General features: G+C 38.3%; 1 protein-coding gene across 2 annotated transcripts; it reads right to left on the bottom strand.

Annotated features, from left to right (window-relative positions):
* Window positions 1–88709: 88709 nt before the first annotated feature.
* GALNT18 (polypeptide N-acetylgalactosaminyltransferase 18) lies at window positions 88710–264102 on the bottom strand. 2 transcript variants are annotated; one of them, XM_054390463.1, is made up of 11 exons: window positions 263868–264102; window positions 180843–181035; window positions 171585–171751; window positions 146597–146780; window positions 145490–145687; window positions 144573–144687; window positions 128768–128953; window positions 123682–123819; window positions 119178–119273; window positions 97818–97982; window positions 88710–88966 (listed from the first exon to the last, which is right to left on the bottom strand). In XM_054390463.1, the coding sequence occupies exons 1-11, from the start codon at window positions 264100–264102 to the stop codon at window positions 88820–88822; spliced, it is 1824 nt and encodes a 607-aa protein (XP_054246438.1). In that variant the 3' UTR covers window positions 88710–88819. The 2 variants fall into 2 exon arrangements, with proteins under 2 accessions (XP_054246438.1, XP_054246439.1); XM_054390464.1 differs by lacking the exon at window positions 128768–128953.
* Window positions 264103–288358: the final 24256 nt, after the last annotated feature.

Genomic DNA, 288358 nt, shown 5'->3' with positions numbered 1-288358 from the left:
TTGGGTTTCTGCAGAGTGCCCCCATTAATGTTGTATAGACATGTATATAATGTGAATCAGAGCATCCACATAGAGAATTGCTGCAGAGTAAGTAATTCACTGAAAATGTACATCCTGGTTCACCCCATGCTAATTTATCCAATATAGTCACCTCCTGTACCTTCTTTCCAAACAGCTTTTCTGTCTGCTTATTCAAGTGAGCCTCATTATTTTCACCAAAGTAATATGTAGTTCCTGACCCACCCCATTATGAAGCAGCTGGCACAAAAATTTAACCAAATGTGCTCATATAGTTTTTCCCATGACAGAAGTCTGTCTCAAGGAGGGTTGTACTGTAGAAAAAAAGGCCTGGGGGAAAAAACCCTTGCAAAAAAACAAATCCAAACTTAAAAACACACCTCTGTTTTTGATTTAAACAGTTTTTTGGCACTTCTACTGAAGCTTTGCTTTTAATGACAAACTCATTTATTCTGAGAGGACGCACTATTGTAAGGATTCATTGTCTTTTGAAAAATGCACTAATGCATTGGTTATGTCTGACCTGTACAATATAGCATAGGTGGTGTGGAAGTGTTGCAGAAGGCTTTGTGCAGAAGCGTTGCAGAAGTTCTCTACAGGATTTTAATTTATATATGATATGTTGGTATTAAACTTATGAATATCTGTAGAGATGGCTTCTGGTGAGGCTGATTTAACAATACTGAGGCAAGAGTACTCCAACTCTTCTAGACTGGTGCACTTCTAACCACCTGGGAGGTCACTTATCTTTTCCCTCTCTTTGGAAAGCCTTTGCAGTGAATTTCAATGAGTCTTCCATCTAATAAAACAAGTTATTTTGCTTTCATCTAGTTGTCTTCTGAAATGATGTTCTGTATACCTTAATTTATCACCTGGCTGCTCAGATCTAGTCCTTTATGCTGTTTCAGATATTGTAAGAAACAATTTTAAAAAAATCTCCTTATTCTGTAATGCCATGAAAACTTGCTAGATTTCCTAAGTATAACTATTAGTGTGACACAATTGAACAGGACTCTTAGGGTGGTTTTCTTTTTGTCAGAAATTTGGAAAGGTCTTTGGGGTGTGACTTTATAGTTAGCCAGTGAAAACTGCCTAGAACACTCAAATGTCAGAGACCCTGATATTCGTTCCTTCAGCGAATGTTTATACAGGCAACTAAGGAAAATGAGGCAATGCCCAAAAGAGTGCAGCTTGCTTTGCTTTCAGAGTCCTATTTGGAACAGTGAATATTTTTAGCTGATGTAATTATGCTAATGCATAATCATCATAACTTTCAAAGAGGAGATTGCATATGTATTCTCAGAATGGTTTAGAAGAAAACAACAAACCCAAACTGGCTTCTCAGTAGATTTGGTTCTGGAATGTGTAAGGTGCAAAATTTTTACATTCTCAAGTCTTCTAAAATGGGAGATTTGTTCATATTCTTTAGCATCAACAGAACAAGTGTGCTGTATTGCAGTGTTTGGTTTCTGACATTGATTAGTACCAGCTTTAAAATAAAGTAAGATAGCTTTTCATTACTTGACAAGAGAAGAGCTTTTCTTTCTCCTAACTGCCAGTTCCTGTTGGAATTACCTTAATCCATGTCTATGATTTTAGATTTTTATAGTTATTAGTATTTCAGTTTTCTGTGTTAATGTGTAATTTTGTCACCTTTTAGGACTCTCCAATATCGTATCTTAATGAGCTCTGTGATTTAATTGTATGGTGTTTAAGAAGTAATATTTTAAAATGTATTGGCTTGATTCCATTGCAATGTGCCTGCTTAAGTGTTTTTGTGGCAGTCACCTTCTATATTAAATACTTATCGTGTTCATAAACATCTACTGAAGCTGAACAAAAATTATAGTTGATTGAGTTGGAAGAGCATCAGTGTGTCTTGTAGCTGCATCGCATTAGTCTTATCTTTATAAAAATGTATTATTGATGCACTCAGGATGATGGATAGGAAAATAAGATTATTAAAATGCTGCGCTTGGTAGACATCAAGTTACTTTATATTGTCTTTTTAATTTCAGAAAATGCTGTTGTCACAGTTTTTGTGGGGGGGAAATACTAGTATACCACTGAACATGTATATACTTTTAGTTGCTTGTAGAAGAAGTCTTTTGTTAGATGTTAGGACCTACTCCTTGCCATTTGCCTTGATTTTCCATGGCAAAAATAGAGCAGTTTAAGGTAATATTCACATAATTATCAATATCACATAATTTCTGTTAATGACAAAGGACAGCATTAATATTGTTACATTTCTGTAAGGGCTGGATGTTCTGTTATTTAGGGATCGAAGATCCACTTGAGCTGAAAGGATAAGGAAAAGCTATTTAGCATTTTCAGTCATCAGAAGGAAACAAAAATACAGGGAAATTAGGCAAATAGTTTTAAATTCAGGTTAACCTTTTGGAAGTCAGTGAAGCCCTTGTGTTTTCCCTTATTAACTATCAGAAAAGTTCAAACCCTTTCCTAGATATAAAAAGGTGATTACTTATACATATAGGCATGTTATTACAAACCTGTATTTTTAAATCAGTTCAAGAACATGAAACCATTAGGTTACAATGAACAGCAATTCCATGATTTGACCTGTGGTTCCCTTTATTAAATCCAATCTACTTTGTCTTGCATTTCTGTAGGATATATTTATATTGGCATTCTTTGGTCTTCAATCCATTTAAAGCAAGTGCAGATATTAATTATGTAATTTTCTTCCCCTTTTGGAGAAACGAGTTAGGTGTCTAAAGAAATTGCATAAAGGAGGCTTTTTCCTATTTGTGCCCAAATTGTTGCTTGTACCTACTTTGGGAACAGAACTGAAACCACTATTTAGAATGTGACCTAAGTCAGCCCAAATATGTGAAGACTCTCAGATGTTAAAAAAAGCTAAATCTGTGTTGGAAGCGAACTTTTATTAACCAGTAGGTATTTCTGGATTTACGTGGCATGATTTTACATCATACAGTAAAACTTAAGCAGGTCCACAGGAGGGCCACAAAAATGATCAGAGAAATTGTATGGTTGTTTCTGTCCCAAGCAGACAGAATACTGTGAAGTGACAGCTCCAACAGGAGCAGGTCTTGGAAAGTACTGTTTTAGAGAGATATTGGAAGTAGCAGAAAGAGAAGTCACATACCTTCTTTCAAACTGAAAAATGCATAAATGGTGCATTACAAGTCCATACAGCTTGTAATGCTGGAATACTACATAGTGGCTTCTGTTTTCCCAATTTAAATTTAGGTTATAAGGGGGAAAGATCAAGTCAGTACTACTCCAAGAAGTACTTCCAGTCTGTGCTGGACTTGTGGCATGCTACCTCTCCTTGACTTGTGACTTTCCTCTTCTACCTCTGAAGTATCAAGACAAACCCAGTTTTAATATTGAAAGAGAGAAGAAACCTTATAAATGTGTTAAAAATCATCAGTGCTATTTAAAAACTTTCCATAACAAATAAAACAAGTGTGGACTTCTGTCTCACGACCAGTGTGGTAAATGTCTTCAGACCTTCCATTAGAATCATACTGTTTTCCAGGAAGAAAAATACCATCATGTTCATCCAGCTAAATTTTTAAATATCTCCCTTTCTTTCTCTCCAGTTTCCAAACACTGTTGAGGAGTTTGGAGAAAGTTAAACAGCAATTTAAAAGCCAGATCCATTAGCCATGAAGGAATGTCTTTCTGCTGAAAGAAGAACAATGAAAAATATTGACAACTGAAAAACATTTCTTTAATGTAGATATTGTAGTTTCTTCATATCATGTATTTCCTGAACGTATGTCACTGGGTAAAATGGTAATTTTCTGGTCTAGCACTTCCCTTCCTTCAACAGACTTCTCTTCATTTTTGTATGATACATTTGATACTTAAAATAATGCCTTTCCATTCTCTAATCAATGTTTGTTAGCTTACAGTCAGATCTTATTGCTAGGCAACTAAACAAGAATTCTCCATCTTTGTATTAAGCAGTTTGCTGTTTCCATGCCTGACCCTACTCTTATCTATATATACATCTATAAAATTACTTAAGTGCAGCTGTAAATGCCAAGTGTAAACATGCTGCGTATATTATGCATATTGAATTTATCTTGAAACTGAGTTGTTAGTAGTCAAAGCAGCTTGGAAAAAGACACAGATTTTTCCCTCCCCCTTTTTAGATGTATTTCCGTCACCTACAACTAGTGTTAACGGCAGCCTTGGTGCTGAAAATTACTCTTGTCTTTTGGGTATTAAAAGAAGAGCTATTTATATATTAACCACTACAATCTCTATATTTTTTAAATCAGAGTACTTCGTATTTTTATGAATTATCACTGTAAGATTACTGTGATTCTCTGCTTACAAGTTTTCCAAAGGAATTATGAGAAAGATGAGTTAATTTGAAAATCTTAAAAGTGGGGCAATATTAACAAGCCTCGTACATTTAATATTTTAATGAGGTCATATCTGCCATCTTGGTGCTTGATTGCATTTCCAGTGCCATCCAGCTTACTTTGTTGATCTTCTAATAAAAGGATGTCCTCAACAGAATCATAGGCTTATTACTAAGAATTTATTATTTTCTTCAGTGGCATATTTGTAGCTAGAGTGTCACTGTTCTGCCATGAAGAACTCATTGGTATAACTTTTAAAAATAAAATATTTGTTCTGGATTAACACAGCCTGCTCTTACAAGCACTCCTCCCCACACACAGATAGGAGGCAGAAGTAAACCAAAAACCCCTCTGGGCTAAGGAATTTAGTGGAACTGAGACAATCCAGTGCACAATTATCTCAGCCTATTTGTAGAGATGCGTAGCAAAATACAGAAGCAGCAGCAGAAGCCGAGCACCCCAAACCTGGAAACTGCATCTGGAACAGGAAGGCTCTCATGTCACAATCTGAACTTCAAGCCCCAGGATACTTTGCTTCAGCCAGCATTTTCCTTTTGAAGCTGGCATGATGGCAGCATGATACTGAATATCAGCAGCAGATTCAACTCAACCCATAACAATATTTTATATTGGCTTTCAACAAGTTCGTGTCATGCTCTTAACATGTATATTTGTATGCATGATGTACAAGTCTCAGTTTTAGAATCACAGAATTGAGGTCAGAAGGGATGTGTGAAGGTCATCTAATTCACAGTCCTGCTCAAGGCATGGTTAATTTGCAGAGGTCCAGGGCTTTGTTCTGTTTGGGTTTGAAAATCTCCGCAGCAGGAGTTTGTGCAGCCTCTACAGGGCCTTGCTGCAGTACTTAGCCACTTTCATAGTGAAGTTTTTTTTTCTTTATGCACAGACATAATTGCCTTTGGTTCTTACCCTGCACACCGCTGGAAGGAGTCTGCTTTTGTCTTTGCTGTAACTGCCCTCCAGGTGGTAGAAAACTGAATTTGGGTTCTTTGCAGCCCTTTTTTTCACTTGCTAAAGAAACCCATTTCTCTTACTCTCAGCTCATGTAATGTGCTGCAGTTACCTAGTCATTGGGGAGCACTGCCTCTGGGCTCCTTACAGGTTGTCTTTCGCTTTCCTTATAGTGAGTGCCAAAACTAGATGCAGTATGCCAGTAAAGGTATTCTGGATATGGCTTCACAAGTGCTGACCAAAGGCAATAATAGCTTCCCCCAATATGCTAACTATGCATGTGCTAATGCAGTTGGGTATGTGGTTTGCCTTCATCTCTGCAGAATTTTGAGTATTGCTGACGCATGTTCAACTTTCTGCCCTGTTCTGTACTGGTGTTCAGAAACTCCCATCTCTGTCAGGGCCTCAGTGTGCTTGGGTCTGCACAAACACCGCAACGAAACCAGGGTGATGGAGAGGTGGATCTTGCAGGCATTGCTTAGGCATGGTACTGTCACTGTCCCTTAGAATAATCACTTAATTTGTTTGGCTGAATTATGTAGCCCATTTTCTAACTAAAATCTTTGGAGAGAACAGTCCCCTTCCCAATTCTGTGGTTTCAATTACACTTTAAACCAGATTCTCATCCTCCATATCTACAGAACAAGCTTATAGGTACTCTTTTTAATTCTGATTGGCTCATATGGGTACACCCAGAGCTGGTTAGTATAAATAAAGGAACTGAACTGATCCATTTTCTGTGCTAATTTTGGTTCATCTGTGATTAAACTTGTTCCACTGTCCTTCCTGTTCAGATCAGAAATAGATTGGTAACTGACTCATGTTAGAAAAGATAGCATTTAAAAATAGAAATGATGGCATGCTGTGGGTGATCCCATTGAAGGGGGCTTCAGGTAGAGATAGGGTGTAAACAATTTTTCCGCTTTGTGCTATTATTTGCGCTTCCCACGCAGTACCACTGCTTTTCTCACCTCTTCAATCTCACTTGCTGTATTTAGGAACTAAGACAATCTGGCAAGGACAGTTGAGGAGATGGAGAAAAGCTGTAGGTCTGCACTGTACACTGTACTGTGAGAGACATGGTGATTTTTCTTGAGCAGAAGGAAAGACAGGCTGATGGGGCCGAGTGCGTGCTCACAGTGTACTGGTGGCAGTGATAGCACACTACTGCTCAGGCTAGCCCCCATGGCAGTTTGTGGTTATCATGTATTAGTTGTCTGAATGCACAAAGACAGACTATGTAGCAGAGGACACAGAATGTGGAAATAGCATAAGTTTCTCCATTTCTGCCAATTTAAAGTGAAGAAAGCACTCCTAAAAAGGAAATAGCATCTCACTCTTACATACCTATGAAGCAATTAGCCCCTCCTTGAAGTGCAAAAATAGGTGATGGATAGTCTGGTCATGGTGATATAAATTAAATTAACAACATGAGTCTACTCCATATAAGCCACCAAATAGGTTTCAGGTTGAAGAGATGCTTGCATCTTCCTATTAGGAATCTACTAAGCTGTCCAATATCCACAAAATGATGTTAGTGTATTTCATATTGTTCAGTTACAAATTTCACTTGAAATCCCAAGTTGCTACATTCAGCCAAGCTGTATCTACTATAACTACTATTCTTAATCTAATATTATATTATACACTGGCAATTTGTTGTGGGTTTTTTTATATCGTATGTTGTTAAAAATCCTGTATTTTTGTGAGTTTAACTTGGTTTCACTGAAAAACTCCTATTGTTTTTGGTCTCTTATAGGATGCTTCTTTCAAGCTAGATCACCAAATCTCTAGACTACAAAAACTTGTATCTGCATTTTTTATGAACTAAGATTCTCCAAAATTGGGACAGGCTTCCTACAGAAGTGTCAGATGCCCCAGACCTGTCAGTGTTTTAAGAGGCATTTGAACAATGCCCTTAACTTTTGGTTAGCCCTGAACTGATCATGCAGATCATTATGTTCATTATAGGTCCCTTCCAACTGAAGTGTAGTGTTCCCTCTCCTCTCCTCGCCTTGCCTCGCCTCGCCCCTCCTCGCCCCGCCCCGCCCCGCCCCGCCTCGCCTCGCCTCGCCTCGCCTCCTCCTCGCCTCGCCTCACCTCGCCTCGCCTCTCCTGTCCTGTCCTGTGTAGCCAACTGAGGTAAGGGGCAGTGAACATGAGATTCAAATCAAAAGCATGCTTCTGATCTGAACTTAAAGACTTGTGCAGATGCATACATTAATTGGATGGTTTGAAAAGGTGACATATTTGGTCAGACTATAGGGAATTATTACTTTCTCCCCTTTGAAAATAAATTACCTCTGTATGCACTGATGATTAAATAAGAAAGAGGAAAACAGAACATAAGGGTGCTCACAGTGGAAACTACTTCTCAGGTCAATAGCAAAGGACTAACCTGGTAAGTGCTGACATTCTGTTTCAAAAATAAAATGGATGATACATGGATACAAATTTATCTTCTGTATATGTGATTTTATTATTTGAAAACCTTCACTATTTATCTTTTTATGAAGCTCCAACTAAGAGAACTGGCCCTAACTTAATTTTTTTATTCTCCGTCTTCTGAAAACAGATTTAATATCTTGCATGAAATCCAGTACACCATTTAATCCTGTATCATTAGTTGCAGACAATACAGTTAAACTGTTGCCACCTTTCTTCTTCTGAATTGTCACTGCAAAATACTACAGCAGTGAACAGAGAGAAATATGATAGTTCTGTAATAATGAAGAAGGTTATATAATTCAGACACTTGTGAAATTAGTAAAATTACGGATTTCTTGCCAAGGCTTGTCTTTTGAGACTGCAGTTGTCTACAAGAGCTCTAGCATGGAGGCCCATGAGGAAAGATGATATGAGGAGGCTGGTTCTGCAGTATTATTCATATGAAATAGGACTTACTCTGAGCAATTAATGGATTCATTTTAATGAGTTAGCCTAATAGTGGAATACTAAAGCATGGTGGGATTGACCTTGTGTCTTAGTGTTTAAACTGTTATAACTGAAAGCACAATGCTTTATTGCAGTTGCTTGGTATGTTTCTCAGTGGAAACTGCTAACATAGTGTATACCACATACGTAAAAACAAAAGGACAGAGGCCATTTATTTTTTTCTGCAGACTTTGCTAAAAATAGATAATTGATCAAGTAAACAGAGGTAATGAGACATATAATAGTTTGTTACCAAAGTTGACAAGCCTTAGCATGATAGCTGCAGCATTTATGTAGCTTTAAATATTAGTATCACTTGCTTTATGTACAGGAAATCAATCCATAACTAAAAAAAAATGTATTTTGAAACATATGTGTAAACCAAGCATTCTTTAAGCTTTCTCTCCTTTTTTTTGATGTGGTACTTTCTCCAGCACTACGTCAGCATGTCTGCTGGTCAGTAGGAGTTTTGCCAGAGTACAGTCTAAAGCAGGTTTTGGCAGCCCGTGACTGCAGATTATGAAAGTCTGGCAGCAGAGCTAGCATGTGGTTAGGAGCCATAACATACTGAAGGAATTAGCTAGGAAAACCAACATCTTCTTCAGAACTCAGCAGAAATCCCAGAGTTGGGAAGCTCCTTCATCACACTGCGGATTTCTGGGGAGCAGAGTTTCATTTGTTTGAATTGAAGGGGACGTTAAATCCTGCTAGGTTTCTGTCAGCATTCTCAGCCTTTCATTTGGGAAAGAATATAGTCTAGTGCAACACATTGGGAAAGTTTTTGACCTCTGAGCATTTGGGCTTAGATATCTTGCTGTGAACATCTATTTTTTAATCACATTTAGGCCCTGAGTAGTTCTGACGATTGCTTGATTATTAAGTGCTACTTAGTCGCTCAGGGTTGGTTTTGAAAAAGGCTATGGCATATGTAAGAATTAGTTAATTCCCTGCAGGTCTTTGTATTTTCTTCAACTCCAGTTCTGAATTTCTGGATCGTTCTGCATGTTCATGTGTATTCAGCAGCTAAGCAACTATGGTTAAAAAAAAAAAAAGTCACTGTAAAATAGCAAAATGACATTTCCCTCCTTGGGCCTTTCATAGGACAGCTGCAACAGATGGGGGTCAGGAATTTCACTGCTGGCTGATTTGAGACCTTGGAGAACAAATAACTACGTAACATTTTTGTGCCATGTAATCTTTGTCCATTGTTATTGATTGAAATGAACGTTTAAAAGTGTGCTTCTTCTGAAGCCTTTTGAGAAATGGTGGCTCTCAATACACATTTAAGGCTGAACATCTATCAGCAGTACTGTAAAGAATTAGTTCTGTTGAAGTATGTGTGTCATCTGTGGGAGCTCCTCAGTGTGTGTGGTGGTGAAATCAGAGGTTACTTTCAAATTCTGGATACAGATGGAGGAGGAGAAGAACTATTTCTGTGTGATGTGATAGTTTACGCACAATAATAAGTGTAATATGCAGGTTAAAAGCACCCTTTTTAAAGAAAGCAGCAAAGAGGAAAGTATAACATTATGTAGTAAGAACATTACGTAGTAAAGTCTGACCCCACAAATACATTTGCATAAATACTCACTGAGCAGTCTTGTAGAACTCAGAGATTTTCCTGGGGGATAAATGTACTTGAATATTGCTTCTCTGATTCTATATGGTTATTATCTGATAATCTGGTTCCATGAAACTTACTTTAACTCCAAATGTACTTCCAGTTGTAATTGGATAATTACAAGTTAAAGCAGAAAACATCACAGAAGGTATATTTATATGCTAGAGAAAAAACACATATTAAGCCTGCAAACAAAAGCATTTTAAAAATAGAAAATGCCTCAGAATTTAAATTGTCTGAGCTGAATTGTTGATCTGAAGAGTAGACAATAGCAGTAAGTGAGATCCAGAAAAAGAATGTCAAACCAAAATATTTCTGCTTATGGAAATTTGTGTGAGTGTAGCTGAATAGCTTACTCGCAGATACAGACAGGTGCATACAGATATATGTGATACAACGTGTTTAGTTGATGTGCAGATATCTATGCTACTTCGTGTAGATGAATGGCTATAATCTGGACAGGTGAAGTCTGATGATGGATGTGACAGATACACGTAAACAAAGGCAAAGTAAAGTTGTTGCAAACCAGAACTCATTTGCTGGTTTTTCTTTTATGTGTATATGGACAAGTGAAAAAACAAATAAACAAAAACCCAAACATTTGAGGGGATTCTAAGGCAAACGTCATTGAAGTTTTCGGAAGTACTGAACAGTTAAGATCACTGAAAGTTGAGGAAAGTTGAGGATTTGAATACTTAAGGAAACTGACTCAATACTCCCCCCCACTTGGAGGTGTTTAAAGCCAGATTGGATGAGGCTGGGGCAACCAAGTCCAGCTGCAAAATTCAGGTCTGGAACTAAATATCAAAGATGGCCATTGTTACATTTGTTGTTTAGTTAGGTCCAGCATTTAATTTGTTTCCTACTATAGTTTTCTGTGTTTACTTTGGCAATCTCCAGTTGCATAAAAACAATTTAGGTAATTATTTTGCCCCTAGATTTTAGTAAAAGAAACTCAAAATCAATTTTCTCAAATACTATTATGTTTTGATGGAGAGCCTTGTTGCATAAAAGTGCTGGTTGGGGATGTGAACTTTTTGTCATACTTTAAGCTCGCCTTCCTGGGATGTCAAAAACTTTTAATTGCAGATAGGTCTTATTGAGGATTTTTAGCAAAGAGTGGTTTATTACAGTTTGGAAGGCAATTGTAATTTTGACTCATCTTGTGTATAAATAGCTCCTGTAAGACTTTTCTTAATTACTCAGATTACCCATATGTTTCCTAAGGTATAAACACATTTTTTTAGATAAAGAAGGAGGATTGATCTCAACATTTTCTCAGTTATATGGTATGACACTTTTGAAATTGTAACAGCCTACTGCCAGATATGGATGTTGACTCAGACATGAGATTTTCAGAAGGTATGCTTACTTTAGAGACTAGTTTATAATGTTTCCATCTGTTGGATAAATAATTTTTTTGGCTAAGTGTAAAAGCCCAAATACTAGTCTTCCCAGATGCTCAAGAAATTTTTTGTCTGACCACTGAAAGGCAACAAGATGGAAATCCTTTCAGAACACCTGCCAATCAAGACTGTACAATCCTGCCTCAGGCAACTAGAAACTCCTCCAGATTTCATTTGGAAATCAGAGGGTAGTCACATGAGATTCTGGACTTCAGCAATACAGAGATTAAAAACAGCAATCCGTGTGACAGTGTGAACAAATCTTACTGATAAATAGCATATGATTATCCAGCAGGTGGGAGATGTAAATCAGTAGCCTGGAGAGAATGGGGAGATACGAGAACGGCAGAGGGTTGTAAGCTCAAGTTCATGCCCTTCTGCAGCTGAGTTCCAGGAAATCTGACCTAGGGTTATTTTGAATGCTGGCTGATAGAAGCCTTTTCCTTGCTGTCTGAGTGCTGTGGTTGAAGAAATTTGCATTCCTAATTTTTGCATTTTAATCTACTGTCTATCAGATGATGCTGATGAGATCAGATAAGACTGAAATCCTATTGTGTAAGCTCCCTCATCGCTATGCAGAGATTTCTCTGTCCCTCACAAGGCATGTTTGATAGGTAGACCATAGGAGGTGTTCCTTCAGAGTTCTAAACTCAGTATGTTTTGTAAATACACATCTTTTCCCCTTCCACCATTCACTGAAATAAAGTAACAATCTGGTGGTACCTCTGTAATCCTTCTATGACTTCACTTGAATAAATCTGTAGGGATCTATAGCGCAAATAGAAGCCTCTTCTGCAACACAAATGTGCTTTCATTGGTACTAATTTTTTTCCTTTTTTATAGTGTGTCTATTCATGTATTTACCCAAGAAAGAACAAGAGCAGGTAAAGTAGAAGAGATTAGGTGGGTATGAGAGAAGAAAAACTTCATACTGTCTATTCCTCAACACCACGTTTGCTGAGAGTGGATAAGGGTAAATTTTGGGGTTTTTTGAGTCTGTTGTACATTTTAGTTAATGTCATCGTGGGGTCATTCAGAGGAGATTTTACTGATTAAGTAGGGTGGGGCTCTTTCATATATTCAGTTGCTTATTGATGCTTTCAGGTCACAAATGCACAAATGACTTCTTTTTTGGCAGTTTGATCTAGAAAATGCAGTTTGATCTAAGTGTATAGAAGGATGAAATTAGGTCCTGTAAATGGTACTGTGTACTTCTGAAATTTTAAAATGTCAGCTTAGGGCTTAATAACTGAGGAAACTCCTCTGAGCCTAATCATTCATCCATACCTTTCTAACAGAATTGCAGATCATCTTCATAATCCTATTTTATCCTAGTATCAAATACTGGAAATTCCTTGTACATTCACAGAGTCTTTCAATGGTATTTAATATTTTTGGTTGCAAGGGGTAGCAGCTGTAGGCTGAAGATTTTTTTTGTAGGAAAGTTATGGGGTCTGTTCATATGTTATTCTGCCACATGATGTCCTCCTAACCTAGGTTAGAATTATCGAATGCATGCACTCCAATTTAATCTGTAAAGTTCTGTAATGTTCAGACATACTTATATATAAAAAGTATCAATCTCATTATAGACTATTACTTTAACCAGAAATATCTATGTTTTTTTTTTCAGTTGCTGTATATAAACTGTGAACATTCTTCTGAGTCTGAGCATTATAAATACAGCCTTACAAGTATCTTTGAAAAATTACTTACAAATCTGACTCTTACTGTGTCCACTAAGACACTAAGACTAATGTCACACTGCAAAGCTTTCTTCTGATACAGAATTTAATTTTGACTTAACTTCAGTTTAGGATTTTTAAATTAACCCATTCTTCATTTAAAAAAGAGGAAAATGGTTATATGGAATATTATTAGGGAAGTAGAAAGAACTGTTTTCCATGGAATACTCAGTAATTGGTCCATCCCTCTTCCCTAAATACACCCAGTACTCTTTAAAGTAATTATACTAATCATCACAGTATTTGGCACAGATTGTGCTCATAAAAATGCTCTTCCAGCACACCAGTGAAATCTGCTTTGACAAGTTATTCCAGTATTTATTTAATTAAACAATGATAATAAAATATTTAATTGCACTTTAAGAGTTTTTTCAACCAGAATAATTCAATGTATGTCACAGGATCACAGGATGTTAGGGGTTGGAAGGAACCTCAGGAGATCATCAAGTCCAACCCCCCCCCGCCAGAGCAGGGACATAGAATCTAGCACAGGTTGCACAGAAATGCATCCAGATGAGTGCTGAACGTCTCCAGAGACTCCACAACCTCCCTGAGAGCCTGTTCCAGCGCTCTGTGACCCTCACAGTGAAGAAATTCCTCCTCATGCTGAGGTGGAACCTCCTGTGCTGTAGCTTATATCCATTACCCCTTGACCTATCACAGGGTACAACAGAGAAGAGCCTGGCCCCTCCCTCTTGACACCCAGTCCTCAGATATTTATAAACATTTATTAAATCGCCTCTCAGTCTTTTCTTCTCCAGACTGCCAGAGTGAAAAGCCCCAGGTCTCTTAGCCTCTCTGTACAGGGCAGTGCTCCAGTCCCTTAATTATCCTCGTAGCCCTCTGCTGGACTCTTGAGTAGATCCCTGTCCTTCTTGAACTGGGGAGCCCAAAACTGGATGCAATATTCCAGGTGAGGTCTCACCAGGCCAGAGTAGAGGGGAAGGAGAACCTCCCTCAGTCTGCTGGACACACTCCTCTTAATGCATCCCAGGATACCGTTTGCCCTCTTGGCCCCAAGGGCACATTGCTGACCCATGGATAACTTGTTATCCACCAGGAACCCCAGGTCCTTCTCCATGGGGCTGTTCTCTAGCAGGTTGCCTCCTAACCTGTACTGGTGCAGTTTATCATTCTTTCCCAGATGCAGGACTCTGCACTTATCCTTGTTGAACCTCATTAGGTTCCTCTCTGCCCAGCTCTCAGTCTGTCACAGTCTTGCTGAATGGCTGCACAGCCTTCAGGCATATGAGCCAAGCCTCCCAGTTTCGTATCATCAGCAAACTTGCTGAGCAGACACTCTGTCCCCTCATCAATGTCATTGATGAAGATGTTGAACAGGACCTGACCCAGCACTGATCCCCGGGGGACTCTACTAGTTACAGCTCTCCAGCTGGACTTGGCACCATTGACCACTACTCTTTGTACTCTATTTTGTTGCCAGTTCCTAATCCATCTCACTGTCTGTTCTTCTATCCCACGCTTCCTGAACTTACTCACAAGGATGTTATGTGAGACGGTGTCAATGCCTTACTAAAGTCAAGGTAGACTACATCCACTGGTCTCCCTGCATCTACCCATTCAGTTATGACATCATAGAATGCTATCAGATCAGTCATGCAATGAAAATGGCTCCAGCACATCTCATATCACCATATTCTATAGATTAATGTAAGAATCTGAGCTGTGGTGTGCATAGTTAATTATTTAAGTATTTTTCTGCTATTTGAGGCTGCAGCAAAAAGGAAGTATCCCTCTCCCCGCCAGCCCAGCCCTGTTTGTTTCTGAAGAATGTTGATCAGCTTCCTAATACCAGCAGGCTACAATCACCAACAACTAATTAGTTTTAGATAACGATATTAGTAACGAGCCTCTCGTTCCTCAGAGGCAATAGACTGAGCTTGGCTCAGATTTATTCAGTTATTTATCAAGAATGTTATTGTGACAAGCAATGTGAATGGTTTGAGCATGTTTAATGCCAAATATTTTGCTTTTTTACAGATTTTGTTGAAATAGCATCTGGGTTTAAATTAACTTCCCATTAAACAACAATATTATTTATCTCCTTGTTAGTCCGCTTGATTACTCTTTCGGACATCTTTACAACTTAAACAGTTGTCTAATCACCTGAGGTAAGAACACTTAATTGGGGAAGATTTTTTAAATGGACTTCCTATCACATTGCTTCTCCAGGAGAGCTGTGTCTGATCTAATGTCAAACAGTGATCTTACACTGTTACTTTTACAGGGTATAGAAATCTCTGATGTGGAGTCAGATTGGTAGGTATTCCACAAGTGAGGTTTTAATGTGTTGGAGCTGTCAGCTGTGTGAGGAAGAGAATAGTTCAGACTCCACTCTGTGTGGAGGTGTTGCTACAGTTGTCGTGTGTTGCATAATTTTGTATGTTCCAAGAAGTTATCCTCAAAATACTTTCCATTGTTATAGCAGAGAAAGAATACCAGTGTCCAGCAGATGATAGCAAATACTGTGGAATGGTTTCAAGCCTGAAGAGGCAGTAAGGAAGCAGAAATGAGACAGTTTAGTACTTGAGGTTGTTATTTTGTTGCTATCTTTCTCCGTGGTAAGATTACACTAGAGAAGGATTGTGTTTAATGGTAGAAGTGGGAAGATGTCATGCCTGTTTCCTTCTAGCATTACATGCTGAAAATGAGGCTACAGAAGGCGGAAATGTCACTTGTATGTTACCTTGCTGATTTGTCTTTCCTGCTAAACGTTGTAGGATGTATTTGACCTCTAATCCCTTAAAACACCAAACCTCTGTCAGAATGTTGAGTGCAAGACTGTAGCATATTGAAACATTCTGAATTTTGTGGTGGTGTTTTGTTTTATTTGTTTGTTTGTTTTTTATCCTTCCATGGCTGTCTTGCATTTATATCTGTTCAGTGTCTTAGAGTCAAAGCCTGAATCTTATCCCCTCTCCCAAAAGACCAGGCATTTAAAGACACCCATGTTTGTCAAATACACATTTACAGTGCAGTTCTGAAAACACTTGCGAGTGCTTTCTGGTGGCATGTAGAGTCAGTTTTTGTTTTGCTTTGGTAATTGGAAGTTCCCTAATGTGACTAAAGTTCTCTCAGTTTTGGCTAGCTGAACATTAGAAACTAATGGAATCGTTATCCTTTTGTGTTAGTATGTGGTGATCAGATTTCAAGGCATATGTAGTTATATTTGTGTCATCAAGAAAATGTATATTATTTTTGTATTTCACTCAATAGAGCCTCAGTCTGAGAACGGGACTATCTTGATTTTTTTTTTTGTTCTGGCTTCAGTAAAGTTTCTATCAGTAATAAAAAATGTAGGAATCATTAATGAGACATTGAGTTGTATTCTCTTGCAAGATCCTTCTACCTGACCCAAGATGACTTGAATTATTTTCCTTACAGTAGTGCACCTTCAGCTGAATATTGAAGAATAGTTGCCAGCTTGCTGTTAATAAGTCTTCTGGGAAAATAGAAGACATGAATTTGATCTCCCTCATTCTGTGGAGAAAATCAAAGTCAGGGTTTTTATTTCATAGGTGACTGCTAGGCTCTTCCACAAAAAGTAAAAACTTCTTTTCCTCAAGTTGTGTTTTACAGGAGTAGAACAGGTGCCAGGAATCTGTACTTTTCTCAGCGAAGGGAGATCTAGGGTATGGATCTCTAGTGAATGAAAATGCTTTCCATCAAACATTTAGAGACATCCTGTTGTCTATAAAAAGTTTTGTCCTTATGAGTTTGTGGCCATGCTACTCTTTCCCTGCTGATTTGTTCTATCCCTTCTTGAGCCCTTGACAGGGCATGTGGCAATTTCTCTTAAGGTCTTGGAGACCTTAAGCACCAACATATACCTATTTCAGCATCTGTAAATAAGGATTTTATTCTTTACCACTTTATTCTACTTATGCTTCAATTATTCTTACTTCTCCAGCTACTATTGAATTGCTTTTATCTTTGCCATGTCACGATTTTCAGATTTCCTTCCTCACAGACTGATCTGTTGAAATTATAAGATAGCAACGAGTGTTTCTTAAAAAAACCCTCACACACTAAACCAGAACTCTTCAAAACCTCATAGTTTTCTGATCCACTTACCATATATGTGCTTAATTTAAATGGATATTAAAAAAATAGCAGAATTTAATTTCTAACTCTCTGATGACAAGAATATTTAAATGATTTCATAAATTAAGCATGAAATTGGAAGTGTTATCAATAGCACTCTGTACTGCTATTTGATATATGGGAATTATGTGGTAAGCAGCATTGTTACACCTCTGTAAATGTTAGTACAGAAGAACTGCAACTTTTGCTGAGTGCATGAAGTATCCAGCTTTTTAATATCAGGTTATAGTAAATTCTATGCTTGTAAGAACTGCAAACAGAAAAAGCTTGAATAGTTTTCCTGGTCCCTTTACTGAAGAGGAAATGAAGATCTAGTCAGCTATTTGTATTATTAATAACAGGACACATACTTCTGTACTTTAGCATCATGGCAAATACATGTTTCTCTAAAGTGCAGCTCTACTTCCACATAAAAAAGTATATTCTGAAAGTTGCAGCCTCATAATCATCCCTGATAAAGACTAAGGCTATCAGGTTATATCAGTTATAATGAAAATACAGGTTCTATGTAACTGAGAACCTGAACCTTGTTTTTTGTAGGATTTTGGCTAGCTATGTCCACATGACACATGAAGTTTGTTGTAAAATAGGCTTTCCTTGTGTTAGAATGTGGATTTACTGATGGCAGTGAAACACCTCTACTCTGTCTGCATCCATATTTGTGAGATGATCCTCCTCTTGAGGAAAGAATTTTAATAAAGCTTAATACTAAGAAATCCAAGTATGCGGGTAAAACAAGAATACGAAAGAAATAAAGCAGTTTGGTTCTATTCCCAAGGGTCAGCTAACTTTCATTTTTCTGCTCGTAAGCACATAATGCTCATGGACTGTTTTTTTTTCTATTTGCGCCACTCCAGTTTTCTGCTTCCTTTTATCATAGAAATGTGAAGTGATTGCAGCTTACCAAGGTGACAATAAGTGTGTACCTGTTCAGTAAGAGCTGGAGACGGGCCCTATTGTTGTGTGTCACACAGCATTGCCCACAAGAGGGTTATGATGTGCTTAAATGACAAATGCATCAGTCTTTGCCAAACTTCTCATGATTTGAGTTTCTGTATTTGTTCAGCAAAATTCCTTAATGATGGTGATTTATATTTCAAGTCTTCTGTCAGCTTCAGTTCTCTTAAGCCTGTGTGCTGGGTGAGAAGTGTAGATCATGAACTTGTCAGTCAGGCAAAGGCAAGAGTGTTTTACAACCTTTAAACTATTTGAAAAGGAGAAAAAACTGTCTGTTCATGCATTTGTCCAGTGAACTTCTGAGGGGAAAATTACCTTTGAAGTTTGACAGAGCAACCTCTTTGCCTCAAAACATGGTGTTTACCCCTAGATCCCCAAATTTGGTTTTCTGAAATCCTATTGAATACTCATGGGATTTTATACTACCTTTTAATGAGAGAGGCACAATAAAAATGAGGCAATTAATCCAAATAAAGATCAAGAAAGTAGAGCTCAATGATTGTCTATATCTTTATAGGCTAGGAGTTGCAGTGACTGGAATTAAGAGTTGTAGAAGAAGCATTGTTTGATTACCCCTTTAAAAAATCAAATCTGTATGAAAAGTGATGTGAGAACCCCATGTCTTCGAAGACCTTGCCAATTGACTGAGAGGCTAACTAAATTAGGACTTTGGCAAGTGTGGCTTGCTTACCTTCTTCCTCAAGAAAATGGATTTTTTCATAGTAAGGCACTTGTGCAAATCTATACTTCATAAACCTATTTTTCTATTTTCAGGAACTCCTTATGTTCCGAGTTGTTTTTCTCTTTCGTACCAGAGTAGTATGAAATGCTTCAACCATTTTGAAATTGTGTTGTCAAAGTCAGAATTTCAGGTTTTTGATCTTGGGAGGTATGCATGTGTCTGTCACCAATGGGTGTGTCATGCATGGAGCACTAGCCTTGAAGTGTGGGAGATCTAGATTTCAGTCCCTATTCTTTTTGGTTCAGAGCAGTTTATCTTGCATTTGCCAGGGTCAGACAGAACATGGACTTGAAACAGGATACCCTGTTTCAAACCATGCTCTTGTTACACTCTTATCAAGCCAGAGAGTAAGTGTATGTCTCTCCTATGGTATATTCTGTGCAAAGAGTGCAGCTTAAAATAACATCTTAGGCTACAATCTCATTTTATCGAAACTGCTCTGTTCATGTCTATGTGTATAAATAGCAAATAATTAGTTATACTCAGAATAACTCATTAAAATTCCATTTGAAGTCATTAAGGTTAATCCGGGCATTTAAAAGGTTGCTATCAAGCAATTAGTTTGCTTTCTGTTGACTACTGCATTTTTTACAAAAATGCATATTAAAGGGGAAATTGGCAATGGAAGAAACTTTGTCTCCAAATTCTGTTTACTAAAACACTTAAATTCTCTAAATGTGACTGCTTTTTACTCTAGCATTATGTCGAAATGGGCCTGTAAAATAAAATGTTTTCACTGGTGTGTTCACAGAATAGCAGAGTCATATAGTCTATTAAAATTTCTAAGGGTTGCAGTCTGAAGAAATTGCAGGAAGTCCTCATTGTCAAATAAAAAACATTCTACCTGACACTTGGACCAAATTCAACTAATAGTTTGGATTTTCAGTCTTATCATTTGTCATGAAATCATTGAAGCATTAGCTTCTTTCCTGATACTTACTCTTTTTTAATTAGTTTTGCTGTGCTGCCGTGATGGGTGCGAGCAAGGCCAATGCTCCTCTTGATGCTCCATCATTGCCATAGTAAGCAGAGGCACACCAGTTTTCATCTCTGAGAGCTGGGTGTCTGCCTCAGTGTTGTCTCTGGCAGGCCTTGGTCACTGGGTTCTCTGCTTTTATTCCAGTCATTTCCAAGTTTGTTGTCTTTATGATTTTTAAGTGGACAGTGAGACAAGGAACTGGCAAGTTAATGAGATGGGGAAGGAAGTTTTACATTTTTGACTCTAGGGAAAGGAAATTGCTGTACCTGTGAAAAGGGAATCCTTTTAATAGCTTTTCATTGACATCTTACCTCTGAGTGAGCCGTCCCATGAGGGAGGATAAGCCAGGACCTGAGAGGGACCCTGGCACAGTCCCACAGCAAGGTCCCTGGTCCCTTGGACAGTGTTTGTGTGGCTGCAGATCCCAGGTCAGGCTGGTCAGGACACTTCAGGGAAGATGTTGCACTTGAAGCTGTTGTGAAAAGTTTGTAGATAATGGATGTCATTGGTGAGCTGACAATTTTATACAAGTTTTTTTTACAGCTGGCCTTGGCACAACTTAGAGTAAGTTAAAATTGTTGAAATTCAAACAAAAGAGAATTATTCCCACACACATACACATTAATGGAATACACATTTGCCATTTTATGGTACAACATAATGTATCTCAGCACAGTGGCTGAGTTAATAGACTGAATATAAAGAATTTTATCTTTCTATCAATCTTCATTGTTATATGGTTTTGATCTATTATGCAGAACACTATGTTATTACAGAGGATAAAATCAAGCATAGTGTTTAGTCTACAGTGCTTTTGGGCTTCAGATATTTTAAATCACAAAACCTTTGACTATAGCATGGACCTTCTTTTAAAAAATGTAGAGCATTTTATCTGCTCGTTTCAATGATCTAATATAGTACAGAGTATTTCAGTTCCTTACCACATAGCTTTCTCAAAAGCTTGTAATGAAAGAGTGATTAACATTTAAACTTTTAGTTTCTTTATCTATAATCTTCATGTCTAAATAAAGTTTTAGGTCTAGATCTGATGTTCAGCCTCTGTTTTGATAATGCATTTTATCCTGTTGTACAAATACACAATTAGTAGTATGTGTTGTTGGTTAGTTTGACTAAAAGATTTAACAATTGGGTTTCAGGTTAGAAAGTTCAGGTTAGTCCTTGAGAGACTATAGGTTGTTTAAGGGAAACGTAGGATTCAGGAAGGCAAATGTCAAGATATAGATGCCTCAAAAGATGATTAAGTACCAGCTTAATGGGCACTTTGAACAGTTATGCTGTCAATTTCTTTGTGCCTCCATAGTGTTTGTTCAGTTCTCTAATCTTGTGTTAAATGAGATTATGAATTTTCTGAGCAGTGATTAAGCACAGAACTTAAAAACTAAAACAAAAATGAAGTATGTTCAGCATACTGTACTGTCATGTGTTTAGGCAAAAAAAAAAAAAAAAGAGCTTCTAGCTGAAGACCTGAAATCTTTTGAAGTCACAGATTGTGACTATTTATTTGGAACTGCTTTTATGACATTTTTCACAGCTCACCACCCTTCCATTGCCCATTTAAATCAACTCGCCATGGAACGATTTTGTTTTGAATGTTTTGCTCTGCTAGTCTAAGGGAGCTTTAAACTGTAATAATGCTTCTAGATGCTGCTGCAATATCTGTATTAACCCAAACAAATTAAAAGAACAACCAAACCCAAGAGAAAACCCCCAAACAAACCCAACCCAAACCACCCCAGTGTGTCAAAACTTCTTGACACCCTTATGATCCTTGAGGAATACATTAACTTGGACTCTTAATTGTAAGGCAGACAGAGCCTGTCAAGGTTGTTACAGCTGTTTGAATACGTTCGGTTTTGTTTCAGCACAAGCAATCTGCAGTGGCTATTCCTGTAATGGTATTTTCCAGAGTGCCTCAGAGACATTCATGTTGATTGGCAGTGCTGTAGTACTGGGCTTTTCTGGAGTATTTGTGCCTGTTACAGCAGCTGCTGAGTGGTGTTACTTAATGTGCAGTATTCTATCAGGGCTGTAGTTTGCAGCAAATTGGAGATATTTTCCACACCATTTAAAGACTGGTCCATTTGTTAGAAGGTTTGTGTCCCCTTGCATGTTTTGTTGTTATTTTTGTGATAGTTTTTGAGCTTTTCCTGGTACCAGTGGTAGATTTATCTTGCTCTTTCCATATTTAATTATAGTTTCAGTGGAAATCTTGCTATAAAAGAGTAAGTCTGACTTGCATTCCCTCTGAAGCTGTTGTGACAAGTAAAATACAATGACTTTCTGCATAGTGCTATTCAGTGTTTCAGACCACATTCCTGATACAGGGAAAATAAATGACAGAAAGAATGGGTATGTTGAAAGTTCTTCTTCCTCCTCTTTTTGTGGTGAGTAGTTACAGGGTCCTTGTTCAGGTTGGTGTATTGTGCCACATGAGGTATTGTGAAAATGGAGAGCTCTCAACTTAATGACTGCTTAGTCCTCAAAGCTTCAGGAGCATGAATAAGGATTCACAGATCATACTTACTCAGAATTTGTTTTAGCAATAACATAAACCTGACTTGAGATTAGCATCATATTTTGTGACTGTTTTTCTGTGCAGACAATGAAACTTTGTACCCATTTTTCATTCTCACATTGTCAGTGTGAACTGATAGCTTAATGAAATTGCCTTCAAGGAGCCTCTTTTGTTCTTTTACCAACTTTGCAGTGCGGTTGTCTTATTTAATATATAATTCCTTCTTTTGGTTTGTCCCTAGGTGGTGTACTTTGCACTGTGAAATTCCCCTTGTCGTTTAATATCAAATTCTTTACATCTGGTTACATAACTCTTTCTTTGCTTTAAACTTACTGCCCTCTGTCCTATATAGTTACTTTTTCAATTTTTGTCAGCTTTTACTGACAAACCACTGCCCATATAAAAGCTTAGCCTAAGCTGATGGAAGTTTGGTGCAGACACAGCAATCTTTCTTCTACTTACTCATTGCAGAATTTGGACCAGAGGGAAGCCTTTTGAACTATTTGTTATTCTCCCGCAGCTCTACCTTTCCAGTGATATGTAATTCAAGATAGACCTATCTTTTTGAATATTCACAACATAAATATATTATGATAGGCCTTATTTGAGCTAAAGCCGTCTCCACAATAGCAGGAGAATATGGACTGTCTTTCCACTGGATGTCACTCTCAGCTCAGGGCTGTGGTAGCTTAATACTGAGGCACTGTCAACACAAAACCCTTTTTTTTTTTTTTTGGTGGTTGTGGGGTTTTTTGTTTGTTTGCTTGGTGGTTTGATTTTGTTTTTTAAGACAAAGGGTTTTAAAGGTTTCTTTAACCTAATGGCTTTAAGACTTATTTTTTTTTTAAGGAAAAAAATGTGCTTAAAATGTTTGAGATCATCTACGAAGTTAGCTTTTACTTATATATTTCTAGCGTATTTCTGAACAGGGGATGAATTTGAGAAGCTTAGTACAGAGAAGCACTTGAGTGAGATACTCAGTTATTAAGAGAACATATTAATGAGAGTCTGTTGCAAGCAATTCCCTTGTGCTTGGTAGACCTGATGCTCAACAATACGTTTTACTTTTCCTTTGATACTAAGCCTTTATTTAGTCTCTGATTAAAATTTGTTGTTGTTGTTTTTTAAATAGAGCTAGTGTTTAAAAAGGTTCTATTAAAAAGATGTCTGCTGAAATATTATCATTTAGGTATACACATTTGATTATCATTGGAAAACTTCATTTTTGCCTTAAAGCTTTCTAAAACTAATTTCTGTTCTCATTAATCCTATGTGCTTTTAGCCTCAAACGATAGATTATGTGCTGCATTCATTAGTTGTTGCTCATCTTTATTTTTAGCAGTGGATAAAATTAATGTGTAATACAAGAGCAAAATGTTACTTGTCTGGCATGTCTTTGAAAAGAAAAATTCAGATCCACTGAAATGAAAGAATTTGGTTTGGGGTGGGGTTTTGTTTGTTTGGTTGGTTTTGGTGTGGGTTTTTTTTCAGGGCAGGGTGTTGGTTTTTTCCCTCAGAAAATTAGGCAAGAAATCCAGGAGTTGACTAGATATCCAAGGATAGCTTTTTTTTTTTAAAAATTTCCTGTCTAGGGGAAAAATGTTGCCATCTGCTATTCAGTAATCCTTTACATTGAACTTCCCGGTTTACGGTTTACAGAATGGCTTCCAGTGACTGCAGGGAGCATTATTCTGTGGACTTAGAAGGGATCTTTCCCTAGACTAAAGAATATTCCAGTATGCCAATCCTATTTCTACTTCTTCCTGCCCTTGCAACAGTAGAATCTCTGTGGATCATACTAGGATACTGTGGGACTGAGAGAATGCCAATGCAGTGTTTCCATCTCCTGTTCCTCTGTGTACATGAGTATGTGTTCATCTGTTTAATTTGGAGCATGCACAAATAAAGCCATTTATTTTTCCAGTGTGAAGTGACTTGTGGGATACGTAGCTTTTCTAAAGTCCTGAGACAGAAGTGGCTGGCATGGAGTGGACAAGATTGTATTCCTTTCCATCACTTGCTGCCCATTTAATAGATTTAGTATATTTTTTATATGAGAGAGATTTGACTGTAGTAAATATACTCCTGAAGGTCTTTTTAGGTTATGCCAAAAAAGCTAAACTACTCATTAATTGGTGTTCTGTAGTGCTCCGTTAGAAGCAACAATTTAAAATATATCATGCATAGGTTTTGTTTGCCTGTGTTCCAGTAAGTTGTGACAACATGCTTCTGATTCTGTGGCATTTTATTTTGCACTACTCCTGAGGGTCATGCAGAACAGCACACAGCTGTTCAGCTGTAATTATATTTCGATGACATAATTCAGATGTTTGGCTCTTTGACTCTAAGTGTCAGCCTATGTTGGCCACAAATGAGCTTTGAAATTGACATTCCTTTAAGGTGATTTGTGAAGTTCGTGTCTTTGATACATAAATGTCACATTACTTTGATTCAAAGTCAGAGCAGAGGGGACAAAAATTATATGGATGCAGGAAGCTCCTCTGCCTCCCCTGTGACTGCATATTACAGTAAACACTTAAATAAGCTGAAAGAGAAGCACAAGGGCTCCCACAGAGCTAAATAGCTAATGAACAGCTAGAATCAGTGCAGAGATTAACTATGCCAATCTGTTTTAACTTAGAAAGCTTTTCAGTTGTCAGTAACATGTGCCCCATGTGTGCCCCATGTGTGTCCCATAAAGGACAAATCAAAGTAGTTGTATTCTGGTCTCATCTGTGAGTTACTGTACAAACGTAAGCAGGCCTAAATTAAGTGCAGCGATCCTTGGCTGCTTTCATTGCTTTGGTCTTTTGGGCACTGACAAGGCTGGTTTCTGCTGAGGAGATGGATGCCAGCGTATGCATGGTTACCTGACTCCATGAACAGCCTCTGGAGTGGGGAACAAATGAAATAATGATTAAAGAGCAATGGAAAACAGAAGTTGTTCTTGTAGAACATCTGCATGAACACCAAGAAACATCCCACCCAGAGAGCAGCAACTTGGATTATTTGTTCCAGCTTTTTGTTCATGTCAAATGAAGTGGTTTGGTCCTATAGTACTTCGGTTTCATGTTACACCTATATAGATTTTGGTTCCTGTTAGGAAGAATATACTTTTAGTATTTATATTCAGTTTTCTTTGATATTCCTATTAAAAATGTTGGCAGTAATGATTAATTTAGTTAACGATAGAAGCTGAATATTCAGGATCTACAAATATGCCTTAGTCTGTTTCATCTACGGGGGGGCGCTGCTGATAAATATTTACAGCAGTGTTTTCATGCCTGGTCTTCTACTAAAAGCAGTGCGGGACAGTATGAGGCAGCTTAAACCATTTTCATTTCCTCTCTTGAATGCATTAGTTTTCAAAAAGCTGTTGTATTATCCTTTGGATAAAAAGTCTTTTGCATTCATGTTGTAAAGCTCACATTCCCTAGAAGTTACAGGAGCTGGTTTGAAATCTAGGCATAGTTTATGATCTAACTACAGATTATCTTTAAGGTAAATTTAACTCTTTAACTGCCACTTGTATTTTGAAATACAAATTTTATGTTGAAATAATTATCTTCTGGGCAGTTTAAGCCTATGGAACTGTGCTCATAATGTGTGTTTGGAAGGTGACAGTATGATCACACAGGCATTTACTGGTGAGAAGGGAGCCTTTGTGTGCAACTGAGAAAATTATCCCCTCAGGGCTTTTTCATCGAACATTTAATATATGAAATAGTAAACTTGAAACCCTTCTCTCTCTCTGTCCATAACTGATTAATTTTCAGGACATGTGGTTGTTCCATCTTATCCTGATAGGCATTGAAATGCAAATTGTAAATGAATATATGATTATCTCATCAGTATCCTGTTGAAAGGCAGAAGTCAGTAAGCTCAATCTTCCTTCCTTTTCCTACCTTCCCTCTGGCAAAACAGAGAGGTGAATTGAACTGAATGGCTTGATACAGCTGTAAAGAGGAGGTTTTCTACCAGGTTTTATAAAGGGAAACTTCTGAGGGGCTATTTCTGTTGTATTCACAGTACTCGCTACATTCATTTATACAATTCTTAAGACTTGAAAAAGAATTGTAAATTTATTTCTTTACATTTCTAATATTGAAGACAAAAACTGCACAACCGATGAGAAAGAAAAATGGTGATTTGAGGATGCCACAGACTGTGCTTGGTATTTGCTCCTGTGCTGAAATAGCATCCCTTAATGCCTGAATGTTGTCTGAACCTTGCCGGAGGGAAGCCTAAGGAGCTGGTGGAGTCATGCAGGCCTTGTGTAGATCACTTGTTCCATTAATTTGTTAAATTCAGTGATGCTTTGGTAACAGTTTAGTATTTTGTTTAGACTGTAACTGTTTTATTACTGTTTTAAACTGGAAGTAGTTGCTCTATGTTTTCTTATACTTGGGAATATGTCTTGCAGTATTTTTGAGTGTAAATCCAGATGTAGTGGCAGCAACAGTAGACTGTGTCTAGATATTGGAAAATTATTATCTGATGTATCTTCTGAAGAATAGCTGCTTCATCTGAAATAACCAGATGAACAAAGGCCTGGAAGAGGAAAAGGGCTTAAATACACACTTAAAAGGGTTCACAAATAGATGCTTTAAGGAAGGGAAAACAGTATTTATAAAGCACTATGTCTTATCTCTTACTCTGGAAGTTAAGGGCAAGAATCTCCCTGAAGAGCAATGGTAACATGCAACAGTTCATAATCAAGTACTGGAGTGGCATTTAGATGTTTTTACACAATGACAGCATCTAAATTTTCCACCCACAGGTAGTGGTCCAAACACATGGATAAGCATCACACTGATTCTCTGCTAATGCAGGAGTTCGTTGCTGAGAGTCAGACTGGAAGCTATTGACCCAGCATGCTGTCCCAAGTCACCATGGGAATAATTTTAAGAACAAAACATAGCAGTCTAATAGATGTGATTTAGCTGATCTCAGAAGAAAATATTCATATGAGGAAATGCAGCACTGTGTTGCTATCTCAAATACCTGCTTTCTACATCTTCAGGCTAATGCAGTGGTAGCTGAAGTATCAGGTAATTTTCTGACTTGTAGGTAGGAAGAGATTAATAGGTAAAATGTGTTTGTGGTGCTGCCAGTGGGGACTCTAGGAAATGTGAAACAGCAGGGCACAAGAAATGTGTGTGTTTGACAACATATGTAGGATATGTAGAGACTGAATTTATTTGCAGGCACCTTTAATCCTATTTTTACTAGCACTTTTAATGACTTCACAGATCAAACTATTAAACTGGGTATATGTGTCAGCTGAGAAATGCTCTCCCTGGGCCAGGATTAAGATACATGGATTAAATTAAATCGCTGCTGTCTAGCAGGTGCTAATGGTATGAAGAAATGGAGAACTTCCCTCTCCACATTTGGCAAATCTAGTACAGTTCACAGGAATCAATTTTGCATTTTCTAGAATTGAGACAGGAACTATAGCAATAGAAATAAATGCATTTCTGTCTTTGTTAGAACTGTCTGCAATATTAAATATAGGCAAGATTCCAAATATATGTTACTTGTAAACAATATGAGGCCATAGGCACTCGGAGGTCCGCGAAGAGGTGGAAGGATAAGATATTTTTCATTAAAATAGCACCTACAGCACCATATTGTGTTTTCCTCCTGTGTTTTGGGGAATGAGGTACATTGATCAGAGTCCATTCCATGTTAAGTACCTTAGAAATGGTCTGTTACTATCCCAATTTACCTGGATTCTTCTTTTGTCTTGTTATAACAGGTTTGCTGCTGATCATAGGTGCCATCTTATTCTTTGTCACACTTATAGTTTACATTTGTACTTCTTTTTATTGCTTGAACTTTTCACTGTGGCTTTTCTCATTAAACAGTGATCATCAAAGCATTGTTGTGGAATGAGAGTGTAACTTCATAGCTTTCTGTATTTGGTCTTTTAGAAATGCAGAAGTGTCAATTGACATAAATTCAGAAGTTTTAGAATTCCTTTTAGGAAAGCTATCAACTTCTGACATTTCTAGTTCCTTTTCTTACAGCTCAAAAAAGAGAACTCTTCCTTTTGCAAGAGAGAGAACTCTTCTGTCAATGTTCTTACAATGTCATCTTCATAGAATTCCAAAGAATACTGGTCTTGATTTGTTTGACTCTGCTTTTTTGTTTGTTAGTTTACCTTAAACTGTAGGAATTTTCTTTTTCTAGGTAACTAAGTGCAGAAAGACATTGCCACTATTCCTAGGCAAAGGCATCAAAAAGTCTATACCACCCATCCTGTCTTCACAGAAGAGGAATCTATCAGTTATCAAATCGACTTACTTGCATATGACCTATCATTTGTTTTTTGCTAGTTAGGTACAGGTGACAACCTACATTCTTGTCTTGTGACTTTCTAAAGAGTATTTGTTTCTCTAGCCATGTACTATTATTCAGGCAGCTACTGTTATGTCTCCCCCGTCCCTGACTTTATCAAAACCTATCAAACTGGAGATTCCAGAGGAAAACAAAATCAGTCACCACTTGATATATGATGCACAGTGGAGAAGAATGTTTGAACGTAAATCCTGCTTGGCATTTCTCTTGCATTCTGGGCAGATGATTTAAACACTGAGCTCTTCTTATTACAGTTTCAACTCAAGTATTTCAATTGCCTGATTTGCCTGAAGTGACTTTCCCACACACTTAGATCAACACAGTGTGGGTAGGAGTGAGCATGGGTCAAAGGTTGATGCAGAGAGATAGGGAGAAATTTTTAAATGGTGGAGAAGAGAAGCCACAACCTTTGTCATCACATATATACAGGACCGAAATGTCTCCTTGTAGACAAGGAAGTCTCTTTTTTTGATAAAAGCTGTATTAAAACTATGGAAAAATCTGTGGGCTTTTTGTGCCATGTGTTGTGTTGTGTTGTTGTGTGTCCTCCCCTAGCCATAACATTTTCTGTTGAGATTTCTTCTTGTTGAAAGTTTCCTAACCAATTTTAATACCAGTCTTTCCAGCTCAAAAGAAAATGCAGATAGTGAAATTTGGTTTTATCAGTCAAATGTTGTATGAGATATTTTCATGTGAATGTATTCAATAGTTCATGTGTAGAAATAATGCAAGGATATATTATTTAATTTCAATTCATGGGCTGTAAGAAGACTCAGAGGTTTCTACAGTGCTGTGGTCCTAATCTGTTGCTCTAAGTTAGAGAGTGGCATTTGTCATGCTGAGAGGTAAATCCAGTGCATTGCATGGGTTACTGTACTGGTTTTAGTGGTGACTTTCCCCACAGTGATCATTTACTGACTTGCTTCAGCAGGACATTTGTGAAATGGATGGAACCTAATAGGATGTATGAGGCTCCTTATGTGTGGGGAGGAGGATGTATACCAGTGTCCCTGTAGAAAAAGTGAGAAATGGCCTCACTTTACAAGGTGAAGCTCATACTTGCTCTAATGAACATGTAAAATTGCAATTAAAAACAATAATCAAACTCTCAAAACCTGGACCATGTTGAAGTTCCATTGTTTTTTTGCATGAATAGGAGTGTTAAATAACCTCAAAAGTTTGCAGTGAGCTTCAAGAGAAACTCGCTGTCATTAAGATTTTGTGGATGTTCTAGTGTGCAGTGATGCATGGCTGGATTACTGCTAATGCTGTAAGAAACACAATTGAGTCAGCTTAAATTTTCCTAGTCTGTTGAACTAAAGGATCTTAGCCAAGCTGGCCTTCTGACAATAGCATTACAAGCCCATTTTTCTAGTTAAGATTTAACAGTATTTGCAGTTTCTTTGGCACTATTATTAATTAAGCAACTGTGATGCTGCTCAAGCTGCAGATTGAGTCCAGTAAACAAGAAAGCAAAGTGAATCATAACAAGGCTATTAACCTAAATGAGAGTAATAAGACATTCTGCGCCTGTTTCTTGTTTCAGTTCTGGGCTATGAAATTCTTGTTGAATTGGAACAAGACTTTGGTCTGTTTCAGACAATTCTGATTCCGGTCTAGAAGGTCCTAAATCAATTGATGTGAAAACAGGTAGCTAGAACAGCTAGCTTAAATCATATTCTCCTTATGGTTTTAGACGCCACTAAGGCTGCATTGAGAAACCAAAGAATTGTTTTGCCTATGGTGACTCAGAAATTGCAGGTGCTCAAGAAACTGCTCATGACAGGAATGGCCTCTGTTATCCCAAATGATCTCAGAAGGGGCTATAGGCAAGTGTAGAATGCTGCACTGAGCTAACTACTTTCCATGTCAGTAGAGTTTAATCAGGTTGAAAGAGGGGCCATAGCCAGGCAAATGTAAAAACCTTCACTAAATTGTGAGATTCATTAATTTCAATGCTTTTCCTAGTGGTGCCACTGACAGCAGTAACACTGCTCAGATCACTTAAATTACCTTTGTGAGAGACCCTTCATTGTACATTTGGAAAGAGTTATTAGAAGATCCCTGTCTTTTACTAGTTTGTAGCAGGAAAAAAAAGTAGTCAAGCTAAACTCTTATTTTTATAGTGATTTACATGGGAGACCCTCATGCTACCTCAGTGGATGTGTATGTGAACATAGATCCTAGAATGAGCCATTTCCACATATATCCATCTGAAATACCTTTTTTTAAAAATAGTAGTAGTTGGTGTCACTTGAGGTATGAGGTATGAAAGAATTAACCCAAAGTTCAGTTGTCCTCTGATACTTTTATACACGTGAATTTCATTGACATTTTTTGTTCTGCTATCAAAGTTATTCACCGTGTCTCTAGTCCTGTTTTCTCTGTGATGGCTTTGCTGGAGATAGAAGCCTGTACTGTTAGAGTATAGTAACTCATTTTTCATTCAGTCAGGCGGTCTTGGGGTCACTGAAAAATGAAGGCAATATTGTAGAGTGGGAGAATGGCCCCTAACACCTAAGTTTGGGGGTTTTACTGTGGTAATTAAACCCAAATAACCTTCAGACCATACTTGAATCCAGTGAGATTTGATTTCAAAGTTACTTTAAAGGAAGTTATGTAACATAAAAAAATGTGTCCTGTTAATTTAACGGTTTAATACATTTAAATTAAGTAATTTGAAAGAAAATTACTTTGCAATCTCTTTGAAACTTGCTTGCATTGGTTACTAATGGGACTTGAATTCTTTTCCAGATATAATCTGTTTCAAGGGTGGCTTCATATCGCAATAATCCTTCTCATTACATTTCAAGGACATAACTCCTTTTTTTTCCTTAATACCATACTCTTGGCAACTAGTACATAGCAGTTTCCTGTTTCAGTAGTATGCAGCTTTTTTAAAATATCACTGAAGCTCTGCGAAGTTTGCCTGAGGGCACTTCTTGATGACTAAACTGGGGATTGTTGAATATATGCAAGTTTTCCAACATGCAAAAGGGATCTGGAAATCTTTGCATTTCCTGGGCTTCAGAAAAATGTCTAGGGGGTTGTAGATCAAGAATGAGAAAACAGAATTATATTATTTTCAAGCATCTGTTGTTGCACAAAGCATTTAAGAAAAGGGTGAGTGAGGCTGCATCACTACTTACTTAAATCAAGAAGTCTGTATGCGGTATGTCCAGACCAATGTTTCAAATCCCTGCAGTACATCCTAGGTTTCAGGAATGCTGAGAGGTTTGTGCTATGTGAGAAGATTGTTTCCCGTGCCTGATGTTGGTGCATAAATGTCTATTTTATATCATGTTTGGAATGACTCCTCAAGCACAGTGGAGATGGCATACCTTAGTGCTTTACTATATCATTGCTATTTTAAAAACTGCATTGAAGTAGATGTAGCTGATTCTGCAGTGTCTGAAAGGACTAAGCCTTCAGGATGTCTCATTAGACGTGTTTATGCATTTTTGTTTGGCTTGGAAAAGAAGTACAGTGAATGAGGATGTGACAGACTTGCCTCCTGTATAAGTGGAAAGGCAGTTGGCAATTGGCTTCCAATAAAATGACCATGCTACTTCAATTAAGCACTGTCAGAAAACAGTCTTGTCCCATTGAACATGGAACATTATGTTACCTTTATTAATTTGGCCTGTGTTTTTTCATTTAAGCCATGTGTGATAGGAAAAGTGACTGCTGAAGTTCTGAAAATAGTTACCATTCTTAGATGAATTTAGAGGAACACTTTCAGTATACAATCTTTTGATTAGTTGCTCTGTATATTCCTCCATTAATTTAGGAGTCTTCTTTAATTATGTTTTCTTCCTTCACAGGTATTTCCAGATTTCCTTCTTCCCGACCCCCTACCCTTCTCCAAGGTTGTGCTGCCAACCTCGAAGATGAAGTATGATTCAATCTTTTTATGTTTTCCTGTTCAGCTTGGGTCTAGCTGCTCAGTGACTTATGACTAGATGATCCTTGGTGGAGACTATGATTGCTTTGATAGCTCTGTGCACTCATTTGCCACAGAAAGAACAGCAAATGCTTCAGTTTCTTAAGAAGCTTGATGCTTTAATCTTCTATAAGCAAATTTTCTTAGAGACAACTGATAGATTTTTTCCAAGCACCAAAGTGGTAAACTGTGTGTGTGCTTTTCTTTCTATTCCTGCTGTTTGCTGTCTAAATTATGATGTATCGTATTGGAGATTTGGGCACATAAAATATCAGTAATCTTGGACGACTCTTGTAACTTTATTTTAGAGCTGTGCTACTAGAATGGCAGGAAACCTGTCAGAAGCTTGGAGATGGTAACTTCTGATTTAATAGCCAGAGACAGAGACTTTTATATTATAAATTAGGAAAGTTTAGTCTAATATGACCAACCCATAGTGTGACTGTTTCAATAATTCAGTGTTATTTGATTTTCTTATTTTTTTAATTTCCTTTTTATTCTAGACCCTCTGCATATTATGAACATTTTATTTATTAATAACAGCTGACTTTAAAGTCTGATGGACTATAAAATCTGATTTATTGTCTTTATGCAGCAATATTGTAATATATAGACATATAAAAGTTACACTGAGTCTCTACATTTTAGACCTGGTTGCTTTACTTTGAGCTGTGTTCTACTACCTGAACAGAGGACTTTAACCTGCTAATGACACCTCTATTTTCACCGCTTCTTATACCATTATTAGTAATAGTTGTCATCATTGTACTGGATTAATCGCTGACTGTAGGTCACTATGAAAGTGTAGTTTTCAGTTTATGAGACAGTGATCACTTAAGAAGTAAACTGCCAATGCAGCTTCTAAATCTTTCAGAACAGCCAACTCAAAATGTCTGGCTTTGGATACTGCCTTTAGACTCTTAAATCTATCTTGCCTGTCTTCAATATTTGGTATTTATGGAAACATTTTAAAATGAGGATGACAGGAAAGCTCCAAACTAATATTTAGAAAATGGTTATGTAAAATTAAGTAAGTAATTTTGGAGTGAATTTGTTCAGTAGTGTGTTTGGATAAGTAAGTTTGTGTGTGCTTGTCCTTTTGAAAAATATGTGCGGAAGTACCTTTTATTGTATCAAACTGCAGCATAGTTCATGAACTCCAGATCACAAATACTCTGAAATGAGAAATGTGAAAGCTATTTGGTGTGACTTCCACTGTAATATTGAAGTCAGCATACGCTTTGCAATCTGAAAATAAAGGAACTTTATTGAAATTATTTTAAAGATAACATGGTAAATGAAGGGAAGGTTTGCAGACACTAAGAAATGATTTTCAGCTCTGCAGTAAATTAGTGGACAAAGAGGAATTTATCATGAATGGTTTGATGAGGCACTCTCCCTCTGGAGTATTGAAAATATAAAAATCAATCAAAACATTTTAAAAGCCATCCAGCAACCATCCTGGTGCCTAGGGATATAAGCTATATGACCCAGAAAGCCTCTTCTTTTCCTGAAATGTATGATTCTGTCTTTCAGTAACTACACCCATTTTAGTTATATTTCTCTAACATAAGGATGTTCTCTGCAACAGGAGTTTCACAAGTGGTTTGGTTAAAATCAAGCAGAGGTAGTGAGAGGTAATGTAATGCTTTAAAAAAAATTTATTTAAAATGGACAGGTAAGGCCTTTTTGTGTGAGTTCCATAGTCTAAAACAAACCCAATTGTGAGCAGCAAGCCCTCATGGAACTTTCTTTAGTGTTAAATCCAGACAACTTCACTTTTCGGTAGCTGTTTGAAAGTGAGTAAACTATTTAATAAAATTAGATTTAGGGACAAAAGCATGAGAGACCTCATCACTCTTCATTTCCTCTCACTGGAGTTACAAAAAGTGGTATTCAAATGTGATCTGATTATTCTCCTTTATTGTTTAATATGTTCTGCTGTCTAATTTTTGATGATCTTGTCCATGCTATTATGCTTACTTCATAAAAGGCAAATTTGATGATGAAGAAGGCTCATAACAGTCCTGTTCACACCTTCAGGGAAAGAGCCTGAGATGTTTATGCCAGTTAATCCTTTACTGAGTGTCTAACAGGATGCAAAACAGACATACAGTGCAGTAGTCTAAAAGGAACTTATTTTCTCTACTGTTCTAAAGTAAATGAGTTGATTTTTCAGTGACTGTGAGATTCATCTGAAATGTTTGTGCAGGACCCTTTTTTACATAAAGCAAGAAAAATCCTGAATTATTCGTGTTTTTTCTCATTTCTTTCTGTGGTTGGCTGTTCTGGAAGGAAGGAAACTAGAGTGTGTTCTACGAGTGCTCTCTTGCTGTAATGGGAACATTGCACTGGGTAATTGTAGTTCTACTGATTATACTTACTAATTTTTTAATCCTTACACGAAGAATATTATTTGTCTGTTTTGCTGTCTGGCAGTGTAGCTACATTATGAATTGTAAGCAGAGAAGAGGTCAGGCCTATCCCTGATTCACTATTAGGTTTCTGGGAGGTTTCTTCTGAAAGAAAGCTCAGTCAATTTTGATTAATTCAAACAGTCTACAGGCAGAGAGGTACTGCTTGTGCAATGCAGGTATGCATGTTACAAGAAAAAAGAAAATGTGGAAGGATTTCTAGCCCTACTACTGGTTGCACCTTGCTATCACAGGTGTGTTAGTTAAAATTTTTGTTGATAAAATCTTCAATGTCTTTTTGCCAAGTCTCACTGCTAAGAGTAGAGGACTGCTCTGTTTTGTTCTGCTTAGAGATGGTGTTGGCTTTTTTAAAGTAAGAAATAGGCTTGTTTCTTCACAGAAAATATAGAGCTGGTCCAAAATGCTTCTAAAGGAAGAAGATGCTATCTTCATTGGCTTAAGCAGACCTTGGATCAACCTTTGTTACTAACAAACCTTGGAATCTGAACACATCAGCAAAGTACTGATCCCAGTTCTAGGCTGTCATCTGATTCTGTGGTTTTCCTAGGTAAGTTAACTTGTTTTACTCACAAAGTATTAAAGGTCAGACAAAATCCCTTTAATTGCTTTAGGGCTATGTATACACTTGTGATTTACTTGAACGTTTTAAGATGTGCAAACCTAGAATGGCTGACAAAAGACAAAGGGCAAATAAGAATGCAATGTCATGACTAATTCTGTAAAGTTGAATGAATTTATTAATGCTTAAACACGTAAACCTACATGTATCCAACAGAGAATTTATATATTGGATACAAACAAATTATCCAACATAATAATTGGATTATGTTGGATAATCCAATGATAATCCAACATAATCCAACATATGTAAAAATCATTATTTAGCACATATGTAAAGGGTTCCATTTGTGGCCATAGAAATTGGGTAGCTGTTGCTACATGTTCCCAATGTTATTAGTAAGAAGTCTTTCATTGGTTGTGACAGGAATTGATGCTGAGGCTGCAAATAATTAATTCCTGAATATCCACTGAACACAAGAAGTTTTGAAGATGGCAACCACAAATTGATTTCTGTGGTAACTTTTTAACCCCCAAAGCTTAATTTTGTATTTGAAAGCAGTAAAAAATTTTGAAAGCCAGTTCTTTTATCTGGAGTTAATGTGATTTTGTAACATCATGAGCTGAATTCTTCATAAGGAGTCAACTGGCAAGACTGTTGAAATTGGTGGGTGTGCTACAGCATAGCATCTGAGACTGCAAGATCTGAGCTTTGTATGAATGAGATTCCAACAACGATGTCATTACTCTCTTTACTCTCTGTGGAAAAAGTGCTTTATTGATAAAGGAAACTCCAAAAATAAAAATAACAGTCCATGTCTCTTGAGTGCTATGAGCAGACGAATATCAGTCTGTCCATTTGATGAAAGATGACAAGTGCACAATTCATTATTTAATAAAGCACTGTAGATTTTTGTCAATTAATTTTGAGGCGATTTCTCAAGAAGCTTGAATTCATCCACAGAGCTTTATCATATTAGATGTCTAGACTCCTATTTTTTTCACTGAGAAGTTTGCCTCGTAAGGAAACTGACTGACGTGCTTTTTGCCAGTCGTAATTCACATCTTCCCAGTGTAATGTATGCTTGACTATGGCAGTTATCTGATTATTCTAAAATGGGGTGTATTTGTTATGCTTCATATGTTAGTGGTAATGCTTCTTGCATTGGCATGTGGGAATGTTCTCCCTTTACTTTTTTTCATACATGATTTATCAGCTCTATTATTGCTTGCATGGTCTTTACTATTCTCCCAAAATATTTTTCCAGAAGTTTCTTTTGCTTAGGAGCTACAGAAAGAAGATGAATGAATATTTTGCCAGGAATTTACTCTAAGTCTTCTAAGCAACATTTCGTAGTCACTGGCACGTCTTTAATAGTCCCAGCTGGAAAACAAACAAGATAGCCAATATAAATTGGATATGCATTTTGTATCTTGCAGTATACACTGAAAAGCAGAGACTCAGGAGACCAGCCCAATACTTTTCCTAGGATACCTTCAGAATATGTGACAATAGGGCTTAGCCTTGGCAGTATTTCACTCAACTTTGAGACTTGTGTGACCTTCAGAAGCTTCTAACTCTCAGTGGTTTGCGTGTCTTTGGGTCCCAATTTGACTACAAAAAAATACTACCTGACGTGATGCCCCTGAGTCCTCCTGCAACATGGAAGCATTTTTGAATGTGTGGGGTACTATAGAACTACTCAGAAGAGAGTTGCTATTTTCTCAGGATCTATTATGTAATGTACTGGCCTATATTCTTTGCTGTGGGATAATGCTTCACTTTTTATCAGGAGAAGGCTGGAGCAGTTACTTGTTAAACCTCATAGACGGATTGGTGTCAAAGCAACGCTTAAATTTTTGGATGACTTGTCACTCAGATTGACAGATGCCACCTCTCCTCACAGGAATCAGACTGAAAGTTGTGCTGAGCGTGCTGTCAAAATGGCACAGCCTCTCTCTTTCATGGTGTTGTCTATGATGATGAGAGCTGGGAGAAGAACTGCAGGTCATTAGAGGTGAGTGATGTGAGCTAGAGGGGGGGCTTTTGGGTGCGAGTTTGCATTGTGCCTGTGCAGGACTTGCTGTATGCACTGGAGTATGTCATGTTTTCCTTCCTGCTGCAACCAAGTCTGAAGTCATGTATTGTGGTGCCCCTGTGGGGTAAGTGAATGTGCACCAGCAGCAAACTCCCTGCATGCACAGTGTGTGCCTAGGATTGGCAAGTAATGTAAAGTTCATGTGTGTAAAGATACAGTGTGGGCATGTGGTCCTGGAACCCTAATGGAGCACAGCATGTCAGCCCCCCTCCCTCCCCCCCCTTCTTTGCACCTTGCTACTGGATACTGTCAATGCACTTAATATTGTGGGATTTCTGGAAGGTGTTAATTTCAGATTATGCATATGTGATCAAAAGTATAATCTTAAACTGAATTGTAAGTATTTGAAAAGTTCCTTCACACTCTAGCATTTGACAGCAGCAATATTATTAAGAATAACTCACCTAGAGGATCACATCTCAGTAGTGATGAGAGTAAAAGTAATGCAGGCAAGTAATCTGTGCATAATAAATCAAAGATCCAAAAGAATGAAATTAATAGCATCATTAAAAAAATAAAATTCTGCTTCAGTGCCTTTTAATATGAAGAAAGCAGGTTAATGATATTGTAGACAAAGGGTAAGATATTATTGATTTCTCTGTAATTAAAATGCAGTGAGTACAAAGCCATAGAAGCATACCAGATCAGAATACTTCATAATCCTCATTCTTTGTTTATCCACAGAATGGAAGCATCACAAAAGAACCATTTTCTGTTTGTCTTTGGTATTCCTTGTCGCAGGGCTTAAGAAGCCAGCTTGTTTCCTGTGTTTGCCCATGAATAAATTCTGTTTATGATAGAAGATGGTGGAGAAGGGCAGTATTTCCAAGTATCTGCTTAGACTGCAAACACGGCTGCTGAATCCTAGGACAGTAGGAATTGCAGCTATTTCCTTTGCCCCATGCCTGTGGGTTGTACTGTAGTCAGCCAGGATTACTGAGAGAAAGGAGATATTTGGGTGCCCGATATTGTAGGCATAATTTCTGAGACACTCTTTATAGGCTTAATTCTTAGAAAATGTTGAATTGCTACCTTTTCATGGGATCTTTTTCTGTGTCCTTCAGGCCATTTTTAGTGGCTTCACTGCTCGTAAATTCACCTTACACCTTGTTACCAGTCAGAACTGGTTAGCAAAAGTAAAGATAGGAGTGTCTAGTGATGGTTCATCTTTAAGTCTTTTCATACAAATTCACATGATTTGGGAGTTGCTGTGTTAAAGAATGATTTTTTTTTAATTTATTTTTAGGATTTAAACTCTACCTTTCTGTCAGAGATTTGGGATCTACTCAAAGCAACAATGTGATAAGATCTGGGCTTTAACTCTTTCAAAAAAACCCCAACAACCAACCAACCAAATGTATTTGTGCACCAGGAACTTGTGTTGTAGTAGTTATTCTCTTCTATCATTTTAGAGCTCTTGCAGCTTTACTTATCTGCTGAGCTACATGCAAGAAAGAGAAACAAACAGTACTTTCTAAATAGTGGATTATTATGTGAACAAATAACAGAAGGAGAAATAAAGATTTACTCTGCATCTAATCTTTTATATTGATCATGCTTTCTGTCCAAGCTGTTACAAGAGGAAGTTTCCAATGGTACTGGCTTAGTTATCAGACAGATAGCTATGGCTATATATGGTACTCTGAGAGGCAAGGTGTCTTTTTGCTCCACCTCTCTTCAAAGTGGCTTTTCCCATACTGATGGAGCACAGCACCTCCATTATGCAAGTAGTGTTCTCCATCTTTTCTGCTTCTTTTTCTAGGTATTTGAGTACATTTGAGTAGCTTAAATACGTTTTTTTATGAGACTGCTAGGAGACAGACATGACAAGTGGAACTTCTGTACAAACGTCTGTTTTGTTAAATCCTTGGGAACTGAATCTATTGTGAAAGCTTTTGTTGTTGACATGGTTTAATGTTGCTATTGAATTTTTAAGAAGTGTCTCTGCATTAGATATGCAGTAGACTAACATTTAAAAGATTTAATATAGTCAATCAGCTGTAGAATATAGTCTAATTCTTATTAAATACTCAGATTTTATTGCAAAATAAAAATGTCTTAATGGTATATTTTGTACCTACTGTATCTGTGGCAAAATCTAAAAATCCTGAAAAGATTATTTAGATCAGCATCATCTTCTGAGATACAAAGGAACTGCCTACACTGAAAGCTAAGCAGATTCCTATTGTTTGAAATACCTTTTTTTCTCTACTCTGCAGAAGTTCAAAGGTGCTTATACAAGACAGAGCAGTCACTTTGGGATGAATCTGTCTCCTGAAATTCTTGTTATCTTTCCCTGTCCTACAGAAATGGAAGTTTTCTCCTCTTTCACGTTACATCTACCAGCCTGCAGGCATGTGGTTTTTGTGACTTGTTTCTAAAGTAGTGTAGTTAATGTAGCCTGTCCCAATGGCTGTGCAAGGAGAGGGCAGTGAGGGCAGTCTAAAACTGGAGGTGAGGGAAAAGAGGGTAACAGTTCTCACAGATCTGTTTGTTCCCCTCCGTGTCCCCTTCCCCCTGCCTCCACAATGCACATAGGACACTTCACCATTAAGAAATGTTGAGTACTTAAGGTTGTGTTTCCTAATATGCTAGGGCTATTTTCTTTTTCCAAAAACATACAGTGGTTTTAGGAACTTGCTGTGGTTTTCAACTAGGCAGTGAGGAATTGAGTTTCAGTGGACAGTGACATTCAGGCTTTTTAATGCACTGTCCTGTAAGCATACCAGAGTTAGCTCAAAGCTGTGTTTTCTGCTAGTAGCAGTCATGATACGAGCATTTCAGGTAACTACTCTGAAGAGGAGCTTCCTTTGGCTGCCATGGTTGTTAGCTTTTCTGCTTCCAAAATCTGGACTAGTATTTTGGATACACACCAGACAATTTGGGGACTTTGACAGCTGGACTTGGGTGATTTAGTTGGAGCAGTTAGGAGCTCTGCTGTTGCCTTTCTTCATCAGTCCTTGCCAGAACTTCCTGCCCCAGAACAGGGGCTGTATGGCAGCACTTCTGCCACTCTCGTTCACAGTTTAGCATTTCAGCTGATGTTAAATTGGTACTTAATACTATGTGGTGAAGTTGGGGAGCAGGGCTGCATGCATGTACCTTGCTATGCTCTGGTGTGGGGGCAGTAATTTCCTGAAAAGGATTAAGATGGGCACCTGGGAACATAATGTCTTTTGAAAATGGTACTTACCCACTTCAGCTGCTTAGCTGGAGTGCTCTTTGCAAAATATTTATCCAGGAGACTATATACCATAGTGTTCCTCATGTTTTCACTATTGCTGCCTTGTGGGTTAATAAAGTATAAGAGAAACAATGTGGCAGGGGGAGGGAGGGAAAATAAAAAAGGATTGGAACAGGACAGAAAATGGAATGCTGATAAGGACAAATGCTGATGTTGGCAAAGAGGTGATTTAATTGCACTTTGATAAATTACATATATGGGTTATGAAATATCTGCAGAAAATCTCAGAGAAATAATTGAATAATTGATCTTTCAGTTCTGGTGATCTGTGAGCAAAAGATCCAATATTCCATGGTTTATAAAAATAAATTTCTGTTTCATTGTATAATACAGATCTAATGGTGAGCTGAGTCAAAGTATACAACATGCACTTTTGATATATAGCTCTACAGACTGGGAGATTTTTATTCTGAATTTTAAATTTGTAGTAGCTTTGGGTTTCTTATCACTGTCTAATTCATGTTTTTTTCTTTCCCCCATAGCAACTGATTCATTATTTAATAAGATACAAGACCCAGAAAGATTCACATACGCCTGGCTTTTCAGAGAGCATGAAGTAAGAACAAGATAAGTGGAAAGATTTCTATATCGGAGAAATAAGTAACAGCCAAAATCAAGAACTGAAAATTATTTTCTAGAAGCTTGCTGCTGTGAGCTACTGACAGTCCCACCAGCTCCCTGCTCATGGCTAGTAATGGCAGTAGCACTTTTAGAGTAATTGGCATGAATCAAATGAAGAAAGTTCCCAATGAATTATCAGAGAAAAATGAAAAGCACATGTGCCTTTTCCATCTGCATTATTGCAGACTTGCTTATTTTCTTGGTATAACATTTCCATTTTATTTCATGGTAACATGAATTCTTTCTCCTTCCTCTCCTTACAGTTTATTGTTAGTCCTAAAGTTGTAATTACACTTCTTTTAAATGCCCATGGGCAAATCTTACAGATGTATGGGAATCAAATACAATTATTGTTGAATTCAGTCTGTGGTGGCAGATAAAATTTTATAATATGTGTTTTGCTGAGGACACAAACAATGCTTTTCAGCACTAGTTATAGTTGATCACAGCTAGTTGGTCAGATGGAGCACAGTTTCTCAGCATTTTCGAGATATGGAATCTATTCCTTATTTGCTAAGGGGCAAGGATTACAGCAAAATGATAGGCTCGGAATACTGTCCTATGTGCAGTAAATTTTTATGAGGTAACTATAAGAGCTATAAAATCTTTCATGAAAGCCCTGAATTTAGTTTCTGTGTTCTCAGCCATTCCTAGTTTCTGGGCTGTGTTTATCAGTGTGTATCTTCACCCTTCTACTGTTTTAGGAAATGCTTCTTTCCCAGAGTTGATATATGACATGGAAAACATCCATTTCCTTCACAGTCATGACATCAGGAAGTAATTTAAATGGTGGCTTCTGCTAGGCTGTTCAGTATTAGTTTGGAAATGTAAAGGAGTCATCTAGTTATGTGTGATTTTGCTTATACTGATGGAACATGCCGTTTTCTGAGACAGATTATGCCTTCTTGCTGAATACCTGTTAGCTTCCCCTCATCCTTCCCTTGGAGTAGTTTTATTGTATTACTCCAGTCAGGAGCCTCTCATTTTGCTTCTGGCAGTACTGAGAAATGCAAATATTCAAATGTGATGTGGCAGCTCAGTTACCTGCATGTTAGGATACAGCCCATAGGCCTGTCTGAGCACTGAGGACAACGCAGGGAAGAAAATGTAGGTGTGTGAAGTGCACATCTGGAGAGTTCTGGAGGAATAAGTTCTGTTATTTGCCACTACTTGCTGCAGCTCAGTGTATCATTCAAAGAAACATTATTTATGTTTAAACCTTGCAAATACTACAAATGGCTTTGCTGGTTTACTCAAGAAAACAGTTTAGCTATACACTATTTTGACATTCTTTTTCTTTACAAACTGAAACTCCTAATAATTCTAAGATACTTTTAATGCTCTCCCTAGGCTCTTTAAAATTGATCTATTTCTACTCTGTGATCAGATCGATAGAATGGTGTATAACTGAAACCATAGTGGGTGTTCAGAACTGGCAGAGGCCCTTTGGAACATTAAACTGTTTTTCACCTAATTCAGTATGATGAAATTGAAACAGGAGACTTTGATTCATGAAATGATTTGTGATTTAGAATAAGGAGTCCTTTAAAAACCTCACAGATGCCTTGGTCACATCTAATGAAGAGAGTTACTTGAAAAAAAGAGATGTACTGGTCATCCATTTTTATGAATAAATTTAGTGTTTAATGATAGCAGGCAGGAAGCTGGGCAAGTGTTTTGGATTTCTTCAGTTCAAAGATTTTGTCTCTGTTTCACCCTGTGTGTATAATGATTATAGCACTCCACTTTTTACTTGTTATTGTTAATGCTGTAAAATAGACTCCTGGACAGAAGCTAGAACAAATAAATGTTATTAAAAATTGCTCTTCAGACAGTTGCCCCTCCTCCAAAAAAATAAACAGCAAAGGAAGGAAAAAGTGGGGAAGATACATTCAGGGCCAGTAATATATCATAGTGTGAAATGGAAAAGAAAGCTAACATATTAATTGAAGTTCCTTTTTTTTCCTGTTTTCCTGTCTGCAGTTTTTAATTTTTATCATCAAAACTTCAAACATGCTCCACTTTAGTCACTCGGTCACTCAGTATTTGAAAATAGCTGAGGAAGGGTGTTATTTTAAACAGAAATAGCAATCAGATTGGTTTTGATGTGTCACTGGAGCTGGAATAATTCATTTAAGAGTGAACTTCCTGACCTCAAACAGGTAAGTAGTATGTGTGATTTTGTGACCATTCTCTTCTGTACCTCATGAAGGTCAATCGTACTGAATCATTCATTTCTGAAAACATATAAAGGACACAGAGTTCACAATGTAGAGAATAGTACAAGCAGGAAGCATAATCCTAGCATAAAAACAAACAGCATAAAAGGTTGTAACAGATTGTAACAGAGCTGTTCAAATATTAATAGTTACTTGCAAGAACCTTCTCGTGCCTTTCACCATCAGTATATGGAATTTGAGAGATTACAGAAATTAGGTCAGATGTAGCAGCTATAAAGTCTTGTGACTTTTGGGTTTTGAATTAGATCTTGTCTGAAATGGACTAGCAATATTTATTCTTCACTGCAGTTGTATAAATTCATGGATTCGCCCACCTCCTAATTAAAAATGGCATAATCCCATTATTAAGGTTGGAAAAGACCTCTAAGGTTCTCATTCATGAGGTAGTTTAGCACACTGAATTATTCAGAAGATGACAACCTCTCTGGACTTAATGAAATACACTGTCATGTAGGAGTGAACCCTATTAATTTATGAACTCACTGTGCAGGAGTATAATGTATTTTTTTTATTTCTAAGACTTTTCTGCTTTTCTCATTAGCTTATTTAGTTTTCTAAGTCAGGCTGCAAATACTAATCAGTAGGCAGTTTTATTCTTCTTGACTCCTGAGGGAGGGACTTTGCTGTGTAAAAAGCTCTGTTTGCTGTTATACAACCAAACCACACAACATGCTTATGATACGCCATTGTTGCCTGACAAGTTCTTGTATTTCATATCTATCAAGATCCCTACTTTTCAGCTGGCAGCCTGAGTTACCACTGCAATGCTTACAGAAAGCTTTTCTATTTCTACCCTAGAGCCATGATTACATTTAGGCCTTGAGCCAGAGATAAGCCTGTGCTAGCAAAATGTTTGTGTGTCATGGAAACATTATCAGAAAGGTGTTAACTGGGTTCATGTATTACATGGAATACAGGCATACTGGAGCAAGTGATTATCTGATTCATTCTCCAAATAGTTGCCAGATTCAGGAGCTATTTGATAACCAGTGAAAGGAATGTTGGTGACAAAAATAAGTTACAAGTTCTAGTTTCCAATCCAATATAAGACATTGAACATGTATAACTAAAATAAATGGGCCAATTCTTATGTTGTAAACATGTTTGCTGGATTGAGGTTCAAAAGCTTATTTAGATATTTGGAAAGATGTGGATTTTACTCTGAGTTGTTTGAATTATACGAGGAAAAACATTAAGTTTAAATGGCCATACTAACTTTGTTATTGTGCAGATATTAGAACTATGTATTGTGATTCATTATAGCAGCATAACAATATGTTACTACTTAATCTGTTAGTAAGGGCAATTTGGCTGCCTAAGCTTTTATTTCTGTGTTTGATAGGAAAAAATACTTCAGTGTCTATAGAGGTTGTAGTGAACTACACTGTGGTTACAAATGTCGATCACAGGGAGTTTCTTTGAGCACTTACAGAAATGGCCAAACTATATGTGAATAGTTCTTATCAAATACTGCTTTTCTGTCTTAGTTGGAAAAAACATGATTGGTAGACATAATAAGGTGAAGAGAGCACTAGTTTCTCCCATGCTTTCACCAAGTTTTCTGTTCATCACAGCAGACAGAGGAAAAATTACTTGAGACCAGTATTATTTCACTGTCCCCAAAGTGGAAGGTGGCATGAGAAAAAAGCTGGAGCATAATCATAAAGTTTGCTCAGGTGACAAGGATAAAAATGGAAGGCAGAGGAATTTTATTTTAATTTACCAAAAATATATAAAAATTTAGGCTGCTTGGGTTGAATTGTTTTCTGTTAATGTAGATGGAAAGCATAGGACTGGATGCCTATCATGGCCTTCAGCTAGGAATGTGAAGTCTGTATCAGCATATTAACTAGATTTTGTAGGTTAGAGAAGCCTAGTGATCAAACTCAAGCGTGCATATAAGTGCTTGTAAAATATGGGGCATTTTTCCCTCTCTTTGTTTCCCAACTAATGTAGTGATTGTTACCTGTTCTTAAAATTTAATTTTTTTTAATTTTAAAAAAAATTATTTAGCTTGCTCAGACCTGTGTTAAGGAGTGATTTCAGAACAACTTCCTGAACCATTCTGTCAAGCAGTGATTCCAAATATAGTGTGACTGTATTCTCTTGAGATGGAACAACCTTCAAGTTTCTCATCCTCGGGACAACCAAGAGATAGGAAAAGCTGTCTCCACATAGCTACCCATTTGACACACAAAATGGGTAGTTTAAGGGAAAATACCTTTCACTGTTAGCCAGGACAGCTTTTAGTGTCTCTTAAGATATTTAAGGATGTACAAGGTCAGACTCAGGGTTGCAGAATGATGTTTAATATAGAGTGTTCACTGAAAAAATAAAAAAGAAAACTAGAGAACATTCCTCCACTGTGCCCTAGAAGACATTTTTTGTATTTCCTGTTCCCTCTGAAGGGCTTCTCAAAGAAAAGAAGTAACTTGACACAATGGAAAACTGGGATGAGAGAATTATTAGAGGAAAAAAGGTAGATTTCCTAATGTTTTGGGTTAAATCAGAAAATTAAATTCTATTTTATTTTTCAGTACTTAATTTTAAATCCAGATTTTTCTGGCAGAATAGCTAGGATTTAAAAAGCCAATCGTTGAAATTTAATCTATATGCTTGTGGTTTTGTATTAAAATGGAAATAACTCTCTCTCTCTCTATATATATATATATGTGTGTTTTTCCTGCTGGAATAGCTTTCAAAGAAAATTGTGTTCTTATTTAAATATACAATGGATTTTATTTTCTTTCAGTTTGAAGAAATCAGTGTTGCTCCAGTAGTCATAGAAACTGCAAATAAGAACAGGCTGTTGAATATAACCATTGGCAGAAATTCTAAATATTAAATAGAGTTTTCTGAAGATCTAACCTACACAGGAAGCTAAAAGAATATTTGAGAAGCAATTTATCAAGTATATCAGCAGCAATTTGGTTGTTACTTAAGCAGCAATTTTTAGGACTTCAGTGAAAGGCTTTTTTGCGTTTGCTGTCCACAGTCTCCGTGAATCCTGAAATGTATTATCTGGCAATAACAAAAATCCTTCTGATTTATTTATACCTTACAAACCAAAGAGAGAGAAGTTGCAAGTACTCTTCTACAGTTAGGTGAAAACTTTTGTTATGAGCATATGTCCTTAATACCTGAAATATAAAATTTGGCTAGTAAGACTCTATGTTAAAGCATCTACATAGCCTCTAAAACGGATTAGTGTTTGTAAAATATGCAAACAAGAATAGATCAAATTTATACTTCTAAATATTGCAACTACAGACATTGATGAAGAAATTGCATGTGAAATTAGTAATCATATGGATTGTGTATAATTACCTGATCTGATCTGCATGCTCGACTGTGAAGAATTACGCACATGAATTGAGCTTAATAAATGATTCAAACCTTATCCTATGGCTAACTAATTTAACATAAAGTTGTTTTTTTCTTTTCTGGTGATTTGCAAAGGAGAGCAGTATTCTCTTGAAATTAGCAGTGTTTCAATAAGAACTGCCACTATCTAGGAACAAGTTCTGGTTTGCAAACTTTTCATTGCATAGCAACTATTATTCAATATTTGAACAGTGTTGGTTAGTTCTAGTTGGTGATAAACCACTTTCTTTGCTGTTTTTTTCTCACCTGATTAAAATAATGCTTGGTTGCAGAGTACTGCTGTGAGTACAAGCTTTAAAAACATATGCTCCCCTTGCCTCTCAATCACAGCCTTTAATGTCGTAGAGAGTCAAAACAATGGATAGTGGCGAGGAAAACTGAAGATCAGCACCTTAGTTACTGGACTTAGCAAATACCTACATTGAAAATTAGTACTGCAAAAATGTTTTCCTGGGTTTAACAGTAAAATTTGGCTTCAGGGAAATAGATACTAGTAAGGTTCACAATATTTTAGGGAACCTACTGCTATAAACTGGGCAACTGGTAGTACCTAATGATACTGCAGAAACTGCAGTGAATTTATTAATGGAGTGTAAGGCTGACTACTGGGGTTTATCAGTGAAAGAGAAATCCAAATGAGACTGTTCTTAGTGTCATAAACTAGGGCTAATTCTGTACCAAAAAGATAATGCATTAAGTGTACTTGAATTGCCCTGTGTAAATGCAGTCAGCAGTCTATTTCTTGCAATGGGCTGCAGTTTATCAGCATGAAGTTAGGGTCATACTCCTATTTATGCTGGTTTAGGAGCAGAGTTCAATCTGTAGAGCTGGAAGTAGGAAAAATAATGAATGTTTACTCATACCTCAGTACTAGAAACTGCCTTTATCTGCTTTCCTGTCTGTCAAAAAGGGATATGTAGCCCTCAGAGCTTAGATGGGATGACTTTGTAGTACTGTGAGTCCAGAGCAGGTTGTGATATGGCAGAAAGGAGATGTATCCTCACAAGCTATATTTTTTTAAATATGGGACAGCTGATTCAATTGCATTAATTTCCATAATTAATAGTGAAATTTACAAAAAGTAAAATGTTGTAGGATTTATCTGACAAGAGTGAGATCACTCTTTACTGAGAGAGATACTTCAAATGAAATCAGCATTCAAACAAAACCAACATTCTTTTAATATATGCTATCTTTAGAGAGGAATAAAGTTTTTGGGGCCGGGGGGAGGAGGGGTGGGAAGGAAGAAAGTCTTGAAATTACTTTCTTACCTCAAAGGAGAGGTGAAGGAATAATCCCAGTAAAATCTTCAGTTTTGGTGTTACAATTCAAACAGTAAAGAGACTAAAGAACTTTTTATTGTCTATCAAAGGATTGACAGCTTGGTGTTCAGAAAGAGCTCTAAATTCTAATCTAAGATTAATTTGTATGCTTAATAGAAACTTGTAACAATCTAATCCTTACCCTATGCAATTGAATGTTGGTTTTTAAAATGACTGGTGTATTCCAGTGTAGTAAGTTGTCAGGCTGTAAAAGTTGTCCAATTCAGACCATTTACAGAGCATTGCAATTGGAAGGTATTTCAGCAAACTACAAATTACAGACAAGTGCTCCTTTTGAGAGAAAGGATCTTTTGAATATCAGGTGAAATAAAGTGAGTCATAAAGATGCAAAATGCTAGTAATTTATGGTGTGCAGTATTTTTGAAACAGCAAGTACCCACATCTGTGGCCTTACATGTTTCTCCTCAAGTAATGCAGGTCACTACTTCATATTCTGTACAAGAAAAGAATAGCACTTAGTATTTGCTAGCGCTCTACAACTACCAATGGTTTTCCAAATGCTACACTAAGTCATACCTGTTCTGTGATGTTAAATATCTACTGCAATCTCAGTTTTGCAAGTAGGAAGATTCAGTCACTCTGCGAGATAAAGGGAGAACGACTTGGCCAAAATCATAGCAAGAGAGCCAGGTCAGTGGAGAATAGCACAGAGTGCCAGTTTCCAATGCACTTTCTCTGGGATGATGCTCAGAGATAAATTAAATTGAGATGTCTTTTACACTGTGAAAATCATATGCATAAGAGCATTAATTTAATTTACATTTTGCATTTCCTTTAAAGTATCTGATGTAAAGTCATTCAGTAGTAGATGTTTTTTACTTTTGAGTACGAATAAATCTGTTTGTGAAGAAAGATGACATGTATATTGAAAATACCTCCAAGCATTTTGTTGTCATAGCTGTTTATCTTGAAAATAAGCATTTCGTTAACAGATTTTGTCAACTCTCCAGGCTGCAGTCAGGAAGTTCAGCAGAATTCAAGTGACAGTTATAGGCACTTTTTCTTGAGGGCATGTTTTCTACTTGTGGGCTTTAGTTCAAGGTGTCATTTAAGAGATTTCTTTAAATGTATGAAATATTTCAATAGTTCTGGTTTCATCTGAAATTACACTCTTTCCTATAGTATAATGGCAGGATGAGATATATTAAGTTTGGCACATGTACAATAAAAGGAGATTCGTAAGAATGTTACAGTGTTAAGTATATCACAGCAGAATGTGGTGTTTGTTGAGATTCCCGTTAAAGGAAAACCCTTTATTTGAATTCAAATTTTATGGTCAAATCTCTCATAACTGCCTAATAATGTTCCCCAGTTAATGTCTCATACCATTTTCAACTGTTTTTGTCACACATTCTTGGAAAATTACAATAATTGAATACAAGCTTGTTTTAGCAAAACTTGCGTTTGAAATCTTTAAGCCATTTTTTTGGGGGGTTTGCAAAAACATGCACCTATATTTTAGGAAATTTTACGTGATCTTCTGTCTACTTCATTCCAGAAATGTTTATAAGGGAATCAACACAGCCACCTATGTGCACCTATGTGCTCTCTCCATAGAGAGATCATTTGAGTTCTGTTACTCTGTGTGTAATTTGTTAGAAATAAGGCTGGTTTTCTGCCAGTGTTTCCTTGGTCTCTGAGGATAAAATGATGTATGCAGAGAAGCATTTCCAATTATAAATTATTCCAGGTTTTCAGCTGACTGCTTTGAGGCTTGATATTCTGTCACGATTCAAAAATGAGAGGATTAGGTTAAACAAACCTTTCTTTTAGCAGCAGGTAAGCAGATAAGCGGTAGAGTAAAGTATGATGGTTACTGCATCTGAGGTGGAATTTCACATGTGGTGAAATAATTTTTTGACAGTTACTCTGAATTTGAGACACAGGCCAGAGTAATAGCGGAGAAAATATTAGTTTTTTCCTGTTGACTTTATTATCAGTGGAGAAATCTATTCCTTATCATAATGGGAAAAAATATAAAATTCCTCCATGAACTTACACATTTGAAATTGAACATGAATTTTGAATAAATAAACATGCAAATGTTTAATCTTAAACAGAAGACTTGTGAGAACAAAATCCTTAGTTTATGTAATTGAATATTTGTTTGGAATGACTGGTGTATTCCAACCTGTAAGATGTGCTTTGCTGTGTTAAAGTAAAGAAGCAATGAAATGAGTGAGATGAAATAATGTAGGACCACTGGTAAATGAAAGCAAACAAAAATATTTTCAAGATGTGAAAATGCTTCTTATACTTCATCAGGCTGAGATTTTTCAACATAAGATTGAGGGGATAGCCACAATGTGTCACAATAACTTTGTGGTTCATGGGGCTTTGCTCTAAGGTAGCCCAAGAAGTTTTAAATGCTCTTTTTTCTTGGCTATCCTGAGGGAAACAGAGGAACAAGGGGAAAGATAGGGCCTGACATATTCATGCTAGTGCTAAAAGAAGGAGTGGGAAGGTAACTTCTACTGCTTTCAATCCCAACTCCTTGATGAGCTCCTGTTTTACTCATTGTAGCTTTTCCCTTCCTGGTAGCAAAGGCAAGAGCAGGGAGGAAATCTGTTAGGGCTGTGGATTAAGGGGCCTTAGGCCTTGGGCTCTGAGTGTTATGTTGATCCCATCACTACATTGCACCTGCCAAGCAACTCCTTTGTCCATCTCTAGAAACAGCCTCAATTATACCAACCACTGCTTATCTCTTGTTCCTACTCCTGCAGTTAGGTATCTTTCTATGTGACCACACATTCATTCACTTTTGCCCTCAGTAAAAAAAAAAAAAAAAAAAAAAAATCTTACCAGCACCCCCCCACACCAGCTCATTGAATGCTTCCTGAGTGCGCAGACCTGAGAAAAGTGGAACCATGTGGAAACCAAATCTAAAGGGTGGAAAAAGGGGCGCTTGAATGTTTTTTGGCCCTGAGCTGATATGACTATTTTTAAAAAAGCAGGACAGATCATGAATATTAGATTTAGAGCCCTGAGATGTGCTTAGCCATCTTTATGGCATCAGTGTAGCCTTGTTTCTGTTTATGCTGATGAATTGCATGAGTAATTAGCAAACAGCCTATTTCTAATACTATGCTGAAGTTTAATTTCACAAATAGTTTGTGAGCAGAGGAGAGTTTAGTCTTTTAGCAATGCTTATTTGTGGTGTAGAGTCAGCATATTAGTTTTGTGAAATGTGCATAAAACTTGAGTAACACAGTGATAATCAGGACTATTAACAGAGATTTAATATTTTCTTAAAGAGATTTTTGTATGGAAAAGTTTTCACACTGCACATTTCTCTAGATTTTGAGATGAATGAGAGTAAGAAGTATATTTGTTTGTTTCAATCAAAAGAATCCAGTGATAGATCCATATAAGTTATTTTTCTGAATCCCACTATTTCATATGAACACCAAACCATCTAAACAAAAGCTAGCATTTCCTTACAATTAAAGCTGTTGGTACATAAATGAAAAAAAAAAGGAGAAAAAGACCTTTGTGTCTTTCTGTCACTTGGGCTTGTCTGAATTGCGGTGTCTTGTGGTACCATATCTGGTTTATTATGTACGTTGCTATTAACTAAATCTATAGCCAGGAGCTACACAGAAGCTGATGTGTTAGTGTATTTCTTGAAATGGATCATCTGCTTCAGAGAAAAACCAACAGCCCTTTGCCATAGATGTAAATCCTGTTTCTCTGATAGTTCCTAGTATGGTTGTTTAGGTCTTTTTCATTTTAGAAGTATTTAGACCATACACAGTTCTAAGATAGCATTACAGGATATCTAAATGGTGATTTATCATATTACAACTAGAGGTTACATTAGTATAGGCAGTCCAACTAAATGCATTTCCAGAATATTTTCTTATGTATCATCATTACTTTAAAAAAAACCCACAAACAAACAAGAAAACAACACAAAACACCCTCACCACCTCCACCCCCTTCCACGCATACACTGCCATGTAAACCAAGGCCAAGTGTCAAAGCTGTAAAAATAGAACAGGTGCCAAGCTGTTTTCACAAGCTGTAATTGAAAGCCAGCTTGGCAGGAGGCTGTGTTCTATTAGAACATGATGACCCACACAACATGTTTAATCTTTACCATCTTCACATTTCCCCTAGCTATTAAAAACAAAATGAACAAAACAAAACCAAATAAAACCTGAAACAAACAAATGCACATACCTCTACCGACCAGTTTTGTCCCCACATTTAGAGTGGAGATATTATCAATGAGTTGTGTCACCTGAATTTAGATTACAGACTGTAAGATACATATTATGTCATTCTTGTAAGCTCCATACTCATACTGTCAACCTTCTTATATTATTACTCATAAAATTTTATAACTGTATGACTTACAGGAAAGACCTGAAATTCCCTGAAGTTCAAGAAAATTTGGCACTGAGTGTTTATTTCTCCATTGAAACAAATAAACTGATCTCCAAATTTAGATCCAAAGCCTATTTCAACTGAAAAATACACTTTTTGTTAGAGGTTTTGGGTGGCATTTCAATTTCCAATATTAACATTTTATCCAACTATTTCGTGGCTTGAAACCTGAATACACAGAACTTGCTGAGCTATACAAGAATGAGGGTGCCTGAGTTCTGTGAAGGGGGAATCCTGACAAGTTATGTCAAAAATATACATCTTTTGAGATCTTTTTTTCCCATCACATCAGGTGAAACACACAGTACTTCTCCATATTCCCTTCATAGCTCTGAATAGATCCATTTTTTCCTTACTTCTCTAAGAGGACTAATTTAATTTCCTCATCCACATTAATTCCTATTAATTCTCTGTTACTGTGCTACTGCAGAACTATTTCCATTTGCAGTTACATACCATGGTTAATGGCATTCTTTATGCTCTACTCTATAGAACTTCTAAAGAAATACCTAGAAGTTATTTTAGATTTGTATACCAATATTTCTTTTTTTTTTTTTTTTGAGATTTTGCTTTCCCTGTTGAAAGATTTAATCCTCTTCACTGCAACACAAATTTAGACTTTGATGTCAGAAAGGGCCTAACTAGCTGTTCTGCTAAACAGGATGTAGACTAGAGTTGCTCCAGGTGATTCCCACATCCAGTCCATAACTCCTAGGCAAACAAAAACACGTCTTCCAGAAAACTGCATTTTTATAACGCTTAAGAAAAAACACAGTGCCAGTCTGCAGCGAGTTACTGGCTTGCATGAGTGCACAACAAGCACTTTTTGCCTTTCTATTTCACCCACTTCACTTGAAACCCAAGCAAAGTATACATCCCTCAGGGGACACAGAAATCTGCACACGAATTATTTTTCCAGGCACATAAATAGACAAATCAAGATTTTGAAAGAAACTGAGTCAGCATATTTTCCAAGCAGTCTGCTGGAATTCTGGGCTACAGATTTACACACTTGGTTTCAGATACAAAGATAATGAGTGAATGAAGTAATTTCTGAATATCCCAGATATCATTATCCAGGGAAGGAGAACTGAAGACACGCGAGATACAATTGTTTCAGCACTTTTGCTATTATGAGAGAACTATAACTCACATTAAATAAGGTAAGTTTTGCAATGTCTTTTAAGTAATGCATGAAATGTAATGCTTCTAATAGTGAGAGTCACCTCAGTGATTAGTCATATTCTTTGTTTTAGAAAATACATTCCAAATTTAGTAGAAATGCTTTGTGTTCATGAGGACAATCATAATGGTTTTGGTCCAGAAAATAATCTAATTTCTTTTTTTTTTTTTTTAAACTAGAAGTGAGATCTTGTATGATGTCTATCTCAGTGAGTCTTTGAAAGACTTTACTGAGATTAAAAGGACACTAGTATCATCTGACATTGGAAGAGTGGAGTGTTTTAAATGAATCTAAAGTATTTGTCAATTTAGAATAGTGCTCATGGTTCCTAGGTTGATTCAGTTCATGACTGCTCAGTTTAAGTGTTTCTATTTAATATGAGTTAGTATTGAATTGTTTTTAAACAAACACATTCCCTATCAGAACATAATACAGTTCTAATTGAGAAAGGGGAAAAATACATAAACCGACTAAGCAGTTTCCCAAACCTTTCTGTGGTGCCCAGCTTTTAGAATCATAAATTAATTTATTAATTTTACAGGCAAAAATATGTAACCAAAACAAGAGGCAACAGTCCTTTCCAACTTGAGATATTCTATGATTCTGTGTATATGGCCAAGAAAACACAGGTTGAGATAATCTTCACTTTCTTTTTGTCACTTGAAAACCTGAAGCAGATACTCTGGGCCAAGTCAGTAAATTTAGCATGTTGCAATATTATTAAGTGACTATCTTCAAAAATAGGTTCCTGTCTTATTTGTTCTACCTAAATAACATCTCTGATTTCACAATTTATTATCTCATAAAAGCACCAATGCAGATGCAGCAGTAAGAACTGTGACTTAATTTTATACACCTTAAAACTCTTTGTTGTACTGCAACAGTACTTCATTACTTTTAAATTAACTGTCCAGCCACAAAGTCACAGATCCTAAAATACGCGTTTATGACAAGTACAAAATAACAGTATTGCCACTACAAGCCCACTAGTGACAAACAGCTGTGCTTCTGTGAAGATTAAAGAATGTTTGCCCTCCTTGAGCCTCTTCCTTGGAAACAGTCATAATCACAGACTGAGAAGACAAATACAATGACTTCAGAGAGCTTTAAAAGAAGAGATTGAGAAAGCCTTCTGGAAAAAAAAAAGACAGAAAAAGATAAGGTTTTCTTTCACAACAAGGTAGCAAATTGGACGTACTTACTTATCTTAAAGTACTTAAATACTTGCATTCATCTTGTACTTTTGTACTCATCAGAAACTTAGCAAAAAGTCTGAATGGCTGTCGGCCAATATATCCTATTTCTCTTATCCAAGATAAGACAACTAGAACCACCAATAATATGGTTATCATCCTATTAAAATCAACAGCACAGCTCTTTACAGCTTGCTGTCAGGGCAGTAATTCAGTACCTTACAGTTTCAGAAGTTTACCAAGTGTAAAGAGATGAGAATTAAAAACAAAGCAAAGTGCAGCCTTGTTCCCTGTAGTCACTAGCACCACTGCAGACAGTCACCTGTGTTGTCTTTCCAGAAGACTAGTGTTTACAATAACGCAAGACTAGAAGATACTCAGCAGTGGCAATGACAAATGAGCTGTTTGCATTGGTCAATGCTTTATTTCCCCCTCTCATACTATACATTTTCTTTCAAAGCTCTTCCATAGGAACACTATTCCTCAGCCCCCCTGACAGAACACTGACTCCCATGGCTGTGCCTGCTGTGGTCTCACTGCAGCTGAGTGCCCTCACTTCTAACTCTTTGCACACGGGGCACTCTCAAAGCTCTTTCTCCTTCCTTACTTCATAACACTTTGGAGGTCTCTACAGTTTTCAGTCTCTGTTGTTGATTGAAATTGCTTTACTATAACAAGAGAGTGCATAGAATATGTTTTTCTATGATCAGTTACAGTACCTGTGAGAAACGTTACATAATTTTCTTTGGAGAAACTGAAGATGCTGTTTGGATGGTTGAATATCAGATTGCTTGCTAACACCGTTCTATTATCTCCTTTCCTACTGTGGAGTGGAAGAGAATGGGAAAGAAAGATGGAACAAAAATGCAGCTTATGGAGCAGTAACTGAGATCAAATAACAGTTCACAGGAAATAGTAGTATTCCTATTGCATTAGTAGCAAGTTCAGAATCATGGGCCCCACACATTAAGGGGCCTTTGAAACAGACAAGTTTTGCAATAGTAGGGAATGTACAATGCAAGACAGAAAGCACCTAAAGGGAGATCAGTGATGTGCATGAGAAGAAGGGACAATAGTTAACCACAGAGTTAGCTTGGTTAATCAAATTAAAATATTGTTCCACATTATCTTTTAATTTAGTTCAGTTTATTGCTCCTTGGAAAATTGATTAAAAATATCAAATGCTAAAAGCTCTCAAGAACCTCAAAAGTGTAAAACAACATCTTTTATTACATTCTTCTTTCAATTTCCTCCAACTTAAAGTCTAAATTTGAACATACCACTGAGGGGAAAAAAAACAAACCACAAGGCCAGGTTTCTTTTCACCTTCTGGAAGAACAATCTAAGACTTTCTCTTCACCTTTCTGTGAACATTCTATTGTGAAGTCAAAGATACTGGACATTTCCCTCCTGAAGCTGATCAGCTGTTCCCTTCCTCACAGCAACTCTTTACTGGGTTTTCATGCTAGTGGAGCCCTGCACAATGCCATGCTGTGCATCATTTTACAGAAAGTAGGTATGCATCACAGCTGGATGATTTCACAGTTCAAAGAAGCACTCAACTAGGTAGCAGATCTCAGTTTCACTCCAAGATGTTGTGGGTTTCCAAGGTGACTCTGAAAAGTCTACTAGAGAAGACAGGTAACCCTTAATACTCATTGCATGCAACTCCCTGAAAAATCATAAGTCACCTTATAGAAGCACAATCTGTTTGTCACTATTTTCAAAAGATACATTAGCCTTCACTACTCAAGATTCATTAAAAACCTCTACACCTTTCACAGATGGTTAAAAGCTGCCTCGACCCCTTCAAGAAAGGATCTTCTCATGAGTATTGGTGACTGTTTCACCTGAACGTATCTGGCATCACTTTATGCTTGAAGAGATATGATTTCATAGAATCATAGAATCAACCAGGTGGGAAGAGACCTCCACGATCATCCAGTCCAACCTATCACCCAGCCCTAAGCAATCAACCAGACCATGGCACTAAGTGCCTCATCCAGTCTCCTCTTCAACATCTCCAGGGATGGCAACTCCACCACCTCCCTGGGCAGTCCATTCCAATAGGCAATCACTCCCTCTGTGAAGAACTTCCTCCTAACATCCAGCCTAGACCTCCCCTGGCACACCTTGAGACTGTGTCCCCTCGTTCTGCTGCTGGCTGCCTGGGAGAACAGACCAACCCCCACCTGCCTACAACCTCCCCTCAGGTAGTTATAGACAGGAATGAGGTCACCCCTGAGCCTCCTCTTCTCCAGGCTAAACAACCCCAGCTCCCTCAGCCTCTCCTCATAGGGTTTGTGTTCCAGGCCCCTCACCAGCTTCATTGCCCTTCTCTGGACATGTTCCAGTACCTCAACATCTCTCTTGAATTGAGGAGCCCAGAACTGGACACAGCACTCAAGGTGTGGCCTGACCAGTGCTGAGTACAGGGGAAGAATAACCTCCCTTGTCCTGCTGGCCACACTATTCCTGATACAGGCCAGGATGCCATTGGCTCTCTTGGCCACCTGGGCACACTGCTGGCTCATGTTCAGCCTACTATCGACCAGCACCTCCAGGTCCCTTTCTGTCTGGCTGCTCTCCAGCCACTCTGTCCCCAGCCTGTAGTGCTGCATGGGGTTGTTGTGGCCAAAGTGTAGAACCCTGCACTTAGTCTTGTTAAATTTCATCCCATTGGCCTCTGCCCACCCATCCAGCCTGTCCAGGTCCCTCTGCAGGGCCCTTCTACCTTCCAACAGATCAACACCTGCTCCTAACTTGGTGTCATCTGCAGACTTACTGATGATGGAATCAATTCCCTCATCCAGATCATCAATAAAGATATTGAACAGGATGGGGCCCAGCACTGATCCCTGGGGGACACCACTAGTGACAGGCTGCCAACTGGATGTGGCACCATTCACCACCACTCTCTGCGCTTGGCCCTCCAGGCAGTTCTTGACCCATTTCAGAGTGAATCTACCCAAGCCATGAGCTGCCAGCTTTGCCAGGAGCTTCTTGTGGCAGACAGTGTCAAAGGCTTTGCTGAAGTCCAGGTAGACTACATCCACAGCCTTCCATGCATTCACCAGGCAGGTAACCTGATCATAAAAGCAGATCAGGTTGGTCAGGCAGGACCTGCCCCTCCTGAATCCATGCTGGATGGGCCTGATCCCTTGACCATCTTGCAGGTTCTGTGTGATGGCACTCAAGATGACCTGTTCCATCACCTTGCCTGGCACTGAGGTCAGGCTGACAGGTCTGTAATGTCCTGGTCCTCCTTCAGGCCCTTTTTGTGGATGGGCATCACATTGGCCAGCCTCCAGTCATCAGGGACCTCACCTGTGAGCCAGGACTGCTGATAAATGATGGAGAGTGGCTTGGCCAGCTCATCTGCCAGCTCTCTCAGCACCCTAGGATGGATCCCATCTGGTCCCATGGACTTGTGAGGATTCAAGTGGCTCAGCCAGGTCCCTTACTGCCTCCTGCTGGATTACAGGAGGACTATACTGGTCCCCGACTCCATCTGCCAGTCCAGGAGGCCAGTTGTCCTGCAGACAGCCTGTCCCACTATTGAAGACTGAGGCAAAGAAGGTGTTAAGTACCTCTGCCTTATCCTCATCTTTTGTTGCTATATTCCCCTCCACATCCAATAAGGAGTAGAGGTTGTCCTTGCATCTTCTTCTGCCATTAATATATTTGTAGAAATATTTTTTATTCTCCTTTATGGCAGTGGCCAGTCTAAGTTCTAAATGGGCTTTTGTCTGTCTTATTTTTTTCCTAAAAGACCTAGCAACATCCTTAAACTCGTCCTGGGATACCTCCCCTTTTTTCCAAAGGTGATACACCCTCTTTTTTTCCCTTAATTCCTTTAGAAGCTCCTTGCCTATCCAGTCCGGCTGTCTCCCTCGTCAGCTCCTCTTTGGGCACATGGGCACAGCCTGTTCCTGTGCCTTCAAGAGTTCTTTCTTAAAGTAAGTCCAGCCTTCCTGGACCCCTTTGTTTTTAAGGGCTGTTTCACAAGGAACTTTCTGAGTTAGTTCCTTGAATAAGCCAAAGTTTGCCCTTCGGAAGTCCAGCGTGGAGGTTTTGGTGCTGCCCCTCCTGGTTTCACCATATATTGAAAACTCAATTATTTCGTGGTCACTGGACCTCAGGCAGCCTCCCACCACCACATCTCCCACCAGCCCTTCTCTATTTGTAAACAGCAAGTCGAGCAGGGCTGCACCTCTGGTAGGCTCACGTACCAGCTGGGACAAGAAGCTATCCTCCATACACTCCAGGAACCTTCTAGACTGCCTCTTCTCTGCAGCGTTCAATTCCCAGCAGATGTCTCGCAGGTTAAAGTCACCCACAAGAACAAGGGGAAGCTATCTTGAGGCAGCCTCCAGCTGCTTGAAGAAAATTAAACCAACCTCTTTTTCCTGGTTAGGTAGTCTTTAACAGACTCAGATTTATAAGACAAAGCTTTTTCTAAACCATCTCCTTGAAGCTGACGTAGATGTAAGAAATATATTTAAGAAAAACAAGATAACAACAGACAGCCATCTGTTTCACTTTGTTGTTAATGCAGAAAAGCAACAAACACAAAAAAACCCCTTAAAATAACAAGGAGGAAAAAACCAGTACTGCAGTTCCTCTGGCCCCTCTCCTACTGGCTAGAAAAAGGCCCATTCTAGGCTGCCCCTTGAGACTTCATGGCTTTATGCAGGAATATGTGGAGGTGCAACTGTATTCTCTGGCCTGAATTCAGGCTGCTGCTCTTTAAAGTTAGTGCCTCACACCATTTTGCATCCCATTTCTACAGTAAAAAACTCCTCTAGGATACTGTTCCCCAGATGGTTGATTAGCATAAAATTCATCCCTTTAAAGGTCATTTGAAAAGAGTAGATATATGTTGTATGTGTCTCAGAGTTGCTGTAAAGATGACTGAAGAATATTTATTGCCTGAGATAGCTATTTAGTCATTAAATTAATTGCAACAGTTTGAAGGGAAATCAATTCACACCAAGGAAACTGTACTGCTAACTGCTACATGGATCCACTCCACACTATTTTTTTCCACTGTGATGGCATTAACAGCTTCTTAGCCACCTTGATGAGCAGGATACTGCTGAGACAATGCTGCTTACAGGGTTTTAGCTTTGAGTGAGCTTGAATACCACAACAGTACAAAATGCAAAATCCCCTTAATATCAACCTACTACTGGAAAAACTGGGGGAGGGGGGTGGGGTGGGAAGGTTGTGTGTGTATGTAAATTAGGTGCTTTCTTGTGTCCTTAAACAGTTTATCAGATCTCCTAATAATGCATTTCTAGGATTTTGCATCTTCAGTAAGCAATACAACTGTGGCACTGAAGATACACCAAGCATGCACCTGGAATCTCTCTTGGCTCAGAAGAGATAACAAAGGTGATGAGAAACTTTATAAGCAACAAGAGAGGGGATGGGTGTGTCCGTAAAAGTTTTGAAATTCTGTGGATAATCTTAGGTCTGTCTTGAAAAAGGGAAGTCCTATGTTGGTGATCAGGCATTAACTAATACTGTTAGCTGATTCTACCTCACTACAAGACACTTTTTCCCTGTGCAAAGAATACATACTAAACCACTTTGTTTCATAAAGAAAATGATACAGAAAGACTACTTTGTAACAGTTTTGCTGGATTATAACAGGTTACAGTAATTGTTACCATAAATACCCCTTGCTTTCACATACCAGGCTCTTAACAACCCAAGTGAAAACAAAGATTCCTTAGTTTCATAGCTGTGCACACAATAGCAAGACAAATAGATAAATGGATAAGAAAGGACACACAATTTCTCTTCCTTAGTGACTACTATTCACTGTCAAAACTGCAGTAGCTATTAGATGTATAGCATTGTCAGCTTTGTAGATTTTAGCTATTTATCCCAATGCATTTCTTTAATCTTCAATTGCTATCCCAATTAATATATTCTGAAGAGAATTTTAACCAATAAATATTTCTACAACACATTATACCAGAATATAGGGTTTGTTGTAAATATTTGTTTATGAAAATATCTCTCATAGGTATAGTAGCATATTAACTGCCAAGCTACTTAACAGATCAAGAGGTACATTTACAGTTAGGGAAACATAAGTTTAAGCAATAAACAAATCCTAAGAATATGAGGCATATGCAGGCTATGACTGGAAGCGAATGGTTAGGTGATACCAAATGATTTCAAATGTTCAGCTGTCAGGCATAACCAAAGGCAAAGGTTTATCAAATGTGTGTGCCTGCCTCTCAGAAAATAAATTACCTCCTCAAGGCAAGTTTCCAGAACAGCGTATGTAGCTTTCTCTTTGGGCATAGTGCTCAGTATCACTTTCCTCTCTGTTCCTTTTTGTGCAAAATCAGCTGCCTAAACCCCTCAAAATCAGTGTTAATTGATATTCCATCAGAAACTGTCCCCATGAGCCTCTAATGCCACCTGTCCTTCAAAGAGGTAATAAACCAAAGTTGTTATTCTGTACCACAGGTCCCACTCTTTGGATCAGCACACATGCAGAAGCAGATGCCCAGCTGTCTCAGTCAGTATTTGTGAGGTGAGTAGTGAAGTCAGCTAAACCACAGCCCCAGTGCTGGGGAATGCAAACAGATTCTAGTATTAGAGCAGTTTGCATTTGCTACCAAATCAACCTTTTGGTACCACTGCTATGGTTCCTGTTCTTTCTTTCATTCCCATTCTGTGTCCTAATACTATGCCCTTTTGAAGGCCTGTATGTCTTTCAGGCCTGCCATGCTGCCTCCTGCTCCACAGGTTTTGGAAAATGTTAACACTGACATTAAAGAATGTTGTTGCATGTGGAACAATTGATATCACCTTATGCTGTACTGACACTGAGCAGCTGAGTTAGCACTCTTGTGCTTTAAAATGCTTTCCCATGTTCAGAAGTGCATATAGAAGAGGGGTAAATGACAGTTAAACCTAGGAAAGAACATCACCTATTCCTCAGACAAACACACTTGTCTTGCCTCCTTCTTCAGCTGACAAAAAATGCACATCAAGTTTCAAAGATGGAAAACAAGATCATATTCTGACCATATGTAACATGATATTTAAATGAAAAAAATACACAGTGAAGATGACAGAGGATGAGAAAAAGACTGGCACTTGTAGCTTCTGCTACTCATACTTTGTGGTCTGGCAGATTACAAATATGCCTGTCCAAAACCCTGATTCATTGTTTGTTCTACTTCAGTCAGGTTGCTAAAGTGCTCAAATGATGTATAAACTCACCCCAGTTCATATACATAGTTCACAAAGTCTGGGATTTAGATGAGATGAGAAGTTTGGGAGTTTAAAAAAATAGTTAGATAATGTTTTTCAACCTTGCAGTTTTCTCTTATTTACTAGAGGTCACCTAAGTTATTTTGGGTTTCTGATGACTAATAAGGCTACTAATTTCTAGTGAAGGTCACAGGTACTTCAGTAGGTGCTAATTTAAAGTCTAGCTGAAATATCTTTGTAAAAAACAACTTGACTTGAAAGAAAAATTTAAAGATATGACTTTGGCAACTTCCTGAAAAGAAAACTGACAGATTGCCATTAAGAACGTTTGGTTTAATATTGATTATGTCTTGGAGTGTTCAATTAGGTTTATAATTAGGATTCGTTTGTTGTGTCCTTAGCAATCAAAGCAAAGATGGCACCTGAGAAAAATAAAAGGGTCAGTGTGTTCTTTAATTAATGTGAACATGCATGCCATCTGAAACAAGCAATAACTTGTTATATGCCATGCTTCTTTCTGTGTCATCTGAGGTTGTACCAGACTCAGACTGTATACATGAAACTAGCTCCATCTTATCCAGAAAGCACCAGAAGAACACAATGCTTTACTCTTGTAGTGCCTGAAAGAATGCTTCACACATTTTGAGAAAAAAAAGAGAAGACTACCAGGCTATTAAGTTTCCTCACAACTGATCCCCATGACATTGGAAACTATTCTCTTCTAACTGTTTTGTCTCCTGATGCTATCTCATGAGAGAATTAAAATTCACATGCAGGAGAATTAAGATCTCACAGTAGTTTCTAAATAAATGTTCACTCTTGTTTCTTACTTTTACACAACTATTTTGAAGCAACTATTTCTGCCTCAGCAAGTCATTGCTGCGAAGAGGCAGACAGGTACTAGCCTGTGAGCTCCATTAGTTAGCTGAAGGCAGGGCCATTCACAGGACTTTGAACATCCACAATCTTTATCCGGATTAAAGAATATTTAGCACTTCCCTCAGTCAGATGCCACTTCCCTTTCCTAAACTAGACATCATGATTATCAGCAATGTCTTTACCTGACCTTGAGAGTCCATATCACTATCCTATTGACTCACCACAGTCCTCTAAGATTCTCCCATATAAATATTTTTCCTTGGTCTTCCTTTAACAAGTTACAACTTTCTTCTTGTGGGGAAATGCAGAAGCTGAGTCCTGTCTCCAGCTCCTTGCACCACAACTATCTTCCTTCCTCACCGTCTTATTTTGGTTGTCAGGGTTTTGCTAGCCAGGGAGAGGCTACAGGGGTGGCTCATGAGAAGTTGCTAGAAATTTCTCTGTCTCCAGGGTGGACCCACCTCTGGCCAAGGCCAAGGCAATTAGCAATGGTACCAGTGCCCCTCTGATGACATATGACAAAGAACTAATCTCTTTAAAAAAAATAAAACCAAACTGTAAGTAATAGCTTTCTCCCCCACTAGCATCCATTCTTACTATTCTCTGAGCTGCCCAAATTACATTAGACATAATACTGTTGCATCAAAGAGCAAATGCTACCCTTGACCCAAGGTCTGTCTCATGATCTTTATTTCTGACCCTCACTGAAGTCTGGTCTTCACTATGTACCTTTGGTTGCAAGTAACCGGACACAGCAAACAATGACTAGCAGAGACACTTGTTCTCTGATAGGCTTCAGCTTTGAAACAGACTCGATTTTATGTACCTTAGAATCATAGAATTGTCAGGGTTGGAAGGGACCTCAAGGATCACCCAGTTCCAACTGCCCTGCCATGGGCAAGGAAACCTCCCACTAGATCAGGTTGCTCAGAGTCCCATCCAGACTGCCCTTAAAAACCTCCAGGGATAGGGTTTCTACCACCTCCCTGGGCAACCTGTTCCAGTGTCTCACCACCCTCATGGTGAAGAACTTCTTCCTAACATTCAATCTGAATCTACCCATTTCTATTTTTGCTCCATTCCCCCTAGTCCTATCACTTACCTGACATGATGTTGGTGTGGAAAGAAATAGGTTAACAGTGTAATTTGTAATTCAGTTTTACTCATCAGTCATACATCTGTTTTTAATAAGGTCTCTCAAATCACCCTCATTGTAGCAGGCACCAATGACATGAACAGTATGTAAAACACAGAACCTCCCTGTGCAGTAGAAACCTTTGACAAATGGCATCTCTAGTGTCTTTCTTTTAGGCTGGAAGTCAGTCATCTTTTGATATGTTAGGTGTAAATGAAACAATGAAAGGACTCTGGTGTAACTTTAACCAGCATACACCACCATAATGATTTTTTTTTAACCTCTAGTAATAATTAATTAATTTTGATGGCTATACTTCAGTGCTAATTTATAATTAACTTCAGGTGCTTCTTTGATCTTGTTGATACATTTTTTCCCCATTTTCTTATCAAGAGTCTCCATGCAGTGTGTAATTATGCTGCTGCAAGTTTGAATAAGTAGATGCATTAATATATGCTTTGGGAAAACATCGGTTGAGCCAAAGCAAGCTCTTACTGCTGAGCTGGAGGATCATCTGAAGCACTGCTGATTAAAAACATAGTATTATATGAGCTCATAAGAGGCTTGGACAAATACAAAAACATTATTCTCAGTTTTAAGGTAATGGATGACAGAAGCAGTAAAGCTAGCACTCTACCAACAATACAAACATTAATGCATTCAGAACATTAATACCAAAACACCACAAAGGGCAAGTGCCATGTTTTATATCCACCTATGCTCTTCCTCTGAAGGGCAAGATATTTCAAACTTTTTCTGAATAATGAAATATTGGACCAAAATATTTTTAAAAAGCATTAAAAGCTGTTAGAACAAAACAGTGATACAGCCTGAAGTAACAAATAAATACATAATGCAAGGGAGCTAAGCAGTATAACTCATTTCCTCAGCTAAAGTAATGACCTGTAATTTTCAGAAGACAAACTCTAATCTTGTACTTTCAACACATCAATGAGACATGCACCAGGGACACCATAACTGAGATTCTCTTGTAATGCACTTTCTGTCTGAGAAACATCAAATGAAAATCGCAACCAAGTGCTAGGGACAGTTCAGTGTGGGAGGAGGATTTCAGCTCTCACACTGTTAGATTTTGTAAATACATCAGTCCAGAGGCACAAATTTGGACTAGTATGACTTCCCTAGTCATGAACCTGATGTTTCACTGATATGCTACTCCAAAATCCAAAGATGGCCACAGTTATGCAGGTATAAAACATGCTCTATATTGTACATTTCTTTCCCTATACATGTAGTGAAAATCACACTAACTTGCAGTGTGGATTAATGTGCATGCACAAATGTATCTGGTTGGTTGGAAGGACAAAAATGGGAGGTTAGTACGGTACAATCTTCTAGTGCATACAAGTTTTAAGGAAACTTAAGTTTCCAGATGTATTTTGTGATGTCATTTCACAAACTTACCTTTTTTTTTTTTTTTTTTAACTTGCTGCTAAATATGTCAGCAGCACAGGTAGATGCTAATCCTGACAGTGCATGATTACTTTTGTGAACTACCACAATCTCCTCACTCTAGAACCACTTCCATTCAAGCCAACAATTGTGACAGCACTTGAAATATCCATGAATCTACTTTCTGGGCTCTGACAAGAGGATAACCACAAGGTGCGTATGCCACTTACGTGTTTGTACCAAGCAAGATCAGTATCTACTCTGCCCTGTCTCTCCTATCATGCTCTGAGATGCTCAGCAGAGACAGGATTCACACCTCCCTCACAGTAGAAATGGAAGGCAAATAAACCACACTGCGATAGAATAATCGTTTAACGGCAGCTGAACTAGCTAGTTTAAAACCACCTCACATGTCTCTACACTACTTCTGCACAGCCAGGGCTTTGCCTGGGACTCTTGTCTGTGTCTCCAGTACACTGTTGACATAATGCCAGGTTAATGCTAAAATTTTTGATCCATCAATGCTTAAAAACCTGTATCTTGGGGTTTTTTAACAACATTTTCTTTCAAAACATTCCTGCTGTGGCTGGTCTTTATAAATGGCTTCTTTTTCATAGGTTTTCATTAGTCATTTGATCTGAAAAACGTAGTCACTGTTCATCACAAACATTTTTGTTGAAACCAATCATATGAATAAAACAATGTTTGAGCAGAATCAACAGAAAGTAATTCAATATAGGAAAACAAAACCAAAACCAAAACCCATCAAAAAAACTTAACGGAATTAAACAGATTACCCACAACTAGAATGGCTCATTGCCTTGGGAAATTACAGAAGTGTGTTTTAGGACAAAATGTCAGCTCCTGATCTATCAAGATAAATGTCTGTTTTCTTAAATGCATCAAATACTGCAAAGTGCAAATAAAAAATAACTACAACAAAACTGAAATGAAAATGTAAATAATTGAAAGGTTTGGATTCAGTACAGTTACAGTTGTATGATTCGGTGAGAATATGGTCACCTGAAAAAGTTACCATGAGCTAAGCAATGATATGAATATACTGCACCTCAGGTAGTTATTCACAGACATGCTGCAATTCTGTGGTAAGAAATGTCATGGTCATCATGAGATGAAGCCAAACACACAGTAGTTACCAGAGAAAAGTAGCACACTAAAAAACATACTGCACTTTACTCATGGCGCCTGGTTTTTGTGCTAATAATTTACTGCATATTTTGGAAAGAAAAGCTCCTCATTAAAGCAAATTCCTTCCCAAAGGTGGTTGTAGCTCTTGATGCATGAACACATTATCATAATGAACTAGAGCCTCCTCTGAGGAAAGAGATGTGCAAACAACAGATTAGACTGTCACAAAAACCAACGCACATTCTTTGCGTGTGCTGTGCTAGCAAAACACATGAACACTGCAGTGATCTCTTTATGCATTTCTGCAGCTAAATGCTCAACAAACCAAACATTTCAGAGCAAATTTTACAGCAGCATAAAGAAAAGAAATGCAGACCGAATCCTAGTGACTTTGCTAAGTGCCTCAATATCAACGTATGTAAGTATGCACAAATGGAAACAGGTACCTGACCTGCACATGCAGATTGAGGCTGACATCACCAGGGACTGAGTGTCTTTAAAAACACATGGACAGACATTTAAATAAAGCTATTCAAGACAAAAGTAATTTATCAGCAGTAATATCAACGTAATTTGAGAATCGGGAAAAACTGATACCGACTGACTTTGTGCGCGGCACGACCCGCAGGAGGCAGAGCGGGGCCTGGCGGCTGACTCGGGGCAGTGCCTGCCCGCACCAACCGGTTTGCGCGGGGCCCGGACAGGTGCCGCCCTGCCAGGCCCTAGCGCGGGTCGTAACGGTCCCTGCGCGCCCTGTAACACAAAGCTGGTGCTTGCAAATGAAGCTCTTACAGCAACAGGTGTGGGCCTAGCAGAAGAGCCAACAGCCCTCGGTGCTACCAGCATACATCAGTGAGGGGGATCGTGGAAGCCGCGTACACCAGCCATGGAGGGAGGCCACAGGGCAGCTGGAGCTTCGTTTCTGGACCTGTTTTCACCCAAAAGCAGCAAAGATCAGTGCTGGCAGCTGCTCCATCAGTGGAGGGTTGGACATTACGTCCCATATCCATCTGCAGCTTAAGTCCCCACGTGTTTGTCTAAACTCTCGCAGACCATGACAAAGGTAAGTGTGACTAGGTAATCTTTACATCTAAACAGGGCTGCTTATAAAATGCTTTCTAAAGTTGGTGATACTGCCAGTGATCTGTGGTAAAAGTTTAAGCAGTTATCACTAGTTCTGTTTTATGTTAGTAATCACCTCATGAAGTACAGGTTTTAATTCAGAAAAACAACTTGGAAGTCTTATTTGCAATCTGTAGTAACATTTAAACCTCTAGTAATGCCTTTGTAGAAAATCACTATAGAGCAAAGTTTCTGTTTGTTTCTACTGTTTTTGTTTTGTTGAGAAATCAGTTTTACATGCACACATCGGGAGACTGGGATTCAGAGCTGTATTTCCTGCCTGCCAGAGGGTTTTCAGCCATCCATTGGTCATGAATTGGTCAAAATGTTTCCTGGCCCCAAGAACTATTGAATTTCACCACTGCCTAACAAGGATTGCCTGCTCACCCCGTGGGCTTCCATGCCTGCTCTCCTCATTCAGCGGATAGCTATGCTGAAGCTGTCTCCTCCACCGAAGCACCGTGTCCCTGTTAATCCATCACACCTGCTAGCACTGAGGGCATGCTTGCTCCTAACCTGGCTGTGCTGGAAAAACCCACCAGGCAAGGTTAAACTCTTGAGGCAATGAGTAGGTTTAATGCCCCAAACAAGCTCCCATTCAGTGCTATGCAGACACCAATTTAGAGATTGAAACATTTCAGTTTAGAGGGTTTTATTCTTATGCTGTCAGTCTGAGATTTTCCTGAGCCTTTCATTCAACAAGTTTTGTTAGCTGGACTTTTTCCTTAGTTCAGGCTGAAAAAATGTTGAAGTAGCATTTCCTTCTGGGAAGATTCTACTTTTCAGTCCTTTCTAGTTATTATTTTAATCATGACTATTTGGGTGGAAAAAAAAATACGGCCTAGCTAAGCATCAAACTGGGAATTTTTAGAGAAAGTATGCTCTGACTAGCTGTTTCGCCCATTTACAGGGTTGCAAAGGTACTTGCTTTTGTATGCAGACAATGTTTCTACTACCCCAACTATCATTTTAGGAAAAAGAAAATGGAAATACTTCTTTTCTGGCCTTAGAATGAGTTTTTAAACTTTGAAATGTTCTCAGTCCTCTGTTTACGAAAAAGAAATGGTACTTGGCTCCTTTAAGATCTACTTTCATTTTACTGGCAATATATTGTGTTCTTTTCAAATTTAGCTTTACTAAGAAAAGGTCTCTGAAATGCTTTCATAATCAAATGTGTTATAGTTTAGAGTCAACAAAACACTTATGTTCATCCTTCTTTTTGAGATCAAGACTTAAGTTACAACCCACACAGAAACCTGGAGCCGAAGCGCTTCAGCGATGCTGGGCCCAGTTCATCAAAACACAGTAATGTATTTGTTGCTCACTGAGGACAATTGGAATCAAGCACAGACCCGAAGTACTATAGGTATGGATATACTTAACCACTTGTAGCACATAGCTAAGTACATTTTCCTGTAAGCTGCACTGGCTCATTTGCCATGCCTATCCAAAGTAGTCATTCTCAGGAAATTGAAGGAAAAGTTGGTCCTTGTATCTACATAATTTATAGAGTTTGAGTATTTGCACTTCCTGTTCTGTTATGCACCAGACCTAATAAAAATAGTGCCTTAATATATCTCTGAATGTAATATCTGTGAAGAAATGCCATTAACAATATAAGAAAAGAACTGCTAAAAACTCTCCTCTATCCTAATTATTCCAGATCAAACAGTGAAAACCTGTTAAAGAGATTCAGATGAAGAATAAACCTGTTAGGCAAATCAAACCAGCCAGTGGTAATATGTTAAAATACTGAAATAACTATCAAAAAATGCATCCCTAAAACTCTCAGCTAGATGAATACATATTTTAATACTGTTTGTCAAAGTGTGCTGTCTCTTTTTCTACTACAAAGTATGTATAAGTAAATTCTTTTCGGGAATAGATTTGTTCACCAGTGTGTTCATTTTTCATTGGCATATAAATGTTTAGGAGGCAATGTACAGACAGGGTAGCACTGAATTATCTGAACCCCTCTAATTCCAGTATATCGCTATTTGAACTGGATGACTCGGAATGTCTGCTTCCTCAAACAAGTGAGTCAGGATTAAAGGTAGAGTTGAATTACTATTATTTCTTAAGACTGCAGTTTATATATTGTTGGGATACCATCTTTACTCATTGGTACATAAAAACCGTGTCTATAAATTCAATATACTTCATCCTTGCAAGTATTAGTATATAAAAAAAAAAAATCTGGAGTTACCAACCTAATTTCAAGACAAGCTCGTTACTACCACTATTCCAACGGACAGCAGTGGGACAGATTTATTAAGTTAGACTGAAAAAAACCCATGGGTTTTCTGCCTGTACCTGCACACAAACACATACTCACAAGCACAGCCTTGGGTGAAAACTACTTGTGTCTTCCATTCTTCTCAAATATGAACTATGTAGCAGAAAGTAAGTTACTTCCTTCTCCAAAAGGAACAGAAAAGATGATTAGTTCTCTTGCTTCAGTTTTATCTCATCTTCCAAACACAAACTCAAATTCAGCTTCATCAATTTTACTTACTGATTTCAGTTCAAACTGCAGGTATTTTCATGTCTCTTAGGAATATCAAGCCTATAGAGACAATGTGTAATGCATACATTAATAAGCTAACATACATGTAATACGGACAAGTACTTTGCAAGGATAGCATGAAGAACTTCACATCTGTTGTTTGCAAATCATCTGTATTTTTCTATTTGAAGCTTTTTTTGTTGTTATGTTCCTTTGATCACCATAGTAAACCATCTCTATCAGGAAAACTTCATCATTCTATGTTTGCTGGCCCTAGCAGAAAAACATTTCACTTCTAAGGGATGGAGATATGTTTTCAGTCAAGCAGTCAGTTCTACTCTTAAACATTATCCTTCCACCTTCATGTGTCACTGATAGCTTTACAGTAACTTTCCTTGCAGCGAGCCAACCCCATTGGCACTTGGATTATCATAACCCCCTACTATGCTTAGCATAAACACTGCCAACCACAGACCCAGTTTTCTAGTAACTTATTAGGTATGTCATGTTAGCTAATTTGCCATCAAACATTTATCCCCCTAAAGGGATTAAAAGAATAACATGCTGCTGTTGTGGAAGTATGAACAAGAAAAGGGGTGATTTCCCTGACAGGCCTATATGGTTTTTGTGAGTTCAGCAACACCAATATATGGGAAACAGCTTCTATGCTCTGCTTGGCTAGAACACGTCAGCCTATCATGTTAAAAATATCCATGGCTTTAGTCAGCAAGCATAAGTACCTTATCCTCCTGCCTCTGATCCTAAAGCTATATTGCACTGGACTTCATCTGGGGAAAGACTAGACAGAAAGCTGAGTTAACATTAAATTACTCAAAAACTTCTGAGTCTGTGTCTCATATTTCTTCCACTACTATTAATAAAGTCCTTGTCTGTATCAGCTATGAAAGTATATTTTAATCTAGAAAATTCACACCATGGTATTTTGTCCATATGCTGTTAATAAGGACAGTAAAAGAACTGATGTATACAGGGCACATTGTTCTTGAGGATCCTTGTTATTAGGGAAAGTAAGGCTTTTTTAATGATATGTCTTCCTAGCTGTTTTCACATTTTAGCTGTCAAAATGAACTAACCAGATATTTTTAAAGAAGGAATTAGAGGTCCATCTGCTAAGCTGAAGGTACTTGGAATTCCTATCATATCATATCCTATTAGAACGATCAGTAAAGGATAGCAATTGTTAGACACTGTTCTTATTTCAAACCTTATGTTCTTAAAAATATTTTAAATTACTTTTGTATCTCAAAAGATTTTGGAGTTACTAAGATTCTGTCAGAGGGAATAATGAAACAGCTTCTAAGAAGGCAAAGTTTTTCTTTTCCCTTCCTGTTATCACTGAACCTGAAAGGTAGAAGGCTATGTGACATGGGAAGTTGACACCATATGCTGTGTAAAATACTTGTTCCATTTTGGACTGATTTCATACGCAAATAGCATAATCGAGGATAAGCTGTTACTATGTCACCCAATCTTTGAATAATTTACTTATAACATCTGGAGTGCATCCAAGGAAGAGGGACTAAGCTGGTGAAGGGTCTGGAGAACAAGTCCTTTGAGGGACAGCTGAAGGAACTGGGGTGGCTTAAACTGGAGAAAAAGAGGCTGAAGGGAGACCTTATTGCTCTCTACAACTACCTGAAAGGAGGCTGTAGCAAGGTGGGGGTTGGTCTTTTTATCCCCGAGTAATGAGAAGAAACAGGCTCAAGTTGTGCCAAGCAAGGTTTAGATTGGACATCAGGAAAAATTTCTTCACCAAAAGTATTGTCAAGCATTGGAACAGGCTGCCCATGGAAGTGGTGTAGTCACCATCCCTGGAGGTATATAAAAGACATGTACATTTGGCACTTAAGTGCATAGATTAGTGGTGGACTTGGCAGTGTCAGGTTAATGGTTGGACTTGTATCTTTAGGTCTGTTCTGCTGCATAGTGTACACTTAGAGCTCTCATTGAAACTAAATGCCTCAGGTAAGACATGCAAATAATAATGCTGCCCTTTTTTTTATTTCTTGAAAAAAGAATTACTATTTTCATTTTGCAGGTGTTTAGATTAAAAGTCATGCTTGAATCTTCCTTGCAGGCAGGGCAGACGTGCAGAATGCTTGGGGGTCTTCTCTGCACACTGTTTTTGCTGCAGGTGAAGAAATGTTTGTGCCTTAGGATATGCAGGCATAGCTCAGCCTCCTCTCATATTTCAGACTCCTAGACATTTCTGGGCTCTGCTCAGTTTGACTGAGCCCCTTTTTGATCCTCTCTGTAAGCCACAGGGAGCACAGTTCATACATCGCTCTTGTAAATTAATTATGTTAATAGTTGAAGGATGGAGTCATACCAAAAAGTGTGACTGTACCTCTGAAATCACCTAAGCCTTTTGACTCTTTCCTTACACGTATAGGGTCTCTGTTTCTGAGAAGGCAAAATCAGCATGACTGCTGGGGATACATCCCATTGGCTTCCTTATTCATTAAGTCAGTCAAGACATAGTGTCAGCTTTGTAGTGTTGGTAATGCCACATACAGTCACTTTTTTTTTTAAACCCTGCAGCTTTGGTTCCATTGTCAGTGTTAGTGCTGTCATTCTGTCTTTCTGGTTTCTTACTATTCCCTGTTCTAATAAGTACATGCCAGACCACAGAATTTAAATCATAGAATGGTTTGGGTTGGAAGGAACCTTAAAGATCATCTAGGTCCAATCCCAGTCTTTCAGACTTTTCACCTTGTAACAAATATGCCTGCTCTGGGTCACTGAGTAGCCCCACTGTTCTTTGTATAGTTGAGGCCAAGCAAGGTGGCTGGATTATCTCAATCAGAATATGCTCAGCTGTGCTAAATCTGTGAGACTGCACCTGGCCAGTTAATTCCTGTGAAATCCAACATTTGGTTTATGTAACTACTGTTTCAAGGGCCACTCCACAACATAGCTTCCAAAATGTAGAATTTTCCTTTTTCCAGATTTGATAGTTTCCTTAATAAAATGTGCCACTTCAAATGCACTTTCCTTTCAAGCCAGATTCCTGTGTAACTTACCTCTGTAACATCACTATTTACTTTTTTTCTGCATGCCAGAGAAATGGTAAGAAAGGGTAGGAAAGCTGATTAACTCATGGAGCAAGTTACAGCAGTGTGGCACAGTTTATATCCTTTGGTTGGAGAAAGTCTCAGGAGAGAACTCTTGGAGGGCAGTGACCATTTTGCTTTTCATCCTAAGGCTTTTCTTATACTGCGGGAGACTTTTACAAGATGAGAATGACATTTTAGTTGAACTTTAACTACAGGGCGTCAAACTACAACCTGAAGGAAATGGGAGAATAACAACACTGCCAGTTCTTTTTGCAAGAGACCTGCAGCATCTTGTTGCAAATGAGATGTCAATCCTGTAATTACCAATTCAGTCAGTATTAATTGTGTGTGTGTGTGTTATTTCACATCAATCACTGTCATTTCCATATAGTCAGGATGTTTTATAGAACTTAATTTGTAAACAATATGCAAAAGTTTAACCCACTTTATATTCAAGTTGTCAAACAAGCATAATCTTCAGTGACTACAGATAACTCTGTGCAATTGTGTTTTGCCTCCCAGGGAGGAAAAGAGAATGGTTTAGCTATTTATTTCTATAAATAGACTTTTAAAATCCTGGTAGGTCCTAAGGGAAAAACAAACATGCATTAAAGGCCATTAGTCCACATTCAAAACCATTGTAAGCAACCTGTAACATTTAAATGGAAGAAGCAGGGTACAAAGTTGAGAGTCAAACGTAAAACTCATTCTAGGAATTCATATTTTATGAAGGTATATTTATTCTTGATTTAAGATGTGTCCAGGCAAACATCATCCATGGTTTCCCTAGCAAATGGAGGTCCATGTTAAAAAACCGTTTAATCTCCCGATTCTCAATTTGTCAGTTTCAAACATCAGAATTTGCTTTATCTTTATCTGATAGATTTCAGAAAGCTCCCTGTAGGAAAATTATATGTGTACTTTTTGCTTGATTGGCAATGAACACTATCTAAATAGGCTATTTTTTATAGACATTCCCTGAAAGAAAGGTCTGAAATGTCCAAGATGAAGAGAGGAGTTGTATTGTGTTTACGGAGCAGCAATACCTATACACTGCTGTAAAAATATGATGCTCCTTGTTTCCCCTAGCAGACTCTAAATGAAGTCTGAGGCTGTCCTACATGATATATTCCTTCTAAACTGCTCATTTTGAGGGAAAAACTACAAAAGACCTATGTCTGCTCTGTATGAAATAGCATTGCTATTGATCAATTCTGTTAATTTATGACACTGTACCTGCTGATAACCTGATTTTTAATGTATCTGTGCAGAGTAATTTTTATCTTGCATTTGAAATTAGTGAGTTCACTCATGGACGAAAGTAGCTAATTTGTACTGAGGAGCTAAGAAGACAGTATGATATAGCAGGAGAGACTTAGGAGACCTTTCTATGATTAATCCATTGATTTTTTTTTTTTTTTTTTTTTTGCTGTCATTAGTCCACCTGCAGGGCTGTGAATGTGTTAAAATAGCAAGCTGAAAATTTTGCTGCTGTTGGCAAGGCTTCTGTAGGAAGGGCACCATTAGTGTGTGTGTCAGGGTCTTTGTATTCTGCAGCTTCAAACAGCTTTGCAGTTTAGCCATATTTTGCTGAGGATGAAAGGCAGTTTGTAATGTCTGATTTTTAGGTGAATCAAGAGAGAATCATGGAGTTGGATAAAAAGAGATAAGAGAATTTTCCAGACACCAGTGATAGTGATTCCTAAGTGAAGTTAAAGATAATATTTAGAGTCTGCGATGGGGAGTTCTGCTTTAAGTTCTGCTATATGGCAAGGGAAATATGTTCACCTTTTGATAGCCTCTTTTCTCTAAGAGAAACATTTGAAGTAGGACATATGGCATGAACTGCCCTATGCAAGTGTATGCACTGAATTCTTTTTTAGAGAAGCACAAGAAATGGGCTGATTCTCTATCAGTTGCTGAAAGCAGCTCCAACAATGAGCTAACTTCTCTGCTGTTCTTTTCTTCCTTCCTGCACTCAAGGCCAGAAGTCTCTTTCTGGTGTGAGAATTGCAGTGCTCTTAATTGGTTGGAATACCAGGATCCAGTTTTTCTCTGTTAATGAACCAAGCTTAATGTGTGATAAGGCATATCAGCTAAGAACGTTTGTGGGGTTTTTTCACGCCTACAAGGGCTATATCTTGTGTTCATTACTCCTCTCTTCCTTTCATTTGTCTCATGTTTTTGACTTTTTTATTGTCTCTCCTTCCAAACATCTCAGTGCAAAGCTGATGAGGGTCTTGCATGTCTGGAAGCTGATCCACTCTTGCCTATGGTATCATTAAGTAAAGAAGGTGTTACCTTCTACTTGATATGCTCTGCATGTTTTATTATTTAGGATGGTAACAAGCAACTGTGTAGACTTGTGTGTCCAGCAGGTCTAGGGAAGTTCTTCTACCTCTCTATTGTGCCCTGGTGAGACCACATCTGGAATACTGTGTCCAGTTTTGGGCTCCCCAGTTCAAGAGAGACAGAGACCTGCTGGAGAGAATCCAATGGAGAGCCATGAGGATGATTAGGGGACTTGAGCATCTGCCCTGTGAAGAGAGACTGAGAGCCCTGGGGCTGTTTAGTTTTGAGAAGAGAAGACTGAGAGGGGATCTGATCAATGTCTATAAACATGTGAGGGGTGGGTGTCAAGTGGAGGGGGCCAGGCTCTTTTCGGTGGTTCACAGTGATAAGACAAGGAACAATGGGTTCAAACTTGTACATAGAAGATTTCAGCTCAACATGAGGAGAAACTTCTTTACAGGGAGGGTGACAGAGCACTGGAACAGGCTGCCCAGGGGGGTTGTGGAGTCTCCTTCTCTGGAGACTTTCCAAACCCACCTGGATGCGTTCCTGTGCAGACTACTCTTAAGTGATCCTGCTCTGGCAGGGGGGTTGGACCTGATGATCTCTTGAGGTCCCTTCCAACCTCTGATATACTGTGAGACTGTGAACTGCCTTCATGACACAATGAAGTAGAACATTTAAGATTGTAGACCGGTAGGTTTTCAGATGCTCTGTGCTTTTATTTTCTTAAGGATGAGTGGACTGTGGCACTCTTGTTACACTCCTACTTGATGTTTTATCTTTCCCATTGGTCCTCTCATATCTTTGTATGTCAATTGTGTACAGACCCAACATCAGTCAGATGTTTCATTTTGCTTGGGAAGCCCCACATTATCGATTCCAGTTCTCAGAACTGTACCAAGTGGTATAAACTAGATCTTTCACTATATTTTTAGTTAATTGTTTTCTCATGAGCATTTAGAAGTCTTGTTTATAATGTTCCCTGTACCCAAGAGAGCCATTCTATCTTTCAGAACCTTGCTCTTTTCCCACAGGTCAACACCATCAGCTTTCTTCTCTCACTGCTTTCTGTGTCTGATCCCTCATCTTGTCCTTCTGCCTAGTTTGTTCTTTGAAACAGACAATGCATGTGTTCCTGTAGTTGCTCCACTGCTTTACTTCATTCACCTCAGGCTTCCCTCTCTTTATATTTCATTTAATTTTGTGTATTTTTGGCAAGTATTTTTCAAATTATATGTTCTGTTCTTCAACTGATTTGTGAGCCCAGCCTGTCTTTCTCCTCTACCCCCTAGACACCAGAGAACTTTAAGTTCTCTTTCGCTTCATCTTCTGTCTTGCCATCCTGTTTCAGCAGATATCAGTATCCCTTTCTTCAAAGGACTTGCTTAGCAATAACAGCATTTCTGTTTGATCATGTGGGTGCCTGAATTGCTCATCCTGGTTTAATTTTTACAAGTCTTTGTACTTGAGCCTAGGTTTTTCAGAATAAAGACTCATGTGTCATAAATACTTCCAGACTTTGTCAGGCTGGTGCTGCAGCTTCTCTGCTAGTCCTGCTTGGACTCAGTAGAACCATTACTGTTTTTTTCTTTTTGATACAGATATTGACAGACTACCATGGTCATAATTTCTTCAAAACCGGAAGCATCTTCCCAAAGGTTCTTTGTTACCCTCTTGGCTGGATTTTTCTTCTGTTTTTATTTCTTTGCCCAAATGATAACACTCACTTAGAAATGTAAGTACAGAGGCAGTTTGTGCTTGTGCTAGGGACACCTGAGACCAGCCAATGTCCTTCATTCTTTGTGCATGTGATATGCTTTTGCTCTGCTTGTATCTGTCTTTCGTACTGTGAGTTCTTCAGAGAAAGGATGACACCTTATAGATGTGTAAAGCAGTGGGCATGCTGTAAGCGCTCTTGCAATAACATATATTAGAGACATTTCTCCTCAGATGGAATGCCTGAAGAGGAGGCAATGCAATGAATAATGCACTGTTGTTATCCCTGGAAGGCAGCATAACTTTCCAGTTACGGATTTCTTGCTGAACTACCGCTGGCAGCCCCTTCTGAACAGGTCTGTGCAGTCAGTTACATGCACTTGTTCTGTGACAAAGCAGCACTGGCTTATAGTGATAGGAACGTACTGAATGAGTGTATGACCTTCTCTGAATGTGAGCTGTCTGCAATGAAAGTCCCATACGGTTTTCCATATGCTTCCTAGGTAACCATCAAACCATTAATCTATGGTGTTGGCTCCAAGAGAGGAAAAACAAAATGGCCCTACAAGAAATAACTGACTTCTAATCTTTATTCTTTCTAATCCTACACCTAGGTCTATCTCCACCTTCTTCTCCCTCCTCAAAAACCCCTCAGAAAATCCAAACCAAAACAAAGAAAAAAAAAAAAACCCACCACCACAAAAAAAAAAATCAAATCAACAACAAAAACCTCAAAACAAACAAACCTCCAAATCCCCACAGATATGTAAAATTGTGACTGTGGGTTTATCGTTCAGTCACAAGTTCAGGGTACATATTTCTGTGTTCTCAAGAAGGAATTGCCAAATTTTAGTGCCGTACTCCTCTCTGATTCTAACTCCCATTAATAGTGAAGTATAAAATCATTCTGTGCAGCTTCATTTGCTTTTTTCCCAGTGAAATATATTTGGATGAACTTATCTCTTACCCTAGCAATGTGTAATTTTACCTATGTTTCCATCTGCATAAAACAGTGTGTACATGTTTTAGAAGTCAGATGCATTATCTGACCAGATTTTTTTTCTTAAAATTTTGTTTCTAGATGACACTCAGCATCTATGTTTGGAGGGAATATTAAAATACTGGAGTAGGGTCTTTATGGTGGTGTAAACTGCATATAGACCTCAGATGTCATGGTCTACTCATTCTGGGTTAGTTCACAGATCACTGAATGGTGTGGACAAAGTACTTAACTTTTCTATACCTCATTTTAACTCATCGTACAGTTGAGATAAATTAGTTACCTGTTTCATAGGGATGTTACAAGGACCGATACATTATTTATATGGCACTTTAAAACACTGATATAAGTAGGTGATGAGTATTAATGGTGAAGATACTCAGATGCAGAAGTGGCACTTGGACACATAATAGCCATTTCTGCCTCTGAAATTTTTCCCCTGGCTATTGGTGATAGTGATTTGCTATAGCTTGTGACCTGGGGGAAGCTACTTAACTTCTCTGCCAAATGGGACAGACTTCAAAGGCATTTAATCTACAAAGAGCTTTGAAATCCTCAGACAAGAGGGGCACTATCAGTGAGTTTTATTAAAGTTGTCGTAAGTCATCTGAGATTTTTTGTAAAATGTTTCAGCTTGTGCTCCATCATACATGCTAAAGATGCTTTCTATTCCTTTCTATTTTAACTTTATTGATTAACACATCCTGTGCTATTCTCTGAAGTTACTTGGCAGAGAACTGGACGTGTGCCAAGTGTGCTGTCACTTAACCTTAGAATTGACACTGATTCATGTTCTTTTGTGACAGGTAACCACTGCATGGTAAAAAATACTTGACTTTGCAGTCTCTGGTACTGCTTTTTCAGGATGTTCAGATGAGAAAACCAAACCAAACAACTTACTGGGATGGGGGGTAAAAAATTTATTAAGTGCTTGTTTAACATGCATCTTACAACATAGCAGCCACTCAAATGTTGACCGGCTGCCAACCATGACTAAAGTTAAAGACAGTGGTTGACAAACACTGCAAGTCAGTTGTTCAAAATGCCTTAGAAGATGTCCAGATGATCAGAATTGAAAACACTTGGAGTCAATAGAAAGGGACCAAATTAGCAGCAGTACAACTAAGTAGAGAATTCCCCTCAATATGGATTTTTGGTTTTCAGGCCAAAATTAGACTTTGAAAAAACATGATCAGAGAACTTTCCACATCTCTAGCACAGCACTCCACCTGCTGACTCCACAGTATCAGTTAATTAGCAGTGGTGTTCACAGAGTATCAGTAATGTTGATGGAACAGATGCTTTGGCATAGCAACAATAGGGACATGCTGCCTGTGTTCTTAAAAAGTAGGTTCCCTAAAATCTTTGGCTCATGATAAAGTGCTGCACAAAACATCTGTGGGTTAGCAAGATGGTGCTAGCAGTAGCTTTAATTTTTCTTCATGAAGTATGTTCCACTGCAATATCTTGGAAACAGCATGGTAAAACACTGAAGGGGAGAAAACCTTTGTAAGAATACTTTAAAATGTTGTTAAGAAAGTCAGTCCCTTGAAAGGTGGAGAAAATGGACTTTTATTTCTCCAGAAAAAGACCATTTAATATAACTGCTGCTTTAGTGTGAATAGTTTTAACATCTGACAAAAGGGGAAACACACACACCTTCTCCTCCTGCTCTTTTTGAGTAGTGACTCTACCTTTTTGAGGCTTCAGAGAATGTGCCCAATCACACCTGCAGGCATTACAATCCATAGTTCTATACCTAGTATGTTTTTGGTGAAGCTAAATCTGAAAAAAGAACCAGGTGCAGAGAGAAATTTTTCTTTACAGAAAGATGAACATCTACTAAGAAAAATCTGCATCAGGGCAGGATTCAGTGTTTGATCAACTAATTACTCAAATTAAGCACTTCATTTGAACTAGTTCAACATTGTGTTTTCCTAATGTTTTAACATATCTTTTTCTGAGTTTTTCTTTACAAATTTCCCTGTAAGTCCATGCAGACTAATAATTTTCATCTACCAATAATTGCAGGAGTTCTGAGTTTGTTTTTACAGAAAGCCTGTGAAGCAAAGGTGGCCAGTAGACAGTGACTAAAATCTCAATGGGAAAATATTTCACTCAGGCCTGAGTACCTGTATTTACTGAGGCTTTAGAAGTAATTCAGAACAACGTGGCTTGATATTCAGATGTACTTTGATTTATTTTAAGCTCTCCATAAATACTTTAAAACATATGCCATATAATACTGCTGTTTATTCAACAGTCTGACAGCACTTTTTTATTTCCCTCTTTTCTCCCTCCCCCATTTCCAGTCTCTTGACTCCAAGCTTGAAACATGTGCCATGTGTCCTTTCTGTTGTTTAAATCTATGGTAGGTGTAAATACATCATTATAATAATACAAAATTAAGTTCAGTATTTCTCTGGAATTGCTGCTTTAACAAAATGGTTGGCAATTACAAGGTATCAATTCTAAAAAAGGCAAATGATTGCTAAGTTCAAATAGCTGTAGTGCTTGAGCTTCTAATTATATAACATCATTAGAGCCATAATTATATAACATCGTTAAGGGACCGAATCCTCATGTCTGTCCTGGGTTCTTGCCCAGGCTGCCTTTAGGAAGGCTCTGAACAACTATTTGTGTATTTTTATTGACAAAGATATGGTGTAAATAACTGGAATTAGGTATGTTAACCTAATTGGCCTGAGTGCATTGCTACAGAGGAGTGTTTAGAAGCAGGTAGTTGGGAATGATAAGTAGATACAGCTCACAGAAGAGCATTTATGAAGTGCCCTTGATGTAGAAGGCAGTAGCACAAGTGATCTGGCCTGTCAATGCATATTGGAAAGTGTACAGACTAAAGACAGACAAGCTAAGGAACCTTTTAATAGATTATCAGTTTCCATTAGACTGGCAATGGATAAAAGGGGTTTGTGGAAAACAATGGTTCATGCACATTGTGTTGCTGCCTCTTCAATTGCCTATGTAAGTACTCGCCTGTATACAGCTGTTGCTAATTGCTATATGTAAATATATATAGCAGTAAGATACGATATATCCCTGTTCCAGGCCAAAACAGCTGCTGCAGTAGCATTCCCTGTTTGTATAGAGTGGATTGGGAACAACTGAATCTCTGAAAGTAGTAGTCAAAAATGACAATCTAAAGCAAAATTCAGCCCCTGCCCCTTTTTTTATAGTCTGGTGGATAAAGAGATAAAGGCAAACACTTTGATCTCTTTGATTATCAGTGTTGCCTTGTGCTAGTATGAATCCCTGGTACTTAAGTAGAAGACAAAAATGGACTCAAGCTAGCTGTGAAGTACAGCACTGGTTTCCTACCAACCAGATGATGGATGCTATGGCTATTTCAGTAGAGCCAAATTTCAAATGCTGGAGCTTTATGTAAATACATGGTCTAGAAGTTGGAGAACCATATAGCAGGACCTAAGTTATCAATGAGAATTGTTATTCTGTCTTGACAGCAAAAGGCACCCCTATTTTATGCTTGCAGGTCTAAAATATGTGCTCAAGAGTACAGCTTTAAAATAATTCATCTTTTTACAAAGGTCTACTTAGCAATAACAAAGATATTGTTAGTCTGTGGACAAAAAAAAATGTATTCCCTGCTACAGTTGCAGTTGAAAGCAGTCGTTATGGCAACTATTGCAGTATCTTTATTGGTATTTCTGCTGTACTGTTTGGGAGGGACAAAAATCTCTCTTGCTCAAATGAACGTGACTGGTAGATTGGGAGACTGAGAGTCAGATAAGGATTCTGGTAATGTGTTTTCCAGTTAACCTCCCACTCCCTTAGGGGATAGGGAAGCAAAGGCTGCCCATAAATGCAGACAGATTGCACACAGATAGACATAGGATCAGAGGACAATTTCCAAACCCCTTGGTACCCAGAAGGCCTGGCTGAAAGTACAGCCAGATGGTTTAGCATGTCAATCTTGGTAGCCAGATCTCTATGTGCTGCTCCCAGGGAAGTGTGATGTGTGTCATTTATGAAGCGTCCAGAGGCCCTATCTAAATATCTGACAAGAGTCAGACAAACTGTTGCCTGCTTGCTCAGTGGGCAATTTAAGAATACTCTGCAGCAATATTTGTATTACTTCTGTGGATACTCTCTTACGTGCAATACCTTCTAGTTGTAAAATTAGGTTTGCATTCAGCCATTTGTCTGCAGCTTACCTGCAAAACCTGTTTGTTTGGCTTCAAGGTTTCTCTTGGACTAATTTTTTCCTCAGTTCTTTGTTTCAGTTGGTGGTTTTCCTTTTACAGTTTTTAACTTTGTTTGACGCTACTTTTGCTGTGCTTATTACTGTAACAACAGAGCACCTGCAGAGGTCAGAAAAGTGTCGTAAAAACCATTGTAATCTCACAGGCAACTCTTGGCACACATCAAGCCAGAGGGATTTCAGCTCAATTTTTGTCAGCAAGGGTAATACAGGTGCTGTTTCTGAGGTAAACACTGGACACTAAGGTGCAATGTGGAAAAGCATCTAGTGTCAGCAGCTGTGTTGTGATGGGTTGTGACTGGAGGAAGGGTGGAAAAAGTGTGTGAGTTGCAGAGGTTCAACAGCTATAGAAATACCAGCACAAGCCTCTCAGCCATACATGGCTTTGTGCTGCTTCTTGGTCAGGAAATAAGCTTTAGGCAAGTACAAGCTGTCTGATCACTTTTTTCTTCCTCTTCTCTCTCATGTTGTTTTTCTGCACCTTCATTCTACAGCTGCATCTCTGCTGGGTAGTTATTAAGCCATCAGTATCTACAATTGGGCTTTGCCTCTTAACCTATGAGCTCTAAAGGGACATTTCTGACAGCAGAATAAAGTAATCTTGTTTGCTGACTTCCAGCTCTTAGATTCTGACTTTATGTAGATGAGAGGTTCTGGATCACTTTGAAGGCACACCCACCACGTCAGTACCACTTGTATAAAGATGGTAAAATGCCAACTATGTGTTTCTACTATATGCTGTGTACTATCCAAACTTCTCTGTTGGATCAAAGAACGAGGGAGTGCTCTCTGATGACACACACTTGTTTGGGAGCCAGATGCAAACTTTTTCACAAATTAGCAGTCATGAAGCCCATTTTCTTGAAAGTTTTAGAAGGGAAAAGTGAACTCTGGACTGCAAGCAGACCTCTTGCTCATCCCATGGTAAAAACATCCCTTTAGAACAAAGGAGAAAAGCTGTGGCCAGGTATACAGAAGCCATAACTAATGTACTGGAGAAGCTGGAGAACATAGAATGCTCTCACTCCTGTACATGATGGATCCTTGGGCATAGTGGGGGAAAAAAACAAAGTGCATTTTGAGCTGTAAAGTCTGGCTTTGATTAGGCTATAATTTTGAGAAGACTTTAATTCTCTTGTTCAGTGTTTGAATAAAAAGAACTGTTAGGCTCAAGCTGATACTCCTTTAGCACAAGAAGCAGGACACAATTAATGAAGGCTGGCATTCTCCTACTTTGATCTTGAAAGATCATTTGATAAAGGATATTGGAGAGCAAAATGTGCAGCATTATGCAATCACACAAGGAAAAAATCGTAGTTGCATTCAGATGGATCCTATGAGTTGCACCATGGAGCAATCTGAGTCTGTGTCCCCATACCCTGTCCTGTTCCCTCTTTGTGCAGTGCCAGCCATACCTAAACACAAAGGGAATTGCTAGCAGATTACACTGCTAGAGCTTCCTTCCATCACTCTAACAGAAAGGCAAATGAGCAGCCACGATTTTAAGAGATGATTGAACCCTGACACAGCTGATCAAAAAGCTTCAGTGATACATATCAGACAGTGCTCTGTGGGGAAGTGTGAGGTGTGACTTGTCAGCAAATCTGATGGAAAAGGCAATTTTCATATACCTCTGGCTCATGTAGTAATCTTTAATAGTCTGCTGAGTCTACAGTGTCCCTTAACAGTGCCAGACACTGTATTGAGGTAGAAGAAAGGTATAGATCAATAGGCCATAATTCAATTAATAATCAGGAGTTGGGTTTTAATAGCCATGTTCCTCCTGTAAAGCTCCCACAGAAACTGACATAGAAGAAAAGATGATAGCTCCCAAGCTAATTTGATTATCTGACAATATTAATCTTTTATGAAAGGGCATGAGAACGTTTTCCATGAAGTAAATGATACCATCTTCAGACAATCTGAAATCTAAGTGAATAGACAGGCTTCTGAAACTACATCAGTAAACCTTGACTTCTGTGAGCTTAGATATGATACACAATGTTCTTTTCAGATGATGAGCTTCATGTAATTTAATCTCTCCCAGGAAACTTCAGTCAAGGATTTAATACCTGCAAGTGTCACTTTTCAGAAGCAGAATTATTTTCCATCCTTGACAGCAGTTATAGATTGCGAGGCCAAGTAGACGAGTCATGCTATGGGACAATACAGTGGTTTATATATGAACTGTTCCAAGTCTGAAGTATCATCTTGAAAATTTCTGTAGCTGCTATCAGATTTGGGAGTAGAGAGGCTTTATCTCTGACTGCTAAGTACAACAAAATCGTACCAGCAAGATGCCTAGGCACAATATACATGGATGGGAAGAACGGAGGTGGCATGTGTGGAATTCAGCTTCATTCAGCTGCAGATGCAAGGGTTAGGTGTCTAATACGTAGCCAGCTAACCTGGCTTTGAGGCAATGCAGTGTAAGTTTGGACTGTACTTTTCTAGGATAGGAATGGGAGACAGGTGAGAAAAGTAATACTTGCCAGGTGTTACAACTAATACTGCTTTCGTGATTTGGGATTGGTTTTCTCTTGTATTAAGCATACCCAAGTAGAATGTGCTCAGTAGTAAAGCATGTGAGGAATAGTAAACATCCAGATGATTCACTTCTGTAGGGTGATGATGATGGGCTTTGTCTCTTAGTAACACTAGCTCACTCCAAGTGGCTGCCAGATCTGACTAGATGTGTTCAGCATAAATGCTCTGAGCACAAGATCTGTTTTGCAAGTTGCTTGCCATAGGAGAACTTTTCATTCTTGTTATTGCAGTTCTGGTCTTGTACTTTTTTCAAGTGTTTAGGAAGATATTTGCAGCATCCAATGTGGCTGGTAAGATTAAATTTTTGTACAGGTTTACAGTGCGAGTTCTGAACACCACTTACACATATGTTTAAACAGGGATTATTTCTGGAATTCAGCATGAGTCTTGCTTGAGGCATCCTTTGGGAATTCAGGCCAATTACTCATAAATATGGAACTGCTGCTTTCCTTAAAGTCAATGTATGTGTGCTGACTTATGTGCAGATTCATGGTTGTTACTAAGAAGTATTGGCACCACAGGTTGTACAGCACTTTAAACATTTGCATGAAAATATTGGTCTCTGGATTTGAGTAAGAACTGCTTGGTGCTCCTCAGAGGGAAGTGGCAGAAGCTTTCAGTTTGTGATTTGTCACTGGTTGTTCAGGACGATCTGTAGATACACTTGCGACAGATGTTTGGCATGTATTTGTAGTGTCACTTCATTAATTGTGAGCATTTTTAGAGCATTTGGAAGTCAAGTGATAAAAGACTTGCTTTTCACTGTGCAGAGGGCAATTATACAATGGTAAATAACAAAAATATGCACAGAAAGCTGTTATCAACAGAGGCAGAAGATAAGAACGTAGCCCTTGGTGGCTTGTTTTGAACTGAAATGAGTGCTCTTATACAATGTCATCTGCAGCAAAATATTCACAACTGGTATGAGAATCACTGTCACCTGTGGGCATTTTACATACAGGTATTGCATTGTGTATTTGTGTTTTCAGAAAACAAACATCTGCCTGAGGTTTACTCTTTGTGTGCCACTTTTAGGGCAGGTGTTAAAAGATGGGGAAACAGCACTGAGATGGAAGCCGTTTTAACAATGATAAATTAAAGGAATTCCATCAGCCAGAATGATAGTGGTTATGGTAGTCTGTGTGTGCTGACACAAGCTTTCTCTTCGTTCTTGGACCTGAGAGAAGGCTTTTGTCAAGTCTTTGCCAGGTATCTCCCTCTAGTGCTCATAAAACCCCAAAAACCAAACCAGAGACTGCTCAGAGTGCAGCAGGTCTGTTCAAAGCAAGGGACTGGTTTGATCCATAGTAATTACATTTCCGTTATGGCTGCATCACCATGCACTGAAGTCTTAGTCTCTTTGTTGAAAGGATGCTTCGTTTATTTCAGGCTACTCTGTATGAGTTCTGTGCTTTTTCTCTGAACGTACAGCTTGCTCCTTATTCATCTGGAATGCCTGTGGAAAAAAATAAGTCCAGTTGGTCGATGGCAGAGCTTGGGAATGCTCAAAATCACTCTGCAGGCAGTGTGCAGAGGGTTCTCCCATTGAGATATTCCTATATTCAGGGGGCTTGGTTTGCTTGTGTAGCAACCTCCCTTTTCTCTACAGGGTGAAAATAAATCTGCTTCATCTTGTCAAGCTGTGGTACCCTGACACTCAGTTTATTGATGCTCTTTCAGGGTTCTAATTTTAATGTGAGTTTTCATTTGAACACGCCTGAGGGACCTCTGAAGCCAGTCAAAGTGCAGGTGTTAAGTCCACCTTTATTGGCTGTTACTCTTTTCTTGCTTCTGTGTCAGCTTTCTCTTCTCGGAGCAGCAGACATATGGTCACTATGTATAGCAGAACGTTGAACACAAAATTAACGTGCACATGACTTGCTAAACAGTTGTAAGAAACAATACTGCTAACTGGTCCTGAATGGGAAGCCAGTCAGTAAGACAGTTTGGCACACAACCAGCGCCAGAAGAGGTTATGACTGTTACTTAAGGGAACAAATAACAGAGTAAAAGGAATGAATAACAAAAGAGGGAACTTACATACAAATAAAAGCAGCTGGAAATAAGGAGGCCAATAATGCTAGTATTCTATCTCATCATCCTCTCTCTTCCCTCATTTCAGTCTTAGCTGAGATGTTGTGGCACTGGATTCACACCTCCTTACAGGCAGAGAGAAAGGTAGAGGGAATTTGTACTTCTTGCTGTTGGTCTTGGATGGAGCCACTGTGTGGTAGACAGGGAAGGGTGTGTTTAAAAAGAAGGCAGTTGTAAGAGCTATGAACAATTGGTAGGGAAATGCAGTCATTGAAACAGAGGCCAACCCACTGAGGAATGTCAGGGGTGTTTCATTTATTCCTTGCAGTAACTGCTGTTTTTCTTTTGAAGTTTTGTTTTTGTTTTTTTTTTTTCCCCCCCTCCTTTTTAATTTTCAACCAGGGGGAGCTCTGGGGGTTCTCTCTGTAGTTTTATTTAATAGTAGTAGTGAGGCAAAAGAGATGGGTGTGTATTTTATGGCTCCATACACATCACACCACACCACACCTCCTCCCCATCTCTGCACACTAGTAGCTACGGTGACCTAGACAGGTCTCCCTTGAGGGATAAAGGAGAAAATCCTCCCTGCTAGTAGTGTATTAGTGTGCGGGTAGGACTTCTTACCACAAGTCTGGAGGACATTGATACTCATCAAGATCAGGCTTGGATTCATGAAAACAACGGAACAACCACTTAGCTTCCAAATGGATTTCCATAGAGACAAGTAGACAATAATAGTGTTTGGACTTTTTTATTCAATAAAAGTTTGAGTTATAAATATTCTCCATTTGTTTCCTATTTACAGTTGTAAAATATTTTAGGATAGCCTACCCATCAGCTGTCATTCAATGGCTCTGTAAATGCCATGAAAACATCATTGTGAAATAAAAACATTTGATTTCCAGCCCACAGACCTAGTTTCCACACGCTCACAAAAGAAAATCAAAGGGACAAAAAAAAAAAAAAAAAAGAAACAGGGGGGGTGGGAGGTGAGAGGAATACAGTACAGCAGGCAACAATGCAATATTTGCTACACAGTAGCAAAAGAAATGGGTAAAAAATTTAGTCTGCTATGCTGACAAGCTCTTCAGGACATTTGTTATAGACCAGCGCTGTCCAGTGCATTTCTGAAGGACGAGCTGAAATCCAAATTCGTTTTCATTGTTCTCCTGTAATTCCAGGCAACGCTTGGATTTCCGGTTCTGGATTGGACCTCCCTTTAAAGATGGGGAAAAAAGAGAAGTGTTTGGATTAAATGCTGTGGATTTGTTGCATGATACTGTGTGACAGTATAGCTTCGAGAACCATGCAATGTCAATCTACTAAACTCCATTGCTACTGTGAAAAACATTTCAGTTCCAGACAAGATAAGCACTCAGTTGGATCAGGGGTGAAGGTTCCATTTTTCACAGGCTGGTTCAATCTCTGATGCAGTTTAAGATGGCCTCTATTGCCTGGTTACCCTTTTGGGAGATGGGGTTTCTGTGTTTCTAGCTGTGCTTTTGAACCGTGAGCCAAAATAATCCTGTTTGTTCCAGTCACCTAGCTTGGTGGCACTGCTGTACCTCTGAAACATTGAAAAAAGGCAAAACAGGACCAGCCCCTTGGCCAGGAGTGTCCTGTATGGAGGACAGAATGCAAAAAAATAGTGTATTCTTTGATTGCTAGAATGTAGTGTATTTTACAACCTTGTGGTGCTAGTCCTCTGTATTGATTCTGATCAATTCTCATCTTAGTACTGCCATGTTAAAGCCCTACCTTCACTGTTGATTTGCAGCAAATCTTACCTCACTGGGGATATCACACAGTTAACTGTAGACTTAAATTACAAATAAATCATCATGTAGATAACATAAATTTTGTTTTAACCTTTGCTCCTAGTTTAAGTTGATTCTTTCACCCTCTATCCTGTCAAATAAAGGTAATAGATAACTCGTACACATCAGAGTCTGCAAAGTTTCTACTAAGCCATAATTTGCGGAGAAGTCTGAAGGTCTGCCTTTCCCTAGAGTTTCTTGGACTTGTGTTGCAGGGAGTTACTGACTTACACTCCATTCTTTAATTGGTAAATTTAAGTCAGTACAGATTAGTGCAGCTAAAGCACAAAAAGAGCAGCCACATTTAAATTATTTATTTGTACAATGGGGAAAAAATAGTTGCTATAAAAACTCCACCACCCACCCCCACCTCATCAGTTTTGTTCAAGTCTTGCTTATACCTTGCATTAGAAAGTCATATCTGTGATAGATTTCTATTATAATCACAAAGATATTGGCATAAATCCTACAGAAGTGCTGAGTTTGCTTTTTCAGAGAAGGGTAGCTGGTGCCATTCAGTACAAGGTCAGCTTCATTCAGACAGGTGCCTGGGGGTCTCCTCCTGTCCTACCAGCAATACTTAGTAAGTGCTTTCTCTGAGAAGTGCCTTCTACAAATAATTGTTGGACCTGGCTCAGGTACTACAGAATCAGGTTTGAAAGGTCTAAGTTTTAATTACAGCTTTTGGAAAGAGAGTGACCATTTCTGGAATAATCTACAACATTCAAAACATGAAGCTCCCATGAACCCTCCTTGGTAGGCAGTTGGCATTGCTGACTTTAGGAAACAGGCATACAGCAGGCATCTGAACATACCTCTGGAATGAAATGCAGAGTCAGCTTGTGTTCTCCCATGGCTGTACAACTATTACTGACATTCTTATTAAAAACAGGAGTTAAATTTGAGTCTCTGGTGGAGGCATAAACTCTGTGCTATCTGTAAGCAATAAACCTGCTTTGACATACAGGAAATCTGAAGAAGCTAGGATAGTAAGTTAGCCAAAGCTTTATTATATGCTATTTGTTCCTTGATGTCAAACACACACCATACCTCTCCCAGTTATTCTGGCCTTCTAGATCTCACTGTGGTGAGTTTTATTTATTTTTTTTCCAAATGAATTCAATGAGGAGGAGTTAGCCAGGAGGGGTGGATTGCTGCTTGGGGACTGGCTAAGCATGGGTCAGTGGGTGGTGAGTACTTGTATTGTGCATCGTTTGTCTTTCTTGGGGTTTATGTCTTTTTATTATCTTCCTTTTCATTACAATTACTACTATTATATTTAATTTTTACTTTAGTTATTAAACTGTTCTTCTCAACTCATGAGTTTTATTTGGGTTTTGATTCTTCTCTCTGTCCCACTGGGGCAGAGGCAAGGCTGCATGGGTCTTAGTTGGTGGCTGGGATCAAACCATGACAGTCCAGGAAGTTAAACATAATAAAAGATATATGCTAAAGGTAAAAATACTTCCCTTCATCTTGCAGCTGAAGAATGCACAACCTGAAAAGTGATTTGTCCAGTAGTGCAAAGGAAGGGACCAATGACAGAGTTCCTATCTCCTGAAACCTTGCCACTTCACTTGGTAAGTGCTGTTTATCTGTGAATTTGAAGAAAGCATTCTGGATTGGGCTACTCTTTTGCATGTCTGTCATTATGATGCCATATAGTACCTTGTCAGCAGCAGCTGTCATCTGTGATTTTTGGATGCAGCCTATCTGGACATAAGAAATGAGGAAAAATCAGGTGGAACTAGAACAAATGGTTTCTTTGTAAATAAATGTGGTGTTTAAAATTCTATGCTAAACTATGCAAATAAGGTATCTGTTTTGAAGGAAAAACATGGGTATGTGCTAACTTCCTTCTAAATTAATTCAGCACAAGTGTCTTTGGAGCTTAAATGTAGTCCTCAGGAGAGTAAATACTGCATAATGTGATATGCTGGAAAAGCCTTGAAATGCACCCACTAAAAGCTCATTTTACTGTTCTATTCACACACACACTTTCTATCTGGCAAGTTCTACACCTTATTTGCAAAGATTATAAGTTGCTGCCAGAAAATTACTCCAAATGGAAGACTAAACTTATACAAGGAACTTTTGGTTGCTCCTAACTGCAGTATAACTGCAAGTAAATTTTACATCAGTTGTTAAAACACATTATTATAAACTAATATTTCTATATAATACTTTTCCTGCATGATTTGCATATATATTTTCATGTGTAAGTCGAAGTCAAGTATTCAAAATCGGAAAGACTGCATGCTTTAAGATTTTTGTACTCCTAAACAATTCCATTCTGCATACATGGGACTAAAGAGTTTGTAGGCTTATAATAAGACATAGTTCAAGAAGTATAAACCCCAAATACTCTAATACATCTGTTTTTCAGAAGCATTTCATATGACAGGAACACTGGTTAAGTTGTACATGAGTTAGGCACAAATTTACTAGAGCAAAAAGAAAAATATTAACTGTCATGTTCTCATGTCTAAGCAGAGCAATGGCTCAGGTTCTTTGTCCTCCAGCTGTAACAGCTTGTGCAGTTATCCACTTAGGTAGAATATTAAGTACAGGCAAGTTAGGGTACTATTTGATCAAAAATGGGCAAAAAGGAGCTGAAGATAGAAGAAAATGCTGCTGATGTATTGGACCCATACACCAACACTGCACTGGGTCACCTGGCGCCTGTGGAATGCTCTTTTGTGGTTGAGGGTTAAAACTGAACAGTTGGCAACACTAGTTATGTAAAAATGAGATGGCCTCTCTGAAAATACAGGCCTTAACCTCCTAGTCTGTTGGCTCCATCGGTTGAATAATCAGGTTCTGGTTTGCTTTATATTTCTCCTGCAGGATCAAAATTTGTATTTCTTTTAACAGAATCACAACCAATCTGTTCTGAGCTGCCAGGCAGATAGCTCTGCATAATTATAGTTGTATAGAAGCACAGCATGTCTTATGCTGCAAATACATACTGAGAGTATTTGCATCCTTTAGGATTAGAAGTACAGCATAAATTCAAGTTCTTGATAAATTAATGATGCTGTTTTTCTACTCTGTGGCTCTCATAATGGAAGAAGTTCATGGGGAACACTCTTCCCTTAGACACACAGCTCTACTGAAATGAATCCCTCTTGCACACTAATGTCCTTGGCTAATGTATGGGTTGAAAACTCAGAGTGGACATTAGAAGGAAAGTGACTGCTGTTTAATGGTGTTAGCTTCCATTTCTGCTCTCTGCCTGCTCAGCAAGAGGTCACAAGAAATTGGTACAGAGATTCTCTCTGTGTTTCACATGCCTCCTGTTTCATCTTGTCACACAGTTTGCACCATGTGTTGCCTTACTTGTTTGGGATGTGGTTGTGGGTAATGGTTCTAGCTAGCAGTAGTATTGCACATCCTTTGATTTGCTAAGATAAACACAGGGAAGAATAAATCAGAATGATGGCTTGGCAAAGGCTAAAAGCTGTAAAAGTAACAAGGTAAATTCTTTCTTTATATAGCTACATGGGACATCTATTTATCTATTATGTAACAGCGAGTAAGCATGATGATTTAGATCTCATTTAATCTGTGGAATACTGTAATAACTGAGTAATTAATTTTCTTTTCTCTGTCTTCCCTTTTCCTTCCAAAGCAAATCCTGCAATGATATTTGGGAAATTATGCATATGAAAATTACAGCTGTCAGCAACACGTTTTATTTACAGCTTCTCAGAACAGCATAGATCACCCCTCTGAACACTTCTGAACTGAAACATTTCCTGTGGAAACCTCCAGCACTGACTAGAACCACAATTCTCTGTGACATGTAAAAGTAATGGCAGCAGCACAGGCAGATGTGACTGCTGGTGGGTATGGGTATATGACAGTGCTGAGAACAGGCTCTGCACAGCTCCTCCTCCCATGAGGTCTGTGATGAATGGCAAACCCCTATCGGTGCAAGCTCTTCTCACCTTTCTATGGCTGGAAGTTGAATTACTGCAACACACTTTACTCCACCTGAAAGCATTCAACAGGAAACAGCCTTAAAAGGAATAATCTCATAGGGCACACTGCAGAGCTAAAACCCTTTCTCATATCTCTTTTTTACACAGAGCCCTCACTTGTCACACTCCTCACAACAGCGCACAGTGACAGTGTAAACTAGTCTGGTGAGAAGCATAAGAAACAGCCTTATCTATACAACTACATACAGATGTGAAGACATTTCAAGATACGGAGTAATTACACAAAGACTTCCTCCATTTACCTTTGTTGTGCTGCTGGAGAAATCCTAACATGCTGAAGATGCCCTGATGTCACCCAGGTGATGTAGATAAGAGATGAATTTCATTTGCAGGGCAGGCATTATGTCTCAGATGCCTTTCTATCAATCAGCAATAAACCTGAACCAAGCAGACTGGAGACTGAGAATCTTCTTAAAACCCCAAACCAGTACAATCCCTTCAAAAACCTAATCACAGCATTTAGAATGTGCTAATGTGCTATGTCTTAGCATGCAGTATCACAGAGTCAGTTCAGAAGAGTGTGGTGTTAGCCATAAGCAGTTTCTACTGAAAGGTGTCCCAGGAAGTTATCTGTCCAGGTACACTGGCCTCCATCTCCTCCAGCTCAGAGCCCCTTCTCTCTCACACAGCAGCCCATGTAACCCAGTCACCATGCAGTGCCAAGGACAGCAGCTTTGCTGAGCATGTTGGACAGTGACCATCATGCAGATATGCTGCTGCCCTGCTGTTTCCTGCAAGCACTCAGTTACAATGGGGAGCAGACTACTGGGGCCAGCACACTGCACCTGCTCTTTGCCCTGAAGAGCTTGCAGGCTGTGAGCAGGTTTAATTGCTTAGCACTAAAAAAATAGTTCATGATGCCAGAGCAGTTTCCTTGATACCATGTTTAAATTAACATTTTAGTAAAATTTTGACCATTTTACTACCATGTAATGCCTGTGTTTCTGTCCTCTCTGCCTCACGTAATTTCTGGTGATTACTTACTGTTTTGCTATATGGTCTAATTTTGTTCTGATTAAGTGAAAAAGTGGTGAGACATACTGAACTAAGTAACTGTCAAATACCTAGAAGACTTTTTAGCATAAAAGTATGCTCAAAATAAACATTTCCCTAAGAGAAGACTTGACAAGTAACCTGAACAATAAAATTCTGGAATACTACCCAATTGATGGGAGTCTTTTCAGGACTGATTTACATAATTTGACATAATTACAGTTACAAACACTTGAAGAAGCCTTGGAAGGAAGAATGTCACTGAAGCCTACATTTTATTTGGTGTTGTTGCATTTGGCAGCTGTACAAAACTGTGGAGCGTGAAAATCTGCTCAGATGGATCCTGACTATACAAACACAGAGTACAGGCTTTGAATGCTCAGTGCAAGTTTGTCCCTTACAGACAGATCCCACACAATCTACCCAGGCCTCTGTCCTGTCAGCCAGAATGATGTATAAGGAAGACAGTTTGAGGTGCTGCTTCCCTCCTCATGAATGCCCATCAAATGGTTATTTTGTCCTCAAGGGAGCAACGGACATCTGAGTGTCTGAGTCCAGCTGCCTGTTTTGAGGTTGTGGTGGTGTGAGGTAGCCACACAACTGAACATTCCCAAACCAAATATTTTTTTTTAAAAGGCTTGAGATCTATAAACACACAGAGATATATGTATGTGCACACACACACTTCTAATCAAAGATGCCAATTAAGAACTAAAGAATTCTGTAACAGACGTACAGTAGAAGCAAGACCACTATCTGATGACCCTATTTTCTACTTTTTGTCATAAGGATTTATCTTATATTACACTTCAGTAATGTAAAGGAGAAGAAAAATGTTATCTAGAGAAGCCCTTTCCCAAAAAGCTGGACAGGCTTCTGTTACCCACTTGCACTGCTGTATTTTTAATTCTCTCTATCATCAGATGTTCTTACTGAATGGCTACAGAATCCAGAGAAGTTAACGCATACCTGCAGCCACAGGAAGCTGCTATGAAACCCACAACTAACTAGGGCCAGTATTTACATTTTAATTAGTATTTCACAAACTTAAAGACTACATAAGCATCAATACTTACAGTCTTGCTTATTTGAAGTAGTTCTGCTCTGCATAATACGGAAAATGAATTCCATAGCTTAAAAATGTCATAAACAATACATTTTCCAGATAGCTTCCACTCTGTTCATAGAAACATTCTCTCACCAGAATAAATGGGAGCATTTCAGATAGAGTTAATCAGTTGATCTTGGCAAGTTTTGATTACTCATGAGCTTTCTTCTAGCTTACAGAACAGACAAGGGCTGTGTACCATGCTTTATGTTGTGAAATAATGGCATTTTAATTGCAATGGGTATTACCAAAATCCTTTTTTGAACAGCAAGTTTTTAATTATTTTGTCTCTGAATTTATCATAAGGAAACAACTAATTAGCTTTCACTTCTCCTGGACAGAAGTTTCTTTGTAGAAGACTTAAGTACAGTCCATGGAGTCTAGTTTAACAGCATTGCACCTTCACTGGGAGGTTGTATTTGGAGCATGGAAATACAGACAGAAGACAAACCTAAAGCAGTTAAAAGACTATTTCTGAACGATCAATAGTTAAATATCAATGCATTCTACTGCTGCCTCCCAATTCAGTTCTAACATAATTAGTATTGCAAAATAGCCATAGTATTCTGTAGTAGAAACCATTAATTGTCACCAATGGCTTGTTACACAGAGCATTCACTGAAGAGGTGGACAGCACTGAAATGTTGCTGAAATGCTACTTAAATATATTAATTATACTATTTGAAATGGTACCAAAAATTAAGTGCAGAGATGGCCACAGTGAGCCCCTGTCATAATGAGACTATTGTTGCAATTTGAGAGAATATATAATTAAAACTCTGCCCAGCAGGAGACTGGAAGTGAAAGCTAGGATGTCTTTTCAGGTTAGGGATTTAAGGTCTGCTTGAGAGCTATGCTTTAAAGACAAAAGAACTGGATTATTTTCAAGTATAACTACCAATTATGTTGATAGTATGCTTTTCTGATTACTGTCCAAATGCTCTCTGCTCTAAGGTAGATGCTGAACTGTATTACCAGTACCCTAAAGTATACTGGTCACAGCTGTTGAAGTCAAAGTAAAACAACCTAATGAGCTGGCAGAAAACATATTTGCAAACCCACATGGATAGTACAGAAAAAAATGCAGGAATAAAACTACCTTAATGGTGAGCCTCAGTCCATGGGCTGGAGTACACAGCCAGACTGGCAGCCTCAAAACTGCAGAGGAGCAGCTGTGATCAGTTCCAGCTCACACCAGCTACTACATTTTTCACAGATGCTAACTCAGGTGCTTGTTTTAGAAAGCATGTTAATCAAATGTTATTTATCGTAAGCAACTGACATGTTAGCACCTGACACAGTAAACTTCCAATGTCTTAATTCTCACTTAGAAAAATCTTACCTTTCTCTGAAGGATCAAATCTGGCTATCTTTTAGCTTCCAACCATTGGAACCTGTTTTGTCTCCAGATAACCTATGTCCCTCTGCGGAAACACTGATATGCTTTATGCTTTGAGTCACCTTGCCTCTTCCTCTTACCTGGAAGAGTGATCTCCATAAGCATTAGACCACAGAGAATGTCCTCTAGCACCAGAACTTTAGTGGCTTTTTTATACTTCTCCCTTGTATTATTGAATCAGTTATGAAGCATGGATACCAGGCCTGGACTTAGTGTCCTGTCAGCATTCTCATCACTGAAAAATCACTTCTCAGCCTTCACTTGCACTTCTTTTTCTCTCTCTCTCTCTCTCTCACACACACACACATAAAAGCATTAGTACTTTTAAGTAAGGAACTGCAAAAGTAGCTCATGATGAGGCTGTGATCACCACTCACACCCCCTTTTCTGAGCTGCTACTTCAAAAAAACCCAAACAACAACTTTGTTCCTTTTTCCCAAATAGGTCACTCTGCATTTGACACCACCAAAATAACTTTTTTCTCCTTGTAATTAAAATAATTCTGTAACAGTCACTCTGATTTAGAAACAAATAATTTGCTGTTAACTCAGAAAATTTAATACAGGTTATATTACCCCTGGAGGTAGCTGACGCTGGGATCAAATATAAACATAGCTTCCTCACTCCATGTAAAGAGAGCAAGGATATATCTGGTTCTGTTCTGTTAGTAAGCAAATAGATTACTTACACTTTGGTTACAGAAACAAAGCTTTGAACTTTCTGAAATGTCTGCTGAGTAAGAATTACCTGAGTAAACTGCCAGTAAAGCTTCATTCTCTTGGCTTTGGCATAATTGCATTCAATGAGCCTGGGCCTGCTGTTCACATCCACCAGGCATCTGTTGTCATCATCGTCGATAGTGGGACTCAGAACACCCACATGGAGCTGCTGATTGCTTGTGTAATAAACATTCTGCAACAGGAAGCACAAACAAGATTTGTGGCCTCTGGACAGAAGCAGCACTTTTACTAAAAAGCTAATGGCAAAGATAAATTCTCTGAATCACAGTAGGCTAACCCTGCAGTGGCTTTTGATTTATTTCCTTTCATGCAGGAGATAACACAGCATTTTAAAAGTTGTTCTAAATTAACAATTAACTGTTAATTGTTACCAACATGTAATCATTGGTTTACTACTTAATAGAAAATATGGGGGGGGGAAGCTATCTCATCATGTGCCTTTTTACTTCTGTTTCCCATGGTCATGCACCGTGGGTCTTCAAAGAGCAAGATGTACAGCCTCTATCAGGAAGTGGGGTTAGTTTGAGTATTGCCATCAGCTCTGATCATTCTGTTTCATTTGAGGATAGTACCTAACTGGAGAGGCAAGGAAAGAGGAAACAGCAGCACAGCAGTTCAGTAGGAAGGATTTCTGTCTTTTATATGACAAAGATCAGTGAAGGTTTTCTACAACCAAATGCTAAAATACGAGTTTAAAGCAGCTAACCAGAATCCAGTATACACAATAAAAGGTTATTAGCAGTTGGTGACAGACAGATACACATGGCAGGAGAGAGAACAGAATGGCCATGTTTCATGCTGTTCTCATTTTATTTTATGTATGTCAACACATGTAGAGCCTGGAAAATGGGACCAGACACTGGCTCTCACAGCCCTCAGTGATTACACTTATAGATTGAAGGCATGAGACTATTGTACTATGTCAATTCTTTCCACTCTGACTACAAACATAAGTGGGAGGTTTCTCTAGAAGAAAGAAAAAGAAAGGGAAGGAAAGTGAGCTTGCCAGACAGAGCTGATAATGTCTCCCCTTGAAGATAACAGGTTACATATAAACTCAGAAAGATAACACACTGGGATTGTCTGTTTGCTAATCACAAATAGAATTTATTTTGCTAAAGTCAGCCCTTTTGCTTGAGAGGAGCATGAGAAAGATGAAATGGCAACACTGTACTTTAGAAGCCTCACCCGATAAGGGTAGGTGTAAGGCTTTGACAACTCTAGTAGAAGCAGAGTCACAACAGACAAGATACGGACAGAAGCATCAAATGTATGTATCCATCATTTGACTGTATCCACTCTATGCATCTGTAACAAAGGGGAGGTGGAAATTATGCTCTGTGTATTTGGGAATCTGCTCTGTTCCCAGAGGTTGATGGTACCATTTGCTGGTGTTCATTGTTGATGTTGATGTGTTTTTTATATGTGTGTATTCTTATTTGTGAAAGCTCTGACAAAGTATTAATTGCAAGTAGGAGAGAAAGCAGAGAAACAGAACAATGAGGACTGATGATAGATTGAGGAGTTAAACATAAAATGCAACTTTGAACACTGAAATCAGTCAATGCAGGGATTAAATATGGATCAAAATGGTGGTTCTGTGCAAGACTATGTCATCTGTTTACCCTCCTGGAAGACTTCTGCAGCAAATGTAAACTGACATATTTGCATAAAAGTTAATTTTAGAATTAGCAAAAAAAGTTGCTATTAATGGTTTATACCAATCAAGGATTTGACCTCCTTCACCAAGTTTAAGTCTCTTCACCCCACAGTAATAACAGAAATCTGACTTAGGTGAAGTCTAGGTTTTAAGAGTCTGAAGAGAGAAATGTTGAACAGTTGAGTCACGGCTTACAGGAGAAGAGAAGGCTGAAGAAAAGAACCTAGCAGAGCACGTTTCCAAAATGGCTGCTTATTACTGACTGAAAAACTTAAATACTAAGAACTGTGAAAAGACAAATCAAAACCACAGCCCAACAGACTCCATTCATAGATTACATAATTAACATTCCTGTAAATGAAATTAATGCTTTAGAAAAGGATTATACATTTAGAATACACATTCCAGACAGACCAACAGGAATTATTTTAGATATATTTAAGATCTATCCAGACACTTTTTTGTGGAGAGATATTGAGGTAGTGATACAGCAAGGCAGATCAAGATGATCTTTAAAAGGGATTGTTAGGATACGTTGACTTCACAGATGAACATTTTGTTGCAGCTCATTTGCCACTTATGTAAAATTACTACTAGAAAAATGAGAGGGAAATTGTCACAGAATCACTATGGTTGCAAAAGACCTGCAAGATCGAGTCCAACCATTATCTAACTCTACAAGGGCCACTACTACACCATATCCCTGAGCACCATATCTAGATGGCTTTTAAACACCTCCAGGGATGGTGATTCAGCCACTTCCCTGGGCAGCCTATTCCAGTCTTTGATAACCCTTTCGGTATCGAAGTTTTTCCTCATGCCTCACCTAAATCTCCTTTGGCATAACTTGATGCCATTTCCTCTTGTCCTATTAGTTGTGACTTGCGAGAAGAGACCATCACTCACCTCTCAACAACCACCCTTCAAGTAGTGACAGAGCAATAAGGTCTCCCCTCAGCCCCCTTTTATCCAGGCTAAACAATTCGAGCTCCCTCAGCCACTTCTCACAAGGCTTACTCTCGAGATCCTTCATCAGCTTCGTAGCCCTTCTGTGGACCCACTGCAGCATCCCAATGTCTCACACTGCTGTGCCCAAAACTGAACACAGCGCTCAAGGCACAGCCTCACCAGTGCTGAGTACAGTGGGACAGTCAGCTATTTCTGCTTTGTACTAACAGGAAGTGATTGTTAATTCTATTTTTTAGCACGCGGTCACCAAAGTAAACATGGTAGAAGAAAATCAAGGTAGTTATCAGTCACTGACAGCAAATGAGCAGGCTTCACTGTCATTCCCAGAAGCCCATGCTAGAGCTCAGGTTTCCTTGTGCAAAAATAGTGTTGTACCTGCAAACCCTCAGGGTTGAGCTGTTTTTATTAGCTTATTATCAACCTTTCTCAGAGTGGCCTGAAGGTAATAATTTCATCTTCCTAGGTCCAATTCATAGTGCAACTCTACCAGCATTTTTTTTTTTTTTATATTTCATCAACAAAGGTTCAGTCTTGAGTACCTTTCTGGGCAGAAGCAGAATGATGGCTCTGTCAGGGAGGGGGAATTAACACAATTCTGCTTGTTGGCAAAACTGTACAGAAATAGAACAATCAAATGCTTAATTATGCTTAATTATGCTTAATAGAGATAATTAGCAAGTTGTTGCTTATCTTTAGAGAACTCACCCTACCTGCTAATATCACCTTGTTTTTCATTGTCCTTGAAATTAGAAAAAGAGGTGTGAAAACCTGTATTCTCACCTAGGATTGGGAAAGGCACTTTTAGCTCTGCAGTGGCATATACGAACAACCTCAAACTGAAACAGACTGTGGTATGGTAGGAGTTAGTCATTCTAACCTTTCGGAAGTTGCTTTTCTCATCCAGTAATATTGATACCAATGATCCTGTATATTACATGTATTAGTATCATTAATATTACTATCAGTAATCATATCCAATAATACCATATTTTATTTTAGAATTGAAAACTTTGCACAACTTGGTAATTTGACTGCTGTATTTTTCTGGTGGAGGGATCACACCAAATGCACATATGACCTGCTGATGCTACTTGAGCAGCCTGCTAAATTTCCCAGAAGAGTTTTCTAAAAACCTGTGGACAGTCCCTGACTCCCTTCCCCCAGCTCAAGGATAAAAGATCATCCAGTCAGCCAGGGCCTGGCAAACTGAAGGATGTTGCTGTGTTTTCTAAAAAATTACCAACTTGATTGTTGTCTCCTAATAATTTTGGTAGGATACTCATATCTTACATGCTGTCTTGCAGTGGTGTAGTCCAGGATACAACCTACATCTGCCAGGAGAGCAGTGAAGGCCCAGGTAATTCAGTCAGACTTTTTCCAAGTGAAAATATTTCAAACACCTACATGAAATAAAAATCTGCAGAAACCCCCATGATGCTGTAGAGCAGAAAGAAAAGTAAATGGGCTTACTTGAACACAAACACATGGATTTGTCCTCACAGTAATGTGATGGAGAGTTCCTAGTCACAAGAAGATTGCCCTGAGAAGTCAATTCCTATTGCAGTTACCACAGAAATTCCACTGACTTGAAGTGTAATGACATTTTTGGCTGCAAGTTTATTATTAAACTTTGAAAAGCCACCCGAGTTGATAAAGACTTAGAGCTGAAGTGGGTTACCATTTGCGGTAAATTATTCATAGGAGCCAGTTTATCATGTAGCAAAAAGTTGCAGTAAGATGTTCAACTTAACACAAGATTATTATCTGAAGGATAAATTGCCAGCTCCCCACTGGAAGTTTAAAGCAATACACACCAATTTTCAGGCTGAAAGCCATTTGTAATCCTGATGGCAATGTTCCCAGATGAAATCACGCTGGAGACTGGGACATGACTCTGCATTTATAATGAGAAAATGTAATGCTCACCACCAGCAGCATTTATTTGCTGCCCTGCATTCAGCATAAGAACCACAAGAGATCAGATTCACCAGTGCTTTGTTCCATCTGTGAACCGTGTTATCCTTCAAACAAATCCATGAAGTCATTTATTGTCAGAGATAGTATATTAACATATTAGGTCCAAAGTCTCACAACAGACTCATACTTTACTACAACTCCAGATAAAGAGCAGTCTGATGGATCCCAGTAAATCCAAACTTAACTAACGTTGCTGTTACTTGGCAATTTATGTTCACAGAATGCACTAGGTTGGAGGGGACCCTTGAAGTCATCTTGTCCAATTCTCCTGAAGAGAGTAGGGAGATTTTTAACTAGATCAGGCTGCTCAGGGCCCCATCAAGTTTGACCATGAATGTCTCAACCACATCTCTGAGCAACTTTTCCCAGCATTTCACTACCCTCACTGTGAAGAACTTCCTCCTAATGTCCAACCTAAATAGACACTGCTCTAGTTTAAAACCATTCCCCCCCATCAGTGGTTGCTCCTGACTTCCATTCCAACTTTGATAAGAAACCTCTTGAGAGAATCCAGGTTCATTGTGAATATCACAAAAATATACACTAAGATAAAGTGTTTTACCGTTTGCTATTCATGCACAAAGTGACAGGAGATAGAGGTGGTACTGTCCTGTACCCACAATCAGCAATATCTGCATCTTGTGCTGCCCTAAAAGAATACTGCTGAAGTACAAGCACAAGAAGATGGACTGAGAATTAGAGAAAGTGACCCCAAAACCATAGGTCAGCTCTCAGAAGATTCATGTTATTTTTCTGAGGTAGGTTTTTCAGCCTGATGATACAATTTTAAAACAATAATAACAATATTTTGTCCACGTTGATGAGCTATGATACTTGTCTTAGAGATGAGCTGTATACCAAGTGTAGTAACATCATAATTTAGACCTAAATTGTGTGCAAGAAGGAAACTACTCACTCCTTCCCTTTGGCATTCAAGTTTGTGTCTACTGAATTAACCTACCAGCATATCTATTATTGACCTATTGCTGCTCTTCATGCCCATGCACTAATTAACTTTTGAACTCAAAGCAACAACATTAGATAGCAATAAAGCCAATGTGCTCAGAACCCCCAAAATATTAACATACTATTTTAATAGAAAAGAGACAAGAACTCAATGCCAGACTTTTTCATTTAAATTCATGACCTTATATTGCAGTAGAATACTTAATTCTGCTGTTGCCTATTTTGGTATTCTGCTTTGGTTTATTTAAAACAAGCAAACAAAAATCCTCTTCCTTAAGCTCCACTTTTTTAATTAAATAGAACTATCAGTTGTTTTTACATATGCTTTCAGTACTTACATTCAGAGTTTACCCCATTCTGGTAACTACAGAATTACAAAGACATGGATAAATTTAAATTTTACTCAATTCACTTCATAAAGCTTGTCTTGGTTTTGCTCTTATCTCTGCACAGGACCTCTACTGACTCTTCCACAGAAAAAGAAAATAAAAGGTGGTAAAAAATAATAAAAAAATTGGGACCATTCTGGCATCAACAACTGTGTCCCTTTAAAAAAAAAGCTGTCCTACAACTCCTGTGACTTTGTCCTACCTAAAATTTGATTTTCCTGCCTCAATCAATCCCTCTTTAGCCTTCATGTTTTCTCCCTTACATCTAATCTAAATCTACCCTCTTCCAGTTACTCCTTGTCCTATCATTACATGCCCTTGTAAAGAGTCCCCCTCCAGGTTTCTTACATGTCCCTGTTACTGGAAGGCCACAACAAGGTATCCCCAAAGCCTGCTCTTCTCTAGGCTGAACAACCTCAACTCTCTCAGCCTGTCCTTGTAGACATCCCACTGTCTGTAATGGCTCTCTGACAAGAGGGAAACTCTGAAGGTTTCACCTGAGCTTATTAGCAGTTGCCTTCAGCAGCAGTTTTAACCTCCCACTTGAATTCCTAATCTCTCAGTGCCTCGTGTTAAATAATTATACTCTAAAAGTCTTATTATGGGTGTTATTAACTCGTGAATTAGTTTGGAATGCAATATGGCAACCCACGAGATGAGCAGCACTAGTTATAAGGAGCACTATTAATGTTCTGGTCTATCTGCGACTACTTGAAAAGACATCTGCAGTGCAGCAGAGAACCTCAAACACCAAAACAAGGAAAAGAATTTTAGTTTGTTTAGGGGCAGAAGCATGAGAGAAACTCAGTACAGACACAACGCTCACCCAGACAATGCTCTTCAGTTTTTAGTCTCTTGTGTGGCTTCAGGAATCGTTGCATGGCTGACTGGGACCTATCACCATCTGGGAACTCCACCTTAAAGGCTTACTCCTTGTGGGTGTATTGTGTGAGCATTCAGTGTGGCAATTTCCTTACCACTGAAAGTGCAGTTCTCTTACCAAGCTCTGCCACTTGAGCTGCTCAGTGGATGCTTCTGTAGGCCTTTCCCATGTTAGAATTAGTTTTCAGAATAAACCCCTGGCACTATTGAAGTTTGCAGAGGCAGCTTTGCCCCATGTTTCCATGTCATATACAGTTTATAAATACAGAACAGGCAAATACTGTCCATGGCTCACTTTCATGCTCAGTAGCATTATTTTTAATAAACTATAATAAATGAAATCTCTGCCAGGTTTAGTTGCCACATATTTAATATTTCAAAGCACCAGTGGCACTTTGTCATATTATGAACAGAATTTCAAACATCTGATGCCTGTGCTGTGGTTTCCCTTACTTTAATTAAGTGACTTAACAGTCATCTTCACAACAGTTTATTAACTTAGGATGAGTTTGAATACTGATGATGCCTACATGACTGTTCACCATCAGGAAAAGAAAGAGCACCTGTACCATTCTGTGCTGTAATTTCTGTCATCATCAGTTAAGCTTTTCTCTTTTTGTAAAAGGTTGAAGTATCCTTTACATTTCAGTATTAAGTTTGTGCTAACTGCTTTAACAAAGTGGAGCCTGTGGCATGGTTATTCACTGGATAGGAGTGAGAGTGGCAGGTTGGTGCAGCTCTCAGCCCCATGGAGAGCAAAGAAAAGTTATTCAGCATTCCCACCCTGGCACATTTGATAGTATTTCATCTCTTACACCAAGTTAAGCCCATTAAGCTGAAGAAAATTCTGATACATTAAATGGCCAGCATCAAAATCAAAGCAAATCCTTAACTACAGTTGCCTACAAAAAGAAAAACATTCCTTAGCTGTAGAGGACATATTTCAAGCAACAAAGTCTATTTCAACTATTTGTTTCAGTCTTCCTTCTTGGTCTCTCTGGAGAGACTGACAGAAGCTCATGAAATTGTATCTAGCTGGACTAGAAAAAGAAAATTTCTTTCCTGAAACATTTTTAAGCCTTCCAAGGCAAATGGGAAATACATGTGCTTTAATAGAAATGGCACTTATCCTGCCCCCTAAATGCCTTGAAGTGGTGGCTTCAGTGTTTGCAGGGTGACAGCAAATGACACTGAGAGAAAGTAGTCAGCATCTAGAATTTAAATTAAGAGCCTGTATACTGTGGCCTCATGCAAAGACTGTAGCTTCGATCCTGCCTGTGTTCATGAATAAATTGCAAAGTGTACAAAACTCTGCAAATAAAATAAAAATGTGTCTCAGGCTGAAATACTGTGCTGACATCCCTGAGATTCCTGCTCTCTTCTGCTTTTCTGGTCCCCCAAGAAAAGGGCAAAGGAAAGCATCCCCTGATATGTTTTCACGACTGCATGTACTTTTAGTGCTAATGACACGTTTTGAGGGAAAGATGGAAATGAAGAAGTACATTAGAAATAACCATACATCAAGATTTCTTGCCACAACTACTTAGCGTTTAAAAAGACTTTCTAGACTAGGAACAAATAAATAAGTAAATCTCTTTAAAAGGCAGAAAATTGCCAATTCACTCATGCCAATTCAACTGTGCTAGCTGTGCAGGAAGTCTTACTGCGCTTGGCCAAGTGAGCTTAATTTCTCCTGTGACTAAAAACACTGCCAACTTCATGTTGTGCCCCATGCACAAATCAGGTTGGCAAAAAGCATATCAGTTATTTGTGCAAATATCACAGTATCTCCCTCTGGTTTTCATTCACTAGGACTTGATTTCTGAGGCCCTCACTCATCCTGTGAAGGTTTGCATAGAAACAGAGGCCTTACAGGAACCCACAGGCCAAGCAGAAGGGGCTCAGTGTTTATAAGTAACAGCTTATGAGGTAGATGAGGCAGTAAAGTAAAACTAATGGCTCTAAACCCAGGCTGTCTAAATGACCTTCAAGTACAACACTGAATAGCTAAAGCTATGCTAAGCTTCAGACTGCCAAGCTATCACTAGGCTGTAAGGCTAAGCCGCCTTCATCATGAAAGGCAGATTATGTCACAGATTTTCTGCCTCTCTTAAGAGCCTTTATTTTATTATCTGCAGTAGATTTTTCCTAGAATGGTATCTGCAGGACACAGACCTAAGGAAAAGAAAAAGCCCTCTGTCTTGCAGTTTAGAATTAATACAAAAACAAGGCACATCAGTCACTCATAACTAAGAGTCACTGAGTATTTGCAATATAAATAATATAGTTCTTTCAGGACTTCTAAGTAAATCCATTTTACAGTATTGTTTTGACTGTTCTAAAACAATGAAAATTAGGGAAATTAGGTCCTGCAGAGTATTAACCAAGTATGTCACATATCTGGCAGAATAGCTCACTTGACAGTTCATATTTAAATTTGCCTTCAGTGCTGAAGAAGGTCCCAATTCTCACAATCCATTTTTACAAACACAATTACTCCTGTTACCCATCACATTGAAATAAAAAATATAATCTGTGGGGAAAAAAAAGCAACCTGATTGCTCCAGAACTTCTAAAGTCATAAGCTGTTAGCAAGGAAGAGGTCAAATTGGATGTTTAAATCGATCCAGTGGGTGAAAGGACTTAGTATCATGACTATATTAGGCAGAAAAAAAAAAACCCCACATACTGAGGCAGTCACTGCCATAATTCAGTAGCACTAATTCCATGATGCTTATATAACACTGACATCACACAGCCTTCTGAAGTCACCTGGTACCTGCTGTGTGCTGATACAGTGAAAACACTGCAGGCACACTACAGCACAGAAAACTTTTATTGCATTATGCCACATGAATACAAAGGTATTAGATCATTTTGGCTGCAACAATGGAAGATTTCCCCATCCAAACACATCTGAGTAAGAATTAAAAACTACAAGGATTTGGTTCTGTGTTAACATAAAACAGATGTGACTAAAACCCAACCTGAAATTCACAGCTCTGATCACCATCATTGGCATCATCCCCTTACATACCAAGTTCTGTGACTCTTTGGTCACAGACCTCCATACTTAATGCAAAGCAGCATGATCTACAAAAATTCCAGGTTTATTGTACTAACTATCTCTGTTTTCTCCAGGTTTTTTTTTTAACTTCCTGTTATTTTAATAAACCCTGTGAGTTCATATGCTGTACTGCTATTTTTTCCTTCCCAAACTGATGCAAACTCATTAGTGAGTCAGTCAATGCAGACCTCACAATTTTAAGGCTAATTTCAGAGTTTGAAAGCACTAAAAATAAACACAGAATGGAATATGCATGCTGAGTAAATCACTTCATCTTTAACATAGCAAGAGCAACAAAGCTCCAGTATTCACAACCAGTGCAGTTCCCTGCTAAACAAATACAAAGTTAATATTGTAGTAACACCTGAATAACTTAAATGCATCCATCAGCTTTTCCACTGGATTGCTCTAAGCCTTTATGGAGACCCAACCTGGTATAGCAGAGATAGCTCTCTATCATTTGGTTAATCACAATTCAAAAGAAAAGTGTGGGGGTAAAAAAATTAGCAGCTATTTTTAAAGTTATGAAGTCCTTGACCTTACAAAACCATGATAAACCACCCCAATTTCTTTAAAGGCGTACCATTGTTGTTCTACTGTAACAGTAAGTGTTATTTCTGGGCATTCTAAACAGAATCAAAATTCAGAGTACTGGCGGTGATTGCCACTTAGCTGACATGTTAGTAGATTTAAGAGCCAAAGAGGACCGTTATTTTTTTTACTTTGATCTTCCATATACTATGGGCTATTATATACATCATCTGCTTGCCTCTTACTTGTATCCTATTTAATTACAGTTTCCAGAATCATGTTGGCTTTGATGACTTCAGCAGTTACCGTCACTGCTCCTTATAATGGCTAGTCATCTGCTCTGATGTGAATACACACCTTATTCTGAATCCAGTTGGCTTCAGTTTCTAGTCATTGGTTCTTGGAAATAAAAAATGCTAAATTAAAATCTTTAGTATCCCATGTTTTCTTTTTGTGAGAAATTTTCAATTTGTAAATACAACAAGGTGTAGTTTGAACTCCTGTAAAAGCTAGTCTGAGGAGTTCAAATAAATCATGTGACAAACATGGCTCTTTTCTTGGCTTACAAATCAGTACAGATTTTTTTTCAGCTACTCATAAATATTCATTGAAGATTTTATGTGAACAAATAATTTCTGATACTCTCTGCTTCCTGATCGGACAAATGATAGTTAATGAGCAGGAGAAAAAACCAAACCCTTGTTCACAGAAACACACTGGAGATACAATCATCCCATAAACATTTCTGCAAAGCCCTGCTCTGCAAATGGTGAACAATGAGAGAAACTAAGCTGAGCTGCTGATCAGAATTTGAATGAATGCTGTGGAAGTAATATGGCTCATGTAATTGCAGAGGGAGTTAAATATGCTTTCATGGGGACTGAATTTGGTCCATGAATTCTAAATGAGCCAGTGGATGACTTCAATTATTGGAATGACATAATAAAATTATCAATAAAACTTTAAAAATTACAAAGTGAATCCCATCTATGGTATGAACTACCTTCTCTAACAGTTATTCACATACTGCAAAGAACCTGAGAAACAAAAACCTGACCTTCAGAACTTTTAACTCTGATCGAGTAACAGATGAGACAGTATCACGTCAATCAAAAGAATGTTTAAATTGACAACCATCCAACAATTACTACAACATCAATCTCCAAGTGCCATACATGTGTTCCAGTAAGTATCTTGGACTTATGCTGAATTTATATTTTAAGTGACAACTGGTTTTAAAAACTGTTGATTGAAATGACAATTTGCAATGAAAAAAGACATCCTTAAAATATAGATAACTAATAATTGCTACATAATGTGCAACTCTTATCTATTTCAAATCAATGCACTTACAAAATGTGAAATAGTATTAGATTATGAGACACTGCAGGTACCCAACACAGCTGCTTCATTTCTCCAAAAGCATTAATTAAATATATTTTCAACTTAGCAAAGGAAAGCCCTGTCCTTTTCTGATTTTTGAGATAAAAATCAGATGAAGTATGGAAATTTTTATACCTATTCCATCTTGCAGAGAAAGACTCTTCATAGAAATGGGAAGCTAATTTCACTGTTACTGTGAGGCGTGAACAGAAGGTACAGCTTCTAGCAAGTTCTCAGCTGCTGTGCTGTTTGTTGCAAGCCAATGAATACAATGATGTCACTGATGCTGAGCTATCTTTCTGAAGATATTTGGTTCCTCTGCAGCAGCCCTTGACTTTCAGCAGGTCTAGTACCCATGGTGAGGAACACCACTCAGCACTCCATACTAGTAGTGCTCATTTGCAAAGTGCTTCAGTGAGATCCCTGAGTGATCCATCTTCAGGCACCTAAATCAGTGTTATTAGCAAACCACTGCAGAAGTCAGCAACAGCCTCAAAACCACAGCAGGCAGTGTGGTTTTGGGTGTGTTAACTCCAAAGCCTTTTGGTGCCAGCTCACTGGAGTATGCAACAGACTAGCTGTAAGCCTTAACCCCCTGTAAGCCTGAACCAAGTATGAAAAGCAGTGTCACCTTTAATTGGCTTAGTGTTCAACATGAAAAGCACAGTGTGAATCCAAAATCCAGTGCAAGGTTTGTCATCTAGAAGCTCAGTAATATTTCACCTTCCTGTTTTGAAATATTTTGATGCTTTAACTTGTTGAAATATTTTTGTCCAAAACTATCCATACAAAAAATTGCATACTTTTAAACACACACAAACCCCTGAAAATATATGTGCTTTTTTATTTCTCACATGGGAATAGTTTTGAACTATTGTATAATATTCAGGCTAACAACTCTAATCTCTTCTAAAATTAAATACTACATGAGAACTTGAAATGCTCTGATAATTCAAAATTCTTAGGCACTGCACTTGCTCACAACAGTTTGCTTCAATTATATTTTCAATGCCTTTTTTTTTTTAGTACAGATATTATGGGCAAGTTGCCTTAAAGATGTGAACTAGGGAGGGAAGTTTTTACAGTGACCATCACAAGCTCAGTAACCATAATTTGAGTCTTATAAAATGCAAGAAATCAAAGGATGTCGACTTTAAATAGCCTGAAAACCAATTCCTTTGATATTCCACTTAACCTCTTTTCCTGCATCAGCATCACCTATTTAACAAAATGCTGAATAAATAGTTTCTACTCCAACTACAGAGACAGCAGGTATTTCTCCCTCTCCTCCTATATCAGTAACAGATGTATAAACAGTGGGCAAGATAACCAAGGAAGATGATAATGATACTAAAGTAGGATCTAGTCATATCAAGAGGCAAGATGATTTAAGATGAAAAGGATAACCCACAGGCTCTGAGCTAAGTATACCAATTAAAGCAATGCAGAGAACACACAAGGTATTGGTATCATGATACATAAAACAAAGTGTAAATACTTTATAAATTATTGAGGGGGGGAAAAAATATCTAGGAAGAGCCTGCTGTAAAAACCACCCAACTGAAAAAGCCCTAGGCCTGTAAGCTGTATGGTACAGGAGAGAACAGAGGTGGTACTTTATCAGTCCTATTGTGTCTGTGCACAAGCATTCCCTGTGGGCCCCACAGGTACTTCTCTGTGCACTCTAAAAGTTTGCTTACTGCTATTTTTTGCTGACATGATCCATTACTCTCTTCTGCAATAATGTGATGAAAGCTAAGTTTATCAAGTCTAGGTAAATTACATCAGAATTTTTGCCAGTTGAAGTTTCTAGTGCCTTTGTGGAAATCCTGCTTTAGCAGGCAAAAGCTTTCCAACTGAACATCTTTGAGAGCACTTTCTGAGCACCCTTCTGACATTACTTCTGATCAGTATTTGCTATCTTCTCTCCCATTAAAGGTTAACTTACACTTCTGTGTCTTTTCAGCAAAACCTGTAATGTACGCAAAAGTGCTACTGTGGAATATTCAATGGCACAGCTAGCTTAGAAGAAGTCTTATCCATTGCAAGATGACCACTGCCCCTTTATTTAGAAGAGTGGATGACTGAACAGATAGGGCACAGTACAGGCAACTGCTTTTATTCCTCTTATATTTTGAAGTTAGGGGTTTCATCTGCTTTTTCAAACACACATCATCTGTGGCACTTGGGTGAAGTTACCTCTGACTCTTTTGCTGCAGCTACCTGCATAAATCAAGCCATCATTTCTCAGTGAGAAATATGATTATTTATTAGCTGATATTAATTGAAAATTACCTTTGTTTTCTTACTGCCTTCTTGCCTTGAAGCTTTCAGTTAATTCAAGTTATTGTTTTTTCTTCTGGTCCTAAATACCATAGCACTCAAAAGAACTGAACTACTTCCGGAATTCTTGCTTTTCAACTTCAGCTCAGGTCTTGGAACCTGAATGTCAAGATTACTTACTTTAGCCAGATCTCTGGTTTCACAGCTCATAGAAGTATTTTCCTTTTTCATTATTCATGCTCACCTTCAGCATTAATCCTGTACACTTGGCAAGAATATAGATTTCAGAAGCATTTAAGACATTTGTAAGTCTTTTAATTCTACTCAGTCTATCAAAACACAGAAAAAATTTCTTTGAAACAAAACCATTTCTCAAAAGATACCTAAATGCTCTATGCTCCCAAATGAGAAAATCAACGTTGCTCCTAGAAAAAAAAAAAAAAGATTGCTTTTCAACTGTTTAGTTTCACTATGGTTGGAGTTTCAATTCAAAGTGATCAGTTCTCTCAGTTCTCACAGGCATACACGATGTTTTTATACTCCATAGTTTCAAGCACAAAAATAAACAAGCAGCAATAGCCATTCCATTATTTACAGATTGAGGGATGTAAAGGATATTTCCTCTGATCCAGAATAATGCAGTTCTACAGCTTTGTTTCTTCGCTTTTGGTTTTAACCCATGAAGTGTAGTGCACAAAACCCCTATACTAGTTCTGAAACCTGAAGATGAACCTCTTGTGCTCACTCTTTTGAATTCCAAATGATCAGATACATACTTGTACATTAAAGCTAGTAATTCAACACCTCTGATTTTCACTTGCCAATGAACAGCTCTTCGGTTTCAGAGAATCTCTTTCACCAGGCAATAGATACTGAATGTGGATTGATCTAAGCAATACAAGAGATTGGGTAATGGTGGTAATACCTGTGTATCAACAGAAAGCCTCTTGAATCAAACCACAGCAAGTACAGAAATAATTTACTTACAGCAAATGGTTCAGTACAAAATTTACTCCAAATCTAGAAATCAGATTAATGGATTCTTTCTCTGGAAACCTGCACTGAAGTAAATAATGAGAATTTAGCCAGAATCAAAGTTAAGGGAGAAGATTAAAACCAGAAAATACACAACATGAAATGATGCATTACAGTCTTCATCCATAACATATCTTCAATATGAAGCTAAACCAAGAAAGGACTAGTTCGTTTTGGAAACCTTTAAAATATCTCTGTAGCTTCCTGATGTACTTACTCTAATGTGCATCCCTGATGCACAGATTCTGAAGAGGCTGCAGCTTTGAAAATGTGTTCACTGGATTTAGCTTCTCAGGCATACATCAGAAGAACTCTCCACTTTGAAAGGGATTGCAAAAAACTAACACCAGACTTGCTTCCATTGTAAACAAGGTCACATTTTCTATCAACTTTACTATGATCAAAACCACTGAAAGAAATTAACAGACATCAATTGCCATAGCAAGCAGGCCCTTTACTGAGTATGTCTAAAATGAAAATTAAGAGTTCCTTACTGCTTATAAACCAACCTTGCCAGGCAGTTTCACTAACTTTGTAACTTCTATTACTTGGACCTTTACTTAACTGAGTAACTTAGATTGGGAAAAAAAAAAAGCAGCATACATAAAGTTAATGTTAGGCTCTGCGCTTAGATTATTCCACAAGGCAAAGGAAAGCAATGCCCAGGCTGTGCTTGGTCAGAGGTAGCTGCTGAAAGAAGATCAAGTGAAGTGCAGAGCCTGGGGCAGGGACACTAGGAATCAGGCTGACCAGCTCAGCTGCCACTCTCTTGATGCAGCTGCTTCATTTTGTATGACTAGTGATATACTCTGGTTGTACAGAGGAATGACTGCTCTCTTTACAGTATGGTGTGACCTTTCACTGCTAACTATCTGCACCAGGGTATGATTGGATGTTTTGTACAGTTCAGTTTCCATATGGGACTCTGTATGTGTCTGCATGCACAAAATAATCACCATAAACCAGGTAAATGTTAACTTCAGACCAATGCCTTAGCAGATCCTTAGAAAGAAATGGCACTGTGCAGAGCAGATGTCAGACCAGTCTTGTGCACAGACGCTCAGTGTGTCTAATATTTACCTTGAAGACAAACACGAACATAGACCCTGAGCTTGCATGTGACTGACAGTTGTTAAAACAGCTGCTGCGCTTTTTATTGCTTACAAAAGACTCCCTGAAAATGTTTATTGTAGACATCTCATCTTCAGGGCAGTGATTTTTCAAGTTTGAATGGTCAGTCATTGATACACATCAGCAGATTTTGTTCTGTTTTTCCTTATTCCCTGACAGCCACTGAAATGTGCTTGTATAAGCAGCTGCTAGACACGAACCCTTCTGTTTAAGAATTTTCTTGCAGTCTCGGTTTGTGATGCTTATGTCTTTTACTCACCCACCCCACCCCTGCCCCCAGGAACATGGTCCTACTTCTAATTTCTTGTTTTCTGAAATGTCTGTATTTCATTTGATTTCTTAGGATGCTGCATTTTTAGCCCAGAAAAATTGCAATGTCATTCTAAGTTTAATTTTTGGCAGTATGAGAAAAAGAATATGGCCAGCTCAGGATCTCAGTCATCACAGCTATATGCTGTTCTGAAACTTCAGAAACTCCTTTATCTAAAACTTTTCAGGACAGCAGTACTGTGGAACTGTTGGCAGCAGTGTTAGGAAAAGCAGAGGCAGTATTCAGTATTTCCATGTTTCTTTCTTTTAAAGCAAATGGAAAGATGCCACGGAAAGGCTGACCTGTAGTAAATGATACAATCACATTTTGTCTGTCTGTTTCTCCTTATAGAAAAGTATATAATGTATACTTTACATACACAGAAGCCACTCCTAAGAGTTTCTGCATCCAAGTTCCCTTTGCATTCATTCTGACAAAACACATGGGTCTTGTCCTGGCTTTCCTGGTATTGACAATTGTCCAGTACGATGCAAATTTCATGAGGCACAGGAGTCTAAGGGAAATGTTAACACTGCGACAGACTTATTAAAATTAAGGATCGATTTTGAGATGTTTATATTTGTCAAGCATCAATAATCTGAAGATCACACTAACTTTACTCTAGAGATGTCTAAATTATTGATTTAAAATAAACTGACAAATTCCACACCCCTCTCCCCCCACCCCCACCAAAGTATTTGCAAAGCAATTTAAACTCTTTTGATAATTACTTGCTGAACATCTCTCAATTCTTCCCTCTCCTGGGTTTTACAGACTGGACTAATAACTAAACTGCTTGTGATCAACCCTCTACATTTTTGTTAGAATAAAACGCTTTCAGTGATGGCCATTTTCAGTCATATATATTCTTAGTTATAAATCTGCAAATACCTGTGTAGGAACAACCATTATGCTAAGAAGTTTCATTGAAGAATAATAGTTTTTACAAAAATATAGATTAATAATATTTTAAAAGGAGCACTCATGAATCCTACAAAGAGAGTTTAGAAGTTCATAGGATTTTTGGTAGCTGCAGTTTCCAGTACTTCACACACTGTGCTTCGAACTCAGCATTAAGGTTTTGGGTCAGTCTGACAGTGTGCACTGGCACAGCTTTTACTTGGTGGCATGACTTCCTTTCATTGCCTTCTGCAGAGATGCAATAATTCATACCAGGTTGGACTGCAGTCATCTGTTTCTGAGGGTCAGTTCTGCAGTCTCTTGTGAGAATCAGAAAGGATATGAATGGGTGTGCCTTCTCACCTGCATTTCCTCTGTAGCAGTTCTCCCCGTCTAATTTTCTGACCCTGCTCCCAACCTGAATTCCTCAAAATCTAACTGGTTTGTATTGACTTTCATATTCATGGCTTAACTGCTTATAAATTGAGGAATATATGAGCCAGAAGCTATTGAACAAGGGAACACAGAACTGCCCATTATCCCCTCAATCACAAGCACTTTTCAAGGTAGATCTGCCCTTAAAATATCACTTCAGTGACTAATGGCACTTGTTTATTGCAAGTGCCATTACAAAGTCTCTAAATAATGTGATGCTTCACTCTCAGCAAAGAACCTTCCAAATTATCATTCAGGAGTAGTTTTAATACAGACTGTCATCAGTCTGCCTTCAAGATTACAGTCCTGGTTAAACAGCAGCATTCAACAACAACAAACATCTAGGCTCAGTCGGTTCCCAGAACAAGGAAGGGAATGCACTCAGGCCTCATGCATGTACTTACTGCAGCTACAAGCGAGCCGCATTTTCTATTACTTAATGGCAAACACCTCATCTAAGTCATTTTCCATGCAAAAAAGATGAAAATTCCAAAATGTATGGTGGAAGGGGAGGGGGGGGGAGAGAAGTTACCAAATTTAGAAGAGAAGCTATAGCAGTTAACTAAGAACAGCAACTTAAATTGCATATGAGGGAATGGTTCCTGGCAACCAGATACATTAATGCACATCTAGATGCAATTCTGCAAACCCCTCCATAAGTGCCAGCTCTAAAACTGTAAATGGTAAAGCTGCAACAGTAAAATTGCACCAGAGCTAAGAATGGCATTATCAAACCCCTCAGTCATACAAGCAGCCCATCAGGAGACTAATATTTTTGCCTGTTTTGATAAAGCCTGCCAGGTGGGCAAAATAAACCCCCTTATTAAATTATCCTCATTTCACCACTGCTAGAATAAAATTAGTATCTCACCAGTATCTTTTGTGCTTACTGGCGAGTCCAGTAAGATGAAAAGAAGTATTTACTCCCAAGTTTCCTATGTGGTACAGGAAATGTAAATGGCTGAAGCTTTGCTTAAGCAACGAGATGTAAGAATTACAATGGAAATCTTGTAGAGGCAAGCCAAATAATGTTTTTTACTGCTTTCCCTGTTAACATCATAATCCCCAACAGACAGAAATTCTACTCCTCTTTTACAGAAATTTTTGCTTGTTACTGGGATCTTGCTCATACATGGGCCTTTTTGGGGGTTGTCTTTGACATTATTAGTTATAAAATTAAATACATAGGTAATGGGAAGTGTGGTGGTTTGAAACTGTCTTTTTAATTTTTCCTTGCAAAGTTCAGAACAGAGAAAGTGAAAGAATGTAAATAAGTCACTATTGGGTGTAAGAAAGCAAAATAACGATTGTTCTAAACACTTCCATTGGATAGATAGAAATGTTTAAGAACTATTACCCAAAACAAAGTAGGCACTCTGCACATTCTGCGTTCGGCAGTGGGGGCAGTTGCTGGGCTGTCTGGCTGCTGTTTTCTTCTTCTCTTCTGGCTGAAGATAACACACTGACCTTGGCAGCTAAGTTAACAACTTTCTGCTTAACTAACTCTGCTTTCTGTCCAGGGGAGTCTGGGGGGGAAGCTCTTGGGAGAGAGAGAGGCCCCTTTGGGAGGGTCCCCTTGGGGGGAAGCAAAGGGAGATCGGTTGTGCTTTTCTGTTGATTGTATATATTTGTAAATAAATGTTGTGAATTTTGTATATTTGTACATATTCATTGCATTTCATTGTAGATTTTAGACTCTGCTTGTAAATACAGCTTTTCATTTGCTTCCAGACTGGGCTAGCCTGGTTATTGTTGGTGGGGGGGAATTTCAGCTCACACCGACACAGGAAGGAAACACAACATTGTAAATATGAAAAGAGCAGAGTCTTGTCAAGAGAAGTTTCCCTTGCCACTTTCCCCTCTGTCATTTATTTCCTACTATCTCATTTAAACAGAACTTCATCTGGCATTCAAAGGTAGTTTTTGATCTGGTGAATACTAAACTGGTAATTGAAGTTTTGTGGTTGTTGTTGTTTTAGCTATAATTAAAATTTCTAATTGGAATTTCCAGCTGTGCCTGTAGTGTGCTGTTATCATAGATGATGAGCCAGAAGACAGTTACGTGGTGCTCCCAGAAGATGAAGAATAATGGCTCTGTCTCACAGGTGAATGACACAGTTCCTGAGCAAACACTGAGGACTAGCTCAAAAACCTCCTGGGGGCAAACAGTGGTTACCACATAATTATGTGACAAAAAATGCCACAGCCCACGCAGTGAGCAAGTCTGACGGATAGGATTTTCAGACATTTTTGTCTTCATCATTCATAATTTACTCAAGCATGACACCACTAGCAATCAATAGTAAAGGCTGTTGGCGATGAAAGCTGGCACAGAACATAGTTGCAGCATGTATAACTTGACAAGGAAGTACAGAACCATATCTGCATTTCACCAAACTCATATTTCCAGCTTACTATGAGATGCAGGTACAGGGCACAAGACCTTGTTGCTCTGTGTTTATTTCTGAGATATCAGGCAGATTAATTTCCTGTGCAGCCAAGTCACATAACTGACAATTCCATGGGAAAACACACATTCTGTAACTTAAGGGGTGCAGAGTAGGGGCTTTTGAGAAAGCAAATATGAAGGGTTGTCAGAGGAAAAAATTCAAACTGGAAGGATTTTTCAGTTTCTCCAGTCACTGCCACAAATACATCCATTTCCTTTACATCATTTTTGCTTCTGTTACTTTTCAGTTAGATAATCTGCCATGTCTCTTGACAAGCACATTCTAGACCATGTAACATATTTACTGTCAAGATTTACCTCTAAACACCTTCACCTATCCCCATACACTTAATCACCTGGGGAAATACAATGTCTTAACCTTCCTGTTTGCCAGGTTAATAAATCCAGCTGTCATGTAAGAAAATGGAACAGTTTTAGTAATGTGAGTCTTCGGTATATACTAGAGTAACAGGACAATAGCAGACAAATTAAAAAATGGAGCTTTAGAAGAAGGGCTTTCACAAGAAGAGGGTTTGGAATTTGACACAACTGTATAGGTGGGAAGAAGGAGGCTGTACATTTCAGATTTATGAAGATGAGACTGTAAATATCAAGTAAAAAAGATGTTGCTTCTGATAACATATAAACAAACTGTGAGTGTACATATGTATGTAAAATGTTTGGAATTGCACTGTTTCATTCACATGACATGCACAGTTGAAGATCAGAAATGAAAGCTTTTATCAACAAATCTGGGCCAGTGCTGACTCTCGTATTCCTTAAATTCTTCCAAAATGCACAAATAAACTCACTGTCAGAGCACAAATATAGCACTGATTCACAGCTTATGGCAGAAAGAATGTTCTAGCTTCCTATAAAAGAACTACTAAACAGCTTATGGAGGCATTGTTGCAGGAAAATGATGACAGGTACAGGCTGGTTCCATCTACACAGTTTACTAGGAGCAGCAGCAATATCAGAGACCATTAGACAAACTGACCTGAGGTGTCATCCCATGGCAGATATACATGATTGGGATATTCTCCGTGTCCGGCCCTTGATCAAGGCACAAATCACTTTTCAGGGAATTCTGCAGCTAAAATAGACAGAAAGAAAAAGAAATCAATCAAGTCTCATGAGGGGAAAAAAAAAAAAAAAAGATAGTGTGATTACTTTATTTTCTTTGCAAAAAACCCATATGTAGTCAAGCAAGGAAATTAAAAATGCTTGTTGCAGTGAAGCTACTGAAGAGAAGGCACCTGGACTAAATTCCTCCTTGTCAATCATCTAACACAAGTGATTCCAGTATGTTGCATGAGTTTTCAGGGAGGCAGATTTCAAAAAGCCTTCAGAGATAGTAAAAATTTTTGATGTACATTTAAAAAAAAATATTTTCTAATCAGTCCCTGCTACACACTCTATGCAAAAGACAAGCATTTTCCCAGTGAAGCTTGCTGAGCAGTATGGAGGGAGTTTTAAAGACAGGAGAAAGCCCTGTAATTAAACAGCTTTTCAGTATCACTCAAGTGAGTCTTCCAACTCCTGGAAATAATTCAAAAAAGTTCTTTCTGCTGACACTTGGAGACTTCTGGCCAATTGGTATGCACTAGCTCTTCTTTGCCCCATTCCAAGCTAGCCCACACACAGAATTCTAGCTATGAACAGACTGCAAAGTTCTTGGCCCTGTTCTCACAAACCCTCAGCATTACCAGTGCAGTGCTTTCAGAATCCTCTGAAAGCAAAGTGTGAAATTAATGAGCACAGATAGCTGGAAGGTCTTTGTAGTGTGAGGCCAAAGATGTGGATTGCATACCCACGGGCATAAAGATGTTCAGTGGTACAAGATCAGTTCAGAGAACATGAGTGAATTCTCTGATTGAGGGAGTGAAGAGGTGATGTGGTTTGCAACCCCCTGTGATTTACTGAGCAGTCCTATCAACTGTGTACAGGGGCCTCCTTTGAGGTAAACAAATTGCTATGCTTAGAAAGAAGTCTGGAAGTGCACTAGTACATAAGAAGTGTGGACAAGATTGAGACTGAAGCCAGGCAGTGAATAAAATCAAAACCTTTGTCATGGTTTAAGCCCAGCTGGCAATAAAGCACCACATGGCTTCTTGCTTATTTCTATATGCTCCCAGTAGGATGGGGAGGAGAATCAGAAAAGAAAGGTAAAACTTGGTGGTTGGAGATAAGGACAGTTTAATAGGACAACACAGGAAAGAAGAAACAAGAATAATACTGATAGAAGAAGACAAAAAGCAAGTGATGCACAATGCAAACCATCACTGCCCAGAACTTGATGCTCAGCCCATTCTTGGGGCCATGACCCCCCAGTTACATACTCAGCATGACCATGATGTCACATGGTATCCTCTTGCCTAGTTTGGGTCACCTGTCCTGGCTGCATCCCCTTCCCAGCTTCTTGTGAAAGTAAATCCTATCCCAGTTGATAGGAGGATAACCACCAACTCCTCTCCTACAAGATTTCCAACTCCAAATTAAACTCTAAATTCAGTACCAGACATGACAGATATCAACATGAAAGAGAAAAATACACATCAGGTATCAATACTGGCCTTGTTCTTAGCTGCAGCCCTCAAGAATGGAATGAAATTTCCTCTCTCAAAGCTTTGTCTTACTCACAAAAGTAACCACAGCCATGACTCCACTCATAATCAGATGTCAGGCATCACTCTCTATCTAAACCATTGAGAACGATCAGCCTTATTAATTCATGCCTGGAACCAGCACTACTTTTGACTTTTCAAACCTCTTCCACAAACCCAAATTCTAATGTCTGTCCTAGCTCTACTGTTATATAATCTTTCTACAACAATCCACATGATAAAAGAAGCTAAAACATCTGCCTTGACCAGCATCAGCATGCAACTCAGCTGGGAGGGCTGAACCAGCAGTAGAACAGACTTAGAGACTTCAGAGTCCCAAGCTATCAAAAGAAACATGACCTCAACCCTAACAGCAGCTGTTTGGTGATCAGGCCCTACAGAAAAAAAGAAAACACATTACGTTCCTTCTAACATCAATCTTTCTTTGGTAAGCCTTGAGAAATGAAAAATAAAATGACCTCTTCAGACTTAATTTCTCAACTCTTATCCCAATCGCAACTCTACAATTAACTTTTGAGTATTTGTATGGAACTGATCCCTACAGGGAAAAAGAAAAAGAAAGAGAAAAAAAAAAAAGGAAGCAAGACACTGTTCCTAAAGTTGAGGCCCAGACTCTTTGGAACCACCCCTTTCCAAGACCTAGTGGCTTGGTGACAACTAACAATTAAACCTGGATAATGCAGTTTATGACTATCAAGACTTCATCTTAATTATAATCCAGAGAACAGTCAGGTTGCCACTGTCCATGCTGAAAAAACAGTCAGTCAATACTGCCACTTGCTGCCTTTCAAACCCAGAGCCTTACAGAATACAGAGTTAAACTAGACTGAAACTGGGAACTTGCAAAATTATCTCAAACCTCAAGCTGGAATCAGGGAGTTAAATACACTTATCTCCTAACTCATAATTCAAATTCAGAAAGAAATTTGGTTCCCAAACCCTTACCGTGCCACAACCCTAACCCTAGCTATATGCCACAGCATAAAGTTGACATAAATGATACAACTCTTTTCCTAACTCTCACAGTGCAGGAAGAAATTAAGGATTCAGGGGATAAATGTGAGTGGTGACACTGTAGATGCCTATATCCTAACCCTCACCCCTCAGTTCAGGTAACTTTCGTTATTTGTCAGTATTTTTTAAAATTAATGATAATGCTATAGTAGCAATATCTCTATGTTCTACAAAAAATGAAGATGATGAATGGAAGCACTTAAGAGAATCAGCATGAGGCTGCCATCCTTTGAAATATCACACCTTGCTCCAGTGTCAGACAATCAAGCAAACAGGAAAGCAGACATGGAGGAAGACTAGGGATCCAAGCAATCAGTTTACTAAAAAGACTGGGGCACTTTATGTTTCATACAAGAGCATTTCATAAAACACTAAGCTATGTATTTCATAAAGGACTCCCCTTTCACCTACACAGACATACTACCAGATCTGTCCACTGCTCCTCTTGTGATAGTAAAATAACAACATAAGACCTGCTCCTTGCATCATTCATAGCTCATGAGGCTACTCTCATACTGCAGACAGAAGACTGCATCATGTGCATTATTATGTGTGTTCTGCTGGCCAGCGAGTTCAGTACTGCTGTAACAAACTCTTCTGATTCTTTTTTGTTTGTATATTGTCAGCAAGGAACCTCCAAAGGCTGATGAAAAAGTCTCAGCAGAATGTAAAATCATAACGTGCCTGGTCACTGATTGTCACTTTGGCTTACATGATACAGAATTCATTCTGAGACTGCACAAGTACCTTAGCTAGTCTGCTGGCCTTCCTTTTTCAATCTAGTATCACTTCTACCAGTAATCAAAGACAAGCAGAACACCATGCAGTTCTTAGCTACTATGCCTCCTTCTCCTCAGGAAACTCCACACCAAATTAGATCATGGTATCTCTGAGAGCAATTTCACAGTCTGTGGAGGAGACTCCTTGCACACAGGTGTGATTTGGACATTGTTCTGAACTATTTTGAAATGTAACCATCATCTCATATATTTAACAATGGCCTAAACCTTTGCTGGAAGCATTTTTCTTCTCTTTTTTTGATTGCATGAAAAGCCAGCATGATAATTTCAATTGATCATCAAAGCACTCACAGAACTTAGTGAGGCGCACAACTACTTCATGTGCCAAAACAAGGCAGCTGCTCTATTGGCATCCTCAAGGGTCTTCTCAGAACCATAAAGGCAAACTGCACAACTGAGACTTCTTTTTTGAGGAAGTGTGTCTCAAACTGAATCTTTCACTTATATGATCTGCTCTTACTAGTTATGTTTCCTGATTGGGACTTGCATAGAGACAAATTTAATTTCACAGGAAATCAATTTTTGTGACTATGACACTGAACAGAGAACATGAAAAGGATCTCCTAGCTCTGCTAGCTTATTATGGGTCCATGCATACTTGCTCTCTCTGTTTAGATTGCCAGTTTTATAGGGGCAAGAATTGCCCCTTCTTTAATTAGCATGGTACAACTCAAGCATGATTTCAACATAGACAATGGTACTAATGTCACACAAGTAATTAGGACGATGATCCCAAAATACAGGTATTTGAGGTTTTAAATTAAGATCTGGGTGCAATATTAAGAAGCTCGGCGCTGAAATACTGACCCTATTTTGTTAATTTACCTGCCACCACAAACTTTGCAACTTGTTTAAAAAATCATGCCTTAGGTACCTCTGAGTGGAATGCAAGTCACAAAGGCAAGGCCAAAACAAACAAAAAATTAAGAGGAAGATAACCTTCCAAATACCTCAGCATAAACTACAGCAGAGCATCTGTCTCTGTCAACTAGCCACAAATTAATTAATTCTGCTATTAGACCTCTCTCCTTTTTGCAATGGGAATTGCAAAGAAGATCCTTACCACCCCATAGGCGATGGTATCTGAATACATTCTCATTTCTGGATACACGCTGACAAGATACCACCTAAAGGTCTTGCACTGGAGCTTTTTCCTCAAAGCCTTCCTCTCAGATATATCACCAATATCAATTCCGGAGTCCTGCACATAAAACAAAGGACAGAAAAAGCAGAAAAGGCATCAGTGAACTAAACATCTCCCTCACTGCAAAGATGACTATGATTGAAGATAATTATCTATCAGTTTTTGGTTGCAAAGTGTGTCTGTTGCCCATCCATACTCCATTAGTGCTCCAATTCAATACGACACAGGTCACCATGGCAGAGTCTCCTTTGGTCAGTGGAACCACCCCTACTGACTTCAGTGGGGTTTAGATTTAGCTTCCAATGAATATCACTGTTGTTCTCCAATTTCTTGGCACTTTCCAAATCCAAAAGTAATTGGCAGGAAGTAGCAAGTCGCCCTAGAAACTACCTCATTGCTGGAGTCCTACAGTGGCCTAATCATTAGTACATGACACTTTCTGGTCATTTCTGAAGCCTGGGTTTATACTGCTGCACTGCTGAGAGCAGAAGCTCTGCTCATCTTTCTGAAATATCACTTATTAAATATCTCTTGTACTGTAAAAAGAGAAGTTGCTATTTTTGTTAAAAACAATTTCAGAATATTCTCTCCCCTAATTTTTATTCTCTTTTACATTTCTAGCTAACCTAATTTCTACTTATCATATAAGCAGATCATAAAGTGTGAGTTTCATAAAGTCCCTGTATAGAAAAATCAATAATTTATCACATTAAAATCATGCAGTGGAAATTTTTAGAGAGGGATCTAAGTGCAAATCCATAGCTAATATTTGACAGGAAGTAAAATGAGAAATTCTTCTCCACACTGTGTTCTACCACTTCTGCCTCAGAACAAAACACAGGATAAATAAATTTTCATAGGGTATCCTATTAAACAATATCCTTTTATTAAACAACATCCTTTACTGGGCCATAAACACCCTAAAGATTTTATCAGCCAGCTGATATGATTTAAAAATAACACTGGAAGCACTGACTTTTCCTAGTTACACATCAAAAAAGTATCTTTTTTAGTATGTAGGTTTCTGAGCTGCTGAAGCAATGACTGGTTCTTACATCCCAAAGCACTGCATTAATGTTAATCTGGGATATTATGGAAGCATTTTCTGACAAAAATAAAACTGTCTTCCACAATTAGCCAAGTACACTAAAAAGTAGGAAGCTGAGATCTGGCATAAAAAGGTGTAACTCAGGTTAATCCTTATGAATGATGACTCCCCTCAAGCCCTACTGTCATTCACAAAACTATGTGAAACTCCTCCTTCAGTGATCATTTTTCCTGACTTTTCTATCAAGTGACTCGATAGAGAAATGTACTGTAGGGTGCCGTAAGACAACCAGCAGATCCCATGGAGACATCCCACCCACACAGCACTTTGGCTGCACTTGCCAGCTTATCTACTATTTGTATGAAGGAAGACACCAGCACACACACATTCAACTGCCAGCACTAGCAAGGCTTCCTGGAATCGGATACTAAATTGGTTCAGTGCATCCCAACTCTGTTCTCATGCAGCCCTGCAGGCTTCATTGCTTGCTTCCCCACAGTTTGTCCATAAGGTAAGGCAGAGCATCTGGGGCCTCGAGTAATCACATCCTCCCATATAGCCAGAAAAGGAAAATAGCCCACATGTAGCGTACTGTATTTATCAGCAACCACAATTCAGTGTGCTCCCCAAAGCTAAGAATGTGATGGGAGGTAAAAAAAAAAAAAAACAAAAAACAAAAAACCAACAAAAAACTAAGACCCAAAACCACAAGGGAGGACACATGGAGACCACTGCTTTTGCTTTTGGAATCTGATAAATCTTTCCTTTGGGTTTTAAGCAGTTTTTGAATCTATCTAAACAGTTATGATTCAGAAATCACCATGGTATCCATTTAAAGCCCTCAGCACTTCAGAGCCACCCACAGAGATCCCAAGAAGGCAGTCATAGCACACTGCCAAATGAGTCTATCTCCTTTATATTATCATTATCTTTCAAAGACTAAAACCTTTGGAAACATTTGACTATAGGGCTTCTCAGAGATCTGGGCATTCTTCCACGAAAAAAACCCCAACAAAACAGGTCCTGTGGTTAACATTTTGGAGTAACATATTTCATGGAAAGTCCCAACTGTTATAACTGAATACATTTCTATTACTTACATGGCCCATTAGCAGGATACCATTTCATCAGTTTCGAGAGAGAGAATGACTCCTGTGGTTCTCCACTTGTGTAACAGTTTTTGGCCATGCTATCTGTCTGTCCTCTCTGCATGTGTCTCACAATGACATCTTGGCATCATTTTGCCTAAGCTGAAGCCAGGTTTGATTTGAAAACTCTCTCTGGTATTTCGCCTTTCATTTTCTTGAAGTAAGCAAAGATGAAACAGAAATACTGCTATCCAGCCTGATATCTAAATTTGAACTAATCCATCCCCAGCCTTTCTCATCCACCATTTCTTTGCCCTGGCCTGAAAGTCTGTATTACAAGTGTCCCACAAGCTGTTATTATTTTGCTTCTTTACATTTAATGCTTCCTCCTTCTACTATCATTTCTATACTGCACTGCTCCCAACCTTCTAACACAGAGAAGAGGTTTTCTTTATACTGATTGATTCAATTGCAATGCTTGGGAGTGTAATTTTTTTCTGTGTTTCCCACTTTCGCTTAAAAGGCCAGAAGTTTCCTTAAGCATGTACTTGTTTCCTACTGCTCCAGAATCAGTTCAGTACTTGCAAAGTTCAGCATGGGAAAGGAAAAGGAAATCCCAGGTCTTTGGAGCTCTTCCTCTGCTTCTTGGCAACAGGCCTTGCACAATGAACACAAAAACGCTTAGAACAGCTTCAGAATGCGCAACTGTTTTGAGATACTTGAGCACATGGCTTAGGCTGTCAGAACAAAACAGAACTCCAATGCTCTTTTAAGCCCTTCCCTATTTTCCACATGGCAAAAGATGGCAGTTTGGTGAACAACACTTGAACGTACCCAGCTCTAAGTCAAAGACCTCATCTGACAGGAAAACCTTCTGACGGTCGCAAAGGTGCCAGACTGTTCCTGAACATCCTGTAGCAATTACTAGGTAATGAGTAGATTCAGGCTTTATAGGTCTGTTACAGCTGTGAAAACTAAGCTGTTTCCCAGTATGTTTTAATTATGTGAGGATGTGCGTGTTTATTTGGTTTTCTGCAGCAGTGAGAAATACAAATGAATGTTTTTTTGTGCTACAGGTTCCATACATACCCATAGTAGTAAATCTCTTGCTACAACAGAGGCATCTCATTACATTGCAGCAGAAGCCAGCACTATTAAACACTGCTGTAGCGCTTGCCACTTCCAGCTTTTAAGTCTGCTGTCTGGTTTGACAGCAGTAGCCTTTCTGAAGATGAAAAGAATCTTCATTGCAATTTACTCAAGCAGTTCAGTGCAATGATTTGTACGTATGTGGTGGGAAACAACCGAAGAATTGAAGTAGTAAGAAAGCATCTTACTTTTCAAAATGATGAACAAAATCTGTTTTGGCAGTACAAGAACTACCATGTAAACATCTTGATGCACTTTGTGACGTGCAGAAATCACAGTTCAATCCACACACTACTTATTTTTCTTTTGTTTCATAATGTACATTTGATTCCTTTGTTTAATAGAGGAGCATTAAAATTATAACAGGTGTATATTTTCCTGACCAATTATTACAGTCAAGGCAGCATTATTATTCCTTGTTAAATTTCCATTTTGCAAGTAATAGCAACAACTTATCTTTGTATTTATGAATTTGTTTTCCTAACTGCATTCAGATCTCAAAGAATTGAAATTTAATTGATCGGTGCAGATCAACCAATCATCAGGAAAATATCTAAAATCCAAAATAGAAACTGAAATCTAAATCTATCACATTAATCACAAATAAAATCTCTTTAAAATTGTTTTGATGTAAAATGAGTTACCCTATCCTCCAGAAATGTCCTTATTCCTGTACACAATGCTGTGTAAGTACTCAAAACAGGGCCACTTAAAGCTTGGATTCTTTGAACACGTGACTAACTTCCAGAAAGATCCTTTCCTTCTAGCAGGTCATAGAGGATATTTTTTTCCTAGTGCTTTACATTATGTAGCTAATTCTGCAACTTGAAAATTGGGAAAAAACTTCCTCATTTTGCCAAAATGATCTAGTTTTAACTACTGCAAGCAGCTGAATCAACATCAGCTTTCATATAACTAGCTGGTTTTTGGTTCCTGACCTTCTGCCTTATTAAACTAAAGAAGTACAGTACTTTACTTCTTGAACCAGAAATCTCAGCAAACCAGTTTCTCTGAACAGTCGCAAAATCACTCAGAGAGATTTAAGTCTTTGCTTTTGCTATAACAAGAAAATCACACTGTTAAGTTAAACCTCAAATTCAACTACAGCTTCCAGATAGAAACAATCTATTCTATGTGGACCCTGAATATTTTCCAGAGTAGGTAGAGCCACCTTTTTCAGTGCTCTGTACCACCCACAGTTCATAGATTAAATACCATTGAGTAGCAAAATGAGGAGCAACTAAGATCTGATATCAAACTGAACTCTCAGGTCAGCCACTCAACATTATCTTTTCAATGCAAAAGATCCACCATTGCTCATCTATGGCAAAGAAATCTGGATGAGCAGGCCCAAAGGGAATTACAGCTATATTCTGCAATATGTCATGACATCCACCAGCCACCCTTACGCTCATGTGGAATTACTCAAGCATGAGACACCCATAATTGAATCAATAGATGTTAACACCCCTTTGCCCCTTGGCAGAACTCCCCACACAAATCTGGTAGAATTATAGCTCTGTGATATTAAATAACAGAATCACATTCAAAATAAGATGTGTTATACAGCTTTTTTCCCACTTTTATACAGCTACTAGATTGAAATCTCCTTGAAGAGTCATCAGTGAGGATGATAAACTTACAACAAAGTAATTTTTAAGGAACATGAAGATAAAGAAAATTTTCTAGAACCTTGCAAACCCTGGTCTTTGTGACTCACCTCCTGGGGTATGTTCCATGCCATATAGACATGGCTTTTAAATTCATCCATCCAGACTTCAGCCACCCTTAGTGCATTTCTCCGGACATGAGCAGTGAGATCTTCTGTGTAGGGTTTATGTGCTCTTTCAATGTGGGCAATCCTGGAGCAAGGCAGAACCTCAACACTTCCTCCACACTGCCATACCTAGGAGGAAAAAAAGACATTCTGCTAGGGAGAGCTCCCCTATACCACTGCTGTCCTTTGGTAAATACACTGCAATTATTTTACTTCCATGCTTGTCATTGTTACAAATGAGAATAACCACTCAAGACTTGAATATACAGAGGGTTTTTTAAGAAAGAAATTAGAGAACAGCGTTATTACCTTGCCTTACTATGAATCATTACTGCTATTTAACTTTACTACAGTATTATTACATTACCAGTAGCCTCTCAAGAGTCTTCCTGGATCAATTTAGCCTTTTTACAGGGTACCCAAAACAAGATCATCAAAGTTCAAGTTTCTCTAAGTTTGTGCAGAGTCCATCTCAATGCACACACAAACATTATTCAGAATCTGGGAATAGCCTTATATCAAAGGGAAACTAAGTCAATCATCTTCTTAAGATCACTGAAGTTTCAGGTTCTAGAAAGAATGGGAACATCAGTGTATCTTATGTTTTGCTTGAAACATACCTCAGAAAGGATTGAGTTTTATTTCTTTTGAGAAGGAGGAACAAAGACTAAGACTGTCCAGTGAAAATATTCTATGAACTATTTCAACAAACACTATTCCTATAAATTATAATCCATTTATAACTGTCCTGGTTGAGAGCCATGATCTGCTCTGGACCACTACTTTTTGGGGAGTAGAAATAAAAAGGCTGCACAACTAGATTGGAAGTTTAAATGGAAATTCTATTTACAAATGTACATACAGAAGGCATTCCGGTAGAATGCATTACATTCACAAATCAGGCTGAGTCTACCAGGCCAAAACCTTCCAGAGTCTTCCACCCCTACCAGCCTCAGCAGGCCAAAGAGTAGGCCACAACTGCACCCCCCTCAGGCCTACAAGGCCTTGGGACGCAGCTCAGACCTCCCCCTGCCAGCCAGAGATGTCTTCCCCACACAAACCATGAGATAAAGAGGCATGCAAGCTCTTCTGGAGGAGGAGAGGAGAGAAGAGATACCAGCCAGACACTGCCTTAAACAGTGTGATACCAGAAACTGGAATAGAATAACAATGTTACAATATCCTGGGATGGCCAGGTCCATCCCTTACAACTCTGTCTTTTTGGAGGACTTTGTCTTTTGGTTTTCTTAAAGGTCCCTGAACCTCAAACCACCACAATCACGTAGGCCTACTGTCCCTGCTCACGTGTGTTTCGCTTTTGACAACTACTGCAGCTGAGCTAGTACTGGCCATAATGCTAATTACACGTATTGCATTTATTTCTGATTTTCTATCTTTCTGCTTTCAGCAAAAGAGAAAACCACTTTGGCAACCTTAACAGTCAGTGAAGTAATTGAATATTTTACATAGAAGGCTTTTTTTCTGTGGATCTTGTACTGTGTAAACTTCCTAACAAGATCAAGGCAGCTCATTCATGATGGTTGAGTGGATGCTGCTCAGGTGAAAAAGCAGATGTATTCCAACTGTTTGATGCTGCTGAACAAGTCCTCAGTGTCTCTGAGGCAGGTATACTCACTGAGAAGTGACAGAGTTTGTCTTATGACAGAACTACCAGAGATTCCTCAGGCTTGATATCCCATACCACAAGGGCAAACAATGAGAGTGAAGGTGCTCCTTCTTTGTACAGCTTGCCCAGAGGAGGCTATATTCTGGTCACCCTCCTAATGGCCAGGGATGTGGGTTGGCAGAACATCATGTTCTGGAGCTGACCTCAGACCCCTCAGGTCTGTCCATCCTATATGCATATGCTTTACTAAGGAGACACTTTGTTCAGTCATTCATTTTATATATTTAGACATCTGGCTTGAACACAGCATTGAGGCATTTGGCAGCTCCTGAGACCAGAAAATGTGGCATGGATTCAGAACGTTTACAAAGCCTTTTCTGAACTGGTGCCTAATTGCATTCAGCATATGCTGGGAGAAGAGACAGAGCCTTGGTTTACAGAGTCCCCTGGAAGATGGGCTATCCCATGAAACTGCTGTACAGTCAAGAAGGGGGCTGAAAAGACTTTAGCAGGTCTCCATGTCCAGAACTTAAAAAATCATAACAGTAAATAAAAATAACTTTTACCAACATCAGGGCAAAACTCAGATGATCATCAATATTTAAAAATAAATGGGCAATTCATCTGGCACAGGAATAAATAATCTGGAAACAACATTTGTGTCTTTTCTTTCTAAATATCATATAAAAGGGCAATCCAGTTTAATGATCTAACAAAAATAATAGTTTGTCAAACATCTAATTCTAAATGGTTCAGCTACATTTCCCAATAAAGATGAAATGTGAAGTATCATCAGGCTTTGCTCACACAAAGCCTGCTTTCAGTCCCAGCCATTCCTCAATATGGTGCTGACATTCAGCTATAAATTGTTTCAGACTTACTCACAGTACATGTTTAAATTAGTATCATAAAAGACAAGGGAGATGTAGAGACGATCATAACTTAACCTAGGACAAGACAGTTCCCATGCTGCACACGCAGCCTGCTCATTTTAGCTTGGGATGGCCTTGATCCAAGTTTAGTATGTGAACACCAAATCTTTTGTGGGATTTTCATAGTTAGGTCTGAATGCCAGCTTGATAACAAGCTGAACCAATAATTTGCAGTCTATAATAAGCTGTATTTCCCAGTAAATTTCTAGGATCTGAAAATCCGGAAAGTGGGCATGTCTATAATTTTAGTAGCGATTCAGTAATCAGTAAAATCTAATTTGACTTCAAAATGAAGTCATGTGTTTTCAAAAAACGTCCCGAGATGGCCAAGTCTTTAATGTAGTTTGTACATAACAATTACTCACTACCTGAATAAACACCAGTTAATCAAATCTGGTGGCCACTCCTTTGCCTCAGACACTGTCAGTCTTTCTTCTGCTTCCAAAGGTTAATTAGTTACTCTGCAAGAATTGTGGATTCTTAATGCTAAGAGGGAGCTGTCAATACAGATGCTGTCAGAACAAGAAGGTTGCATTAAACAGCTTCAAAACCTATCCTCTTATTTCATGCAATCCATGAAAATGTAATTAGCATGCACTGAAACTGGACTAGAGATATATGCTAATTGTTTCCCTATATCAAGATGAGGAGAAGCCTTTTTAAAGAGGAAGACTGATCTGAAGATCTGGGAATCATAATTTATAGTGTATGCAGATCTTGCAGTTACAGCACCAAACAAGTAGTGCTACACTAGATGTAGGCTCCAAAGCCTTGCAGAGCACTCAGGGCAAAAGGAGATGCAATACTTCACAATCACAACTTGCTCAGATGGTCACATCTAGGACAAGCCATAGGACCTTTCTCTTCCACAAGCATTATTTGCCAGTGGGTTTATGATACAGTGAGAAAGCTCTTTTCTCCAAGTATTTCATTGCACTTAGGGAAAGGTCAATTGCAAAGAAAGAAAATAGAGGTAGGCATTAAAGTGGGATTCTCAAATGGCACGAAACTCTCCTGGAAACTCCAGCAATTCTGGATTCCAAACTCTTCCAAATGTGCACAATCTCCAGTCAAAGAACGAAGGACTTCTGCTAGTCCTATGCTAAATATTAAACACTATACTAAACACAATTTATGAATACTAAATAATATGACCTAATTAACTGACTGCTACACAAAGTGTTAAGATTTTTTCTTTCTTTCCTGATGGTATTTGAAATAAGGGACTTTCTTTCAGCAAGGTAAAGAAAGTCCATCCCATTCTTTCTTTCCTCCTTTCTTAGACTAATTGTCCACTTGAATCTGACCAGACCTAGCTCCCCCTATCTCCTTTACTTATGTAAATATGTCCTTGGTGCTCCAGTCTTTGTATTGGAGCTGCTGTTGGATGTTTTTTCAAGACATCCTGAAAAGGTAAAAGTCTCACACCAAAAGTGCAGAGGAGAGACTCATTAATTACTCTGAGCCAATATCTCTTTTGTCAGACAATTCTTAAGTTTTTTTAAAACTAATATTTTAGTACTAAGAAATGTATTTTCTTAACTACTCAACTCAGGGAAGTTGCAAAACCTTTTAGAGAGGTCTGTTCTTAAAATAATAAAATTCCTGTAGACAAAAATTTTCTTTTGTAGTTAAGAAATAGCAATAGCAATTGAAAGGTCAGTTCCTCACAATTTCACACATTTCCCCTGTGAATGCCACAGGTATTTTTTTGCCCTCATTAGCAGCTTTTGAGTTCTCCAGCACCGTTGTTTTATGTGATGGCTATACATAAATACAAAGGTTTAAACCTAAAGGGAAGCTTTTCAAAATTATCATCCATGACTTTGGCAGGAAGTCTAAAGATAAAAGGGCTTGAAATAAAACGTTATTATCTCTGAGCATACTGTCACTGCAATCGGTAATACTTGATGACAAACTGACTCATACAAATCTCAAGGAAGAAACTTGATCATTTCCTAAACTATGGTTAAAAAGCACCTTTTCCTGTGGTTCATGAACGTTTTAACTGTGGTAGCAAGAGGTGGAAATTGCTACCCATAGTCTTAATTTCCTGTCAAATCCCTAAACATACATACACACTTGTCAAAAATAACATATGATTCTATCATTGTGACACAGTAAATAGCAATTCACTTTTCATTCTGTAAAAGCATCAACTGCAAAACTGCAGCAATGAGTCTCAGGCTTAGCCTTAAGGCAAAGACCTTAGAAAGTTCTCAAGTATGAAGGATTCTGTATCTTTGGGAGTACTTAGCATGATTGCTGGAGCCCCAGCAATGCAGAAGACTTGGTTTTCTTCGGATGAGTTTCTTGAGGTTTTGGTCCTGTTGGTTCACTTTGGCAAAATAGTCTTTTAGAAAACTAACACACTAACCGGTGTTTCTCTTCCAAAGAGTTCTCACAATCCACTTCAGTGTTTTCAATGCTCCCTCCCAAGAAGACCTTAGAAAGGGCTCTTTATTATTGAATTTCCTGAGGAGGTTCACAGATTTGATACAACCTCAAGAAGGGCTTAGAGGGCTTCATCTTCCTGAACAGGTTCCTTCATCATTAGCAAAAGGTAGTAAAATTCCATAAAATATTCAATGTGTTAAGGGACAGTAGCAATGCCAAGGCTAATATTTACAAAGCTGAAAGACTAAATTCAGCAAAGCCTATGACCTAAACTAAGAAAACCAACTGAGAGATGCTAGGAACATTAAATGACTATAGAGAACAGAATTAGAAAAAAAAAACAAACCAAAAACAAAAAACGAGGGAGGGAATCTCCCTTTTAAATCTTCAGTTGCTATGAGTTATGTGGAGAATTTGCCCAAGCACTACTAAAGCTATAATTGTGTTTATGTTCAGCAAAGTTAGAATAGCCCCACAGAGCAAACCGAAAACATGGTTTTGCCATTGGAAGAGCCAGGAAAGCAGAGGACACTGGAGGTGGCACAACAGATCAGCTATAACTTCCACTCTGTTAAAGGACTCAAGTACTGGGCGGTTCAGTAGGATGACACAAGTGAGGCTGCTACAGAAGCAGTACCACACCAAATGGCTTCTTGAAGCATTCTGTAAAGGCATCAGTATAATACTGCTGTGCTATCATCCCTTACCCTTTCCCACCAAACCAAGTGCAGTAACAATAGCATTTGCAGAGCCTACAGTGTGCAGCAGAGATGGGTGACTCACATCATTGGAAATGGCTAAATCATCATAGTCATGATTTTTTTAGAGCAAATTCCATTCACATCTGGAAAATCTGTTTCACTAAAAAAGGGTCTCCATTTATATTCAGCTTTACATTTTAATCCACATCCTTTAGTAAATCCTTTTCAAATGCATTTAAACATTTTTGACTTTGCATATCTAATCAAAATAATTACAGCTCTGAAGCTGATCCCTCTCTCGAATATGTGATTTATACTTCGTTATAAAATTATATAACACCTCTTCATTAAAAGTGTTTATCTCTTTATTCACTGAGTGTTCTTTTCGTGTTGAGGAAACTAAATCTAATAAAAAAAATAATCCCTATTTGATGCTGAGCCGTTTATTAGCATGTACTGTATTCATTAAATTTACACAGATCATGCAGTTTCTCCAAGAATGGCTGGGACCTTTTTTGAAACCACCATTTCATTTGGACAGCAAACAAACTTTTTAATGATTAAGTGATTTCTCATGAAGTTGAAGCAATTTCTAGCTTCTGTGAAGGTTGCAAATGACAAAATTAGAACTCATTAAAGATACCCTGAAGACAAAAAAAAAAAAAATAGTGTGAATTAATTACTACTGTGGATACCAACAACCAACTGACAATATCTTTAAAATATATTTTTGGCAACAATTTAACACAAAAAATATTTGTGAATCCTGTTAACTTTTGTCATTACCATTATTCATTTACTGATAATAAATAATGAGCCTGATGCTTTACATACAAGTATGAATGACCTATTTTTAATTCAGTAGCATCAGCTAAGTCTGACATTATTTTGGGTCTGCATTTTTATTTTGGTATCTTCACAAGTAACTGCAGAGAGGACAGAGAGAAGGGTGAGATACAAAGATGACTGAAATCAGTGTTCATGATTCCAGTAACAATCATGGGGGTTTGGATCACATCCTCTAAGTTTTTGGATTGTTCTGGATATTTGGACATCTGCCTCTGTAAGCCATACTCACTGGATGAAACACCAGGTTAACTTTTATTTATGTCGTATTTCCACTGAAGTCAGATATCTTAACTAGGTAAGTGTGGTAGTGGCAATAAACACAATCAGCAAAAGCCACACAGTTATTCCGCTGGACTCTCATTGAGGCAGTATGCCCAAATGGTGCAATTAAACACCGAGTCCTGGACTGAGACACAGAAACTCAGCATTAGAAAAATGAGAATATAGGTGGACAGAAGGAGAAACAACACACCCTGTTTAAGGAAGCTGTGGTTCTTGTTTAGTCCCTGCTTCCAGATACTAAATGGGCTAGAAAAGAGAATCATGTCATTGGCAACCTACAACACCACACTCCCACAAACTAAAAGACTTTTAAAAATGAATAAAAGGCTTTAATACAAATAGAATAGCTCTCAATGTTTAAAATGTAAATTATCCCTTGAATCTTACTTTTGAAGTCATCATTAATTGCCTCATAGGCCTCATTTTACATTAATTGTGCCTTTATAAATGCTCTCAATGAAAAAGTAATACATGTAAAGATTCCTCCAATATTAAATGGTTAGTAGTTTCATCCCTCTTAGCTAATTGCTTTATTATGTACTTTTTAAAGTGGTTTTCTCTGCAGGGATTAATTCTGCACATATCTTCACAAGCTGTGAAACTTTTACAATGCATTGTTAAACTACGTATGTTGTGTTGCTGGTTTACAATTGCAGGAAGTGCTCTGTGCCATGTGTTACTAGGAGATAACATGTTTCAAGGGTCCCTGAAGGCATAGGGCTTCATTCAGTCACCCTTTCCAATGTGTCTATCTTATTATTAGACACAGCAAATAAATGACACATAAATCACTACATTGCCAAATTTAAGTCATGAATAGCAAGGAAAATAAATCACCTTTCATTTTAAAAGGAAAGAAACCAGCAAATTGAATAACCAGATGATCACTGGTTTTGTGTTCATGAAGCACCTTACTGCACTGCCCATCTTTTATGGCTTTACTTTCTCTTCCTTACCATAGCTGTATTTAGCTTCATCAGTTTGGTTAATCTTGCATTAACTTTAAAGACTTCAGCAATACCAGAATACCAATCTAAGAACAGAACAGAATATTTTCAGTTGGAAGGGACCTATAATGAGTATCTAGTCCAACTGCCTGACCAGTTCAGGGCTGACCAAATGTTGGCTGCCAGGGCACATTGCTGGCTCCTTTTGAGCTGCTCTCAACCAGTAGCCCCAGATTCCTTTCTGCAGGGCTGCTCTCCAGCCACTTCTCTCCCAGTTTACACTTGTGCCCCATGTTATTCTGTCTTAGCTGGAGGATCCAGCATTTGGATCTGTTAAATTTAATCCCCTTAATCAGAGCCAAATACTTTAGTCTATCTAGATCCCTCTGCAAGGCAGAGAGAGAGAGTCAACAGCACTTCCCAGTTTGGTATCACCATCAGACTTGCTAATGGTGCATTCAACTCCTGGATCCAGATCACTGATACTCAATAAAACTGAAACAGCCCTGAGGAACATCACTGTGGACTGGTACCAGCCAGATGTGACCCAAATCACTACAACACTTTGAGTTTTGCCCTTCATCCATGTCTTCACCCAGCACTCCATCAACCTGCTCATCCCACAGCTGGAAATGGAAAAATCACCGGTCCCACACTTGTGGTCCTATGACTCAGGGGACTAGGCAGCCCAAAATCTATCAACATAATTAAAGACTGTGGAAAGAAAACACTGAATGCCTCTGCTTTTTCTTCATTCCAATTAGTCACATTACCATCTTCAGCAAGTATCAACTCATTGTTCTCTTTAGATGTCCTTTTGCTATTAAACTTAAAAATCCTTTTGTTATCTAACACAGCACCAACCACTTTCACTGTCACTGAGCTCTAGCCTTTTGTGTCTTTTCCCTGCAAGTATGAACCACAGTTCTGTACTCTTCTGGTGAAGTCAGACCTTTCTTCCAGAAATCACACAACTTCCTTATCCTCTGGAGTTCCATGAGAAGCTCCCTTTTCAGCCAACCCTGCTTGCTTGACTTAAGACACAAGTAAAGGTATCTGGCTTTTGCATCTTTTACCCAAACATACTGGATCCATCCTGGTGAATCCATCTAAGTCATCTACTCAGTTCTCTTACACCACAACAATCCATTGCTCTCCCACACTGGTCTTCCTCTAATCTTTGTAAGATTGCCAAATTAGGCCTGCAGTACTAAAAACTCTCCATGATGTTAAATTCTAGAGAAATCTCACCTCACAGGCTAGGCCATAAAGAATTGTAATGCCAAAAGCTACAATGACATTGACACCAAGCTGTGACTTACAGGGCAAAAAGATATTAAATATGAGGCTATCTTATAAAAATGCACTAATTAATTCACATCTCACCTGAAGCCACTGATTTGTAAGTGTATATTGACTTAAAATTGCTCCACTTCTTTCTATATCACTATAAACAACAACTAATTTCATAACACATCAGGATATGTGTATTAACTACCCAGCTGGTAATGTGCAACCACACAGGCACAACCAGTGAAAAACCTCTAAGTGCCTTGTTCTTCTTCCTTGCAAGGTATAGTGATGCCATGTGCTAGTGCAGTATCACTATTTGCTTTCCTGTGGGAGCAGCTAATAAAATGTTCTCTCCTCAGAAAGAGCAAATCCACAAAAATGATTCACTGGTAATGAGGTCTGTATGTATAATTACACATGCTGTAGATTACCTGCTGAGGCAATTCATAGGCAATAACATGGGGAAAAAAAAAACCAACCAGTATCTCTACTGCAGGTTTAACACGAAACCAGAACAAGCCAGAGAAAGCTGGTTTCTGATGATGCCATGACTGACACCTGTTTGGAGGCATGACAGTTCCTTACTTTATTCTCAATAGAGGCTGGTGGGATTTTTCCTGTTGCAATTACAACCCTCTATTTACAAATAGAGAGCTTTAGTCTGTGGCACCTTGGGATTCAGGTTGTTAACACTTGCCAAAACAAAATTAACCTTAGCAGTATTTCTGGTGACACTGAGAAGCCACTGGTTACACAGGGTGCTAGGCAAGTACTTACACTGCTGCCAAAGAATTATTTTTACCTTGGTGAAAGTGTGGGCTTTGAAACACATCGGCTACATCTTGTAAGAAATAATATTTGATCAATTTTCACAGATTTTTTTGCAGACTTCAATTTAGAAATGATCTCTTAATTCACAAAATGGATTAAAATAATATAGATACTTTAAAGTTTTAATGTAAAGGTAAGGAGAAATCACTGCCTTAAAATAGCCCTTAAATGTTATCTGAAAGTAGCAAGTAGGAATACTCTTATTCCTAGATTTCTCAGCCTTTACCCTTTGCTCATAATCAATCTAATGCTGTTGAACAGCACCTGTGATCATACCCTATGGATTTTTTTTTCTGTACAGCAAATTACTCTCTGCTGGGAAAGGCTATGGCCTACTTACTACATCAAGTTAAAAACATGGCTTTAAGACCACAGTAAGTGATGGAACTAATAAGTGCAACAACAGGGAACATCTAGATCAATTTTCCTGAAGGGAATTTGGAGAAGATCTACATTGCTCAGTGGAATGCCATGAAAGAGAACCCAGCAATAAGGACAAAGAGGGATGTTATGGACATGTGACACATCCCACTGTTTACTTCCCATGCAAAGAGTTCCACAGCACAGCAGCTGAGTAAAAACCCTCTACTCTGTCCTTTCCTAGTTGTCTCCCATTTCTACCTCTTGGCACACCAGCCTCTCAGTTTTCCTAACACAGCAGTTTGTGAAGCAGCATGGTAAATCACAAACTGACTAACATTAACATTTACTCTGCAGTTTAAAGAGTTACACTGTAGAGCTTTACTTCTGGTGTTCAGAGGCAGGGAGTATAGGGCAGCCATTCAGACAACCATGCTGGCAGAGCCAAAGCACTGGTGTTCTGCAAGACTGAGAACAAGAGGATGCAAAGGAAAGGAGGAGAAAATGTAAACAAGTGTAGCTGTTTAAGCCTATGTGCTGTGAAACTACACTACACCCTGGCTTGTACATTGTGCAAAAGCTTTCCTTAATAGAAACAGACATCTATTTACATGTAACGTATTAGCAAGTTCATGTAATTCATGGCCTGTATTAAAAACACTGACAGATAAAATTGCTGGAAGAAGCCCAAAATGGTTTTAGATAAGTAGAGATTTGAGAGCAAATGCAAGTATCTGCACTCGCTCATGATTAACAAAATAAACACTCTTGCAAGGGAATATTAGAAGAAAGAGATCTCAGATGAGAAAAAATTAGGATATGCAATTAATATGGGGTGGAAATGACTGGGCATGTATGCCAGCAACAGGCTTCTGGGCAATGTATGAAAGAGACTGGGTTAACCAGTCAGCAGTGAAGAGTCATGATCCCAGAAGCTGGGGTAAGGGGTGGTTAAAGATGACTACGTAGCTAGATAGGGGGGAAAGAGAGAAATATAGCGAATGAAAAACATGATCCTAAAAATCAAATTCCCCCCTCCCCACCCCAACCACTCCAAAACAAAAAAAGGAAATAACTTCTGGAATTAGAGGGGAGGGAAAAAAAAACACCTTAGTCAGGGAAAGGCATGATAGACTTTTACATCAGCTTGCTCTGCAACAGAGGAACATTATCATATGGACAATACCCTCAAAGAACACTGAGACTATTTCCTGGTCAACTCGTATTGGCACCTCTGTTCACAAACTGCATTCCTCTAGTTCTCCACTAAAAGAAAAAGCATCAGCTTTACCTGAGTTTTACAGGCAAACTGCCGGACTAACAAGAACTGAAGGAGATATATTTATTGTAATGCTATTTTGTTGCAAATACAACTAATTTTACTATGGCAACATAATGTATGAAACTCTTGTGCTATAATCAGAACTATAAATTCAGTTTTCTTCCTGAGTCAGCTGATGTGAAGTCCTAATGTATCTTTTTAGTAATCCATGCCTTTTCCCTTAAAGAGCTGTTAGCTTCTAACAAAATTTCCTCTTACTCATTCAAGATTTATATTCCTGTGAACATAAATTCATCTGCAAGCACAGAGTCTTTGTGAAATACATAATTACTCTAAGTCAAAGCCTGGGTTAAATACTCCCTTGATTCTGATGATGATTTAGTTCGTGACCTGAGGCAAATCACCGAATATTTGTTCAGGCATCCCTAAAAGTGGTGCAAACAACTTTGTTGTAACAGATATTTAGAAGCTTTATCAAGCATGTAGACCACTTTAAAAGACAAAACTATTGCTACAGGCTTGCTGACCTCAGCAGGAATTGGAAGCCTACTGAAAACTAGCCTTGAACCATATCATGCAGGATCTAATTTATTGCAATGGATTTGTAGGGGCTTCCATAACTACAGAAGCAGAGCTCAAATAAGAGCAAGAACTGCCAGTCTCACACTCACATTTTGTTTCTGCTATACGGCACTTACCTACATGCTTCCTATCTAGTCTCTTGCATAGTGATTCCAGTTCACCCTCCAAATGCAATCTGGTCTCTTAAAACCACAATTAAGTCCATTTAGTTGGGAATGACAGAACATAAACCAGAAAGAAGCATCACTCATTACAATTTGGATTTAAGAATTTGATTCTGTAGCACAATAAATGAACCTTTAAAAAATTCCAGATAAAGTGACCAAGCTGCTCAAAAAGGATGCTGTCAAGCCCTGCATCAACCAGCTTGCCTTTACTTTTTGGGGCTAATAAACAGCCTTGCAAGAAAACTTGCTTCAGGAAAAAATATAGCATTGCTTCTAAAACCCAAAATGCATTCATATTTTGAACTCATCTCTCAGCTTCTAGCTCAAAGCAACAGACCTCCATTAATACTTAACAATTGATACTTAATATTTTACAAATGTTATTACAAAGCCACAGACCAGGGTAAAAATACTAGAAGTTAAAATAATACACCAAATTAGACATGAACAGAGCTGAGCAGAGAAACTAATTTATCAGTCAAGAGAATAATTATCCAGTCAAAGACCTGTTTTCTGTGGCTTGTTACCATTTACTAGCAATGGCTACTTCAGATACAGTTTCCAATAGTTGGTGATCTTCCTCTACTGATGTAAGACAAATAACTAAGTATTTGTGCAGACCATGAGGTGACAACAGATGTCTCCCGAGTGAGGATACTGGGATAAATGTCCATTTCCTCAGGGTCTAATCCTGTCCCTGCACAGTAAAAACCACATTACTTCAGCTGAAAACAAACCAAGACACAGTAATAGTTTATCCTTTATGATGAAGAGAAATCCTAAATAGGTAGACTGTGCTTCTCAGAAGCATCTCAGCTGGGAGATTAAATCTTACCTCTCACCACTGAAGATGCAGCTGCTAACAAAGCAAATGGAGAATAAGGCTTTGACTCTGTGCATAGGCAGAGACAGTGATTTACCCAGTCCCATCATGAGACGACGCTGCAGCTAGTCTGCATGAGTTTTACATCCTCTGGAATAAAATCAGTAATATAGGACCATGTTCTACTTAATATTTTAAGAAAAACAGGTAGCTGAAATGCTAACTCTTGCTGCTATTTCTGCTAGTGGAAAGAAACCTCTCCTGTTCCTATAGATGTTTGCTCTTACACACTTATGCAGAAAATTTCCCAGTGAAAGAACTGACTTCTAATGCCTAAATAATGTAAAGAATGAGAGCAGACTGCGTGAAATTTGCTTAGAAATTCAAGCCATGAAAAAAATTAAGGGAATTTCACTAGGTATCAACACTATCACATCAGAGAAAGGGACACACAACATCCTTGTGTTGGCTAGGGCGGACCCCAGGCCAGTTAGGGCACACGGTGTCTGCCTCTTTACCCCTACATGAAAATGTGTACCACAAAGCAGAACACTAGATGAAGCTAGATACTGCTAACAAAAGGGGAATGGCAATAAAAGATGAAGCACAGTGAGCAACCTGCAGTCATGGATTGGAGAGCGTTATTTTAAAATGGAAACGTTATTTATTGCATTAATACTGTAATTATAATGTAGTTTTTGTAGAACAATTATTGTCTTTATTAAGTGATTAATCATAGACCTCGCAGCTGAATGCAATGCAAGTAACAGAGTGGTGCTGCCGAGATGAACATGTAGTTCAGCAGTAGAGACAGACCATCTGACCTTAAATCTGCTAATTGCAGTAGTCCACACAGTCCTATCTAAAAGAAAAGCCCCTGGGAACTGCACCTCTAGGAGAAGTGCTTTGGATGCACCTGAATGACAGGGCTGCCCACTGCAATATTAGAGCACACACAAAGCAGCCACCTGTATTTTGCCAGGATGCAGAGTATGGCCCTAGGTGTGCACCAGCAGCAGGTGGTGGAGGGAAGGAGCTTGCTTTTCACATGGAGCATCTGTGGAAATAATACTGTGCTTCCCAAAATGTCTAATGTTGCACTGTACATTTATATTCATCCTGGTATTATTTGGGATATGCTGAGAATTGTGAGAAGAGTTGGTAACAAACTGCTGAAAAATCTGTTCGTTACAGCTCAGTAATTTGTTTTGATATAGCCAAGTCAGGGTGAAGTTAGATGAGGCAGCATACATTATACTACCTTGCACACTACAATCTGTTACAGATGAAAGTACTTTATATAGGTCAGGCAGACAAAAAGGAGACAGACAAAAGCCACAAGGAAATCAGAGCAGTGTTGGGACTTATTCCAGTGATCCAGTCTACTCCAAAGTTTCAATTATACAGAGATTTGGGTTTCTCTGGTCTTGCTGATCAAAGCACTCTTCCCAATCAACTTTTTAAGGCTAAGCATAATAGACTGGACAGCACATATCTCATGATGCGAAACTACATAAAGCTCCTCATGTTCACAAGGAGACAATGGTTTTGTCAGCTGAAAAAAAGAAAAGAAAAATCAGAGTGACACTAATTTTCAACTCATCGCAACACTGAGATGCAAAATCAGGTTTTGGGAACAGAAAGTGGCTCTGGCTCTCGCAGGGAGGAGAAAGGTGTTATTGAGAAGAAGTAGTCTTACATTTCTCTCTCCCTTTCCTTGAAACTGTACTCTAGTGTAGCTGAGGTGAGACCTGTGTTTCAGTCTTGCTGCAATACCACTTTATTGTTGACAGGTTCAGGAAAAAGAATTCCAGAATCTGGAAGCAAGAGTGGGCATTTTTTGGTTTATCTCATAGTCTCAGCAGATAATTCTGTATTTTTAAAATAAATTCCTTTTTTTTTTCCCTCCTGTAAAACAGTATGCTTTTATTCTGTCAACAAAAAGGCACAAAATACAAGCTTCCACTAACTTTTCATATCAGAGTTCAGAATGCAGTTTTGTAACACAGATCATACCATTTTTCATTATCATTTATCTAAGAATTTCTCTTGTATCAAAAACCGGAAAGATACCCAAATGGAGCAGCACTGTACTTTCAGAATGGGATTTGGCTGGAGAGATATAGAAAGTACACAAATCACAGTCAATACTGCCTACAGTAAACAGACGAATAGTGCGTGATGAAAGAAAATATGTGCACTTATGCACTTTATGAATATCTTAATTCCTCTCAGAGGAAAACCAGCATAAATTCCTTTATATTCCAGTTTGTTCCATAGTGATTTTTCCTAATTTAAATAAACCAAGTAATTTAGGGAGGCTTCTCCCATTATACCTGTGAGAAACTATTCTTTTTGCTGAGTCTGGGATCACAGGTAAGCAGGGAGTTTTAGGTATCATCTCTGCAGAACTCTAGCACTTTTACTTGAATTAAAGAATAGTACCAAATGTTGTATTTCTATCCTTGTCCCAGATAAGTTCTTAAAAATGGATAGGGGTTTGGGCTCTTTTTTCCTTCCCTCTCTCCTCAAATACAACTTATACTCCTGCAGAGCTGTGGATCTCCCTTTGCATGCCATCATCCATACATTTTTGACTGGTAATCTCCCTTTCAGTAAGAAGCAAGCTATGTTTTAAATGCAAGCCATCAGTGCTGGCTGGTTATAATCCTTACCCTGATTCCGAGCTCCACATTCTCTCCTCCGTATACTTCCATGCCTTCATCCAACAAGCCAATCTCTTGGAAGTATTCTCTGTCTACTATGAAGCATCCAATCAATGCAGGACTTCTGAAAGAATGAACAAGTAGCAACCAAAATTAGGTGACAGAATATGAACAATTTGACTATGCAAAATCAGATTATAATTGCTGTTGCATCAAGACAGATTCCTAGGGAGATGTTTCTCAAACAGCTTTATTCAATTTTCCTTCTAATTTTCTTGATTCTATGGTGAAATAAGCACCACTGAAGGAAAACAGAGTCAAAATTATTGGCCATACATATTCACATATTCAACAGAAGTGGTAACAAAACTGGATGCAGTGAGGCACTTCGGTGTATTCCAAGATAGGGTATAATTCTGTACCAGTCTAACAATACTCTAAAGATGATAAGAAGTACAGAGTTAGATGCACTAATCTTTGCTCACACACTGTCAGTGGACCATCATTAACCCCTGGGACACAACACAGCTGTAAAGCTACGTGACAGTATTAGAAAGAATACAATTGTCAGATCAGTTCTGCTTGTGTAACGCATTTGTAAAGAAAAGTCTGTTTCTGGCCCATTACCACTAAAGTAGCAGACAAGACATTTGGAGAAAGCAGTGCTGAGCATTCAAGTCTACCACTTTCAATTCAGCTATATTCTAATAACAAGGACACCTATTTTGAAAGATCTGAAAACAACAGTTTTCTTGATGACTGTGTAAGAGTCAAAGACAAAAGCTGAAGAGGACAGTTCAAGGACATTTAACAAATTTAAGGTTACAGACAGTAAAAGCTATTACATAGCTGTGACCACTGAGCATCTGTTGTATCTAGATGAGCACTGTCAGTGATACAGTAATCAGGTCACAGTTGCATGTTACCTTATTGGAGCAGTTGTGTTCTCCAGTTTCCACCATGACTTAGGAGGATTCAGGTATCGGCACCACAGCTCCCAGTCAAACCCCTGTGCTGAAAGGGGATACTCCTCTATTTCAAAATTATCATACTTAATGTTATCAAATGAAGGAGAAATGACCCTTTTCCTGTTTTCTTTTATCCTAGTGAGCACTGGTTCAGCCCTTATAGAAAGAAAGAAAGAAAAAAATGTTAAGATTGTGTCAATAGAAGCATAGCACTTAGCACGTGATGGAAATCATAAAATCATAGAAGAGTTTGGGTTCAAAGGGACCTTCTAAGGTCATCTAGTCCAACCCCCCACATATATAACAGCTTATACTGTGTGTATCAGAAGGGAAAATTCTACAGCTGTTACCAAATTCAGAGCTCCCTTTGCTGTGAGATGGAGTTTTGACAGAGCAAGCTCTGCCCCAAAATAACACACTGCAGTATTTTATCTAGGATGCCCTAGTATTAACCTTGATGTTAGCTGGTGAATGAAGAAATAAGTATCTGCATATTATACCCCTGCTACCAAATAGGAAGAACTTCAGGCTCTCAATATCAAGGACATCAGGATCAGAGATAATAATAGATCTATCCTAGGGACAGAAGTTCCTGCCCTTTTACTATCTTTCTTACTCACGTATGGGAAGAAATGTTAAATCCAGGCTGCTCACGTTAAAATACATGGTTTTAGTCATATGCTGCTTTTGCACAGAGCCAAAATGATACCACATTGTTTACACTTTACAACATAAAAGAAACATAATATTTTTAATTAAAAGAAGGTAAATTTGTCCCTATGGGCAAATGGCTACATTATCAGAGGAGGTTTTTAACATGCAGTTTTCCAATACAGTTTAAATACATTGTAATTAGACCAGCAGATAACTCACATTATAAAAATGCATCTGGATTATATTACTCAGCACAAATACGTTTTTCATGCTTATGTCCATGACTGTGTCTGAATCTTCATTAAAAAGAGCAGTGTCCTAACTCACCCTCTATATACAAGAGAAATGTCATTCGGTACTTTAGTGCTCGGAAAAGCTCCTTTGGTCAGAGAAATTCAAGGAGACACATACCATCCCACATTGAATTCCACATGGGCATCAAAGAGAGCAACTACTGGTGCTGTGGCTACTCTCCATCCACTAACTCGAGATCGAATCAGCCCCTCTTGTTTGCTGTGTCGAACAACCTTGATGAACCCGGGCTTATGGGCATTCACTTCACCAACGTACTTATTTAGTTTCTCCTTGAGCTCTTCTGTGGAAAGGAAAGAATTAGATGCTAGATCAGCTCAACAAGATGTAAAATTCTGTTCTTTCAGCAAAACAGGAGTCTTCAAACATGGAAATACTCTTTAACTGCTACTGAAAATTCTCAAATAGTCAAGTCTGAAAGGACACAAAGAAAAAGTAGAAGGATCATAATTTATATAGTGATAAAAACTTTGAGTGCAATTCTTTAGATTTTAAGACTGACATCAGAAGCCTACCACTGTTTAACATCAACATGCCACAAAACAAAGCACTCAATCATAAAGTGCCAAGCTATATAAACACACTTTATGTTACTGAAGCAAAAAGAGGTGGCGAACAGTTCCCAGTGTGGCTGGCTTATCAAACAGATCTGGACAATATGCACACTAGAACTGTTAATGCAATAGAAAATTAAAAGCAAACACACTTCAACTGGCCCCATTAAAAGCTCATTCTTGGAAAGGAGGTGGATGTGTCCTCTCTTAGGGTGACAAAGAAGAAGAAAGATGTTTCACAAGGTGTCCTTTAACCTAAACACTGTTACAACCCCTATGGCCTCAGTGGACCTATTTCCCTGAGGTTATGAAGGAAAGGGACAAGATGGTCAACTACAAAGACTCCTTAAATCCACCCCTCTCTGTAAAGATTCTCATATAGTCACCAGGTGTGTTACTCTTGTATCTGGTTCCACTGGCACTGCAGGCCTGTGCAAGCCACACACTTTTATGTAAATGAACTCTCTGAATGGAAAGAGAGAATACTGAAGAAAGTGCGGATAGTTACAGTTCTTCACAAAGAACAAGAATTAAAAAGAAATAATCTGATGACTATGTCCATCACAGTGTTCAAACTGCAACTATATGCCTAGAATTTTCCATATTATATTGCTAATATCTATTCAAATTTTTTATTGGTGACTGCTTCACCAATATAAACAAACAGTACAAAGCGCTTGCACGCATAGGTTACAGCACTATTCTGCTTGTATTACATTTGCTGCATATTGAGCAACACACTTTTTCCTTTATAGAGAAAAAAAATTATATTCATGTTTTCTATCACACATGTGCAAAGCCACATGCTCTTTTTGTTCATCTCCTAACACACAGTGATTTATAAAAGCACAAAACTATCACACCACCCACTAGCTAAACACACTTTAAATTCAAAAGAAGACATCTACATTATGGAAATTGTGTCCGCCTAAAAACAGTGCAAACCAGTTCTCCATTCCCAAAATGTAACATTGCAAAGGGTGAATATCAAAACAGGAAGATCAACAAAGCTTTGTTCTCAGCATAAGTGGCTGTTTATAGCTTCGCAATACCAGGAAGCTTTGTTTGCTACAACAATGCAGCATCACCACTGAGTATAAAATACACAAAAGAAAAGCAGGCACTAATCAAGGACTTGAAAATCAGTACTCTTGATAGAGGCATTGTTCTCTCAATCACCTTCCTTTTTAGCAAAGTAGGCCATTCTTACTCCTGTCAAATACTCTTCCTAATGTGGGCTGACTTTACAAGCTTGAGTAAACAATCTTTTTCATAGCTAGGTATAGTAAAGAAATAGGTGGAAATGGAATCTTGGCTTGCTATCAGTGTCACTTCAGCTGCTATCAGTGTCACTTACAGCTGTGACATTTAGTAGGCAGTATACACTTCCCATTTTTAGGTTATACTTGCAGCTTTTTGCAAATGAAGTGGATGGCCCGAGAGAGACTTAGGGGAACCCTGGAGGCTTATCCATGGTCTGTCAGTATGGAGGGATCCTTCCCTGGACTTCAGTATTAGTCTCAGGAGGCAGAGGAAACTGCTGCATTTTACCAGCTCTTCAATACTGGCTTACTGACTTTGTAGCAAGCCCACAGGAGACAATGCAATATTTTGCAGTCAAGGCATTTTCTGGCCTTCGTTATTTAAAACACATTAGCCTTGCTTTGCAAAGGCAGAGTGCTGAGCATAGCATTATGTGCACTCTTTGTCAGACAAAACTTATTGGGCAGACTCTCCCAGAAGAAAAATCTACTAAAAAAATGTAACATTTTCACTCAGCCACTGTACACAGCAGACACGTAAATGAAGTTTAAAAAGGCAGTATTTTGGGAAGAACATTAAAGATGCCTTCGCAGGATACTTAAGCCAGTTTTTTTCATGCATTCCATGTTTTCCTGAGTTCTACAGGCGAAATCTGAGTTCAACGGTCCTTGGCGGTTTTAGACCACCCTGCCCAACTGGACTGAATGATGGGACTCTCCCTGTAGAATTGATCATATACTTTGTGATGGCATTGATGGTCTTCAGCAATATATTTTTCACGCATGCTCTGTTTTTTACACTTCAGATCTGTTGCCTGAATAATAAACAATCTTTTTCATTAATTATTGTGCTTCACTGCTTTATGCCACCATAGGGAGAAGAAAGGGAATGAGCAAATGTGTCATCTTCAGTACACTGCTGATTCCATTTATAATTATGGAAACAAACAGATACAAAAGATAGATGAGTTTGCCTTAGCACAGAATCTCTCAAATAAGGACTCAGTTTGAGTAGGATGAATGAGTATCTGCAGCTGGAGAGAAAGAGCAGCCATATATGGAATGGGGAAGTGGTGCTGGTCTGGTTCTTGGCATTAGGACACTCTACCACCTTTCTCTACATAATACAAATGTCTGGGGAGCACAGCACAACTCTCCTCATAAATGTAGAGAACATAATTCATCTTCCATAATTATGCTAAATATTAAGATAATTAATTGCTAACACTTCTAAGAGGTTGGTATTTTTGGATCCACAAAGATTTGTCAAGTTTCCCTATTCAGCAGCATCAAATAGTGCGGAAGAATTTGTGAAATTTTGCCTTCTTAGGAAGGGATGGAAGCAGGGCAGGGTGAAGGCAGGGAGCATGAGGACTCAGAAGACATTAGACATTCAACAGCTATGGAGGGTGTATGTGAAGGGATCATTTAGTTCATGAGAAGTTCTTCAAAAGCCATCTTCCTTTCAGGATATAGCCAAAGAGAAAGATGGCTTGACAGAGGCCCTGGCAGCGCTGCTACTCTCCTTGAAATACTGCAGCTTGTTGGCATGTGTAAGTGGCCAGTCCTAACTCAGAGGGGCCATCTGTACCACAGTCCTGCTTCCTTTTTGAACCCTGGGGGCTTATGGCAAGGCCACACAATATGGAAAAAAATTCTCATGCTTGCCCCAGGGAGTTTCTCATAAGGAAAACAATCTACAGGTCATGCCCTTTTTCCAGTCACAGCAGAGTCCTATGGTTTGCATTGCCTCTACCCTCCCTAAACTGGGAAGTTAACAAGCTAGATGCTCAGTGATGTAAGGTGCCTTAGCCCCTTACTCCAGTGTCCTACAGCAGCTCTGAATTTGTCCCATACTTCAAATCTTAAGTTATTGATACAAATGGTATTGTCATAAATATAAAATTACCACCGAGAAGCAGCTTAAAGAAGTCAATTAAGCTTCACTTTCAAGAACTTTCATGCCTTCATGTGCTCCATTGTGTACTTAAATGAGTCCTCATATCTCTCAGAACAATTACATCTGTGAAGTCTGACACTCCTGCTTTGCTGAGACAGATGCATTTTACCGACTTAATACTCCTTCATAGCTTTAAGTTTGCAACAGAGCTAAAATAGTAATAAATAAATACCAGCTCTCTTATAACTTTATGCATTTTCTAAATCCTAAAAGTCCCTGCTGACTTCAGTGCAGCAGAGTGCACATTGTAAATTACTGCCATCTCTGCAAGCCTTGTGCTTTCACCTTTAGCAAAAACATTCTCTCTATGTCAAAAGCCCAGGAATTACCATATCCCTCTTTAACCTTAGCACTTGGCACAAACATGGCTTGCTTTTACCATGAAGGCAAAGAAGTTCCTCCTCTGTATAAAATGAGGTTTAACATAGTAATTGTCCTCCCTGTGCCAGGAATTGTGGATATATACATAATATGAAAGGGGTGAAATCCTGCTAATTCATTATCTTTATGCTCTAGCTTTGTGTGTTCTTTGAGCTGCCTAGAAGGCATGCTCCAGTCCCTAGGTAAAGAACCATGCTGGATATTTTCTTGGATCATAAAGGACGTTTTCTCAGGCAAATCATTACAGAAGCTGCAGCAATACAGCAGAGTTACCGCCTGTATCGGAGGTAACAGACCACAGGATGGTTTGCTCCTGGCAAGGATCCCATTCCTGAACACGTGCAGTAGGTCAGACTGAGATCCACTGCCTTGCATCAAGGCAAAACTGTCAGATCACAAGAAGCCTGTACACCATGAGAGCTGCTGCCAAACTAGGTACATCTTTGCTTCATCAGCATGAAAGGCAAGTAAATTAGCAAAAAGAAAGAATTCATGCAAAACAATTAATTTTAGTCCAAGATTTTTTTCAGCTTCTTTATCTGATTATTTGTAGTCCACAGTCTTGAGAACAGGAAGAGTTGCTTTTCCACTCTTCCAATTACAATTTTACAGTGTTTAGAAAAAGCCCTCTCTTCCCTCTCAGTCACTCTGTAGGCATACATCATGACTTCATGTAACAACTCAAATTCATGGCAGCACCTAGGCATGTAAGAAAAACAGTTTGCTGTACTTTATCTAACAGGCTTGTATACTGGATTATGCTACTTATTTTGTATACAGCTCAGTGCTTCATAATTTTTATTTTCCTCCCTTATCTTTCATGCTCAAGTGATCACCTCTCATCTCTATAGCAGAAGCCGATAATTCCAAATGAAAAATATTTATAACCAGATAGAGGTATGTAATTTGTAATGCACGTGTATTTAGAATGCCTGCAACAGAGGGCAACAATGCACAACCAGATAATGAGGGCCTGCTGTGCTCACGTATTTAATAACCTCATGTTATCTGGTAATAGATAAACCACCCAAGGGAAATTACCAACATGATGCAAGGAATTGATCTGGACAGACTTCAAACCCCAAAAAAAACCCAGTTTAGTCCTTTTCATCCATTACTACACCTAACATGTATTGTTGACAGAGATGCATAATCTAATCTGAGAAGTTCAAGGTATCCACATGTAAAGCCAAATAGTGTAATGAAGTTCCACAGTCACAATCTCCACATTCAGCAATCCAGTGTTTCAGCTGCTGTCAAACCCCCCCCCCCCCAAGTCTATTAAGATAAACGAGGCCTACAACAATTCACTGCAGCTCACACACTGGACTACAAGACAAGGATTTCTTTCATCTGGCACATGAACAGCACCATTCTCCCACAATAATGGTAGGAAAAAGAACCACAATTGCCCTCTCAGGCCCTGCACACAAGCATATGCTTTTTGAACTGCCCCAGAGAATCTAGCACAGAGGGGTGGAAAAGTACATGTTCTTTCCAGAGGGTTTGGTGGGGCAGATCCTCTCATAAACAGCATGTCTACACATGAAAAGAATTTGAAGGTGCACACTTCACTGAATCCTCTTGCTGGCTGTAATATCTTGGCAATCTGAGAGCACAAAAATCGTGTGCCAGCAAATAATTCCACTTCACAACAGTAATGGGTCAACTGTGACTACTCCCATTTAAGGACTGTTCCTGGATGTATTATGGATACAATCATGTGATCACAACAGCTAAACCTGGTCAGAAACAAGCACTACCACCAAAATCAGACACTCATATCACATCTGATGCAAGGATGACTTACAATTTATTTGGATACAACAGTTTTAGAAAGGGTCCACAAAGTGAGAAGTACCCAAGCAGCAAGACTGAAAGAGAGAGTTGGGGCTGTTTGCTCCGAGGAGAGAAGACTCCAAGGTGACCTTCTTGTGGCCTTCCAGTATCTGAAGGGGGCCTACAAGAAAGCTGGGGAGGGACTTTTTAGGGTGTCAGGTAGTGACAGGACTGGGGGGAATGGAACAAAGCTGTAAGTGGGGAGATTCAGACTGGATGTAAGGAAGAAGTTCCTCACCATGAGAGTGGTGAGAGCCTGGAATGGGTTGTCCAGGGAGGTGGTTGAGGCCCCATCCCTGGAGGTGTTTAAGGCCAGGCTGGATGAGGCTCCAGACAGCCTGGTTTAGTGTGAGCCCCCCGTGGCAGGGGAGTTGGAACTAGATGATCCTTGTGGTCCCTTCCAACCCTGACTATGATTCTAAGACCATGCATTAGAGCTGACATAGTGAATAAATACAACTGCTGAAATAGCCACTGCCAAAGTCCTGAGTTCATAATTTCACTTCTTGTGTTCCTGGACTCATTTGTAAAATGACCTTTAAATGTTAAAGAGATATGACTGAGAAATGCATTCTAGTCCCAGCAGGATAGTGGTGGTTTCCTGTAATCCAAGTGACTTATTTTTTCAAAATACAGTATTTAATTCTAATCTGTTTCTTGGACATGTATGGAACAGAAAAATCACTATTCAGAGTAAGAAACTAAATGTCTGAACACAGTCAGAGCAGATGGTATAAATCTAGAAAAATACAACTCAAGAGCACATTAGAAATATGCTGCATTTCCATAACCGTAAGACACAGCAAGCCACTTGCTGTACTGCACACTTGATAAATAATCATGACTCCAAAAATCAGCATGGCAGTTCATGGTATGATAACAGATTCACAAGGAAAAAGAAACTGCCAATTAAAACACAATAGTTCAAGGACAACTACTTTGTTTCTGGAGTGGATTCAGTGAAAAGCAGTCACGTAAGATATATTAAAAATGTAACATGCAAAGATACATGGAACGCATGGAAGAAAGCTGATTATAGTCCTCTGGATCAAATGTCTACTTAACAGCAAGGAAGTTGAGAACAGGACTATAAAAGAAGAAGAAAAAGAAAAGACCTTTCAGTGTGCATATCCACTACAGTCCTAGGAGGAATATCACCTCACAGACCACTGCTGGGTTAATTTGGGGCTATCTGATCTCTACTGTTTCTATATATGCTATTTAAGGCATAGGCTTTAATTCACATAATTTGATTTACTTGGAAGTTACAAGTTCTCCTTTTTGAAACTTCCTAAAGCCAGGGACAACTTTCAAATACTTCTTACTCCTATAAAGTATCTGTTCAAATCAGAAACAATTTGGTATGAATACGAGCTGCAGAATTTGTTTCTATCTAAAGATAGAAACTGGTTTTCTGGGAGAACCAACTATGTACATTTTCAAATTAAAGCAACAAATTCTGGCCTGCTTCTTTCCTGGTGCACTTGTTCACTCCTTAAGAGTAAGACAGTGCTGGGACTGTGCCATTTGGTAACTGTGGAATACCTCTAAATCCAGCACACATGATTCCCAAGTAAAGGACTGCTTACCATAATAGTGCATCATCCACTGCTGCTTAAAAATTCCAAAGTCCAAGTTTCAACAGAACACAAATGCATATGATTTGCATCTTTAGATAAACTCTATCAGCATGCAACAAATTATTCCAAGCCTTTCATCATCATTTTTAGAAAAATCCTCTGTAGGGACCTAATCACAATCTAATCATTAGCTTTAAAGAAATGCCTGTGAGTTGACTGCTGTATTACAATTGTTGTTCATGTCCTGCCTTTCTGTATCAGAAACATCTGAGGGACAGCAACAGCAACCTTTATGTCCTCCGGAAAAAAGGTGGGGCATTAAAAACAACTCAGGCATTAACTTGAAACTAAAATACATACCTTTTCAGTTCCCAGAATAGCAGCACTGCTGAAGATCCTACTGCAGACTGGGAAAGCTTTGGATAACTCCTGCTTAATTGGGAGCAAACCAGTGTATGTTAATCTAACTATTAGTATGCCTCCCAGCAGGAAGCCTTGCTTGCATAAAACATGCATATAGAAGAACACACACCAGCCTTGCCTTTTGCACTCTCCCTCAAAAACAGCAATAGCGTCAATGTTCTTTGACATTACAAGCAATAAAAGTTATTTCTGCTGTGCTGAGATAGGACAGAATTCTACTGACTCCAGCACTCCTTCCTGGAATTACACCTGAGTGAGCATCTGTGAGGCTAAAGTGTCTTGGCTGATCCAGGTTGCTGCTTTACACCACAGATGGATGGAAGTAGCAGGGAAAGACAGTAACTGTTCCAGACTACAGGCAGCAGGCTGGGCTACCAGTTCAAGTTCTCGTCAGGAAAAGCAGAGCTAGCCGGTGCTAGCTGAGGAACCCATGAAGAACTGCACAGCACTTCTAGACCTGCTGCGGGGAATTCAGCAGGTAGCAGTCCTCTCTGAATTGGTCACACATCAACACCCAACACTGCCGAGTGCAGCAGCTCATGGGATGCTGAGGGTAACTGTCACACAAAATGGACTGAAATCAAAAGCACTGAATGACTTGGCTCTTGGGAGAGTCTGCTAAAGAAAATTTCCATAGGTGAAGACAATGCCTAAATTTAACAAAAATATTTAAATAGCTTCTAACTCACATGCTTGTTTGTTTTATTACTAAGCAAATGATAGTCCAGAAGAATGGGCTTGAATTACAGTTTCTCTTACTAATATTTAGATATATTACAACAAGTTTGTTCAACATTTGTGTTCTGCCAAACAATTCATTAATTTTAGCTTGCTTCCCTCCTCATTTTTTGTCATTTAATTTTACCTTTTTAATTTGAAATTAACCCTCCAAAACTTTAAAGCCTGTGGTCAAAACAGAGAGACTTTTGAGATCCATCAGCCACAGCCCAATAGATAAAACCCCCACGTGTCAAACTTACTGTTCACGTAGAAAACTAAGCACACAGACAATTCGTGCCAGGCTCTACTCTATCGTATTTTTCAGATAGCTTCATTTTCTCAACAAATGCAGCAAGCAATGACTTCGTGAAGACCTCTCAGCACAGTTTTTACTGACATTATCATTTCTTACACACATTATACTTTTTAATCCTTACATTTATATGAAATATTGTTTGGGAATTTTAAGGTCTTTTCCAGGAAATCTTTTTTATGAAGAACTGTTAGCATTAAGTACTGTATGTATCTCACCTAGCTGTGATGTAGGCCTTAGCACTGTAAATCTGACTCCGTCTATCATAGAGATTTAAAGGCTTGAAACTATCACCTCCTATCCAGTTCTTCTAGTGTACCATTTGACCTTTCATTGTGAATATTGAGTTTGCACAGACACAGGCTAATTTCCTTGGGCTGGATTTTGATTTGCCATGTTTTGCAATTTAATTTGCAATAGATAAAACTTTTTTTAGAATACTTACTGACTTCCCAGATGTAAACCTTTTAGTACCTTCAAAAGAATGCTTCCTTCACAGTTTAATTTTGTAGTGAATTCCATGACTAAATTCTGTCTGACTATAAGCATAAAATTTCTACCTTGTCTGCATATTACAATATGTTGTATTGAAGACACATAACTTCAGACTGGGTAATGATCTCATTGTCCTACATGGCATTCATCTTAGTTAACCTTAGAGGGTTATTACACAGTTATAATCATTACTGCATCACCAATCACCACTAAATCCTGTCTGAAAGCCTAAAAGACAGTATTATCAAGTATACATGATTGGGCTTCACCATTCAGCAAGTAAAGACTGCCCTATGCGGATAGAGCACCTCAGCATCCAAGGACACAGCTGTGCTGTGTGTTCCCAGCACACACAGCCACCTGAGCTGGCACTAATGAACTGCTCTGCCTGCATATGGAGCACTGTGCAGACATACTGCCTCCAGGTCTTGGAGCAGATTGACTGATTTACTGCCTAGACACCCCACAGTACAGGCTTGGAAGGAGAGTTTGTAGATGTTTAAGGTGGCAGTGACAAAGAAATGGGTCTTTCCAGCATAAGAGAATGGCAACATTTGTAATAGCAACAGTTCATAGGGAAGTCCACCCTACAGGTTCTGACTGCATTTCCTTTGGAAGGCTGTATTCCAGCCAGACATGTTAGAGCTATGGCAGCTATGGCAGACAGCTCTGTAATGCCAGAGGAAAGAACCTGTCAGCTATGGTCTTTTGCATGCAGCACACATTACAGACAAAGGCTGAGACCTTAAATCCACTTCAAATTATTAAAATAAGTTCAGGCAGAGCACGGAAGGGGCTGTTATACCACTGTAACAGCTCTGTGGCTGATGAAACATATTGCAGTGCTCTGAATTAGTGGTTCCCTTAAGACACCACCCCTACCTATCTCACACTACAGCTGTTCAGCCAAGTGACTGTCAGCATTCATGCCTGTGGCTGGGCACAGCTTTCCAGCTGACTTTATTTACCCAGACCCTGAAGTATGGTATAAACCCACCCAAGCTGGTTCATGCACAGCTATCTCACGTTCACTTCCTTGACGGGTGCAGTATAAATTTACTCTTTCAGGCCAATATGGTATTCTTAAAATGCTACTAACCATTCCTTTTGAATCCATCCTTCTAATAACAACAACATTGCAGTTATGAGGCATTGGTCTGAACCTCTATCCTTTTAATTGTTGACGAGAAGGCACTTTTAGAACTCCTTAGCATCTGGCCATCAGAAATACTTCAGTCAATTAAGATGACAAGAGCAGCTTTGATGAGAACTACCCAGCGTCTAAATTAAGAAAATACAACCAGCGAGGCTCAGCTGGGTTCACAAATCAAAAGAGGTTATGTCCACATGAAAAATGCAATCAGACTTCTTTTATCTTTTAACTTTGTATTTCTGGCTTAAACTTCCAGTCACTTTATATCTTTTTACTAGTGTTACAAACACATCACTGGTCTTGGAGGTTCTGAAAATCTATCTGGATATGGTCTTGGACAACTTGCTCTAGCTGACCCAGCTATGAACAGAGGGGTGGAGCTAGATGATCTTCAGAAGATGATTCCCACCTCAGCCATCCTGTGATTCTGATAGAGCTAACATCTGCCTTGGAAAGAATGCTGTAATTTCTTTTGATGCATACCTATCTTTTGATTAAATAAACAAGCAGCACAGAACAGATGACAGCAGTGAGTAGATGGTCTGAAAAAAATACAGGAATTGGGATGCAAATGAGTTAAGAACACTTCTGTGAGCTTCCAGTGTCCAGTCATAATGTCACCAAATCTGATTTTAATAACTATATTTTCAATTTCATAGACAAAGCAAAAGAAGCTAAGTGTAAATTTCTGAAGCTGTAGGGTCAAGGTTTTAGAAATAGATCTCTGAAGCTTGCCTCCTAAGCCTACATTTAGGTGCTTGAATAGAAGTTTACTGATATAGATCTGCACAGGGACTAAACACTACAGCATTCAGATGACTGAATGGGTTCACCAGTAGTGAGATGATGGGAGTGAGTTTGTTTCACTGTTTATGAAACTCTGCATGTCAGTGACCAAGTAAAATTGTAAAACTGTTTAAAACTATGTGCACCAGTTAAGAAAACCCAAACCAAACCAAACAAAAAAACAACCATGAAGTTGCTGTGTATCACAAGCCTTTCAACATTAGCAGTTTGCTAAACAAATTAAGCTTTGCAATTACTTATTTGCAGACAGTAAATGAGAAAACGCTGATGCAAAGGAACCTGGTGATCTTATGCACCATAAGCTGTATGCAAACAACAAGCCGTGAAGTTTTTTACATATGTTCTTCATATCCAGTTCAAATGGATTGCAGAGCTTGACTAATTGCCTTTCTTTCATATAAAGTGATCTCTGTTTAAGAGCACTTCTCAGTAAAATAGTGTGGACATAGCCACGTTTACCAATTACTTTGAATATTACCACAAGAGATTAACTAAAGATATCTCTAGTTCTGCCTGTTGGTACAGGAACATTCACAGCACTGTTAAGGGCTTTCAGAGGATTTAATTTTTCCATATTTGTTTAAGATTCACAAAATTTTGAGGTCAGAAATTATTTATAGTAGAATAAAAACAAATCCACCAAATACAGAAAGAACATTCTACTACTGGTTGCGACTTTTCCACCTTCCCTTCAATATGAAGAATAGCTCCTGAGATACTCTTATGATGGTCAGAAACTAACAGATTTCCTAGAATATGAAAGCCCTGCCCTAAAAATCCACACACTCCCTAATCACTGTTTATAACATGAGACTTAGAGCTCTTCTGTTTAAAGTAAACAAATAGTTTGACAGAGAACCAAATAACTGCAACAATGAACAGAATTTGAGAGAGCGTCTGGTCCCTCTTCTTGCCCCATCACTGAGGGAACTATGTTACAATTAATTCCCACAGAAACTTCTCTCTTTTTAGGTTTATCAGCAAATATTGTCCTATGTTCTTTATAGATGGATGAATAAAATGAGCCATACGATAAAGACAAAATATATTAACAGTAGTTTGTTGTCTGATTCAGTTAAAAGTCACAACACCTCAAACCTAGGGTCATTTAAACTACGTATTTGCACTTAAACCCATAAAGATAACTGGCTTCAGACTAACTACTTATAGAATCGTGAACCATAAAAGAACTGCAAAAAAAAAAAAAATCTAAAACTCTGTCACAAAATTTCTACTGACAAGACTATTGTTCCTCATACATCTGAAGACTGAGAGGAATTCTTGTGTAACAAGCCCTGTTTGAACATTCATAAATATTAACATATTTCAGATGGAAAAGTCATTGTAGCAACTTTGCATTTGGAGTTGGTATTTCAGGATCACCCCCTCGGTGGGGGAAATGGAATGACAGATAGCAGTATCTCCCATCACCAAACTGGAATATCTATTTTTCAATGGAAGTTCACGGGAAAATGCAGTATCCTCCCTTGAGTAATACTGAACAGTCACACCAGAAGCCTGTGGGGGGATGATATCTTTAACAATTTGGCAAGAGGGTTAGCTGGCTCTGAACACTACACAGTCATCAGTAGCATTTGAAAACCACCTTTTAAACAGAACACAGAAAAACCGTCCAGATTTCCTCCCTGCCAAATCACTTGAACACAATCAAAATAAGCAGAGGACTACTTTGATAAAAAAACCACTTCAAATAGAAAACTGCAGGAGAAATACAAGGCAGGTGTTCAGATACCAAGCTACTGATTTGAATAAAAGGGAAAAAAAGATAGTATTTTAAGATTTAATAGTTAAACCAGAAAAAAAAAAAAATCAAATATATCGAATCATACCATAGACATAACTGATTCAAAGCAGAAGTATTTTACAGTCCATAAAAAAAAAAAAAAAATCACCATCTACTAAAATCAGCTAAGAATTAAACTGACCTGTCTCAGACAAAAAGTGATTTACACTGATCTCCCTTTCAAATAAAACTTAGTTATTTCAATTATTCTCAGTTAGGTAAAAAGGAATAGAGTGACAAGAATCTGTAGCTTGTCTAATGAATATTCCAGATAGTTGTCACAGTACTTACAGTCCCTTGGATTTCCCCTCCTCCCCTCAATGTTTATACTCAACCTGTTGTAAACTAGCACTATCCTTATGGAAGCCGAGACACTGGTGCTCTCATTAATGACTTATGGTAGCAAGTGTACATATTTTCATTTAATGTAATGCCACTAAGGAGAATAGGAAACATAAGTGCTAAATAGTACCTTAACTAATGAGTACCTCACTGTTTTCGTGTAATATCTCACAGAACAATACAATTCATGCAATTAAATCAGGCTTACAATCTATTATAAATACACACAATTGGCTGTGAGCAATTAAGCTTTATGATTAGGGAGCACAGTGTTCAGTCCCTAAATAAACCAGGACAGTTCAAAGGGTTAGATAGAGGGGACTAAAGTTTATGTGAAATTTTCTTGAGCAGACTTGCTCCCAGTTTTGCATCATGCCAGGAGCAGCACAATATCAAATGAGCTTATTGACAGAAACGTCAAACAAATATATTGAGGGACAGACCTGAGCAAGTATGATAAATTCCTCGAGCTTCCTGGCACGTATTGGACAGGCAATTTCCTAGGAAGAAAGGAGGAAATATCCTGTGTGACCACAACTACCTGTCCTCATTCCTCCCTGCCTGTGAAGACACCTCCTCCAAGTAGTGTGCACAGTGTAGATCCATCCCCTAGCATTCCCTTTCCTCCTGCTCTGAGGGCATGTCCTGCACACTCCTCTGCACTTAATTCCTATACAAACAACACAAATTTTTGTCTCTTGGGAGAGATGAACCATTGGGCAGCTGTGCAGGTAATCCCAGGATTAAACTACAGTACCTATACTGCAATTTTTAGAAATGATGTGTCAGACCATGAATCTGTACTCTCCTTCAAAACTGGCTATTTATTTGATATAATTTGTGTATTTCTCAGCTGTCACTAGTCAAGCCCCTTTTGGGATGCTACTGAGCCCCTGGGCTGAAGCTTATGCCAACAAGAGTTCTGCTGTTAATAGGATGATATGGTTAATAGGATAATGATATTCTTCAATTTCAACTATATCTTGAATCAAATCATCCAAAAGTCACAAAAATGTCCTTCCATTTCTGAAAGAATCCCTTAAAAACAGGAACTTATTTATTTTATACTTACTGATATTTTTATGGGCCTTTTTTAGTCAGGGATTAACTGAAGAGACAACTGATTACACAGGTAACTACATGATACTGAAAGCAGTATCAAAGTTTGAAAATGTAATACAAAAGCAGAGAAAACACTTCTCCCCTATCACAGGCAGTTATATAAATCACAAGAATTTCTACGGTAATGGGTACATATAGCACAGACAGAAATGCAGTTTTCACACTGAGAGGAACCTTAAAAAATTTCCAGCATCAGAAATGCACTTAGTTCAACTGGAGATGGGTAGATAGGGCAAGTTAAACCAGCAGAATACTTGGCTCCTATAACCAAAGCAACCTGCTGCGATTGAAGTTTGAGTCGGTGGACTGGAACTTATTTGAAATAAATCCATTTCCAGCATACAAATTTGCTAACTCAGGCTGTATCTGGTATAAGCTAAGTGATTATTGTACTGGATCAGCTGAATCACCCCACTATACTGCACTAAAGAAAGTCAGCAATGTAGCAGAGGTCAGTCCATCTGGAAAGCTTTGCAGTTGCCAAGAAAACATCCTCTAAACCAGGGGGTGCATGCCACACTGCAGGACCATACAAATTAATGCAATTTGTGGAATACATTTTGTCATATACCAGGGCGCTAAGTCTCTACATAAGATCCTGTGTGAGAGAGAGAAACCACACACTGCTGTTTCTCATGTTACTGCAAAACCTTTGATAATCCAGTCCCAGGAGGCCAAATGAACTACTGAACATACATCATCTTTTATGGTTCTACTAAGTAATTCCTCCACTTCCTTTCTTCCTGACCTAAAGTTGATTGAGCTATTGCACGGTAATCCACAGTTGTTTAAACTCAGTCTGATATATTCTGATGCAACAGGTGTATTTTTCTAGGGTACTTTCTTTTATGAGGAATGCTGATTAGACCCTATTTTTTCCATTTTGCTGTAACTAAGTCATCTCTCTCACTGTTCCTAGTTCAGGGTCATAAAATGAAGGTTGGTTTAATAGACCATTTTATTAACTCACATCTCCTAAGGTTTTTCTTTTTAGGTATTTTAAAAGATTCCTGACTTCCTAATTTTAAAAGAATGCTAATTATTAAATTATTAATTTATTAAATTATTAAATTATTCTTATTAAAAGAATGCTAAAAAGAGCAAATATTGTACATGGCTAACCTATGCTGACCATGTAGTCAGAATTATATAGTTCTGAAAGGGACTGAGACTTCAGTTTTATTTATTCTCTGGTAGTCCCTGTAAACCAGACCCTCAGATGGGTGCTCTAAGGATCTGAAACTTCTGAGGATCACAGAAGTTCCAGTTACATCCATTTAGGAAGACAACTGTTTCCTTTAATAATTAACCATTTTTAATTTGAGGAGGTGGGAACTTCAATATTGACCTAACATCACTAAGGTCAGGAGGAACAATCATTCCATAGCATCTAAAACTGATAATGTATTTAGCCATAGAAATATATAATTTTTAATTTTTCCCCGTTGTTTCTACTGTATACAAATCTGCTTGAAAAGATTTCCTCAAACAGAAGATGACAGCTTTTGAAACATTAACAATGATTAGCTGGGCACTGGGCAAAAGGAGTGCATCAGGAGCAAAGGAACAATGCAGCAGCTGACAGCCACCCATCTTGAGAAAGCTAAGCACTTAGCAACCCCATCAAGATTTTATCTGCTGCCAAATGAAAACAATGATTCATGCTGCCATATTATTTAGCTTCATGACTCTAAATCATTTATTGGAGCGTTCACACTGAAGTGCAGACAGACTCTGTTAAACGTAATGAAAGGCACAATGTCCTTTGAGTTTGCATCAAAAATATCTGTGAGAAGGCTTTGGAGCATCTACCATTTTTCTCAGATTACACTCGAATGGAAACTAATAGTAAAAACAAAAAAAACAATAATTGGTTTATTTGCAAGTTTCACAGCAAAATGCCATAGAGATGTGGCAGGATTTACCTGCCAGACTGCCAGCAGAGCAAGATCTGCAGGAAGCAGGTTACAGATCTTAAAAAAACAGCAGACATCTAGACATTTGCAAAGATCATAAAGAACATGAAGGGTAAGTTTTTAGTATATAAACTCTGTCTCCTTCCATACAGACTCACATCTGTATTTCTGTCTACTCAGACTCTCAAAACAGACTTCCAGTAAGTGGTGTTAACAAGAACTCTGGTTACGGAGACCCAAAGAAAACAGAACAACTTCTCCAAATAAACTGGGTAAGGAAAAACAAGCAGAAATTTTCACTCTTTCATAGCCTAACCTCTTAAGTCTTCATTTTCCCCATGTTAGTTTTGTCATCATAAACAGAAATTTTAGCTTTTATGTTTAATCATAGTTGCCATAAAGTTTTCAATAGAGCTTCCCCAAAGCTTCCTAGAAGCATAATACTTAAAATATGTTACTTTTGCAGTGCAAAATGAAAAACCGCTATTTGAATAATGGCCCCACAAATAACTAAGTGAACAACTGAAGTCAAGTAACTTCGAATTTGGTCCTCCCATACACTTGGAGAACACTTTCAAGAATTAAATGCCAAGCATATCTACAGAGAAAGTATGCTAAATAAAGGTCGGCAGTAATTTTTCTTTTTCACAACAAGAATTCAATATCTTCTGATAAAAGGTTTTGTACTTGAATTTTAGACTTACAGTAGGTTCCACAATGTCTTTAAAACATCTAGCAATGCCTACACACATCTGGTGTGTACAACAAGGCACTCTTAAACACTTCCTTAGTAAAATCTCTTATGTCTCAGATCCTTCAACATTTTAACAATTTTTAGGTTCTATCACAAGGAAGTAGAATTAATTAAAATTACCAGGTCTGAAGTAAGTTCTATCACCAGTTTAAGAAATCAGCATTAATTTTATGAAAGCTACCTTTTAATTCAGTTATCTTTTTTAAGAAAGGTATTCTTGGGTTAGGGGAAAAAAGGTACATTTTAATAAAGTACATTTAAAAGTATTTTTTTCTTACTTTATGTAGGACACAACCTTTTAAGTCCTTTGCCTAATGCTACAAAGTATTTTCCTCACTTCCTGTCACACTCCTGCAATTTTAAGTACAATTCCCTTGATAAGGAAAGAGAAATAAAGCCTTTAGAAAGTCATTCAGGCTCTTAACAGCTTACATTACTGGAGTATCTCAAACATATTCCACCGGATGCAAAAGATCTCTGACACTTCACAGGAGAAGATGTCAAAAAGAAATAATCTGATCAAACCAGAGTCACTTTACTGACATCAACAGATATTGGCACTTCTCCCACAAGTTCTACATGACTTTTTGTCACTGCACCAGATCTACACATACAGCTGCTACTTAAATGTAGTGAAAGCTATCAACAGAAACTGTTCAAGCATTCTTGAAGGCAAAATAATCCCACAAATGTAGGAGAGGGAAAACATGGAGGGAAAGAATTTAACAAAAAACCCCAGTTTTTCCAATCAATTTTTTAAGGCTAAAATCACAGTGATGGTACTAAAAAATGGTTCAAGACAGTATTTATATAAATATGCTGACATTCTCACAAATAGGATGCCACCAGCATTCCCAATGCAAATAGGTGAAATCTTCATGGCTCTTGGTTTCATCTGCTGTATTAAAAAAGAACATGCAAGAATGCTGTAAAACTGCAGCTAAAGTCATCTCTGGATTTTCTTTCCTAGCTTCTCCAGTTTTCCAGCATTTCCTATATTGCAGTTCAGATATTCCATTTTTCAACTTTCCATTAGGATTAAATATGGCATGTAGCTACCACTGAGATGATACTTAAATTAGTTCCTCCCACGCTGAAATCAGACACATCATTATTCCAATCCAAGGCCTAGTTTAATGGCAATGTGCTGCTTGTACTAGAAAAAAAAAGGAAGAAGAATTACCTGGTGATAAGGTTTGGAGTCACATCGAATAACTTTTTCTCTATCCTGCTGCTTACATTAAACTGCAAGTAAGGCAAATGCTGGTTTTAGAACTGGCAGTTCTGTCCTCTTGGACTTGCTGTACTGAATCTTAATAAAGGCATTCATTGGACTGCAACACTATGAGCATATTAGGACTGAATGAGTTAAATTACCTTGTGGATGAGATAAAATACGACTATATATATATATTAAAAAAACATATATATTAACTGTCAAAAATTGCTGGCTGGAGAAGATTCAGTTCATAGTATATGAATGTTTGAATAAAAAATTCTGATGTCAGGAGACTGCAATGAAAGCTCTGCTGTCCACTGCTGACCCTTGATGTGGGCAGAATTTATGCTATCAGCTTGCACACACACTGAAATTTTGCTTTTCCAACTGTACAAGCAGACTGAACTACAATATATTGCAGATGAATAAAATAATTGTTCTTCTGCAGGGCACCTTCGTCACTACCAACACTTGCTGAGCAATACACTTCCACAAAGTTCAGTGGAAGTGCAAGTTCTCTGGGATGCCCTGGAAGAGCTACACTGAACTGCACAGTACCACCTCCCTCCCACAGCACTGCAGGTTTCTTAACCTTTCAGAAAACTCTGGCTAAGGACCTTCCACATCAATTATAAAAAAGAATGTGACACTTCCCATTATAAAGCAATGCAAACTGCAAAGTGGTTTTCAAACAACTTTCAAACAACCATAATTACAATGCTACAAAAAAGTCTGTCTTGCCCCCAGCAAGGGATGCTATTCCTGCCATATGTGTGACTGAAGCAGCAAGGAGCTCAGATTTGGGGGAGTTAGAAACACTGACTTCAATGAATACAGGTACTTCTTAAATGATACCAAGCGAACAGTCTGCAGCCACTCATCTGTGGAATCTGCTGTTCTTACAAAAATCTCACAGCCCATTCACATTTAGTGGTTCTTAATTCTTTTCACAAGAGTTTTGAGCTGCATGGCCAGGAATTGTTGGGACATGAACCAAAGTGTTCACATACTCCATTCACTCACACCTCACAATAAGAACAATGTTCCTCATTCTGCTAAGTCCTGCTGACTGCTGAAAGAGCTAAAACAGATGGCCAGGGGAGTATGTTTCACTTCTGGTTGTTTTCTCCTCACATATTTTCAGATGCACCCACAGTAGCTGGCACACAAGCCAAGATACACTTCATTGCAGTCCCAGTGTCAGCACAGAACACGTAGCAGTAAAAACATATGCTCAAAAGAATTATTTTCATGTATCCAAGTTTCAGTGCTAAATGTTACCATGGAAGTAAAACACATAGTTTGCAAGAGCAGTTAACGTTGTTTTCAGACCTATAATGAAGACAGATTTCCCAGTCTATACATCTATGCTTTTAGCATCTGATTCCTAAAGAGCATTACACAGTTCTTTCACGTCAATTCCTGCCAACACTGCTGAAAGCTTGCTTGTGTAAAGATTGTGCAATAATGATTTCAGCATCAAGACCTTCAACTAATCATAGAATCATTGTGATTGGAAAAGAGCATTACCTAACTCTACCAAATCTAATCCTAAACCATGTCCCTTAGCACCACCTCCAGGGATAGGGATTTAACCACCTCTCTGGGGAGCCTGTTCCAGTGTTTGAGAACCCTTTCAGTGAAGATGCTTCTTCTAAAATCCAATCTAAACGTCCCCTGGTGCAACTTGAGGCCATTTTCTAGCATTTAACACTTGTTATTAGGGAGAAAATACCAATATCCACCATGCTAGAACCTCATTTCAGGTAGTTGTAGAGAGCAATAAGGTCTCCCCTCAGCCTCCTTTTCTGAGGGGAATGAATCTACGCAGATAAAGCAAGGCCTTCACAGTGCAGAAACCATGGTCCACAGGTGAATGTGGGTTTGAATAAAATTTGTTTTTTTCCTTGGTTTTGCGTGTTCATATTTGTCTTTGAATTTTGCTGGCATTCAGAGAAGAACACAAGTCAAACAGAAGGACAGCAAGTCCTAAAGCTTTTCCTAGGAGACTGTTAATAATATGTTTTCAAAATCAACATTCACAGTTGCCTGGTCTATGTGTAAGTCACCTTCAAATTACACTGTAATGAAATCTAGCATACATCTGAAAAGTTATCTTGAGTTATACTCATTACTGCTTTTGTAAAGAAGTAAAGAAAAGAAAAAACAAAACACAAAACAATCTTTTATTCCTGAATATCACTTGAAAATAACCAAAGAAGAAATATAACCTTTCTAATTAAAACCTCTGGATGTTTTTTGAAAATTGGCTTTTTATTCAGTGTTTTGAGGACAATGTTGCAAACCTCTCAAAGGAGATACAATTGCATATGACCCATTTTCTACCACTCTGCATTCATTCTCTTCAACTCTGAAAGTCATAAAATTAGCATGCTGTGATATCCAGCATTAATACTGCGATTCACCAGCTGTATCCATGGAAATCTCAGCTCAAAGTGAGAAGTCTTAAGCTGACCATGTTAGAGTATTTCATTAATAAATAATGATTTAAATAAAAAACTTTATGAAAAATGAGCCTCTATTGTAACTTATTAATAACTTTTAAAAATCATAGAGGATTATAATAATTACTGTAATATAAAATTTTGTAAGGTATACTCTGGACACATTACCACCTATTGCCTTCCCATGAATCTGAATATATCATGGCTCACCATGAGCTTTTTTAGAGAGATTTCAAATCATCTCAAAATATCTTCAAGAGGTGCTTCATAATACAGCAGGGCTCAATGCCAGCAGAAAGACTCAAAAGCCAAGACATGACTCCAGTGGCACAGAAGGTCACTACACCATCCCAGAGGGCAAGATGCAACAAGACAGACTGTGAATAAAACTCTACTCCACTAGGGTCCAGCTCAGGCAATACTGGAAAACTCTGAATAAATTATTTTATTGCCATGTTATAAACTATTGAGTACATCATCTCCAAAAAGCAAACAGCACTCCTTAAGAGAGTAGGAAAGATTCTGATTTGACAGCACTTAAAACTACAGAACAGCTGAAATCAGAGCAGTTGCTCTAATTCACGACAATGTGACTGAGACCCAAACAACTAACACTGATATTTGGTTTATTATTTTAATAAATCTTTTGTTCTCATTATGCAGTATGCAACAGTCATTAAAACAGCCTTTTTAAAAACCTGTAGTTAAATTAAATTTTAATACTAACGTACCTAACAACATATATGAAACATTTCAGTATTACGCTTATGAGAATTCAGCTGGAAAAGACAGTATGGTGAAATACACGCATCAAGCCATGCAAATGGCTTTATTTACATCAAAGATCAAAGTTCTGAGATCCGTTAAATCTATTTTCTGCTTTTAAATGGCACACACTGGCACTCTCACAGTTTCCTAACTTGAAACGTTTATTTTAAAAAAGGGAAACTTCACAAAGATTAATTGAAGTCTCCTGAAATGTAACTGGGAACTTGAAAAACTGCACTGAGGTTTAAAGAAAGTCATAAATAATTTGCCTGACATACCCTGAAGTGCATGAAATAAAATACTATAGCTATATTGTTCCAGACAAATGTACAGACTTTGTCCATACACTTGAATATATCAGCCTTCTGGAATTTTGGACAGCAATTAGTTCTTCCATTGCTCTTTTTGGAAACACCTAGATTCAGAATTATCCACTGCATGAATTGATACCATTTTATTTCCCCTCAGAAGCAAGAAACTCTGATGCCCTCCTCCTGCAACAAACATCGTATCTGCTTTTATTTTAAACCACTATGCTATGTGAATCTGGTCCCATAGTGCCAAAGACTCAAAATAAAAATATGTGTTCATTTGCACTCCGCCTGATCTCTGTTCTCGCTTTTTCCTCTCTAGTCACTTCCCATGGAGCTGTTTATTGTCTGTGAAATCCATGGCAGAAAATAAACGTACACTGAGTTTAAAAAGTTGCCATCTCTGGTAAAAGCCTGAGAGTAAACACACTGGTTATAATTAGGATTCTGACAGGTCCTGCAAGAAGCAGAGTCTGAAGCCCGATGCAATCACCAAGCAAGCTTTTGTGCCCCTAGGTAACATTACAGGGAAAACCAGAGTAACCCAGTTATCTTACAAGCAGCAACTCTTGCAAGCTAAAGAGCTACCAAGGAAAAACACAGAATGACACTAAATATAAAGGATTATTTTCAGCAATGCTAGAAGGGAGAAAAAAATGAAAACAGAATATTGTAAAAGCAAAAGGAAATTGCAAAATAAATATTTCAAGATTTAAACTAATAATAGAAAAGCTCATAAATCATCTTTACAGTCACTCCCTTTTCTACCAAACATCCATCCTCTCCAAATGGATGCCTGTTACCATGTCTTCAGCATACATTATGTGATAAAGAGGTCTGTAGGAATCTAGTTTACAACTGCAGGGAAGAGTTGCCAGAGAAAGGTTAGAGGAGCAGCAGAAAATCCTAGAGAGATTTGAATTTTTCTAGGAGACTAAGTATTACACTGCACAGTGTGATTTGTATAGAGTGACAGGTAACACCAAGCCAAGACAGCCAAACCAAAGGTTACCTTCCTCTCAATTTCTGTCCTCCTGTTTGGGGCCAGGAAAGCACTGGAGGGTAAGAAAGGCAAGCCTGAATAACAGGCACAGCCAACCATAAAAACATGATACTGTACAGTACTAATACTGTTACTTAGAAAAAATGTGGCTGAACACATCTCCCTGAAAGATTAAGTGGTTCTTGTGATTTCTTATCTATTCCAGCTACGAAACAATGAAAAAGAATAATTTTGACAAGCCCATAGAGCACAGCGCAAAGCATATTTGTTCCTGAGCTCGTCACAGTGATGACAGGCTCTCAGAAACACTGATGCTTCTGACATTGCTCACTGGAATAATTGTCTGTAAACTATAGAAAATCAGACTTAAATGCTAGAAACCACTTTTTTCATCCACATTATTTTTATTCTTCTGTGGCTGTTTTGTGACTAGTTTTCTTGTGTCCAGAGGCCTCAGGCCTTGCAGTACCAACAGCCATTCAGATTCATTGAGCTTCCAGCATCACATGAACTGTACCTGTTTGAAAGATGCAGATACTAATGTCTACAAAGACATTTCAGAGCCCAAGTCTTTGGCCTTTTTGACTGGTGACTCAAAGCTGCATTTCAATTTTATTTTTTTCCTATCCAACTGCCATGAGGGAGTGGGCAAAAATTAAGGCCACCCAGATTACATCAGTAAAACAACACGTGAATTGACTAAACTTCACATTGAAGCACACAAAAGCCTACCTCAGATCACAGGATATTTCTGAACCATATATATGCATGTGCACATGTTAATTATAATTTTTAAAATTATTTGCTAATTGTTTACTGTTTTGTGTGATTTTTCTTTTACTTCATTGCATTGCTACATCACAAATTGTGCCACCAACTAAGAACAGCAACTCATAAATGCTACATGCCAATTTACCCACACTGTTTCAAGAAAAGTGTGGTCAGCCTGAGATAATTCTAAGCATTGTATTATTCATTGGGAATGGAGTTAGAGTTGACATAAGCCTACATCAAGTTGTTCTGTTTTCCACAGAAAGACTCAGGATTTTACTTTTCCTTCATTGATAGTCAGCACAAGAGGAGATGATGGAAGTGCATAGCATGGGGTGTGGAATTTATTTACTTGTTTTTCTGTACATATTTGAGATAGATATATGATTAGCAGCAAGTCACAGGTCTGGCTACAGGGATCACATAACAGCTGTTATAATGGCAAGGATAAGAGAAGCCCTTTGTTCAGCATTTTCCTTCAACAGGATAAACTGAGATTTTCCTTGTATTTTGGGAGTTCTGAATTAACCCCTCAACAGAGCACATTTTTTCTTCAAGTTCAGCATCCTGTGCTTATTAAAATCCTTAAGTCCTTTAGGTCACAGACAGCAAAATCTGAGTACTTTTGGTAGAAAAGCAGCAAAGTAAATGTGACAATGGGGAGAGTAGAACTGGAAATCTAAAGGGGATGTCTAAGAAACACAGAGAGCTGTTTTACACAAAATATAAAGTGAGCAAGCACATGCAATCATACAACTGAAACAGGAAGAGCACAGAATGCACATGATCTTGAAAGCATTCTGAAGTACCAGGAGTAAAACTTCTTGCATCTCTGATCTATCGCTACATTCAAAATTCTGCTTACCAGACACCTTAAACACATACAAGCAGCATCCTATCTTTCTACACCTTCTTTTTAACATGCCGTTCTTGCACATATTTAGAGGGCCCAGCCAGAGATATTTAAAGAGTCCCGACTGTGAGATGAAGAAGGGGGAAAATACCCTGACAGCATCAGAAACGCCAATGGGATGAGCAGGAGCCTGAGTTCAACGGTTCTCATGTATGATCCCACTTCAGAGGTGGGGGGAAGAAAAAGAAAAACAAAGAACCAAACCCTCTTACCATTATTACTGTTATCATCAACTAAAATAATCTCTTTGAGAAGGTGAGCAGGAGTCCGGTCAATGGCTGAATGAACGGAGCGCAGAATCACCGAGAGAGCTTCATTAACGAATATGAATACAATGCTGACCTCAGGAAGCCTGTCAGGAAATGTAAGGTTTCTGCACCTGAAAAAAAGGGTTAAATAAATAAGAATTTAAGCTCCTGGGAGTCACAGTGCCACCACAAATCGTTTTAGAGAAATCTATTCCTGGACATAAGAATCATAACAGAGCTCGTGCAGACATAGATCAGAAAGTCCTCATAGCTCCTTCCTTTAAAAAGCATATTCTTAATAGCCACATTAATTATTTTTACTACAGATTCTATCTTTTGTCTCATTCAAAATTAGGGGCTTCCTTCTCACGGTAGAATAACACGGTAAAAGAGCCAGCTTCAAAGAACACCCTGCTACAAAAGTTAAAACAGAAAGTATAGCCAGAAAAATGGGGATCTCTAAGCTCACCCAAGGGGTTCAATCAGAATGAGGAATATTCTCATAACCTGGTGGATTTTTCTTTGCTTTTATTAAGAAAAAAAATTAGCACAGGGCAATTTGCTTATGCAAACAGCAGTATAGAAGTGATGCCCACAACTTCAAAGTTCCTAAGTGTTTCATTGTTTTTTCCCCCTCCATTTCAGAAAGTATTCAAGCTTGGCAATTTTATGAGGAAGGGAATGCCCTTTTATCAATGTATATCTTTTAAACTGCCACCAAAATGCTTGCTTTTTTAATAAAGCCACAAGTTAATTAAGTACAAGTAATTAAGTACTTTTCTCTGAAACTTTTAATAGTTCAATGCAATGCTTCTGAACAATAATTAATTCTACTTTTTCCTCCTCAGATCTGAGACTATTTTCTAGGATGAATTTAAGGCTACAGGCATCATTTCTAGATAGGGTAAGTATGTTAATGCTCTTCTCTGCATCCTGACAACACTGAGGCAGCTATCTTCTCTCAAGATACCTAGATTTACTGCATCCAGGAGCTCCTGAAAGCTGTGGAAATCACAGGAAAGCATTACTAACAGCCAATGTTTAGCACACAGAAAGCATAGAACAGGTTCAGAATTTTTAAATACATTTTGAACGTGACTCCTTTACTAAATTTGTTCTTCTGTTTAAAGAAAAAAAAACAGGTTTGTTGTTATTTATTTATTGTGTATTTTAACTCTCTTTTTTACTTATTGTGTATTTTAACTCTCTAGACAACCTGTGCCAGTGATAAAAAAGCGTTTCCAGATATTCTAAGAGAGCCTCCTGTGTTTCAGCTTGTCCCCCTTGCCTCTGGTCCTGTCACTGAACACCAGTGAAAGAAGCCTGGATCCATCCTCTTTACAGCCTTCTTTTAGATATTTATGCATGCTGATTACATCCTCCTCAAGTTGCTTCTTCTCTAGGCGAAACAGTCACAACTCTACATACACACATAAGGCTTCAAATCTTAAGGAGATTTGCCTCCTATACCCAAGAGTAAGCATTTTAACCTCTGAAATCATTCATCTGCTGGAGAAAGTCCAACAGAGAGCTGAGAGGATGACTGCAGGACTGAGGGGTGAGTGTCAAGATGAAGGTGCCAGTCTCTTTTCAGTAGTGCCTAGTGATATGACAAGGACCAATGGGTACAGGCTGTAACAGGAGGTTCCACCTCAACACAAGGAGACGCTTCTTTACAGGGAGGGTGACAGAGCACTGGAACAGGCTGCCCAGAAAGGTTCTAGACTTTCCTTCTCCGGAGACTTTCAAAACCTGCCTGGGTGCATTCCTGTGTAGCCTGCCCTGCTTTGGCAAGGGTGTTGTACTCAATCTCTGGAGGTCCCTTCCAACCCCCTAACTTTCTGTGATTCTGTGATAAAGAAACGTCATCTTCTGTGGTGAACAATCTCTAAAAGCACTGCTTGAAAACACTGCCTAGATGACTGAGTAGGTGAAGCAGGCACAAACTGACTTGGGCTCAGCACTGTCAAATTTGAGGTGATTCTTTGGCAAATGTGGATTTTAGGTGCTACCAGGGTTAAGTGGATTTTCAGCAGGTATATTTCAGGCTCAAATTGGCTGGAAGGCCCCTGTACTTATGGTCACACTGTAATTTTAAAATACTATGCCTCAGTTTTCCAACAGATGGGTAAGACTGTTACAGAGCCTGCTTCTTGAAGAACAGACCTGTTTATGGCATGTGGTGTGTGCATTTGCATGTCACTCTGCATTGGTAAAAAATAAAATGTCATATGCAATCTGGATGCTATAATTTTGTGGATGTCACCTCTTGTATGCAAATTAGATGTATATAGCTGCATGGTCACAATGCAAAATTACTAACAAAATGCTAGTCTCCTGTACGCCTTTATAAAGGCAGCACATTTCTTTGATGGAATAATTGAAATCTCATCCAAGTTTTGAAAATTTGGCTTCAAATGAATTATGAACTAGTTTTTAGTATGAACCTGTAAAGAATGTACAAAGCTTGTTACTTCAGTGTTTCCCTTGCAGCCAAAATGCATAGAGAAATAAAATGGTCCAGCAAACAAATCCCTAGACAATCCACCTTTCAGCTATCTAGCTTAGGCATAATATTATTTGTTATCCTCAGCTATACCAACGTACAAACAAGACAGAAATAAAACTCTAGCAAAAATGTAAGGTATGACACCTAACAACACAGTGATTTGGGGAACTATATTAAATGGCAGTGAAAATGCACTGAAAATAGTTCAAAGTTGCTTCCTTAAAAACTACTTTTTTCCTCCTCTGCCAATTAAGCTAAGGTTGAGATAGATGTAATATATCTCAATCCAAGCAGAATTTCTGCTTCTGACATATCAATATAAAAGAAAATTTTGGAATTGTTTTTCCTACTTGCATTCATTTACATATTTCAAGTTAGAGCATACTGGACAAGATTTTTCCATTGTCTAGCACCTTGTGCAGACAGGAGTAAAGTGTTTAATGCCATGAATGTCATTTGACTGCTTTTTTGCTCCACCACACATTCAAAGATAACTACATATGATACAAGAGAATAGATTAACGTCCTGTTGTGTCTAATTTCTTTAGTCTTTTCAAATGGTTTCATTTTCAGTGAGGGTACATTCTTAAATTGAGTTTCTGTTTACTTTTTCCCATCCAGACTAATTTAACATATTTACTTCCACTTGAGTTCACTTCTTTTTTAATGTGTGTATTTTAATTTTTTAAAACTTTCCTCCTTATATTGTATTTCATATCAGATGATGAGAGTAAAAAGTACCTACTTCTTTTATTTAAACACCCCAGATTCCGTACAGAATACTTGGAGTTTCACAAGTATATCCATCATCTTTTTTATGCCAAGTTTTATAAGAAATAAAATTCTGTAATTCCAGGAATGAACAAGACATAGCTAAAGAGAAAAGGTGCATGTAGACGTGTATCAAACATGCTGATGGGGGAAAAGGGAAGGAAATTCTATGTATCAAAATCTTAGATCCATTAAGCCTTAAGAATTGAACAGTTGCATGGCAACCAGCAGCGTACAAGTTTCAATAACAGCTGTGCCTCAGACAAGACCCCTAACCTGCCCTCTGCAAAGTAAGGCTCTCCCTAAAAAGCAAACCCACAAATTATAGAACACATTTCTGCACTACGACTATGTGATTTTAAAATATAAATTCTAAATATTATTTAGAATTACAATAACGAGTTTCAGTCCCATGCAGATAAAAAATTACCTCTAGCAAACTACTCTACTAAATTACGCTGGGCTAATAACACTAAAGTAACAGTTGTCATGGTTACCAGAAATTTAGAGAAACTCCTGGTGTTCTATTTCAAGCACAACTCTGGTAAAGGGAGGACAGCATACATTATGTATCTTCTTTCAAATATCTGCCCACGAGAAAATTATATTCCTCTAGAATATATGCATTGCAGTAAGACAATTTAGTCGGTCACATTAAAATTAGTTCAGCAGAACTATGCTGTAAGAACAAAGCAAGAATGATTTCCTGTACTAATAACTTATCTCTGACACCTTCTACAAACATGTATAAAATAATGGAAATTATTATCTTTAAAAAATAATGAAAATTCTTTTATGTAATAATGAAAAAATTATTTTCTGCAATTTTTGAGAACCTTCCACCAAGAGTTACATGACTATCACAGCCAAAAATGGCAACAGAACATGTATGTGGCTTAATCACTAAATTATGTCATCTGTTCCATGGGGGGGGGGGTTAAACACAGGATGCAATAAAGCATATTACTAAAACATTTGAGGTTAAATTATTGTTTCAAGAACATATGTGGGAGGGCGTTTTAGCTCTGACAGACTAAAAATTTCTCAGAAGCACGAGCAGAAATAGAATTGTACATTCTTCAAGATCTGTTAACGTTTCATCATCAGTAAAAAGGGCACATGGAAGTTTAAGATGTATGGGAGGAAAAAACCAAACTCCATTCTAGCATAACTGATATAAACAGTACTAAAACTCTTGCAAAAGAACTGAGTCCTACAAGAATTTCTGCTCAACTATCTATGTTTGTAATTTCACTTTGTGACCACTCTTTTCCTTTGCTATTATCAGTATTTTAAGTGTTAACTTATCTATTCAACTGGCATTGAATAACATATTTTAAAAGGTGGGTTTTTTCCTGATCTCTGAGGATTACAATCTGTTTTACAAACAATAGTCAGTAAGACAGTACTTCTGCTGCAAATCTAGAAATCTTCTAGTTCAAGAGAGCAAAGACAGGTGTACAATTGTGTGAGCAATCTGAACACAGGGATACCATGTACCTATAAGCAAACATGGCTAATGCTTTTTTTTCTCCTCGTACCGATCTTTACAAAGCAACAAAAAATTTGTAGTAAGGAAAGTGAACTTGGTAAATATATAGAAAAGTTCCAAGATTGTAGCACAAGTGTGAGTAGTTCTTGGTCCATTAAGTACCTTAGAGCATAGATTTAATTGTAACAGATTGATTTCCTACTCCTTTTAATGATAGCTATTCATGTTGATAAAATTAAACAAAAGGTACTTTTTTTTTCTTGACACCTAAGACCAAGATCTTTCTCTGAATAAAGCAGTAAGAACAGTAAGTTGGGAGCTGATGATCTCAGTAAAACTCATTTTGGATGATCTGTATAGCTATTTGGCCAAAAACTGTCAGCCAATTATGCCAGGGATTAATCTGAGTATGTGTTAATGTAAATGTATGCCAACTGAAAGAATATTCATATGTTATGATATATTAAAAAGAGACAGAGAGAGAAAATGAGAGAGAGAGAGTGCAGATAACTGCATGCCATCTTATTTCAGTTAAAGGAGATAATGGGGAAGATTAACAAGTATACTTCATTATTAACTTAGGTTATTATAGCAGCTTGGAGATTGCAGCTGATTAGCTATCACTGCTAGTGATATTAAATATTTCTAGAGCAGCCATTTGTAGATACATTCAGACAGCATAAACCAAAGTATAGATCAGAATCACAGAGAGCAGGTACTCAGGCAGTACATACATACCACCGCTATGAGTCAGTTTGAAAGTAGGCAAAAGAAAGACAAGAAACAGAAGAATCAAAAGCAGAGAGATTAGTAAAAGAGAGCAGGAAATATGACAAAATTAAACGTTAAGTATTTAGTGAGAATGCTGAATGGTTTGGAAATTTTAGGACTTCTGCCCAAACCAATACACAATAGGTAAAGTACCAGGCCTTCGTGCTCTTTTTAAAGGATTCCAGAGCTTTAAATTCTTCTTTTCCCCCTCCATTCTTCCTGCCTTTGCTTCTTCCTAAAATGCTGTTACCAGTGCAAAAGAAGTTTGGCTGACTGCAATTATGGCTACTGGTCAGCTCCTTCATAGCGTACAGGCTATGCAAGAGCAAAACTCTGCAAAATCGTTCCTCTGCTGGGGTCCTGCTGCACACCTCTTTCTCCACCACCCCAATGTAGGCAAAGAAGAATGTTTACTCTCATTCCCATACTGGGCACACTGGATCAGGCATCAAAAATTCCAAGTGCATCCACTCAAAAGGAGATCTGGTACACAGGTTTAGGATCTGTAAACAACCTAACTTTTAATGATGTATTTCTGTGTGATCTTGTTCAACATTTCACACACAACAAGCTTTGTGGGTACTGCCTGCCCTATTTAAAGTAACAAGCACAAGAGAATCACAACTAACATGGAAGTATTATCCTGTTCCTGCACACAGTAAGGGCAATATTGCCTTCCTCAATGCTTCCACAATCATTAAAGCCGGTAGTTATTACTTAGTCTGTGATGTAGATATGTTACAAGCTAACAGATGCATGTAAGGCTAGTAAACAGCAGCACACCTAATTTCAGGTGCAGGAAATAAATAGAGGCCCTGGGAGAGACAGTATAAGCAATATTCCGTAATAGTGCTTGTACAGTCTAAGAAGTACTGCAGACCCAGAGCCTGCTTCAGGACGTGACAATGACTTTAAGATGCCGGGATTTCCAAGGGAGTTACTTATTACACTCTGGATTGTAACAGATTATTTTGGACTGTTCTGGGGACTCCATTATGCCAGTGCAAATATTCACAGTAAAAAGTAATCAAATTCTGAAGATTTGAGCACACATGAAGCTCATGCCTGTACAGAGGGTTAGAAACCATTCTGCAGTGCCTAAAACATGAGAAGGTTCCACTACAAGGTGTGACACAACTGCCACAGCCTGATCCAGCTGCAATCTGCTAGATGCTTCCATGTGACTTAACGGTCTTTTTTTTTTCAGAGAGGTCAAAGGTCAGGGGCTATAACACAGGCTTACTACATGTGATCCTTCTCACTGCAGATCCTTGCAAAGAAATGCTTAGCTTCTCTACTAAGTTATTTTGATGTGAATTCTCAGAGCACTGCAGGCAGAAAGAAGGTCAAAGCTGAGTCATACCAGTATGACTTAAAAGAGGCTAACACCACACATTTTTGGCAGATCACTTAAATCTCACAGTCTCAACTAGGGCCAATCATACATGAATTACATTCGACTTCAGTTTCATTTCTATCTGTTGTCTTCCCAATTTCCTATACTTTGTATGATAGGTTATGAATATGGATGATAGACCATAACAGAGCCCAGACACATCTACATCAATTTTATTCCTTTAGCTACCTGCTCACAAGCCTTTGCTGGGATTCTAATGTCATGCTGACTCTTGCAGAACCACTGCCAAATCCAGGTTAATGAGCTTGGTTAGATCTAGGCTAACTCTGTCCAGATCTATTGTGCTTTCATGCTTTTCTAGTCAGAACAGGAATACCACAACTGACTAAGGACCAGCAAATTTGATTAACTCAGTCTCCATGCTACTTGCTGTGTGCATGTCTCAGACCAAGCTGTCCCTGGCTCTCATGCTATGCTGCTTGAGCCCAGCATCTGCCCATGGATAATTTAAATACATTTATGCACACTTTGGAAAGGAGTAATGTAAAAAGCTTTAAAAATAGGTTCTAGAACTGATAAAAACTGATTATAATAGTGGAAAACACACTCTCACAGGGTAGGCATTTTCCCACAATGTCCATGTGTTTGCTCTCACACAAATGAGAATTTGTGTATCAGGAGCAGGAATTCTGTATTCAGCAATGTAGCTTTCAGAATATACTGCAGCTCTTCTCCACAGGGTGCCATAGATACAGCAAACAGTTGACACACTACCTGACAACACACTTCATTTCTCTCAGTATCAGAATTTATTGCATTTCAGTGTCAGATTACCTGCTTGCTCCTGAACACTCAAATTCTAAGACTTCCCTCCTTCACCCTTTATTACTGTTCAGGAGCTACCATTAGTAAGCCATGACTTTATATGCATGCTTCCATAATCATATTCTAATGTCTGACGTGTTTCTGAAAGACAAGTTAACTAAGGATCAATAACTGCACAGAAAATAGGATGACTAATTTCCAACTGGAGTTTCTTTTAAAATCCCAATATTGATTTACTTCTTTCAGCTACCATAACATTCACTTTCACTGTCTTTTAATTTTTAAAACCTATACTTATAAAAAAGTTTAGATTGAAATAATTCACAAGTCATTTCAAAATACAAGGACAGAAACATTCTGTCATTGATGTCTTATTAGTTAAAGAAAATTCATTTTTCTTCTAAATTAGTTTTCAATTAAAAAAAAGAGGCTGTTAGTACCATCAGTGTTAAAATGATTTAACTGAAACACAAATTAAATTACATCGATTTCGATTTCCTTAAAGTTATTTCAGCAAAATCTACAATTTAAATATTTTTAAATGTACTATATAATAATATATAGACTAGGTATATTTAAAATTGCTTCCTGGAATGGCATTAATATCTTTTCACTGATATCAAACAGTTTAATATATAGAAAAAGGCACAGCTTACTGCTTTAGTTATTAAAGCACTGGTCGAAATAAGATTACATGTTAAATTCAGTAAGGACTCATCATGTTTATTTTAATGATTTTCTTTTTAATTGACTGCAAAAAGGCTGTTTTCCCTCCAGCCCTTTCCCCATCCCCACAGCTGCTGTTTGTTCAAAGGATTAGATGTATCACCAAGGCTGAAAGAAAGTTATCAACTGTCCTTGTGAATGTTCCCACCAGAACAGGCCTCAAACGCACTGAAAGGAAGGTTTTTCACTCCCTTGGTGCCATCCATCTCAACAGGACACCGTGATATAATGGTGGTTGTATTTCCCCTGCCCGACATGCACACTTCCTAGCAGAGAATAGCGCAGTTTACAGGAGGCTCTCTGGGCCTTCAGCTGGTATAGGCTGCTTGACTAAAGTGCGTATTTCACCACAAGAGCTAAACAGCTTTATCTGCTTACTGATCCTTATCAGACAGTTCTGTGCTTTCCAGTTATTATTTTCTTCCTATCTTACTCAGATCTTGGGATAACACTGAAATTTACATCAAAAGTTTAATTTTCTCACAATAAAACACTTGCTATCTAATGTAAATTGTAGGCAAATTCCAAGCGATCTTGGGGCACTTTTAGTGGAAAGTTAGTAGGGTTTTAACAGGACTTAAATTTGTGCACTCTGATGTTTCAGAAGACAACTGAAACTACCATCCTTCAGATATGTGATAGGAGTTATTCACTCTGGCCACTTTACGTAAATCCACCTTCCACATGATCACACAGTGTTGCACCCCCAAGGGAAAACCAGCTACCAGACTCTGCAGCCCAGGACGCAGAGCGCCAGGCTGAAGCACTCACCCGTTAGGCCTGAGGTCAGGCAGGGGTCTGTCCAGCGGCAGGCGATCGCTCAGGTAAGCATTGTAGCCATAATACTGGAACTGTTTCAGTGCGATTCGTCTGTTCTCGGGACTGAGATCCTGGCCCCAGTGAGCAAAGAGAGAGGAGTCAGTGAACGCTTCAGCAGGATTTTCTTCTGGCTTTAGTGGAGCTTCTAAAAAAGACAAAGAGAAAATTAAACTATTTTAGAGACTTTCATTCCATCAGGGAACACTACTTTAAAAAGCCTGACTTTAGGGAGAACTCCACGCAACAGCGTATGTTGCCACCTTATGGGAGCCTCTGAAGTGTCATAGAATCATAGAATCAAGAAGGTTGGAAGAGACCTCAAAGATCATCGAGTCCAACCTGTCACCCTAAACCTCATGACTATCTAAACCATGGCACCAAGTGCCACGTCCAATCCCCTCTTGAACACCTCCAGCCTAAACCTCCCCTGGCGCAGCTTGAGACTGTGTCCTCACATACCTCTTGTGGCAGGGCATTTGTTAGCACTTAAGCCTCAAAATCTAATATTCAAAATGTAGTTAGTTACAAACAATTCTTTTATAATCACAATCAGACTAAAGGTCATGACTGATAAATTTAAATTCAAAAGAATTCTTATCAAACAATAAGGAAGCTATTTTGGTTTTATACACAAAGATGACTACTTCATTTCAGCCTGAATTATCTTGCTAGAAGAGGTCTAAAGAAGTGGGGAAACAAAAGACAAAGGAAGAAAAGAGACAGCCTGTACAGAACATACAACATGGCTGGCAAAGTCTGTGTGCAAAATAAGTTATTTGAAACTACAGATTCAACAGAAAACAAAAATTCATAGCACTTGACAACCATTTTTAAGTAGCAACCAGTTTCAGTCACACAATGTTGTGGTCCTGTTTACCAACCCTATTCAATCCTATTTGAATTTTTAGTCCATATTTAGGTGTGTACAATGATGTTATTGGGATTGTCACCTTGCAATATTTGTGTCATTATAAAATGTTTTTTGTTCCATAAGGCCACATCACTGGCTGTTAAAACAAACAGAGGAAATGGGAACTGATATGCCTAGAACATAATTTAAGAGTTCCAGTACAATTAAATGACAGCATTTGTCCTCAATATTGAGTTGCTCAAGAAGGCTGTTCAAGGTGACTTGAAAGGCTCTCTGTAACAGCATTGTCTCACCCCTCCAGCCAGCCCTTCAGTCTTTACACAGTTGACCACACAATTTAACCCAGAACAAACCCTTGACTCTGTGAACATTTTATGATATAGAGTATATTAATAAAGGTCAAATGCGTTACTTGACCATGGTTTGTCATCATATACTAGAGCCTCACAAAGAAAAAGTGTCTTAATTTTCTGCAAGACCTAATTATCTATGAACACTCTCCATAACCATTAATAACTTACCAACTAAATAACTCCCATTTCTTAACAGCTTTACTCACAAACTGTAACTGTTTGGCCACAGAGAGACTTAAGAAAATAAAAGCAAATCTTTTGGAAAGTTGTGATGGTTTGAAACTGTCTTTTTAATTTTTCCTTGCAAAGTTCAAAACAGAGAAAGTGAAAGAATGTAAATAAGTCACTATTGGGTGTAAGAAAGCAAAATAACGATTGTTCTAAACACTTCCATTGGATAGATAGAAATGTTTAAGAACTATTACCCAAAACAAAGTAGGCATTCTGCACATTCTGCGTTCGGCAGTGGGGGCAGTTGCTGGGCTGTCTGGCTGCTGGTTTCTTCTTCTCTTCTGGCTGAAGATAACACACTGACCTTGGCAGCTAAGTTAACAACTTTCTGCTTAACTAACTCTGCTTCTCTGTCCAGGGGGGTCTGGGGGGGAAGCTCCTGGGAGAGGGAGGCCCCTTTGGGAGGGTCCCCTTGGGGGGAAGCAAAGGGAGATCGGTTGTGCTTTTCTGTTGATTGTATATATCTGTGAATGTTGTGAATTTTGTATATTTGTACATATTCATTGCATTTCATTGTAGATTTTAGACTCTGCTTGTAAATACAGCTTTTCATTTGCTTCCAGACTGAGCTAGCCTGGTTATTGTTGGTGGGGGGGGAATTTCAGCTCACACCGACACAAAAGTCTTCAAATTTGTCCAATAGGCAAAAATTTTAACTGTGTCGAAAGTCCTTCCCACACATTCACCTATACACCCCACAGATGGCTTATGCTAGCTGCATGGAAACACCTAAAAACCGCAGTGTATGTGCTAGTATTCTATGCCACCAGAATCCTGACTACCAAAAATGCTGGTAGGCACATTCTTTGATCTGTTACTAAAAAGAACCCAAAATGTATACACATAAATTGAGATGATTAAGTTGTTTGATTTGCTCAAGACGCTTTTCTTTTTCCTCTGACAGTACTGACAGGAAACTAATGACACACTTGCTTCCCTGCATTACATTACAACCTCTGTAAATCTGTGAATCTCTTTACTTGTCGAAGTACTGCCTCTCTGCCCGAATCCTGGAATTGCCTCCTGTTCTTCAAAAGATGAAAGACATGCTAAACCCTCAGTCAAACAAGGAAACTATTCCAACAGGTCCTGCCACCACACAGATAAATGTGACAGAGTGAAGCTTGTGAGCTCAAACACAACTCTGCAATGGAAATTAGAGGACTTTGACAAATTCAGATCACTTTAGAACATCCTAGCTTGGGAAATGCAGAATAGCTTTTAAATACCAGTTAAAAAATCACAGTAATGGGAAACATCACAGGTATCTGTTGTTCGACAACTACGTGAACCCCACAAAAACAACCTGATTGCACACAAAGAAATCTCACAAACTGTCTTCATATCACACTCATACAGGCCTCTATTCCATTTTATCCTCTGTTTTGTGGGTAAAAGTACTTCGTAAAGCGATCTCTGAATCTATTGCTCTTTTCTGACTGAAAAAATCCAGGTTGTCGCTGGAAGATGAAGATTTTCCAGCAATAGGTATCTGTGAATTTAGTTTACAAGCTCTAATAAACCACTTGCCAAATGCAACCATTTTTTGTATACTAAGCAAACATGTTCTTTTAAGACATTATTCCACAGGAGGAAAGCATTAACAAGAACTTTCAATTACAATTCCAATCAATGGAATTAAACATGCATCTCTGATGACAAAGTCTTTCTTCCCTTTATTTGGCTGAAAACCCTTGGGGGAAGCAAATTCATTCAGGCAGTCTCTCACAAGAAATAAAAACAATTATTACAAGACCATCAGCTGCCTTTTGACTAGTCACCAAGTGATTTGATGTCTTAGTGTCTGTAAATGGTCTTGGTCTACAGTCTCACAGCCAGTTCTTCTTGATTCTGCATTGCAGAATGATCACAGGAAACTAAGGCTCGAAGGTGAAACAGTCAAATAGTACTGCCTGAAGCAATACAAAGGTAGGTACATTTACCTGCTCAGTTATTACTAAAAAGGAAAGATTAGTTCCATTTTTCCTGTGGGAAGAAAACTCACCATCCCCACCACATTGCGGCAAATGTTAACATGGCATCTTCTATACGTTAACTTTTCCCACCACATGAAGAGCAGCACTGTACACGTATGAGCCTGGTATTAACTATCGGCAGACTGACACTTTGCCACTCAATCAATTAGTACCAGAGAGAAATCACACAAATGCCAGCCAGCCATGTACCTGGGCTGAGGAACTCTCCTTCCAGAAATGTGGCTGTTCTGCAGCCAGCACACACTGCTTATCTGAGTCACAAAACCTAACAGCTTCTTTTCAAAAAGCAGATGTGTGTCTTTAGTTCACACTTTCTGGGTCAAGTTTACTAATTATGCAATTAATCTTAACATAACATCTGTTCCTTCATCTACTCTCAATGACCAGACTACGAGGCAGAAATTAACTCTCCTCTTCCTATTGCTTATTATACAGAATAAGTCTGAGATACCAAATCAGAAGACACCTCTGAAATACAGGTTGCACATGACATGAAACCAATTTTCTCCTAGTAATAAAAGATATTTTCATTAGTAATTAAAGATTGAATTAACTTGCTTTAAATCTGCTATTGCAATGAATTACACACAGAGAAGTTTCTATAGCCTTTTCTAATGTATTGGGTACAAATAGCAATGTTTGGACTTGGAGGGACTGCAGGAGTGAACTCTGTGGGAGAAGGTTTGGCACTGCCATAGTCACATCTCCAACAGACTCACTGCTGAGCAAAGCTGAGCCCCTCAGTAAGCCCATGGTGGCACTTCTGTAAAAAAATATTTAAGGAAGGGCAGAAAATGATGAGAAAGAGGGAACAAGGGAGCAGAAAGAACAACACAGGGAACAAGGAAATGAAAAAAAGACCAAGGTCAGGAGAGTCAGGGGTGCCCCATGTTGTCTTAATTTCTTAATACCCAAGACAGTAAATAAATGTTTGTGTTAACTGATAATAAATCAGATACTTTCATCAGAAGTTGTACAACCAAGCAGCAAAAAACCAAAAAACAGTCAATAAAATGTCTATCCATTTTTATTAGTAAAAAAACTGCAGGCAAGGAAAGTGTTAGAAACAACACAAAAAGAAAAGACAATTACTATCCAATAAAAAAATCACGCATCTACCTTTACTGATCCCAGTTGCTGCAATGTACTAGTATATTCCTTTCTCTCTTCTCCACTTATTATCTGTTATTATAACCTACACTTAACATTTCAAGTCTTTCCTCAACACACACTTGTCTCTGCCAGTTTTCATAAGGCAACTCATACAACTGATACTCGAAGAACAACATTCTGAAAAAAAATATTATACAGCAAGGAATTCAGGAAAGGATATTTATAGCATTATTTGATAACAGCTAATAATGACATAGGAATCATTGCACCTACCACAAAACCACAGTTACTTCCAAGGTAGTGGAAGACAACCACTTAATTTACAACTGCATTTTTAATTTGTGAAAGAAAGAAAAGAACCTGGATTAAATGATGCAACAGAAAATAATAGCAGAAAGGTCCACCCCTAATGACAACTGGGAAATTCTGGTAACATAGTTACCCTGTCATAGCTAAATTAATATAGATCTGCATTATGAACTAGTAAGTTTTGTAAAAAACTCACACGTTTATTGCATACCTCAAAAAAGGAAAGTCTCCTCAGAGAGACACTGAGAATGACAGGAACAACAAAGCAGTCAGCTTCAGCAGGAAAGTCCACTGACATCATCAGCTCTATCACCATAAAAACCCTTCCAGCTCATTAAGAAATACTACTTTTTTTTCAGCTTCAGATTTCAACTTTTCTTCCTAAGAAAGGTTACTGTGAACAGGTTTACAATTAAGAGAAACAATGAGCCAGGAAAGGGCTGCAAAAATAGCAGCAGAGATAGATACAGGAGTGTTTGTTCTTACTAGTCCATAAGATCAGGTTTGGTTCTGCCCCTCATTTGATGGCAGATCTACTCGCAAAATGGCAGTGTTCTGTATCAGAGCTTTACCACTGTGTAAATGCCTTCCATGGTATACAAACTGCTTTACAAAATCTGCACAAATACCCCAGGCTGGCTACAGACATGTAGAAGGCATCAATAATTGAGCAAAACTACACACGCTGGGTGTAACAGGTTGATCACAAAAGACAAATCACTTAGAAATGAAGCCAGGATGTAGGCAGAAAGGCTTGATCACATGCTCTTTGGAGCTTTCCAGTGCTTGACACTTAGGTTTACAGCTTAGAAAGGAAGGATCATGGAATGATTAAAGAGGGAATGCAGTCACCATGCTTACCTTACAAGGTGAACTCATGACATGAATCTAAGTAGACTATCATTAATGATAGACAAAAACACCTTTGGCTCTCTTTGATGTTCAGCAGCTAGATTCTTGGGAAGTCAAGATATTCCAGTAAATGCTTTCATGAAAGAGTTCTGTAGTTTGAAGAAACTGAAGGAACTGACTCTCATACAACCTCAGCAACCTTCATCTTCTTAAGACAATCATGAAGAAGCTCACATCAACTTTCTCTGTTAGATTGTCTCTGCTGGTACTTTGAGAATTGTTTCCACATTTTAAGTACCAACTTTTTCACAGGCCTAATGACCTGGCTCTGGCTCTCACAACTCAAAAAAAAAAAAAATCTATATTCCATTTCCTGCAGGCAATAGCATTTCAGTTTTCTGCAGAAGGAAGAATCCTTTCATCCTTTTCCTTTACATGTGCCCTTGATCTGTTAGCTGATCTATACTCTCTACACCATCTTGCCAAAGGCTGTTCCACGCAACAGGTAAAGATCCCAGACTTGCAGTGGGTCATAGCACCCTCATACAGCTTTTGGAAGTGTGAAACCTTTACCTAAATTTCATCCCGTTTTCAAAGTCCATTGTAACTAATACAAACATATTAGTGGTACCCTTAAGAATTACAGTCTGACAATTCCTGTCTTGGAAGGCTGACCCCATGCAGGACATTGCTATAAATCCTCTATCAGATGACTAAACCTCTGAAATGAAAACATTACCTCCTTGTTTGTACATTGTGAGGAAACTTCAACAAGCAATGGTAGAAGCAGCTCACCAAGATGCAACACTGCATCAGCCATGGAGAAAGGTATACTCAAAAGACAAAAATCTAAATTACAGTAACAGAGCTCCCCTTAGAAAGGTTATTTTATGTATTCTCTCACCCTCTAAAAACCAAATCACAATACTGCTGCACAAAGTTACAACATAACATTGTTTTCTGCTGAAAAGATAATGTCACTGTTTTAAATATTCAAATCAATTGCCCTTGTCAGAGTCTAGTTTTATTCCCACGGAACTGACTTTAATGGAAGGATACCTAAGAAAAACTGAACTATCTGACTGGGTTACATTCTGCTACCACTGGTTACTTATAGCTCAGTAAGTCATACTGAAGCTGCCAGGGTTGCTCAAAGAGACTGACAGCTTGCCAGAGTTTGTTTGTACAGAGTATGAAAAAGCAGCAAAGCCCTAACCTGAAAGAAAAAAAAATTAATCTCATCCAAATTACACATGAAAGACAACCACCCTGAGAGGATTCAGCTCAATATCCAGTATTTGCATATTCCAGCACACTCTGCAGTTAGTGTCAACACTGGACAAATCAGGCAGATAAGAAATGAGAAAAAACCCAGCATCAAAAAAGGGATGATCCTTTTCTGAAAAGCTAACTGTCAAGAAGCTGTAATAATACCATGATTGGTATAAATCAGCATGACATTTTAAACTGCATATGACAGCACATATGGAAGGAAATGCCAAAGATTCCCTCAACAAATTTCTGACATTTCTGAGAACCTGAAACACAATTTATTAGAATTCATTGATATGTTACCAATTACCAGCTTATTTTGTATTGAAAACTAACATAAAGTTTAGGGGATAAACAAATAACTTCTGGGTTTGGTTCTTTTGTTGTTTTTTTAATTACCATTGTTTAAGGACAGCTTAAATCACAGACTGGATAGCTGCCCAGGGTGGCAGATCACGAACTTCACCTGTTCAAAATAAAGCAGATGATTTTCTCCACCAATAGCCCATTGTATGATGGTAGGCTACCACAATAACTACTACTACTCCTCTGAGGGCATCTTGGCCTTTTCTTTATCCCTCCTCTTCCCAGCAAGCCAACAGGATTAGCAGAGGGTCTCTAAGAGAGAGAAGAACAGTAGATTGAAAAGGAGAAAAGCAATAGCAAGCCCATTAGACCCTTTGGTTAGAGCCCCAGGGTCATGGGGGCAGGGAAGGAAGCAGCCATTCCAGACTGACTTCCAGCCCTCTCCAGTCTCCTCTCCTTAACCAGAACCCAAACAATTCTTCAAAGTACAGTTAATGAAATAGTGGAAATACTTTTTCATTACATCCTCTTCTTATCATCATTGAATAAATACTTGAAAATACTAGGCATGAGCATTCCTCGGTTCTTAGCAAGTACAGAAAGGTTTGCAAAGTGAGCTTGGAGGGTATAGAAGTACAGTCAATAAAATCTACATATAAAGAGCACTCTGAAAAGGCAACAGACTAAACCAAGTTCCACAGTAAGGCTTAAGGTCTGCAACCTCTCAAAGACAGTGAATTCCAGATCAGGAAAGGAGACAAAAAGGTTCAGAATATTCCACTGATTGTAACTGCACATGTTCCTAAATTTAGGCATGTGCTTATTTGCTTACTAAAAAAGGCATCTCATCTGCATTTAATGAATTGCAGGCCACATTTTTCTTTGGGATTAGTGGAGTTTGCATCTGTGCAGTTGAGAAGATTTACAGGCTTGGTGTATTTTATATCATAAACCCAAATCCGTGTCATCTGAAGTAAAGAGGAAAGCACTTAATTATTTTGACAGCTTTATTTTGCCAAGATCTGTCAGGCTATGACACTAGTTAGTAATTTGTACAGCTTTTACTTTTATACAAACTGAGTAGTACCACTAAAAGTAAAGTCTACATGGGGAAGCAGAAACTAGCTCTATTCTACACTTGCTCAACTCAAAGCACTTCCTCCTGTAGTAATCACATAAAATGAATTTTTTTTCTGCTCACTGGGGTTTTCTGAGCTTTCTCAGATTAGTTCTCCTTTACTGATTTCCATTCAGTCCTCTGTGGAACTTTGTCTTGGCCCCTTCTTCACAAACACGAACATTTAGAAGAGAGTAGCATCTCCCCCATTCAAGACAACCTTCTCACTTTTCATAAACGCTTTCAAAATCATGATTAATGTTGTAAGCTGTTTCACCACTTCCACCAAAGCATATCACTGGCATCTCAGTAAACAGCCATTTTCATAAGCTTGACAGGGCATCTATTTCAAAAGTCCTTTTCAAACACTCGCAGACGTAATTGTACATGCTTGGAGTTAGTTCACACTTTCAAGATTTTTCCTAAACCACCCCAAGAACGACAGACAGGCTTAATTTTTAAATGAAAACTGAAGAACAGGAGAGCAGTCTGGAAGAAAAGCCCACATGCACATCTGTAAAAGCATCTTCCATCTCCATTTGCAACTGCTCTCTGCATGTCTGAAACACTGGATGTGCACAAGTGCAGTAACAGGTCATTAAGTACATTTTAAAGATTTGCTAACTACACTGCAATAAAATATAAAAGAAAACTAAGGGTAATAGAGCTTCTTCTCTTTGCAGAAAAACATGAATGGCAAATTAAAAGCACTTTCCCACCTTTGATACTAAGCAGGTGATTTATGATAGTGTTAATGGCAATAACAAACTGAGACTGTCAAGATGTCACGAATGCTCCTTCAAATAGTAAGAAAAAGTAAAGAAAATGCAATCAAATTAAGTACTCAGGGTTAACAAAGACCTGGTAAACGCTGTAGGACTATACTTATCTTTAACTTAGTTTTGGAAATAGGCTATCAAGCCAAAATCATGCTAAAAGATGACAACAAGTAATGGAGACAACCACCAACCCACATAAACAGCAGGCCAAGAGAATTTTCCAGGGTATACCGAGGAAACACTTTGGTTTGTTTACTGTTCTCAGATGTATGCACTGTCTATCCTACAACGAGGAACTTTGAGAAATATCTGCTACCTAAGGTTTCTCCATCTTCTGTGTTGTTTTAAGAACTGCAGATAAAATGATTCTGCATTTCCTTTGCAACTTTAAAATCAGAGTAACTTTTAAAACTATTTTTTTATTTAAAGCTCCATTAGCTCTGCTCTTCCTCTGTTTCAGTTCTATGAAGAATGGAAGCATCTTTGGAGTTCTGCTCCATTAGGGAGATCCTATTTTATGCTGGGTTTACACAAATATTTCCAAAATTTTATAAATACATACAAAAACCCACTGTGGAAAAGGTTAGATCCTCAATGTTCTTCACTGTCAAAGTCATGAGACTCCTCTACAGGTTGGGCTGTAATGAAGGAAGAACAGGAGTGGGAAGATTCGTTCTTCAAGATGAATAAAAGATGCACTCACTTCTCACCAAAGTATACAGTTTCTCATGCACTTTAATGACCATTACATGGAGTAAGAACTGGACATTGAGTGACACTCCACATCAGAGTACAATCTTAAGATGCAAGAAATATAGATTATATAGTATTTATAAATACATTATATTTATAAATATATTATAAATATAGTATTTGTAGTTTATAAAAGCCATATTTTTGTACATACAGTTGAGTCTTTCTCTGGGAAATAAGGCAATAAAACTAATAAAATCTACAGAACAGCAAAGCTCCATTATTTAGTATTGCTCTTTACAACACATCACATTGACTTCTCAGAAGTGATATGGATAGGGGAGTTACAAAGCCATGGATGGTCATTACACCGGTAAAAAATGTGTGGTGACATGATCAATTTTATTGAAAGAAATATAAGACCTCAGAACATAGGAGGAGCTTCTTAAACAGGTGCTGATTGCTACAAAATGTCAGACAATATCATTTACACGAGAAATTAAAGACATATGGAGGTGGTTGGTTATTAAAAAAAAAACAAAACAAAACAAACCAAAAAACTGTCAGAATTCTAACCAAAAGAATTTCTTAAATTATAGCTAGATTAGAGAATGAGTCAAACTCATAGCTAGAAACACAGTTTTAAACTGAAATAAACAGTACGAGAGAAAACCTGAAATCAGCAACACTACTTCTGCAAAAAGCCTGTTCTTCAAGTTATGCTTATCAGCAGGATGGTCCAAGCCTCCTTACTGTTGAAGCACTGATAAAAATCACAGCTGGATATGTTTTTGAAGAAATGCACCTTTTTATTAATCATGTTGGCAGTATGCTCTAAAGAGAGGACTGTATCCAGCAGTAAATGCATTTTTACTCTCACATTGTTGTTTCTCTGGAAAGTCTTTTGAGTGCTTTAACAACCATCATTACATTTTATGCTCTCTAGTGTTTTCCAGAAAAACAAACAAACAAACAAACAAAACTCCCCACAGAACAGAAAACAGCCTGGAAAAGCATTACTAATAACGACTGTGAACAGCTTAACTTCTAGACACTTAAAGATCTTACCACACTCATACCCTTCAGGTGGGACTCACTCAGATGTCAGCATGCCCATTACAAAGCCACTCCAGCAGGCAAGGAAAACGCCCTAAAGAGCAGAGAGCTTTGCCTTGAATCCTGTCTTCTACAATGACTCACACACTTCCTGCTGCAAGGAACTGCCTTCTCACTTGTGATTAACAGCTCAAAACCTTCTCCTGGATTTACAGGTCCATGTATTCTCTTTAAAACAGTTCCCTAGGCCTGACATTCCTCCTTAAACAATTTAGAAGAAGGTCTTAACCCTTCACACAACACAATGGAAGAAAGAGCATCTGTGCAGGATACAAACCATTCACTTTTACTTCTCTCTCCTGAGTAAGGAAATTTGAATATACATCAAGGCTTTACTGCACCCATGACAAAGCTGCTTAAATGAACGACACAGAAGTGCTGCCACTCATACCAGATAAAGATCTAGAAGCAAATTTTAAACAGTCTGTTACAGGATAGATTCTCTCTCGCCTATATTAAAATGGACAGGGGTAGAATTTGCCCAAATTCACAAAGCTGCTGAAGAATACCATGGCTACGTTTCAGACAATTGCACAGAAATATTTTCTTCTGTTCTACTGCAAGACAGAACAGAATTGGACCTGAACCCTACAGACTGTGCAATAAAGAAGTGCATTTAGTAGATATCTCATATAGATATAATCCCAGACACATGGTTACTAATCCTAGCTGTTCTAAATAGAAACAGAATTATCCAGGAGTGTTAGCAAACATCAGCAAAATGCCTAAAGAATTCTGTAATGAAAACACATTTTCACCAATTTTGTAGAATAGCTGCAGTAACAAAGAACCTGAGATTTTTATTATAATATTATTTATTCTCATTATTTAGAAGAGACTATTAGGCTAAATAACAGAAGAATATAATCTGATAATTCACCAGAGAATTGTGAGACATTGCATTTTGAATTCACATATTGCTTTTAGGAATTATTATGCTTGGTAACTGATTTCATTAATCCTGGGGTTAGGTCCAAAATGAAACACAGTGGTTTCTTCATTTGCTCCACTCACCCAGCAGGTGTTTGAAATGTGCAGGATTTGCAGGTTAATTACTGATCCCACTAGGGTGGGATAGGCTAATTAAAGTCCATTTGAAAAAGAACAGTCATTTTACTAAAAGAGTTAGGGTATTAGCTGCAGAGTAGTAATGAAGGAAGACATTCTAGAAGCAGCCAATTCTGAAGAGAAGACTTGAGCTAATGTTACTTTGAAATAGCTATTCATCAATGAAACCAAAGATTTTCAACATCCACAATAGAGAAGATTCTTAACTGTTTGTTTCCAATTAAACTTCAGTCCTGGGGAAAAGCTGCCCGTTAGTACGTTGAGGCTTAAACATAGCTGGCATAGATTGACAAAAATTACTAAAGGCTCCAGGAATTTTGTAAAGAAATCCTAGCTTAAGGCAATGCCAGAGATAAATTTCCTACCTGGGAAACAGAATCTGGGATATTTTAATCCAACATTTTGTTTTACCTGAGTTATTGCTTTTCTGTCAGTTACTTTGGCCGGATTTCAAACTGCTGTGAAGAGCAATAACCTAGAAGAGATAGAGTATGCAAAGCCATGTAACACCAAGTGAGTTACTTAAATACCAAAACATCTCCACCTTGAGAAAAGTGCCTAGCCTTCAATGCAAAAAGCTATTCCCAAGGTAGCCTGTTGCTTCGGACCACAAAAAAAAAAGGAGAAAATGCTGAAACTTAAGTGCCAAACCATTCACAATGACAAGCACATCCTTTGGCCTCCTGCGGAGGATGATGGTTGTTCTGGGAACTTAAACTACACATAATTTTCTCCTGTTGCTGCTCATAGTACTCTTCACCAGTGCTAAAGGAAAAAGAGAATTTAATTTTCTGCATAAAATAATTCCTTAATTATCTTTGTATAACTGAGCACTTACAGAAAAGCTTGAATGTTCTCCCCATGGATCTCCTCTTGCCATTGTGAAACAGGAACAGCACTGCTTCCCTTGCCTTGCAGGAGTATTAAAATAAAGCTATACTTCCGAGCTACTCAGTACCAGCCATCACTGAAATGCCTATAAAAACAATAAAAACCCTTCTTTCCTCTCATTAGCAAAGAGGTTAAGGTAGCCATTCTTCACAAAAATTCCTCTGCATCAGCAGACAGCTTGCATCACCAACAATCCTCAATTACTTCTTGTCCCTGTCCCTCAGGAAGTTAATACTGAAGATGGTGGTTTCACTGTTTCTAAGCCACCTGCATCTAATATCCTATTAACAAGGAGCAGATGCTTACTACAATTCCCTTTCCTTAACTAGTAAAGTGGATTTGTTTTGTGCATAAGGAGATTAACTAGATTTTCAAACCTCTCTGGAGTTTGGATTGTGAGGAATATTTAATATTTCAGTAGAACTATCTTCCCTGCCAACAGCCACATGTTCTCAGGTATTCATTGTCTTACAGCCTGATTAACATTTGTTTCTATGAATAACAAATACTAAATTGTTGCCAAGAGGGTATCCATTCCCAATGGACCTAATCATACAGTGTATAAGTAAGAAAAACGGCTAATTTTCAAGTTAGAATATATGAAACAAATAATTTTGTTCAGGCAAAATCCCATCTTTAAATTACACCTTGTAGCCCTAACAAAATGTGCACTTTGCTCAATTATACAGCCTGCTTTACCCCTCTCTTTCCCATTCCCCCTTTTGTGTTTTTTCTTGCTCAGAGGTATGCAAACCATCTGTGCAGCTAACATGGTCTAATAACTATCTGCAAATCTGTTTCCCTGAAAGTTACATACCAAAGCAGGAAGACCAAACAGTACCAGGGGCTTACTGAAATGCAGGCATGCACTCTCCTTGTCCTTCTACATGGACAACACATGAAGATATCTTAAGAATCCTCAGTTCCCATACTTCTACTTGGGTCAAACATACCTGTACAGTTTTTGAATTTATAATACTTAGAACATAGTACTGAATTTAAATGCCAGTATTTCAAATAGTTAACTGAGTTTCATGTCTCTCACTTCTTTGACAAATGATGTCCAGTGGACATCAGACCCATAGACAGATTTTTCCACTGACTTCAATAAAGTCTATTTTAAATAGAAATATTGGCACTGACTCTCAACATCCTGCCCAGTACCTGTATTTTCTATACGTGCTGCACTTTGCTAATAACTGATACTTTAAAAAAAACTGTTCTCCTTTATTGACAAAGGGAAAAAAAAACTTCTTCATTCTTATAATGCTAGACCATTTAAAATTTTCTGAACTGTTACTGAAAAGATACTCAAATTTTTACAAGATTTATGTTTGGGATAATTAAGAAACTCCATGGGATTTACATTTTCCATGTCTGAAGAGGAATATTCCAGAGTGAAAAGAATACATCCTTGACTTACAAAAAAACCAAAGCATGTTTATACGGCCTCTGAAAGTGTTTTCTTTTAGATTATATTTTAGGAACCTAGTTCAGAGATGTTCAGAAAATACTTCATGCTATTTTTAACATTAAATTAGTAAATGTAGAAATTATATACTTAAAGTGAGATGTTACTTAAACTGTCATACCACCAGCCAGAACATTCCTTCAGTAAACAAGACTGTTTTCACTACAGGAGAAACATTGGCATGACCTTTGAGTACTACTGCTGTAAAGAAGGCTCACAGCCTTACAACAAAGTACAATTATTGCAGCTTGAGCAAAAACATGTTTTTGACCAAAGCTAAACCTGTCTCAGCAAAAGGACCCTTTTTTCCATGTTTGGGGAGAGGGAGTTTGGTGAAATCTAATTTAAATATACTCAACAGACTTGCAGAGGCTTCTTATTAAAGGTGTATTGTTCTGTCAGCACTCACACCTTAATGCTCACAGCTTCCAATGCTCAAGAAAAGCCATGTTCTATAAAATATAATGATAACTTCTTTTGAACTTGCATTAATAACATTAATCTTGGCTTAACCTTAACTATTCGGTATCTCATAATATATCTCTTACAATACATTGCTGCCAGTGTAGGGAATGATAGAAGGAGAGGACAGGTCAGAGCAAGAAGAGCAAGCACTGGCATTACATTCCCTCCAATATCCTAACCTGCAAAAGAGAGCTACTGCATGGAAAGTAGTAAATTACGCAGAAAAAATAGTCAATATAAATCTGTTTTCTTTTGGAGTAGAAGGACTTTACATGCCATAGTGTTGTTCCTTTCCAAGTTTTCAGTAATGACTGCTCAGGTCCTTCTACTGGGACCAACTCAGCCCTTGCTGATTTTTAAGTAAGCACTAATTTCAAAACCACACCTTTGAGGTAACAGTCCTTAATGGAGAAGACAAAACAAAGGGATATTGAAACCGTAATTCCTACACTGTTTTAACATTTAAGGAATTCTTCTTTAATGAGTATCAGCTAAATGAACAGCTTTTATATACAGTATATACAGAGTAAAAGGCTTACAGTGAGATATGATATATCTGTCCAAATGGCAACAAGGAACAATGAGAGAAGACAACAGTGCTTAAAAGTAGGCTATGACCCACAACTTTGTTTCACTTGTGACTGACTGATGTGTGATCATGTCTTCCTGAAGCTTAACTGCATTTCCAAGGTCTATCAGCTGTTTATCTTCTAGGCATACTTGACAAATAAAATTAAGTAGTTTGGATCTACGTTAATTCCTTCACAGAATTTCCATTTATAAAGACAGAACTGAAATGTCTTATTAAATATTTCTCCCTTAGAAAAGAACAGAATTAGTTTTTGTTGTATTTGTCATATAATCGTTTGATGCCATTCCTCTCTCAATAATTTCTCTGCATAATTTAATATTTCATTAGCATATCACAGCCACTGAATTTCATATAACTGGTAACAATCAAATTCAGATCCTGCTAGCATCCACTTGCTACCGTCTGGTTCTTGCCACCTTCTGATTTACTTCCAGCTGGTCAGTGAGGGGGGAAAGAATTAATAGTATTAAAAAGGCAGGGTGGAAAACTTGTGTTGTATCATCAACATTCCAAATGTTCAGGTGGATATTTCCAATCATCCTATTTAGGTTTCTGTGCAGCTTTTAGTAATACTTTGTATTAGACTCCATGTGCATTACTAAAAAACAACCATATAGGTTAATTTGTTTGGGCTTTTTTCTTTTCAGCTTAACAAATATTTAAAAGAATGCCTTTCCCTGTAAACAAATTAGCTCTATATATTTAGATCTAGAAGCAAAAGTATTAGTATTTTACCTCATATGCCACCCAAATTATACTCTATTAAATAAAACCAATCTTTATCCAAAACCAAGAGTATAAACACAGTTAATTAAGCATGAAAACATGTATGGTTTTTCCAACCAGGCAACAAAGCTGGATTTTCTGTCCTCCATCTCATTTCCCCCCTCTTCTTCCTCAGATCACTGTAATAATCTGAATATTTCTCTTGTGCTACTTTGTGGGAAGCTAGCTCCAGAGCACTGAAGGCCACACAAGGATGCCTGCCATTTCATTGTAACTGCTGATGATTCTCCATGATAAATCCAAGCAAACTCAGGATTCCTTCCGAGGTCAGGGAAGTCAGTTTGCATTATTATTAAAGATTAGTGTCCATCTACACAAAGTCATATATAGGAATTTAATCCCTCAGATTAAGTAAAGTAACCCTGTAGCTGATAAAACCCCCACAACTGTCTGCAATTCCTCTGTTATCAGGTTGTCTTTACTGCACCTTACAGATAGTTTCTTGATGTATGTTTCTATCAATGCTGAAATGCAGCTACTTCTGAATGTGTGAAAAGAGGGGACATCAGGTAGAAAGGTATCAGAGAGCTTGTTCTAACCAAACTACTGTAATCAAAGATTTTGGGGAAGAAAAATCTGGATGAGAGCCACAAGAAAATACTTTTACTGCTAAAAACATTCTCCATTTTTAAAGCTACACACATTGGAGGTCTATTATGTACCAATTTAAATATATATTAATTGACACATGACTGATCAGGTATATCATAGTCCGTTATGACATAAGAACCTTTTGTTTACCTACATTTGAAAAAATAATGTGAAATAAGAAAGGGTAGGTACACCTGGAACATTCATAAAATTTCTACAACAAAACCGTTTTTCTAATCAGTTAAAATTCACTGAAGCAAACATATTCATGCAAGAGTTTAGCTTATGCATAGATGGGATTAATTATTTGGATATGAGAAGTCAAAACTTTTAGAAAGATCATTACTCTTTCTGTGAAATTAAGTATCAGATGGTTCTTTTAATAAATATAAGCCTTCATGAAAAGCCAATGAGAAGCTATTGAATGAGAATTTAGATTAGGTTTGAGAATTCTGTCTTCAAGTTAGGAAATCCATTTGCATTCCTAACAGCCACCAGCACTATCAAGCTCATTACTTAACGAGGGCAATCTAGCCAGTAAAACCAACTGGCAGCTCAGCTTTTAAGTCAAGAATGCTCTCTGGTGACACACTACTGGTGATGATTTTTATGTCAATGGTTAAAAGAGATGCAAAACATGAAAAAGCCAGATTTTATCTGCAAGGTTGGACTATCAGAGGTACAGAGTACTCCCCAAACACCTCAGAAAAAATTGCTTGATTTTAGTAGTTATCTAGCAATTATCTATTCTGTACCTTGCAAAAATTAAAGTGATCTATAAAAAAAAATTATTCAAAGCATTTTCTGTAAGTTTGATGATGCTATTTATGCCTCTTTTTAAGAGCCCATAAAGCAACTTGTGAAACTATGGTCTCCCATACTGAGCAACTTGGTGATGATGCTGACACATCAGCTTACTAATTAGCACATACTCTTCTGCTGCAATTATGTTTTGCTTCTTTTTAAATGTCTTTGTACAACGGAAATATCTCTATAGCTCTGTGATGCTCTCAATACACAGTTAATACCTTTATCATATTAACTCTCCCAAAGACAATTTGTGACAAGCCTTTCCAAAAAGCATTACTGTTGACTTATAGTACTCAAACCCAACTCTGACTTGAAAATTTTACTTGGTGGACATTGCTGGACATTGAATTTGGAAAATTGATACCTGTTAGGGAAAAGTTTCATACCACTTTAACGGTTTGACATTGTAGTAAGTAAGCAAAGCTCCACTAAACAACAGGGTAAGCTGGTACTTTCCTGTAGAATTTGAAGTTTCCCTCCTAATAGGAAAAAAAAGCTGCTTTTGTTGTCCTTCAGGCATTTCAGTGAAAAGGTCTCCCTCCCTTCCTCCACATTTCTGAATATCTTCCTAGGATACCTATTCTTCTACATGTACTAGAGAACCATCATCCCACTGTTCTCCCAGTTGCTCTTCAGTTTGCAAATATACTTTAAATTCACAGCATTTGTTTATAAACTTTCTTATCCTGCCACCTGAACTTCTGTCCTCCACCTGAAGGTCATCTCTTCACAAACAGTGCTCTCTGCAATAGTCTCTTCTGGCTTACAAATCACTGGCTAGGCTGGCTTTCTCAGGGTTGTTTTATTTGGTTAGCTTGTCAAGTCCAGCCTCCTTCGAAATGATCCCTGTTCTCTCCTGAAGACATCAGGAATTTAGTGCGGTACCTGTACTTGCTTTGTACACAATTCAAAAACATAGTCACTACAATACATCTGAAAAGGGTTGGAGGAGGTTTCTAGTGGCATAATAACAACACAGGAAGGTGATAAATCCTTGCTTCTGGTACAAAGGGATCCTCAGACTACTGTAGCTTAAAGAAATTTTAGATCAGAGAGAAGCCCAGACTACATAAATCAAGGGACACACACACACACTGGCTTCTCCTTCTCTTCAGGTTCTGTCTTCTGCAACTGTTGTATGTCCTAAAAACCCCACCAGAGAAAACAGCTCTGGGGTTTTTTTAAAGCACTTGTGCAGGTTCCTGCCATCTGGCATTCCTCCCTCCAAGAACAACATGCCTTAAGTTCCACTGTACCATGTGGGCCAGAACAGGTACAATGTGATACTGGGCTAACAATTCTGTGCAACTTGCCAGAACAGCTAGTCTTCACACATGGGACAGAACTTTCAGGGTAGCATTCTGAAAACTCAGCTTGTTAAAATACTCTGCCAAATCCTGCAAGACATGCTGAACGAGACCCAGTATGCAATAAAAAATAGTGCTAAGAGCACTAGGATGCCTTTCACAGAACTAGCTATCAATTCTACTTACTTGTAACAAGTTTAATTTACTGCTTGTACTTGTTGGGAAGATGAGAAATTATTCATATTTTATTATCTGTTTAATCTGTTATCTGATAATCTGTAATCTATAATCTGTTATCTGATAGCCATCACTCTCTATAGCCAAAAAAAAACCCCAAACCCCAAACCAAATACCTATATAACAAATCGCTTTCAAATGCATACTGGGCCAACTAAAAAAGACTGACAACCTGAAAAAAAGTCACAGCAGACTGAAGTCATCTCCCACAGGATACAGCTGGCTTGTGAAGTTGTGCCACAAAATACACATTGACTTGGCAGGTGGGTGGAAGAAGCAGCTAATGCAGATAACCTATTAACTCTTCCAGAGCATCTTGAGGGTCAACCAAATACCCACGGTGATTTTAAAGTGTTTTGATAGCTAGGTAACTCTCCTACAGGGAGTAACAGCAGTGACCACAGCAGCATCAGGTCTTGACACAAGTATTTTACACACAACCTTGGCTTCAGAGAACAGTAACTCACATGAGTACAACTTGTGTAAGTCCAGTTTCCTGAGTTTGATTTCAACTCATAATCTATCCATAGTAATAATAAATACAAGTTCAGTGGTATACCAAAACATTTCCAGTTCCACACACAAAGCTGACTTCACCCATTAAGTGTAGCATTATTAAAGCCTCACTGCTCAGTGACTCTATTAGGCACGTATTTTGGCAAATGCTCTAAGGAACAACAGATTCCAATGCTCTCTTATAGTCTCAAGCATCAGGACAGACATTCTTAGTTTCTCTTCATCAAACACACATGCTAGCTACTTCTATACAGCTCAGCTTACTTGTGCTCCTAATGACACCCACCGGGAGCTAGAAAAGCACAGCCTCATCCAATATTCCCTACAGCAAAACAGACAAACACATTGATTTTCCAGTTCAAGCAAGAGCAGCAGGTTGCCTCAGTTTCCTGCCCAGTTTCATCTTCAAAAATGCTTCCATCTTCACAGCAATTAATCTCATCATTCCATGACATTAAATACTGCTTTCTTTTTCCTTTTTAATAGAAAGCTCTGAATTTCTCTAATGCTTAGCTGCTTATTCTTCAGTGGTAAAATACCATGTATCAGGTGCTCATATAAGAAAAGAGTACTTCTGTTCAAGATCTATTTTCTAAAGCTACAGGTGTTTGACGTGTCATTCACATACTGCAAATGATCAAACCCAAGAAATATCTTCAGCAGTAAGTAAAGCCTTCCAATAATGAAGCCTGTAGTTGCTGCTAAACTGACTAATAATTAGCACGTGGTACTGGCATTGGTAAGGCAGGGCATTTAAACCCTTTAAATAAATCATGTCTTTAATATGGTCTGGAAATGGGATTTTTTAAAACAGAGAAGAAATGCTGGAAGAGTAAATGAGATCGAGCAATGAGAACAAAAGAGCCTCAAGCTTAATGCAGCTGCACCTACCTAACAGCTCTTTTCTCAATCTGTTGGACTCTGCAAGGCTGTCAAACCAAAATTTAGCATCTTTTATGAAAAATCCAAGAGTTCCCTCCATACTTGGAAAGCATATTTTTAGCTGAGCCAATATTCATATTTATGCATTTTTGGGTAAGTGCTAGGTTTGTTTAAATCATTGTCATCTGAAGTTTTCAGAAGATCAGATGGAATAACAAAAAACTCAAGAAAGATTACTATCAACCCAGCGAGTTTACAAAACAGAAAGTGAGATTTGAGTAGAGTAGGCTATAAATTATACAGCACTTTTTTGATTTCACACACTGAAGAATAAATTCAATTAGATTCCTTGCCTGCCAGGAACAGAATCTCTGGCTCTGCTTCTTGACAGCCACAGATGGTAATGGACATCCTCATCTCAGCAAGCCTTTCTACAAAAAGGATTCCTCTAATATTCACAATGACACAGCCACAGCATCTGCCAGCTCTGTCCTGTCCCAGATTCCCCTACCTCAACCAGAAAATGCTGAGCTAGGTCCTAGATCACTGGAAATCTACATTTGGTCAGTCTCACAGCATCAATGGTGTTTGACAGACTGGAATGGGATTCCAATCCTACTCACAGCAATACTGCGTACTCCCCATCCTTTCTAGTTATTATATATATTAAAAAAAAAAAACCAAACTTTCCAGTATCTAAAGCACAATCTTTGAGAACAACAAAACTTCCCACCCTCAGGAATACACAATTTTATGTTGTGCTCTTTTTAGACATCATGCCACTAGGCAGTTTTGCCTAATAAACCACACAATACAGACAGCCTTGTATTCTGCTCCAGCTGTGCTTTACTTATGCCTCTTTGGTCGAGGAAAGAAACATATGTGAAACATGATAGATTTAATATACATCCCTTCCCAAACCAGTAGATACCAACTTGATTAAGACTCCATAGTAACAGACACAAGACTAAGCTTGCAGAAATGCCTCTGAAAGCTGAGCAGCTCAGAAGGTGCTTCCATTCTCTCCCCAACCTGTCTTTTTGTTCTTGTCTTTTTGGTTTGAAGTTTATGTTTTTTCATTACAGATTAAAACAGTCAAACAAATTTTTAAGCTGCTATTTTCAGTAAAATATTTCTTGTTCGACAGTAATGAGTCACTAGGTAGAACTAAAACTTTTGCTGAAATATATTTGGTCATGATACTCCACCAAGAACGATTTCTGAGCTCTAGAAGATAAGTTTTCATCATTGCCAAAAGGATGTTTAAAAGTTAAACTGAAAGAAGAAAAAGAAAAAAAAAATCAGAGATTCAAAATTGCATTCCACATGATCACCATGATTACTGGTTGGTTACTACTTGAAAAATCAAACTATTATGAAGCCCCCTTTTCATGATAAACAGCAAAAACTCTTGAAAGTCATTAAATGAAAATTTCTGCTAGCCCTGAAAGCTTCTGCTAATTACAAAATTGACTTCTGCAAGGATGTACTCATACAGAGAAAAATATTAAGAAGAAGGCATGCAAGCAGATGCCCCTGTATCTGTTTTAAAATAATGCTGTACTCAGTGAAATACATCGCCTCTTAATCAGAAATGCCTTAAGAGCTAGATTACAGCTAGAGTATGTAATGAAGAGATAAAAGTCTCCAATTAAGAATCAAAATTAATATAAAGAAATTAAGTTATAATTGCTTGAGTAGAGGGAACTATCTAACTTTATGAGATAGTTACAAAAGGCAAATCACAGCAGTTTCACAAAATTCTCATTCAGAGTCTGCTTCTAATCTCAACGTTTTTGAGGACATAAAGCAGAATTTTTGTCAATTTCAGGATAACAGATAAAATGTGATCCCACCAGATCAGATCTGACAGAATGTCTTAATTATGTTTCCACAGCACTGAAAACATTGCTACAAGGTAGGCATGTGTGGCATCAATCCATTTAGGAAGGGTGTTAAACAACAGCATCTTTTCGGTTACCCAGGAGGAGCTGCAATGCTCTGTACTTCTATGTATGTTATTTTAAGGACCCAACTTACCTGTCTTACTCAAAGAAAAGCTCAAAGAAAATTATCCTTTATATTAACCAGATATGCCTGCTTTTCATAAATGCAGTCAAATGCTAAAGAAATAAATAGAACAAGATATGCAAAACAGGGTACAATTCCTGAGACATGGACGTCATATTTCTTAGTTCCTGAGAGAACACTGATGCCACATTAAATCATGAACTCGCACACAAGAGCAGTAATGGAAAAGCAATTTGCAAATTTGCAGCTTACTACTGGGTGGCAGACCAGCACCTGCCAATTAGCATTAGTATTAGATGCAATATAGTACATATTAATTATATCATTTGAAATGCACCCAGGACACCAGAGGTGTATCTCATGCGGCAGTGGCAGGGGGCACCCAGCCTAAACTGCCACATCCTCCTTGAATGGTATGCAAACATTCATGTAGGCATACTCCACAGGTTTACACTTTCTCTGTAATACAACTCTGAAAATAATGTATTTCCATGGATTACTTTGTTCAAAATTTGTGTACTGGATATGCACTGGTTTAGTTCTCTGCCTTAAAAGGTATAGATATCAGAAAGTCCCTTATTTGAATATCATTGCATTGAATCAAAGAGAGTGGCTAGATGCAAATCCCACTGAGAGTGACAGAAAAATCCCCAGGAGGTGTTGAGAAAATACAAGATGTGAATGCTTAAGCTCTCTGAAAATAAAGACCCACCACATGGGGCAATGACTGAAATTACACAGAACCTTTGGATGCTCTGAATTAGCAGCTAACATCTTCACGACTTCAAGGCAGAAGGAAATGAACTTATTACCATGGTCATGCCCTTGAAAGCTGGGCTTCTCAGGAAAATTTGGAGTTGCATTCTGCAGTCCAACTGAGAACTAGCATGCTGAAATATAAGATCCCACTCAATGCCAGCTTTATTTCCATCTGGAGGAATGCATTACTGTTCGGACTGCCCTACTGCTGCCTCCACCGCCTGGCTTCGTACAACAGCTCTTCTTCTGCTCAGTGAGTGTACACACTCTTTCTTCCACATGCTTCACAGTTGCACGATCAAAGAAATTAGTCTAGACTATGTTGCCATTATTCAGAACCACAATGAGTACAGTCTTGTTAACAGTAGGACAATATTTCAATCTTGCAGCCATAACCATGATCACAAGAGATCCCCTCTCACCTGATACACTGTTTTACCAAAGCACAATCCAATTGTACAGGGTTATAAACCAAATTCATACTCTGTAGACTGGTAGAATATCTCCAGACAGAACCAAAATTAATCTTCTGGAAAGCAGCACCTTGGAAATAACTAATGGAATTTCAGTCTCAGCGCAGAAACTTACACAGACTGTGCCATATCACAGGAACTAGGTGGACCTTAAATCCTAGCTAAGCAAGATGGGAGAAAGGAGTACCACAAGATCTCCAGTTTTGCACAAGACATCCTTTTCCATCTCTGTACTGCACCTTCTTAGTGAGGCTGTGCCAAAAGGTCAAAGCATGACAGGTATTTCAGGGTAATTAATATGATGCTTGGTTGTAGCTTACATTCTTTGTAAGGCAAAACATAAGGCCACATTAGAAAAAGAGGTCAGCTGTAATCAGTGAGCGAGGAACTAATCTGCAGTGTGCGCTGTGGTGTTTCAGATCAACACAGATTAAATGAATTCGTGTGAGCTGCCTGCAGTGACTCCTACCATGTGACACAGAAAACAGCACTAGGAGTTGCAAGAAGACATCTTCAAGTTTCTGCAGATTAATGTTTTCACAGGAGGTGGGGGAGAGGCACTCAGCACAACTCATCACCTCATAAGAAGTGGAACTGACAGCATAAATAAGATAGATTTCCGAGCAAAGTACATCTTACTGAATTTATATGTCACTTGGGTATGCTTGCTTTCAAACGCAAGCCAACAGCAACTGGCTTTTATGCCTTTTTGCCTACCAAGTTCCCCAGTTCTAAGGACAAGTTTAGTAACAGCCTCTCAAGGATGCAAATGTAAAACACCTCTTGTTTTCAAAGGGAACTGACCTCCTTCTTGAATAGAGGCCCCCTGAAGGACTTCCATGCATAAATTTCATTGTGGAAATTCCAAGGCCCTTGTTGAATGACCAGCAAGCACCTTTCAGAGGTGGTCAGTAAACCTTTCCTTGCCTCCATGAACAAAGAAACACACACAGCCAAAAACCTGCAAGGGGGGCAGTCACACACAGAAGCATGCTATTTGGTTTGTATAAATAGCGTTCCACTAAGTGCCATTAAAAACACTTATAAAAACCAGTTTATATTCCCACAATATGATTCAATTCCCAGTTTAAGAATGTTTAACACATAAAAGACTTTTTGCTCTTAGGCAGAGAGATAACTATCAGTCTCTTCATGGAACTCCACATGCCAAACTCTTTATAACCTAAGGACTTTATTACATGCGTCTTGATGCCAGAATGTGACATTACTGATCCAAGGGTTTTTTTCTGTACACACAAACCTCCATCTGAAACAGATGCAACTATGAAATGATTTTTTAATATTCGTTTTTTAAAGGATCCAAAAGTTCCTTTGATCCCATGTTCCAGCTGGGAATTATTTTTAGTCAAGATGACATTTCTTCTGAGAGTCACATGCAAAAAGCTCTGGATGTAGTGCTTACCCTAGTTTGCATGCATGTCTCAGTAAAGCTTACACTTAAGGTATATGCTTGGTACAGGACCATTTCTGTGGATTGCTTCAGAAACAAAGGCATGCCATTTGTCAGCCATACACCAAACCCCCGAGTTTCTTCAGTGTATTAAACCTTAATATTTTTAAGAAACTAGATACTGAGAAAACAATAGTTATATTAATTTGTGAAAAGAGACACTTGAGGAACCACTAGAGATAAAAGGTTTGTAACTCATACCTAACTCAAACTATTAGGTTCAGATCTTCAGTTTCTGCACTTTTCAACAAAACAGAGTAGTTTCTGGAAACTTTCCTGCTATAATCCATGATTATAATTTTCAAAACCCATTCTTTATCTCTCATTGCACAGACAACCAGAAAGGTGTGTGCGTAGGGGTTTGCTATAAAAGACGATCATGAATTTTGTCCTTTAACACATAAAGCAAGTATAAAACAGAAGATGTAAATTGATAGAACTGACAATATCAGAAGAAAGATGAATCCTATATTGCCCTCAGGAAGACTACTGGGTCAAAGATTCAGGCAATTTCCCTTCTAAAATAATCTTGTGTCTGAATGAGTCTTTGAAAACATTTTGGTAAGCAGAACAGGACAAAGATACAACAGAAAAATTTCCTCTCCTGGGTTCTGAGGGGTTCTCTTGCCCCAATTTTGTGTCTTGTTCTCAAAGAAAGAACTTTTCAGCCCCAATTTGAACCATTACGGAACTTAGTAACTCACGGTGAGGACAGGGCAAACGTGCTTGACACAAATACTTTTATTCCAATCAAAATTGCCACAAAGGCTGCAAGGCATTGATAATTCAAAGGAATACATCAAGGGCTAGAAAGTCCCAAGAACGTATTTAGTAAACTGGATTATTTGACAGCTCCTTATATTTCAACACACTGTTTCCTCACAAGCATAGTGCAAGAAGAAGGTCACTTTCCATCAGATGCATGCACAAAAGGAGTACACATGAATAAAGCCTTTTGTGTTCATGAAACCATCCTGTGGCCACCTATTCAGAACACTGATTTTGGTTTAGAAAAAAAAGAAAAGCCAATAAACTCATAGCTTTTTTTTCAGTTGAAGTCTATATTAATTCTTCTCCTTAAGGAGCACAAAGCAACCAAGGTGAACATTTTGCATTCAAGCCAAGCAGGTCGAATAAGTAGAGTTTGTTATCTATCTAAATGGTAAAGGAAACAATGCATGAACCAGAAAATTGTAATGCAGTCATGGATCACTTCTGACACTTTCAATTAAAGTTTGTTTAGTTAACCACTTACAAATTTAATGAATGAATTTGGAAAAAAAAAAAAAATTCCAGTTTTCTTAAAATGTCTGACTTACCCATAAAAATGTGTTGTGTTTCTATTGTATAATTTTCACACATTCAACCCCAGATAACTGCACTCAAGAGCAATGCTACATCCTGATGTGGAATTCTTTGCAAACTAAGAGCTCTACACAGAACTTGATCTTTTAACTAGAAACACTGCACTTCAAGATTCTTCAACTTAAAACCATGATGAATTTGCATTATGAACACAGTAGCCTTTTTAATAATCCTATGTGAGGAAGACAGGATAATTCCATTTACACAAAATGCATCCAGTAAGAACTGAAAAGCAACTTTACAACTTGTACTGGTTTTTGGCTGGGGTAGAGTTATTTTCTTCGTAACAGGTAGTACGGGGTATGTTTTGGATTTCTGCTGAAAACTGTTGGTAATTCAGGGATGTGTTGGTCATAGCTGAGCAGTGCTTACACAGTCAAGGTCTTTTCTGCTTCTCACATGACTGCACCAGCAAGCAGGCTGCAGTGTGCACAAGAAGCTGGAAGGGGACACAGCTGGGACAGATGACCATATGATGTCATACTCAGCAGATAAAGCTGGGGGAAGAAGGAAGGAGAGAACACTGAAGTGATGGTGTTTGTCTTCCCAAGTCACCATTAAATGTGACAGAGCCTGGCTCCCCTGGAGATAGGTGGGCACCTGCTTGCTGATGAAAGTGGTGAATGAACTCTTTGTTTTGCTTTGTTTGCATGTGCAACTTTACCTATGAAATTGTCTTTATCTCAACCCATGAGTTTTCACACTTTTCAATTCTATTCCCCACCCTGCTGTGGGGGAGCAAGTGGGTAGTTGTGTGGGGCTTAGTTTCTGGATACGATTAAATTACAATAAAACTGAAAGTCTCCCCGTAACTAAGCATAACCTAAGTAAATGCCTGCTGTGAAGTTCAGCATAATAATTTCATCTGGCAATGCTCTCCTTCCTGGTGTTTACTGAGAATGTGTGTCACTATGATACAGGAAAAACCCCTCATGGTATTTGCTCATACTCATTTCATAGCAGTACTTATAAAACCCACTACATCTCTGAATCTGTAACTCTGAAAACTTTTGTTTTGTCTTTCCTTCTCCTGTAGCATGAAATCCCTTCAAGCTTTTATCTAGACTCAAAGACTCAAAATTAATGGAGTTACAAGCCTCAAATTAATTAATATGTCCTGAAAACTCACATCAAGATAAAGGTCTTGTGGTATGAAAGTCACTACACACTGACAAATTAAGGCCTCACAGGTCTTCCAATGTCATTAACAATATTTAGATACACTACCAAGTGTATAACATTTGTGATCAGCTTTAAGTGCCTTGGATGCACAAACACTGCAGATTCATCCCAGGGACTTTTATACCTTGCTGTAAGTTCTCGGCACCATTTGTTGTCATTTAATTCTGCCCAAGGAGATTGAATTATATGCACTAAGCCCATTAGGAAGTATTTGCAGCATTAGCTAAAATACAGGACTAGCTCTATAATTACAAATGTGCAATTATTGTTTTTCAATAGCAATTTTTTACTTGAAAGAAAACACAAATTGCAGACACCCACTCCTAGGGCATTTCACAAATTCAACATTTACAAACATAATTTCTTTCAAAAAGGCTTAATGTCCCTCTTGAAGTAGTTCAGGAAATTTGCCCAGGTTTCATTCACTGAAAACACCAGGGATTTCAGTTGTAGCATAAATGTTTCAACAGCTTAGCATTTCCTTATTGTGATGGTTTTAAGACTGTCTTTTTAATTTTTCTTCACAAAGTTCAAGCAGAGAAAGTGAAAGAATGTAAATAAATCACCATTGGGTATAAGAAAGCAAAATAATGGTTATTCTAAACACTTCCATTGGAGAGATAGAAATAATTAAGAACCACTACTCAAAACAAGGAGTTGGGCAGTCTCAGCTTCTGTCTGCCTGCTTCTTCTTTTCTGGCTGAAGGTAACATACTGACCTTGACAAGCTAAGTCTAACAGCCTCTCTGCTTCTTGACTTTCTGCCTTCTCCCAGAGGGGTCCAGGGGGAATCCTTCTCGCTGGGGGGGGAGGCCCCTTGGGGGAAGCAAAGGGGGCTTGGTTGTGCTTTTCTGTTGATTGTACATGTCTGTAAATATTTGTGAATAGTGTATATTTGTACATATTCCTTGCATTTCATCATAGATTGTAGTTTTACTTGTAAATACAGCTTTCATTTGCTTCCAGACTGAGCTAGCCTGCTTATTGTTGGTGTGGGACAGGGATTTCAGCTCTCACACTGTTATGCTTTTAAACAGCAATATACTTCTACACCATCTGAAAAAATAAATGAGTTCCTGTTCTCATCTAAATGGAACGTGTTCTTGAATCGATGACTTCACTTTTATTCATTTCAGTATAAACTTTAGAATAGCTTAGTAATTACCTAGATTATCATAGCTGCAAACCTCCCTTTTTCTCACTCTGTCTCAAGCACAACTTGAAGAGTACAACTTTTTAAAAAGCTGCAATGTGTAATTTGTGGGTTAAGTCCCATTGATAAACCAGTCAGAGAGAAGTGCTAAACCGCTTCACAAAAGCAGAGATGTTGTTATCTATAGGACAATTAATTCCATTCCCCAACAAGCATGTTCCCTGACTAAATTCGTGTGCACTTACGGGATGTCAGACACTCTCCTGATCTATCCCCTAAATCATAGCTAAGTACAATAGCTAAGATCCAAGGAAAACCAGTCATCTCTCTAGTAGCTCGATGCTATTAGTGGCAATGCAGCTAGCATAGACTCAAAAGCATGTTTCCTGTGTCAGAATCTCTGTGTACATTTAGTGTTAGAGAGACAGACAGGTATTAGGGACTATACAGCTGTGGGGGAGTCATGAGCAATGATCAGCTTTGGGGCTTTTCCCAATCTGGTTAAACTCTTTAAGGTGAGTGAGCAACATTTCCCCACTGCAGAACTACATGGCTGTTTTACTGGGCATGTCATTAGTTAATTCCACTTAAAATACTTTGTGTTTCAACAGACTAAGGACAGGCCAAAGGCCAGCCACATAAATTGCTGGTGCGATACTTCAACCAAAGTCAGTGGAGGACATGGAGGCCACTTTCTCCAGTTATTATTTTCTCCAGTTATTACTTTCTCAGCAGCACTAATACACTATACAAATCTTACAGAATTAATTCCACCAGTAACTTTAACCCCCCTGCTTCCAGCAAGGTTGATTATGAAAATATATTTATGCTTGCTGAAAGAGTAGTCCGACACAGCAGAAATGGGCTTTTATGTCTACAGAGATTTCCCAGCCATATCCAAGAACTGGCAGCTTGCTGCTCTCTTGACAAAGCAGTCTTCCAAATACACCACCAATATAAAACCCCTTAAACTGAAAATCTCTTCTTATATTAGAACTGTTTAGAGAATGATTTAATCTTTGTAATACTGCCTTTGCTTAGCTTTGAAAGATTGCTAATGAGGACCATTAGTGAAACATCACCCCCAGAAACACCATTAAAGCATATTTATACATTTATTCATAGATAAAGTCAATACTGCAGCTCTTACTACTACAGTGTGCTGTGTTGCTTGTCAAAACTTTTTATGTTTAAAAACTTACTTGCCTACAGAAAGAGTCCACAACCACTTTTTATTTACTTCTCTAATTAAATTCCAGCATTTTAACTACATGGTATCATTATGTACCTTTTAAAATCATCTAAGATAGGTTCCCAGCCTTAAATACCACATCTTAGGTTATTTTCTGTTTCTGAGATGTATATTTTAAATAACTTATTCACTATCAGTGCCAACATGCTGACATACCACAGTATTTTTGTGCATGAAAAACAGTATTTGTCCCTTGTGTTTGTTTAACAAAAAAACTTGCTTAATTGCATAGAGTTTTTGTTCCTTCCTATTTCTCACACAGATCTATTATAAATGTTACCCAGCACAGCAGTTCTATTTTAGTTTATGCTACTCAAATAGAGATTGCCAGACTAAGCAATGCCAGGGTCGGGGCAGTGGAGTAATAGCTAACAGTAAGGAATGCAGGCTGAATGCCTTGTATACTGAATCGCTTTTAAAAATCTGATTTTTAAAAGCTTTATATGCATAAATACAGTCACACCATAATTATCTCTTGCTCTGGTTAAATATAGCTCCAAATTATTTCTCTAAGTGCCTCTTGCATGCATTTGTGCTTATGAAATAAAAACACAGTCTTTAAGCACCCAGTATTTCCACAATGACATCAAGCTATACTTCAAGTAAGCTGGACTGCTGTTCACAGTTGAAGACTGTTACTGGGTGGCCATCAGAGACCAGTTTTCTTTGAAATGATCACTGAGGGTAAGGCATCTAAGCCTCAACTTCAAAGTCAGCAAAGATCACTTCCCAGTTATTCCAGGGTGTTGTGTGTCATGGCTGACTTTCTGAAAGGCATTCAGCTACGCTCCTTCCCTTAATCCTGAGCCAGTGTAATCGCATTACTAAGATGCAGTGCCTAATTAGTTCCGGAAATGGTACAGAAGTCCAGGAAGAGTCAGTTGGCTTGTAATGCCCAAGACAGAGTTCATCTGAAATAGGTATTTTCTGAGTATTATCAAGCTCATTGAACTAAGAAACTCAAAAACAGCCTATGGAAACGAATGGTCTGACACCGTTAAGCTGTTTTCAGATTCACAACAGCTGTTCTGTAACAGCTGAATTGCTATATTGGAATCGCTCAGTTGCAAGTGAGCTCAATAGTCCCCATCCATCAGAAATGTTGGAGCAACTTGAATCTTGCTGACAAATGGGACAGCAAGGCTCTGCAAATGCCCAGCTGCTAGGAACAGGAGCCTCATTTGCCCCCTTCTTCACTCCCTTGGAGAAATACAGGTGGCATTTGCTTGGGAAGATGAACAATCCACAGCAGTCATCAACACAGATCACATGCTTGGTGTCTACATTTTATGTGGGCTTTTTCTCCAATTTTTCCTCATGAAAATGACATGGACCACATTTGGAGAAAAAAGCCTGAAGCTTGTTATAGCAAAAAATATTTAAGAGAAAGTTTGTCCACTTGACCAGATCTAAGTTGTATATGGGTTCTCAGCTGATATAAATGGCAGATGGGAAATTGCAGCTATTTGTTAATGACTTAAATCATCACTGTAAACTGACACTGCTGTTGCCTAAGTGTAGAGACTATTAGTTGATACGATAAATAAAATCCAAAGGAGTTACCATATCAGACAAGATTTTTGGTCAATCAGCTCCAGCATGCTTCTCCAGCAACAGCACAGGATTTTACACTTCAGAAGAAAACCAGCTTCTGTCTGCAATCAGTCTCCAGTCTGCAATCAGTCTCCAGTTGAACTCCCATTCATTACTCCCTGTGATGACTTTTTTCTACAAACAAACTCATTCCACCAGAAAAACTTCGTAATTGCAGTATTTAGGAAGAGGACTATAGTCCAGGGACATACAGTCTTTCCTCAGTCTAGGCACAGATTAACTCCAAAACAAGTGGAAAGTGGCCAATGTAAATTCTATTGCTAAGAAGCTAAAGTGCATTCAAATAAACAGCATTTAGAGCAAAGCTCATCAGCTCTTCTCAGACAAAACTTTCAGATCTATTTCAGTTCAGCAGAGCAAGAAGTGGCTGACATGAAAAGCCCAGTAAGCACTGTCAATTTAAGAGGCAAAGAATCAGTACTTTCACTAACCGTAAAACAACTTTCTAAAACTATTTTTTTTTATAAGGAATCAATTGAAGCAAGGCTTTCTAGCTTGATTAGAAATATTCAATATCTTTCTCTGAAACACAGACATGGGTTAAACTTATTTACCCATTTTTAGACCAATGAAGTTTTAATTACTTCTTACATATATTAAATTATGTTTAATCTCCTCTCTCAACTTGTATAGCTCAAGAAGTCTTTGAGGCCTAACCTCTGGAACACAATCTTCTATAATACTGTAAAATAAACATGTAGAAATTGACAGCCTTAATCTGTGACCAATGTAATATATGGTTCTTACTGGCACTGCCCTTTGGTCCTAATGAGATTTTCACCACGCAGTGCACAGGGCAGCACAAGCTCAGTGGCTGAACTAATCAGCAGGTGCTTCCACTTCATCAGCTTCCCCTGGAAATGGCAAATAACACCACTGCTTTGCCTGTGCTGCACAAAGCTAATTCCACAAATACTGCCCCTGGCAGCAATGCATCCATTTAACAGAATTGGGAACCCTTATTTGGTACAGGCAATATACCAAACACCATGAGAGATTCAGGACACAGACACATTCACAAAAATATTTTGTCCCAGTAGCTTTTAGATCAAGCAATAATGTAGAAGTATACCCATCAGATATGAATTACAGCCTGCTGCAATTAAGAGAATGACTTATTTAGATAGCAGTTTGTAATTTCATTCTTCTGGCTATGTCCAGATGGACGTGGCTGGCTGTACCTTACAAAGCTGAATTAGGTAGTTAATCTAAAAGAGAGGAAATTAAAATTGGCCAGCAGGGTTGCTTCTGATGATTCCACCTCAATTAGATGTAATTATTCCAGATCCTAACACCACAGTTTGAAGATACAGATCTTACGTTTTATGAGGCATGCACGCTCTGTGCACGAATGCTTGGGTGTCTTAAGAAAAGTTTCTCTTGCAATGTGCTGGCTGTTGGAAGCTGGCTTTTACCCATGGATGGCAGATGGCATCATCAAAGCAGCACAGCTGTACTGTAAGTAACTCCTACACTAAATGAATTCCTGCCTCTGCTAATGGGAGTCACTCTGCCTTGGAAATGAAAACAGAACCAAAGGAAGTGGAAAGACAATTGGGCAGCAGTGCCAGGGACTGGACTACCTTTTCTTCTTCATTGCACATCCCTGGTAAATCTGCCAAATGGTAAGTGTCCCCAAACTAAAGAGACTCTTACACTAGCAGCAGGAGAAGGCAGGGTGTTCAGCCACTTTCTCAGCCTGTGGAGTGCACATCCTAGTCCAGTTGTCCTTTTTCTCTTTTTTTTCCCCCTTCCTACTGTACACTACATTTTTATGTAGCTCTCTTTTTTAAATCAAAAACCAGTGAACTCATTAAGTACTTAATAATATTCAAATGAGAGCAAGAACAGATCAAAGAACTATCTGCAGTAATTTGAAAGTCATTCAGCTCAGATACTACCAGATCAGCAAATGCCCTTAGCCCAGCGCTGCTAAATGCACTGCGCTCACTATTCAGAAGGTACAAACTGCAGGTCTGAAGGAAAGGTTGTACACAAGCCTCCTGCACTCAGTCCCATACTTCTCCCGAGAACACAAACCTGAAGTAAACCTGCAGAAAAGTCAGCATAGCACAATTCAGTTTTGCCCATGATATATGAAGGAATCACAACATTCTCTAATATACACAATAACTAAAAGAACTATATCAATATGCTAACGAGAGCTGCTTTTGTTTCCCAACACCAATGGCCTGAGCAAGAAAACCTCCTGAAAGTCTGTTACTATCCTGAAAAACAGAATAGGCCAAGAAACAGAGAACAGCTGAAGAGCTTTACTACACATATTGCAGCTTGGAGACGATTCACATCTTCTTACATATTTCCCAGGAAGCTGGTGTCTCGTAAGGTACTCCTATGGCTGCTCTGTGTAAATGTTATTTCAGAAACAGAACTGCATACATCTTTCTACAATTCCCCACGTGATCAGGTTTTACACAGGGAAAGATCATTTGCAGATCATTTACAGAGAATGGAAATGTCTCAAAAATAAAAGTTTAACATGATAAGATACCTGTTCAACAGTCCTTACACTACAATTCACATATGTGCATGAAACTAATTAATACACTAAGTCTTTCCTTGGATTTCACCTCCAAATGTTAAGCCCTCTGTCCCATGTACACTGAAGAATGAATTAAGGAGATACTTGCACATTTATATAGATATTCATATCCATTCATAAAGCACATTCATATAAATATTACAGCAGTCAACACATAAATGGTTGGGTGGTGTGTGGAGTGAGGCAAATTCTCCCCACTAAGTGCTGTAGTCTGTTGTCATAATAGCCATATTTTCCTGTAGCAAACTCTGGATTTGCTGCTATAAAGAATACAAAGCATGTGCTAATAGCACAAAGAGTAAGATGCAGGTCATGAGAAAGCAAAAGCTGGAAGAACTCATAATGTACCAGCTCTTTTTGGTCTTGTGTTTCATAATCAGTCATTTTTGAGGGTGCGGTGTATGATAAATTGCTATCTACATCATCCGATCCCCCTGGAACATCTTACATGGCAGCAAGGAACAATCAAACCCTAAAAATCGTATCCTAAAAGTCCCCTAAGATCAACATGTCTGTTTGGTTAGAGATAGTTAAGCATGATTTATTTATTTATTTGTCCCCTCTCTCTCCAAATTCTTAGATTAAAATAGTATCTCTGTGAAAAAGTTAAGGATAGCTGGGACTCTGGACATCATCAAAGTTCAAGATTGAGAGGTAAGTGTAGAAGCAGTACCCAGGCAGGTCCTGCTCACTTATGCTGGCATCCAAGAGAAATTAGGACCCATGATCAAACAGGATTTTCTTTGTCAGCTGAGGTGACAGGATAACTTTTGAATACGGTAGCTGGTGAACGTTCTGGGCACTCCATCTTCGAAAAGCACTTAACATGTCAGTCTACTGGGTAATCTACTTCCAGAAAGAGAGGAAATAAATGATTCTATTTCAACAAGTGAGATTCAGTAGGCAAGAAGAAAGCCGAGAGAACCTCGAGCATGTGGGGAAAAGAAAAAGTGGCATGGAACAAGAAAGGCAAAACACAAAAAGGTGGTTGAGAGAAATGAGACATAAATCATATTGCAAAAAGGAAAATGAGGGCACAAAGGAGAAAAAGACTTTGGAGAAGACCTCAGACACTGGCCTGACGAACATCTTTTGAAAATATAGCTCACTGCCTCAAATTCTACAAAATAGTATGTGCTGCCTTTGCCTCATATCATTGCCTACGGTGGGGATAAAAGCTAGCAACAACTCCGATGCCCTCAAGAATGGCAAGCGGGGGCACTTCAGCTAATTCAGCAGGTCAATGTCTTATTTAACCACCCCTCTTCATTCCATTCTCAATTTTAATTACAATTCAAATGCAACTTGTAGCAGAGAATGGCTCTTATTTATCCTCCCCTCCTACCTTTTTTTGTTTGGTTGGTTTGGTTTTGTGTTTTTTGTTTGTTTGGAGTTTTTTGGGTTTTTTGTTGTTGTTCAGAAACAAAGAGGAAAAAGAGGAGAAGAAGGGAAAAAATAAATCTTTGAGGACACCCTCCTTCTCTACACTGGGCAACAGTAAGATAACAAACATTTCCCCTTTGGTATTTACAGCAATGTTCTATGGGGTGAGGGTCTGAACTTCTAACGTCCATGATAAGAAAGGTCTTTTTACACTGTCAGCACTTGTGTGTTTCATTATCAGAAAGTCTGGGTTAATATATGCTCATCCACAACCTCTCTCACCTCTGTGTAACACTGAGATTTCCTGCACTTTACAAATTAAGAGAAACTGGGAAAGCGGTAGGGCAGAAATGGGCAGTGGCTTGTACACAATCATGAAGTAAAACAAAGATGGCTGTATCCTATTAGTCTATCCTAGAAGTCAGAGAAGTCTGTCTTTATTTCCTCAGCTTTCCTTTATATTTTAGAATTTTTCTCTCATATATACACCACCAAAAACATTAATTCATCTGGTTTTAGGTAACAAAACAGTGCTTCAGATGTGTTAGCAACAGCTGCTACTGCTCTGACTAGAAAAACACTCATTATTGATTTCCTGGATTACAGGTAGAAAATAGAAAAAATATTGCAGAAGTAACAACAGGCCAGTTTAATTTTGTTGGATCAAATAAAAAAATTAAAAATAAGCACAGCTGGATGCAAAGGCATGCATTTCAAAAAGCCATTATACCTTCTGTAATTTTCTTCAAGGTTTTTGTTTGTACAGACTATTGCGATACACAAAAGTAATAGCACCAGGGCCATTCTGATAGCTAGGTAGGCATTAAATTCACCACAACTAACAACTCACTAAGCTTCATCATGGCAAGGACAATTAAAAGCAGTGCCTTTAATTTATGACATTGTTTCAATACTTAACCCATTTGGAACAATATAATTGATGTCCTTATACTGACCCAAGAACCCCTATACCTGCAAAACATTATACCTCAATTTCGTGCACAAAGGAATTTTATGAGAGTTCTTCATATTTACAGGCTAAGGCGAGGAAGCCCTATTGCTCATTAGGTTCTACACAGCAGCTCTCTAATCTCACCAGGGTTTATACTGACCCCAGTTACTTGCAGTGTATCTTGAACACTCTTTCAAAAAATTTAATCCAGATCAGGTTTTACCCTGTAAATTCTGCATTGAACTCAATGTTTCATTTATGGCAGTCTTCACTTAATGACAAAAATTATTAAATTTAAAAATACTACTGTCATTTACTTTGGTCATTAAAAATTAGTCTCTAATCTGAATTTAATTAGTCTAAAGTTCAAACCTTCACATCTTGCTATACTTTTAATTTAACAAACAATTACCCCTCTCTCATTTAAACACTCTGGTAAAGCACGACAACCTGTGTTTTTCAATTAAAAAACAGACTTGACTGCAAGTCTGACTTTAAGAGACGTTGCTAGTCATGGTGTCTGGACCTTTGGTAACCTAATACAAACACAGCAAAAAAACCTGTCTGATAAAACTCATCTTTGACATCATAGCTTCACCCTTCAGAGCTGCATTTGAAGCAAAATACTTCATAAACAATACCTTGCATAGCAAAGACCTGGCTATGGCTATTGGTATGCCACAGGCCTGACAGTGCGTGTTAAGAGAAAACAAGAATTGATCAAAGGCTGACTTTGATTTATATTTCCCCGCTAGCATTCCAAAGCCAATACCAGAGTTGGAAAGAAAAAACAAACTGCATTCTCTACTGAGAAATATTTCTTCAACAATTTTGACTGTTGAAGTCAATAGTCAACTAGATTTTGATCACTGAGCATTTACGCTGGGGGGAGAACACTCACAAGCCAGAAAAATAAAGAGCCACTCACTTGGCAAACCAGATTGTTGGCCTTTTCCAATAGCCACTTGCTAACTTTAGTTTAAAACATCAGTATTAACAACTGATGCGTCTTCCTCCCACATGAAACAATTTGCAGCGTGTGGAAAGATATTAATCTAGTACTTGTTTTCAAGACACAGATGTAACAATGCAGAAATAGCTGGAGCAAAAATAAATCCTCCACCCCAATATCATTAATTTGATCTACACTCTACATATAGGTATTCTCAATGTAAAGCTAACACAGAAATCTTCCACGCTGCTTATAGCATTTCTCATCATAAATTAAAGTCAAAATGAAGGGAAGAAGAGTAAAAATATTGATCTGTTGCTATTTTGTTTTTAATGCAACCTTGGAAACCTGTTTCTGCTCCTTAGGTTTGACACTGCATCTCTCTTATTTTCACATAATCTCCTCACTAGCAGGTTTTCTTCCTGTTTACTAAGCAACCAAATAGTCAGAACAAATTTTTCTACAGATTCTGATGTTTCTTAAATGCTATGTTTATAAATGTTACTGCAGATACAAATTACTCTTGTCACCTGTCCCTTAAAATGCAATGCTGCCCTTTAAATGTTTATTTTACCTGACATTATTCCCTGTTCTCGAAATTAATGAGCCCCCTGAAACTCCTCCATAAATACTTTTCTTTCTGCAGCATTCTTTTCCTATAAAAAGTGCCTCAGGAAACTCTATAAAATTAGTCATAGTAAGAACCATAACCTTTTACCAGTTCGTGCATCTTAAAAACAAAATTAGTTTCTTTGTAGCAGTGCCATACAAGGTAAGCCAGCACTCAGACTAATTGAGAAGTGCCATTTCTTTCTCCTATTTAAAACACAAACAATAATAAGAATATAGAAGGGCATTATGTTTCCTTTGCAGGATCTCTGTGGACAGCAACTCAGGCTTGTACTCTATTGGCCTACTGAAGGCATGAATTCGAAAACAATTCAGCCATGTCCCTGCTCCCATTTAGCTCTCACCAACAACCAACATAAACATTCCATGATGGTAACTTTACTAATTGTTCTCAGTAGGAACAGCTTAGAGATCTTTGTTTCAGATTTGCTGTCAAATGTTCTTTAAAAATAGAAATATCCATATTTTTAATGTCTAACTTGTGTAGAGGCAGCATTCTTTAGTACAAATGTGAACAGTACAGTAAACTATGCACAAATCCATGGTGGTCAGTCACATGAAACAGTCAGAAATGAGCCCAGTTGCAGATCAGCTCTATGTGCATGTGTTTCTCCTGGAAGAAGGAAGATGTCTGTGAACTAGTAACTACACTTCATGAAATCCTGTACAACCTTCTTATTTTAACTATCAGAGATACCTTCAAAGCAGAAAAAAAATTCAATCATTGTTTTCTATAGCCACCCTTTACATACCCAAGATCATTTGGCAGTATGAGACATGTGGTAGGAAGTCACTCCTTTAAAAGGAGTCAGAGTTAGAGTCAGAGTTATCAGTATTTAAAATCTTGAAAGACTGTCCAGCTCACTGCCTTCATCTTACAATTGTGCTTACTGAGCATGGAAGAGGCAGGATAAAGAACAGCCCTACGGGCTCTCGTGAGCAAAACTTAAGAATTGCTCATTAGTCGCTGCTGTAAAGGAATTTGGTTTCAGAACTGTTCTGCAACAGGAAATATAATGAGCATCACAAACCAGATTCAGACTGTGTGTAGATTCTTTTTAGGTCAACTAAATTGCCCTCACTTTCCTCAGTTCTGGACCAAAAGCATGGAGACAAATTTTGCTTCAAAGTTTTATCCCTGCAGTCATATTTCCTTCATGGTATCACATGGGAGCAATTACACTAGAACTTGATTCAGTGTATGGGAATCTCAATCTTTTCATTTTCATCTCAATCTTTTTCATTTTCAGCCTTCAAAGGAAACTAATTTCAAAGAGCTATTTTGATAACACGCTTTTAATGTGAATGATATTACAATCTTAGAGGGTATTTTCCCCATTCCAACCTAGACAGATATCTTTCCAGACTGTAGGCCACTGGAGAATATGTGCAGAATGCTCACCACGTGAGTAACCCCACTGACATCAGTAACCTCAAAGACAAGCACACAACTACGCCGCTGAAAGGAGCGCTCATTAGCAGCACATTTTTTTGGAAAGCAAAATGAAAAGAGGGATAGAAGCTAAAAAACCAAAACCTAGCATTGTGAGTGCAACTTTAAGGATCAATACGACTGTTATGGGCAGACTGCTTATCACTACCATAGTGATTGTGATGCACCTTCCCCTACACATACCTGGCTGTCTTATAACAATATAAGTTTTCTGTTAAGAGTCTTCAGTCATGTAGCACTGGTGAGACTGTACCTGTAGCCCCACATACCAAACTGAACGTCTCAGCCACCAAGCTGACAGTAGGTCTGTCAAGAACACAAAACAATGTCATAAAATCTGAAAGTCCTTTTCTTCCTCTCTGTAAAGTATAAAAAGAAGCAAATAGATTTGCTAAAGACAAGATACAAATAACAAGAGGAACAGGAGAGTTACACACCCACCAGTGAGGGGACTCTATATTGACTTTTTAAAGGCCATTTGATACTAGCTTAAATCCAAAACTGACAGTCTGTACAAGAGCTGTAGACACTCCATTGAAGTCCTATAGGAATTAGTTCCGAAATACACAGAAAATGAAGCGTGTGTATGTATGTGGGAGTGTGTGAAACAGGAAAAGAGAAAGAACAATAGACAGCTTGACCTGCCAGATGTGATCACTTTCTATTTTTAAGAGCACTTATAGAAGGGCAGTTGAGAGTTCAGTAACGAGTAAACTCAGCCATGCATATTAACTTCATCAGCTCTGCGGGTACATACACAGCACAATATAAATCCAGGACTCTCTGTAATGGATTAGAGAAGAGACTAAATTAAAAGACACACAAAAAAGCAAGGAGACCTATAGAATGCCTTGAGTCAGAATGGACCTTAAAAGGTCACCTAGTCCAAATCCCTGCAGTGAGCAGGGACACCTTGAACTAGATCAACTTGCTCAGAACCCCATACAACCTGACCTGGAACGTTTCCAGAGATGTGGCATATACCTCCGCTCTGGGAACCTATGCCACAATTTCACCACCCTCAGTGTAAAACATTTTTTCCTTTTATCTGAATCTACCTTCTTGCACTTTAAAACCACCACCCCTTGTGCAGTCTGTCCCCATCTTTCTTATAGGCTCCCCATTTAAGTACTGAAAGGCTGCAAACAGGTCTGCCTGAAGCCTTCTCTTCTACAGGATGAACAACCCCAACTCTCAGCCTGTCCTTATAGGAGAGATGTTTCAGAATTGCAGAAGAATAGTTTATTAAAATCTTCAGTAATACAGTCTCAAGCCCTTTGCCCTCTAAATACTTCTACCTGCCTATTACTTTCCAGGAGATTTATTCTCTTTGTGCTGCTGTGGTGCTGCTAGTGAAGCAATGCCTTCGAAGGGCAGTTAAGAGAAAGGCTTGCTTGCTTCAGGTTCAAAGATGAAAATAAAACACAAATGTAAGACACCAAGTAACACACTTAACCCACATGTCAAATCTATGGTATCAACTTCCTCACTACTCTCCTGAAAACGGGCCACATTTAACAGAAATTCAACTTGGTCTCAGCAATTCAGAATTTAAGTCAAATAATGAGCAAAAGTGATGAAAAGGTAGCATAAATAAGTGGGTCCATAATAACCAGAATTAATGACACCTACTTTCCCACCTCCTTCTGTTTGGCACTCTGATTCTTAGTAAGATACAAGGTATTGCTAAGCCTGCTGGTCAGCTAAGGGTCTGATAAAGCATATGTGTGCTCAGCCTCCTGTTTTTAGTTGAAGCTCATACTCCAATGCCTTCTGCAACAGCACAGCATCAGGAGGCCACTCTCTACCTGCACAACTATTTTCCAAAAAGCAGTAACATCACACCACTGAGATCTACCCTTTGTAAACTTTAGGCCAAAATGCCAGGTTCAAATACTCCTGTATACAAACACATGTTCTTATATCCATAGACAACCTTACTGCTTCAGGACTTTATCTACTTTTCTATAATGCTAAAAAATAGAAAACTCTCCATAATTTTTTGTTAATCCCTCATTCCCATCATATCATGTGTTTTTCAATTACAGCAATATTATCATTAAAGACTAACTCCATAAAAACTGCTAAGATTGTCTGCATCTCCTATACTCTGAAGTATAAATCAAGTGAAAGGGAAAATATCTCTGTCCTCTGCTTACATATTAAAGAGCCATTACTGCAACAGGAAACCTTAATATACTTGGTAATGAATTTGAAGAAGTGAAGAAGAGCTGAAGATTAAGTAAATGTCTTGTCTTCCCTCCCACATCCCTTACCAGTTAGACCAATAACATTTGCCATTTCCCTAATGCAGAGAACTGGTTAAAAAAGGGATGAAAATGTATTGAGATAAAGGGGAGAACAAGTCAAACCTGAAGAGGAAAAAAAACCAGCCCACAAGCCTGTCATTTACAGTTAAACCTGTAGAAAATAATGAGCCATTCTGCAGAGAGATCTGATTCATGTTCATACATCTTAAGTGTTGCTAGTAACAAGTTGTCTGTGTGTTGCTGACTCTCATTTCCAGGCTTCTCACTACTGGCACCACATGCATTGAGCATTGCAAAAACAACTGCTGGAAACCTAAAACTGTCAACTGCAAACACAGCAGACACTGCAAAACACTGCAAACCCTTGAACACTTAGCCTTCTGGCCTGAAAGGATGTAGCCCACACTTTTTATCATCCCTCAGGCTATATTCCGTCAAACAAACAGAAAACAGACTCTAAAGAAATTATGATCTGCATTCAGAAATGTAGAATGCAGCAGCTTTCTCCAAAGAAAAAGCAAATAAAAGTAAATGCAGAAGACAAAGGCATCAAGTTTCTGTAACTGAAGACAGGGAACATGTTCAGTTGCACCATTTATGGACTTTAAGAAACATCTCATAATACACTTTTTAGTATTTCTAGTGCTTTTGTGCTCCAAGACAGTCATCCATTCTGTACACAGGAGTGATGGGAAATACCTTTTGATCTTTCTAAATTAACAACTGAAGTATTGCAATAGCACTAACACTGCATTATTAGCACATTCTTCCAAGAAGGGCAAAAGCTATCTAAAGAGTCTCAGGGTCATGGAATGGTGTGTGTTGGGGGAACTTACTGGCTCTCCAGCAGCCCAGCCGGCCTCCCCAGGCCAGGGAGAGTCAGGCCTGGGGCTCAGCCTGAGGCAGCAGCATTGTGTATCGCTGATACCACATCATCACCCACTGCTCACATCTCCTTCCATTTACTGGAGTCACCTCACTGTGATCCGTGAGATGCTGAAAAGAATACAGATAGCTATAATCAATGTTTTCTATCAAATGTTATCCACTTACAAGCTTTTAAATGAGTAGTAGTTGGTCACCTGAGGGAACCAAGGTGCATCCTTAATAACGATTGAATTTTCTATACTTGTAAGAGATGCTAAATGTGAGTAGAAAACGTGGTTAACAGATGCTTTTAAATCTGATGCTTTTTCTCCATAAATATCTCCTTTTGCCTTTTCCCATGATGTCCTCTATATTCAGAGCAGGTACTTACCACTTATCCAGAAATCATCCTTCTTCCCTCTATCTCCCTAACACTATTTTTTCATAAATCCATCTTAGGGTGCTGGCATCTACTAGTGGTCAGGTTTCAGCCTGCCCAGCATACTGTTCCCATTTTTGCTGGCCTTAGCACACCTTACAAGGAGAAAATGTGTACATTCAAGCTACAAAAAGAAAGAAGAAAGGTGCATCTTTAAATTACACCAGACCTTATTTTACTTCTTTTGGCTTTACAGATTCAAGACAGACTTCAACAAAGCATAGTTTTCCTAATAATTCTGCATTACTAGAACAAGCTAGTTTCGAATTAACACATCACTGATGTACTGTTCAGAACACTTGCTCATAATGCTGTCTAAGGGTGCATTAGCAACACCAAACAGCAGTAGTTACCCAGCTGAATACTATTTGGGTGTTTTTGTATTCTAAGGCATAATCCAAAAATTCTTTCAAAAGCATCCTAACTTCATAGCTATTCACACACTTAAAGTCAGCAAAAGCACTCAACTATCTGAAAACACAAATCATTAAATATTTTACTAGATTAAGTCAGGCATACATCAACAAATAACTATTCAAACACCTTTATTTCCATCATGATAAGTTACTTTCTGCACTGTTGCTACCGTTACTTAGATCAGCCTGGGAAAAGAGTTGCAGTTCTTGTTTAGAAGCACTTTTAAGGTTTCGTAGGTTCTGTAACATTAAATGTTTTCCAGCACTTTATGTGTCTCACTGGGACATCAAACAACAGGCATCAGAATGCCAAAATATTTGTTTTTCCAAAGAACTGTAATGCCCTCTCCTCTAAAGCTCACAAATCTACAGATCAACAGCAGTGTCTTCCTTCACAGGTTCCTGTACTTAATAAAAACAGATCACAAATAAGTAGGATGAGAGGAAAAAAATGGCATTGCAATAATAGCAGTGAGACTCTGCCTCTGAATGCGAAGCCTGCACTGCAGCCTATCAGCCCCAGAATTATATATGCAGTGCACTCTAGGGCTTCTACATTTCTCCCAAGAACGAAGGGCAGCACGTTAATAGTAACAACTTAAGGCAAATGGAATGGCATCATCAGCATTCTCCTGCAGACATCACTGGCTTCTCAATCACACTACTACTTACTTACACATTTTTTGTATGCATTTAGATGAAAGATCTACGAGGGCATTACACAGCAAAATCTCAAGCAGGCTGTTTGCAAGCATTCATCTCTACTGGAAACCTTTTAAGTGTATATAGACCCATCTTCTCATTTGTAGTGAAATCTCACCAAGAAAAAGCAAATGATTGTTTCAGTTTTCTGGGTGATCTTTTTAGCAAATATATTTTCATTCTTTGTGTCAGAGAGCAGGTTATATGAAAAGAGTATGTGAAGAATGGCAATTTTGAGAAACAAAGAATACTAGATATGAAAGCCATAAAAAGATATTTGAAATAAAAGTATAATAGTATCTAGGAGAGACTGCATCTTAACTTAATTTACACTTCACTCCAAATCTTTAGAGCTGAGACACATTTCTGACTGAGAAAAATTCAGCATACCTATTGATGTACAGTCAAGAGTCACTGAGACAGGAATATAATTTTGATGTCGCCTTCTTTTGCACGCCATCCTTAGCTGTCAATGCTAGCATTAGCTATATAAAGATTATTATGTAAGATTAGATCATATTAAAAATTCCTTTTAAATCAGAATTTGAGCAAAATGTGAATAAACAGAGACCAGATCACATGGTATGTGACCAAAAAACACTCAAATATGATTATTACTACTTTATTTTCAGAAGGTAATGTGAACAAGATCAGTGATGTGTGTTTTTGTTGTCTTTTAGCCAGACTATCACATTTGTACAGAATATCACTGTTATGCTGTAGCTTAGCTTTGGAGGTGATTGTCCAGTGTAATAAGGAGCAATAGGTTGAAGGAGAGGGTGGACAAATTCAGGGCATGGCAACCACAGGCAATTATTAAACACTGAAATCACACTTATCTCAGTAAATCCATGGAATAAAAATGGTTGAAATCTCAAGAGGGAAATGGAAGACAGTATTGTGCATGGTTGTTCTGCTCTTGTTCTTCCTTCTTGTTCACAGATGCTGCCCAAGACAGGACATCTTTTATCTGATATAGCAGCAGTCTTCCTTATGTTTTTAAGTAATAAAAAGCCATGTAACAGGAAAAGAGCCCCATACCACTGCCTACAAAAGATACAATACAAATGCAAGTCTCTAAAATTTCCCAGAATCCATCACCAAACAACATTTGATTCAAAATTACTTTTGAATCTAATGAAAGTTGGTAGCAATCTGAGAAACTTCACTGGCCTCAGCCTATTGCCATGTGAGAGATAGATAAGGTAAGCCTTCTGTTGGAGAATGTGATCGTTGAAAAGAATTGCGTACAGAGGAAGGTCAATAATAAAGTACCCTCTAATTTTGTCTGCATTGTGTCCTCTCACCCTTCCATTTGGTTGTTTCATTTGCATACTATGATTTGTTTGCTGTACTGCAAGGGCAGGAACTGTCACTGATGTTTAGAGGGCTTCAGACAGTAGGCAGTGTTCAGTGGAAGCCTCTGGCCCCTCTGAAAAGAGGAATGATAGCATGTTGGTATAATTCAGAACGATTGGGTATTGGTATTATGAATTCTCTGAAAGCAGCATTACACCTAAAGTGAGCTGGAGGAAGACTAGTAATGCAGAAGGCATTTTGCCTCTGACAGATGGCTGCATGACTCACATTTTAGCCCTTTCTTAAAACTCACTTCTTCTGAAAGGTAATTTGTTTATGCCTCACAGCTTCATTTATTCTATATTAACAAAAAGCAGCTGCATAAGATCAAGTTTAGTTTTTAATTTTAAATGAGTGCTCATCATCTCCAGCAACATCCCAGTTTCTCTCCTGATCACTTCTCTCTTCCATGTCTCATGTTGCTCCTTTTTGTCTTCAGTCTAACTGAATACAGTAAATCCATCAGAAGGTCTCTTCTATTTGCACCTCTAAGGTAAACTTAAGACCTGACCCAGGGTAAATTCACTTTAATTCATGTTAATGCACAGAATAGTATATATAATATACTGAATTCTGAACAGTTAATAGGGCATCAGAGTAAGACAAGAGGGATTTTGCTGCCACTGTGTTCATACCATTTCTTACTTCAATATTCTACAGTTTTCCTTACCGCTCATAAAAAAGTCCAGGTTTGGTGTTTTCCCAGATCTCATTTTGGTTTAGCATTCTTACATCTCAAGGAGCAAGTACTAAATTGTCTCTGATCACAACATTCAAGGACAACTTCCAGATGAAACCTTATGATCACTTTTTAAAGCACATGACAGGAAAGCTGAATTTCCAGCATTTAAGGAAAGAAAACGATCCTTTTCATGCTGGGAAGAAAATAATCTTCTTGATGCACATCTTGGTTTCCATCATAATACACTATAAAGTCAAAATAACACACTCCTTAACTTAGCTACCTTGACAACAATGTTGATGCAACACCTCTACTTGTTCTAGAGATAGTCTTACAAAGTCAGAGATGTTGATAAATTGATTAAATTCTCATATACTAGTGCAGAAATTAAGGACTCATGTAATTTTATATGTCTTTGTGAAATTGTACCAATTCACATTAGCTCTAAATTTGGCTTACAACTGAACACTGCTCTCATATAACTCTCAGATTTCGGAATGGCTTTTCTTATGAGTACTTTCAAAATTTCATTAAGTTTCTGGTCCTCATTATTCTTCAAATCCCATCTGTGCCACACCACTTACATGTTATCAAATATAAATAGATTCCAACAGCTTCAAATTAATGCAGTATCACAAAATGTTGTTGAAATTGGTCTTACTGACCCTATTCTCTAGGTAAAACCAAGCAACAGCTGTATAGCAGAAGGGAATTAAGCTCTCAATCTCAGTTCAACAAAGACCAAATCATCTTCTCCAGATTTCTAAACTCTTGAGATTTGTGTACAAGTGATATTTTGCAGAGGATCCGTCGGAAAACCATTCACAGATCCTCTGGCATACAAGGTCTGAAAACAACATGGCTAAAGAGAACTTGTCTGATTTATCTCCTAAACACAACACACTTACTTTTCTTTACTGCATACTCTAGTTCTTTCCAGTGGCATACAAATTAGTGTATCTTCTTCTGTCATACACACATTTTTAGCACTTTTAGATAATGAAGTGAGCAGAAAGAGGAATACTACATGTCATGCTAGTTATTAGCCATTTTAAACTATTCCTACTCTGAAACAAGTGCAAGTAACTACAAATGTAAAAAATGTGATCCTCTGCAGAATCTCAGGTCTTCACCTTCTGCTATACCGACTTTTTAAATACACTTTAAAGAAGAAAACATTTTTATTTAAAAACTAAACAGAGATATTATTTGCCCTTTGGAAAGCAGAAGCAACAGCCACACAGTCAAACCAAGCAACCTTAGTTTATGAACAACTAACTGGCTAATAAAATGAGAAGACTTGGTTGCCATGTGAACACAATGACAAAGACAAAGCTTTCAAAGCTCTCTTACTCAAGCTCTAGAATACCTCATGCCATCAGAGAAAATGACAGCAAGGAGAAACTTAAAAACAAAAAATGAGTGCATTGTAATTAACACTGACAACTCAAATGCTATCAGTATCTCCAAAACAAAATGTGTAATTTCACTCAATTTAGTGACACTCATGGCCAAGAGCAGTAAATAAATAACCCAAACTTGCACTAAGCTTTCATTCCTCCTCTCTCACCCTCCCTTTTTACAAATGTACTTCTTTGCCAAGCTTGCTAAAGTGGTAACTGAAAATTATTTCTGAAGCCTCAGGCAAAACACTCACATGGATTTGTTTCCTTATGGTTGCAGGAACTTGGGATGGATGCCCTAAGTGAGCACAGACTGCCAGACCAGTGAACAGCTATGAAATTTGCACCTCTATTTTACCAAGCAGGCTGGGGAAGCTTAGCTGACAATACAGCTTGCCTTGTCTGCCAGGGGAGGTGGGAACAATACATACCATCTGTCCTGTCTCATTCAGAAGTGCAAGCATCTGAGATGATGCATCCAGTGAGAGCACCAGAAAATTACTGTAGTGAAGAGCTGAATCCATACTGATTAGCACAGTATTACAGTTCATCTCATGTAGGTACTTACTATGGACCTGAGCTGAGAGAGACCTTCTGTTCTAAACCAGTGATTTCTGCTGTCCTAACACCATGCAGTAGGCTTTGCATTACGGATATAAGCTACATAGATAGCTGGTTTGTCACCTGTCACAAGAATGCAGTGATGTGATTGCACATCATACTCTTGACAAAAATAGGTAAGGAGGGGGGAAAAAAAAGAGATAAAAAAGAGAGATCTTCCCATTTACAGATCATTTAAGTAACACAAAGCACTTTTATATACAGCAATTGTAATCTTATGATAACACAGAAGTCATGAGAAAATGCAAAGGTCACACTAACTGCACACAGCTGCTCTAAAGCTCCCTAGCTTAAAATTAAAAGTTGAAAATAAGGAACTATTGTAAAACTCACAAAGGAAAATGTTTGTTAAAATAGGGACATTTCAAGACTTGTCTGTAGCCTAAAGCACATTCTTAAGCGATGTTATTCAACATATTTTGTAATTCCAAACCATTAGAAGGCAGTAACTTTTCTTAGTCTCCCATTTCATTGTCAGCATCTCCTCTTAGTCCAGATACTCGTGCTGTAGCTTCTCCCAAGCAAAAAAAAAAAAAAAAAAAAAAAAAAAAGGTATATGGCCAAAGTATTCAGTCTTTGGACATGGATCTAACTGTCTTTGGACATGGATCTAACTGTTTCTCAGCTACCCGTGTTTCTGTCTCCAGCTGAGTGCTGCTAAGGAATGAAACATCATAAGTAATAATGAGAACCTGAAAGATATTTTCAAATACAGGGCTAACTCTGCAGGGGTATTTTTCATCCCCAGAGTAAGTTTTTTATTTTGTCTGCATGTGGGCATTCAGTACCCTAACTGAAATGATGCAATGCAATAATCAGGACTTACTTGTCCATCTAAAGAAAGGCACTTTGCTTTCACATTTCATAATGGCATGAGAGAGGTAATACATGAGGAAAGAAATGAATACTGATCCTGACAGAACTCTTTTTCTGAAAGAAATGATCAAAGCATTCTTTCAGAAAAATATGGGGTTGAGCTAGCAAATTTAGCATTTGCATAATAAAGTCCCAGCAGGTTACTCAATACAGTCAATTACTACAGGAAAATACTCCATATAGAGGATAATATCCTACAGAACAACTCAACTGAGAAGAAACATGAAAGATGTTGTTACTCTTAAAAATTATGTACATGTAACCACAGATGAAACTTAAGCAAATACAAGATAAAATCTAGTATTATAAAGAAAAATATTGTCTGTCACTATGAATACTATATTACTATGAGCATGTTGTAGTATACATGCACTATATGTATGATATATATATGTATCTATTTTATATATAAATTCTCTATGGTAAATTATCTGTATTAAATATATAAGTCTGAGTTTGATGAAGAACAGTGACACAAAATTGCAATGCAACAAGCTGTCATTTTCCAGGCAGAAGTCCAGCAAGCAGAAGACATTAAGTCTCAAGAAATCTGAAAGAAAATCCACAGTATGTTTTTTCACGCCATCACATTAGATTAGTAGTGTGAACAACTGCAAATAGAGAAAAGGTTGAATGCAGCAATCAATATTCTCAGTCAAAACAATAAGGAGAGACTTTCAGGCTTACAGAATACAGCTGCAAGCTCTGTATATTAATTCAGACATGCTGCTGTCAGTGTCCAGCAACACTGAAAACAAGGACTGACTTATTTTCCTCAGCACTGCCAAAGACTGGCTGTATTTTACCTAACACTATTGTAAACCGTAGGGAAATATGCTTACAGCACCTTTTTTAGTAACTCAGAACCTGAGAAAGTCAGCTTTTCAGCAAGGAAGAAGGATGACTACTCTCCCATGTCAGCTTAGCTCAACCCATCTAGAGCTTCTGAAAGCAGAGCAACAACCAAGCTGCTCTAGCAGTCAACTAAGCTTCCCTAGCCCCTTCTCTGCATCCTGAGCTACTGTGAAATGACTACACAAGCAGGTACAACTGAGCCTTTTCTCCTTCTCTGCCTGGTAACATTTCCACAGGGACATGACTGTAAAGCAGGGCAAACCAAGCTGGCATAAGCTGACTGAATAACCTCAGACTTAGCCCATCAGGTCACACATTTTGGACTGCAGCAAAACAAACGAGTCGTCAATGCTCACTGTTCTGGACCAGACTTCAAGACTTAGCCAGGAATTGGGTTAGAGTTACATAAACCCTAATTCAAAAAGGATTTCATCCTCATTGTCTGGTTTGGCTAACACAATTACAGAAGAAGCTTTGTCAATACACTGAAAAGATTTATTCTTTGCAAATGTTGCATTGAGAGTCAGAAGGGAATCAGGACAGAGAGAAATAGTGCACACTGTGTAAGTGAAGTTTCAAAAAAAGATGCATAGATGCAGGGGAGTTCATGCTGGCACACCATGATGATGAGGCAGTGAACCCTGTGAAATTTACAAAAGGGAAGAAAAGAAAAAACATTTTTCCCCAAGAGCTTGCAGAATTTACTGTGTTGACTGAAACGCAGGAGTTAAGAAATAAAACTGAAAAGTTTTTAGTTAAAGCTGCTCCAAACGCGTAGAGTAACTAGGCATTTACTTTAAACCATAAAACTGCTTTAAGCAAGCTAACTGATTTATTTAAAAAAAAACACAAAGAAAAAAATGCTACGGCATTCTCAGCTCTCATTGGTTTGAATGCCTCAGGAGGTGTATGCTTAAGCAAAAGACATTAAAGCAAAAGCTACAGACTCTTTTGCAGCAAGATCTGCTGGCCAGCACACCTTCTTTAACATTTGCATATATGGATTTGCAAACAGCATCCTGTCCCACAGAAAACCTGTCTAACACCACAGAGTAAGGAAAGTAAAGGTCCCAGCTTTAGTATGCTACTAGATTTTCAAAGCCAAGCCTAAACATCTCCTAAGTCCTCCACCTTTAACTTGGTAGAGGCACCTGTTGCTGTCTATTCCACAGCAAACAGGAGCTGGACTCTGCCTGCCTCAGACTATGCTGACAAGACAACACGTAAAAGCTTTGGTTAAAACTTTCAGAATTAGGTAAGATGTAATATCAAGCCAAAGATCTGTTACTGAATATATGTTAATATTCAAATCCATAATGCAATACGCTGAAAAGTTATTTTGACTAGGAGGGGAACAGTTGAACTGTTTTATGGAAACATACAATTGATCCATACATGCAAGCTCTGCTTGAGTAAGAGACTTCTGGTGCACAATAAAAATAAAATTATACCTGAAAATCATGTCTATGGGCTGAATAATAATTAATCTGTCTCCAGCCTTTGGCATATTTGAAACAGGTAGCATCGCTATTTCTATTGCTACTTCGAAGTGCCACTAATGGTCCACACCTTTGTAGACATATGAAAGGCACAGATACTGTCACAGTGCACTAGTCAGAACAGAGAAATTGCTTCCCAGCAGTTTTCCTTTAAGTTTCACATCTGCCACATTCAAATAATTGTCACACGCAAAGGTACACCTTGCATACCTCTCATTTGGGGCCTAGAATGTGCTGCAGGAACATACTCACTCGTACAAAATAGATTAGCACATTCTTCATGGTCTTGAGTATTTTTTCCCAGAACGTAAAAAGCACTTTTCAATTTCCACATGTGACCCTTTTATAATTATAAATTGCTTAACATTCTTGCTCTCCAGTAATGGTCATAGCACAGCTCTTGGTGACCACAAAGAGATTCAGCAGTGGCATGCAGCAAAATCTCTCTCCTGTTTAGTCGTTACGTTCCTACATCATTACAATTCTTTCCCAACCAGAACCGTATTTAATAGACTTCTGATCAGGCAGAGGGGTCTGAATGACAAAGTGCAAACACAGAACTGAGAGAATAGCCAGTAGCTAACCACAGTAAAAGCACACCAATGAGTCCCATTATGATAGCAAATAAGAATTTAGCATTCTCTCACAGAAACGAGAAGAAATTTTACATCTGGGGCACAGAGAAATAGAGATCAAGGACCTTAAAAGTCTATCGCAGAACACAAACCTGATGCAAATCCAAACACAGACTTTCTGTTACCACTTGAACCAATCTCTGGGTTTCTGGTTTGGGATCTTTACATTTTTCAGAGGAAAGAAAGAATTGCCAGGATACCTCTGAAAAAAAGCAGAACATCATGTAAGGCAGCTATGGGAATATTAACAGATCCTGAGAGTAAAGATACAAGAAAAAGCACAGATTTCTTTGAGCCCTAGAAAACTCTGGATATAACTTAAAAGGAAAGAAAGCTGAAGGTTCCTAATCACTGTAATGGAATGCCATGCTATGTGAATTACAAAGTCATGAAACTTGGGTTTCTGTTCGCACCAAATCATACTAAACATGTGTTTCACCATGGGATGAAGTTCAGCTGCTTAATCTACAAAGCAATGTGATTTTTTTTTTTGCATTATGCTCTGCCAAAACCATTATCTATGTCACTTGAACACATTTTCACCACCTTGAAAGCTAGCAGAAAAGAGAGTATGAACTTGGAAAAGCTTAGGTAGTCAGAACACTATGAGTAAAATTATCTCCTGAGAAGAACAAAGCTCTGACTGCAGTTTTAGTTTAATGAGCTTATATTTGTTCTCACAAATCCGGTTATATCCCTAGCTTCCTATACCCTGTTGTTTCAGCCACATAGATGTATTCCAGCTATAAGATGCAAGTAATTAGTAGCAAACTACTACAAATAAAGGAAATCAATAACCATTAGAGAAGATTTGGTAAGAAAAAAAAAACAATCAGCTTAAGAGAACAGTGCAAAGTCTTCTTTCAGAAACAAGTAGAAGATACTTCTCAGAACCCCACAATATGAATGGATATAGTAGGGTACTGGGATTCCTGTGGAAGAAGTTCTATAAATAAGCATGAGATGATCACTGAACAATGGATGGAGTCTCAGTTCCAGCAGACATCTAACTGGGACATGTTAGCTATATACTAAGCTAAGGGTTGATCTCCAGAAGCCAGATTTTGCCTTAATACACTGCAGCCTCTAAAACCAAGCTCTTTGAATTTACTCTCAGAACTTTCAGCCTGAGAGCTCACTCTCACTGGTGTTCCAGCTATTTTAAAATAGGGATCAGCACTGCACAGAGGTAATGCCACTGCAGCATAAACACCTGCCAGCTAAACTGACAGCTCTTCAAAGATGTCTCTGCACACCAGTCCCGAAAGAGCTACCAGCAGCTGAGTTAAGTTGGAGGTTCACAAACAAGCCACGTGAAGAGCCCAATGTATACAGACAGCTACCTCTCAGACTATCAACAACATTCAGAAAAGCAAATAATAAATAACCTAATTCCTGCAGTTTGCAAGTAATTTTTCATACAAGCTAATTACTTGGTAAGAATCTGCAAATTATGTCTGGTCAGTCACATCTGTATACAAACACCAGTCAAGCACACACGTAAGAACACTACATAAGCAGCCTCAACAACCACCATGACTTTCCTAAGATAAACAGACACAAATGTAATATGGTGTCATTTGGTTGATACCAGAGGTGTGACATGATGGCCAAGTTGGGCAGTGACAAGTATGACTATGTATTGATGTCAAAATACAGCAGCCTTTGAATCTACAGAGAAGTGGAAAACCAAAATCAACAGCATCTTCTAGTTAAACTGAGTAGTTTGCTGCAAAATAGTCACACTCCCACTCAGTGAACCCAATTGTTCTGAGCTTTCCCTTAGCATTTTTAATTAAGTAGTGACATAATAAAAAAAAGAGTTCTATCAATTCAAACTAAATCAGCAAGCATTCCAAGTGCTGTCTATAAATAAATTTATATGCAGTCCATAATATTTTTTAAAAAAATAAACAGAAATTTTCAAGATTGCTTTAAGTATATTGATGCTCCCCTTGAGAATTGGAATATGGAAAATTAGATTCCACTGCTGTCCTACTATTTAATAACACAGCAGTGAACTTTTTGTTTACAGACAGATATTTGGTTTGTCTTGCACTATATCATTCAGGAGTAGAGGTGTAACTCCAGTAGGATAGGAGTGATTTTCCTGTCTTAGAGGGTGGAATTTTTGCCTATGAAGTTAGTGACTATCAGTAGTCTAGATAGCACACAGCAGGACCATGTCCTTCTCCTTCCGCCTCAGCAGCTGCCTGAACTGTGACTCAGTAGTGATTAGATCTACATGGTTGTATTTCTGTAGAGCACAAGGGCTAACAGGTGTATTGTTGCTTTCTAGGACAAATTCAGAGCTTGTGTCAGGAAAGGAACTACATCTGTCTGGATTTGCAGTTCTCAATTTGCAGAAAGCTATTCCAGATTTCAGCTTGGATTTCCGCAGCCATTAGAGCAGGATCATTATTGCTAATATAGTGATCAGTTACAGGAAAGATGAGTGTCTGGTGAAAGCCTGCCGCTTTGAATAGCTAGGATCTGGATTAATTCTTTCAATTAACAGTCCTGCCTCCTTTTGATATTACTGGTGGTTATTCTACCAGCAGGTGGGGATTATTTTTCTTTCATTCTGGCACAGGTGACTCATTTGGCATACTGAGCTGATTAATATCCCTAAACAAAAGCTTTAGTGTTTACTCTTTTAGAAGGAGCCCTGTCAAATCCAATCAGTCTTTATATTTATGTGGCAAATTTTGTTTGGGATATGTCATAATCAGCCTGTGTATGAATATTTTTATGAAACAAAGCCAGAAATTTGACACTGTTTGGGGCCCTCTGCAATGAACAGGATTGTTAAAAGAATGCTTGCAGCAGAAAGATGTGTTGCTACATTTTTAATAAGCACAGGGTTTTTTTGTTCCAGAATGGAAATTCTTACCCTACTTTTGATAGGAATCTTCTTTGTCTGAGAACTTATCTTCTCTTGCTTAGGGTCAAATAAATGCTAACTATTTTGGTAAAATGTCAAGTTGTCCTTGTGACAGTTTGTATATAGGCACTGAGAGTGACCACTGGGACTGAGGCCCTTCTGTCCTTTTCTCACACTAGGCAGGATGAAGTCCCTTTTAATACTTAGCATTGCACAAGGAATACAATCTTCTACTTCTAGATTGCTGAGTAAGAAATACAGATTTGCAAGAAAGGTGATGTTTCTTTTCAAGAGCAGCTTTTTATGATACAGAGGTAATTTTATTCCACCTTTTTGAAATTGTTTGCTATTTCAGGTTGGTTAAGCAGGTAGATTTGCAGGGTAGTGTTACTGTGTCCTGTTTTGTTTCACAGATAAAATTGTGAAATCTGGGAGAGCAAGGGAAACTGTGATAGCCCCTCAGTTTCTAGTGTTGTCAGCTCTGCTACTTTGTATTGCACTGGCAAAATTTCAGCTAGTAAGTTTTTGTAGAGTTATGAATTGTCTTGACAATGAATCTTGTATTGCTGACTACAGTGTGGTTGCTTTGTGAAGTGTATTCGTTCTACGATCTCCTGCAATTTAACTTAGTGCTCCAGCAAAGGTTTTATATCTTGTTAGGAGAACTTCCTCAAATGAAGTCCTAAAAAACGCTAAAGGGAACAAAGCTATTAAGAACTGTAGTAGTACTATACATGCATAAGAATTCCTGGTCTTTAGGATATTTAATTCGTGCCTTAGTAGGAACAGCCTAGCAACTTATTAGCAAAAGGCAATTGTTTTAAAATGTCACTTTCATTAAATTCTTTACATGTATACAACAAAAAAAAAAAATCAATCCCAAACCCCAAACCAAAACCCTTAATTTTTTAACTAGAGGAACAGTAAAGAAAATTCTGGTAGGTAACTAGGAATGCTTTCTAAATGACACTGCAGGCTTTAAGCATAGCACTAAGGAGTCCAAAAAGTCTTGAGGTTAGCACTAATTTGATATTCTAATGACTGACATGAGGGATGTAAACAGAAATTCTCATGTGTGCATACATAACCTCTGAAATCCATGTTTGCCAATTTTTCAAGGAATGTCTAATCTTAATTTATATTACTGTTTTTTCAAACCAGAAGGGCTCTTAAATTATTAATACATCTCTCTCCAGAAATCACCGATTTCTAATATGTGCTTAAGTGCAAAAAACTCTTCCCTTTCTGCAGTTTCCTCTGAAATCCCTGAAACAGTGACCCTCATGCTTTCATCTAAGATGGTGTTTACTGAGAACTGCAGTATGTTATAGAAGAGATGGGCTGCCATTTACTCTGTTAATATCTTAATTCCATTAAGCTTGTGCTAATGGCCTCAGTTCCTTGAACACTTCCCTTCTAATGGAATGATTCAAGCTATTGATTCTTCAGCTGACTTTATTGCACGCCTTAAGGGACAAAGTCAGGGGTGTCAACTTTGTTCTGCAGATTTACTCCAGAAGTTCTTCTGTAGAGTTCAGAATAAATATTCCAAGTCGAAGACATCCACCGACAAGTTTCACTGAATTTTAGGTGCTCAGAGTTTAATAAATGAACTTTACTGAGAAGAGAGTTTAATGAATACTCATTCTGTACATCCATTTCTTCTTCCACATGTAGTTTCCCATAATGATTCTCCGGAATTCAAGCACCCTAGATATGCATGTTTGATTTTTCTGATCTAGAAAGCACATGCTGCATTAGATCAACCTCCTGTCATGCACAGTTCCCTAGTGAAAGTCACTTGTTTCCATTTATTTTCCTTGTATTGAACCTGGAAGTATTCCAGACAAAATATTTTATTTCCTGAATTGCATAGCACTTTGCTCTTTAGTTCTAATGACTCCTTCAATCCTAATGACTTGCTCAATAAAGTAGTAGTCAGCATGAATGAGACTAGTATAATCTCCTTCACTTTGCATTATAATAGAGATTAATTCCACTCTGACCCTGTTCTTCCAGACCAATCAGTAGCCTGTTCCTTGAGTAATTTTTGGAAAGCTATGGTTGAAGCAGTCACTGTTGAGTTTTACAGAAAGAAATGGGTGTTTTACTCTCTACATTCCACGAACATGTAGTATTTTCTTTCTTTTAAAAAGTCCTCCTTTCTCAGTCATTTAAATTAATGTGTGTGCAGAACATAGTTATCAATTCCACTGTTGCAATAAATTTTAAGTTCAGCTTATCCCTCTGTGCCAGTTAAGATGGAGAGGGCAAATGTTAGTCATTCACCTTGGGAAAAACGCATTTATTCCCTTGCAAAAAAAAGTCCAAGGTAAACTGTGAAAAACATTTTTATGAAATAACCATCTTGAGAGAGAATTCTAGCACAGCATTTCTACATCTTTATTTACTTGTGCAGCTGACAGGGAAAAGGAAAGAAAAATATCCACGCACAAATGTATTTGTACAGCAGAATGGAGAAAAACATATGCTAGGAGCTTGCTTTCTTCCTGGTACCTCTACTGAATCAATCAATAGTTCTACTGTGGTATCCTTGAGAATTTTCCACCAGGTTTTGAAGTTGATCACAGCTTAAGGGGAAACCCTACACACATATACATCCACAAACTTGGCCAAGTTTCTGTCTTCTTTCTTTGACTTGATATATTTTACAAGGTGCACTTTGTCCAGAGTTGACTTTTTGAATTAGATTTCTTCTGCCTTTAGTGCATGATGGAGTCATTGTTTGTATCTTGGGAACAGTATATAGAGCACTTTTCCTCTGTGTGGCATGCATTTAAGTTTCCTCACTTTTATTGCTTTCTTCTAGGCAAGGTGTTGAATTAACAGTAGGAAAACAGATTATTTCTCTTAGTTCCTACATTGTATGGTGTTGTCCAGTAAAAGGAATGAGGAAGACAAGGAAGTCTTGGTGTTGCAGAGCATCTTCTGTTTCTCCACAATCTCTTGTAAGACTGAAATCCTCCTTAGTTTTGTAATAATATTCCTGCCATAATTAAATGTACTGAAGTCTTTTGCCAGTTCTTTGATGCTACCCTAATTATTTGGATTTTGTGTGAAATCACAGAAAATGGGAAAGCTCATGGAAATGACCCCCCCCCAACCCTGACACCCCCACCCCCCCAAAAAAAAAATTGAAGTAAAACTGAAGAGATTATTTTTTAAGGAAGTTTATACTTAACTGCCTCACATTCATTCTAATATTTTGTTCAGCTTGAGTAACTATCTTGCATGGTAGTTTTAAAATTACTGGAACTCTTCTGAAGCAGCAATAATCTTTATTCTGCAGAATGAAAATGAGCAGAACCATTCCCAAAGTGAACACTTTTAAAAAGGGCCTCCACAGGTTTAGTGTGAACTCTGCTTATCTTATCTAGACTGTACATTTTAGTAATTGTTTTGCCTGCAACCCTACACAGCACTCTGGTTTTTTCACTTCCATTCCCCTTATATGAGCATTATGGAGAGTGGGAGGAGGATTTACCTGACTAGAAGTTTGTTTCAAAACTCCCTGCAAAAAGGAAGGCTCAACTCAATCCAATATATAAGCACCTCAATTCTTCCATAATAGTCCCTTTCTCCCTCCACAAACTGTAAAGGGGGCTGAAGTTTAATAACCCACATGTAGATGCTTGCTGTGAAGGGAGTTTAAGCTGACTAACCCATATGTAGGTATCGATTGGAAAGGTTTTTCAGTCTAACTCTCCAGAAATCAAGAGAGCTAATTGTGTTCAGTGAGGTTGGCCAGTTGTTAGGCATTAGCTATTCTTATGAGGTGCTCTAGCCTTCTTAGGCTGGCTTGACTAGCTATATATAAGCTGTATTGTTGAAATAAATACATTCTCAAGATGTTTGTATCTCAGTATTTTAGCATGAATATTGTTTTCTGTTGTATATGTGGAAGTATGTAATGCATTATCATGAGGGCTTTGTGTTCTCATTGCATCTATAATAATGCCCTGTTTCACTGGTAGTTAACTGTTGTCTTTGTTTTGAGCCTTTTACTTGGGGTACTAAGGCTCATTAAATATAACATTAGACTTGTGATGTGTTATTCAGTTATAATGATGCTGCAGAATCCAGACCAGAAAATTAATACACAACAAGAGGCTAGTAAGCAAACAAAACATTTCTGTGCAGATTGCAGATATTAGTTTATATCATATACGAACTACAGGAAATTATTTCCAGTGACATTTGGGAATTTTGAGTGACAAGCTGTTATGAATGCTAAAAAACAATTTATAGTAATGCTTCAATTCCAGCTTTTCCTTTAGGCTGCTGCTTCCAGTGCATACTGGGAATATTAAATTGGGTTCATTTATTTTTTTGCAGATTGCAGTGCAACATCCCAGAGTTGATATGTTGTGTGTGAGCTTTTTGTTTTGTTTAGTTTCTTCTTTTGAATCCCAAAGCTGTTTTGGTGTTATCTGGCATGAGTTTTATATATAAATAGGAACTTCATGGAGAAGATCATCCTTGGAAAACTAAAATGTTTTCAGGTAAAGCAGCAACAGTTCCACAGTTCCCAACTTAATGCAAGAGGTGAGATAGAAAGAAGCCCAGTCAGGTTCAGCTGATCATAATCTGTTACAAGCTTACAGTTGGGTTACAGCTTAGTTAAAAAAAAAAAAAAATCCCAATTCTAAATGAATTAGTCATGAAAAGGCAAGATTTCTCATGGTCTGTTCTTTCTTTGGGAGTTACAAGGAATAGGAAGTCTTTGGGTTGTGGTAGAACAGGGATGGATGCAGTGTGCCCTGCTGTGCTGCAGCAGTGTGAGCTTCCGGTTTGGAGCTTAGAGCTGAGGTGTGCTTACTTCAACCTGGTCATGATTTCTGCTGGTGAAGGATGGTTGTATGAAGTTACCATGTTGTCCTTTCTCTGACAGTGTGGGAAAAAAGAAAATGCAAAGCACAATGGATCAGGACCCTCAGCTTCTGTGGGAAAGAGATTTCGGCTGTTACGGGTACCTTCAGTGCAGTCTGGGTGGTTGCCATCCTCTGTTTATGTAAGGGGAAAAGGAAGTCACAGTCTGAAAACAACTTAATTAGACTTTAAACTTTAGGGCTGCTGATGTGGTGCCTTTCACAAGCACTACATGGTTTATTCATGACATTAAAAAAATGAAAACCAGAAAAATAATAAAAATGGGGGGGAAAAAAGATTTTAAACTCTGCCATGTAGAATTTGTAACAAAGATTAATGGATTAGTTTTTTAATGGCTTTATGTTAAATCTAAAATGGGACAAAAAGCTTGAAGTACAAACTGTTTTGTACTTCTCTTAAGGTTGTTGCAGTATTTTTTGTGTTCTCTTACCCATTGAATATCCAAACAGGCAGCTGTTCTTAAGCCAATACCATATGCTAGCATTTGAACATGCATGTTGTTTTTAAGGAGGACAAAACCCCACATAGCAAAGATGAACTGGAAGCAGCTGATATGCTATAATTAACATATTTTGAAATTCTTTAAATAGTTTCCATCTCTCAAGATCAAGTGAAAAATCAATTTTAGTCTCCATAGTTGAGAAGACATTCTATAGCCTGCCTTTTTAATTATTTTGTATTAGATTTTGTATTAGAGTCATCTCAGTGGCAGTAAATTAAAGCCTTAACTGGGTCAGGCTTCATTGTTCTAGGCATTCAGAAATCATACTGTAAGTTCCTGCCCCCAGACAACTGAGGCTTTGCCTGCTGCTTGTGACGCAGTGGTGAGAGGACGGTACCTGGTCCAGCTGTGCAGCTCTGATGCCAAGGGAGAGTGGTTGTGTTGGCTGCCATGTGCCTGGATCAACCCAGATCTACTCCTCTGCAGGCTGCTTTCCTCATGGGAGGCATCTCTGCCTCTGGAGTTCCAGCCATACCCTGTGCTATACCAACAGACCTGCCTGTTCACAGATAGTTTGGGCTTCTCTTTTTTGCTTTTAAAATACTCCTTTAAAATCAGTGTATCCAAGAAGGGCAGTTCCACTAGTTACAGTGGTAGCCTGCAATTTAGACAGCCTGAATTTCATGAAATTTTGTAAGTATCTATATTTTATTAATCTGCAGCTAAAACAATCAAATGAGTTGGACTAGGTAATAACTGGATGAATATAAACAGGCCTGTGCTTTAGAACAGCATAACATTGTGCTTAGTTACCAACTGTCACAACTTATTACCTTCCCTGGCAATGTTAGATTACAGATTTTGATCTGTTTATGACAGGAGAGACTCTAAAGGTCATGCAAGTCTCACCTACATGCATTTCTATTTAAATATTTACCTTTCATATATATTTTTTCTCTCAAGATCCATTTTAATGTTTTTCTGTGTAGATTAACTTTATCCAGAATATTTATTCAATTCTAGGATGGTTCCATAGAAAATGGGAGGATTCAAGGTAAGAAAAAAAAGCAAGCAAACACAGATTCTGGCAAACAAAATTCTTGCACATTGTACACCTTCAAGTTAAATGGACACATAATTTGAGGCATTGGGCAAATTAAAGCTAATTGGTTCCATCCACTTAACTGTGGTTGAACAAACAGTTAAACAGTTGCTGCTTAAACTTGAGGGAAACAAAATATGGTATGTTAACTAAAAAGCATTTTTTTTCTGGTCATATGATTCCTTTAATATTTAATTTACAGGCATCACAAAATTAATTAATTCAACTTACTTTTAAGACTCTTCTGTAAGCTTTTTATATGTGGCCAGAGCATACGTGATTGTCTGGAGGTGGCTGCCAAACTTTCAAAAGCTCTGTGAGCATGCAGCCTTTGACATTTTTTGTTTTGTTTTCTTCTACAGGACTTCTTCAGTACAGAATCACTTCAGTTCATGGCGTCAAAACCCTTAACAGCATTACATGCATCCATGGGAAAAAAGCAGGTGATGATTTTTGCTGGCGTGAAATTAAGGCCATCCAAGAAACTGGTCATCAGTCCCACAGAAAACAGTTTGTTTTTATGGGGCAGATATGACCTCATGACTTCACTTAATTTCAACAGCTTTGTTGATTAGGTCAAATAATAAGTTCTGTCCCTTTTATTTGTTTACTGACTGAGGCTTCCTTCCCCATCAGTTTGAGATAGAAGAAGAAGAAAAGGATGTCTAACTGTGCATTTGTGCTTTAGGCCACCAGAATTTATTACCAAATTTTGGTGGATGTTTTAAGACAACAAGCTATCTCTGGTTATTTTGAAGCTGGCAACTGCAGTTGTCTGAGAATTTCCAAGTGCTGCTTATCACAAAGTGTTTTACCTTGTGCCAGCCATAAAAGCTGTTACTGGAATGAAAGATGTTACAATCAGAGGAGATTTGCTGTCCTCTGACTTTATTGAATTTTTCACCTCAGACAATGACCGATGTACTGACCTTGGCTCATGGGATTTTCTGTAGATTAATGTCTTCTCCGCTTTTTTCTCTGTTTGTCCTTCTTCCTTCCTGCAAGTCCTGCTAGCTGTTACTTCATAGAGATATTCACGGATGATAAGCCCTTGAGATTTTTATCCCAGCAACACCCAAAAAAGCAAGTATAAATCCAAGTTTCCAATTGTAAAATACAATGAATGCCCCTGTGTTTGATGTAGTTTCCTTTTGTTTGCTTTCCTCCTGACCGCTGTGTGCTGATACCTCATTAGGTTGGCTAATTGGGCAGTGCCAGCTTGAAGCACTTGCCATTTCCAGACCCCTAACTTAATTAAACAAACAACCGGCATTCACTTGTAAGAAGGTAAGAATCCTCGAAGCAAATTAGTTTTATTTTCATGCTACAATTTGGCAAACTGAAAAAAACCCAAATCCTTCTCATTGCAGAGTGGGCCTGGAAATAGTGGAAATAGTTCAAAGCCTGGGAGATGTTTGTCTTTTTATGCTATTGATTATCAATGAAGTCAAGGGGGAAAAAAGTGTGGCCACATATCTGGTTTTTTTTTAAGGAAGTTCAGGGTGTTTGCAAAATGCGGCCATAATTCTTATTAAGAGAATTGGCACTATCCTTCTGGCAGCTCAGCTTGTGCACGCAGGAACAAAACCTGGGTTCTAATCCTGCTTGTAATAAAACAAAATGTTCCCACTTGGTGCCTGCCAGTTTTTGGTATTTCTCAAGTGCAAATCAGTTAAATCTCTGTGTGCTGAAGCATCTAGCTTAGTACCTAAAACCTCAGGCTCTTAGTTTAATAGCAGCAAGGACTTAGCAAAGATGGTGTTTTGAACCCTGCACCACTGTCAACTGCAACAGAAGTTGTACACACAGCAAATCTGATCTTTGAGTTTATAATTTTAAATCTCTTTCTATTAAGTAAAAGAAAACTGCATATATATATGAAGATCTTTCTGGATAGCTGGGATGTTGATCATCAATAAACCTGGCAAATGCTTCCTGTTGTTTTGTAGCCAGCACTTGACCTATTTGGTCTTCCACTGCCTAAACCAGCTATGCTATTGGGCTGTCATCTGCACTGTTGCACTATTTCTATTTTGAAATGCAAAGACTTGACCATTCTGTGCTTTTTCTTATGTGGAAGTGTAGAGTAAAAATGTTTGCATTGTGTTTAACAGCTGTGAAAGGGTGGTGGTGGTATTCCAAAACTGATCAACATAATTATTTCAGTGTTCTCCATTGACAGATAAGGGTTTAAGTGATATGTCTCTGTTCGTTTCTATCATTTTGAGTTGAGAATTCCTTCCTCTGACATGCATACATTGAATTCAGCAGTGTAAACTCATATTCACTCACATGTAAATTAATGCTAACATTATACTGTCCTATCTGGCATCTCTGAAGAATTAATGGGAGGGGAAGGGGGGCCGGGGGGGGAGAGAGGACTGTAAAACAGAGCTTATGTTTGGAGTTCCAGAAATTTAAAAATTTAAATCTCTGCTTCTGAATTTATCACTGTACATTCATCTTAATCTCAGGTTCCTTAAAAATCCTCTTACTTCTCGTCACCACCACATAAAATTAGAATTTTCACATAACTCCCATCTAAACTCAATACAACAATATCCTATTAAATGCTGAGGAAATTATTTTGTTTCAACTGGGAACTGCAGAGTACATTAAAGGGGAAAATTAAAACACGAACTTGTCCCTGTTGTATAACATTAGCCCATGAAATTGTTCTAATTGTTACTGTGCGGTGCTGAAGCTCATTACTCAAAACATACTGTGCATATAGATGTACACATAATTATATTAAAAAAAATTACAATACCCAGAGTGACAACCGTATGACCTTTGGGTTGACCAACATCGCTAAGTAGGAGATTAGGACAAGGAGTGGGGAGTGGCTCCTTCTACACAGCTCTTTGATGGCATCAGGTAGAACCCTTCTGGAAGAGGCCCGGGCTGGCAGGAAAATCGGTCTGTGAAGTGACAGTGTCTCTCTGATGCAACCCTTGAGGAGAGAGCACGAAGGCTGTGCTTCCTGCTTAGGGTTGCAGATTGTCATGATACAAACCTTCAAGACTAATTCAGCTCTCAGTGGGAGATTTTTCTCAGCTGCAGCCTAGCTTCAAATCTTACTATACCAAAAGTAAGCTCTGAATTTCAGCAAAAGATGCTCCAAAATAGAGAAGGTATCGTGCTAACAAAGATTGGAGTTTGCCTGGCAAGCAATATGGAAAGGTTTTATGGAGAAAATCTTCTGTTGGCAGTAAACACAGGAGCCTGGAACAAAATTTTAAAACAATGGGGGCTCAGATGATACTTTTGTCTGGTATTCATACAAGAGAGTTTGTATTTAGAGTTTGCCAGTACTAGGAAAACTTATTTGGTTGTATTCAACCAGCAGTCAATTTCACACATACAGATGGCTAAAGAAAGTGTTCATTCAGCATCGTTCATCCAAAATGTACATTATACCATTTTTCAGACCTGTCTTTGAATTTACCAAGATATTAGACACACGTCTTGAAGGCAAATGACAAATAAGGTTGAGAAGACTGCTTGGTTCATTTTATGTAATTAGAATTCATTTCAGGCTCTTCATTTGTTCAGCCAGCTCTGGTAGAGATGCACACTCTTCACAGGGCAATGTGACTTAAAATAGTACCTGTTAAATCACTGAGATTTCTAAATGCTCCTTAGAAATAGAACATTTGGGCTTCAAAAAGGGAACTGCAGCTCAGAACTGCTGAATACTATCTATGCACAGGTTTTTCTGCTGCATGATCTCCACGGTCTGTTCAAACTTCCTTTTAAAATTTTTGCACTTGCATTGAATTAAGGCAGCTTTGAGGAACTGGAAGAAGATCTTCAGTATTAAACCCATGAATATATACACTTGACACTAAGCATTAAATGCTACATAAACCAAAATAATATTGGGAGTATAGACTACAGAAGCTAGAGGATGATCATTTTAAGAAACGGTACAGCAATATTAATGGAACAGTATACTGAAACACTCTTGATTTTATATAGTTGATCAGTAGTTTGCACAGAAGTGACTCAATGAGTATGCAAGCACAAAGTTTAACAAATACAAGAGGCTTACCAGAGGACTATGACATGTGTAGCACACTCTATGCTTTTCTGCTGTCAGTGTGGATAGAGATAGAATTATTAGCTACAGTCACTTGGACTTTCCTTGCAATTTGTATATCTCTATTGGAAAAATCACTTAAGCTCTATTCATAGCTTTGCTGTGCCTGAAAAAGCAGAGAAGTTATTCTGCTTTTGGTTTAGTTAACATGGGATGGCTGGATAGGCAGTTAGATTTGATGACTTGAGACCCTTCCGAAAGTGCTGGTTTAGGACTTTTTCTTTTTTTTTCTTTCACAGAACACCTATCTAAAAAGATTAAACATGTTTCTTGTATTATTAGTAGTAAGTGCAGTTCTCACATCGATAGGTATAATTCAAAACATACTAAAACAATGTAAAAGTTCCTTCTGTGTAGGTCAATGAGTGTTGAACCAAATCTTAGACTGCCACAACCTCTGTTTTTGCCAATTTTTTAAGTACTTTGCTAGAAAATTATAACTGAAAAAAAAACCTTTATGTTTCTTTCAGATTGATGTGGGTTTTTTTATGGATTACTTCGAGGCAAATTGAGGTTCTGACTTTTGGAGTTGCTTGGCTGCTGCACTGCCATTCATACTCATGTGAAATGACTCTGAGAGTTGCATTCAGAGCTTTGCAAGTGCTTGCCTGAACTAAATGCTCACAAGAAGGTAAGAGCTGGAGCAGGACTGAGTTCTGGGACTTCCAAAGACCAGCCCTGTTAGTAAGGGGATTTGTGAAGCACTGCTTGCACACATTAAGCCCAACATGCTATGTAATCTTCCTCTGCCCCTCTGCATTGACTTGCATTTTAATTCACCAAGGTGCTTAGGTTTCAGTGGTTAATGGGGTGACAGCTCTATGTAATTAGAATATCAGGTGGATATATATTTCTAGTGTTTTGAAGAGTGTTAAATAATAGGCAACTGTCAATATATTGCCTCTGGCATCAACTGGAATGCCTATTTAAATCTTGTACTTGTCTACAGTAACTTGAAAAATAAAGTAAATACATGACTTTTCAAAAGTGTTACTTCCTCTTCTTAATCTCTGCAGAAATTCTCTGACTGATGAAATTCCATTTTTCTGGGGTGCAATTTGTATCTTTACCTGCTTTATCTTCCTAGGTGTCACCTCAGATTCTTAAAAATTTATTTATACTAACTGGTTACAGGGGTTTTGCTTGTTAATGAAGAGTCTTAGCTCGTTACCATTCTGTTAATAGAGAAAGCTTCTGAAAGTGAATCAAATTAATGACTAAGAAACCAATCTTCTGCTTGGGTGTGTGAGGCTACTTTGATATTACAGAAAGAAAAATATTTCCATAGCAACCTGTTAAAACCTCAGAATGGTTTTGCTACATGGTTTTTTTTGTTGTTATTGTTACATCCTTACAGGGGAGATTTTTGACTGCTGTAACTGAGCCATAAAAAAATATCTAGTGATAGCACAACATTAGTTTGTTTAATTAGGCGTTTGTACTGCATGTACGCTTTTATAAATGAATGCAAACAGTTATTAATGAAGTTAACTCAGGCTTCTAAAACATTAAATTTTAAAATAGCTATGGTTTTGGTTTTGTTTTTTACATCACTCAGCATTGATTTTTACCCCAACAGACCAGAATCATCAAATGTGCAAAGCAGAAGACAATAAAACAGAAGGATATTAACCACCACGTAGACATGTTCAAACAGCTGGATGAGCTAGTCTGATCTCCCAAAGCAGAGCAACAGAACAATGCTGCTCTTGTGCAACTTCGTGTTCGTGACTCTGTTGTTAGGTTTCCTACTGCATGACATCTCTGTTACTTGCCTTGTGGGGCTTCAGTTTCATGCCACTCAGCCTCTCTTCTTATTCATTTTTGCCACCTTTCTGTATTTCAATATCTGTGACATGGAGGAACCCAAGAAAATTTTGGGTATTTTAAACATCTTTTTTGAGAAATTCTGTATCTGCTCAGTACTGTCTCTTTCTTGTTACTGTACCACCCAATACTTTATTTCCTGTCTTGCACCTCTTTACAGTGTCCCAGATGCAGTATCACTGCTCTGACTTGATTTACATCTCTTTACTGATAGAGACATGGTACAGTGGTGAACTTGACAGTGCTAGGTTTACAGCTGAACTCTTGAACATCTTTACAACCTAAATGGTCCTATGATACAGAGAAATAATAAAAGAATAGAAAAAGCAGTATCTGATTTAAAGGCTCCGTTTGTTTTAGAAGACACACAAAATTTCTTTGTATTTTCAGCGTATTTTGTTAGTAATCAAAATATGTGATTTTCCCCCCAAAGAGTCTTGTAGTTGACTTCTCTTCTGCAGTTAATAGCCCTACATAAATTTTTAAGCAAATAATATCTCTCAGAAAAGAGTTGATTGAGTAAGTGTGGCCTCATTTTACGTGCGGTGATTAATGAAGAACATGAGAAGGCAGGGAGTGCTACACTAGTCCTATGTCACACACACATAAGACAGGGCAGAAAAGTACTGCAAACGGTATTACCACCAGGGTGTCTCTCACCTGAATTGTAACACCAGTAACACATGTAGGAAAATACTGAGGTAAGAGATCTTTTTTTTTTTTTTTTCCCTTGGATATATAACATGCATTGAAGGAGGTTAAGCACTTGAGGCTTCAAAGTCACTTATGGAAAGAAATGCAAGACATATCTAAGAAACCAGTTTAAAAAAAACACTGTATTGAAAGCCTGTGTCTCTGACAGCCATGAGTTTTGCCAGCATTTCTAATCTGAAGGTTTTTACTCACCCTGTCTGAAAAACTGCACTTTTTGTGTCAGGTAAAAGGCAGCACTAAAACAGGTCAGGACAATCAAGAAACAATTTAAAACATAAACTATAAAGCAAACAAACTCATTCAAGAAGTTGCATATACCAACCAACCAGGAAAACAACTTGCTTTCAGTGCTTGGAAAATCCGTCACAAGAAGTTTATATTAGGCTCCAAGACTGAAGCATTAGAATGGCATTCTTCAGGAAGCAGGAAGGAAGTATGCTGGACAAAACAAGCTGTTTCCAGACTTCTGGAAAATTAGTTATAAGAATGTAAGGAAACTAACCTTATCTTCAGGCACACAAGAAACAGGACTTGTTATTTTTAATTAAAATCAAGAATAATGTAAATTCTGATCTTCGTTTGCACCACTTGGAAGAACCATACACGCAAGACAGAACAATTTGTCAATATGGCAATACAGTGTCTCACTGATGCGGGCATGAGTCTTTCCTCTGCAAATGTAGACAGGGCAGAGGGGCAACTGCACTAACTGGCACACTTACAAATGTGAAGGTACTCCTAAAGAAAGAAATTATGTTGCAGAAGTAGAATTAACTTGAATGCAAGTTTCACAGAAAGGTATTCTATTGGAAGTCAACACTACAGCAAGATCATTGTCCCTCAGAAGAAGCATTCATCATAGAATCACAGAATGGTCTGAGTTGGAAGGGACTTTCAAAGGTCATCTAGTCCAATACTCTCTGCAGTAAGCAGGGGCATCCTCAACTAGATCATGATGAAGGAAGCCTGCCACCAACTGCAAGCATTAATTGTTCTGGTTTCTTCTTTTTTTTTTTTTTTAGTAAAGTGGATCAAGGTGATGAGGAAAAATGCATTTTCATTCCCACTTAGGCTCTCTGATATTGTAAGTGCTCATTGAAATTTGGCTGATTACACAATTAAACACAATTTTTTAGCAGCCACTTAGTCCTTTCTCAGCAATCTCTTTGTTTAATCTCTTTTCAAAGAGAGGCAGCTTGGGAACTCCTATGTATTTGTAAGGCACATCCCATGACTGAACACTGAACTTACTCTTTCCCAAGCAATTTTATCCATAGGTTTCCAAAGTCCAGTAGCTGAAAATTAGCTCATTAAAATATAGGACCACAATGTTTTTAAAGAGTAGTTAATGCAGAGGAAAGACAATAGCTGGGTCTGGCAAAATTAGAAGTCCTCCTGCCTTCACTGGGCCATAAGCACATCCTGCCATGTGACACTGCTGCAGTGTTTTAAACTCTATAAATTCTCATCCAAGTCTAATTGCTTGCCTGCAACCGTGTTTGTATCACCAGTTATCACCACTTCAGTTTCTGTTTTGGGTTTGGAGCTGCTAAGGCAAGTTGTAACATAAACACTGCTGGACATGCAGTTTCTACAAACAGGTATCCTGGACAGCGCTGGGAGAAGTTAAGTGGCAAAAAGACCATGCTTAGGTCTCAATTTTCCTAAAGGTAACTCTCACAACTGACACTTCTATTTGTCTGCTTAAAAATAATATATGACTTCCCCTTGTAAGTTTAAACTGAAAGGTGTGACATTTACATGTGTACATTTCTTCAGCCACTGGCCTTCCACTCCAGTGTCACTCACACTGAGGGGACTCCAGGCCCTTGGAAAAAGTCCCTTCCCAGCTTTCTTGTAGGCCTCTTTCAGGTATTTCAGGTTATGGTTTATCATGTTTAAATTTGAGTACTGAGAAGATTATTTGGCTTCAGACGTCTCACGTACCTAAGAAGGGCATGATTGTGACTTCATAATTTTTGTTTGTTTTTTGTTTTAATCTAAAAGACACAGACACACAATTCAGATGAAGTGAGTAGGATTTCTCTGGATTTTGTTCTAAATTCAGTAAAAAGGCTTGGGGTTTTTTCCCACCTTGTGTTGAATTGGCCCTTGTAGGTAAATTGTGTGAATAAACCCTGCTTGTTGGATGATAATTGAATGAGCTTGGGGAATTTTACCAGTCCCAGGTGTCAAGAAGTTGGGAGAAAATAACATCTGTTCTCATCAAATAGCAGGAAGACAAATTCAAAGTCACTCTTAATAAATTTGTATTATGAACATTCAAAAGAAAGAGAGAAACACACATTTTTTAAAAAACTAAAAATACAGTTTTCTTGAGTAGCTCAATGTAGCAAAGCTAAGCAGCTACAACCTGTGTTGTTATAACCTTTTCAATAACGATGTTATCTTTTATATTTGCAGGTACTTTGATTCTTTTTCTCATTATCTTCTTTATGCTTCAAACTCAGTTGCTTACACGGTGATATGAGAAAAGTAACCCCATATATGTGAAGCACCTAAGAGCTACCCTTCCTCATCCCAACCTTGCCTGTGCATATCCAGGACAGAAGACTTCAAAGGGGACAAAGGAAATGAGCTACTGCTTTTAATACTGTTCTTCACAGATCATTCCTCTCATTTCCAAATCCCACAACCTCAGGTGTATGAATTACTGCAGCATGACAATGACAGCAATTTGTGCAAGTCCAATACAGGAAAGAATTTAGAACAAGAAATTTAGAACAAGAACTTTGAGTACACTTATACTGACTGAGAACTCAACCGAGAGACTCCCTCTTATGTGGAAAGAATGTAATTTAAAAAAATTAATATCTACGAATATCTTAAAATTTTAAATGTAAAGGGAAATAAAAAACCTCAAGATGGCACAGCCCCTCCTACCAGGACCTCCTTGTCCTTTCACATATAAATTGCCTGTCTTTTAAGAATAAAGGGTGCAAATGCACAGTACCTGTATAAATGGCTTTACTATTTAAAGTTTATCTTAACTCCGCAGTTAAAATGATAATCTAATTGCTAGACAAGAAAATATCCAGAATTTTTTTCCATTGAATCTGTGCTGACACACACCATATTGAATAATCCTTTCCCCCATGACTTCTTTCCCTGGGGCAGGGACTTTTTATGGAAGTCAGGTGGCATTCTTACCTGGCAAAAGCAGCCACGAAAGCTAGGCTAAACACACAATCTTTTCACCTTAACCTGCCAAGAAATTTATTCCTTATTGTTGTCCCAACACTGCAAATATAGTGAGAGTTCTCTTAGTCATATGAGCATCTTCTCAACTTCAGCACTCGCAAGCTCAAAAGCTGTTCACACAAAGATACTAATGAAGTGTAATCAGAATACCATTGGTGAGTATAACTAAAGCATAGCTAAAAATAAGCTAACTTTTAGCATAACTAAAAATAAATCACTTCCTCGATCATGCCAATTTTATATTTACCACCTCATTATATTAACAAAACTCAAGGGGGTGGGGATTACTCCATAACCTACACCTATGCCCATGGAGCTAGCAGATGCGATCAGCATCTTTCACTGCTGGTAGCCACACAAAGAGCAATTTGGGCTGAGTGGCTGATTACCCATAAATCCCTCTGTAACTCATCGTGGTGGTAAACACGCGTGTGACGGTGTTTATAATGACACTTTTACACTACATCATCCAGTACCTGTGTGCTTTTTTGCCATAGTTAACATCACTTTTTCCACAGCATGAAGACAATCCCAATATTTGACCCAGTACTGCAACCTTCCACCAGACCATCATAGCAGCTTTTGTTTTTCTCTTGTGTCAGAAAATAAATAGGAACATTCTTTGAAATATATTTAGGCTGAACTTTTGGCTTGTTTTTTTTAAATGTTTATTTTCAGGAATGTTGCCAATCCATTTTTAGCAGATGGTTTGCTATTTAATGTCTCTAGGAAAGACAGAAAAGCTTTAACTGATAGAATCTAAAGAAATGTTGAGAAGTTACACGCAATTTTATACAATTCAAAAGCATTTCCTACATACTGTCACCCAGACAAAAACATATTGGCATGCTGTTACTGCAAGGAGCCAAGGAATGTTTCGCACATTATGGCATTAAATTTCCTTTTGCTCTCCAAGAGTAGAAGTTCTCCAAGAGCAGCTTATTTCTTAATTATGGGGGAAAAAAAGAAATAGGAAGCCAGGGCTGAACAATTAAAAATATATCCTCAAGAGCTAGAGGTTGCAACACAAAAAAATTTTACCTTTGCTTACTCCTCCAAAACAGAAACCATTAATCTGGCTCCTCATTCACTCTATAACCCAGTATTCCATCTGCTTCTACAGTAGTTAATCATCCTGAAATTGCCTCCACTAATAAGTGATGAAATGTGCAGGCTTCACTCTAGCCATCAGCTATTACTCAAGTACTGCACAGAGCACTAATTGTCTGAAGTACGTTAGAGTCAGGTTTTCAGACAATACTTCTGTCTTTTGCATTTCCAGACTTCAGGAGTCTGTTCCTGTTGCCACCATAATGAGATATTATGCAAACATGCTCCAATTTGCTCTCATCAAGTTCTTGCTTCCTTACTTGTATTACCATTTACAAACTCCTACATGTCAGCCTGCATCCAGCAATGGTGAAGACCTTTCCTGCCTTCCAGACAAGACATATAGATACAGATATATATATGTGTTTATATATAAATATAAAATGTTTGTATGCATAATTTCCATATTTATATGTAAAAATTTTCTAAGTACTGACGTGAAAATAGAGAGGTAGAATTGGCACTACCAACGTGGTTTTAAACTATTTTCATGTAAGAAAGACAAACTAGTCTGAAAACCTCATGTATATTGATAGAATTGCAGTTATATGAAGTATAACAATAAATAAATGAGATTAAAATGTTTCTATACCTGTTACAATGCCTGTGTTTACAGAAATCAAAGTGGAAATGATCTACCCAAACACAGGTCTTCTGTCATCATTTTGCTACTGTAATTTCTGGCCTTGCTGCTTTCAGTGCATAAATTCAGTGGTCTTTCTGGTGTATATATATCTTTATACATCCCTTTGGAACTTGTGGGGTTTCTTTATGGTTGTTTTGCTTGGTTTATATCTAACAGTTTAAAATTATTTTTAAACACACACAGCTTTACAATCATGTGAAAATATTAGCTAAACACAATCTTGAAATATCTAATTACATCTAAGTTTAATCATGTCATATCCTTTATGGCTGACATCACGTTGTAAAGTCACAGAGTACTAACTCTACTGCCTCTTGAAAAACCAGGACCCAAACAACAATATGTGATTGTAATATTAGAGTCTAATAGGGATACCATTTTGGTTCTGAGACCATGATTTTTTTAATGTATCTTATCTGACTGTATACATGCCAAATAATTCTTACACCATTGAAGATATTACTACGTCTTTAAAAGTCTGTAGGAACTAAATCAAATAGTTTTAAGTCTTGCATTTTTAACCCTAGATTTGGGGTTAATTAAAAAGCAAATATTTGTAATAATCTACTATGTGTGAAACTGATTTTGAGCAAAAGGCTTTCAGAGTAGAATCAGAAATGGTGTGTCACTTCTTTCTACTCCATGGAAACTCAGCAACACTAGTTTCACCAGTTTTAGTAACACCAGCAGAAACTCAATAGTTTCCACTCTGTGAGTATAGTTTCATATTAAATAAAAAGGGACAAAACATTCAGGTACTCTTATACAGCCCCAAGCTTTTTCTCTGTATCTTTCTTCCCTGACGTTCTTCATCCTCCAAATCGTTACATATGAAGTAAAAATGTCTTCTAATCAGAAACACTGAAGAACTTACAGCGTACTACTCCCTCACTCACAGCACAAGTAAAAGAGGAAAATGCCATCATCATGTGATCATGCAATATAGAGCTGGTAAAATTATAAATACCTCAGAGGAAAAAACAAATGAATAGAACAAAGTTATTTTGAAAATTCTGTGCTCTCTTCTGCAAACCCTAGTCTGTGCCCAAAGAAATCCCAAAAGGTGTTTTCTCCAACAGTAGCTTTATTGCAATGATAATCCTGTAATGGATGGGTACAGCCACACTGAGTCTGCTATGCTGGAAAAGTTTATCTGACAATTTTTCCTTCCAGCTACAGCATGCCAAACCTTCACGCAAAGCCTTTGGCAAGTCATGACTCGTTGCAGAAAGAAAAGCTTCAAAGGAATTTGAATCCACCATGAAAGCAGGGACAGGTAATACACTGCATTAGTAGCACAATTCATGAAATAGATCTTTAGATTCAGCATAGGCATCTAACACAGTCCAAAAATCGATACAGTCTCCCTGAAATGAAGACTAGAATGATCATTTGTCAATGAAGAAAAACAAAAACATAAATACTACCTCTTTTTCTTATGTTATTCAGAAAGCTGCTTATAGAAATCCTCTTTTCTCAGAGATTACCTGTGACAGCTCTAATAAAAGAGTAACATTCAAACAAAACTACACAGGATTTTCACATCCCCACTAACATTACTGCTACAAGATCACCGAGATCACAAATTTTCAAGATACAGGCAAAGAATTAAACAATTATGTGGTCTTTAAGAAGAAGAAGGTGCTGATTATAACATGGATGTTGGGAGAGATCTCTAATCTCATACTATAGAGCTCATGCCAGTCTCAAATTTGTATCAGTGAGATGGAGATCTACAATGGGAGAACAGACATGGCTACTGCAAAAAGGCCAAGATCTACACAACACCATGACATTTGCCTACTCGAAGATTCACCCACCCTCTCTGGGCTGTTCCTAGTGGAAGAGGATAAGACCTTCCATGTGATTCATCTAAACAATGCCAGCAGTTGAGTCAAACCTGCCATCAACAGCCTATATGAATTTAGCCGTATCAATTCTCTATACCCCTTTTCTCTGCCCACCTCCTGCAGATCTTATCCATGGGGATGAAGGCCTCTGAGTCATGGATTCTCTGATGCACATTCCTACAGCATTGATCACAAACATGCTGGGATTTCAGATAGCTGCCAACAGTTATTGCCACACAAATAATCTTTTTTTTTTCTTCTATAAATCATATAATTTAAGCAGAGAAGACAGATTCCGGCATTTTAAAGGCAGAGAATGTCAAATTGGAAACATGGCTTCTATTTCAATATTATTAAAAAAATTAATTAGAATATTGTCATTCGTTAATTTTCAAAGTCAAATAGAGGAGGTGCTGGAGAGCCGCAGTAATTACAGTCACAATTTTGGCTCCTCAAGATGTCTGCCTTTGCCTTAGGAAACTCAGAATATCATAGTAAAAATAGCACCTTGGTTACAAGACACCGGTTGTGCAGAGAAAATTTATAAAGAAAACAGAAACAAGGTTGTTACACAGAGAACTCAACTGCACTGCACAATTGTAGTCAGAGTAGATTTAATGGTAACAGCAGCATGAAGATGGTGCACTAACTTTCGGGTACTTGGCAATTACAGTGTATCTGTCCACGCTGCCCCACCGAACAGCCTGTTCCCGAGCTCTTTCTCAAGTTCCTAAAATAAAGGAGACCAAGAGTTTCTGAAGAGGCTACAGAGAAGGCATTTGAAGGCCAAGGGCAGCACAGATGATGAAAGTGCCATTGGATTGTGTAATACGGCTAAGTGAACAAAACAAGGAAGATTAGAAGACATTCTTATATGCTTTTAAAAGGAAAATTAAAAGGAAAATAACACAGCAGACATGAAACCATCTCAGAGGAGACATGACAAGATATGAAGTTAGTTTTCACTTTTGCATTAGACAGAATTTTAATTTATTAAAGAAGAAGTTTTGCTAATTGTGGACCAGTAAATTACTTCACTTATTATCACCAGTCACACAGTATCTGCTGTGCACTCATGGACAATCCCAAGACATCACTACATCCTCTACTAATGCCAGTCTCCAATCTTTGGGCCAAGCATAGCTAACAACATAATCTTATGTGCAATAAACAAAGAAAGCTGTTAACCAGCTAAAGATGATTGATGTCCCATTATGTCCCCTGCCACACTCCATACATAAAACAGCAGAAGATGAAGTTTCCTGGGCTACTCTAATGGCAACGAAAGATTCCCCATCATCCTCAGAAAGACAGCTAAGGCATCTTCACAACTGCCAATGCCATCTCAAGATCTGAATCAAACAGGTTTTCCAGTCACCACAGATTTTCTTCACCTATCACATCTAACATTCAGATGGATAACATTAGCTTATCCCATCATACTGCAGCTTCTACATGATTTCACAGTATAATGTTCATGACAAGACATTTCTACCGCACACAGAATTAAACTGTTTCTGTGGCTTGTCACAGGCAAGTGAACAACATTAAGTAGAGGCAGCAACATTTTGAACCTTTTGTCCCTAGAGACAATGGAGAAACCACATTGCCCATGCTAGGCTCACTGACAAACAAGTGTTTGTAGGCTGTTTTTATAATATAATGGAAAGTTTCATATTTTGCACACATGCAGGTCCAGATTCTACACTACTGGATACAGATTACTAGACTCCTTCATAAATGCTCAGTTCATGCAAGAGAGATACTCTGAACTGCTAAAGCAGATACTGCCATGAGAGAGCATGACACTGGGCCCAAGGTGATCGATCTAATAGATGATACACAATTCCCAACAGCTATACAGAGATCTCACTTTATATTTCTTTTCATTTACCTGTACTTTGGACATGTAGCTAAAGTCATCCCTTAGTACTAAATTGGGCATAACAACCTTGCAGAAAGTCTAAAGACGGAAGTTTGAATCACCAGCTGCAGGGTGCTTGTGTCAACCTGAGCAACATTTTCCAAAGTGACACCTAGCCAGGATGAATGAAGCACTGAGCTGAGTACAGAACCTTAAGCAGAACAGCTTTCTTCAACTCTACACAACCCATAAATCATCTATCTGCTCAAAGATTATAGTACACGATCCTCATTTTCCACTGAAGCTGCGTCATTATGCAGAGATAACAAACGGCAACTAAACCAAACTTTTTCAGAGAGAAAAGGCAAAATACTTTCGCCAAGCAATAAGAGAACTTGTAGAGGGCATTAAAGTCCCAGTTTTCAGCCTCAGCTCCCGATTCACATTTTAACTTTTCATTGAAGACTTTCACCACATGAATTATGGAAACTGTCTAGATTGAAGGAGACAAAATTCAGGTCAACTCCCTTCCTAGAACAACCAGTCCTCAGTTTTGGTAACTGTGTCCTAACCATAGTCAAGAAAATCCTCAGTGGAAGAACCACCAAGGAAGAATAAAATTAGAAGAGAACTAAAAATATAGAAAATACAAAAAAGTTAACAATAACATCATTATTATTATTATTAAAAATTATGAAGTTGTAGTCAATCAACATCATTAAGTCATCAGTAGACAGTCCTTCAAATGCCTGCACCTCCAGTAATGCTTGAAATTTTCAGCAATTTAAGTCTTCTAGCTGAAATCTCTCTATTAAGGTTTTCATTAGCACTCCATTCCTAAGCATGGAAGCAAATGAAAGTTAAATTCAATTAATCTGCACTGACATGCAGCAATCTAGAATTACTTGAGAAGTCACAGCCTAAAGAGAAAAAATAATGGGATTAATCCTGCATGTCCTACATATCCAAGTAATTCCTTCTCTTGCAGTTAGTTACACTGGGATAGCAACTCTGCCTGTACAGACTATGAATACAGGGCCCTCTGGAGCAAGAGCTGTGTTCCCAGGGCTGTCTACTGCTGATTTGGTTCTCAGTAGAATAAATACACTGCAGCAAGTGATAAACATGACTAATTGCTTTTGAAGTTGAGGGAAGGAAATAAGGTGGGAGGATTTAACAATTAATTATTCCCCAAAGTAAAGTACCACAAGAGTAACAGACATGGTAGAATGGCCTTGTGAATTCTAGTTAGCCTGATGTTGTGGAACCCAGCTAGCTAGCCAGGCTGAAAAGGATAGCTACCACAAACTAGAGATTTATATACTACATTATTCTTCATGTTTGAGATAAATAAATAAATGGTAGATTTTAAATATGGAATTTTCCTACCCAAACCTTTAGATGGCTAAAATGAATATTCTGGGATGACTTGGTTTCCAGACTCAAACTATGTAATTTCTGAAAGCAAATTATTCCACCCTAACACCTGTTCAAGACACAGGGAATGAATCATACACTGGAGATGTCTCCCTCCCTCAAGTGATTGCAAGGAGTGATTAGATATCCGTCTACAGGACAGGAAACGTTAGCTGAAGTAAACACACAAAGCTAAATATTCTAAGCAGCCAGCTGAGAGATAATACATCTCCCTCTCTTACAAATTTTCCCCATGGGCAGAGAGGGCAAGGAAGTAAGTTGATTTCACAGACTTCATAATCCTTAATTTTTGTAAATAATGCTGGAATGTGAACATCATCTGATTAGAACTAGGACAGTCGAGAAAATATTAAAACAACATTGCATAATAAGCAGGACAGTACACAAGGTGTTTTAAGTGGTATCAGCATAGCTTTTCAAGAATAAGGTTCAACTCATCACTTACAACAGTCTAAAACTAGCTGAAGAAAGCAATGAACTGTTCTCTTCTTGCTACTGTTTTTGCCTTTGTCATTGTTACAAACTAAATATCTGATGAAAGCAGCCTACTTGTTGACATGATCTTCCAACTGCACAAGCAACTTCGACAGCTATTTAGTGACAGAGCAAATGCAAGATACATTATTAAGATGAACAACATGTAGTAATCTATTTGAAGAACTATTGTATTGATTTTAATACAATGAGAGGGTTTGGGTTTTTTTATGGAACCAGTACACAGTGTTTTCAAATAAAAATGAGAAAAACTGATTTCAAATCCTAGGTTGGAATCACAGATACTTAATGCCCCATTCACTAAGTTCTCACGAGTACTAGATTATACATGTACCACACATCTTCATTAGACATGACAAAGAACTGCATTTTGCATAAACCTATCCATACAGTCTTTTTCCTCAGTTTCTTTCACACGCACAAAAAAAAAACATCACCTTGTTTGCAAACTCTAAAGGAAATAGAAGCTGTAAGTTTCTCTCAGTGAGTATCTTACCAGCATAAAAGATATGCCTCCCACTACAGATTTTGGGAGGGCAAGGGAGAGCAATCTTTTTAGTACTAGCCAGGTAGTACACAGGTGTCATTAACATTACAGTCACAGTCACATGCTACCATAGAAAAGCATACAGGTCATCGTCATTGTAACATGATTTAACCAAACCCATCTTGTAAACTAGACAAGAATTCATGACTCCATGCTCAAGCTCAGGGTTCAAGCATCCTGCTTCCACTCCACAAAACAATTTTCTGTGGTCTCTATCGCCCAACTAGCATGCAATGCCTCCAGTCCTGCCCCATGCTGCCCACCACAGAAGTTAGTATACACACGTGCAACTCTTGTATAACACACCCATAGGGTACATGACATAAATTAACACAGTTAGGAAAGAAGGAAGCAGAAAACTACCATATAGACACAGCAGACACACATGCTCTTATTCCATTTCCAGCATTGAGGAAAAGTGTGCAAAGAAATTATTATACTTCAATACTTGTGTGAATACACAGTGGTGTAAGACGAGCAGTATGGCAGGTGTACACTTCTGCATTCTAACTTTTCCATGCTTGGCCAATACTGGCACCAATATTTCCCCTTCCATATTGTTCTTTCTGAACATGAAGCACACATGCTCTCATTATTTCTGAGCTTCTCTTATCTGGAAAGTTCCTTTTAGTCTGATACTTTTCTTGCCATCGAAGTTACTTTTTTAAAAAATATATACTCTAAAAAAGCCTTTTACATGAAGGCACCTCTCATTCCTTCTCATTTCCAGGACACTTGATAAAATAGATTGCAATTTACATGCTAAAGGAATTCCCAGGTGGCATATAATTAAACAATTCAATCAGAAAACAAATTAAAATGAAATATTAACCTAACCCCATGTGTAAAATGCAGCAGTTAAAGCTCTCTGGTACTTGCAGGGCATGCTACGGAATGCAATTCTATTACTCATGCTAATTTCATGCCTGTTCAGCACTGCAGAACATCTGAGCTACTGACACCTCTCTCCAACCTAAAAAAAAAAAAGGATAAATGGTTCAAGGAAAGGTTCAATATTGAACCAGAAATAACCCTTATAACCTCATCCAGAACCATTATGGAAGCTGATTTACTCAATTTATGCCAATGAATCACAAAATTTCTCAAAGCTGACCTTCCAGCTCATCCCAAATTCAGTCAAGCTCAGAATATTCTTTCCAGTGACTTCAGAGTTTTGTACCATGACCCAGAATTCATAGCATCTCATAGCGCTAAGCAAAACCTAATTAAAATAACACTTTATTCTGCAATCTCTGCCACAGGAATTACTTGCGAACCTCAGTTACTATGACTTGGAAAGTAAAAGCACAGAAAATTTACTCAGAGATAATGATCTGTGACTTTTATTTATCTTAAAGAGTAAGTGGTTTCAATAAGGTACAAGAACTTTGTAAACTTTGGGGTTTCCCCCCCCCCAGATATATTTTAGTACTTATTACCAAACTGTTCACTTTTTTTAGAAAACTGTCTTCAACTTTCATGCAAGTGTTAAGGAAAATATGTTCTCATTTCATTTATGCATAGTCACAAAAAGTTTGTGTTCTAATCCACACCATACTCTCCTCTGATTTAAGTCTACCTTTCTCTATTAATCTGAAGAGAGTCACTGATCAAAGGAACAGGCTGATAAGGATATTGTTTTCCTTGAAAAGAAATAAGAGTATTTGAGCTTCACACCACCAAAGCTGAAGGAGTTATGCTCCAACCTCATATGAAAAGTCAATTAATTTCATGTATCTTACTTTTAACAGTGCCTTTTGAAAAATGCCTGCTTCATACTGCTTCTGCAGTGCACTCCACTGGCACATAGACAAAAATATATTTCCTTTTAAAAATCCATTTCAGAGATCAAGAAGAACTCAAGGACTGCATGAGAAAATGTAAAACTTGCAGGAGCTGCTCTATCTCATCCTCCCCCTCCCAAAAAGTAATATTTTACTAATTTACCCAAGATGACAGACTATCTGAGAAATGAAGGCACTTACACACTGAATGGTGATATGTCACTTCTGAAAAAAACATTCACATAAGTTACAGCAAAGAGGCTGATCTGTACTAGTGCTGCAAACTTACAAATATCGACAAGCAGGGGAAGCCAAATTCACACAGAACTGACCACCCTGCCTGTTCCACCTTTCTTTGTACTCCCAGACCAGTTGGCCAAACCTGCCTGGAAGTGAGCAAGATTCTTTACACTGGTGATAGGTAACCTTTACCAGACGGTTTGCTCTTCCTTTTTGGATTTAGGATGGACCGGAACTGGGATTTGAAAATTCAGCAGAGGCTATGCAGAGGCAGAGAAAAATGGTCCCTCTCGATTTTGTAAGAGCTCTCACCTACCCCTACCCTCAGCCTCCTCACTACCCAATCCACTTAAGCAGACTCGGGGAAAGATTGTACGATACCATGCAGAAGATGCAAATATAAAGGAAGACACTCAGGATGACCCAGCAAAGCCAAGTCATGCAAAATCTAAAACTCCCAGGAAATAATCCTTTTTTTCCCACCGCTTGCCCAATTCAACGCTTCTCACAGAGCTCACATTAAAAAAAGATCAAATTAAAAAGGCATTACACAAATGAGAAACTGCCCCAGTTATAATCCCAAGAGGCTTCCAACACTACAGCAGCACCAAGGGAAAACCTTGAGAACACCCGGGCAAGCACAGACTCTCGGCATGGATTAGAACGGTCAGGTTTACAGGGAGAAAACAAAAATCCCCCTCGCAGCAACCCTTTTTGGAGAATAAAAATGATAAATACAACACAATAACGATACCAGCAAGATGGGAAGAGGCTCTGGTGCCCTTCGCACAGAGCCCTCCCGCGGACCCCCTACTTCAGCAACGCACAGACAGCCACGGAGCGGAGCTCAGAATTATTGTAGCACCAGGCCAAGCCCAGCCCGCCGGGGCTTCCGCCGCTGCCCAGCGCCCGAGCCGAGCCTCCTCAGAGACCTCGCCGCCCGGCTCGCCCCGGCACCAAGCCCCCAGCCGCGCTGCCACGCACCACCGCCCACGGTGTTCCCTCCGCGGCCCAGAGGCGACTTCCCGCCGCTGGCGGCCCCGGGAGGAGGGAGGGGAGCAGGGCAGGTCCCCCTCCCGTCGCCCACCTCCGCCGCTCCTCTAGCCAGGCACCCGGCGAGGACCGCCCAGGACTCCCACACGCACCGCAGCCTCCGCGCAGCCCCCGGCTCTTGGAGGCTGAGAAACGGCTCTCCCCGATCGCGACAAGAATGTCACACGCACAGCAAAACAAACGCGGCGGGAGGGGATGGAAACTGCACACCGCAAGCGGCGGGGTGGGGAGGAGAGGGAAAGCAAGCGAGGGATAAAAGTGGTACCTTGGATGTGCTGCTTGATGACATTTTCCAAATGGTCCAGCCTTTCTATAATCCTTAAAGTGTCCCCTTTGTCTTCCTCTAACTTTTTTTCTGAGATCGGCTCCTGCACTTTCACATAAACACTGGCAATGTAGTTGGTGACCCAGCCCACGTACAGGAGACAGACGATGTTAGTCATTCCACTCAAAATCACGCAAGTGGACACTAAAGTTTTGGTTTTCCTGGTGCACACCATCCTGACATCCCTCCATATAGCTCCAAAAATCCTGTGATCCAGAAAACAAAAATAAACTGCGATGAAAATTAATCCTTTCCCCCCTTTTCCCGAACCGGAGACGCCACTCAGAAGTCAGTAAATTTCCATGCAAAAAGTTCTCCAATCCACAGAATAGTTTTTTTAAAAATAATAAAATTGTCGCCTACCTAGAAGGAGAGGTGGGGGTGGGGAGGGCTGATAATTAGAATCCTGGATTGTAGTACATTAAAATTGTTGAAACTTTGCGACAGCACTGCCGCCAGCAATGTGCCGCTTGCGAGCCCGCCGCTCTCAGGCACCGGCTCCCGCCACGGACATCAAGGGCGCGAGCAGCCAAGTGCCCAAGAGTGGCAAACTTTGCTCCCTCCGCCGCCACCGCTTCCCATCGCAACCGGCCACAGCTCCCGAATCAGACCTTGGGAGCAGCTTGCCGGAGAGTAGGGCTTGCTCGACCGCGGATTGACAGCCCTCTGCTCCAATGAAGAGCTTGCTCCGGCGCGGAGGTTGCTGCCATCACCGTATGGCCGAAGGGGACCCGCGCGGGGCGGGGTTACCGCGGGGCCCACCTGCTCGTCGCGCACACACACACACACACGGCGCTGGGCCCCGCCGTGCTGCCCGCCGGCCGGAGGCGGGGTCGGCGGCCTCCCTTGCTGTTCCTGTAGCTGGCTGCGAAGGATTCCCAGCCCAGCTAGGAAGAAGCATCAACCAGTTGGCGTTTGCTGCTAGGTGCACGCTCTGCTGCTCGGCCGTAGCGCGCAGCCGGTGTCATTAGGGCACACGCTCACACACAGTCTCCATTTGCCTGAAGGGGTGAAACCAGAGACATGCCTTTGGCTCCTCGGCCGTCGGTTCCACTGCTCCAGATACCCAGCGACCACCCACTATTACAGTATGTTTAGCTTTTAGCCTGTTTTCATATCCCCTCCCTAAGGAGGTTATATTATTAACCGGTAATTGTTGCTGGCATCCACACCAGCACCCACCCATCGCCTCCCCCACTTCCACAGGAACACCCTCTATCAGAGCAAACCCTGTCCCAGAATTAGTATCGGGGACCCAGTGTAGTTCAGCGCATCTACGCCGCTTTCCTCTACTCGCCTCATATTTCACGTGCACCTCTGGAAACACTAAAAAAGACAAATGCCTCTCTATATGAAATAATACTGATTTGAGAGAAGGCACACAACAGACAAATCTCTTCCACTCCTATTAGACAGGGACTTTCATACCAAACGAGATCGTTTTCTTTTGGCAATCTCAAAGCAGAACTGTGACATTAGCATGACCAGTAGTAGGCACAATGAGACATCTGTTAATTATCATGCTAAAATAATTTCAAGTACTTACGGTCCAGTGAAAGTAAGAAGTAACAAATGCCGTGGGTCATTTTGTAGTATGTAGCCACCCTCGAAAGCTGATCATCACGCTAGGGTTATCCTGTGTCAGAAAACACAGCAGATAGCAGGAGTTACTACTCTGAAGCACACATGTGGGCATTCAAACTTAAAATTATCTTGAATGTACATTTCAATATCCTAATAGAAGTCATGATTAGTCTTAGGGCTTGGTGTTGGTATTTTTAAAGTAATTACAAGCAAGATTCAACAGAAGGCAGGCAACTGTCCTGCCAAAAAGCAGAATGACTTCTTCCCATCAGTTGGTTGTCCCATAGAAACAGTAAAAACTATGGATACTCAAACACACACAAACCCAGTGTGCCAATGAAGCTCAAAAACTGCTGCCTCAATCTTCTGAGCCTCTCTAAAAACTAATTGATATTGTGGCCAGTGGTACTGAAAGAGGCTAGCCCAGCAGATCCCATTTGGAAATCAGAAAATAAAACACAAGGCATTTGAATGGGAAAGAGAGCAGACATTTACATTTTAAGAAAAAAATATTAGTAATACAGGAATGTTTGCTAGACAAACCTGTCAATGAACAGACAAAATATCAACAGATTATACTGGTGCAGCTCCCTCACATAAGTCAATTATCCAATGTGGTCTGCAATGAACATTTGTCTACAGCATCATTTATTTCCCTACTTCCTGTCTTTGTACTTCATTGTTACACCTTCATATCTGGTAGCGACCAGCAGCAGTAAGTGCATACCACTGGAGACTTTAATTAATAGTGTTATCTAGACTTACTTTCATCTTTGTAAACTCTGCCTGCAGCCACAAAACACAAATTCTTCAGCCTTGACAGTTTAGGCAGAATCTGAGACTTAGCCTTGGACTTCTCAAGTTACAGCAAAACATAAATGAAATCAATCCAGATAAGGGACAAGTAACAACTATTAGCAAGTCATATTTTACATGGAAGTTTATAAAATATTAATAAACAATTGCTTTTATAAACAAATATGAACTGTATGTTACTAACAACTGTCAGCATAGCCATAAGTAACGTAAAGGTTTGAAAAGAGATGGCTAATGTGTCTCACAGGCCTAATGGGTTGCTTATAACAGCACATAATTGATTAAACTTTTATTACAGTAACTATTAATAGTTTATTAGCCCATTACTCCCAACAGTTTTCCAATCACATTTAAAATATAATTTCATTTAGAACTACATTCTCGTACTATCAAAGCTGCACTCAATACCAGAACAGTAGTCCTCTGTCTTCTCATCTGAGCCTTGATTTTACTGAAGCTAGTGTTGAAACTGACTTTACAGCAAAACTTCTAGATGCTGTTATACATTAAAAACACCCTGGCATTAATATTCTGGAATGGTCTTTTTAGATATCTTCTTTTATGAGTTTATACAAAGGTGGAGGTATCCAAGTGTATGTCCTTTAGAAATTGGTAGGGTTTGTCATTTTAACTTATTGCATATTATTACAATCCAGACAAGACCCCTATGTGCAACATATCATTCAAATACATAAGCAGTCCACTTTTATAATTTAATTGGAACAAAAACAAGAAAAGGAGCAACAGGAGAAAAGAAATGCTGCCAACTTCATATTATAGTCAGGGAGAAACTTAGATGATAAAAATCCTAAATGGTTCTCTTTCCTAATATTTAAATTCTAGGGGAGCACAAGGTCTATGAAATTTATTCTCTTAAATCACAGCAGTGTTTTTGAAAGTTCTATTTCAGGTGTTTAAGCTTGAGGCAGTACAATCTACTACCCAGGTCATTAAACTAGGTATCTGATTTTGTCCTTGTCTTGATGATGATCTGCTACGTCATGCTATGCAAATTATTTCACTTCTGTTTCACTGTAGATAATGGAAACAGTAATTTCTTAATACAATTTTAGTGTATCACAGGATTCCATATGGATTGCCCCCAACTACACTCCTGTAATAAGACACCATTTCAACCAGTGCTAAGGAAATATTAACCTCACAAACTAGTACATACAGGTGCCGCTTATCTTGCATTAAAGTGTTTGGTGAGGAAGTAATTCAATTAGTATTTCTCACCTATCATTACAGTTCAGGGAAGGAAAATGATAGAAAGAAAGCTGCATTTAAGAACATTTTATTGGTGCATTTTGATATGGGCTAAAACATTTTTAGTAGCAAGAGGGTACTTGAAGAAAGCAGTAGCTAAACATCAGCAACAGTGTGTACGTCCCATTTTACATTAGCAAGTTTCTTACAGCTTGTTATAAGTCAGTGGAAAAAAATTTAAATGTTAACATTGTTTTAATTGCATTCTATTCAGATTCTTAGCTAAAATCCTGTAGGTTTGTGAAGACATAATCTTCATTATTATCTAATTTGAGTAGACTTTCTTCTATTATTTCTTCCGTCTCCACCCACAATGATCACATCTTTTGTTTGGAGATATGATAGAAAATTCCAGAGGCACTCAGGAAGTAGCTTTCTGTATTTTGAAGGTAAAGGTCATAGTCTTTGGTATCTGTTGTCTCTAATCATCTCTCCCACTAAATTTAAACCAATCTTAAAACTTGTTAATAACTCATAAAAAGATATACACCGGTATTGTAGAGATGCCTTCACATATTCTGGAGCTGGGTTTCAAAGTAAGGGATTTGTTATATGGATGTTGTAGAAGAACGCAAAAATTGGAGAGGAGGAAAATGGGAAACAAAACTGAATAGATGAAAAATGGGGTGGAGGAAGACAAGCAAAAAAATTGCTTTTTCATTGTTATACATTATCAGGATCTTTACTCCTCTGGCATTTTCTCTCTTCCATGCTATTCTTCCTCTCTCCCTTGCCTTCTTTGGGTCCATATCTGCTCTCTTTCTTTTACTCCCTGTCATCTTTCCCATCCCTCATTTAAAAATAACCACTGTTAAGTTTACACTAGTTCTGTTACACATCACCCTTTGTGACATTTTTATGAATCATCAGTTCATTTAGGTTATGTGGAATGCCTCGTTTTTCACTGCTTGGCAAAGACTGCTCCAAGCATCAACTACAGTGAAATTCAACCCATATCACCATACTGCAGTCTCCAGAGGAGAGAGAATGTGTTGCCCAATTCACAGACATTCCATGGCATTTGGATAACCAACACCCATGAAGCATCCTTTCAGAATGTTTCACTTAGCACTGAAAGGAAGAAATGAAACAGTACAGGAGACAAGAGTGTGTACTATTTCAAGCTGAAAACAGAACTGGATCTTGTCTTCCAGATTAAGATCTTACTGCACATAAAGCAATAAGAAAACACCTCATGCAAAGGGAACAGAATAGAGCTAGCAGGAACATTAAATTATGTAAAGGAAACTGATGTACAAAAGCAACATGCAAGCGACAGGGGCACATGCTGCATGTTGTCTTCTCCATCACCAGATTCGTGCCTTGTAAGACATTTACCATTCCCCTTATATAGCTGCTACAAAATTTATATCTGTATTTTTTGTTTCCAGATGGCATTTTTCCATTCTCAGTGTTTACTAGGCTTGTCTATTTGTCCTTCCAACATGTTTTTCTATTCAAAACATCAAAAATCACTTTATATTTTAATTGATCTCTGCTATGCTGTTTTATTAGTTATTTTTATGCACTGGTGTGATTTATTTTTTTCTGGCAGCATTACACTGCACTATTTATTTGCTGTAAAACTCTCAGTTTATCTATCTCAAGTGAATCACATGTGACCAGCAATTCACCAGTACGAGTAAAAGATGCAACATATGGTCCTTTGCTAGTGGCATGTCTACAGTCACTCTGAGAGAAGCATTATGTTCTGTTCTTTGCAAAGCTGTCATATGTCCACCACCCAATGACAACCCTGTCCCTAAGCAACTTCAAGTATCTTCATTTCTGGGTGTTAAACATTTGAAACAGATTTCCAGAGACTGCAGCCCACTCAGTCTCTGAATCTTTTAATATTCAAAGGAAAAATTAGTAAACCTGAAATAATTTGTGACATCTAAAAATCCTGGGTTTCTTAACCCATTTCTTAGTGCTGTTGTTCCTGCCTTTAGCAGTACAAATCACTGGACTATGTCAACTGAAAACTGATGCAGCTGAATATCCTCTATATCCTGTTTCCAATACTGTCTAGCTCTGAACATTTAGGGACAAGAATAGTCTTTTTTTTCCCAGGCTTTACCTGGCAAAATTTCAACACATTTAATGACTTAAAGAATTTCTGTGTTGGAGGTTGCAACCAAGCAATTGCTTACACTAGCTCTGTAAGCACTTAAAAATTCACAAATTAATCCCTCTTTGAACCTGTACTTCTTCATATTCCAAAGAAGTGTGAACAATCATTTTGCAGTCACCTTTTCATCTGTGATTGTTTAGGCCCATCATACTCCTTCTTTGACAGCTCTTGGCCACTCTAAGTCTCAGATATGCAGCCTCTCCTCACATGACAGGAACTCTGTACTTCTATTGAAGTAGATGTAGTTTTGTAGGTCTTTCTAAGCGTGGGCTACCTCATGTTTTGCTGTTTCGTGAACTTATCATTCATGTTCACAGCTTCTCCAATCTTTTGCAGCTATCTTTAGAAACTACTGTTGTGAATATGGTATCCTCACTATTTACATGCTTCTCTGATCATGTCTACACATGCTGAGCAACACAGATCACAGTGTGCTCTACTCATAACTGTCTTCTTTTTGGAAACTACTAATTTCTTCCTATTCTTTGTTCTTTCTGTCTTAATCAATGTTTAATACCTGAATAGATCTTCTCCTTATGCACAACAGGAATGAAGAGCCTTTGGAGAGTAAACTCCTAGAAAGACTTTGCAGACCAAGTGCCAATGAAATCCAGCATCAACTGTATCACCTATGTTGTCTCTCTGTTCTCTGATGTCTCAGAAAAATTTAGTAAATAGGTGGAAAATTCCATCCTTCAATAGCTCATTAGAGAACTATTCACCTAGATAGAATTTGAAAGAAATAATCATCCTCTGTCTTACAGGAATAAGAGAAAAAGTATTGCAGATTTTTAGGCTTATGATAAGGAATATTCATTTTGGAGGCTTGGGGTTTTCTTTCAGAGGAATGGAAAGTGGGGCATTCAAGAGCATTATGTTACAGTAAGAACAAGTAATAAAAACCACTACTGAGTTAAGGAATAGAACCTCAGAAGTGACTATAAACTCAAGACAGAAATCAGAGAGAATGAAACAAAGTAATTGTCCTTTTGAATCTGAATTGATGGTTACGCTCAGTTTATTGTTCAACCAGAAATTCTAAAGAATCTGGATGATTCTGCTTTACTGATTTAATGCTAAGTAAGACAGACATTCTTGAAGGACAACACTGTTCATATCAGTTTGTATAATTGTTCCATTTCCCAATCAACATTATCCCAGTCTTTTTAAAGATGAGATTTGGCCAGCTGTCCTGCAGCCAGTGGGTAGGGTAAATGCACAAAACTCAGGATATTCTTCTGTCAAATTCACATGCTATCGTGTAATTCTGCTGAAATATGGATTCTACAAATTCAAAGTATTGAAGCAATTTTCCAGATAATACCTTCTTTGATCAGGTACTGCAGCCACAGCTTAGGCAAGCCAACAACTTACATTAAAACACCTGGATTATGTTAGTAATTTAATTTCTTTTTTGGATAGCTGAAAGAGTCTTTAATTTTGAGTGTGTTTTTTGTTTGGTTGGTTTTATTTAGTTGGGCCTGGAATATCACTCTGGTCCATGTTGCAAGAATGTCTATTAAAAGTAAGCAACATTATTAATACTTCCAGAAGACTTTTCTTTCCGTTTACAAAAAGACACTTAGAAAAAAATATCTAAGTAATACAAAAGGAACCCCACAGATGAAGTACTGGATTAGAGCCAAAAGTTATTTCAGCAGCCAGTACAGCTCACCCAGTATGAGATTCAGGAATTTATATGTAAGTCTTTGGTCCTTCATGGAGCACTCCTGGTCTTAGAACTGATGAAACTAATATTTTAAAGAATAAACTTCAGGCAACTTATAACTTCTTTCTTTTTTTTTTTTTTTTAAATAAATATTAGTACTCATAAAAAAATTAAGAGTCTCACATGCAGTTCCAACCATATTCTAGATGGTATGCATTTGAGTCACATGTGCATATTCTTTTGATGTGTAGTAGCCACATTCCTTGCATTTTGTTCAGTGGAATACATATACTTGAAGGTTGTCAGCACAACAAATCACGTGCAACACCTTCCATCTTAAAACTGGTCAAGAGTGCAGAAGTACTGAATTACAATATGGCAGTAAAGTCCATTTTAAATGCAGCCCCTTATGGCAGCCTATCGTCCAGAGGGTAGGCTTCTATCCTTTGCATTTTCCAAAAGAAGGTCAGAAAAGGATTTATGATTAGATTATAAGCCTTCCATATAAACATTGGCTTCAGTATGCTATGCTTGCATCAGCTAAAGAGAAAAGTTCCTAATTTACATTTTCACAATCTGTGGCTCTAAATAGCAATTTAAAGATACTATTAATTAAAACTTGCATTTCTCTGGGAACAAACAACAAATACTTCTCTTGGCACACTTTCATGAAGCCACAAATCAAAACATCTCAGTGTTTGACACAGACAGGCATTAAGAAGTTCAACACTATTCAGAACATTCTTCAACATGTTAAGATTAAGCAGAAATAAGTCCATATTTCATGCATGAAACTTGAATAGTTCATGAATGTTAACTATTCAGACTCAACAGATCTGACTTGTTATTTGCATCAGACCTAGACCACCAAAACCTTAGCATTTACATCTAAATATTAAGTGTCTTTGTCTTCCTGAGATATCTTCTTTTTCCATTTGACATCATACCTAGCACAACAGGCAGAAGACAGCCCAGATACACCAAAGGAACAGCAGTCTTTGAACACTGGCTAAGGAGAAAGTAACTACCTATGGAAAAGCTTCCTGAAGTCTGCGATGAAATTTGGAGATCTTACATAAAAACAATGACCACTGCCCCATCAGACATTGCTGTCAATACAAACACAGTGTAAGTGAGAGTTATTTGTATAAATGAAGAAAGGCCTGAGGGATCTAGGTTTGACTCTGGATGGTTCACACAGATGAGTGAATTCTCAGTAACTGAGACAACCAAAACCAGTTTGGGCACTAGCAAAGGGATTTAATAAATCAAAGCAAGTTTAAAGCATAAAGTAATGTTCACTTTTATAGACTTACTCTATCACTTTGAGCCTAAAGAACCAAAAGTTAGTCCAAAAGAAAAAGCCAAGGAAAATACTTTGGTAGTTGTAATATGGAATACCTGTTGCACTGAGATTCTGGTTAGATGAAAAGTACTGGGCCACTGAATGTGTTACCAGAAAAAGCTGGAGTGAAAAGAAACATTAGGATGTTAGAGGCAAACATGCAGCTGGAAATATTGCTGTAACTGTACAAAAACTTTGGATGACAGCTTGAAGTTAATGTGAGTTGTCTGAAGCAGGAAGAATGTTGTTTCATTGTACTTCTATAGGTTAATGGCACAATAGGTAGAAATGAAATGCAGTTCCATAATTTGGAAGATTTCCAGTCTAGAAGCTGGCTTCAGATAGGATTCTAGGCTCCAGCTGTAACATGATTTACAGCTTAATTTACAGCTTGAATTTTTATCAGCACAACACACACACAGAATCCACAGCTTCTTTAGGCCAAATAAAAGCTACAAAATGTATTTTGCAACAGGCACCCAGCAGTTCACTAAGCCACAGCTTTTACTCTGATGGTCACATGAGAGGATTACAGAACTGCTCAGGGTTTTTTGACTGGAGGACTGCAAGTAAGAAAATTTTTTTAAATGTGCTCAAGTGGTTTCACCCTTCCTTGCATTGTCTTTTCTATTCAAGTTCAGAACTAAACAGGATTCACATTGTGACTATTGGTACCGCTTTGTTAATTGCCAAATTCATACCAGATGTCAGAAAAATATCAAACTTGTTATTCCTTTGTCAGTCCTACATAGGCTGCACACTAGGAAAAAGAATTTTGTTTTATAAAATCACTTACTTTTACAGAGCTCAAGACAAGAAAGGGCATGAATTTCTATTTGCCTCTGCTAATGCTAGCTCACAGTACGTCTGTCCAGACACAAGATCAGTCCTCATCAATTACCAATACCACAAGATCAAAAGAAACAAGTGATGAATTTCCTTGTGTAGGCATTTCAGTTTACCTTCCTGTTTATTATAGTATTTGCATCATACACAGTAGAAAAGTGTCTTCTAAATTCCCTTCTGGCCTACAGAGAACTTCCATGAAAACCTTACTGGCTCCTGAGATCTAGAAGAGAAAGTGAGAGCTCAAAGGACTATTGGAATCCTTTGTGTTACTGAAATAACAAACATCACATGCATAAAGTCAACTGCAGAATGACTTTACTATGGAAATGTCATGAGAAAAAGATATTTAGATGTATAAATTTATGCACTTGATTGGTAGCACTACTCAGGAGATGAGATCAGAAAGCATCAGTCCATGACAGGAAGGGGGTTTAGAAGTTTTTAAGGATTCTTTTTTGGTTTGGGGAGGGGTTTTGTTTGTTGGTTGTTTTTTGTTTGTTTTTTTTTAATATTATTTATTTTTTTTGTTACCTCAAAACAGTCAACATAAGAGACACTGATTCAGTTCCTTAGGTTGCCATAGCTTTGACAATTTTTGAAATTCAACAGCCTGACCACCTATTATGAAATCTTGGAGGGTATCTAAGTAAATACTTTTCAGCCACTGAAATGGCATCCAGACATTAAAGGATCCTATTGCTTATGTTTGCCAACCTATACAGTTTTAAAAAGCTGCAAGATAATATGGGCTTAAGTGTAAGGTGCAATGCTTTGAATTTATAACACATCTCTTCCTCCTTCACACCTCTTACTCATCTGTTTTCAACTATCCAGGTTTATGGTGTTGGTTTTGTTATACAATTTCCTGAATAGGATTACGTTCTATTGGCTTCTTGCCAAAAATATTCAGCCAGAACACTGTAGCAGACATTTCTTCAGGCAGCTGCAGTGTGACATCTACATACAGCGCTGTGCTAAAACACAAATTTCCCTGATCCTAAACATCACATCATGTTGAGGCTTAGATACGACTATAGCAGCAATGAACATAGGTCAGAACTGTTGGTTTAATGCCATCTTCACAGCACGGACTCAGGTTAACCTCAACCATAAAATAGTGCTAACCACAAGAGCCTTTTTCCACACAGTGGGGAAAAGTGCAAAATTCTTCAGCTGAAATAAATCAGCATAGATCTTGTTGAAACCATAAAAGAACATGAGTCTCTATCAGCTAACTGTCTGAGATCTTGTATTTAATGTCCTGTTCATTAAAAGATCTAGTCTGGTGTTACAGGATGAAATTTATTGCTTTATGATTAGATAAGTCCCTAGTGAATGTAAAAGGTGTCCCAGCTGGCTGTGTTTCCAACTGGCAAGGTAGCTATAAGTTATTCCAAAGTAAGTTGTATAGAAATTGTAGAAACCAATTCCTAGTTTAAAGCTAAGAATGTTCTGTCTGCTACTAAAGAAAACAAGACAAAGTTGAATCCTGCGATTGGCCTTTTAGTTAGTAGTAACTGCAAAACATACTAGAAAACCTGATGAGGACAATTCACAAAGGCTAAACAACTTGGATGATGTTCCTATGTAGGTGTTGATAAGGAAGTGCAACATGGATCATGGATCCCAATTTGTAAAATGTGGAAACTCTAGCAGACACAGCTTCTCTGTGGTCACATTCTGCTCAAGGCTCACATTCCCCAACAAGGCCTGCCTCAACAAACAACTTCTTTCACCAGGCTGTTAGAAAGTTTCCACTGCAAATGCTTCAGAAATAAAGTTTTTAACTTTGAGAATTAATGTCAGTTCTTGGTGGGTCACTAATACCATGAAAAAGTTGTGTAAAGTGGCACTACTATTAACTTCCTAAGTGACAACAGCCCTTCCTCTTCCTGCATCTGGACTTCTCAATTGAAGTACTTTAGAAACCAGCTGATATAGAATCGAGATTCATGTACTGACTTGCTTGGTAAACAAACCATACAAAGAACATTTTAAACTCTTGCAGTGGAAAGTAAAGAATAAAGGGTAGACAGAAGGTGGAAGATTATGAGAAAATATAGGAAAATAACTCAATCTGTAAGCAAAGGGAAAAAACAAGGTGCAATAAAAATGTTATATTTAGTATTAATTGTTCACCAATGCTTGCTTTGGGTTTTTTTTCTCTCAAGGGAAGGACCACTGGAAGGACTAAATAGAAGCATCTAATTTGGTGTTTGTTTTCTGGTGACGGTCATTTACCTCCTGCTGTAATAAAAGAATTGGGGAAAAAAAAACACCATGTTTTGGTGTAATTTCCCCCCCACCCCCAGCTCAGGAATTTTCCACCAGTTTTAACTTAGATTTATCTATTACATGGCAAGCATTATTTCATTAAAATACTGTGTTCTGAGGATGACTCATCAGCCAAATAACATTTCTGCAAAATGTTTGCAGAACTTGGTGATGCCAGGCTGCAGAATACACTGCTAGCTGTTAAGAGCAGTAATAATTCTAATTGCCATTTTTGATGACAGGAAAAGCAGGTAAGCATAATCTGGGAGTTAGCCTTGGGCGTTTCATTCAGCAGGACCTTCTGTTTGCTACATGATTTCATCATTATCCATTTCTCTCAGTAGATCTGCTTTCACATTTTAAAGTGCATTCTGATCCATTCTGATAACCAAATGGCATTTAAAACACTCAGCATACAGCAACAAGGTGACTTTGGTGTTTGGTAATAGGACATCTGCTAGTAATCTGTTGCCAGTTTGTGGCAAACAAAAGAACTCATGAGACAAGGCAAGGCTTCACCTATGGTACTATCAACTTAGATTTGTTGCATTTCCCCAGAAAAACCAAACCACATCAAGGTCTGAACATTTAGAATTTAAATGTGTTTAAATCTTCAAGGGCAATATAAATGTAAAGCCTCACAGAAAACTGGAAAAAGTAAGCCAGTCATGCAGGACTCACCCTTCCTCGCCCCCTCACCCCGTTTCCCTGTTGTTTTTTGCTACTTTCCTTAAAGGAAAACCACTTAATAGCTGTGACAAACACAAAAGTTAAGTGCCACAAGCTGCCTTCATTAAAGCTTGTTCGCCAGTTCTCTATGTCTGGTCAAGGAAGCCAGAAATATCTCTACAATGCCAACACTGCTTCATTATTTTTGTTTTGTTTAAGTGAGGCAACAAACATCAATCCATCAGCAAGAAAGAATCCTCTTTCTCATCTGATGTGTGAATATACGCAACGAAATTGCTTACATTTTGGCTAATGGACCAACATTTTATCATTAGCACTGCCACAGTGCGACAAAGCATCACCAGAGCAACAGCTAGAGAACATTACTACTTTGGACAATAGGGAGCAGAAAACATTTCAAACTAATTCATGTCTAGTGTAAGATAGATACTAATTTATTCAAGTAATTTCGTTTTTAAGAGGATGAGACCAAAAACCTGGCTTAAAGAACTACATTATTTCTTTAAAGCCATTAACTTTAGGCAACATGCAGCACAAATACAATTAATAGGTCATTAAGAAATATTAATTTCTCCCCTAGGACAATTCCAACAAAGAGGAAATTAGTCTCAAATCTCATTTTAAAGCCTTTGCCTAAAAACTAGGTGTGAGGGGTTTTTTTCTCCTCAAGCTTTTCTACATAAAAAAATCTTTTTTTTTTTTATGGCAAAAGACATTTTAACTAAAGAATAAACAGATTTTTTTTTAAAAATTACCACCATGGTAACCCTAATAGCAGTTACTATGCCAACTGAAGACAAATTAAAGGGGAAAAAAAGACAAAAGGAAAACTTTGCAAACTCTGCAACTGCAATTATCTACTTTCAGTCATTAAATATATGAAACATTGAAGTTGCTATGAAATACTCCCTTCTAACTTGTGCCATTGGCAATAGAAGTCTAGAACCTCTATTGAAGTTTTGCTAGATGCCATTGCCAAAAGCTGCACTTTTTCCCTCCTGATAGCTAGACATCTAGCAAAGCTAAAAGAAAATACAAATTGAGGCTAACGGAGGCTTAACACCACTAATTGATGCATCAGTGCCATTGGGCTTTGCTTAGCATTTCACTAGACTACTTCCTTTCCAGTAGGCTAACACAAGGAATCTGCATCAGAGACCAATAATTTCATTAACTGGTTGGGTTGGAACATGAAACATTTGGCAAGACTGTAAATTAGAGGGTGTATATTTACACAGTTTTCTGAGTGAAGCAGAGTTCATTCATAAAGAAGCTTAATGGACAGTAAATGTAATTGCATCTATTAAAGAAAAAAATTTCCAAAAATTTAGCTGGCAGCTCAAGTATCAAGAAAGGGACTCTGCAATAACTAAGCTGAAAAAAGTACTGTTCAGGAATCTAAGGTTACATATTTTTCCCTCACTGGTTACAAGAGAAGTCTTCATATTGTAGCACTATCTTTCCCAGAGGGCGATTTCTACCACCCACATGAAAACATGAAATCCACGTACACTGGTTGTAAACACTGCTGCTTTTCCTCTCCTTCCTGCAGCTGGAAAGTCTTTTTCTTTCAGACTAATAGGAGTGTCTGACAGTTCAAGAACTGCAAAATTGTTAAATCTGAGATTGCTCAGAAACACCAGGAACCCTTTCAGATCACGTCTACAGTGTTACAGATGGAAACCATGACTCTCTTACCCTTTTACATACTATAATTCTTTTGTGACAATAAAGTAAGCAAAACTAAATTGTTAAGCTGAGGATGGCATTAACCATATAAGTAAACTACAGGTAACACAGGATGCTTGTAAAGCAGAATTGTGTGCTCATCACTTAGGCTGATGACTGCACTTACCCTCAGTCCCCATCTGCTTGCTGTTACCATGTAATGCTCTGCTGAGTGCAGACCTGTGTTATACATCTGCTCAATCGCAGAACCATGGCAGCACACTGGGAGCTTTGTGCAAGGAGGCCAGCATCTTGGGAGAAGAACAGATGCCTCATCCGACTTCAAATGCTTGATGAATCAAGTCTTTAAATGCTGCCCTATCAACATATCTCTCATGTTAATGCTTTTAGTTATTCCCTACTAGTGTTCAGAGGCCAGATCACTGTATATAGCTGTTTTTCCTCATAAAGATATTATGCCACCAGTCTTTAGAAAGGCAAGAGACAGCAGGTGTCCCTGCTTCCAAAAGATTTCTATCCCCAAGAACCATCCCTGCAGTGTTGTGCTGCTGCTTCACCTCAGTTTCAGGCCAGCCAAACTCTTCACAAGACAGCCATAGCTGACAATTCTAAAATCAACATGGGCTTCTCCCTTATCCTTCTCTCCCACTCCAAATTAATCATCTGGAATACTTAACTATTATACATCATGGAATACCTAGATATTATACATTATACCTAGGTATTAATGCATACTTCATTCATCACCACATAAAGTACCTTCATTGATCAGCAGGCAACACACAACGAATTCACTACAAACACAGTACACCTAAGGTACATCTTCAGTTTAACACAGTAAAATGGTTTCATTTCTTCCAGGCCAGGAAAACCTATGAAAAGATTAAAAGATTTTGCCTTTGAAACAATTAAATGTGGAAAAAATTACTACTTAGCAGCCAATAATTAAAAGACAATTACACATTGGCAAGCAAGATGATAGCATTTCATTGATGGTTTTATATAAAAATGAAGACAGAAACACAAATAATTTCTCCATTATTACTTTAGTGCTAGATTTGGCACCCTTTTATTAACAGACATTTTCTTCAGTAAATTTTAAATGTGAAAAATGTTATGTTCTGAAGTTACTGAAGGCTGCTTTTCTACCACTTGTAGATTAAGTTCAACTGATTGTTGGGCAGATGGTGAGAAAGACAGTACATAACGTGTTCTTGATCCCACTGACACAGATTACACTCTTCAAGATGTAATTGGAGCACTTTGATACACCATTTCTTCATCCAGGGCCATCAGACAAGGAACGTTCCTCAGTTTCACTGACACTTCCTCCCTAGTAAACTGTAGTTCAGTTATAATGTAAGTCACAGGAGTCTATTTTAAGACTCTTACCTTTTATTACAGTACATATGGAGATGATTCTCTCCTGACATTTGAATAATCTGTCTTCACCTAGCAGGTGTACTCTCCTTTCTTTATTTTTTTTAATAGCCTCCTGAAAAAATAATCAGGAGAGTTGGAAGAATACAAACTAGAATTATGCTGGTGGGCATATGCATTATATTTAGCAGTGCCTAAGAACAGTGCCATACTAAAAAAAAAAAAAAAAAAAAACCACCCAACCAAAAAACTTTAATCCCATACTTATGGCAGAGTAAGTAAATCAAGTGAGAACATCCATGCATTTCATTTTCAGGTCAAGCCCACAGCTGCCATACTCTGCTCCTTCTTGTGCTAATGGTAATAATCTAATAGTTGAAGTAACCTTTGTATTATTCACTACTCCCACTGGAATCCAACTTCTGGTTGCAGAGATCTCTTTAAGCCATAGTAATGGAAGTACATGACTCAACTGCCTCAGAGGAACACGGCAACTAGCACAGATGCTCCTCCACAGAGTGAAATGGATCCTATCACAGGCAGCTAACGTGCATTCTTCAGGATCTTAGAAGCATTTGGTGTTTTTTTTTTCTGTCATAGAAATTTCAAGAAACAAACAACAAATGTAGCCTGCATCCTGATAGCACATGCTTGACTTGCCAATTAGTTGTGAGGCTTCTTGTTTAAAATACAACTTACTGTGTAGTCCTTCTGCAAGTCCTCTGCAACTGGATGGTTCAGACTGACAAAAGAAACCCACAAGCTTAGAACGCCCTGCAGAAAGATGAGCTTAGCTGGCATAAGAGAATATGCCACAGTTTTATACATATCTAAGCCAACTGGATGAGATTTGTTTCAAATAATCTCACGTTCCGCTTTATGACAACCTGTGACCTCCAGGCTTTGGATCAGTAGGTGGTTCAAGTAGACTGAATAAGAAGAAAAATCCATAAATGTTTTGATTTTTCTAGCTCAGGGCTTTGGCCATGTGCCTAGTGAGCTCTATTATTTTAAGTCATTCAGTTATAGGAATGAAAATATCCCCTCATTAATAAGATAAGAGCTAGATGTTTAAGTGCCATTTTACAGTATTAGAAGGGACAGAATATCATCAATTTGATGACAGAAGAATAACTGGAAATCAGCCTCTGCCCCTCCTTTGAACACAATCAAGACAATCACATGGATGCCCAAAGCCATGAGATTGAGAGTGCATTCTTACAAGAATATTTGGGCTCAAAAATGTTCACTTCCTGAACAAGTTGAGGGCTTGATCGCATCTGTACTGTTAGCCAAACTGAGGTGAGTGGATTCCTTTTTTCAAGGCAAGGACACTATATGTGTGGTGACCAGCAGCAACACCAGCCCTTACACTTGGTGGCCAGGTTACTAAGAACTTGGTCAATGGCAGGAACCCCTCACCGGGAATCCTGGAATTTTTTCATTTTCAGTATTATGTACCAGAGTTAGGGGGTTAAAAGAATTGTAGACATCCAGCATACTGCAAACTTTCCTGCTTCTCTCAACTTTGCACTGTCTACCTTTGCAAGACAACCGCTGTACCCTTCCTACAACCTCTGCCTCTCTACTTTGCACCAGATTTCCTGTGACTGAAAGGTGTTTTTCTATCTCAATGCCACATATATTAATTTGATGCTAGCGGCAACATGGGCTTTTTTCTCTTCAAGTCTGGACACAACTCATCTGGTAAGTGTAGCAGCAGGATCCCAAAACCAGCCGCCTTCTAGAGATAATGTTGGGCTGTTCTTAGATACAATGCCTGACACTCATGACTCATGACTTGCTTTATCAGTATGCCTCTTGTCATCTATTTCACAGGTATGTGGATTATGTAATCATACTAGCATACCCATCTTTTAAGGGGATGAAGCCAATGCAGAACAAAAAGACCACAAAATTTGGGAGATTTCAGTGCCCAAGGAAAGCCAAAATGAGACAGCTATTTAGGCAAGACAAGAGTAAGACTCAGTTCGGAAAATTTAAGTTTTCTGCTATGATTTAGCTGAAACTAAGAACTAAGGACCTGAACGTTCACCAAATTTTTATTACTATAGGATGTTATTATCTGATATAGATGAGCAAAATAGCGTGTGTATTCTGTATAAGGTGTTATTAGCTGACAAAGGTAAAACACAGCTGCAGCTGAAATTGCTATTTGAATAGTTAGCATCGGTTATAGAAAACATGCAGGCACATGTAAAAGGGCCTATTTTAAGAATTCTTGTTTTAAGAGTGAAGATTTCTAGCCATGATGTTCTCCATGCTGTTAGGCAATTCCAGTTTCCCCTCATGAAGAAGAGCTTTGCTTCACCTCCTGCTAAAAAGATCCCCAAAGATATGTTAATTTTTCTTTTATGTATTATCTATTCTATTGCCACAGTTGTCTTATCTGCTTTTTCCTCAAGGACTGATGCAGTTGCAAGTACTGTTCTGCATCCCATGATAGATTTTATTAATGACATCAAACACTGTTTTATGCTTTGCCTTGTTATTAAGTTCTGTGGTGGCAGTGGATATTGCATTCCTTTGTGCAAGTTCTGTAATTTTTCTGAGTTTTGATAAGGCCATTAATCACAACATAACTATGCTAATCCAAACTACTCATGTCCAAGACAGTTCTAACAGTAAGTGCTCTTTAATAACCATTCTCCTTTACCTAACACTTACCTGTACAGATTTTTTTCTGCTAAGGTAGTAGCCTTTATTAACAAATATAGAAAATGAGGACTAAAGTAACAATTGTATTTCTGTAAAATTTCCTCTAAGAGTCTGAATAGGGCTGACCTTGAGCTCAGCATCTCATTATGTCCTAATTGACCTCACATTCTAGTGACTAGTAGTTGAAAATATTCAACATCTGGCAATGTTAGACTTAAATGATGCAAAACACCTGAAAATTCACAAATGAAAAGGATTTATAAATAGTACTGAATTGTTTGCCTCTCTGTATGGTAACCTGACACCGTAAACCTTCTGCTGGTTAAAAGTATTTGTGCTTCTTGCATTTGCTATGGATTTACAGCAAAACAAGAAATGCACTCATGACATACATGTATCACATAAGTCTGCAATAGTCAAGGGATTTCAGAGCACTGATTTCAGTGTTCTTTTATGGCATAAGTATTACAGCTCAGTGTGCTTGGAAACAGGCAATATGATTTCCCAAGTTTAAATAAACTCTACAAAAGTTTCCCCAGATTTCATTTTTCTTTGAGGAGCTCCCTAATACCAGCTCATTTTATAAGCCTCCAGACAGCCAGCTTTGCTTCTGTGAAGGGGAAAAAGAAAACATATTTGTTCTGCTTCATTGTACAACAAATCTTACTATTACATTGCTTTTTAACTATTAATAGCATTCACACATAATGTACCTAGTGTTTAACAGTACAACAGTTAACACACATGCTTCTCTGGCTCTCTTACAGCTGCAATTCTGTTTTCAGGCAGACCAAAGTACATTAACTGTGTGACTGGAAACAGGATTAGGTGTTCTGGCCAGAAAAGTATAAAAGCATGTCCTTCCTGCAGCATTTCAGGTAGCTATCCCTCTGGTAAAGAGTAAGTAATATTATGATAGACTTTGGTTACACTAAGAGAGGTGATCGAAAAAAAAGGGACAAAAGTCACCTGAACCTAGATGCCAAAGGATGGGGCATAACACACCAGAGAAGCAATCAGATGCAAACATCCGTTATCCTTTGTGTGAAACACCACTGCAACTACTAGAACATAAGCCCTTATCTAGTTTGATACAGCAACTGGAAAACCAGCTTAAAGATGATATATGCAAATCTCCCAGAAATACAGAAAATTACTACAGTAACCTAAAATATAAAGAAGACTCAACCCTTGATGATTCATCCATATTGTTATTCCTCTGGACTGTTAACTTTCCCAAGCATTATATTTTAGAATGTAGTTCATACTTTCCTAACAGCAACAACATCTTAAAAAGAGAGAAAATTCTGAGAATATCCTTTTATTTAGAGCAGTCTGTTAAGGACAGAAGAGTACTCTTTCTGCTAGTCAAATCAACCAAAGCTACAGAGAATCAAGCAGAGATTACCATGACTGATCCTCCTCTCATTTCCCTTTCAGAATAGAAAGCCATGCTATTTAGAATGATTTCTTAAATTTTGAAAAAGAGAAGGGTAAGAACAGACCTCTGAAACATTTTCAGTTCCAAGACCACATCCCCAGGTACCCACACAATCTATGAATAAAATCAAGAGAATCATGCAGTGACAGAACATGTAAATCTTAGAACATACTTTTGTGAAAATGAGAGAGATTTATTTGAATGTAAGCTAGAATTAGAAAAGTAACAGATGGTCAGCTTCAGCACCACTGAAATTCCAACAGCTTGTTTCAAATGTCAAGTTGAAATAGATACCTCACATCTTAGAATTGTTTTGGTTGGAAAAGATGTTTGAGATCACCGAGTCCAACCATTATCTAATACCAAGGCTGGTGCTAAACCATGTCCTTTAGCACCACATCTATGCCTTTTCTTTTTTTTTTTTTTCAAACACCTCAAGGGATGGGGATTCACAATACAATTCTTCACATCACCCTTCCCAGTCCTATCATCTAGCTCTGAAGGTGGTTTTACTTCACATGTAATAACTTCATAAACTCATTGCCACTCTTCTGTGAGTCCCTACATTTGGTAGCAAGATCCCTCATAAAGACTAAAACTAGGCTATATACACTAGGAAAGAGCCTAAAGACAGAGATCCTTGGGTGCAGTGTCACTGGTAAAGACTGAATTCAGCCAGTTTCCCATGCATTTCCTGCCAAGGCCAAACCACCTATTCAGATTGTCAGGCCAAACTACCTATTTCAACTGTCCACTCAGAGTTTCTTCTCTTTCTCATGAAAAAACAGTATTTTCTTTTTTTTTTATCTTTTTTTTTTTTTTTGGATGGGGGGAAGAGGGGTCCGTAGGGATGGTGAGCCGAGGGAAGATCTTAACCTTCCATACCTAGCTCTCTCAACTCTCCAGCCTGTTAAAGAACTAGAAGTGAACAAGATAGGAACTCCTTTCTCTCACAGGAAAATTTTGTTCCCATGTACTAGCACCAGACAATTTCAAGGTACTTCAAAAAAATCTCCCTGGGCATGTTGATACAACCATGTGTTTGTGTAAGGACAAAACACAAGGAAGTCTTACTTTAGAGCTGTGATCAAGTACTTCTCATTACTCCTATAATCTGAGCCACTTACATTGTCAATCCCTCCAAAAGAAACTTTGCTTAGAGTTGTAAGGCAAAGCAGCATTAAAAATGGAAGCTGAATCCCAGACTAGAAACCATAAGCAGCACTTTGAGTTTAAGGCGGGCTGTGCTCATGCACGGTTCAAAAGCAGAGTTTCAAGCGCTTCCGAAGTTCAGAACGCAGCACTGGGCCCTCCCGCCGGGCGCAGCCCCGAGCTACCGCAGGCGCTTTCCCGCTCCCGGGCAAACACCGAGGCTCCCTGAGGCGACGGGGCGGCCGCCCGCCGGCGCCATCTAGTGGCCCTCGTCCAGGTTTACAGGCTCCGGTGTGACCGGCAGGTGCTAGCGGCAGCCTTCGCACGTGAGGAGGCCTGGGTGCCTTGACCGCTCAGGAGGTTGCCAGCCTCCTCCGAGAGCAGGCGGAGCAGGCACTGCACCTGGGAAGGTGGCAACAGCAAGGGTAGCTGCCTGTTCCCGCCTCCTCTGGGCGCCTCGCTGTACCGCCTCACGCACAACACCTCACTCCCCCGCCGTGCAGCAGTGGGGCTGGAGCTGCCTGCCCCACTGCACAGGGGCAGCCGCACCTCACTGCTCTTCGCCCTTACACACAGAGAAGTTCAGACCACAAAAGCACTATCAGCCAGGGTCTGGCACAGGAGGGTTTTAAGGCTTTCCTCTTCAAGTTTGTTGCTGTTCTGATCCCATATCAGGCTTATAAATAATTCTTTGTACATGTGTTTGCTTTTTTCGTGTGTGTTTCACTGTAGAGAGACATTTGTCATAGAATTTCTTAAGGTGCAGTTTTTTCAGCAGTCAGCAAGACTAACATTGAAGTAAGTTAGTTCACAATTTCCATTACAAACACTGATTTCTGGAATCTTATTACATTTGAATAAAAGTGTCCTGCAAGCAGAAATAAAACTCTGCAGAGAGCAATTAAAGAACTAAACCATTGGCACAGTTTTGCACTTAGTACCTCTGGTTCTATGAACCTATTTCCACTTTTCACAAATCAGTAATGTGACCCTTTAAAAATCATATTTTTCCAGTACAAATCAAAGCAGGCACGTTGTGCTAATGACATCTGAACACCTATCGTAACGGACCGGCAGCCGCAACCAAATCCTCGCAGCCACCAATTGTGCAGCCAGCACATGACAGTTTGTACTGTTTAAACAAACATACTAATGAAGGTTTGTCTTAGAAAAAATGAGACTCATTTGAACATCCCAAATATTAAATCTTTACTTAATGATGGAAAGTGTCATAAGTCTTTTCAACACCAGGCACAATGCCATGACTTTAACAAGCTGCTTAATTTTCTCTCTGATGCCTAGATGTATGTGATGGACATACGATGCCGTATCACCCTCAGCTAGGAGCTGCCTTAACTTTGTCACACTCTGTACGCTCTTCCAATGTTTTAGTGATTGTGAAAGATCAGTAAAGAAGAATTACTTTGAAACTCTTTGAAAAGGAAAAAATCCACAAGGGAACTTGAAACAGCAGTAAACCTGAGACCTATTGTATAGCACAAAAGATCTCATGAGAAGAGGAGAAAGCCTTTGAATTGTGAAAAGAGAGAGAGATGCGCCACTGCAGGACCACTGCCCGTAGATATTTAAGAAAGAATCAGATAAAGCAAGTACCTAGCTTTTGGGCAGCATTTTGTTCTCAGGGTCTCATCCTTGGGGATCAATACAGAACTTGCTGTTGGCAAGGATTATGACTTACTGCTGTTGCTGTTACAATGGACATCTCAAATGCATTTTCATCGGTCTTTCCTCCTAAATTAAAACTGGTGTGCAAAGATTGTGGTCTGAATTCAACAGGAACATAAGCAGCACAGCACTGTGCATTTACAACATATTAATGATAAACAAGGATCCTTTGGGTCCAATTTTCTGACATCCACAAAGCCAATGCTGGCCCAACACACCATCCCTTCTCTGGTTCTAGCAAGACTTGTCAATTGATCTGGCAGTAACAGTTTTGGTTGGTTTTGGTTTGTTCTTTTTTGGGGCACGTTTCATCACAATGCAATATAAATTACAGAAGCAGCATACAGGAGGCAAGTGGGAACCAAGCCCCATCTTACAGCAGTAGCATAGAAGCCAGTTGTGAAACTGCACTTTTGCATGCCTAGAAAATAGGAAGCAACATTTGTCAAGGCAGATGATACAGTTTATTAAATGACCTAATACAGCTGGGGACAAAACTACCAATTTCAAACACTCAAGCCCTTCTTCAATAAACTCACCTGCTGAAAAATAGATTTGCCAGACAGTTTAACACTGAGAAAGGCAACTGATCGTCAAAAACAACCAAACAAATATTTTTGTAAGTCTTTAGGCCAGAAAGTGAAAATGACCCCACAACTTTGTAGCTGGATGATTTTTTTGTAAGACCAAGTACAGTTCCTGTTGCAGTTCATATGAAGTTATTTTATATTTCAATTGGAGAACACAGAAAACTTGCAACAGAATATTCTTGATCCTATTTGCTAACATACTCTCCTGAGAGACTCAGATTCTGTCTCTAAATTGGATGGGCAAATGTATTAAGCCTCTGTTTTCCTCTTGTGCTAGCAGGCAAAAACAAGCTTATGCCATTCAGCATCTACTGGATGTTGCCACCTCCCTCCATGAGGGCAAGTAGGAATACCTTTTAAAAATTGCATCAGTTTTGATTTGGTAAAAGTGCTATGATGTTCAAGATACACACAGTTTTTCACATGCATAGTGCCTCAGTGGATCCTGACCTTGACTGCGTTAGGTGGCAGCTACTGTCTCATAGAAGAAAGCTCTTATGAATGATCTCTAAGTGCATGAACCTGTTCTCCCAGCTACTGAAATTTTTCTCTTTTATCTCTTGCCCCTCCTCAAGGTTATTCAGTTCCCCTTTATCATACTGTAATTCTCTCGCACAGTAACAATGTTTCCCAGCTGCATGACAACAACAGGTTTCATTAGCAAACTCTTCACTATTGCACAAAGGTCATTAATGAAAACATCTCATGTTTGGCGCCAAGAAAATTCCTTGAAGATTTCTAGAAATAAAAATATCTCTAGCCTTATGACTCCTCTTAGGGAGGTGCCAACCTCACCTTACATCCTTAAATCCCAATGATTCTTTATAATACCCAGTGTGTGATTTATCTTAATCTGCTAAGTATAGAATTAATAATGCATTGTAATGCTGTAGTGAGCCATAATTAACAGAAAGGCATACATTTATTCAAATGCAGTATGCCTGTCCTAATGCTTGCATGTAAGCAGGAAAAAGATGATGACCTAAGATAGTATCAATTTAGCAGAGAACTAAAAAGGAAAACATTTGAGTTATATCAGACAAAACAGGATGAACTGACATGAAATAGAGTGATCCAAGTAAAAGCCATACATAGAATCTGATTTGAGCAACGGCAAAGATGTAGCAAAATACTCATTATTAATTTATCAGGAAATCATAAAGAAAGAAAATCTTTGTTTTGTC

This window comes from Indicator indicator, chromosome 21, assembly GCF_027791375.1.
Source record: "Indicator indicator isolate 239-I01 chromosome 21, UM_Iind_1.1, whole genome shotgun sequence".
Lineage (NCBI taxonomy): Eukaryota > Metazoa > Chordata > Aves > Piciformes > Indicatoridae > Indicator > Indicator indicator.
Note: the sequence above shows the minus strand (reverse complement) of the source record. Positions and strands in the feature narration are given on the sequence as shown.

Bases quoted from the DNA above. Each gene is read 5' to 3' on its own strand.
- GALNT18 (XM_054390463.1), bottom strand. From the start codon at position 264,102: ATGGTGTGCACCAGGAAAACCAAAACTTTAGTGTCCACTTGCGTGATT. The intron at 97,983-119,177 runs GTCAGTTTGTCT...TTCCTGTTGCAG, and splicing joins GCCATGGGATGACACCTCAG to AATGTTTATTACACAAGCAA. The intron at 88,967-97,817 runs GTAATTCTTACT...CCATCTTTAAAG, and splicing joins TTTACTGGCAGTTTACTCAG to GGAGGTCCAATCCAGAACCG.